Source organism: Acipenser ruthenus, chromosome 16 (assembly GCF_902713425.1).
Source record: "Acipenser ruthenus chromosome 16, fAciRut3.2 maternal haplotype, whole genome shotgun sequence".
Classification (NCBI taxonomy): Eukaryota; Metazoa; Chordata; class Actinopteri; order Acipenseriformes; family Acipenseridae; genus Acipenser; species Acipenser ruthenus.
The window spans coordinates 7,024,985-7,313,342 of NC_081204.1; the positions used below are offsets into that span (position 1 = coordinate 7,024,985).

Consider the following 288,358-nt stretch of genomic DNA (forward strand, 5'->3'; position numbering starts at 1 on the left):
GTTAAATTTCTATTCTACACAGTGCAACATTATCATCCAAAATCTTACAGGAAGGATATAAAGGTACTCCAAGGATGAGCCTACATCTGAAATGCTTTATGAATATACCAGTCGTTGCATTTTGTTCCATACACAATGTAACTGCTTTAGTATTAAAACTGTCATCCAAAAGAACTCATGGATAGAAAAGTTGAACTTGTGGGCTGTTTTGAATCCATTTTCTCAGCCAGCTTCTTTTTCTTCATCTCTCCAATTGTAGTACCAAAGTGTGACTGTTCATTACCATCATTTATAGTAATTCTTCCGTCCCATTTACAAAAGTTGTATCATTATTTTTTTTTTTTGCAGACAAAACAGGCTGGTTCTGTTTATCCCCTAAGGTAACGTGTGCAGGGTTTCACACAAGAATGATCCGTGACTTTTCTTGCTACCGTGTCACCTAAAAAGACCAAATATGAACATTGTTAGATTTTGGGGTAACGACTGTTATGCATTTCTAAACATGAGAACATATTACATAAGAACCTCCAAGAATCAGTATCATATGTCCCAGTTTTCAGGCTAGAGCCTCTTGGAAAAAACTCATGTTGATTGGCTGACAGTTTTAGGGCTGAATTTTGGCCTGCATGCTGATTGGTTGCTTCTTTATATATATATATATATATATAGAGAGAGAGAGAGAGAGAGAGAGAGAGAGAGAGAGAGAGAGAGAGAGAGAGAGAGAGAGAGAGAGAGAGAGAGAGAGAGAGAGAGAGAGAGAGAGAGAGAGAGAGAGAGAGAGAGATGAAAAGCTTCTGTCTACTTATGAAAGCAAATAGCCTGGTGTGTGACTAATCTTGAATTAAACTGTCCCACCTTTTTAATAATTGTTTACTCTGACTTGATCATAAAAGTCAATATTATTGCACCGCTACTAGTACAGACTATAAACAAGGGAAGCATTCTACATCACAAAGAAGCAATGCAAAGCAACCAAGTAGGAGAGATTTTTATAAGATTGTAGCTTGAAAACTGTGAGGTTTGAAACCTGAGAATCCTCATAATCATCATGTTGTCCAACGATGCAACAAACATCTCAAAACGAATCCACTTAAAAGTAAATACGGTAATCCGTCGTGTATCTGCTCATAAATACTCCCAACTATCAGACCTATTAATACTCCTTTTAAGGGGGTGTGAAAACTCCAGAAGACACCTTGAGGAAGCCATTGTCTCTACCAGACCATCTACCCGGAGCCTACTTTTAGTTTCACTGCGGTAAACCTTGTTTGTTTGAAGAATCTATTGTGAGTTCTACTGAGCAAGTCTCAATGTAAAACGCTCTTCTCATTTCAGTTAGCAAATGCAAAAGTACCGCTCATTGATCCATTGTAACATTTGTCATTCTCAGAAACACTGTGCTTATTCACTGGGTTTCTAGGTTCAGTAAACTAACAAGACAAACCTTTTGTAATAAAATAACATCTACACCTACTGCAAAGTTGGCCGCTTGATTAAGCCAGAGCAGATCTTTTCTGTATTTGTAATTTTTGTCTGCAATGTTACCAATTTAAATTACAAACCTTTATTTTTAAAATCTCTATGGGTCTGGCAGCCATAATGCATTTAATTAATGCAAGAGATGTTCAGCTGTTCCTCTACTCTCCTTGCAATTGCTCTCTTAATGTTTTATACTCTTCAGAACTGTTTTTTATATTTCACCTGTGAATAAATGACACCTGATCAACTGAATAATTCACCAATGGGCTGTGTATTAACTTTCATACTTCAAAAGAGAACAAAGGGCATGAAGTGGTGTCATTTAAATCCATGTATCTCTCATGAGTGACTCATTTACACTTTAAAAGTCAAATTATCATAAATAATCGGGTGAGCTGAATATAGTTGATAACATAAAATGTCTCTTCAAAACAACCTTTTTTTCTTTTAAAGGATATGTGATATCATCTACATTTCCATAATAACAGTACAACGTCGCATATCCGACCCCCTGTGGACTGGGGTATAGGCGGATATGTGAAAAAGTCGGATTTGTGAACATCTATAGAAAAAGCATTTACACATCCATAAATAGGTTAGTGAACAAAAACAACATGCAAACTGCTTTAAACATGGTGACATTTTTTGCTTTAAAAGTAAGCAGACGTAAACAAGATTAGTTAGGCTACAAATACAGTGTTGCGATGCGGTTTGCTATAAGCCATCTCCATGCAAAGCTTTTAAAAAAAATAAATAAATACAAAACAAACGGTAAATGTACAGTAACCTACAACTGATGGCTTCTTTCTTTTTTTTTTTTAAATTTAGTCGTCGCCAATTATTTTTACCCCGGTTTTCACCCCAATTTTAGCATGCCCAATTATTATCTGTATCCCCGGCTCACCACTCGCAACCACCCCGCCGACTCAGAAAACGGAGGCTGAAACACGCGTCCTCCGAAACGTGCTCCTTCCAAGCCGTCATTTTTCGCACTGCAGATCCACAGCAATGCTACCAGACCTATAGTGCCGGAGGACAACACAGATCTGGCGGCTCCGCTGCAGAGCCACAGGCACCCTATCAGCCACAGGGGTCGCTGATGCGCGGTGAGCCGTGGATTCCCCTGCCGACCTAAGCCCTCCCTACCCGGGCAGCGCTCAGCCAATTGTGCGCCGCCCCCTAGGAACTCTCGGTCACGGTCAGCTGTGACATAGCCTGGATTCGAACCAGCGATCTCCAGGCTATAGGGCACATCCTGCGAGGAGCGCCTTTACTGGATGCGCCACTCGGGAGCCCCGATGGCTTCTTTCTTAACTCTAGAAGTCCCTGCCTCTCTGGTTCTGCTTTCTTAATATCTCTGTCACGGTACTTTGCGCTCTTTCTTGATATTGCCAACAGCCGATAAGCAGCTCGGTTTGAATATTGCTTCAGCTATTTTAAACAAACATCCGGTAATCATTGCGTTTATGAAGCTTGCTTTGTTTAATTTAAATGCATTTAAAAGCTACGACAACAGGCTGCCAATATCTACAAGCGTGCGGTCCATCACAAACACATTGCACAAAAAAAAAAAAGGCTTTCTCGACTGGTGTATTGAAACGTCAATGTATTCATTTAGCGAGGCGGTTAATTGATCAGGGCGGTTATGTGACAGTCCGATATGCAACGTTCCACTGTATTTAATTTCTTACCTGTTTGGTGAGATACCTGTTCCCTGTCACTTCTTATTGTTGCTTCTGCGTAGATCTTTTTTTACTATGCTAGCAAAAAAGTACCCTTTTACACCACTTCTGTTATAAAATTGTGAGAAAAAAAAGATAGAAGGAATATAATTATGGTGTCACTGATTCCAGTGCTTACGGAATGCGTAACTGTGGTAGCATGTAACTGCCTCCTGTGTAGTGCCATTGAAGATCGTTTTATAAGCGACTCCTCTATTGAACTGATCTAGCTGTGCTTTTCATGTCTTACCTTCGTTGTCTTGACCTTGTTGCCAGTGCTGCAGGACCACCCTGTGAGATCGGGTAGCACTTTACACTCTTCACCGTCTTGACACGGATGCATTTGACACCACCACTTCTGCAGCACTATGGAGGCTAACATATTAAAAAAGCCGGAGTTAGTAAACTTTACAATACTGATAGTAGCAGAGAGAAAGTAATTCAAATTGCCATTTTTGTTATTTTGTTTGTTGTGTCAGGCCCACCAGATGTCAAATAGATGGAGGAATGCAATGGCCCAATGCTTGTTTGAATAGTTACCTGGCTAATCACAGAAAACAGGTTAAAAAGACACACAGTCCCTCTTGGTAATGTGTCTAATTTACATAGTTTTACACTTAAAATTGTACACATAAAACCACGTGCTTGATACGCTTGAGTCCAAAACACTGTCTGTTTTGTTTTGTTGTTTGTATTTATTACAAACATTATCCGATTCATTAAATTGAGACCAGCCAATTATATACAGTATGCTGTTACACAGAGACCAGGCTATGGTTTTATAGTTTGGTTTTTCAAAGATTCACATCAATAAATAGAATTATTAAAACAAAAACTAGACAACTTCTTAGCATGCCCTATAAAGATAAGGTTCAAAGAATTAGTATAATCACAAAAGTGATTTATGACTACAAAGACCTGGCACACGGGATGCCAGCACAGTATTGTATCTGATTTAGTTCAGCATATCCACTGGATGTAGTTTAATGCAATGTGTGCTGTCTACTTCTGGGAATATTCCAGCACAGATAATGAGCTCTTGAGGTGAAATGTGCAAAATGTCAGAACTGTGTTCCATATTTAGTCTGCTGGAATTTACTGGCCTGGTAAAAACACAGAGAAATGTCACTGACTGTGTCAGAATAAAAGATGTTGCTAAGACTGACAGCTTATGCAATTTTTGAACTTTCCGACTGACAAATGTTATCTCACATTTGAAAAAATGAACAATTTATTTATTTTCATGCCGCACACAGAACGCATGCCTTATATCCGTTCTGAACAACAACAAAAAAGGAACGCATTATAATTATATTTGATATTTTATGCAATAAAAACAACCTCTGCCAAATGGGTTTTTAATTACCAGTAAATTGAACACTGGGGTTTATAACAAGGCCACTTTACTGCATTGTGAGTTTTCTACTCCTGTTTTTTTTTTTTTTTTTTTAAAGCTTCAACAGCATTAAATGGTTTTGAAATCAAACCAAAACATTTTTTGTTGAAATATTTGTGACATCAAGTGGACATTCTTATTACTACAATCATTCAACATACTAGCTCTACAGAAAGATATAAAAAATGACAACAGCAGTGAATTGTGTTAGAACTTAATGTACATATTAAATTATGCAGAAATGCAGTAAGAAATGCCATGTATGTTAAAAGCTACTGTATAAATACTGTACATTACCCATATAATATATGCTGGCACCTACAGTCTGTGCTGTATTGTAAAGACCAACCAAGAAATGTGCTTCCTCTGACAGCAACGTGAACATTAACATTTAAAGAGAGTGCAGGTGACACACATTGCTACATATCATGCAATACATGTTATCCGTTGTACATGGAAGGATGAAGCAGCTTATTGCTGATTCTCAAAATAGGATTCTATTGTATGGATCAAGCCGTTCCAGTTGCTCGATCTCATTGTTGAGCACTAAAAAAACGAGAACATGATGGGAGACTACATTTGGAGGCTGATTCGTGAAAGTGATTTACAGTATAATCGTAAATCTCGAAAAACTACTCACTTCTAAATCTTTTGTAGTCATTTTTGTATTACTTTAGTATAAATACATGTTAATTCATATGTTGTTTTTTTTCTGACTTTATGTGAACGAAAAGACACAAACTCGCCCGTTTTCTCATTGGAAATAGGTAAATTTCAAAATATCACTGTCCTGGTCACAAAAGCAAAGTTTGTGGGGAATAATAGCCATTTTCTATACTTTTGAGGCATACACGATTAGGAAATAACACTTACTACCCAGGAACAAAAAAAAAAAAAAATTGTTACATTGTGTAGTCACTCTAGGTTCAAGTAAAGGGTAATAGGTCTGTAAAAAAAATAACTATACTGATATGCAACTTTACTGTTTGATATAATTACAAATGAAGAAAGCCTTAATAAGAGTGGGCAGATTTAAAATATACTACAGTATAATCCTGTGTTGCGTTCAGTCTCTTAGACACCAATCTAAATCCATTGAACATATTGGATTGGATTATGTCTGCAGCCTTAACAAAACGTCAAAAAACCTTGAAATGACCTGCTAAAGATTGGTATTGATCTGTGCCAGTAATACTGAATTTGACACAGGTTAATACAATGTAGATCAGTTGAGCCACAGTATCTTATCTTTGGCTCATATTGAAATGGAATATAGTAATTATGTACTTTTCTTCCTATGTTTTAAATATTTTTTATAATAAATGTTGAGAATTTGAAGGAAAAAAATGTTTCAAAGAAAGGTTTCAGATGATATGGCTCTATGTTTAAGCTCTTATAGAATACTACAGATAGGAATGGTGCAAGCACCCTCCACTGGCCACAGTGTTACAGCACTATAGAAAGTGGTACTGCACAGCCAAAAAAATTCTGTAGGAATGTGCAACATACCAAACTAATAAAAAAAAGTGGTCTTTTGCTCTAATCTTTTAATAATATGCAAAAGCATGGTGTGTTCAAAACTGTTACTACATGTACAGGTTGTGCATTGGATTTCTAGGGTAGGGAGTCTATGCTTTAATGTGCCAATACTTGCTTGAATGCACTATTGTTTTATTTCATGTCTATATATATATACTTTATTGTAAGATAATTTATTGAGCTCAGTTCTACCTTGACAGATCAGGGAGGTCCAAGCATCTGTTCAATAACCCAGGTTCAAACTAAGGATCACTTTAGAATCACTGTAGCCTTTAACTCAAGTATATACTTGTCCTGGCCTAGAGGTGAAATGTGGGTTGCTAAATGATTAGCATTAGCACTGGTCTCGCTTTTCTTTAGTTAAAAGATCACAAGGCCTGGTTGCAGCTAGACCACTGGAATGCATCTGAGCTACAGCACAGACACGTACTGGCACCAGTAAACAACAGCAACTTTTACAGCTAACACTTTTTGAAATATGTGCATTGAAGGTACAATACGAACAAACAGCCCAAGATCTTCAACAGAAGAAAGGGGTTATAAAGGGTAAGAGAATTCACTTTAATACTTTGGTTAGGACTCAAATATTATTCTGAAGCCCTATTGCACCTGTTAAACCCCACTCTCAATTGTCATAGAATCTCCTGGTCTATACAGTACAGAGCAAAAGGAGGCTGTAAAATGATGCAGACGGAAAGACACCTGGAAAATAAAGTGTCTGCATCTCAAATCTGATCATAGAAAAGTTGAAAGAGAAGGTAAAATAAATAATAAAGTTAGTAAGAAAGTATGAAAACAAATTTATGTAGGAATCTATGGTTCTCGTGAAATACACAAAATGAACAAACTATTTTTCTTAAGATGATAACCATGGGATAGAATGTGGATTTTATTTGTATAGGAGCAGTACCTGAATGAATTTCTAAAATAACCCTTAAGCAAAATAACTAGGACAGGCTGTAGAGATGTAATCCACTTTTGCAGTGCTGCTATACTCTCAAAAGAACAGTATCATTTTTCAGTAGTTACTTACCAGTATGTTACTCTTCACTATACATTGGCATTTAAACTGTTCTTGACTGCTGTTACCTTATTTGTCAAAAGGCTGGGGATTTTTAAAAGCCTCGGCTGCTTAAAATGACACTTACAGGAATGCACTTTTGCCAGTCTGTGAACGTTGATGATATTAAATGCAGATGTTTGTTCCCAAGAGAACCATGGCACTTACAAAAGCAAGGCACAATACAACTAAGTATTCTTCAAACTTCCCCATATAGGTCTGCAAGCACACCTCAGAAAAGACCAAAACACCCCCTATCATTGAGTCCTGGGCCTCAATCAAGCAGACCGGTACTGTAATTAGGCTTTGGTTTATCCACATTAGCGTTCACATAATTTAAGAAACACAATGTATTTACGAGATGTGATGAGGATTTGGAATGAAAAACCTGACTTAAACATTTACCTTCTACACATGAAGGCCTTGCTCTCGTTGTACCTGCAACCTGCCCTGGAAAGCAGGAGCACTTGACCGTTTGGGATCGCTCCTCGATCTTGTTTTTATTACAGCACCGGTGTATAGCAACAACTTCACAAGTCCCCTGTTTGACCTGGTGGTAACCTGAGAGAGAAACAACAATTCAAATATGTAGTGAAACAGTGCACGCCACAACAAACCATACACCTACAATCCAAAGAATTATTCTTTTCATGAAGAAATAATTTAAAAATATGTACGTATTTATTTCAGAATCCTTCAACTGGTATGTTGCATTGATTTTTGAATTTTCAAAAGGCTACCTGTATTTCTTCATCAACTAATGGTTCAAATTATTAAATATAAATTATGTTGATTAACATACCAGTATACTGGGAGTGCCACCCACCTATTTGTTATGGTTATACAGAAATTAAAATAAATCCCTGTGCTAATTAACATCATCCATCAGGAGTTATGTGGAAGAGCACGGTTTTAGCTAACAGATAGGTAGCTATATAAATCCCCTACAAAAGAACCACAGAGACCAGTTTGGACCTCACACATGACTACAAAGAAAGGTGGCTCTTTACAGTGGATTAATCTCGAATGTGAAATTATATAAAGTGGTTTATATTTAAAATGAATTCAAATTCCAAGACGAGTGGAACCAGACGAGTGGAATGAGGTGGTGTGGATAACGGCCTACGGTCGAATGGATGGAGGTTTGTACGTGAAGAGCTACTGGAATAAGGGGAGGGAAATGTAACAAACACTCTTAGAATTTGAACATAGTAAAAGCAGTGGTGTGTGAAGAACAATGTGAGCCACACGAGCATGGTGTAAATCCTGCTCACTGCAGGTTGACAGGGGCCCAAAGCACTAAATTGGCCTCTGAGCTCCCACAGGGTTGGAGAGGGATAGTTTGTTTCATCACACTCCAGTGACCACTACCGGTCAGGCCCTCAAGAAATCCTGACCTCCCAGGCCGGGCCCTTGCCTGCAGGGTTCAGCAGCTTGGTAACATTGTCTCTCTTTTTAGAAAAAAAAAAAAAGCTTGCCAGTAATTTGTTACATAGACTTTATCTCCAACAAAGATTTATAATTGTATTTTAAAATAACCCAATTGCAGCTTTTTAATTCTTCCTTTCGAATGCAATACCACTGCTCAAGTCTTCTGCAAACAGTCCTAATCCACTGTCTTTTCATTATACAGCTTTTGTTTTTCAAAATGACCTTTTTCCATCACCGTGGTTTAAAGTGTGTTTGCCTTTTTCTCTCCAAAGCCATTTTGCTGATTCCACGGACTAAAAGTAGCATTTCTTCACTCTGCTCCTGTTTTCTCATCCCAGCAGTTTGCAGTCTTATCTCCTCAGCTATACATAGTGGTCATGGATTACCCTTTATCCTGCCTGTCCCCAGTGAGGTTAAGCATTCTGTTATGTGTATAAACCTACCATAAAATGAAAAAAAACACGTTTTACTAGACAGACGTTACATAAGACTGGATAGAGTGAGCTACACTGCAGAAATGCTGGGCTTTGTTTATCTGTTTAAGTACAAAGAAGCAAGATATGGCTAAAAAACGCAATAAACTTGTTTTTCCTACATTACAACACTTTGCATATCAGATAGACAATATATCCACAGTTTTTCATATTTTACAAAACAGAACTAAACATATTTGACAACTTGTTAAAATGCACTGCGATCATGCATAAAATGCATTGACGACTGTAAATATATATTGTATAAGACTAACCCTAGTTCTAAATTTAACAACATTCATCACAAACGCCAGTAATCTCTTTCAATTTTAAATAAATAAATAATAAAACGTTTTGTTTTTTTTGTACAATTTAATGTTGAACATACTATAAACGTGTCTTTGCCAGCAAGTAAGCACCGGTTGACTGTTCAGCAAGAGTAAGCTTAGAAAAGACTACTCTGCACTGTAATTAAGTTTTGATAGCCTTGAATAAACCATAGAACCATAGAACCACACTTAATTACCAGGCTACGAGCCGGTGGGGGTGTCAGCATAGTCTGAAATGACCGCGAGTTCTGATCCGTTTTACTTTTCTGTTTGATTTGTTTGTTCTTATCACCGCAGCTTTTTCTACTAGACACACTATTTTTGACATCATGGGAAGCAAGTGAAATGTGCATTTAAATGCAATTTTATAAAACAGGGCTGTATTGAGCTCAAACCAGGGCCCGGGAAAAGGACACAGCATTGTTAAAACAAAGGAGGACAGTGAACCTGCTCTGAAGATACATATTGTTGAGTGCTTTCTGATAAGCAAAAGGCTGTTAAAAGTGATTTTCTGCCCCCGTATAATAGATGGGCAGATGGCCTAAGGTTATCATAAAAAAAATTGGGCAGAAACATGGCTTTAAGCTGGAGATAGGCCAATGTATGGATATTTTCTGTTAAAAAAAAATACAAAGGACTTCCACATCTGAGCAATAGAGTCATTCTTTGGGTTTATACATAGAGCTTATTTTTTTCACTATACTAAAAATATATATTTGAATACGTGCTGGTGTAATATGTACTTTGTTTCCAACTTTAAAGAGTTTGGCTAATTAGCTTGCCGTCAACCTGGATGCTCAGGTGCAAAACCACAAAGAAAAGGCCCTATAAATTCTCATTTGTAAACCAGACAGTCCTCTAAAGTTACCTGAGGATTTTTATCCCTGCTGTTGTACCCCCTCAAAAAATAAAATTGCTTCACGAACACAAACTGTATAACCGTGTAGATACATACAGCACACCTACAGTACATCTAAAACTGTAACAACTTGCAGTCAAACACAGGAGACCTTTTCAAATGCATGAGTAAACTAATTACTTAGATGTAATGAGCTTGTATATTTTAGCCTTGACGTCTGAAATGTAGTGCATGAGGTTTGTTGCTAGGCATTAAGTACTGCCTGTACAGCAAGAAATTACAATTTTTTTTTTTTAATATCCTCTATTGACTAGGCCACCCTTTCGTACTACCAATCATTACCGTTATCAGTGTGATAGCACATAATGCAGAGGCGCTTTGAGGCCAGAGGAGTTAAGTGTAACTATTTGCTCATTTTTTATCAGCTGACTACATCTGAACCAAATTACACTTGGTCATGCTAAGCACAGTTGCCTTTGAAAAAGAAAAATGAGAGTCAAATGCTCTTCTGTGGATAACTCAAGAATACCCTGGGGCACACCAGGCTTCAGTTGAGGGACATTTTAAGTAGGCCTACTTAGAAAACAATATATGCCCATAGGGACCGTATTTACCTGCTCTGTATCATGGCTCCTGCTAGAAAGAAGCAAGGTGTCATCATCAGTGGTATAAACATACTGAACAGCAACACAATGCTGCTGATGTCCTGTTACATTAGTGGCACTCGCACACACTCCAATTGTCACTTTCTTACAGAGAAGAAGAATATGAAACAGAGTCATTATTAATGTTATCTCACGGACTGGCATGTACACGTACCCAAAGGCCTAACCGTACCCAGTTTAAGCGTGGTAGTGTTTGAGAGAGCCATAGCCACACTATAAAACGACAGCTCAACCGTGCTGTTCTGTTTTCAAGATTGCTGTGATCCAATTGAAACATGAGAAAGGTGAGACCCTGACCCTCAACCCAGACTGCAGCAGTCCCACAAGATATTTTTTTAAATGTATAATGAGTCTATATCGTCTAGAGTTTTTGTTAGTAACATATTATTTAAAAAAAGCACACAAAAATGAATTTGATTGGATAAGGATATAAATAACGGATACCATAAAACTAAAGAAAACTGTAAGCTAGTACAAACTGTTAAAGGTAGCATCTTGCACAATAGCTACAGAAAAATTCCCATTCTCCAAAACAAAGGCATTCCCATTGTAGGCATGGAATGTCTTGTGGCTGTGATGCCACACTACAAAGTGTTGTAGCCTTCCAGTGACTTAATTAGGTCACTGGGGGCAGGAGTTCTTTAACAGGCAAAGATAAGAAAGGTACAGCCCTACACAATCTGACAGTTCATGATACCAATTTACAATAGATCACTTTTAATAGCGTGTATGCTGACGCTTCAGAATCAGTTTCATTTGACATATTCTGAAATTGACAAGGACAGGTATAAACTATTAGCGATTCAGGTACTGCAGAGACTGTATACTGTAAGTTATGGAAAGAAACTATTAAAAACTAGACTGCTAAACTGGATTAGGAAAAAAATACTAGTTGTGTTAGTTGGGTTAGTTCATCACACATCTAAAATAAATCTCAATAGGCTACTCCTTACTTGATAATACAACAGGTTTTACAGCAGTTATGGTATTGCAAAACTCTAAGACTCTTTGTCATGAGACAGCATCAGTCAGCTCCCATGAAATCAATCTTTTGGTGTAAACTCTGCATATTGAAATTATTTGTACGTTAACATTTTGCATTCCAAGGTTGAATAAATGCTTGAATTTGCAAGTGAGAATTGTTTTAAACCCTAAAAATTGTGACCATAAACCAACGACACATTGATGCAATGGATGAATTATTGTGCGACAGACACCGATGGATGAATTATTGTATAATTTATCATCCAAAACCATATCTTTCTTTTGTCAATAACTGAACTGCCAGTTATGCAAGTCAGACATTTTACATTTGTCAATTTGAGTACATTATCCACTGAAGTGACCCATATTGAGATACGAGGATTGAGATATTACAAAAATAAAATATTGGGCCAGGCTGGATTTGTAAACCAAAATAGTGCTCTACAAAAACTAAATGATTAGACACTAATGATGTACTATTGTTTTCCAATAAGATCATGGGATTCATATTTTTTCAATGCTTTTCAATTAAAAATCAATCACAAACTGAAACTACAGTTTTGAGAGTACGTTCAAAGTGACGGAAAACCAGTAAGCCAACAGAAAAGCAGTTTTTTTGTTACTCTATGGAGTGCAATATTTAATAAGCAACTCGCATTTAAGAAGGGATGTAACCACTAGAGCGAGCCGATTTATCTCCATCCTTTTTCATCTTCTAGTAATTTCAATCTGATTTCTGTTCCTCTGTCTTCTTATCAAGCACTAAACAACATCATGAGATGCTGTCTCTGCTGCAAATTATTTTGCTCGCTTCTTTCCTTGCAAACTGTCGTGTCTCCTGTGCCTCATCAATCACCCTGACATTATCTCAGTTTAACACCCTGAATCGTGGAAATCAGAAAGTTTATGCAAATCTACAGGTTGTTCTCATGGCTGAATGGCTCTGAACCAGAGCTTCATTTATACGTAAATCTCTTCCAAATAAAATGCACCCTCCGTGCCATCTCAGTCTGTCAGGAATAAAGGAGCCTACTGCTGCCTGTTTAGTACTTAATACTATTTTGTTTTGACACATGGCCCAGCGATATCAATACATTTGAATGCACTTCTTCAGAGCATCTTCCTGTACAATGACTTACTGTACATTGCATGTCTGCCTTTAAAAGGGTAGCAAGCTACATTCTAACACCTGTGATACAGCTCCTTTAAACTGGTGTTTAATATGTTCATGTTTATACAGGTACAGGCTGGTCAACGGAAATGAGAAAAAGATTGTCAAGAGTTAAACTGGCTTGCATACATAGGGCGGTATCTATTCCACTTGAACAATAAGATATTTTCATTTTCTTTTGTTTTGCTTCATCACAATACACCCCCCCTTAGCTGCTTGGAAAAGGTCACCTTGCTGATGTGAAACTGTGCAGATTTCAGCCAAGAACCGTCGAGATTGATATGGTGGGTCTAGCCACTTGTTAGCAGAAATATGTCAATTCAGTGGGAATATCCTCATTTATAAAGAGCAATAAACCAAGTGATCATCATAAATGCTTGATGCATGATAGCTACACAGAGACCACTTATGGATTTCAGCTGCTTGGTTTTTTTTTTCCCTCCAAAACCATCCCAGGCTTATTAAAACAGAGGTCCATGAAGGTTGGGCCAGACTGAAATAGCCTTTCCCTTCTGACACCCAGGGACTGAACCCTTGGCAAAAATTGCTATAAGATAAAAAGCAAGCTTTTTTTTTTACAATGCCAACTTATACAGTGTCATTGATCAACTGACTTTTTTAATACAATAGTAAACTCCATCCTGTCTTTATCAGAAGGCAGATTAATTACACAAGGATGCAAGGAACTGTGGTGAGGTGACCAAAACGTTTTATTTTACTCCACCTGTATTGCTTTTCCACTTTGAAAATGGGATACCGTGTACAAAATACTAGCACTCTTCACCAATGATTGCCAGTGTAGCTAAGCTACACTTAATGGGACTGAACCAGAACATTACATATTTTACATTAACTATTATAACATTGAATTCACAGCACAAAAAAACTATTTGCAAAATGTCAGTAACACATGTTCTACTTAGGCTTACACATATTAATTAATTGAACTTGAACTTAAATTAATGAGTATCGGAATTCATACACTAAATACTGCTTCAACTATACAACAGCTGTTTTCTGGTTCTGAAAGGGCCATTTTTTGTCTTTTAGAGCCACCTAGTGGACATATAACATATTGCAAGGGAACAAAGAGAAAATATACAGCACAAAACAATGCAAAACAATTCAGGCTGACTACATTATAGGAGATATAGCAACAGGTTACAGTATTTTAATATGATTATGTTGAAGGAAAAATGCAATTGTTTAACAGTGCTTTATTGTACAAAATACATTCAATCGGTATATCTATGCACATTTGTGTCTGGTTTAAATACATATGTATGATTCATGCACTGTATTTTATAATACAGATAACCCTTAAAGTTCATCAGTAACTATAACACACAATTCTAGAATATGTACGAATGCTATAAGAAAATGTATAATATAGTATTACAACCCTAAATTAAATTTCCAATAAATATATTACTTCGTAATCTTTTTTATTTTTTCGTTTAGTTCAGACTATGTGAAACACAATGGAATCTATTTTTATATATTAAAAAAATGCTTGTCTTTTAAAGTCTACCCCCTACTGGATCTACAGAACAGTAAATGTGACCTTCAAAGTGCGTGCAGACTGAAATATGGTCCAATTAACATTCTGCATTATTCTCTGAAACTTTGGAGCCTGAAAGTTGTTTAATTAAAAAAAAAAAAAAAAAAAGCATCAGTCACTTGTACTGTAATGCTATAGGCGTTTAAATGTTGAATAAGTTCACCTTGTTATAAAGGAAAATATTGACATTAGGGTGAATTTTACATATAGTTAATGATTCAGCTTTTTTTTTTTTTTTTTTAAAGTGACGCTTGAACTCATGGCACACTAAATAATTTACATGACATGGTCATTTCATAGCCACAAGGGAAGAACATAATGAGGAATTATGTAAACCAGAATCAGTTTGCTTGTGGGTGCCAATTAGTTGCTAGCCATGAACTTAATTTTAGCCACGGTGCTCCTTTTTGGGTTGTCTTCCATTGCCTGAAGTCATACATATTAATATGCTTATTACTGAAGTTAGTTCGCAACAGTTTTCTTTTTCAAAGCATTGTACTTGGTACAGTACAAACAGGCTGAATCCCAGAAACACAGACGGATGTCATGTGAACAAAATCACAGATCGGACCACACTTAAAATATTTCAGATGGTTATTTCCCTTTCTTTTAGGGACCAACGTGTTGAGGATTATTGCTGTTATAGGTCTATGAAAATAGATCACCTTATTAAAATTGCCCAACATCCTCTAATCCTTGGTCTAATTAGCTTTTCTTTTGTACTTCGATGTATAAAGAAGATGTGTCTAGCGAGTTGAAGAGAACACAAGTCACAAGCTTTTTCTCTTGTTTTTATTGCGGCCTTATTGTTGTTCAAACCTGTAGTTCAGAAAACAAGTCCTTCGTTAATTGGCCCCTGATGCACTTAATAAGAAGTAAGGACTTTACCTGTCTGTCCTCTGGGAAAGTGGTTTGCAGCGGACATCAGCTTACAGCACAACGCTAACATGTAGATCAGCAAGAGCCAGTAGGACAGCTGTACTGTTCTGGTGTGAAACTTCATCCTGAAGAACAAACCCTGGAAATAGATTTAAAAGAAATATAACTGTCAACATGCTAGCAAATCACAGCACAGCCAAAAAAAATGCTCTATACCAGTTATATTTCAGAACATAACCCACATCCTGTGTATCATGGAAATGAAATTGGTTAAACCCCTCGTAAAACACTTGCCACATATATAATGTGGCATATATTTATTACAATTTTGCAGTATACTCGTGGTCAAGGTAAACTACCTAGCAGAAAGAGTTTGATGCTCAAAGACTATTGTTGCTTTTATAAAATGGACTTGATGCTATATCTGGTGCTTCCTCAAATATTCCCCTGAATATGGTCTTTGAATACGATGAACATTTTTCAAAAATTAATTTATTAATGTTTCTTTTAAGTTTAACTTTAATCTCATCAGTGGTTTCTTGCCCCCCTTTTTTTTTAGCCTTTTTGCATCTATTAGCCCCCGGTAACCTGTTTCTTGAACAAAGCACAGTAGCATAGAAGAAAAGGACAAAAAGTGACTCACTAAAATAAGATGAGGCTGAAGGTACAGATTAAAAACAAACTTACAGGTCCACTTAGTTAGTCTATAGGGAGTGCATAATGAGCAAGCGGGTTGTAAAATACAATCCCCAGTGTGGAATCTGACCTCACAGCTCGGAACAACTACTTATACAAGCCCAGGAGAACACAAACAGTTTTATTAAGAGAAATACCTTGCATCTTTGTATTCTTTACAGGATTATTATAACAAAGCATTAGTACTTTTACCAGTACTAATAATTGAGCATGGCAGCCCTTTAACCCTGTGTAGTAGTACAGCATACTTGGTGTACTTTAATAATTGTTACAAAAGCTTGTGCTTTTTAACAAAACACTTTTTTTTTCTTACAATCAAGGTAAAATATATGGTAGCTTAAGTACGAGTATGTTTTTATGTGTAAGTGATTTAATAATTATTAAAAATTATGGTTTTCCAGTGGAAGTGAGAGTTTTCTGTCACAGTCCTTCTCTATACTGCCCTTTTACATATTTCCAGATTTTTTTATTTTTTATTTAGAGGATTGGTGGACACACAAAAACTGAAGAAAAAAACAAAAACAGAAGTAATAGTTCTTACCTTTCTGTCTGTTTCAGAATAGCATCTAAACTGAACAGGTTTACTTCAGTAAATTCTTCACCATAAGCCAGACATCCCATCTGCTACAAGAAATCACCATGGCTACTTTTCTGTTCAGCCTTGCTATAATGTAACCTACAAGGAACACAATGGCATTGTAAAGAAGCATTTCAAAATGTCGTGTTACATGGTTAATTTGTACTATTGGCTTAAGATCAAAGTTGCCATTAGATTCCTCCAAGGCCAAATATTTTTTCTTCCTTTCCCTCCAGAACATAATTGGTCTTTTCTAACAGAACAACATCTACTGTTAGATTGTTCCACATTCTAAGTGATGGGGGTTCCTTCTCCTTCCAACAAATCCCAACAGCTTTTTGGGCTGAGTTTGGGCTTTGCTAATATTAAGGTCTTCAGTAAGACCTAATAAGGCCAAAGCAAGAGACCTGTTTAAAGGGATGTTTAAGGCCAAATACTGTTAACCTAATAATTAGGACTGACAACGCTAATATATGCTATTTCTTTACTGGGTTAATTGTGACTGATTTTAAATGTGCATTTGATCCTTTTGTAGTTGGTGCCAAAATTATGTGTCTATAAAACACCCATGTACAACGTGCATGTGAAAATAAGTTAGGCATTTGGGGCTATTGATTTGTGGTGCTACTGAACTATTAGACTTATGTTTTATCTACCCCCAAGAACAACCTGACCCCTCCAACCTCAAAACATAAAAAAGACTACCAGCAGATTAGCCCAGCATCTATGTAGGCTGGACTGAGTACAACGCCTGTATTTAAAATATAAAAGTTGATTGTAACATGTCAGTCGTATCTCTTGCAAAGCAATATAAAGAACACTTGATAAAATAAAAATGACATTTTTATAAAACACAGAATTGTTATAAAACACTGAAAGTTGCATGGCTTATACAGTCATTTTAGATCATACGCTTATAGACGATACTGGGTTTCATATTGAACAATCAATAATCTTTTTAATAGGCAAATACAGCAATAATGGCAAATAGTAAAACATACCAACAGCATACACGCTACACATTAAAACAACAACACTGTGAAAAAGGAACGCTACCTGTTTCAATGTATTTAATCCATTTTAAAGTGTTAAACAAAGTGAAAAACAAGACCTAAAATCACAATGTAAACCAAATAAAGCAACACAAATGTACATGAGTACAAAACAAAGCCATGTGTACTTTTATTGAAATGCAATCCTAACAACTTTCTTCAGAAGTGACCAGAACTAGTATAGTAGATTCATTGCTTTCATTATTGCTTACTAATTCCCTAAGTGTCAAATGACTGTATTGCTTAATTAAACCCAGTGTGATATCAAAGGCATATACATTGGAATGCTATATGGCAACTGTTAGCCTAATTAAAATGTATCCAAAATGGTGTAATAAAAAACTGAATAAAACAATGTACTCATTTTAATTGAAATATTTAGTTCATGTTCTTAAATAATACAGTCAGGCAGTCAGGTAATACAGTACTTTAAGAAGGTGAAGTAAAATTCCATTAATCTTAATAATGTTAATGTATGTGCATCCACTGACATGCATGGAAGACAGCAGCCTTACCTGGGATCATTTCAAACTATCAATGTGTCCCCAGAACAGTGTACCCTATCTGTATTCTAGCATTAAAATCTGTATATCACCTATCAGATCTTTTGCTTTCTTAGCTCCTTCATTTGCAGTATAGTGAGGGCGAGCTGAGAATGCAAAGCTACTGCATGAAGGTCATGCACAGGCAGCAGTGGCAGCGACAGTGTGGGAAACCTTTACAATCCTTATTATATTCTGTAACCTCGCCATCTGCATAGAAACGCTCAGCTGCTGCATCAGCTTTGCTCTGGCACCCAGCACATTCTCTGAACTAAAGTCAATGCAAATCCTAGTGGTCGATTTGTGATCAGGACCCCCGTCCACCAGGTCCGCTCTCATTTCCAACAGGTCAGACAGATAATGACTCTGTTATAACCAGAGCAAGTCAGAGACTGAACCCCTAGGTCTCAGCGCCTATGTCTTACTTAGTAAACTTATCAAGACTCAAACACCAGACCACCACCACCCCACCCACCCCTGTGATTTAAAGATTTAAAATGTAATGCACCCTGCATTCCTGACATATAAAATACTGTATTATAAAATCTATCAGAGGCCTTCACTATATCCATTTTTGAAATACTCAAGAATACCAACACTGGCTAATTCTGACACAATAACAACCGATTGTAAGTTGGCCACATTTTGTTAAGGGTTAGATGCAACATATCAATAAACCAATATTAGATTCCTGAAATTGGTTGGAGTGAATAGAACCTCTCGTCTTCATGTCAGGTTAATGATTTTTGCTTCATCTTTCTTTCGTAAAAGTAAAGGCTGTTACAGTTAACATCTCAGCTAAATTCTTTCTTAATTTGGAAATGCTGCATGAATTTATCTGGAAACATACAAATTGATGTTAACTTTAGTGGAGTTCAGGGGGTGTGAATTAGGGCTTCACCCCTTCCTAATTTCACCTGTCTATCATCATTGACCCTATTTAAACCCACTCACAGCTCAGCTCTTTCTCTTGCATTTTGCTTTTTCCCCTCCTCCTCCTCCTCACTTTTTCATATGCCGCGTGCCTCCATGTGGGTCCCCTCTGGGGGGATAGTGAGTCTCATTTCCCTGACCTGGAGTTCCAGTAACTCTGCAGGTTCTTCGTGTGGTCAGAGGGGACCGCCGGCCACACTATTCTTTCACAGCTCATACACTATATCTTGCCTTAAGAAAGAAGTCCTTCCTTCTTTATCCTCCCAGGATGTGGACCTCATACTCTTAGTGCTCGAGTCCTATAAATAACGATTATTTGTGTTCTTTCAGATTCTATTTTCTTCCTTACGTCAAGACTTCGTATGAGCCGTTCCGTCCTCTGATGGTCGAACCCGGTCGGTAACTGGGACCCAGTCGCGAGTCCGAGCCTATAACGACTCTCCGAGAAGTCAAAGGACGCTGTGTTTTCAGGGGCCCGGAGGCCATTAGGGCTAGACTCGACTCCATAGGGGAGGCTCTCTGGGTTGGAGTCCGGCCTGTCCTTTTCTCTCTCCCTTGTCTAGAGGCCCAGCCTCCAATCCTTAGTTGCAAAAAACACTCCCTTCCTCTCGCAGCCCTGGCTACAGCCCCATGAATTCAAAAACATCTTTTATCAAATGTCTCCATATATCCACAAGAATCACACCAATCCAAGCAATACACACTTGAAATCCAGAGCTGAAAAACACAGGCATACTTTATCTGACCGTGGCTTTGCAAAGCAAATCATTCTCTTGGCCTATAGTGCGTGATTTCTACTATTGTATCTCCAGTACTGTAATTATTTTCAATGACTTGCACTTCACAGTCAATTCACAAATCTCTAAAAAGGTAAAAAAAAGTGTGCCCTCTGTGGTAAATGAATCAGTGTCATCAAGTAAGACCATAGCATTTCATTTGACAGAGGTCTTAGAAGTCACAGACTATTCATGTAGTTTGCCTTGTGGGCCCTAAACAAAGCAATTTTGTTAACATAATTTGTCTATAATTGTCAGAAAAGTGACTATAAATTATAACAATAGTTTATATTATTTGTATTATTATTAGCAGTCATATTGCAAAAAGTAGAGACACTTTTTTATTATTTGATCATCTCCCAATGGTTCGGCTTTAATTTTTTTAACATCCATATGGTTTTCTGCTGAAATATATGTATATGTCCATAAGATGTTTGATTTTGCACACTAATAGTTTCAAAAAGCAAATCTGCCATTGATATAAACCAGACCCATTGTTATTCTAATCGCATATTACAATAATTACTGCAGAGCTATGTAATCACATGTGCATTTACAGCTGGAAATCACCTATAAACTAAAAGGTGAACAAGCACTGCTTTATGGAGAAAGGAGGTTAGAGTGAAAATCAAAACATGCAACTGCAAATTATATATTTCATTCAGGTAACCTGCAGTTTAACACAATTTACATTTAAATGTCTTATTATCTGTAGCAAAGTATTTCCAGTGCTTTCCTTTTTAAAGCTGCAATCAAGTGCCATATTTAAGTAACTAATTTACTTTGATCTGTGCAAATCTTGGTATGGAAAGTAGATGCATAAAGCTTTGCAGATTGGTGTCATTCTCGTTATCTAATTGGAGGTTATGGAGTCAATGCATTTAGCTAACTGTAAGATTCCACTTATCCAGTCCTGATATGTTGTAGGTTTTAAACTTTATTGCCCTGTATATGTTTTATTGCATATGGAAAAATGTATCTCATGTTGTCTACAGTTTAATATGATGGGATATGAAAGACCACCAGGTTAGCAATAAAACCGATATGAACATTTGTATAAAGTGACTAAATGAGATTCTATAACTATTACTGTTTTTGATATTATGTTTCCCATCAAATACTGACACATATTAAAAATAATCCACTCTGTTGAATAGTGCAAGGTGAATGTAAGCAACTGTTATGATGGGAGGACAGTGACATGTGTTATCAACCACCATGAGAAGCTAACTCCAGAGTATAGAGGAGCACCACTAATCCTATCAGAAACGTGCTGCAGTAGTGGCACCTATCTAGAACTTGATGCATACTTGTATTACTGCCCAGCCCTGCTAAATATTTAAATCATCCTGTATACATAATATTATTCATTACGAGGTGGTATATCCAAGTGCACAACATTACAAGTAGTGTTTCACATGCAACTGTACAATAGCATCAGAAACTGAGAGGATGAAACTTGCAGAAAAATCAGGAACATATTCTGTGAAACCCTATAATACCTCCGAGGACCCAGCATTATGTTGTGATTTTCTAACAACAGGAGTGCATGTCTTCACCTTAGTCATACCTTACTATCTGCACACAAGACATGTAGCCTCTGCAATTGGTCTGGTACACTTTATACAGCAGCTAATTCCAGACCTTTACCTCCAACATGTATATGACAAAAAAATAAATGAATTGTAGCTGTCAAATGCAATCCACACTGCCCAGTTTAAAATGTTTAATTGTCAGACACTATCTGCTTGTGAACTACTACATATAGCTGAACATGTATTTTGTGGCTAAAATTAAATCCTGGTTGAAGCTTTTTTTTTTTTTTTCACTATGCACCACCTGGTGTTCATATATTGAAACAGCAATAGTGAATTGTTTTTCTAAAGAGTACCAGTATTGCAGTTGATTAATTCCTACATTTGATGCTGTACCCCTATACTAACATGAACATTTTTTTTTTCATTATACATTGTCAATTTTAGGTATTACACTTATTGGAACCATGATATGATTAATGTTTCAGTTTGCAGCAAACACATAAAATATCAATTTAAATGTTGAAGATGACGTAGTAAAATTCTGAACTTTTACTCTAATCATCAGATCTTATCAGCATCACAAAGCTCTGCTGATAAAACAACCACTCCAGTCAATGATATTTCACTTGTACATTAAATACTTAATGAAGGGACAGCGTCTTTCTAGAAATGGGTTCATCTTATGATTCTTTAGACATCTGAAGCTGGCATTACTGATAGTGCACAGACCGAATTGTTGTACTGTTTGTCTGTGGTTTACTGGACAGTCCTTCCATCTGCTCATGCAGCCACTGTCTTAAATTCAGTCTCGTTGCCTTGCGTTCAGTTTCATCTTTGTCACACAGCGGCTTGACATTTATTTCAAATTCTGTTCTAATTGACTTGAAACCATGCCTTTTTCTAAGGTTTTACAAATGACGATTTTAAATCCGACTCCACTTGGATTATCCAGTCACTCATCCCCAACGCTGTTAAATCATGTATATTTATGGATCATGACACTCAATATGACTCACGCTAAAGAAGGTTCCCCAAGTCATCCCAAGAATCTTTAATATCATCAGATACGCTGAATGAATTAACATCTTGATTATGCGAGGCCTTGTGCTGCTAATGATCAGCTTGGAATCGTCTCCTCTGTAATTATATTAATGGCAGCACTTGCAGTGCATATAAAACAGCGAGACCTAAAAAGGTTGGATCAATTGTTAATTGTATAAAGTCAGTGAGACGTGTCAGAGCTATCAATAAGTGCATCAGGTTGTGTCTGTGTTTCCAAGCCCCTTTAATTCCCTTCACAACACTCCCTCAACATGAGGAATAATTTCTTAACCCCCTATTGGTAATTAATGATCAGTTGCATTGAAAGTGCTTAAATCCACCCTAATTGATTGGTTTAAATAAGGAAAACATCTTCCAACCTTTAAAATGGTACAATCTGGTGGACGTTTTGTGTTGTCCATGTTACATTTAACAGGTGAGAATGTCCTTACTGCTATTTAACAATAACACAAGAGGGTCAATATTAAAGTGGTGAAAGTTAATACCTCCACTCTGACTCTGTATTATTCAGCTGCTCTTTCTCCCACAAGGGAGGTTTATTGACCCATTTATTAACACTACTATATATACACACACAAACAATACAAAAGAGCTTTATTCATTTTAGGGGTGGTGGTATTATGATCTGCTACTGTTTGGATAATAAAATAGACTCCACTATCTTGACTTCCAAGCATTGTGCAAAATTCACTCCAGCTGATAAGGGATATTCACAGATGTCAATGGTGGGTATTGCACTTGACATCCGTAAATAGACAGATAGACTTGGGATGATTGCATATTGTGTTACTGCACATCTACTTCCCAACTGAACAGACCAAATGGATTTACAATAGCATGATCCTTCTTACAACACAATCTGGAATAGGGCTTCAACAGTTACACCTGTAAAAGAGCATCCATAAAAATTGGAAATCACTAATTTAAGATGCAGAGAAATTCACATGAAGGACATCATTCAGCTCTGTGAGCATTGCAGTCTGTATATCTGTATATATTTCCAGCGGTTTTTGTATTAGAATTACATCTACAGTATGTATGTGTAGTGTAAGAGGAACAAGATAAAAATATATCTAAAGCCATTCAACATATATGTCTGAAATATTGCAAAACTCCAGATTGTTTTAAATTTTCATAGCATGTTAATAAAAACCAAGTCAGGCAAAAAATGATTATATGTGATACACCATCTGGTCTTAATCAAATACTATATATTGAGAGGTTGTGAAAGAAAATGCTATACAAATGGTATGTTATGTTAAACCTATCTTTCATAAAGTATTCTAGAACATGTGGTGCACTGATGAAAAAAATAAATCTTTCTATGAAATGGCATGTACATTTGAAGCATTTGATAACACCAGCACAAGTAAAAAATAATGTACGCACTTGAATTATGATGTATTTGCTCATTTTGTCAATAATCATTCGGTTGCACACAGACACCATGCTAATAAAATGATAAAACCAATCTAGCTGATTTATTAATCAGACTTCATATACTTTATTACATTACAAACCTTTGGGAAAATTCAGCATTTTCTAGATTATCTGCCATTAAAATGTCATTAATAAGCACAAGGATAAACTTAAACAGAAACAAAAACAAGGCTGTTTGGTTGGGAAAAAAAACCACTACATAGGCATTGCCTTTTAAAACAGAACAGTTCACAATGTATTCTTCAGATAAAAGTACATTCTCTTGCACCTTATAATTGTTAAATATCACATACCTAATGGCTTCTTTCATTTTTTCAGAGGATCTTTGTTTCAAACAGCACAAAAGACTGGATCATCTTCCACAACAAAGTCTTCATACGAATTCAGCAGTCTCTTAAAAAAAAACGTCTTAGGACTCCTGGAAATAATTAACAATTAAGCACATGTGTCATTTCACAAAAAGATAATAATAATAATAATAATAATAATAATAATAATAATAATAATAATAATGATCTTTCATAAAGGGAAGCACTGGAGTCACATTTTGCTTCAGAGTAATGACAATAACCCAGACTTTATAAAACCAGCAGAAGAGAATGTGAAATATATATATATATATATATATATATATATATATATCCACATATATTCCCTGTATGCTGTGCATATTGAACAGCTCTTGCTATATCTTATTTGTGCACCCTCAGAAATGTTGGGTGTTTGAGAAGGTGCAAATTTGCCGTTTCTGACAGGACCCAATATCACGATCTGAAAAGAAGACTCCTTGAGGATTGCATTGTGTCACAGTGAAATTATTCCATATAACAATTCAGTGTAACAATAAAATGACTGTCATGAGCTCCAGGAATATGGCTTGAAATTTCCAATACCGACCAATGACTTTAGCTTTGCAATTCACCAGGGTTTTGTCTTGTAATCTTGATATATCAGTCACAACAGTAGGGAACATAACTATTAATCCCACTGGAAAACAGCATAGGGATTTTCCACTTGTGCTTTATTGAAATGGTATAGCACTGAAGGCAGCTGTTTGTATAGCTGTAAATAAATGTTAAGTATGTTTGGCACAATTTCTCACCATAATAGTAAAAATGTATACCATGCAAGAGATACGGTGAGCAAAATAAGAATCTTAATTTGAAAGAATAGTCCAAATATGCATTGGCATGCGCAGGCTGATTTTATAAGAAGCCTGGTTAATATCTGCATTTAATCTCTGAATGAAAATGGCAGTTGAGTTATTTTACAGACCAAGAGCTGCTGCCTCAGGTATTGGGGGGGGGGGGGGGGGGGGGGGGAGTCTTTTTATTCAAAGCAACCCTCAAAATGAAATACCAGGGGTCAGGCTTCCTGCAAAAGGGCTGAGGGTCCTTCTGGGATATTTCAAAGTGGAAAAGTAATGTCTGTAGGATTAACTGTTCTGTTACAGTGAAATGTGTCTGTCAATGAGAACGCAGTCAAAGATTCCTTTCAAACAGAGGTGTCTGATTTGCTCTTTTTAACTCAAAACCCCATGCCTCTAATTTAGCAGAAATTGAACCAAAGCAGCGTATTTATTTTTTAAATCAAAGTAATTGCTGCCACATGCATTTATATACAGTATCTAAAACATGAATTAATGCTTAACTCATTGCATTGAGAAATAAAGCCACTTAACACATCCCACAGCAAAATATTTTCATCACACCTGGAAAGTGTTCATTCGGGTATGCTTTTATGTATTGGGGACTGAATACACTGCTTATGCATCAGAGTACTCTAATGCTCTTTTCGTATTGTGTATCCTCGGTAAGTGTAGGGTTGACTCTATCACTTGCGCTAGGCTAAACACATTCATACATAATCACATTTCCATAAGCCTCAGCAACAAAAGAAAGCTATTGCACATAAAACAATTTTACTCTCCATTAGGTTGTTTATTCAGTAGGCTGTTTCTCGCCGTCGATGATCCATGCAAAGTGATTAAATCCTTGCCACAGAACATTTTCATCAGCGGACCAAAAGCTGCAGACCATTGAACAGGAGTTCAGACGTACCGAGCCCCAAACCATTGCCTATTTAACCCAATAGAAACCAATGTACCAATGACAACCCCTTGTTTTATCAGATACAGTACTGTTCCTATTAGCTAACTACACAAACCGTGATGCGAGGTCGGTTTCAGTTTATTGCCGTTTTCGTAGCTTACCTGTTCAATTGAATCCTGGGTGGTCACAGCACTTCTGCAAACATCCTAAACCTTGAGATAGGGAACAACTTAACCCAAAAGGAAGACAGCGTTAAGCTTTTGACACGCTTTGTCAAATGTGACCAAACACAACAAACTCAAATTACACAAAGTACGTGAATCAAATTATGACACAGTGCCTTAAAAATGTTATTTACCGCACATACAGATCAGGAATAACAATATTCAGTAGTTTGTATATTTATATTTTAAAAAACAAAACTAGCTCATTTTACAAAGCAGTACCGTGTCACTATTGCACAAGGCTGTGGCATGACCTGATCTTTTCTGCAAAATGGGATCAATCACGACCGATTGACTTGTATGCGCTCTGCAATCTTGTGCCAGATTCGTACAGTTAAATCCCCAAAATGCAGAAGCATGTTAGGAACATAAAAACATGGCTTACCTTACCTGTATTACTCAAACTGTAGCAATCCACATTTGTGCAAAAATAACTTTACTATCCAAAAGTGACACTGTTGTTGTGAATCACTTTTTGTTCACTTCACTGATTTCAATTTCAGCCCTCTGCGATACACCTCCAAAGCCTGCTAGTCCATCAAACAAAACGACCAAGTGCTGCCAGCGTCGTTCACACAGTCTTACTGCTGAACGCTGCTGAAAGAATAGCAGTATTAGCCACAGCACTGGCATCTACGACTTGCGCTTTATTTAGCAGGTTGTAAGTTCTAAGGGTACACCTTTGGACATTAGAGCGTAGCCCCACAAAACAAACACGAAATGCAACCAAAATAAATAGTCAGTTTATCCACCAAGACCGGAACACTTTGCGGAGTGAATATATCCAATACATGTTGAATTCGAATTGCATTATTAACACATAGTTTTATCACGCACACCATTAATGACTGGTATCTTTCTCCATTCTCTTATTTAGAGTTCCCCGAAGTGCCATGATGGAGAGAAACAGACTGGTGGTCATATTTGACACGATAGTTGCACATCCCGAACTCCTTACCAGCTGCGATCGATTTGAAATGATGATAGTGAACCTGCCCTCCCTATTCAGAACACGTGCGCTGGTCCCGCCCAGCTGACATATTTCAAGCTCGCAAGGTGATGTCATAGTTTGTTACTCTCCTTTTGATAAGTCTCACATCATAACGTCATAGCCATTAATAAGAACAAGACTGCGAATGGTCTTATAACTAAAGGGTTATTATATTATAGGTATGCAAAATAGTATATATTTAACTATATTTAAATATGTATTTTATCTTTAATATTCTGTTGAATACTGAATAAGACTCTGAGAGGCTGTGACAAAGTTATCCAGTGTTGCTTGGTGACAATAGAGAAGTATTGAAAATTCAAGAAAGTCGTGAATAACAGAGGGAAATGCACAAATAAGTAATTACAGCATGTAAATAATAAATAAGTGGTACTTTAGAATTAATATTTGATTGTAGCAGGCAGTCGAATTGAGCTCAGTTAACGACACATAATATTGAATGAACGAAAAAAATGCAAACAGTGGACTGTTCTGTTTTATATATGCAACGCCCACCCACAACACTTTAAGATCTGAGGTTGGCAGAACAAGCTTTTCCCGTCATTACAAAATTAATCAAACTCCATCTGTTGTTTCCTCCTTATCCCAGGCCAATGACATTACAGCAAGTAGGGAATTAGAAATCGTCTATATCCAATGCTTTGAAACTGAAGGTCTTTTGGAATTAGTCCCATGTGTTTTCTTCGGTATTAATTTGAGTAAGTATTTACCAGTATGTCTAATTAGCTTTGAGTTAAGTCGTGTCTCTCCCAACTGATTACAATATTTTCAGCCAGTATTCTTAGCCGGTCGTAGTTCTAGAAATCCAATACGTTTGTACAAATCAAATTATAGGACGCTGCTTCAGGAAATGTGGTCTAAACAATTTAAAATGTCCTACTGCAAGTGTGTATTGTATATGGTTGATTACATAGGACAGCATTAATTAACCCTGCTGAAACTTCCAGCAGCGGCTGGTGAAGAGATGGAACCAAACTTACTAGTTTCTTGTACTCATCACATATTTAAATAAAGGGTAACAACAATCCTTTGATTTTAGGGTCTTCTTTAACCAGCATAACCAATCAACACACTCACTGCTTCTTACAGCATATGCATCTAATAAAGTCACTATGAATTTGAAAAAAATTAAAAATAATGGTTCACCTAGTGTTGCTAACAAATGACCTGATAAGACCGTGAAGTATGAAAGTATTTTTGTAAAAAGCTTTAAACTATAAATGCCCCCTTTTTACTGATAAACGCCACTCAGAGTTGAGAACTGTAAAGCAAAAAGAGGCAGAAGGTATAAGGGAGGAAGGGTACAGTTGCTTTGGGATAAGACTTTTGTTATATATGCACATTGACTTACCTACAGTATCAATCATCCATAGGAACCATTGAAAATGACCTACAGCAATGCTGGAACAATAGGTATGTCGGTCCCTGTTGCTGAATGGGATCATACTCCTTGACAATGGGCTGATAATAATTTGATCGACACATTCTTCAGTCAAAATTGTGTGCATTATTTTACATTCTTTGGTATAAAGAACCCTGGATGTAGTTCATGGTTTCTTCAAATACAGGAAATAACCTCTAAAAAGTTCTGTTTGATGAAAAAAAAAAATAACTTGAAGGACACCAAGCTGATTTCTGAATAACTAAACAGGTTATTGTAGTGAAATGATAATAGCACCTCAAAGTACTGCATTTCCCCCCATTTCATACATCCCAGTGACATTAAATGGGCTTTTAATAAACGCAGTGTGACAAATGAACTGTATTAATAGTACAAATAACACGGCAGGAGTTTTGAAGAGAAGGGTTGAAAAGGACAAATCAACTGGGTACCTAAGTGCTTTGTGCTAACATTTAGGGGTGGCCAGTAATTTCGAAAGGCACTTTCAAAAGGGATATTGGCCATGCTCCATTTGATAAGTAGTTAAACGGAAACATCCCTTTCCCCATTAAATATATGCTCACATTAACTAAAACAGATTTATTCACAACATTAAACCACCTTTTGCAGCCCAGATTTTTATCTTATAAAATATGAATCACAAACAACCTAGAGGAGACCAATGCCAGTTTGTTTTATAACTTTTGTTTCATGGGTGCTATCAGCTAGAATAGCTTGTAGATGTACATGTCAAAATTCTGAAAACAATCTTCAGGAGAAATGCTCTCCATTCCTCTGTTTCATAGGGATGCACAGCAGATGCATTAACTGCAGCAATGTGTGGAAATATATTAGTGAACTGTCTGGTTTGATAAGCTTGTTATGGCACAGAAAGTGTACTCATATAGAGGTCACATTTTCTGTCTGGTATCATGTTATTACCGTTCATTGAAGTTTGCAAATCCTTTTTTTTGTTGCCAGGTGTAACAGGTAGTGTCATGATGTGATTAACTGTTACAGAGAATTCAGAGCCTTACATTTCAACTTATCTAAACTGACCTATGCCTTTTGTACAGTAGTTAAGAATGTTCATCTGTTAAATAACCAGAGCGTAACACGATCATGATACTTGTTTTCTTATAAAACTTCAGTGGTAAGTCAAGGTAAAAGCAATGTATAGTAAAAAAAAAACATGAAATGAAATCACAGGTAGGTATGGTAATGCACAATAAATTGATAAAAGACAGAAGTTCATGGGGAAACTAATCATTTGCCAAGTTATGATCTTAACTACCAGAATCTTCACCAGAAGGTCAGTGACAATACTAGCCCGTTTGCAAAAAAAAAAAAAAAAAAAAACTGCTTACAAAATATAAAGTTCTCTTAAAATGGGACATAATTTGAACTCGGATGGCAAAATTAGAAATGTTGAACACCACAGAAAAGCAGCTATTTATAGACATTTTTACTTGCCAAATATCAATACATTTTAGTGCCATTGGATAATTCCAGCCACAAGGCAATCCAATACGAAGACTTCCTCATGGCTAGTGTTGCGATTAAGTACAATTTGAGTAAAGCTCAGAGATCAACATGGGTGTCTTCTCTCAACAACACCAAATAGAAAGAGCCTGCTGGGATTATGGTGATATCTGGTCAAAATGTATACAATACTATTTCACACTTCATCAATAAAACCCTATTTACTTGAACTGACAGAAAGAAAAAAAAAAGTGCTTGCAGAAATATTTGAATGCCGTCCTTTCATAAGAACATAAGAAAAGTTTACAAATGAGAGGAGGCCATTCAGCCCATCTTGCTTGTTTGGTTGTTAGTAGCTTATTGATCCCAGAATCTCATCAAGCAGCTTCTTGAAGGATCCCAGGATGTCATCTTCAACAACATTACTGGGGAGTTGGTTCCAGACAATTCTCTGATAAGGTCTGATTACAAACCATAAGGTAAAATGAGCAAAGATAATTGATTTCTTCTTTTCAACAGTAAGACATATTTTCTTTAAAAGATAAATTGGGTTAGGTCTACCTGAGGAAGAGAGTAATGGATAACGGGGGGATGATGGGGTTGGCAGTGAGCTCAAATCTTTATTCAAGCCACTCAGCAAACAATGTTAACAATAAATATATTTTGTAAGACTGACTCAATACATCAGCAAGGTAATGCATCTCCATGTTAAAAGGGCAGACGATTACTCAAAGAGAAGGGAATGAATGGCAAACATAATGTAGCCTGACTCTACAAATCTCCACTTTGAGGTGTTTGTTTTAAAAAATTAAAACAAATTTGCAAACAATTTGATCAAGAGAGGGGGTTTAAGTATGAAGTCAGGAGTCTTGACACATGCAATAGCCATGTATAATTCAGATATCATTTATGTTATGCATGCATAAAATATTCATTTAAGGTGGTCGCAGAACCCTTCATTAAGGGATATTTTGAATCATATACTTTATTGGGCAAGTTGTTGTCATGACCTGACAAAAATGACAAAGGCTTCACTAAAAGTACTTTGAAGAAGAATGCTTTACATTTCTTTCTCAGCAACGATGACATAAAACAAAATTAAAGTTCCTTGTGAAAAGGCAGTAACAAATGCATAATGCATAGAACACGCAAAACATAATAATGACTCTCAAAGGCCGAACCCAACGCCATTCTTGTGTACTCTGCATTAGCTGACATGCTGTAGCAAAAATAGCACATAATAAATTATTAATTTATTATTATAGTGTGCTACTGTGCTATGCATTAGTCTGCTTTACAGGAAATCACCTCTGAAAAAATGCATAATTAATCACCCCTATCCAGTATTTTGACTAATACTGTGATAGTTAAGTGATACGATATGAAAAATCTAATATGTCCTTAATAATTTTTACATTGAGACCTGCATACATTTCCTTCCAGGGAAGGGCATGAGAGTTGTGGTGTAATGTGATTATCAATCAAGTGGTTTATTGTCTACATTCACTCTCTGTCAGGTTACACTGTAGGTTTATCTAACACTTTAGATGTTTACAGACTTTTAAATTATAAATGGGTTATCTTTTACCAGACATAATGAAGCCTGTCTTCACCACAGCCTTTCATAAACGAGTAAAAGTGTGTGCATTGCGATGTTTTTATCACAGGGTTACATTAGAGAATGCATGCTGTCAGTTCCAAAATACACTACATTAAAAATTGAACAGTACTGTAAAAAAAAAAAAGAAAAAATCAATAACCCACAACAAAAAAAAAAATCTACTAATTTTACTACAGACACAAAATAAAATAATAGTTCACATACACTATGAGGGTCTATTAACATTTTAGTGACCTAATAAATCACAAATCTTCATATACATTTGGATTTGTATAGAAGCAAAATAAATGTTACTATAATTGAAAGATCTGGAACTTGAGTAACAAGTTACCTAAATGAAGACCCACATTTAGATAGAAAATTATATTACAAGTCCATCATGTGCTCTATTGTTTTTAGTTCAACACGAACCAAAAAACTAGCTATCTTTATCCTTCTGTATGAAATATAAAACTCAGGTTAGGGTTCCATTTGTTTCACAAAATCCATATACATTAGTGCATTTTAAAACCTGTTCTTATTCTCTGGTGATAGAATGACAGCACCATCTAGTGGAAAGTCTTTGTTTTAATTACAGGACAACAATTTCCAATAAATAACAATCAAATAATGTTTTACATGGGTTGCAAAGAAAATGATAACTTGTTCAAGTAAGAAACTGCAGCTGATCAGCTGTTTCAGCAGGCTAACGATTTGCAGCCTCAGCATGGTTAACGAGATGAGGGCATTGGGAAAGAAGGCAATATACTTCGTTCAGCAATCAGTGATATAGGCTCCCACCTAATTGTCCATGTAAGAATCCTCATAAATCACCTTAAAATACACGTTATTTCAGAATTGCCAAAAGGCGCTACAAAAGTAACTTTACCAATAATATTTTTTATATATATTTTAAACTTTTAAATATGAACATAAAATACAAATAAATATACCAATACAAATCACACCTTAATATACTGGATAAGATCAAGAGAGAAGTGATAATCACCCAAACAGGACCTCACAAGTCATATATACTAGGCAATCATCTGAAAACATTATTGCTGGTGTAATACCAAACTAGAGTACAGTTCAAGTTTTAGGAATGGTAAAGCAATGTATTTTAAACATTGTGTCTAACATATTAATTTATCTATAAAGAATGCAAGGGTAAATAAAATAGTGTGTGCAAAAAATACAGAGGTGCATACAGTTCTGTTTGTTTCTGTGCAAATAATGCAATGCTGCTTGAAGAAAGGATGGAAAGGGTTTTAAACTTGAATTCTGGTTATTTAGTTTGATCATGCGCTGATCCACTTGTTTCACATAAACGGCTAATCCAGAAAAGTCCATTGCTTTCCCGAAAGTCTTAAAAATGACTACATATGAACTGCTTTTCAGTTAAACTGAAACAGCATCATATTCCTGATTATAAACCTTTCAAATAAAACTTTTTAGACAGAATTTCACTGTATTAAGTAGTCAGAATGAATCACCTGCCTGTTACTATTGTAGAACATTCCATTAAAGAGACAAACATAGCATTATGATGCTTACTGACATCTAATGAGTAAATGTTCAAAAGCTTCATGTTGTGCATAAATCTCATAATGGCTAACATTCTAGAGAGATTGCACAATTCATCCCAATTTTATGATACCTAAAATAATTTGTGATAAATAGTTTTATCCCAATTGTTTGTTACTAGATATGTAAATGTAACATACATATGTACAAGCACCACCCATGTATCCTTATCATAGGGGGATAATAAGGTGTTTTAAAGTATAACTTTTTAATTATTAAACGAAATAAAGAAAAATATTTTTTTTCCAGATAGTGCAATTTTTCTGCTGTAGTCTGCAAAGTGCCAGAAAAATTATAAAACTAATTCTCTGCTGCAATGTACTGACACTACCTTTATTCCATCAAGAAGTGGTTCTGTTTTTGGAGTGGAGAGTAAATCTGGTCATAAATGTTATGAATATTCTTAAACAACTTTGGGTTGATTAAGAAGGGACAGTAAAGTTCATATGTTATGCATTCCTTTTTCAATACATAAATATGTATACATTAAATTCTCTAAATCCATAAAAATTACATTTTCCAAAACATAATACAAATGCAAGTATTTCAGGTCTATTTCTGCAAGATATGTATCAGCTATGTATATTAGAGAGCCACTATGCAAACTTCTGTAAGATACTGCCAAACAATGGGATTGTCTCAATAATAAAGAGACTTTGCCATCATTTTACAGAACTCTTATGGTCCATTAAAAATGAGTCCTCAATAACCATCTGTAAAGCTGTGAAAAATCTGTATCTATGACCATATATAATGTATACTAGTATGTGTGTGTGTGTGTGTGTGTGTGTGTGTGTGTGTGTGTTGTTCCTAATTTCAAAAACACCCACTTATTTTCTTACAACTTGAACATTTCAGGACCTTTCTCCTTCTTGTCTTGCGCACTTTAGAGCTCGTCGTGTTTTTGCCTAAAGAGCCACTTAGGATGCTTCTGAACATGGTCTGCTGCCAAAAGGACGAGACGCATGAACTCTTGCACATCAAAAAAGTAGTTTGTGAATTTAGGATGTTCTCCAAGTGTAGGATGGTGACCCTGAATAAACACAAAAAAGTGTGATTTAAATAATAAAACAGCAAAACTGCGTCAGCTTGTTCAAACCCCCCAAAGTCATATACTACAGGTTTTAGACTGACATCGCATTATAAATGCACGTAATAAATCCTGATGCACACACAGTAACTAGCTCCAGTTTAAAATTGGTAGCATGACACTGACACAGACATGCACAGTCTTCATACAGTACCTTGTCCTGAGGAATAACTTTGTCCTTCTTCTGCCAAGTCACGTAGTGCAGTCCTCGCAGTCTAGCCAAATCCAGATAGCAGAATTCATCCAGACAGTTATATCTGCACAAACAGGTACACTCTGGCATCATTTATTGCATATTAGTGTCACAAAGCATGCTCTGATGTACTATCTAATCATGCAAACCTTTTACATTTCCTTCTAAAGTTTATATCAGTCTACTGGGTGAAGAATATAAAGGATGAATTTCTGTTTTGTTTTATCTGGTGATCATCATACAGGTTTTACAATCTAATGAGACGAGACCCTTCCATAGATGTTGCATTATTTATTTGCATGTAGTAATAGTTTTCTATTCTGATGGATACTGTATTAAAACCACAGAAAAAATGATATTGTGGAGTGAAAAACATACAACATACAGTTCAAAAATGACAGCCCAGTCAGGAAGAAACATCAGATGTGTGAGTCCAGCTCCATGGATGCCAATAAAAATATCAGAGTTGTGTGTTATTTTAAGCTGCTCTAAAAATCCAATGTCCCTATAAATTTGAAAGACAAAAATGTGCCATTAAATTTATTTTCAACAATCATGTATTCTTGTATAATATCGTACATAGCATTGTACAGTAATATTGTATCTAACTTTCTACAGATTTCTTCTTTTAGCTATTAAACTGATGTCTTTTATATACATATTCAGCTGGTATTATTAAACGGTATCATTAAACAAAACAACAAAAAAATGTGTATATGGACCAGCACAGCATTTTCTATTCTACTTTTAAACTACTAAAATCAAGATTTGTTTTTTCAAACTTACAATCAGACACATTTTTAACCTTTAAATTTGCTTGGCTTGCTATCAGCCTTGTACAGTATTTAGCTTGGTAGTATACAGCATGAAATTATGGGATCAGCTTTTGAATTTGTATTTCTTTTACTACAATACAAATCATTCTTGAAAAAAAGCACATTTTTGTGAACTTATTAAACAAAATATGACCAGTACTTACTTGTATTTGTAATCTACTTCTTGTATTTCAAAGAAAGACACTGTTTTCAGTGCATTTAAGAGCTGTAAAACAAACAAAAAAAATGTTTATGTTGGTATTATAAATATAGATATTTCACTCTAAAAAATGCATATATATATATATATATATATATATATATATATATATATATATACATTTCATGGTGTACATTTTAAAACATAAATATTTTTCTTTCTATGAAATAATACATTTATTGATGGCGAGTAAATGTAAAACTAACCTCATTCTGATTTAAAATCCTCCGGTATTCTGTACTACGTGCTAAAAAGGTGACTCGTATTTTCCCTTCCTGAGACCAAAGAAAGCAGATTAATGGAGTAAGCTTCTTCATCAGACAACTCAAACTACCATGCATAATGCTCCCATTTAACACAGCGCTCTCTTTTTTTGTACAACATTGCCATCTAGTGTATTCAAGTATAGCAGTCAAAAACAATAAAAAGGTTAACATTGAGTTTAGCATTACAAAGAGCATATTGGTATGGGCATGAAATATCAAAGATGTCTTAAATAATGTATCATTTAGATTAACTTTGTGTCAGTCATCACATTTAAAAAGCACCATTTGCGACTGAACTGAAACAACAGTTTAAAGCACCTCTGTGGCCTCACTATGGGGCTCAGAATCTGTCTTGTCATTGAAAAATATTAATTTAAACACTTTGTATTTCCAGTAGGCTATACCTAAACATGCAGCCATAATCATATTTCAACAAAGAACTGCTGAAATATTTAAGCACATGGAGTTTAGAACATTATTCATAAAAGTAAAATCAATTACGAATCCAAATTTGAGTGATAAAAAATGGCTGTTATTTCATGGAAAACAAAAGAGAGCTCAGTGGCAGGTTTCTAAAGCAATTTGTAGTAAAGAGCTTTTTAACTGCCGACAATTTCAAGGAAACAGCTGTTGACTGTTTATAGGATTTGTGAATATTCAATGAGGCTCTTATTGCAGGATTTCTCAGTCATAAAGACTGGATCCATTTAAACGTTACTATAAAGGTCAGTGCCTTGTTATCACCTTACCTTAGGCCCTTCCTGCATGATTTGTAATCTTTGTAGGACATGTTGGGAGAATGCTCTGAACATCCCAGCACTGTGACAGTCAGAGATCTGTAATTCAAAACCCATGTGTGAAAAGCTACTACAGACAACCAGAAAACATCCAGACACTTCAATTCTATTCATCCAGATATCCACTTCTCATCGTCACTGGATTTTGGTCCAAATTGTATACTGGGCTTTGACAAAAATGATGTATATTAGTACACTGATCAATACATGTGCCATGACTTTGGGTCACAATTGGTGGGAGAGGCTTCAATACAAGTGCACTATAAAAGTGAATGGAGAAACTAGTTAGAAGCATTCTACTTCAAACACATTTGTGAAAGCAAATTCCGTAATTAAGTTGTAATCAGATAGCCGTTTCAACTATCATTAATCTCTAAACGGGTTCAGTTTGCCAGCAGATGAATTAGACTTCAATGCATTCCCTGGCATACCAATGATTTACAAAGCCAGTTGTTGATTGACTACAGTTCAGTTAAATCTTTTAATCGCAGACCAATCAACACTTTACTGATTCGTGGATCACCTATCATAAGCATATTTCTGTAGCCTTGATACAGATAACCCTTTAATTACTTACTAGTGGTGTGTTGTAAAATAGACCATATCTCATCCGTGGAAGTAACGCAAAAACTGCATCCCTGAAGCACACCTGATGTAAATGTTGCAAAAGAAACCGTAATAAAATAACATGATTGAATACCATAAGGATGTTTTTAAATTGAAAATAAAAACTGTGATTACCCTTTTAGAGTCATAACTTTTGAGATGTCTAATTTCATAATCAGTAAAGGCCTTCCATGTGTCATTAAATAAGTCCCCATATCCATAAGCACTCTGCAGATCAGAAGAACAGCAGATCAGTACACCACCATGCATTCTGCACTTTGTACATTTCAAGTTTCTTATTTTACAAGTATATAACTCATTGACATTACATCTTTTCCAAGACTGACCACGTCTACCCATGCAGTGAGCTGTAAAATACAACAAGATACAACAACATGATACAGAATGGTTTACTTCATGCCAGGTGTTCATCACAAAAGATGTGTCATGAAGTCACGGCTCTCTGGTTTACAAGATGTTTACAAATGCTGTAAAAGTTTTTGTTTAACATTTTGTTTTCGCCCTAAAGCATGTGGAAATACTGATCTATACCAAGAAAATTCATTTATTTAAATAGTCATTGGTATTGTTTACAATTTTTTAAAGGAATTATTTTAAGGACTACTTAAAAGCATTAGCTCAGATTAGAAAATTAGAATCAACCAATAAAAACTGTTGATAAATGCTTCATGAACTGCAAACATCACTTATTTAATCAAAATGTTTGTCTTTTGTTCTAACAGTCCTTAACGTTTTATTAATAAGGCCCACTATATTACTGATTAAGTACACTGTATTATACTTCATGAGCTTCATATGATCACTCAGGCAAGGCAACTAGAAACAGGTGAGCTGCTGTTACTTTAGTTCTGATTGTGTCTGGTTTAACTTGACCATTTGAAAATCCCATATTAAAAAAAAAAAAAACAGTACCATTGTTACCACCCTCATACATTATTTTTGCAGCCCACTAAAAATAAACTGCAGAATCCGGTGGCAAGTGTGATTGTTTTGTTCTTCTGTAAGAATACAACAAGACTAATTTCCGATCCCTCTTATCAGCTTACAGGAACCCCCGGCCATATGGTTGCACTGACAAAGACCTTGATCCTAGCAAAGTTCAAGCCATTTTTCTCAAAATCGGTCCATGTTTCAAGGACTTTATTTTTTGACAGTGAATACTTTTCCATTTACCCCATGCTTCACTGTTACTACAGAGCCATTGTAATCAAATAGGCTTTGACTGTTAGACGCATCGTGTTTTGCTAATGAAAGGAACTCCCATTTCCCTTCTCTGTCGCCTTCCTACACCTTGTAAAACAAAAGAATAAGGGAAACAGTTAACAGCACAGATTTTCTCTTCTGCTGTATCATTTTATTGGTCAATGTATGAAGATATTCGATTCAGCAAGTTTGGGTAATGTTTTAAATAATTCTTTAATAGGGCTGTTAACCCTTGTAGTTTAATATTTATTTGAAAAATAAAGGCAAACAGAACAAAAATATTACAGAGGGTCATGCACAGCAATTATTAATATTATAGTTTTGGAACAATAAACTCTATACTCTAAATGGCTAATGCTATGATTGTGGCAAACCAAACTGAATTGCAACAACAATAACTGTCTGCATAGCCTGCTTTAATTAAAAAAAAAGAGAAGAAAAATAACTTTTATACAATAGCAGTTATTCTTAAGGGGAAAGTGTTGACGCTTCGATCCTGCAATGCACTACAAAAAACGGCCAGACCAGAGTATCGGACACAGCAAACAGCTTAGCCTGCAGCCTCTGTCTTTACATAGCCTGGGGGAGTCTGTTACTGACTCATAAATTCAATTCCCTTAAGCATTATCTCTTACATAGCTAATAAGGTTAAGTGGAGGTACACTTATGTTGCTATAGGTCTTATATATAAAATATATTAAAAAAAAAAAAAAAAAAAAAAACTTTTTGGAAAGTAAGCTAGTTTCAAGAATATTAAGTTGAAAAAGTGAGCCTTGGTTCTTTGAATCAGAATTCAAAAGAGTTTTCAGTGGCTGGATAATATATTATCAACCTACATTTCTGCTGTGTAACCTTTAAAGATTCACATAATGAAAAACCCTATTGGAATACCATTATTTTGTCAGTGTATAACCTGCAAGTAATCTTAGCAAAAACCAGTAGCAGCCCACCACATTACCAGCAATGTTAAGACATTAGATTTGGAACAATGGACATATACATTCACTCTGAGACTGATGTGGTACCATTGGTATTGCAATGTAATTGATGTTACCAATGCACCAACTCCCATGGACCACAGATCACTCCTCTAGTGCTACTATTGTATTGTAATTGAAGATAATTTAAGATCATTTCGTAGGCACTGTTCCCTTTGGAGCTTGAGGGCTGACACAGCACATTTACTTAATTAGAGCATTTCGAGTAAACTGAACACAAAGTAAAAGCAGTGATAAGTCAGCACTTACTGTATCCCACATGACAATGTTCACATCAGTAGAAAAGGAATTGTTGATGTGTTGAGTTATATAAAGGTTGACAAAATCACAGAAATGGTGATACATGTTGACCCCTAAGGAAAGAATATTTACACAATCACATTCCAAAGAGAACATTATTCAGGTAACAGGATTACACACAATACAGAAAGCCTTAGGCTGTCCATAATGTGTAATCTGATAAAAAGAAGAAAAATAAGAAAGCATGTAAAACCTGTGAAAATCTAATGAAAGTATACGTAGTAATGTACTACCACACACAGAACCTTCTAGAAATAGTAAGATAAATTACCCATCGTATATTCAACTGTAAGACCCAGTACTGTGTGTGTGTTTTATTTTTGTACAGAACTTTCAGTCAAGAGAAATGTGAAGAAACATCACCAAGCAAATCATTTGTCTAGCTGAAGTGATTATTCTGGCCATTTTCATCTCTGCCTATCACTCGGGCACCACACTGTTATTAAAACACATTGATTTTTGGTTATTACTTCATTATATGCATTGCTTGCTGTGAATAATAATAGTATGCCATACAAGTTTACATATACAATATAAATTATACAACATCAGCTTTCAAAAAATATAGCCTCATAATGCTTAGGTGGCCTGCATAGGGGATCCAGGAAAATACACTGTAATGGCGTCTTACAGAATCAATATTATTACCACAAACTATGCCTTCTGAAAACAAAATTGCCCTACCTGCATCCAATTTCATGAAAAAGGTTGGCTTTTCAATAATGAGGTCACATTTGCCATCATCCATAGGGTGAAAGTTCAGTTCAGAATATGTTTGCAGTTCTGCAAACCTATAAAAAATGTGATTTTAATAGAAACGCTGTTAAAATATTACACAAGCACACTCTGAAAACATTCAATAATAAATCACTTGCAAAAAGCTTAACATATCATTTGTCAGTGTAAAGTCAGCAATATCTGACAGCAGGCTAATTGTTTGGTCACACTGGTGCCAACATACATCAATAGCAGTCATTAGCTGAGCATCTTATTTATTTATTTTGTCATTTTAGGTTGTGTTCAATAGTGCCGTAAGATTTTGCAAATCAGATTATATCACTAAAAATTACACTGCTATTCAAAACTGCTGAAAATGGATAGTATAATGTTGTGCTGTATAAGATTTATGTGTATCATTTTACCAAGACTGCAGTGGGCTCTTGTGCTCTCCCTCGGACAAGAGGGCCTTCTTGTCAAGTTGACAGTGCCCTCCAATCTCACCGGCTTGGAGAAAATCCTCCTTATATCTGTAAAACAAAACCAATATGTACAAGGAAACATTAACCAAAGGTGATGCCTTACTGTTATCCAGCAGATAAATACAATTATGGAATATTGTGCTTTTCTATTTACTATGTCAGTCAGATACTTGTATAAATAGTATAACTGCCCATCCAGTTCCCTTTCTAAGTTTGCTTTATTCATTTTGAGTTCAGTGACCTGTCATGACTTCTTCTCGGATGTCTGAGGTCGAGATACAGGTTTGTTCCTCTGCAGTATCGGGTGAAGCTGGTACAGGAGAGGGAAGAATCTCCCTGGAAAACAAAGAGGACACAGTCACATGTATAGTTAACATGCAGAATCTCTTCATTAACTATTGAATTCAAGTTGAATCTGAAGCTGCCTGTAGCAGCTAATATGTTTGCCAAAATGTATCCTCAGAATATAATTTATTATACATGGTAGTATATATTACTACCAGTCTAAATTGTACGTTAAGGTACATCAGAAGTGGAAGCCTTCCTAGTTTTAAGAAATTGTACAGTAGATAGGGGATTGTATTGTCAGACTGTACAAGTATTCAATGATTTGTTGCATGTAAACCTTGCTCTCAAATGAGTTGTTTTTGGTTTTGGTGGGCCCAACACCTTCAAACACTCCATTGTTTTATTTGTCTTTTGTAAAGGAATTTGAAGGTGGCCAATCACAATATCATTATGAAACAGACATAACAGGAAACAGTCAACAAATAATCAGACAGAGCTTCCTAAAATGGGTTGCAGCAGGTTTTTGTGAAGATCTGGCGTTAGTCAAGTGAAAAGAGGCCTGGTGATCTTGAAGAATTGAAAAACACCTTACTGGTTTGATCGGTTTACACAAGGTTTTCATTTCATTCAGACGTTCTTGTACATAGCCAAAGTCAGCTTGCTTCCAGAAAATATCCTCTGCTGCTTGAATTGTACTAGCCCTGTTTTAAATGAAAAAAAAAACGTTTGATTGAGATTTTAACATTGCACACAGTGCCTCCAGATGGCCAAATGATGCAATTGTAGGTGTCTCCCTTTTATTTTTAAATAACACACATCACATAATTAAAAAACAGGGCAGCAAGGAACGTGAAGCCTTTATTTTGAGCACAGTACAGGTATAAAAATACACACCATCCTGAATCCAAACTGGAACACACAGGGTTGCTGAATCTGTTTTCTGGCAAACAGTCTTTCTCATAACCCCAGCATGATTTAGATGTCTTTAAATACTCCTGCCAAAAAAAAAGTGCTCTGTTAGAGTAGATTAATGGTTTAGAATGAACAGTTAAAGAATGTATGTGCTGTGAGTCATGCTAATATTTGTTTGGATAAGTCTCAAGTATGACTATTTGAGAGAAGCAGGTTGGAAACTTTTTAAAAGTATGTATTTACTAAGAAAATATTTTTAATTCAGTTACTTTTTTTATTACATATATATATATATATATATATATATATATATATATATATATATATATATATATATATATATATGACACATAGATAGATACCTACTTTAAATGGACAAAGAAGATCGTCTTTACAGACGTTGGCAATGTGCTTGTTATTGTGCAAAAAATAAGGAATGTGTTCTTCTGGTAGGGCAATGCTGCTGTAGTTAAATAACTGTTTATCTGGCGACCCTTCCATGTTACTTTCCTCTTCCATGTCGACCACAATACCACCAAGCAGTAGGCCAAATGCTACCAGCACCAACATGGTAAATGACCAGAACACATCAAACTATTGCACCCGTCCACAATGCCGAAGAGACGTCTGTATTTTCTGTCAAAGTAAAGATACATGTTTCAATACATAGTAATAAATACCAGGCTGTATTACTGAACCACGTGCATTACACAGACTGCAGTGACATGCTGGGAACATGTTCCTAGCAGCTAGCAGCTGTATTACTGTTCTTCACCTTCCCAAACGACGGCTGATCACTAATAAAAGACTAGTTAGCTGTCATCGAGAGCGTGTAATTAAAAAAAACAAAACAAACTAAAAAAAAAAAACCCTGCAGACTCAATTCCAAAATCAGTATTTACTGCAAGAGAAATTAATGTAATTCCTGACAGGCGAGAACATTGCAGTAAGACCCATAGCGTGGGGAAAGTGTACTGTAAATTCCAAATGATCAGGTTTACTGTTGCTACATGAGCAACTTAATAAATCGGGGTTTTTTGTTTGTTTTTAAACAAAATCAACAATATCAAATGAGATATGGATTAAACAAACTAGTAGTACAGCATAAACAAGCCAACGGCTGGTAAATGTCTTTTTTTTCATGCATCAAGTTCAACTTCTTCAACAAGACAATGCACAACTTCTGCTACAAAGAAATGCGTACTGTTACAAGTCATGACTCGGTTTCATCATATTGTCAGTGGTTTATGAAAATCTTAAACGGTCGAGTGACAAAACCCCAAAGAATAACTGTTGAAATTAAACTTTAAAGTATGCAAACAAAAAAAAAGAAAAAAAAGAAAAAGAATAAAAACTCCTGTTGTACATCAGCATCTGCCTTGAGTTTCTCTACACATGATGTAACACATTTTTAAGGTGAAATTCTGTTATCTTTTAAACAATTAAATATTTCCCTGCCGATACATTCTAAAATAAGCATGCACTTTTTACTGTACTGGTAATTCCTTTAGAAATACAGTAACATTGTTTTTTCCGGATCGATAAGCTTTTTATTACAAGAGCCCAAGAAGTGGGAGGATACATTGCGAATTGCATTGTTAAGTCGTTTATATACATGCACTTATTATGCTAAACTGTTTCATTCTTCACTTACCTTGTAGCAATTTGATAGGACTGTAACAGCAAGTCGCCATAACCGGAAACTAGGCGCCGGTAAGCGATATGATTAGTTAACAGATGGCGCTGTAGAGACCGCTAGTCTTCTTAATACCTCTGCACATTGCATTTCAGCCTTGCTCAAAGTACACTGTAATAAAGTACAGTAACAGTTCCATTTCACATATATTAAAAATAGTTGTTTCACTAGTTATTATTAGTATTATTATTATTAATCATTTGTATTCTAGTTTTGTTTACCGTTATTGTTAATAAAAAAAATACACGTATTTATTCAATTTGGAAAACAAATCTACAGAAACAGAAAAAAATCATCTGTATATTGAGCATATATTGCTATACTTTAAAGTAATATACTGTGACTCATCCAATATGACTTCCTATTATTAATGCCGGTATTTTAAATGCAAAGCTGTTAAAAGCATTGGCAAAACAAAGGATAGATCGACCGATATTATACACAAAACGGTAATATATTGCGTGTCAAAAAAACGTTTTTTTTTTCTATTACACAAAACATTGACATTTTTTTCTTGTATAGATAACATGGTATATTTTATATAATGTGTTCACTGTTGTTGTGATATCTATCAAGGGGCAATGAAGTTCATTCGGTATATAGGCTACAGGGATAGGCCAGTCCAAAACTACAGTGGACCAAGCTGTATATTGCAACCTTTCTAAATTTAACGATTCACTACGAGCGGTCTTGGATAATCAAGTCTACTATCTACAGTATATGTTCTACTAGGCTTCTAGACTTTGTTCTCTAGCTAGCATACATGTGCCAAGCTTAGTAGAATACTGAATAGGTGCTGTAATGTAAAACATGTTTAATAAACTAAGGTGACTGTATCACAACAAAAAATGCAGCAAAAAAGTCAAAGATATTTTAATTTCAATATCTTGTAAATATATCTCAAGACCATATTTACATCAATTTACAGCTAGGTATGACATTTAAACAAGCAACCTACATTTGTGGCATACATACCTATAGCACACTTTTTTTAATATGTATTCAGTTATATATTTTCTTGAAGTGTACAACAGCAACATACTATTAAATACAGCAGAAACTCAAGACTATAGATTAAAGTATTTGATCTGTCCTAAATCCGTACTTCAATGTATTAGCATTATAAACAATGACTGGAATGAATTTTATCAGTAAACGAAAACTACATTATTTTTTGTAATTGGCTTACACTATATTTGTTAACCCCAGAAATATGTAGGAAGGGAACAAGTTTAACATGCAATAAAACCCAGCTATTACTTTATCTGTTGATGTACGCTTTATCAAATCTGAAAACCACTATCTATAGATATAGATGTACTTTTTTTACTTTAGTTTTGGTTTCAATTTTACTTAGGAAAATGATGTAAAACGTGAATTACTGCAGTCAAAAACTACAATTGTAATTTAAATGTACAAGGTCACATTCTCAAAAATAAATACATAAATAAATTTGAGCTAATCAAGTTGTGAATGAAACACAGCTTTAGAGTAAAAATTACTAATATTACTAATATTATTTTTTAATTAGAATTGGCAAAAAGTAATACCTTACAGAAGAACTTAAAAAAAAAAAAAAAAACCTTAATAAATTATTAGCCACTACCAGCTTTCTTTGCAAAAGGTGCCTATAGTCAATTACAAACATATTGCCACTTCAATAAAACAATCTTTCATAAATAATCTAATGCACATGAAATTCTTTATGAAAAAAATCATTGGCCCACATTTTCAGTCATTTTAATGTCTAGTTTTACATTCAGGGCAAGACTATTTAGTGTACTGGATGTGTAACTTTTATCAAAATAAACTGTAAAGCAGGGGTCTCCAACCCTGGTCCAGGAGAGCTACTGTGGCTGCTGGTGTTCATTTCAACCAATCTCTCAGTTACTTAATTGAACCAATTATTGGCTTAGTCAAGATGAACAGGTGTTGCAGATCTTTAGCCACTGATGATGTAAAGACACCTATAAAACCTGCTGGATAGGGGCGCTCCAGGACCCTGCTGTAAAGGAATGGATCATGATGATTTGTTTTGTTTCATTTCACATTTTTACAGGGGAACATTTGGGGGTAACAAATACATTATTTGAGAGAATGCAGCTGTTTGCTTAGTTGTGCACCACTATGTTCCAGTCTTCATCAGATCATATTTTTCACTCTTACTGATATAGTTCCGCAGGGAGGTTTCAGTTATTTCTTTGTTTTCATAAGTTCATCTATTTGGATTTTGTACACACTCTTTACATCTTCTAGGTCAAGTCGAAGTTCCTCTGCTTCTTCTGCTTTCTCACCATACATCTGTAAAATGGTGTTGTACCTCTGGTCCAGGTCCTGGAGAAATCAGAACATCAAAAAAGTTGCTTGTTACAGGAATATACAGCAAATTAAAAAAAGAATGAAACACACACATCATACACCTGTTCACATTGTACATATGTAGCCTATTTCTATTTTATACATTTATTTTTTACCAAATTTAGACAGATGTACTAAGCTTTTGCTCCAACTGTCAATGGTTCAAAACTAGAAATAAACTGAAGGTTTTAATAAAAGGGGCTTTTATATGCACTTCAGTTGTATTTTGTTTGTGTTGTGATGGTGTTTCTCTTTAAATGTACTCACCCTTAGCTGGACACGCAGCTTGGGAATTTCCTTCACCTGATCTTCAAGTTCATCATTTTGATTGGTTAATTTCACCAACTCCTCTGCCATTACTGTCCGTGTTTTTTCTAGGTTTGAAATTTCAAACTGAAAAATAAAAAATATATTTTATATATATATATATATATATATATATATATATATATATATATATATATATATATATATAAAGGCACAATAAACAGGGAGCCCAGTTTAGAACTAGGAAGAGATCACTTACTACATAGGCAAATAAAGCACATTTTAGATGATTACAGTACATTTGCCAAACAGAAGAAGGAATATATGGAAATGTCACAGAGTACCTGAAGCTGCATTATCTCCCCTTCCCGTAGCTTCAGCTGAGACTGCAGGTTTTCAATAACGCTGGATCCTGCCCCCATCCGAACAGCATCATAAAGATTACTTCCACTAGCAGATGTGGTCATTGGTCCAAATGAGTGATCAAGGGCATCATCCTGTTTAAAAAAATGGTTTGTAGAATTAACTGCCATTAACATTTAACAAGAATCTGGGTTTACCTGGACTGAAAAGGAAACTTAATTCATGGTCATTTTTAATGCTTAAAGTTGGAATAGTCAGGCTCTAAAATTGGTTTTGGCAGAACAGCAATCGTTTTACTTTACTTTTACTTTGACTCTACAAATATTGTGCAACACAGTCATTTCCATGGAACACCTGAACATTAACATGAGATGAGAGTGCTAAAATAACATCTGCATTGTTCAATATCTCAGGCTCAGACATATCTGCAAGAACAAGGATGTTCATTTAAGAATTTCCTGCAATTAAAGTAGCAATGTCTGTGTGGTGCTACATTTGGTCCAGCCTGTAGTGTTGTGGCAACATTAAAATGAGGAGAATTGAAGTCTGGAAAAGCTGTTATTCCCCATTGAATGGATACATAAACTAAACCTGTGCAAGGAAGGACGATTGTAAGCTTGCCATATCAACCCCACTGATAGAGCTCGACCGGGATAAGGTTGGAGTTGCTGAAGTAGTTGCTTCCAGGGCAGGATGAACAAAGGCTTTTCTTTCCTTTAGAAAATACAATAAAAAAGTAAAGATGAAAAACTTTAAACAACCTCAATGATTCAAATGAATAATGCTTGAAGCAATTCAGTGTGTAAAGTACTTTATGAAGAACAGCTGCCTAACTCATATAACTAATACAGGATAATGTGGTTTCAGGTCTGTGTAAAGAGTTAATGCGAGAACATTAACAAGTATTTACACTTACCTTTTCCTTTAATGCTTCTTGAGCTAGAAAACATTTCTTCTTTTCTTGCTCAACCTTCAGTTTCTCCATTTCTAACTGACTTGTTAGAAGCATCTGCAGTAAGACAAGTAAATACTTGTAATATTGTGCATGTTATTGCATGATTGCCACAGTTAAATGTAGCAGTACAAAACATACCTTTTGTTTTTTAGATTCCTCCAGCACTCTCGTGTAGTCAGCCTTCACATTTTCCAACTCTACCTGCTCCCTGAGGAAAATAAGAGAGACAATGAAAAGGAAACAATTTAAAAAAATCACAAAAGGTATTTGTATAAAATGTACTCTATAAAATGAAATAGATATACTGTGTACATATTGATAAATTCAACTAGAAATAAAAATAAATAAAGGAAAAGGCTACATTTATACCATGAACTATATGATGGTAATTGGTTCTGAGTAGTACAAAGAGACGTACTGATCTAGGTTTTTATACGATATAACCAATTAGTTAGCGTGTGCAGAAAAAAATACAGATGTATTTAAAATCTGTATAACATGATTGGGTCTATTAAAATTAACAAAACATAATCACTGTGAAAACCAACAATCTCCGATTGTAACTTTGAATAGAAGATAAACAATAGTAGGGAGATCTTATCCATGTTTTTTTTTTTTTTTTTGCACATCCCTACATTAACCAGGAGGAGCATATCCAGCAAGCCTACCTGCTGCTTTCATCCTCCAGTCTCTCTCGCTTGGATTTCTCTGACTCCAGCTGAGCCTGCAGGCGGCTCTTCTCTTGGCGCATGAGGCTGTTCTGGGACTCTATAGTTGCCATCTGGGATTTTATTGTAAGAAGCTCTTCTGTAGCGGCACGCTCTTTCTCCACTGCAGCTGCCAGCTGTGCTTGAGCATCAGCTAATCAAAAACAGGAAAACACTAAAAATCAACAAGGCCCACATTTACTTAAAACAGTGATGTGCACCCCAAGGCCCAAACGTCAACCTATGACCCCTACATATAAACCTACTAACTAAGGGGTGATTAATTAGGCAATCCGTGGAAGCAAAACCTTGTATTTATGTTTTGGATAAAAAAGAATTGTGATAATTTTACACAAAACAGGCAATCTTATTATCTAAAATTAAAAGTATTATTAAAATTCAACAATTCCACTTCTAACGGCACCGTGTTATAATGCAGCCCTCAATCCAGGGTGTCGGAGGGCCAGACATGTGACCCTTGAATGTAATCCAATGCTATCTCTTATAAAGCAAGAATAATGTCATAATATGCTTTTCTGGCCTTATCACATTTATAAATGTGCTTGATTTATTAGTAAATTCCACACAGTACTTTTGTATCTTTGCTTACCAAGTCTATCTGAGATGTTCTTCTCCAGTTTCTCCCAGGCGGTGGTTTGTGCCCCCAGCGTTGCCTGTAGGTTTTCAATCTGTCGAAGCAATGGTCTTGTTGCTGATGTAACACTCTGGCTCAGTTCTTGGTTACGAGTTTCTGCTCCTTGAAGTCTCTAGGAAAAAGTATTCTTCTGTTAGAGCACTACATTGAAAATTCAAACCAACGTAAACTGACAAGCAGAATGTCTGACATTTAAAAAATAAAATATTAACTTCTATCATACTGTTGTTCATTAATCAAAACCCCTTCTTTGACCAACACCACCCCACCCAAATAAAGTAAAGTAAAAAAAAAAAATAGAACCTTGTTGTTGCTGTATTACCTGCTGTAATTCACTGATCTCTTCACGGAGATAATCCTCCTTTCTACCTTGCTGCTGCTCTGCTCTCTGCAAAGCCAACCTCAGGTCTCCTACCTGCATTAAAAAGAACAATAAAACACTTGCATGAACCCGTCATTCCTTTTAGAACAACTTTAAAGTACCAGTATGATTCAAAGATGTTAGCTTTACAAAAACATCAACTAATTAAATATGTTCAGGGTTTTTACTGAAAAATAAATAATGGGTATAGATATCCATGTCAGTATGCTCGATTAGTTTATTGGTTGGCCGTTATCTTCACTATACTGGAATCGGCTGCAGTTATCTTTCATAGAGCTTTCTACAGGTTGAATGAGTTCTGACCTGCATTGCTAACGCCTCCTGTTGCATTCTTGATTCTTCCTGGGCCTTCTCCAGTGCCACGCTCAATTGCTCCTTGGCCTGTATCTCCCGGCTAAGTGCAGCCTCCTGAGCTTTACTGTCCTTTGTAGCATTTGCTCTGTGCAACTCTGCAAGCTCCCTAAATGGATGACATTTATTAAAATGACACTGGCTCTACAAACCCAGTGCAAAGAGAAAGCGTGCAGTCTTCTTTATTGTTCTGAAACTGTGCAGGTGTTTGTGCTGTCAATTCACAATCACATGAAGTTACAAAATGAAATATAATTTACTCCTTCGGTGACATAATTGTATATATTGTACATTTATTAAATGTGCCGGTGTGTTTATATATATATATATATATATAGGTTTTCAACTCTTTTCATATTTCAGTTTCAGAGCTTATTCTGCCCCCTGCTGGATGTTTTTCTTGGTCTATATATTCTCACTTGTAGGAATTATCCAGAGCCGCCTGGAGGCTGCGGTTTGTCTCCTGATACTCCTCCAGGTCTGTCAGGTGCCTGCTCAGCTCCTTCTCCTGCCTCTCGACCACACCGTTCAGCTTCTTAATGCTTTCACGGTGCTGCCTTTCCACTTCCTCTTTGCCATCCAACACCTGAAAATAACAGATTCAAGAACCTGTATCACTGCTGCATTAAAACTTCAAAACACTATATAAAAAAAGACAAGGTCAAATTTCCTTTTTTTTTCAAAAACTATACAATGTTTTAGTGACCTGCTGCAAATGCTTCAGCTCCTCTTCTAACTCCTTGATCTTTTTGCTTTGTTTCGAAAGCAGGCCTTCGTTTTCTTTGTCCTTGACTCTCAGCTTCTTTATGCTGTTGGAATTGTGAAGTTGCTGTTTGGAAAGTTTTTCACCTGAAAAAACATTTTATTGCATATAAATATTGATGCAGTACTGCAATATTGTTTTCTGCACATTGCTATATAGTCAGGAAAGACACTGACTACTAGATGTGCTTAGCCAGTTTCAAAACATTATTGTCACAAAACATGGGAAGCAGATACAAGTTCTCACCTTCTTCAAGCAGACCCTTGATTTGCTCATCCTTCTCCTTCATAATTTCAGCGGTCTCATTTGAATTAAGTCTTGTGGACAGTTCCTCTTTAAGTGTTTTCACGTCCTAATAATTACAAACATTCATTAATTCACTAATTTGTTTAATGATAAATTACCAAAACGAAATACTGACTAAGTTATACACATTACATACTGCTTTTCCCAAGTGTTTTGTATATGTTGCTCAGAAGACAAGAAAAAGTAAAACAAATATATATCAGTTACCTTCTTTAAAGCATCCCTCTCTTTGCAGGCTAACTGTGCTTTCTTTTCAGCATCAGCGATTCGCTGGGTAAACTCTTCTTTAAGAGACTGAACACTGCAGCATTCCTCCTTCAGGTTTATCATCTCACTAAATAAACAGAACTGACATTTATCAACCAAATCAAACTGTACATATTTGCTATTTTTCAGTCATCAATACTAGCTTACTCTTTTTACAGGAATTGTTAAAGATATCCCAGTTATGGTACGATCACTGCTCAACCTTTTGGAACTGTATGCTGTGCATACATTTTTTCAAGCTGTAGCATAACAATACCTTTTTATCCAGAATACCAGCAGCACAACAGGAGCAGAACCTTTGAATAAATGGGTCATCAACTTACTCTTTAAGATTGTCATAGTCTTCTTCCAGTCTTGCTTTGTCTTTACTGACAGCTAATATCTGTGTTTCTCTCTTTTCAAGTCTGATCGTCAGCTCATCAATAACCTAAATAGAAAAGTTATACATCAAAATAAGATGTATCATTCATGTTGTATCAATTGGCATTATTCTATACCTATCCACCTGACAATAGAATGTCAAAAAATGTTTCATGTTTCAGAACACAAATGGAATGAATATAGCTAAATTACAGTTAAATTGATTAAGTAAATTGAATAGGTGAATGCATGCTGGCCAGTTTAACTTTAAAAAGACATGATGTTTGCATACATCACAATATATTTAGGGTAATATAGACAAAATATACTATGCAGTGGTTTTCAAATCCTACAATCTACATGAATGCACTGCTTTTTTTATGAAGCATCACCTTTTGCAATTGCAGATTATGATATACTTGGTTTGCCTGGCCTTCCTCACTCGTAGGATGGACTGTTGTCTGTTCGGGCTCATTAGTCACTGTGCAAAACACTGAACTTGCTTGATCAGACTCTACCAATTCTTCAGGTTCTTCGCAATTAACAGGGGTTGCACTGCGGCAACTCTCTTCCATTTCATTCTCTTCCAGTGACCTGTCTTTCACGGTGTCGTTCAGTTCTTCGCTTTTGCTCTCGTCTGGGTCAGCTGCCAGAGGAGTTGAAGCAGGGGGGCTGCTGGTAACTGAAGCCAAGGTGCAAGCTCGACCTGGCAATTCATCATCTGAGTTTACTTCACTAACGCTCCGGCTATCAAGGGATTGCATGCTGAAAGAGTCAATTCTCTCAAAAGCATCCGAGGAACCAGAGCTCTCCGTGAGCTTCTGATAGTCGTCCAGGCGCTGGAAGTCTGAGCAGGCAGAAGTTGACAAAAGCTGAAAAGACGTCTGCATTAAATGCAAGCTAGCTTTGGATTCGGCAGACTCCTGTCTTGAACTGGCCGAGCTCTCGCTTATGACACTGTCGTGGTCAAGCACCTCAATGTCGCTCGTTGTTGACGTTCCTGAAGAGAAAGTGCTGACAGGAGGTGAAGGCGTGTTGCTCTGCCTGTCTTCAGATTTGGTGTCTTTTGACTCCAGTATCAAGTCTTTTGAGGAGGCTGTGTGTGGTTTTGCGGGGCTGTCTGGAGGACTCCCAACAGATTGCCCATTCCCAGCAGTTGCCTTTGTTCTTGTACTGGTGGGCAAAACAGATTGGTTTAGTTTCACTTCAGAAACATCTGTTTTTATTTCTGAGTTATCACTTATTTTTTCTTCATTAACACACTCCTCCTTGCACACTTTTGGCGTTTCATGTATTACGGGATGTTCAAGTTCTGTTTCTGGTCCATCAATAGCCACATCCAAATCAGGCTTTGTTAGTTCAATATTCTCAGGTCTGGGGACAGTTTGGGTTTTTATTTCCAGCTTCCCAGTTGTCTCAACCAAATCTGTCTGCCTAGAATTTGGAGTATCACTTATTTCTTTATTTTCCTCTTTGGGCCTATGCGCTTTTGTAGGAGGTATAGAAACCACTGGAGTATTTTTGACACTTTGTAGGTCTGTTGAAGATAAAAAGGCACTGAAGAAATGTTCAGATTCGTCCACAACGGTCCTTGTGACAGGGGTCGTGATTGCTTCTGTAGATCCAGAATTTGTGGATTCTTCTGGGGGAGATGCCCACTGAGTGGTACCCCATCCACCACTTGCTGAAGAACCTGTTCCAGGTACTAGTGAAAAACATGAACCACTGTTATTAAAATCATGACATTATTTTAACACAAATACTCATTTTAATATCATACACTATTGTAAAGTTTTACTGAAAAATACATCACCTATACTGTGAGGGATTGCTTTCAACATAAATTTTGTAATTTATGGAAACTAATGTATCAAATGTTAATGAATAAAATCATTATGAACAGAACAGCAATCCATGTTTTTGAAGGACAAGTTCACATTTACTACAACTGATTCCACTCTCAAAACATGCATCTGAATTGTCATGCTAGAGTGAATTTTTATTTGTATTTTTTAAAATAATGTGTTTAGGCACCAATCCATGGGTACTCGTCAGCACAACCCATTTGGTTATTTTCCCATATCGTTAAATAGCGCAATAAACATACTATATAAGTAAAAACTGCAGTAGCTAAATTATATTAGTAAAGAACAGAACATGAAGCGTTCTACTACAGTAGCATGGCAGGGCACAAGTACCAATTGGATGTTTATACTAGGCCAAAAAAAGGTATCACTCTTCAAATTGCAAGCATACTATCTGGATACTAAACAGACCACTGTTTTCTGGCCCATCTTAAAGAGCAAATGGACAGAACCTCACTATGAAAAACAAACACAGTAAAACTATGCACCTACCATCATAGGAAGGCATTACAGTGTCACCCCATTGGTCTTCCTCTTTGATGTCCAAAACCCTGTCGATTGATTTCTGAGCTGTCGTAAAAGCCTGTTTGGCAAAACTAGACAAGTGAGTTGCATTAAACCAACTCATCTCTAGGTTTAAAACCCGCTGCGATGTAGTATACGGAGCCACTGATGACTTAACTGGCGACAACTACATAAGCGACTGAAGGTATTCCAGGCCCTGAACTGTCATCGGGCTTAAATATTTAGAACCGTGTAAACAAATAACAAAATCGTCTGTTGTACGATTAACTGCTGTTCTGATGCACAATCAAATTGCTATTTCATGACGGCAAAATCACCAATATGTTGAAGTTATGTTGTACAGACGAGCAGCACCGTCTTGTTTTGATAATTTCAGACACCACTTCCTTTCCACGTAGTCCCAAACAAACCCCATGATGACGACTTCCGGCAAACCTGTCACGTCTGGGAGGAAGTAAAACGATGTATTTACTTAAGATTAAAAAAAAAAAAAAAAAGTCACTCCCTTGCAGTAATGTATTAATGCGGTAAAATACAACTAAGATTTTAAACTTCTCTTTGGCATAGCAAAATTGCTGTAAACCGTGTAGTTTTCCAAACTTGTCCTGAAATGTAGCTAATTTGCTTTACCACCATGGCACAATCTATGACGATCCAGAAAGTAAACAGTGGGGTCCCATTATCTGTAATAGCGGAAGCTAACCTAACAAACTGAAAATAAAGTTTTGAAAAAATATAAATCAGCAAAAAAAAATATATATAGGATACGTTTGGGCATTATGCTAAAAAGAAAACAATAATTAAATAATTACCCTTTCATTGCACTGCTGCATCTCCTAGTACTGCACATTTGTATAACAAAAGCATTCATGTTCTTACATCAAATTTGCTCTTAGACCAATTAAGTATCAAATACCATGCAAACGTGGCCACAACCGTGACATATTCATAATGCAGACCAGCTTCTTGCAAGTTTCAATAAAATTGATTTCTCAGGGTTTCCCAATCCTGGTCCTGTGGAGCGATTGCATCTGCTGGTTTTCACTTTAACCGAGTTCTCAATTCCTTAATTAAACCCTTAATTGAACTGACAGTTTGCTTAAATTAGACCTTTTTACTTGTTTTCATCTCTTAAACAGTTGCACATTTCAAGTTTGCTATAACATTGTATCAGTAACTTGAACTCTGCAACTGTTTAAGAGCGGAAAACAATTAAAAAGGTCTAATTAAGCAAACTATCAGTTCAATTAAGGGTCTAGTTAAGTAATTGAGAGCTCAGATGGAATAAAAACCAGCAGACACAGGGGGTCCACAGGACAGGATTGGGAAACCCTAGCTTAACTTATCAGGGTCAAGTACTGTGAAGCAAGGGAGAAAACATTGGCTATCATATTGGGCCACATATCTAATATAGATAACCAAACATATAGAACAAATTATGTATAAACAAATATAGTTTTCTAATATATATATAAAAAATATATAACCAGTTATGTCAAATGACAATGATCTGTGTATTGTCTCATACACAATACTGCAATAGAAATAAATATACTGGGATACATCTGATATGACACAGTGCTCCCTGGGTATCTCATACACCAAAAATTCAGTTAGGCCTTGTTGACAGTAAATATACATATCATTAAAAGATATATTGTGTGATGACCCTTCAATAGTTCACTATACAGTGTCTCACTTAACACATATGTCAAGGAAGATTCCAGCAAGACTTGAAATTCTACAGATCACCCCTGGATTCTCAAATTCAAATCAAACTATTATTGGGGGAAAAAAATACAGCACTTGCCATTCCTTTATTGAGCCACAAGAGAGCAGCACGCACGCACGTTAAAATGCTAATGGTAAGTTGCCGTCTGTACAGGGTCACACAAATTGTTGCCTTGTTGCCTCACACAGTAATGTTATCTCCAAAAGAACACATAGGGATACAGATATTACTTAAATCTTATTTATCTAATCTGCTAGGGTTAAAAGGAGAGGGATTCCATTTGCATAAAAGAGTACATCAAGTTATTTTGTGTAAGAAACCTTTTTATTTCAGTTCAGACTTCATAAAGAGCTGTGTTCAAAAGAACATCAAATTTACATGTTCTGTTAATTAGTCAATAATATATATCAACAACATTGTGAATGATAAACTCAAATGAGATTCTGAGCAGAAAAATATCAACACGATGACAAATAAATATACAAGATGAACATAATATTGAACATTTATACATAATCAACATAACTTGTGTTGGTTATGTTATCTCTAAACCTACGTTTAAAAAACAGGCTTCTCTTCAAGTTAACATTTCTAGAAAATAAAATGCATGTCCTGCAACTAGGCTCGCTAATTCAAAATGTCAATTTAACATAGGGAAACACTATTGTTTTTAATGTACAATTGAGCAAGAATACACTATAGGTTATTAAGTATCTAACAGTGGGATATTATACAGTCTGCTTAACTTCTAATATATTGAGCCAAATAAAAGTGTTTTCAACAGATTTTTTTTGTTTGTTTGTTTGAAATAGTTTTGCACGGTAGCCTGTATTTTTGGTATTATTATTGGTAAAGGGGATTCCAGTTTACATCAAGTTAATGCTGGGTGATCATTACTTTGTTCCTTTTAGAATAATGCAGCATTTCATGAATGATACATGGATTATGATGTGAAATTGAGTTTAAATAACACTGTCTGGGGTGTGGTGACATCTGCAACTGCTAGCTCCTGACCTTCGGCAAGACCCAATTCTAAAAAGGTAAACACAAAGAAATAAAAGATTATCATAATATAAATGCAGTATCCCACAAAGATTCTCAAAGACAACAGCTGGATTTCAAAATAAGCATCTGATGTATTTAAAGTAAAGACAGCTGGCTTTCAGAAATCAGGCATCCTTATCTTTCTTGAATTTGTACCAAAAATTATTAAATAATGCTCTTAAATATCCCCAAGTTCATAAATCATTCCTTTTAAAATAAGAGACAATTCTATTACAATAATAACCCTTTGCAAGGTCAAAATGTGTCAAACGTATTTGCTACAAGCACATGCTGTTGCTAGGTGTTACTATTTCATGTTACCTTTCAATGTCCTGGAAAGATTTGGCCTTGTTCGCTCTTCAATGGAAGCTACAGTCTACAAATAAGATCATGTATTACATGTTTGATTTGCTAGGAGAATAAAACAATTTATAGTTACAAAGTACTTTCAATTTACAACTATAGTATGGTACTGAAATTACATTGTTACTCCAGTTGGCAACAGCACGCAGCCAATTATAAATCTTACAAGTTACATTCTGCAATTAACTTAATTTATCTGTATCTATTTTTAAGAGCCTGCTACCACCAGTCTCTGTAAAATGCTTACTTGTAAATAAAGAGTTTTGTTTTTTCCATCCACTGTTGCAGTTATTGCTGGAGTTTTCATTTGCCTGAAAAAACAAGCAAAGAATATACAAAGGGTTTATGAAACGTTAGAAAGTTAAAACAATTGGTGGCCAATAGAGAGGTAGCCAAGAGAATGAAAAATGGTTCTATTGACTAGATGATTTCCATAAAAATAAGGCTTCATCATTTTAACTCTCTTTGTGACACCCCTCAACTACACTGAACATCTGAAACAAACCGTTAGCAGCTACATCTATAAGACTTCTGGCAGGTGCTAATACCAGGACTTGGACCACACCATTACTGAAGAATGTGATTCACAGTTAAGAAATGTACACCAGTACATTTATTGTTAAATGGTTTTTTATACTTACAAAGATGCATTTTCTGTCAAGTAATCCAGTACTTCCTGAAGTTTAGCTGATGATGAGAACTGAAGTTTCTGAGGCACCTGGCTGCAGGCTGAACAGTTCTCCTAGGGAAATACAAATAAACAGTTTTTAATATGCCTATGGTCTAAATCACCATAACACATTGCAAAAACCTAACCACCCTATTTCATATCAAGTTAAACTTATTTCTAAGCAAAAATATTAACCTGGACTGTCCCAGAACCACCTAGGCGACAGCTTTGGCTCAGTATGTTCCTAGCCATTGTTCTGTATGAACTCCAAAAAAATTAACTAATCACAAATAACTAAGCAAACTCGTACCTTTCGTTCAGCTTCAAATGTGTACGTGTAGAGCCCATCTACATCATTAAACACCAGATAATTATTTAGAGGAATATATGCACTGTAAAAAAGAAACACAAAATACATTCTGCATGTAGTTTCTCCATTGCTAAGAAACAAGCTCTGAAAACTAAGCAGAAACTTACCTTGAAGCGATTTTAAATACTTCAGTAGCACATGTAGCTGAATGAAAGAAAAGTAGTTATTTTATTCAATTATTGTAGCAAAGCCAAGATTATACATTTTGAGATTATATATATATATATATATATATATATATATATATATATATATATATATATATATATATATCGCTACATTTTACATAAGCTACAAAGCTACAACATTTTACCTAACAATTTGACACTTTTGAATACAATAAACAGCAGTCTGTATTTGTATTTAATACATACCAGCAATGACAGCATTTGTAGAAGCAACAGCTGGGATAATTCTTTTCACAACACCTTTATGATAATTGAATATGCAATAGATTAGCCAGTGGTTTAAAAAAAAAAAAAAAGCATGAGAAAATCTAGGTTACAATACTGCATATTAATTGGATAATTATGTACAACTGACAGCAGTCTTCTATTAGGAACTCAGGTGAAACAAAAGTTATGTTTTAGGCTGAACTCCAGTAATGTAGCGTACAGTAGTTGCTGGAATTATATTAGGCTGTTACAAAGATATGAAGCTCAATTTCCACTGACACCAACTACACCATTAAATATTATCCAAATATAAAACATTAAAAGACATGTAGATAAAGTTACAATATTTTGTACCTTGTGTGAGTCTGTATGTAACCCCAGTAATTTTAAACTCAGCTGCCCTTTCAAGTGACTTCTGAAACACCCACTGAATGTGTTCTGGATCATCTCCATCCAGCACTACTCCCTCTGCTGGACAAAAAGAAACATGAAAAACAGCAACACTGCACCTTTAAATTGACCCGATTTTCAATACTGTTTTAGAAGTAATAATATCTTTGTAGTTCATTTTTTATTTTATTTTTTAAATTTTTTTAAGTCACATACACAGCAACACAAATACTTAATTGTTAAAAGTCACGTTGTTCCAGTTTACCTCCAAATGGATTTTCTTTTGGCCACTGTAGTATCCTGACATATTCAATACAGTGCTCTGGTAGCCTTGGCATAGATGCAATAGTGCACATAGGGAAATTGATCTGAAAAGTAAAACATTTTAGATATATTTGCTTTCCAATCTTGACACCCAAACTATTAAATATTGCCCAAAAAATAATTGCAAAGCAGGGTAAGGATGTAAGTAAGGTTTTAAGCTACTGTTATATGAAATTGTGAAATCTAGTAATCAAAACCTTATTCCTGGATGTCAAAGTGATTTGCAAAAATGTGATTACCTGTGGTGGATAAAGTTCGAGTGTGCAATCAATGCACGCTGTCATCCCAGGTAAAATCACACGTGCATTGCCTTTAAAACCTTCAGTTCCACCATCAAGGAGAGGGATGATTGAACTAGGATCCAAAACACCATCCTCATAACTTAAAAGTGACATCTAAGAAAAAGAAAAAAAGTCCACTTACAACTTACTTGCAACAGCTGACAAGTGTATGTAGAAATGTAAACTTTATATCAAGCACCTAAAAAACTGTAACTTTAAAAACAAATTTATACCAGCATGCCATTGATCCATCTTCTAGCAATTATAGAATCCAGGCCGCATACAATAATATGAAATTCTGGAGAAGAAATTAGCAACACAATATTGTAAGCAAGTTATATTTGTTTTGCATATTATTGTGGATTATACAACTTGTATCATTTACTGGAAATGATGCATACAATATAGAACATCTTTATTACTAAGCTCCTACCTGTATTTTAAACATGTGATCCAGTTTGGGATGATTTAACCTGGATTTAATCTTTTCAAGATCACATTTACTTCACACATGAAGGCTTTTTGTTTTTGTTTTTTTTTAAAGTGTAATCATTTATAAAACATAAAATCAAAACAATTACAAAAAACAAATAACTAAACTGACCATGGTTCAATTAGATTAATCATTGTTTTTTCTTACTTACGTCTGTAAAATGATTCATCAAAATCTTGAATTTTTTTAAAATGTCTTTACATACGGTCAAGGAATAAAATTACAAATGTATACAATATCACGGACACCAATGTTCAGCCAAATATTACACTTTTTTATTATTATTATGGATCTCAACATGACAATAGTTTTAATTCCAACATTAAAATCCTTTTTTTTTTTTTTTTGCTCAATAACACCAGTTTCATATCCCTTATGACTGAAGGTGGATTTGAACTCCAAATTCAATGTATTTGTTTATTTTGAATGAAAAAGGATACGGGACTACATTACAACCAGGGATTCGATTGTTGACAAACTCTGCAGCCACATCTGCTTTTGGCCTTCCCACATCTTTTGGTCTGAAAAATACCCCAGAGAAGAAGTTAAACTGCCCACAATAAAATGCCCAAAAGTATAACACATGTACATTGCGTCAAACTGTGCTGTAGCTGCGACTGCTGTTATGACTGGTGTTTGTATTAAGGTAAAAAAATAAACAAATTTAGACTGTTTTGGAAATATGCACTTATATACAGTAGTGCAAAAAAAGTTTACTGCTGCATTACCTAAAAAGACAACACTAATATTCAATACAACCAAAAGTAAATGTTCAAATGGGGACATTTTCACGCTAAAGCTGTAGTCAGATCAATATTAACTTTCAGTAGTTTACTTCACACAAAGCTTTTTGATCTCAAAATTATTTCTTGATAAAACCTACCTAAATAAAAATTGTCTGTTCAGATTAGACACGTCTATTGTATCCATATCAATAACATGAATCTGCCGAAAGCCAGAAAGAGCCTGTTTTAAAAAAAAAAAATAATAATAATAATACTGATTAGAACTTCAAAGTTTCGGATTACACTGAATTTATTACTAAATATTATTTATTAATTAAATTGGTCTTAATATGTCAGGAATAAAGTATGTTTACCAAGCACGGGCAACAGTATAACAGACAAAATGTATAGTGTTTGAAGAAATATATATATGTACATAAGATATTTACTCATGTTAACAATATCAAATGGAATTTGTCATTTCTCATTATATAGACCTTAACATCCTACTAAAGGCTACCCCAAACACAAATGTGTTTTTATGAAGTACCATGACTTTAAAACATCCATTAGTCTAGTAGTTATCTATTTAAAGAAAAATATTACAGTACCAGATTTTTAAGGAGTTCACACCCTAGTCCCCCTGCTCCAATGACAAGAACCTTGCATGTGTCTAATAAAAACTGTAGTGACTAAAACAACAAGAACAACAAAATCAGGTTAGTAAGGCTTTTTCCTGTTCCTTAATTAAGAAGCACTTAATACAGTTACACTAGATGCAAGTCTTAATTACATTTTAAAAAATCATGTTTAATGCAGCACTTTATGCAGTCACAAAAAAATAGTATTCAAGGTGGAAAACCCATAGACTTGTGGTACAGCAGTGCTGTTTGTACCTACTGCATTGCTCAGCAAACACATCTGCATGGTGGCATTTTAGTTTAACAAACTAAACTGTTATTGAAACTGAAATGTCACCTTGCTGTAGTTCTACATCACAAAGAATGTAGGATAAATCTCATGAGGGGCTATTTTAATAATCCGAACAGTGGTGGATCTTAATACCACTGCCACGCATTTACAATGGACATTATTCCACTGCATTTGTATTGTATTCAGTGATGTTATTAAAAGGGTAATAAATCACACAGGATATGGGAAACAAGAATATGAATATAGTTAAATGGGATATGTAATATGTGAAATATTAAAATTGACCCAATGGAGGTAAAACCCTACAATAAAACACAGTATATAAAACATTACAGGATGTGTATTTCAAGAAACTAATCTTAAAAATCTTCATATGTAAATGATATTAATATAATGTGTACTTCATTCTCGTTTTTGCAGTAGAAAGTGATTTTTTTCTCACTTCAGTGCTGGGTTCAAAGTCAGGGTGTGTGAATGGTCCTGCTCGCTCGAGGAACTTCTTTACATGGTTCCAGCGACCTTCCCAGTCTCCAGTGTCCCTACACCCGCTATCCACAGCCATTCTGCATAGAACACATAGTAAATTCAGCTGTAAACAACACAGTAACTTATCCTGTCACGTGTACTAACCCCATGGACAAAGTTTGCAACCTTGATTCCTAAAAGAAATTTTGCAATGTATTTGAAAAATACCTATTTCACTATAGTGCAGGAGTTCATTTTAATATTTCTGGTATAAAAAAGAAACTTATTACATTTAGACACAAATCGTACAACCTTTATACGGGTACAAAAGCGTGGCTCAAATGTATAATTCAGTGTTCATTCTCGGACCAGTTTAGCTTTGTGATATGGGCCAGTTTACCAGAGACTCTGCACAGGTGAACTAAAATGTTACTGTATAACAAAATCGATATAAATGGAACTGGGTGACAAGCCATCGCATATAGTCAGCTGTTAAACGCTTAAAATAATTGCTGACAACCTGGACACTTACAGGGGTGCAATACCTAATTAAAAAAAAAATAATAATTGTACTTCAATCATTTTAGACCTTCATCTCTGAATATATCCTTTTGTAAATATTGAGTACCGTAGGTAAGCAGAACGATTACTCGCTACCCCACTGTGTACTATACATTATTAACTTGACTTGCAAGGTTCGGGTTTTATTTTTTAATTTAGTAGGCCCTACATTACCATACTGTATTTAAACAGTAAAGTACGTAGAGGTCGTTAGCTAGGAGTACAACATTAAAATGGTAAAATTCATAAACATTACATTCAATACTGTATGAATACACTTGTCTTGTGTTTAATATTTCAAACCAATCAATTACAGTATTACTGCATTCATTTTACAATACAGTAAAGGCCTACTAGCCACCGTCGTAAATAAAGGTATAATTTGGGGACTTTAATAAAGTGTTCAATTTGTTGAATCGTCAATTTTAAGATTTCTTCTAGCATTTGTTTAATTGAATTTTCGCATCAATGCAGCAATACTGTGTGTGTAACCCCAAACCTGCTGCTGCCAATAGCATTTCATCACTAACTTTTCAGGCAGCTCTTCTACTCTCCTTCTTTTCTTCTCCCTAAAAAAGAGAGAATAAAAGAAGGTTCAAACGTGCTCTCCTTTCAGCGGGTAATACATGAGATTATATAAAAAAAACTACAGGTCCAATTCTTTCTACATCTCTTCTTAACACGGATACTTACGGCTCCTCCACATCCGCCATATTTTCCTGCTCCCATCTCCTCCCACAATGCTTCACACCGGTAACGGCCGCCACACTGCCTGCGAGAGGGAGATCAAAGTGCACTGTCAAGTGCTAAATCATTTCCCCTGTTTTCTTTTTACAGTATGTTAATTTTCTGCACGTGTAATATGTGCTAACAAACTACAAAAATGTTGGCTTGTTATGACGGGGGTTGATACTTTATTTTGTATTCAGGCATTGTAAATGTATAGTGCATGCTGTGTCTATATTTGCAAGGGCAATTAACATGTATTTCATTAAAAGTATCATAATAAATTGCCTTCCCATATGAAAATGATCTAGATTCACTTAAGTACTTCCCAGAACCAATGATTGCGGTTTGTTAAGAGATGGAAATAGCCCATAAAAAGTCACCTCATAATTTTTTGTTTTTGTTTTTTTATGCAGTGATGCTGGTTTAGGAGTAAGCCAGGTGACGGATCATTCAACATTGAGAGCTGACACAGTCCAGGTGTTTTCATTGCAAAAGGACTGAACTGTCAACACAGACTGCTGTCCAGTTACATTTTAACATTGTGTTGAACTTGATACGTGTTCCGTGTTCATCCAATGTAGTTTAATATTGAGGCAAAAATGTAATCAACTACTTTTCATAATGCATGAGCCTATTCTTTATTAAACGTGTTTATTATATCCCACTGAATCCTGTAGGACTGCCGTTATCTGCATTTTCAGAAACCCTTTTAATTTCCATTGAATACTCTGAACTTCAGTAAGTGAAGCCTGCGTGACACTGCAAAGCGTTATTTTTAAACGTGGCTGCATTTATTTATAACAGCTATTTGTTGTCCTAGCTTCGAAATGCGCTCATGATATCGCGAGAAACACGAAATCAATCCGGGTGTGTTATGCTTCGCTTCTTAATCTGACGTCGTTTAATCAGCTGATCTTTTCCTGTAGTACCAGTTCCGCAGTCATGGCTGGAATTAAGATTGCACCACTCAGACCCTGGGACGATTTCTACCCAGGGACCGATCGATTTGCAAAACCAGACTTTGGTGATTTAACAAAATGGAACAACAGAGTCGTGAGCAACTTACTTTACTATCAAACCAATTACTTGGCACTGGCTATCGTTGTTTTTGTGATCGTGGGGTAAGTAGCTTCACAGTTTTGACGCTGACAATCTGTTTTGGAAATTTTGAATGTTAGGTCTCTTTGTGTGTTTGCCAGTTTGACAGTATGCACACAAGGATGAGCTAAGGATTTTTATACCGTTACCATGGTCCGTACGACTGTAGACACAATGCAAAACGCGTTCTAAATGCGTGTCTAATTGGTATTATTAATATGGTTGTTTAAAACATTAAAATAAAAAAATACGTTGCATGCCTTACTTATGCATGTCTTTTGTGTATCTTAAACTGTAGCAGTCACTATCAAGTAGACCTGCTTAGTAACAATCACAAACACAGTTGCAGTACGACAAATAAATAAAGTTATATATGTCCTGTGTAGAATTACTAGGCCCACTGGCCTGTATTATAGATTAGCAGTGATGTTAATAACTACAGTTTAGACATAATTCTTGTAAACATTTATTATCGTGTGGTTGACCACCACACAGACCCAAACCCTACAACCAGAACGCACCCATTGAAGTCTTGATTGCTGCGTATTGATTAAAGTTTTGGGGTATTTTCTAGGTCAGGGGTAAGGCACATTTGCTACAGTATACCAGGATGCCTGGTTTCACACCCCATTGTGAGATTATTACAGGATTAAGAGCATCAGTCCAAAATGTTGTAAGTCTCTCTAAATACCTTTTTTAAATATATATTTTTTAAATACAGGATTGTTATCAACTCCATGTATTGCAGAATGTTTATTGGCAAGTGCAACGTGCAATAATTGGTGAGAATATTGTGAAAATAGTATTTTACTATTGTCAATAATTATATCTGTAGAACACGGTATGACATTTCAGATTAGTTATTTTTCAGTTGGCTAGGTGACGAAGGCGGTGGGTCTGTATGTGTACAGGGGAATGTCAATACTTTGCTACATCTTGTTCCACGGTATTTGAATATACAACCCTGTGTGTTTAACAAATGTAATTGTATACAGTAAAGGTTTAGTTTGCCCCTGCTGACTGATGTTCAGAACTACACTGCAGTTGTTAAAAAGGCAGAAAGGATGTGGTAATGTAGATTGCTCAGGGATTGGTCAGCTTTGTCTCCTGTGTGCATATGGGTTGTAAATTAATAGAGTGTAACATGATGTTAAACTATATACTGCAAGACATAGTTTGGTATAACAAAAAAAGACAACAAAATGCAATTATTAAAAAATGCAGCATTCATTTAGTCAAGGAAGTTAAACATTAACTTCCAGATTTGTTTCCAATGAGATGGTAAAGAAGTTGATGATATAGGCTAGTGTCCCTGAAAGTGCCTCAGCTCCAGTGCAGGGTAAGGAGTTTTGTTGCTTCTCGCGACCGTTAGAAATGTAATGCACAGCCATTTTATGAACAAAACAAGGTCCTGTATACTAAAAATGAGAAAGTACAACAAAACAGTTTCCTAATTGTGTGCTTTTGGACGACAATGATTACAAATTAAGGGAGTAAGATCCATATGGAATGTAATTTGTGTCTGTGGTCTTCAGACTGTACGTTTGCCCTGCAGGGCTATTGTTAATTTTTCCAGACTGGAAACTTGGAGTCAGTTGATCTAAATATAATTTTTTGGCTGCTGCAGCCTGGTGACACATGTTGCTTTAACTTGCTACAGAGCCTCTGTTTAGTTTCCAGTTATCTCGGCTGCTAAGGACAGAAATATGAATTTATCCCAGAGCAACAACAGGTGCAGAAGTGGGGAGTTTTTTGTAACTGAACATTAGTTGTATCTTGAAACAAAAAACGGTATTTGTACTGTATAGGCCACTGCAGTGCCAACTGGCGATTACATAGTCACGGATACACAACTGGGTAATGCATTTATGTTTTCAAAATGTGTGTCTCTTGGAATTGATTGGAACTTCAGATAGAATTTCCAAGCACTGCAAATACTGTTTAACTGAGGTATTGAGCAACCATGAAAGTATTGTGTATTTGTACACAGTGTCCTAGTCTTGAATAAACTCATTGCTATAGTAGGGAACCTAATTGTCACACATTGTGCTACAGCAAATTAACTGCATTAAAATGATTCATTTCTCAGTGACATAAGGAATGCAGCTCTAACTTTGAACTGCAGCACACTAACACTGGGCCACTTGCTAGCCACAGTTTTAGATGAATACAAACCGATTTACTTTAAAGAAGTGGTGAAAGGGCTGGGGGCTGGTGGTTTTAAAATATGGTTTTTTTAAATGTTTTACAAATTAATGGACGGGTTGCATGTGCAGTAGCAGTGTACTGGTTGTGTGTCATCATTAAAATGCACAGCTTTGCAATGTGTCTTTTTAAAATGCTTTTTTAAAAAGGGGCTGCAGATATAAAGGGGTTAGAGTACCCTCCTAAGTCATGTTGCTGCCAATGCTGATGCATGTTCCTGTGCTTGTGTTTGCGTTGCAGGATTTTAAACCCCCTGGCAATGATCCTCGGAGGAGTCGTGGTGACCTTGGTGTTTATGGGCGCTGTCTGGGCTGGAGAAAACAAGGCTGTGATCAAGAACTTTAAGAAAAAAAACCCCACCGTGTTTGTGGTTGCTGTTATGGGAGCAAGTTACTTCCTCGTCTCACTTTTCGGGGGGGTGATGGTGTTCATATTTGGTATCACATTTCCAATACTCTGTAAGTTTGTCTTTTTATGTTATTCTCCCTGTTTTGTTTTTAAAGAGTGTGAACTTTTAAAATGTGTTGATTTTATTGTAGTTGCACATGCATTAGTCCAAGAAAATAATAATGATTTCATTGATTAACTTCATTAAGTCATTGTGTTCAACAAAAGTGTGGCAGTTTAAAAGTTTAGCAGCATCCTTTAGTTATCTTTTTTGTAATGAATTTAGTTATAAAATCTTGAATGTGGTTTGTATCGTCACAGCTTTTAACATTGCCTCTGTAATCGTCTTGGCCTGTTCCCTCTTGCAATATAATGTAACCTCATTAAACACCCAGGCTTTTGTAGAATGGTATGTGGGTGTTGGCTCAGTCAAGCAGTGGTATACTGGAACTTCAAGTCCTGTAACCCTAAGGAGTTATCCAGCCTGACTATGTTTACGGGTTGCTATGGAGCCGGACATCACAAATACTCTGAAAATGACAGAGGCATCAGATTGAATCGTTGTATCAGCAGCACAAAAGCACATGTGTTATCCACTGTGTATTTACTAGAAGTGTTCTTAACAGGGTTTCATTTAGTAGATCTGTTGTTACTGTTTAATAACACATGTGTGATTTTTAACTGTAAAGTGTCTGTTCCAAACCCCCTCCCATTATTGTATAAAAATAGATAAATTACCTGTTTTGTTTTTTTTCATCTATGTTTTTAGTGATCTTTATCCATGCCTCGCTGAGACTTCGGAATCTGAAGAATAAAATGGAGAACAATATGGAAGGAGTAGGGCTGAAGAAGTCACCTATGGGGGTCATTCTCGAGGCTCTTGGGCAGCAAGAAGAAAGCATTAACAAAATTGCAGATTTCATTGCTAGCAAAGTCAAAGAGTAATTGAAAACCTGACCTGACCAGTATAAGCATGATTCTAACCCTGTGGTGCCCCAACGATTTCATTTTGTATTACTGGAACACTGTTAAAACAAAATTGCTTTCCAACAAATCTTGAAAAACATTGGTTTTCAAAGCCACATTTGAATCCCATTGCTTTGGTGTCCATTACTCCCTCTTGCATCGTTTGCTATAGTTTACCTTGTCTTTTATCAAATGCTGTACTTCTGTTGGTAATAAGTAATTAAGCTATAAGCAGACTGCCTAGAATATTATAACAATATTTATAACAGTATATTGGAAATAAAAGTTGCATACTCAGAGTGGATGTTGTTTTCTACGTACCGTATGGTTGCATTTATATTGCTGTAAACTATTGCATACCAATAAAGGGACAAAATATGAAGGCAACATAAATGTAAGCTACAGAAACTATACAACTGCATGTCTGGATATTAGAAAAAGGCTTTAGACTCAAAAGTAAAATTAATGTGTCAGGAATTCCAGTATGTATATAATATATTTAGGCATTTTCAGCACATCCATGTTATATTAATTGTAAACGGCATAGGAATGACATGTTTGTGACGACCCTCTATTTATTAAAAATAGTAGAATAGTAAAAGCACATTAGCTCACAGTACTGCCTCATAAGCTTTAACCCTGTCTTTCTTCTAGCAATCTGTTAGGTACATTTACAATTATATATGTGTTAAATACAGACTGTGAGGCATGGATAAAGCCTGAACCATTCTGTTGGCAGCAGTTGTGTAGGGTTCTACTTTTGTAAGATGGTTCCGATTGGCACAGCAATATAATAAACAACATTCCAGATTATTATCAAGATGGCTTTTCTATTCCAAAGTAGATTGCTGTGCAATACAGTATATCATTTTTGCAGTGGATTTTGTTTGTGGAAACAGCTTAATAAAAACCTTAAAATACGTCTGACGTTTTACTTTAAAATTAATTGCAAGCCTTTCACTCCCTATTTTCAGAGTTAAGTAAATTACTGACATTGCACATGGTATACCTTTTTAAATATTTCTGCCATCCAGAATAAAGCAATAAAAGAGAGTAAAAAATTGCAATATAAATATTCTGTATGCATTACAACTATTATCATGAAAATAAATAGCCAATTAAAGCTACCTGTGTAACTTAAATCTATATATTTCTTTTCAAAATTATTGTATACCTTGTATTGTTTTACACTTTTTTTTTTTAATGCATGTATGTGCTGAACTGTTTGTGCAATATTTGCATTGTGACATTTTTTTACTCCATTGAGTTCCAATCAGTAGGTGCCCTTTTTGCAGCAAAGATAGACAACAACAACCCTAATGTGCTGCAAAGGTACATGTGTCCATTTTTTGGAGGCCTGTCTGGTTAAGATCACAAGACAAAAACAACGTTGCTTCCATGACCAGTAACTCACATTACAAAACATCAATGCTAATATAGTAGGCACATGTTTTGGCTATCTGCCTTGTTTGGTCCCATAATTACATGCAGTGTTCTAACCTTACTACAACTGTACTCTTACTGACATGAGCAGCCTCTTGACTGGCGTAGATAAGATTCAGAAATGGTTAACACTGAACCAATGCACCAGCAGTGCTGGTATGGAAACTATTCAGCTGTAATTTGAGCTGCAATCTGCAGTGGGGATGTGGGAGGTTGTTTTTTTAATAAGAGATTCACTAAACTCAGTTCTGGTTGCTAATCCAATTTATTCTAGTACAAAAAAGTATTTTGTTTATATGCAATGTACCTTCCAAAAATGTTTGTCTCTTGCAAGTGCAATGCATTGGAAAAGTTAAATAAAAGAATGAACAATATTGGATTTCTTTGTTTTTTCTTTGTACGAGCCATTGCATGTGGATTATTAACAGTTATTCTAGGTTCTATTTACAGTTAGTAAAAATGTATTTGTTCGGATTGATGGTTTTTCAATGCCACATAATTTTTTAGTTAGTTTGATTAAAGAGCTTTACGATTTTAAAAAATATATACAGCTGCCATATCAAATGTGTTTTAATGAAGGAAATAATTCACACATTGACAACATACCAGCATGCTGCAATGGGGCTGTGCACAAGTTTTTAATACTCAACACAACATAGTTAATTTAGTTCTATTTTATCAATGCAGTACTCTATTAGGTGTGATATATTCACTCTTGGGAACTCATCAAAGATACACACTGAAAAGTTAAATCCCTAATTATATTTTATTTGAAGAAGTACAGTAATAGATCCTAATGCATCAGATAAAACCAGGCATATCCAATTTCCCTCCTCATTAACACCATGCTGGTGCAATAGTTCAGACTGGCCTCTGTGGGTTCACTGTCACCATTTCCAGCAGCACCTATATTTTCTTGGAGGCCACCAAATGCTAACCAGGTCCAGCCTTGAGTAGCTTCTTCAAACACTGCTTGAACTTACACCATTTGCTTTACTTTTTCATATATTTTACTAATATAGTGTGACCTTCCACAGGTAGGTACTGTACAGTTTATAAAGTCTCATTCACCAAAAAATGTCACAACAAAATTGGCACACACATTTTACACTTACAAATACATTTTATATAGATTTGAAACAGCTGGTAGCTTGTCTAAATGTCACATATTTCAGAACTATAGTCATAGCAGGGTACAAAGCCATTAAATCATTTTATATTCTCTACTTTTCATTTACCAGTAGTTTTCACTTATTCATCTGTATTTATTAGGAAAACAGAATAGCGCAATCCTAATGAAAATGCAGATTTTAAACTGAAATGTCATTTGAATGGCATGTATGTTCTAAAGGTGTTTTGTTGTTTCTTCAAAAAAGACTGGTTTCGCTTGACTCCAGGCATTTAGGCAGTGGAACCTGTGGGAGAAATAAATATATGAGGTGACTATTAATGTGTAAATGCAGGAAGCATTTCAGGGTACTCATATATTGTATTAAATAGATATATTTCACAGTTATATGGGCATTTAAAACAGCATACTACATTTGTTTGACCTTAAATCCATAATTGTAAAGTCTTCACCAAACCAACTAAAAATATAATGTCGTCATTTTATGGGTTGTAAATATTGTTAAATGATAAACAGTAACTATTGTACCTTGTACAAATATTTACTGCAGCTAAGTGCATGCACTTACCACAAGGGTTAAAAGCATTACAAGGCCTGAGAATCTCTTTAGTTCTTCACTATCCCAGATGCTTGATAATTGCCTCATACTTAAGACAGGCTTGAGGACATTTTGAGGAGATGTATTTTACAAATGTAGCAGGAACTAAAATAGCAACATCTATGCAAAACATGACAACTACACAATAAACAGATAACATCCTGTAACAAATGTCTATGCACACTTTTGGGTTTCCATGAAAGCGCCTTTAATAGCTCAGCCAATAAATTCAGTTACCATGAGCTATGTTAATGTCTTGAGATAGAAGGTTTCTACAAATGCAGGTAAAGGGTTTTGAATAGCCATATAGAAGATATAGAGAGCAGAATTTTGTTGTGTTGCCTTTCATGCATAGAAACCTTAGTGCTATGTTGTCATTCATAAGTCATTCATTTCTGTGGTAATTTGTACATTGTTGGCAATACTCACTGCTTTGAGATAAGCAACATTGCTTGTGCGAATTTCATTAAGTAGAACATCCCTGGGTGTCATGTCAACCTTGGGTGCCTGCCGTCTTCTGGGAACAGGCTTTAGAGTCTTAATCACATCTTTGAGATTGGCTTTCTCATTTTGTTCTAATGCACTCTTTGCAACCCTGTTCTTTGGTGCCTTCTTGAGTTGAATATCCTTCAGCGGATTTGGCTGATCATGCTTCTGTATCGGAGGGAACTGAACAGGTTGTTTCTTGAGCTGGAACGGAGGACTTGGTGCTTGTGGTGGGTAAGGCTGCATAATCGGCATTGCAGGCAGGTAGTCACCCAACATCTCCCACAGACCTGGAGGAAGATTTAGACTGTTCTTAAACCTAGCCATCATTTGCTCCTGGTCTTTTGCTTGTTGCTGCTTTTGTTCTTCCATTCTTTTTTGTCGCTGTTTGTCAAGGTTCCTGGTCAGTAAGTTAGTGACCACCATCCTTGGACCAGGAAGCTCAAAATGATATCCCATCTTCAACAAAGTGTTGTTTGCCTTTAGGAGCCTGGAGACCTCCATTTCAGCATGGTGACCCAGCATGTGTCTTTGATTGTGGAACCTCAATTCAGTGAGCGTCTCGTTGAACTGCAGACACCTCATGATAGCGATAATTCCCTTACCTGTGATGAAGTTTGACTCGATATTCAGAGTGGTGATGCTCCTATTTTCACGGAGCATGTTGGCCAAGGTGTACGCCACATTTTCATCTGCTCCAGTGTTGGCAATGCTGAATTTTGTCACATGCTTGTTCTTCTTCAAGGCATTCACATAATCTATCAGCATTTCCTTAGGAATGTTTTCAATGTTATTCAAATTAACTTCTTTGATTTCAGGATTGTTCTGCTTGATCTTGTTCAAGGTTGTATCTAAATTGGTTTGGTTTCCCGAAGGCCTTGCTGTTAACTTGATAAAGCTATCACCTAAAGCTAGTTTCTTTGGTATTTGGAGCTTGGATATTTTCTTCTCTTCTTTTTCCTGGTTTTCTATAAGCTCATTTGTTTCTGCAGTATTGGTTTCATGTATTTGTGTGTCTCTGACAAGGGCCACTGTGTTGCAGTTGTCTGCGTCTTGTTCTCTGTAAGGTGTCTCTGCCTGGCTTTTCTCCTCTGCATTTTGCCTTTGCTTTTCATTCTCTGGTTCTGGTTCTTTGGTAGCTTCGTCCTCTCTGTTTGTATCATCCTCTTGGTTTCTATCAGAAATACTGAGAGAAATTTCTCCTGTTTCTTCAGGACATTTTGGCAAGTCTTGAATTTCTCTTTCTTTCTTGTCTTCCTTTTCTTCTACTTCTTTCTCTCCTTCCTCGCCTTCTACTTCTTCGACTTCTTCTATTTCTTTCAGCTCTTCATCTTTGTCAAAGTCTTTTCTTGTATCTCGCTGTCAGGAGCACATAACAATTTTAAAAATGAAATTGCTGGTAGCATTTCAGTGCCCCTTTAATATAAATGTATATGTAGAATAGATGGAACCTTTCTGGACAGTAGAAAGTGGGTCTCCATATTTTTCTAAAATAAATTTAAAACTAGCAGGTCTTCCATAAAGAACCATTACATTTGCCTACCTGTTTTATTGCAAGTTGTTAGATACTTTTTTAAATCTTCCTTTTCCTTAAAAAATAAGGTTAAGGATATTGAGTATACCTGGTTTATTTGTTTATACTTGTCAGGAAAATACTAAGTATTGCCATCGTGTCAGGTATATGTGCATTATACAGGTATGACTGTAGACCTGTTTGCATAACCTCATTCAACATTGTCCAAAGTAATACTGATTGTACTACATTCCTAGTTGGAAAAAACATACTTTGTTTTCAGATGTATATTCCACTTCACTGGCTTTTAAAAAAATAATGCGAGTAATTTAAATGCATATACTTGTTTTGTTTTATTTTTATTCTACAAAACATGGCTTCGCTGGAATCAAGATACTGTGAGTCAATGAGTTTTTTCTTTATAAATCTTTCATATAAAACATTCCAGGTAATAAATCTTCCCTGGCGAGCCGGCTACTTATACTCACCAGCAGGGGGAGAAGTTGCCCCAAGGGAGAGCCTTTGAGCTTGTTGTGCAGGCTGTTGTTGGAAGAAATAACAATATTCTTCCATAAAGATGCTCCATTTTTGGAACATGCTACTGTTTTTGAATGTAAACCAACCTTAATCTAGTTTCTGTGACTAAATGGAGCGAAGTAAAAAATATATATATATATATGCACGTATATAGTAAAATATATGTTACAGTAATATATTATTATTATTATTATTTATTTCTTAGCAGACGCCCTTATCCAGGGCGACTTACAATCGTAAGCAAAAACATTTATATATTCTTTACGGACAACCATACAATACAACATCCATTGAATAGTATATAATGCATCTTTAAATTGTGTTTGTTCAGATTATGAGGCAATGGCTGTAACAGTGGTACTGTAAATATAATTAATAATACGATTATTATTTCAACTGGTAACCTTAGTGTTTAGTGATACCTGCTGAACACCAGCATGAACTGGTCTACCTTTTCCTTCAGGATCTCATGCTCACCTCACTTGGTAAAAGAGCCGTGGGAAGTCTTTCTTCCTCCAGCATTCGCTTGGATTCCTTCTCCCAGTAGATATAATTGACCAGAGACCTGTGATCGAACGACCCTGTTGGAGGCTTCTCTGTCTGGTCTTTCTGTCTCATTCCAACTGGCACCTCCTCATCCGGGGCAAGATCGTCCATTTCACTCTGAAGCTGCTTCAGTTCTTCGGGTGACAGGTTTGCGAGGATCTCATCTTCGTCAATGTCCTCGGTATAGGACTCTTGGTCAGACATTATGCCTTCAGATGCCTTGTTATAAGGTGCCTTTTCAAAGCGAGCAGAGACAGCTCCACTGGATCCTTCAATCGATTTTTTTTGCAATAGGTTTAAGTTGTGGATTTTGTTGTCCCAGAGCTTATAGTTTAGTGGCTTGTGTGTCCATGCCCCACGTCTGTTCTAAATTAAGCCCTGCATGATGATGTGGAAGGTATTTATGTTGCAAAGAGAAGGGATACTGACGTGCTCTTTTTTCAGAAACGTGTGTCAGCTGTGTAGGCCTTCCTGACGTTTCTGTGCAGCTGTGACTGGTTGAGAGGGGTATTATTGACAGCACCAGGTGGGAGCACTAGAACCCAAATCTCACTACAGTGCGTCATGCAGGGTCCTTCCTGGCTCATTTCGTGTTATATATTGAGGTGTAAGGGGGGCCCTGATCATTCTGTTATGGCCTCTCTTAAACCTTTTTACTGAAATTCTAATAGAATGCTATCTCTGCTATGCCACGGTATAAAAATAAACCTCATATCATTCAAATAAAATCTTTGTTTATGAAACCCGTAGCAGCTGGATGCGTGTACTGTATCATCAGCTTCAGAAACAGCGTTGTCAAATCCCAGTCGCTTACAAATATGTATACAAACTATTAAAGTAACAAAGATGATTTCTACTGTGTTTATTAAGGACGTGTCTCTAAAACATTGAAATGCCTTTATTGGAATAATCATATGGTATATTTGCATAAGCTAACCTGTCAGTTGAAACATTCTTATTTTTTATTGAATCCAATGTAAGCCTGCTTATGAAATTGCATTAATTGGAAGGTGAAAGGTTATGAAAGGTGATAATTGCACCATAAGTGGGTCTAAGTGGGATTTGATACACATCTAAAACTGTTTTTATAAAAGGAATAAAACATATCATGCCCTGTTTACATAAACTCACCAGCTAATCTGCAGTGGAAATATTCTTGAATACACTCCTTATTCTGAATGCTTGGCTGGTCACATTTTCTCATGCATATCACTTGTGCATGTATTGTGCCTTCATCTGAATCTTCTTTGGCTGATACCCACACGTCTAGAAGTTCACTATAAATGAATGCTCATTTCTATTCAATACATTTATCAAGCTTTGCCATACCTGTTATTTACCACACTTGCTTTAATACACTTTGGTATCCTTTTGGTTTTTCACCATTCATTGTTTCACAATCTTTCTTATGTAAATTATTTATGTACTTATTAGTGTGCATGTTCAGGGCTTTGTTTTGTTTTTTAAACTATGGCTGGGATCAAATCAAAACTCTGACAACCCGCTAATCGCACTCAACAAAACTGTATTTAATAGCGTTTTCTTTTTATGAGTAGAAGAAATAAGATACTTACAAAAAAAAAACGAAAATGCTATTAAATACAGTTTTGTTAAGCGCGATTAGCAGGTTGTCAAAGTTTTGATTTGGTCCCAACCTAATATTTTTTTTTTTTTTGTTTTCACCATTATTAAAGGAATTAAAGCATTTTAGCTACGTGTCAGATTTTAATTGTCATGTACAATTAACCACAATTGAAACAATAGTTTAATTATTTATTACTGCAATAAATGCGTTATTAAACATTGTGTTTTTTCTGCCCCCATGTGAAACGAATCATGGCTGTGCATATACAATTACCAGAGCAATGGCAATAATGCAAAGAACACATTGAATTGGTATGGTAGGTCAAGATTCATGCTGATCGAAGTCTGTGAAACTGGACGTATACATTTTAAGTGTAATCAGTTTAAGTTACCTATATTAAATGCAGCTGCATTTCAAACAATCTGGGATGTGACTCGTCCTGTAAAGGCATGCTCGGCAAATATTTCATTTTGAGGTTAAGTGTTCTATTTTAAGAGATGTGAGTGATAGGACCTGTTTAGACAAAGGTTGCCGTGGTAAGCAGTGAAGGAAAGAGCATGTATAGACATTGGCTATATCACCCTCTTGTTGTTTAGTACCTCAATCATATGCATATCACTTGAGGACTCTACCAGACTAGTTATTCTGTGGTTAATATTTTTTCCAGTCCAGTCCAGGTTTAACTCTAAGCAGGTTATAAAATAGTTAATCGAACCTGCTAAGAGGCAGTTAACTAATTTAGGACCTGCTTGGAATAAAGACCAGGACTGGAATGAATCTTGAGGGCCAGAATAGTGTATCACTGCTCTTGATAATTGTACAGCTGCCCAGTTTGTTGCAGAGATGAAATGTTTTCGGTCAGATTAGTGCAACCATACAATAACACTAACTTTCTGAACAAGGTTTATAATTCAACAAACAACATGAAGAGCATAAAGAAGAATTGCAATGTTTCAGGCAGGAAATCTATAGTATTGTTAATACATTCCTAGTTCATTTAATTTTTTTATTAGTCAAACTACAAGCCAGTTACCGGCAAGTTCTGATCAACCTATATGGTATATAAACCTACTTAGCAAACTCAGTCCTGCCATGCTTTCAAATTACCACCTCACTCCCAGCCTTGTCCTATGGGGGAGCTGTAGGGGAGCCCGGATGAACGGGTTGCATAGATGTATTATTTCATTGTTTGGGTTAAATATTTTTGGAAATCTGTAATATTTTGTATTATAATAAAGGTGGTTATTTAACATAAGATTGTCCTGACTGAAATAGTAGTTAGGAAAGACCTTTGTACAGCCAGTGTGGTTAGGCACCACCCTTCAAATGACACTGTTATGTACTGTATAAACATAACCTACAGGATCAGCAAGCTCTCTGAGTAAAGAGGTGCTGCCTGGAAGATAATACTGTGCCTTAGTACTTAACAACTATCAAAAATGTACTAATGGCAGCAAAGTATGGATTTGCATTTCATCTTCTCTTAACAATTTCAAAGCCTGACTTTATGTGGGTCTTATTCAGTAGCTACACATATTATCTGGACCATTGTGAATCTCTCTTTTATTCAGAACATAAGCCTCACTGAAATATCCAAATGAAACATTATCATGCTGTAACATGTGTTGTATCCTGAAGCTCTGTAAAGCAAGTAAACAGGAGAAAAATGATCACAATAAAAATGGTTTGTTTCACACATTTTTATTGACTTCCTATTTCAAAACAGGTTGTATAGCCATGACCAGTAAAAGAGTACACAAAGGCTTTTTTTGTTAAAGAAATCGGTACAAATATGCAAAAGAATAAATTAACATATTCTTTTGAAATTCCCCTATATGAATTCAAATGCATTACAATGATACAAATAACTAAGAACCAGCTTACCAAATTTCATTTTGTACTATATATTACATGCTTTTTTGAACACAGATAACAAAAATGTTTAACAAAAAAAAAAATCAAAAACTTTCCTTATTTACATTATTAACAAGTAGTTACATATTCCTTTTCATGTAAGGAAACAGCACCATTCCATGGATTCCAGCATGGGATGCACAAATAGCTGTTTAAGAAACACATGTATGTGTGATGTTGTATTATTAAAAACATCCTTGAAATACACAAGCCACAGTATTACAATGTCAAGCTGAAACTGAGGTGTTACTGGATTGTATGAGGTAGTGTAGCCCTCATGATTCTTCTAGGTTTGAGCAGAATAGGTACTTGATTCGTTATTTAACTGTCTTGTATTAGTCTTTATTGTAGCTATACTGAAAACTAGTCGCTATAGAACATCTCAATCTTGTTTCCAGGCAAGACACACCTCTTGTATAGTTGGATATTAATAAAAAATTAAAAATACTGGCAAGCCAAAAGCTTCAACTCCTTGATTTGTGTGACCATGCATAAACCAACTAAGGATTTAAACCTTTTTATCTAACACTAAGTGGTGCAATACAAAGCATTACATCTAGAAAACAAGGTATGGTAAAATCAGACACTCCACAGACATCCACATTTTTGGATCCTTCTCATTAAAACGGGTATTTTAATTCACTTTCTGTGCAGTTTTCTTGTCATATGATGATGTTAACTACAGGATGTAGTTACAGGTATAGTACCAGGCATTATCAAAACATACTAAAATATACTGATTATAATCAGTAAACTTGAATTGATGCCAGATAATTCTCTGTATCTTCGATTTTGCAACCAGACAACTGTTGCCCATATAAATCATTCTAAAAAAGTACTTTTCCAGTTAAAGTCATCCTTCATATCAACAGCGCCATGAAAATGTGGTGGGGACTCCTTTGTACCAAAACACGCAAAAACCTTCATTGGTACAAAACACGTGCCACTGTGTCTCAATACAATCTTGACTGAAGCACACCTCACACAAGTCCGTTTCTCCAGCCCATTTCTTCTTTTGTTTCCGAGTCTATCCAGACCATGCTCATTTGCATTGAGTCCTTTTTTTTACAGCATAGTTTTTCTTTTTTCAAAACCATCAGAATCTTTCCAAGTGCCATAATATTTTCCAAGTGCCAGCACAACTTACCATACACGTCCAACAAAGTTTTATAATTCTCTTAACCACATGGCTGCCTCTCAGCATTAGTTGTAAAACATTGTTGTTGAGCAGTCTCTTACCAATGCTTGTGAGCAACACCAGTAAGTGGTGGGGGGTAATAGTTGTAGGTAACTGTGGTGCAAGGCACATAATGAAAGCTTTATAAAATGTGGCAGCGTGGTCAGGGAACAGTTGTTGTCTATTGGTAAACTACTGGTTACACTATTGTCCCAGGCTTGGAATCCTCGTGCCAATATAGCAACTGGTCATCTGGGTCTAAGCTGTTTTCCAATGGGTTACTTTCAGGGTTTTCCATTTGATTCACATCAATATATGATCTGAAAAATACAAAAGACTGAAGATCACAAAACGGCATGTGTTTTATTTTTATTTTTTTTGTTAAAGAAAACCACAAGACACAAACCTCTGCACTGTTTTGTCATTCAGAAAAAGAGAAAGCTTGGGAGAAAATATGGTATTATTCAATCATATGTTGCTTGCATGACAGGAGTCCAGAACAAAGCATTTGAAGGTTATTTGAGTTTCCAGTGGAATGGCCAAAAGCATGAATTAATAATGTATTGAAACATACTATATAATGATGAATAATTCAAGCACATCTTATTTTAAATCACATTTACTGATCTTATATGTTATCTGCATCAGTAAATGTTTTATCTGCTGGACACAAAACAACATCGGATTAAATGTTGTACAATGCATAACTTTACACTTACCAGAAAAGAAAATGTACAAAGAAAGTTCTTGACCACAAACAAAAAACAACCAAATATGCAGATGCAGGGGTCACATTTCTCATTTTTATGGGTAAAATACCCACTATTTTAATTACTGGTTAAATAAGAAAAGAGTTAGGCATGTACTCCAATCCCGCCACCTTATATGACTGTAGCTTAGGTTTTAGTAGCAGAATTGTTTTTCCAAGATATAGTAACACCAGTATCAATGTTTCTTTGGCTCACCCTTTTGTTTATTCCTTTGATTATGTCGTCTACGGTTTAGTTGTTAATTCTCCTCAGTTATGCAACTGGCAACAGGACCATACATGTTAACAGATGATTCTGGAGCGCACACCTTCCTCAAATCATTTTTCCTTGACATATTCTCTGTGGAATATCTGTGCGCAAAAAGTTTAAAGATATGGGTGAAACATGTCAAATATCATCAAATGCGTACTTTGTAAAGTACTTATAATAAATGTGACCTCTGAATATGTTTATAAGGAAGGTTCTTATGTAAAAAAAATAATAATAATAATGTTATTCACTGCAAAGAAACAAAAACAAAAAGCATGCAGTTACCAACTGACAAACTTCAGAATAATCCCCAAGTCAAATCAAAACATTTAAATGCACTTCAAATTGAAGCCAGCACGCATCATGTAAGAAATCCTTCAAAGCAATCAACACACAAAATGGTATTACTTACTACAGCTGGCTACATTTAGCATAAGAATATTTAATAGTGATCTCGTTTCTGTAGATATGTTGCAGCTCGTGGACAGAAACCTGGTTTTGTGTCTGATAGAAAGTGGTGCTGGAAGAGCGAGGTGACAGAGTGAGGAAGCTGAAGACACTGAAGAAGCAGAAGATACTGAAGAAGGGCTAGCTGAGTCACAGAGAAAGGCAAGAGTCTGCAAATTACTGTAAGAGTGGTGGCAGGATCTATGTCTACAAGAAAATGTCTATTGAACCCATAAGTAAACCACATTTTCAGAAGAAGGTTTGCTAAACAAATCATGCATGGCGATGGACTGCAATATTTTACAGCTATATTATTACTCTCTTGGAAACAAGATACCTAGTACATCTCAAGAAAACAGAAACATTTCACTATCAATTAATTGAAGAAACTTCTAAATGGGGGATCCGTTTATTTTAATTTGGATATGACCAAGACCATTGTTTCTCAGTGTGCAACATAAAATCTTCAGTCAAAAAAAAAAAAAATCACCCCATATGATTATTAGAATTTAAGAAGACCTATTAGAACTAGTTTCACTGTAAACTTTGTGTTCATTCATTATTCCTTCTTGTTAAATGTTAAATTGAACCCATTGCCATCAGTCTTACTCCTCACCTGCTGTGCGAGGGCATGCTGCTGTAGACTTCGCTGTACGAGTGTACATAAGGCTGTTGAGTGGATAAAGGGACATCATAGTCTGTAAGGCCGACGGTTACCTGGCTCCTCCACGTTCCTGTGCTATTGGCTGAAGAAACTGCAGATTGAAAGAAGAGATTTTCAATGAAGAACTAAAACAAAAAAGAAAGAACAGAAGTGGATCCAGAAAATGAGTAAAGGTTAAAAAATAATTCTTACCTGAAGAGACCGAAGGTGCCCTGCTGGTTTGAGAGAAGGATGCTGGCACAGCAGGATAGCCTAGTCCTTGCTGTGATCCTCTTTCATATTCATAGCCCGCCTGCAGGCTATGACTCTGGTCCTTGTGCCCGGTGTTGCGGTTGTACCAGACACGGAGATGTTCTGCTACTAGTGCCTTCTGGATGTGTTTGGTCATGTGTTCGGTTTTAGCACCTGGTCTACTTCTGGGAGGTCTTATGGTTGCATATGGATTTTGGGTGAGGTGATCCGTCTGCTCATCATAGTAACGACCATATCTTTCATGTCCATAATAGGCTGCTGTGCGGTACGTGGGATTCACATTATAATGGCCCTCTGACCCATTTTCGTAGATGTATCCTCCATTAGAGTAGGGATCACAGTCCGTGTAATGTGGGTATCCTGCAACGCAGTATGCAGGGGAAGGCTGATGTGATGCCGTTTGATAACCACAGTGCCTCGAACCATTCTGTGCTAGATTTGGCATGCTGCCTGCATTTGCATACATGTTCTGTTTCCTGTGCCTCCTCTTGTCCCTTGTGCGAGAATCTAGTGTGCGATAGTGCTGGTCTGATTTACTGGTTGTGCTGTGATATTCTGTGCTGGACTGGCTTGTGTAGGAGGATCCGTCATCCAGGACCTCTGTGCTGTTGCTTCTTCTGGCTGGTGAGAGAGTGAATCTTGGCTTTTCAGGTTCAATTTCAGAAAAGAGCTGGGTTTGGGATTCCAAACTCCCACTGCGTTGCCTAAAGTGCTGAGGGGTTCCATCAGACCTAGAAACAAAAGATAACAATGTAAGCATTGTTATAAATAAATACCTTAACTGTTTGCAATATAAAAAAGTTTATGATGCCATTTTAAAAGCCAACTTTTTTTAAATACTGAGGCTAAACCGGGGTGTTCATTCTAATTGTATCCAGAAGATACTGGAATGATGGTATCCAGATGCAAGTTGACTCCTATCAGTAAAAAACCCAGTCTAATTACAGTGTGGAATTTGTTAACCCAGCATGGCTCCGGTGCTCTCTCCAGACAACTCTCTTGCCCAGAATTGTCAGATGTTCATTTAATCCTATTCACTCTTCAAATTCCGATTTGTTTTTATAATTAAACTGCAATTAAATATATGATATACCTCATACAACCCCCCCCCCTCCCCTTTAACTTTATGAACCTCTACAACATTAAATGAACACTACATTATTTTTTACAAATTGTTGAGTTAAGAAGAAAATAAGAAGGCTGCATTTGTTCCTAAATCAAGCACATCAAGATTTACAGTTTTCCTCAGGACTTTATCATTAAAAAGGAATCGGTTCCATTGGGTGTGGAAGAAGATAGACTGATAACACCACTATGCAAGCACGATGCTGGAGGGCTTTTTGGAATCATCCTCTTTAAGACACATGTTTTTTCAAATTGTGTTTTAATTATCCCCCTACCGTAACTGACTGCTGCTGTAAGCATTGCGAGTCATGACTGGAGTTGGAGGCATGCTTCTCGCATCACGGGGCTGTCTTGCTGGAGTTTTGTAAGGACTGCTGTGTGTTGATAAGGCTTCTCTGTGATTATACTGGAGGGGTCCCTGCACATTGTCACCATCATTGAATCTGGAAGACATTTTACAAATGTAATACATTTTGAGTCTTGTACGTCACAAAGCACTTTACAGTGGTAAATGGTAAAGAACAAAAGTAAAAAGGTAGATCTGCATATAAAACTGGGTCTATTTATTATTTTAAAAAATTCTTATTTATTTTTAACTATGTAAAATCTAAAAATTCTTGTCAGTCCTCTGAAAAAAAGTATGAGTTATTACTGTATGTAAAATCATATTTAAGGCATTTAACTATTAAAAAAAAACACGTTTAAAAAACACAGGTGGTCTCACAGACTGCAGTTCCTGTGAAACACGCCACTCAAATGTTATCAGTTTTACCAGACAGCTGGTAAGGCAGTGTTGTGTGTGTATGTGGTTTATTTGTTGCAGGAACATGCTGACTTCATTGTTTCCAGTTGTGAAACAGATGCTTGTCTAACCAGACATCCTGACTTTTTCAGAGAGAATCAAACGCTTTCAGGTCTTAATGACATGGCAAATGCAAAGCTCAATCTCACCTTTCCCTGCCGTGCTGCTGCTCACAGGCAGAGGCTCTTCTCTGTGTGTTGTATTCCATTCCCAGAGACTGCGCGGCATGGAGCTTTGGAGAAGACTGAACGGATCTGGACCGGGGTCTCTGAGACTCAAGAGAATCATCTGAGGGGAAAAACAACAAACCAATGTTATATTGTTTGTGTAATTTTACTTATTAAAACGTAACAGTGTTAACCACAAGAAAAGTTTGTTAGACAATTTCATGCATTAAAACTAATTAATATTAAATGAAAATGTTTTATTCTAAAATCGGAAAATTTTGCTGCACAATCCACTTTGAGTGGAGCGAGTCCACTATCCAGGATTGAAGGGGTTATTTGTTTATCTAAATCATTAGGTACTGAAATAAAAAGACAAAAAGGCTCATCTCCTCCCCTACATTTTTCTGACAAGAACAAATCCTGAACTGTACACAAAGATTGCAGATAGAGAATCTTGCTGAGAACTGCCGCAGCTGGATTGTTCCCACAACTCCGTTCAACACATTAATGCAAGTGGTGTTTCAAAACATTTGTAATTTGTATTTACCAAACATACCATCATCCAATGTGAGGCTGTCAGACAGGGAGCTGGTCTCTGAAGGAATCACATCATCTGAGGACAAAAAAGAGACAAAGTTACAAACTAGAAGACTTGATCAGCAGGTTTTCTGAATTAGTAGAGCCAGCATAGGTTTAGAGACATGAGGGTGAGTCTAGGTTCTGCAGTTCCACCAAGATAGGCATAATAGAAACCGGATTTGCTACCACAGTATTCAAGAAGTGTTACCTTGTAGTATGAGTGAAGCTCTTTGTGTGGGTTTCTTTCCAGATTTGATTCTGTATTCATTGATTGCATTCTCAATCTCCTGCAGTCTTTTCACTGCATCATAACAGTTCTGTTTTCTTTTTTTCCTCACGGTTTTGTAGAGTTCTGGTTCACTGGCCAGCTTCTTGGCAGCTTCCACAATTTTCTGTTGAAGAGCAAATCTACTCTCCAGGTTTTGCAAATCGGGATCCTGTTGAATAGAGGTGTGTGTGTTAAAGGAGTGCTGACCAAAGGAATCAAATCAACTTTTTTTTTTTTTTTTTATCTCCAATTAGCCTTATTAACATTATTAGTGGTTCCCATTTTCTACTGAGAATCTTTTGGTTGCTCAGTTTTTTGTGTTATTTCTGCATTTGCAATACCTTTTTTTATAGGTCCTACTGTCTGATTAAACCATTCCTAGACCACCAGAGTGAGTTTGAAATGCAACACATTAGAATTAGGGAACAGGAAGCAGCAGAAACATTTTCACCCTATAGTGTCTTATCCATATCCAAAAATAAGAAGCCCCCACTATTTACTATTACCATCTTTGACACACAAGTAAAGGCTGCAACACATAATATTCATTACATTGTAGATCTGGCAGCCACCTAAGTCAGCAATTTAATGGACTTTTTATAAATTAGCTAAAATGAATGGAATACCTCTTCATTTGGTAAAGAATCATCAAGTTTAAAAGCTGTGCCAATTCGACGTCTTACAGTTGGAGTTTTGTCCCCGGTTGACAATGGATACTCCTTTGGCAATTTACCAGTCAATTCCTGAAACAAAACAAACAGTTTCATTTATTTTAAATCTACATGAAATACATGACAAGCTCTAAGCGATAAGTAATAAGGTTTGCTATAAAACGATGGAGTACTTACTGCTTCCCTCATGCAAATTTTCTTGAGTTCTTCTATTTTCTGAGCAAGAATGTCTTGTAGAGCCTTTTCCTTTTTCTTGAGTTCTGATATTTTCTCTTTCTTTTGATCCTCACTGACCTCTGAATCTTGGGAACCTGAAAGGTTAAGTGATACTGTTGCAGCATATTGATCTTTTGAATTTACTAAGAATCAATATTATGGGTATATTTTTTTTCATGTATTTTATTTAAATCCTAACCCCCCCCAAAGACATTCATACTCAAAAACAGCTTAAAAACATTAGAAACCTGAGACAACACTGGTTTTAAAAATGAATTAGGCAGGTACTGGAGTTTCTGTTCCATAATTCATTTGCTACGGTGCTGTTAGATGCTGAGCAAACACATTTTAGGGGACTACGAATGATTTGTGACTTTCAGCAGAGCCCCAATGAGATAAACCAGAAGAAGGTAGCAGCAAAAAGCTAGAACTAAAAATGTAAAACGTTAAAAATGGTAAAGACTTCCAAATCATAGATCACATAAACATGGCAAATATTTAGTTTTAAAAAAAGTTTTGACTGTGAAAAATTATCTTTAGCAGTATGTCTTTATTACGTCAGACATTATAAGCTTTGAGGACAAAATCAAAGTGCATAGGTTGTCCTCCATTTAAACAATGACTTACCTGAGGAGATCAGACTGCCACTGCTTGCCATGATGAGTGGATTCTTCCCCTCCAGGCTAGTCAGTTTTGAAATCTTCGGGGCACCTACGTCTGTCAGGTCCATTGCGATGTCTCCCAAACTCCTTGCTGATGGAATTTTTGCCTACCGAGACAAAAACGATCTTTCTTTATCAAATCACCCCCAACAGGTTACAAGGATAGCAACCACTGATTAATCACACTTGTACTTGATGAGATGAGATGTCTTTCACTGCTTGTTACAGGCAGCTCAATCCTTCCCCTTACTTTTTCCTGTTCATAGTAATTTACACTCTCTCTACCATTTGTGTATTCCAAGCAGAGCTCAGAAAGCTAACATGATGTAATCTCTCAGTATTAACAAGTGTAAAATCTACTGTTTTCTGTCATTTAAAAAAAGAAATGTATTCTAACTGATTTGATTCCAAAACTAAGAACAAAGACTTGAGGTGATAATCAAATGTACTTATATTAAATTACATGAGGACACAAATGGTGTCTGCTTAATAAATGTAGCCCTAAATGTTACAATTGTATCACACAATGCAACAATATGAGAAAACTGTTAGAAAACTAATGCAATTAAAAGTAAACTTATAAAACCACTAATTTTGATAGCACTCCAACCAGAAACAGTGAAAACTAGGAAGCAACAGCTGAGCTAAGACTGGTAACTTACTTTGCTTTGCTTTCTGTCCAAGTAAAACTGATGTTGACTGATTGCCATCACCCAGATGGTCTTAATCAGAGAATGGTTTGCATACCATGTGTGGATCACTAGTCCAGTCTGTCCAAAAGTACGTTTTGAAACGGTTCTTCTACAGAGAAAAAGGGAAAGGTGTATTAAAATGTACAATTCCAAACAGGAAATCACCAGTTAATAAACACACGGTGTGACTTCAATCCCCTCTAAATTCACATTCAACAGATTACTTGTTTAATGACTGAACTATCAATTAGTTAACAATAAATTCCCTATAGGAATATTATTATTATTGTTAGCATGTTCTGTAATATAAATACTTCAGTATAATTTTGTATTTTCCATATTAAAAGAAAATATGTTGACATGAAATGTTCAACTACTGACATCCATATTCCTGATAACAGCAAGTGTGCAAACACAAATATATATCTATGAAGATATCAGATTGACAAACAGGAACAATCAATTGTGATCATGGGTACTTCTCTTTTTTATTCAACAATTCACATCTGATAAATTAGACATTTCTCAAATGCATTAACCAACACTATGCAAAGGTATGCATGGTTCATTTCATAACACTTTCCTTCCAACATACTTTTTATGAGGCATGCATGTTCAGGGTTAAAACTGTCTCCGTAGAGTAAATTAAATCTAAACAACATCAGTAAAGTAGGGAAGCTGAATAATTATAGTCCACAGTCACTAATTGCAATTCCCCTACTGGGTTCACTTTTATTTCCAAAGAGTATAAAAATAGATTTGTAGCGGGGATATTTTTAATAGGCCTTTTAAATCATACTCGTTTGTTCCCCCTGAATGTTATTGTAGCTTTTTTTTTTTCTTTTAAACTTTAAAAATGGTTCACAGATGAAGTTTTAACAAGCCTCTTAGTGGTTGGTTCAGGAATCCCTTTTTTTTTTTTTTTGGATAACCTGGCACCTCTCACCTGTGTGGGTCGTTGACTTCTACAGCAAACTTCTTCTCACGGAAATACAGGTTCTCAAGTTGCTTCCACTGGTACAACTGTGGGAGAAAATACAAAAGGGAATGGACGATTATAGAAAATCGAGCTTCTGGTTTATAGGCAGGGTTTCAGTTTTAATACTTTGTTTTTAATAAAATAAATACTTTCTACTGGAAGAACTATGATAAGTACCTGTTCATATACTATGAACAGCTAAAACCTTCACATATACCCTCTGTGCCTTGCTATGGAAATAAAACATGTACATTTATATTGTACTTATGATCAATACATTATTTATGTTCATAAAGGTGCTGATTAGCTATCAGACAAGATAGTTCATTCAGTATTTAAAAGGACAATGACTCATAATACACATACATAGGACATTCAGTTAAATACACTTTCAGTAACACTACCAGAACAGACATAAAACACATGGCTAGCACTGTCCAGCAAGTGTCTTTCAAATCTAATGAGGTGTGAGGACACACCAATTTCCATGACTGCTACAGTAGTAAAAAAAACCCTCTGATGCTCTGTATTAACGCTGCTGTTCTACTGTTAATGAGATCTGTGTCTGCCTGTCCACCACTTGACACCTTTGCATCCAGCGACTGCACCAAAGTGTGAAGCACACCTGTTGGGAACACCTTATCGAATTTACAAATTCTATCCAATTAACTGCAATATCTAAAGTGGGTGTGTGTTTTACAAAAAAAAAGTGGTTTTGCAAAAACCATCATCAAAATGCAAAATTTAATCAAGATAAAACAATCATGAATGTTTTTTCTTTTAACACTGGGGATCTGGAAAGGATGTTACTTTGAATCAAATCAGCATTTTTTATGTGGTTGTTCACACCAGTTACTTATTAGGAAATTCACATAACTAATAACTAAAAATGCTGTGGACAGACTGTCATAACTAGATGAATTATCTCTTTTACATATTAGGAATCGTGCTTCTACTTAAACTGTTGGTTATATTCTGACTGTTTTCCTTCCCATTTTATGGTTATCTACTACATAATTATTAATGAAAGTTAGCAAAATACAGCACAATTGTAACCTTTCAAAAACTTCTGGTTTTTAAATAAAAATGTACACATGTTTTAACATACAGTAATTACTTTTACCATTACCTAAAAACACAAAAGATTGAGAATCAGTCACAGAGAGTTCAAATAAAACAAAACACACACATATAATTAATATATCATGATCCATATCTGATACTTTGTATAGGTTCTGTAGAGAACAAGGATGGTGTTTCTCACGGCTTAAAGGCAATTCTTTACAACCAACTTTTTAAAACATTCTATACATCCAGTGATATTGACAGACTGCAGCTAGTCTTGTTCATAAATGTATGGCTACTGAAAATAAATAAATAAAAACAATGTGTTGAAAATACAGTGCTTTTTTTTAAGCTTACCCGATTCTTTTCACCCAAGTTCTTAATTCCTTTTCTTTTTATTATAACTCCTTAAGTGTCTCGTCAAGGGAGCACATACGATTGAATTAACACATGAAAATCCACTGGATAGTTTCCCACAGGACTGAAGCTGCCGTGGGCAATACTCTCTGCTGTCTGGTTTCAGAGATTCAGCCTTGAAGGTGTAGCAAGTTTCGCTGAGCTCCACTAGCCCCACCCACCACCTACTCACAGTGACATCACATGTTCAGTCAACACCCTTGCTGGTTCCCACCCCCCTGAACAGATAAGAGAAACTTTCCACCTTTTTATAGTAAGAATGTTAAACTGACCTTAAATGAAAGAACAAGGCATTCTAGCCATGTATAAACATCAAATCAAACTTTAAAACTAAGGACATTCCTTCTTGTGAAAGCTGGTATCTGGTTTGTATGACTTTATTTGAAAAACCAGTTTCACAGGTTATACTGAAAAATGCTTCACTTCCTGGTATCCATTTACTTTTCCCTTAACAGGCAAGTTAAATGCACCTTTTCATATTGTTCATGAAACCTGAACTACTAGTGTTGGATTAGTAAATTATCTTATTGCAGTTTAGAATTTTATTAATACCTCATGGTGTTCTACTTACAATATTTGCCACCCCCCACCCCCCTTCCTCCATTAAATTGGTAAAAAATAAAATAAAAAAAAAAATCACAATTGTTTGTTTAGTGTCTGTCCCACTAAGAAATGTCTGAATGCTTCTAGAAGTCATAAGATGTACTTAACAGGAACTAAGTGTTGTCTTGACAAGAGCAACAAGATGAAACTGAGCACTCCTGCGTCTGGATCTGGGGTCTCAGACGCCCCTGAAATTACAAATCAATTATCTACGGGGCAACACTAACGTTCCTTTCGTATTTTAAAACAAACTGTTCATCGCTTGTCAAAAATGGCAATAGAGAGGCACCCCCCTTTTGTCCAAAGCACAAAACACACTGTTTGTCATTCAAGATTGCTGTTGTTTTATTTGAGATTAGTAGCCATCTCCATGCTTCTGAATAGTCAAAAAGAGAACAACATAAATTAAAGGGTTTGTTACACAAGCAAAACATTTATCCAATTCAATTGATGAGTCAAGTGTGACAAAAAGGTTTCAGTGTTTTTAAAGAATGTAAGGGATGTGTCACAGTTCCCAGGCTAAGAGGACTTTCGTGTGTGTGCAATCGTTAGTGCCGACTGGATGAAATAGCTTCATTGATTTAGCTGAGTAATTAACCATCCCCTCCAGGCTTGCAAACCCTGGCAATGTCACCATGAGGTATTAAGCATTTCTTTTCTATTGTTACTTTGCCAGCTTTTATGGGTGTCCCCTTTTATTCAAACTAAGACAAAAGGACCAGATTTACTAAGCTTTTATTTCAGCAAAGTTTACACCACTGTAAAAACTAGACAAACTACTCTCAACTTTAATTTAAAGAATCAGTTGGGTACAAATTTAGCAAAAGTATACCCAGGCACAAGGCCTCCGTATAAAAAAAAAAAAAAGTGAAAACTCCTAAAAATATTAAGATGATTTTTCACAGTTGTAGTATGTAAAATAAATATTAGTCATCTATAAACAGTGTCTGGACTTCTAAACAAACCAGGGGGCCTGGGCAAAGTGTAACTAAAACACATGATATAGGTAATAAAACAAGGAAAACGCAATATCAGATGACACTCCGACACATACTAGCTAATACTTTCCCTCCAGGGATCCCTCCAATGTACTGGGTTCACTGTCTACATACCATGAAGAATGTTTGTCTAAGGTTCACATGGGCACCAGGCAGCCCACTAATACAATTCCAAATCTGGTACACTTCACAATATTTATTGTGGGTTGAGAAGTGATGCTGATTGGTTAGTTTAAAGTCCTTTTCAATGCTGCATGGAAACTTCAAAAGTGCTATTTGGACATTAACTTGCTAATACCAACTAAACCTAGTTTTACAAACTATTAATTCAAATAACTGTCATGCCAACATTAATAAGAAGATATAATAGGTTGTGGGTTTTTTTGTGCAAATACTAAAAGTCTAAGAAGTTCTAATATAAATTTTAAAGAAAAACAAGGGGGCTGAGAGCTACGCAACAATACATTGTAGAAACACAGAACAAAGCTTTCCCTTCACTAAGGGACTTTTTTTCTGATCATCATTGCTCAAATGAACGCCCGTTTCCCTATAAAATGCATGTGTTTCTGATGCTCACAAAACGAATATTCATCTAAGTCCCCCTTTTTCATCTGAAGAGATAGTTCTTTTCCATGAAAACAAACCCATGATCTAAAAAAGGAACATGCTTATTTGGTGGGAGTTCTTATCTTGACTGATATAATGTGCAGTGGTTTTCTCATGCTTTAAATATCTCCTGGAATACAATGTGCTATGCACACCCCTGTACTGTATGTACAGCAATGTGGTGAACCTTTCAGTATCACAAACTAGTTAGTCACAAAGTTATTGGGGGCCCAAAAAGAACGATCTGCCGATCACTTCAGTCTCCGCTGCTGCCAAACCTGCACTTTTAAAAGACCTACATTCACAATAAACAGAAAAGCTCTCAAATGTCCTTAGGCAGTTTGAAACACATGCAATCCCAGCAATAAGTTTAAATGTTTAACATTTACCCGCATGTTAAAATGAAGGTGATTTAAGGCAGCACTGCTAGATTATGATTGCTTTTTTGTTTTTACTAAACTCAAGGAAGAAATAGTAACCTAAAACATTCACAAGTAATACTTCCTTTAACTGTAATCCAGTAATACTACCTCAAATAACCCAAAGCACTCAGGAATTAATCTCTCGGAGATACATATCACTGTGCATTCTGTAGAAGAAAAAAAACAACCTCTCTATCTATATCTATAGCTATTATATATAGTGGCCACTTTGTCTTTACTTCCATGTTTTGTTCTATAAATGACACTTTGTGTTTCTTGCCCTTATCATGCTTTTCAGCAATTGACCACAGTTCCATTTCAGTGTTAAAAATACACAGATATAAAGTTGACAGGATCGAAAGGGCTTCATTGTATTTTCAAGAACCCCAGGGCCACATTCAAGATGGGCATATATAAAATCTAAAGGTTTAATTAAATATTAGAATTTTAAATTTATTATCGTGATTAGTGTTCTCAAATTATTAATTTTTTTTAAAGAAATGTAGAGTGCCCTATTATTTTACACCTGATTCTCAGCAATTAAGAATGTCCAATTATGTTCCCTCACCACAGCGATTCCTCACACAAAACTAGGAGAACTGAAGGATCAGTGGGCTTCCTCCGATCCCACAACCAAGCCAAATTTCCCCAGTTACACCCAGGAGCTCGAGAGCAGGTGTCACAAGTTACTGACCTCTGGAGGACAAAGGCCAGCCCTGCGTTTGTCTGCCTGAGCTCACCAGAAGCCTGGACAGAAGGGTCCACTGCAGCACGATGAGGAGAAACAATTCCTAACTAACTTGTGGGAGCACCAGAGCCAATGCGACGCTCCCCCCGTGTTCTCTATATTTTAATGAAGAATAAATGAGCTCTCAAGGACACGCATTTGTTTTCTTTTATTGAATTGAGTAAAATGTGTTTTAGATTCACTTTGTGTAGGAGACAATTCTGAGAAATGTGACAGAAAGACACACTCTTATAAACACTAAGTTCCCCACCCAAGCTTTCCACCCCCTACCAGTGTAACTGACTTGTATTACTTGATCAATTGTTTCTTCTCTGTGAGAAAAGTACACAGAATGACATACAGCTTTGCATAATTAGATTACCATGCTGTGAGCAAGGCAGAGGGGTCACTGGTAACAAGGCTACTGAACCAGGTGACAGCTCATTTTATCTTGGTTATTGCTAGGTGGCAATAAATCAAGTTAAGTTATTAGTCAAAATGTCATAACAATAAGGCAAATCAACTGCATCTTAAACAACAACAACATTTCAATCATTGTTTTCACAAGTGTATAAAAGGAAAACAAATCCTTTTTACCCTGTTACTGACACACACACACACACACACACACACACACACAGATTCCTGCTGTGTACACCTTGAAAACCATGGCTTAGAAAAAAGACAGTGCTGTATTCATGCTTTGGTCAGACAGATGGGTTTCTCCTTCAGCTTTTAAACTAGGCATTGCCCATTGACTTTTATTCAGCAATGAGCATGGCTACCAAGACTGCAGTCTGGCAAGTAGCAAAGTTGTAACAGGGTCCATGTGTGGATGTTTAAGATGAGAATTGTACCTAAATCAAAGAGCAACAAAATCATACTGGCTTGTTTTGCGATTAAGACTTCGAAGGACAAGCATTACTTGACTTTAGAACACCTGCAGAATTAACACTATTTTATACAGCAAGTTACTAAGAATATATATATATTTTTTCTTTGTTGATAATTTACCTTTCTCGGTTTGACCTTGTCTTGTAAATCGTACTGTCCAATTCCTTTATAACTAATCCCAAGCCACCAAGGTAGTCCCTGTTTATCCTGCAAAACAGAAATAACAGCTTCAGATGACAGTCATCCAAAGGGTTCAGAAAAGTGGTTTTCTGCAATAATTAAAATATAAGCAGTAAGTAGCTTCTACATTTTTGTTTGTATTTATATCCATGATTATAGATGCACATACAGTAAGCTAAGCAAATCATCCTCAGTTCATTCTAAAAAAGAGAAAGTTGCTAAAACAAATAGCCCTTTATGAATACAGCTAATAAGAATAAGGCGTTCTTACCTTTACTTCATAGTAATGCACACCATAAGTGGGAAGGGACTCCACTAGAGTTAAATACCTTTAAAACAGGAAGAAGAGACTACGGTTACTGTAGAATACTCACTAGCACAGTTACTTCTCCTACTTTTATTAACACTTGCACACTGTGCTTCTATCTGACTTCGCGGTCAAGGCATTCTAGTTTTGAGCTCTGGAATTATTCCATTAAATCCATTTTAACCAATAGCCTGTCACAGTAGCCTGCCTGATGAAGATGCTTAGGTGTAGCTAGCTGGTATTAAAGAGTTGTATCCACGCTCAGTAGACACAGCTCTTGTATCTCAGTTGTGTCGTTATTTTTCCAGGAACAGAGATCAGTAACCTCCTGCTTCCGCTAATTTCCACTGACTAATCATTCCACTGATTCGTTTTCTTTTAATCCCACCTGTACAGTTAAGACATCTCTAAATAATTCTGTGACAACTAAAATGACCATAGCCTGTGAAAGGTTGGGGAGATTGAAAGCTGCAGTAGACTTGACTTACTGTACAATTGCTTGTCCACGGGTTATACCTTTCAGCTTCTTGTAATGCTCAATCACTCTGTCTTCGCTGCAGAAAGAAAAAGAATAGAGTTTGAATCTTGAGTTCACGACAACACCCGTGTCCACAATATCACAAGGATGTTGCCCGAGACTGTGCAAGCAAAGGTGATTTTGTTTAGAAACTCCCTGTTGTTCATCAGCAATTCATCAGCTCTGCACAACAAGCAGGCACTTATAATGCACAGCCATGCAGAAAATACTGTCTGCCTCACTGTCCTAGCAATTTAGATTACATTGTACTTGTCTGCTTTTTATCCTCCCACTGCAGAATGGATCTCCACTGCAGATGTTTATTGAAGCATACACAGTTCTAAACTCCAATCTAGCAATCGATCCAGCACTGATGGTTTATATTCTAGTACATATTAGATGGAGGGACCTTTAAATTATCAGACTATCTCAATTTAGATCCCCAGGCAGACACTCTGCCAAGTGGGGCTTTTTTTTAATTAACACTGAAGGATAGAATTGATGAGGCGAACACCATCTCACCAATTTGGGTTTCTGTGCAACAGGAACAGAAGGAGTATTTAAAGATGTTTTGGTTCTAGTCAACTGAAAAACAACTCTGTTTTATTTTTATTTTTTTATTATTATGAATATAAGGGACTGGCTACTACTACCTTGTCTTGCCAAATGAACACAACTAAACTAACTTCAATTTAGTCACATTGAAAACCAACCTCCACAGATAAAAAGGCACAATCAATTACTGTATGTAGCTTTTGCCGCCATGAGAAAAAAAACATTCTTTCATCATACATTCTTTCAACAAACAATATTTGATTCACAATACTATACAATAAGTATTTGTTTAACAAAGCCATCTCACATGAAAAATAAACAAGTACCGGTGTACAGTGCCTATATTTCTTCACATCCAGCTGTAATATAATATTAAGTATCGTAAAGTTCATGGACACGTCAGAGTGTGCACAACAGAACATTCAAACTGTACAGGTCATAGAGGTGCTGGCTTCATATTGGAGAACCTGACCTAGATGCTTTAAAAAACTGCCAGCGAAACAGCCTGCAAATCACTCATCGTAATGTCATTCACCATGAATTGCTTGCAATTCCTGGATTTGTTACCCTTCTGCAGAAAACAAATATGGACCTATCCCTGGGACTTCTCTGTTTACCTTGGGAATGCTTCTTGCAGGTGGCCCTTTCAGTAATTAATGATCAGTGTAATACGATGTAGGAGTATGCTAGTGTGCAATACAACGATGTTATAAATGTATATTAATAGCCATACACTTGATAGTAATAAATTACCTACCAGTAAGCAAGTGATGGATGTTCCTTCAAAACTTTGGTAGGAAGAGCTGGCAGTTTCTTGAGATCTGCTCTTGCACTTTCATCACTGTAATCAAGCAAATCATTTAGCAATTAACAGGAAAGCAAAACAAGGCACTTTTTGTATTAAATCTAAATGTATTGCAAGTGATTGTATTACTGTACAGTAGTTATTTGAATTAGTATCCACTTGTTGGAAATGGAAACCATAAATAACCATCATTTATTCTATAGAACATTGTGAAATGACAATTCTATACAGTGAGTGCAATAAACTGTAGTTTACTGAAGTTCAGCTGGAAATATAAACCTTCTTCTTGATTATCACAAATAAAAATAAATGAAAAAGAAGGTGCAATTGTGCCTGAAAGACAAAATAGGTATTCTCCTCACCTAAGACATACAAGTCAAATGTTTATTATTTTTTAAAAAAAGCCATGATGACAATACATACTGCATAGCTGGTTACGGTGTAATATTAATTAAATAAACCTTTTGTTACAATAACATACTCTACACAGCTCACCTCTCCAGCCTGCTATTTACTGTAGTGCTATTTTGATATGGAATGAAGGCAGCTCATCTTAAATAAGGTTTGTTGTTTGCACACAGGTTTCTGAAATTTTATTAATTTGCTTCAATGTTTTCTGCAAGTACAGCAGATTAGGCTTTATGCATGTTCAAACCTGACAACGCAAAGCAGACTTTGTTGTGTTATAGAAATGTCTTCAAGCATGCTCATGATAAACAATTCCGTGTTTAAAAACACACACACTCGCTTTTATGTGATTTATTCTTCACATGTGGCTTCTTGATTATTCTTTACTTAACTCAAGTAAAATATCTCCAATATATTGAATCTCTCAAAACGGTCATCTCTTGAGTGAATACTCTACGTGTTCAAACATGTTAGAAATATTTAAAAGGTACTTTCAGTACAGGTACACTCTAGCTAGACACAAGGAGAAGAACCAGGTAACATTGTTACAACCTAAACAAAACTAGTTTTCTTTATTTTACGTATTAAAGTAGTAGTTTAAATATTATAAACAGATGTTCTCCAAATATATCTAGATTTTCTCCATAAATGACCATTCATGGTGTTTTTTTTTGTTTGTTAAGTCAACATTATGTCAATACTGGGATTATTGGGGTATTAATTTATCCACACTGAGTAGATACTGGTGTGCAAATTGATAGGTACTTTAGGCCTGTGTTTGCTTCAGTCAGTATATACAGGGTTAAAAACAGCAAAATAAAACATAAGGCTTATGTCAATGTCAAGTGCTAGACAGAGTACACAGTGACTCACTAATCATACAACATGGGGAAAAGCAATGTGCCACTACAAATTACGATAAGAGTTCATAAGACACAGCTTATATTAGCTCAGCAATTCCATGGGCACAAGTCGGCCAAAGAAGTATTTAGATTCCAATAACCTCAATATCAAAAACTAGAGGTTCTGGTGATGGTTCTGGTGAGTGAGTATCTAACTAAACATGCAGGGGTGGCAAACATACAAACTTATACCTTTGCTGGGTGATAATTTGTAAACACAGTTAAACCAAGTTTACAGCCGCAGAAATGTCCCAGCTCCATTAACATTGGTATACAGTAGTCCGTTGCGTATCCGACTGCAGTGGGACCAGAGTAAGGGCGGATATTTAGAAAGTCGGATAAATGAATCCTGTTTTAAATACGATCATACACAGCTGTAATAATTACTAGTCACACAATTATTGTATTGAGATTTAGCTTTTATTAGGGAGCTCCCCTAAATCCCTTGTTTAGAAAGATACAGGATATTAATGCTTGTGACAGGGTAGCTGTCTGCCGTGTGGGTGCATGCATTCGCTGCTGAGCGACAGGCAGGAGATCGAGACGGAGGTTGAAGTTGATACGCCCCACAGGTGAACAGGATTTATTTACATATCAACACACTGAACAGCTCACGTGACACTGCCAGCAATGGCAGCACACGGAGCACATACAACACAGTGTATGAAAACTTTGGTGGGACCTACAATCTGTGAACTAATCTATTCTGTTCAATAATTAATGAACTCTGGCTACTCGCCTGGCTGTCGGTGGTTTGGACTTGCTTACTCCCTCTTCGGTACCCAACCCTGGTTCTGGTTCTCTCTCACTCACTCACACTCACACACACTGGGCTGAAGAGCTTGATCATGGCAGATAAACAGTTAGGATATGTGATGGGCGGATACACGACGGATTACTGTATAACATTTTGTGTTCATGTCAATAACAAGGCTAGTAAAATGCATCTAAAAAGCACAACCTTAATAAAATGTTCATCATTCTGCACTAAATTCAAAGTTTACAGCCCTGCAGGAAAACATGCAGAACATGAACTATTTAAAATAATCTCCAAAACTATTTCATGGTAATAGAGGACACTGCTTACCATTATTGTGGTTTAAGTACTACTGTATTATTCAGCACAGGGATTATGGATTTGCTGCGATTGCAATCCAGTGAGTACGTTTAAACTAACGGTTTCTTTATTCAGAATGTGTTTATGAGTGTTGTGATGATCGACCTCACTGTAGCACATGCACGTCAGCTATCTGGAATTCATTACAGTGTCTGTGTTATGTTACAGCAGCCCGTGGTTATCTTTTCAACACACTGGCAAGTGTATAAAAGTAATGTGTCAGCTATATCACTAATGAAACGACCGCCTCCAGTAGAACACCACTGGCCTGGGAAAGCTCTGGGTGTGTCAATTCTTGCTTTTGCTTTTTTCATCCCTAATTTTCTGCAGTTTATTTAGTAATGTAAAGGACGGTACATTTCTCACACCGCATTCCCTATCACATGACTTCCAGACTAGCCTGGTGGACCAGGAACCAGGAAGAGGAACAGAGATAAGATCTATGCAGACCTTATCTCACTGCTGCCAAAAAACAGCAAACACAGATAATGAAAAAGAAAAAAAGGAAAAAAAGAAAAAAGGGACATAGGTACCAAAATTATAAATACAGACTTAGTTGTACAGAAGAAAAGGCAAGCCAACCATCATCTTTGGTTTATGATCCAATTTATAGTGAAGGTTTGATTTTGTATAATAAACTTAATTCAATGTTCCCTTTAGGGTTGCTTTAAAAGTCCTGCCGAGTCTAGCATAAAAAAAAAAGTTTGAAAATGCAAGCCAGAATCTAATTCCATGCTTTGAATCCACAATCAACAAAATAGCTCATAGACTAAGCAGTAGCCAGTGGTTATATTGTTCTTGATTAGAAGAAAAAACACATTTTACACCAGAGATAATCAAGTTGAAGCAAAATCAAATCACCATAACCTTTCTTATCAATATATATAATTATATAAATTATGTCTCAATCCTAAAATTCGAGGTGATGCTAATCTTTTGGCCATAGCTGTACAATGACACAATGTTGACCCAGTCATCAATATTAACTGGGGTGGTTTCATTTTCAAGGGAGCAACAATAGCTGTGGCTAGTTCAGCTTTCCATCATTGTTCTCTCTTCTGTGTATTTCATTCAGCTGTTGGAGGTCATAGAAATTGAATGAAACGGCTTTTTAACAAAGCCACACATTGGGGGACCAGCTAGAGGATCAAGTGACAGAAAACATATACCGTTGGTGTACACATTCCAGCAAACCTGCTGTTTACACAGTCCGACACCAAACAGTTGCAGGCAAGTATTTAGTGCTCCACTAACTACAGCATACAAAATTCCATCATACACACTGTGGCCAGAGCTAAAAACCTGGAATGCTTCAAACTGGAACTGCAGTGCTATTTATATTTGGTGTGATGATTCCCCAGAAATGTACAAATCAAATTCTGATTAGGTATTTTAATGAAAATAAATGTAACTTAGAATATCAAGTTGCACACCATATATTTTTTTGCACTAGGATATTTTGCACAGGTATGTTTCTCAAAAAAAAAAAAAAAAATAGCCATTAGTAAAACATTAACAAACAACTTTGACCTTTTCTGCTTGTTTGTTCAATGAGACATTTCTAACTAACTATTTTATACTAGGTTCAGATTTTTCAGAAACACTCAAGCAGGTTACACGGTACAACTCAATAAGAACAATGTAGTAAAGACGGTTGAAAAGAATTCACGGGTAAAGTTACTGCATTGTGAACGTGTGTGTCAGAACAGTTTCGGTGGACTAGCAGCTAGCTTACACACACCAGCTTCAAATGGCAGGTCAAGTGCGTGAGGGTGAGGCCCCAAAAGGGCAGCTGCAGAAAAAAAGCACTGCATTGATCGCCTCAGTAAGGCAGCTGACACACTTTATCTTGCTTTGCATAAATTAACTGTTTTCTCATCCAGTACTGTTGCTGGCTTGACATATTACACACACGTAACGCTTTTATAGAAAGAAAAACAAAAACTATGGTTTTCCTCAATTTAATAATACTGCTAGCTACCACCTACACCATTGTGGATCTGGAATCTGTACTTCAGATCTTCTCATAAATTGAACCACAGGCTTCACAAACACGTTTTGTATCATCATGGAGTTAATCTGCAGATAGAAATGTAAAGGAGACCCTACTTCTTCATAATATCAACACACCGCAATACCTTTGGAATTAAAACATCACCACATCGTTAATTAAACGAACCAGCAGTAATTAATAAAAAGCAAAACAGTGAACTTCAAGTGCAACTTTAATATATATATATATATATATATATATATATATATATATATATATATAAATACATCATAGCTTACCTTACATAGTCTCCTTTTGATTCCTGCACATTAAAAAAAAAGAAAAAAATGCGTTTTATAAATTGTGGTTACTGCTTCAGTACTACAGCATTAACTTTCGTTGAAATAATTCCTGAATATACGGTATAGCGAGTTTCCGATTTTACTTTATAATTGTCAGAACGGTAAACTCGTTAAAAAAAATAAAAAGTAGCTACTGTAATTTAAGGTACAGAAAATCTATCCAAAGGTTAACAGTTGTTGATAAGGTTCAACCAATAAGCACCTTGGATTTTCCTGCACAACTACCAATTAACTCCTCCCCGAGAAGCATAACAAAAAAGAAGTCATGGGATTTATGCAGCGAAGTACAAAGCTTTGAGGTTTTATTTTTTAAATTGTTGAGCATACAACTACAGACGTTTCCATAGGTTCATATTTAAATACCACGCACTAAATAAGCACTCATAAAAGCAGTGCACACATATCGATTTGCTTACAAGAAGGTAAATGTTATATCCAAGATGCATGTATATAAATTTGCATTGAGTGCAAACATATTCTCATCTCGAAGCACAAATGTTACAAGTAGAGTTTCAATTGGCCTCGTCTTTACACTTACAGGTTGCATGATACATTCTTTCTAAAACTATAGGAAAAAAACAACAACCCCTTACCTGCAAGGTGTACGCAGCTAATTTAAAGACCGTTTCACTTTCCACTTCTATGTCCTCCTGTGTACAAAGAAAAGCCGTAAGAAACACAAATCCAAAAATGAAACCAAACAAATAAAAAAAATTAAAAACTCCGGAGACGTTCCCACTCCCGTACCTTCAAGTTCCACTCAATTTCAGACTCGACTAACTCCACACAGAAAAGGGGGAGAGTTGGAATAATGTAAATATTAATATAATGCACGCAGCACGCAACAATCGATTAAAAAAAACAAAAACAGAATACAATTTGCACGAACGTTCATAAGAATAACATAAACTGAAGTGGAAGTTTGAAGATAAGTTATTAATAACTGTGATTAATACTCAGTCGTATACCATAACACCCTCCCTCTCGAATTTGGTATATCTTGACAGAGCAGGTTTGACGATATTCAGTTGGCTAACTCTCTTCCCCCAGAAATACAATTCTTCAATTCAATGTCCTGGAGAACGGGTGCCTGTAGAATATAGATATAATATATTCCACTGGAAGTGTGTTTGGTCTTTCATCAGGTGTGGATAGATAGGATATTAATGGGTTGCTATAAATAGAGTGTACGCTATGCTCTTGAGCACTGTATCAGTTCCAGTGCACATGTAGCCTACATATCTACTTCTGAGGTAACATAGGAAGAAAAAGTTAACATGTTCTAACTATGCATTCTCTTTAAAATGCGTATTTATGCCTAAAGTATACGCTCATAAAATATTATCACGGTTAGCATGATATTTTTGCAGTTTATGGTCATACTATATAGGCATTTTTACCATAGTTTACCATAGTTTGCTATGTAACAAGGTTGCTAGTTAGTTTTCCTTTGTTCATAATCTTCACAGGGAATAAAAAAAAACATTAGCACTGGGAAATGTATAGGGCTTACTGCAGTACTTTAATATGCAATATTCACATCAAGCATATGTACAATTTGTTATTAAAAAAAAAAAAAAAAAACATGCTGTAAAACATTAAGACACCCAAACCAAACCCATCACATTTTTATTTTATGTAGTCATAAAGTACTGTAAATCTTTATCTTCCAGACTGGGTACAACACATTCCGTTTCATTTTTCTTGTCATACCTTTCTGACAGAAAATTGTCACTAATGTGTTTCAGTGTGACTCAAGGCCCTTTTCCATGTCAATGATTTGAAATAAAAGTAGCAAGTAATGCCTCTGCGAGATTATTTGGAAGCCTGAAGGCATTGGGTTTCTGTTTCTTCAGTGGCAGAATATAACAGTTTGCATTCCCATTTTTCAGGAAATAGTGTTAGTAATATTATTGTAAGACTGTGTATCACACTGCTGAATTGGGTCACTAATATTATTTGAATTTAATGGGGTTTGTTTAATAAAAGCACGCCATTTATGCATTCGATTTGTAAATCTAATGTAATGTAAGCTAATGTTGTTCTCGTGTTCATAACGTTGCCTAAAGGGAAGTGAAATGTTTTGGTTTTCTTTGGCCAACCCATATCTTAAATTATCAAGAGTTATTAATAACTGGATATCAAGTTACATGCATTTTAAATAAATCACAGGTGAAACAAATTTACATGGAGGAATGCTTAAATCATTGTGACCATCAGTTTTAGCAAGAACGTTCTATGTAAGCACTTTTTGTTATAGGATCTGAAGGAGAAAAGCAGTGAATTAGCTTGGTGGGAAAGTGCGGACCAAGAAAAATATTTGGTGGCCAAGATTAACATTTTTAAAATAATTTTAGGCAAAACCATGAACTTAATATTACAGGTTGACATGTTCTTCTGTGGACACAGTAGAGTACAAACTACAAACCCACTTGCCAAGTAAAAAGCAACACCTTTGATCATTTCATCAGTTTGTACCCAACTGCACCAAGACGTTTTGAGAAATAGTAGTAGTTTTTATTTGGTTTGTTATTTGTTCCTTTGACTAAACTGGGAAGTATTTTGCATAATCAGAGACCACTCTGCTGTAATAATTCCCCATGGCTGTTGTTCACCCTCTTCCCCGTCTTATCAACGTCTGGCCCAGATGCCCCCCACACTCTTATACTGGAACACTGCCAAGTGTACCAGAGCTGATGGACTCCTGAGAACAGAAGGTTGGTTCCCATTTAAAAAGGAAAGTCGTTTTCAAATAACAAATCTCTGCTTTCACTAGCAATAATGACCTTAACTCGCCTTGACTTGATGTCTGTAATAATAGGCTTTTCACAGTTTAATGAAATTACCAAATAAACTGCTTGTGAGTTTGTAGTCTACAGCTGTATTTAGGCTAGCACTGGTAATACCAGTAAATTGCAGGTTGGCTGAGTTAATACATAGTTCCAGGGGTTGTAGAAAAATGTAAAAACAAAACAAAAAAAGAAGTCCCTACCATGTACTGTATGTGGTATTGTTGAGGATTACAGAAGTATTTAGTGTTTTAAATGGGCAAATTCATTTTAACTGCAGTGAGATTACATGAGCAAAGAAAAACTGTAATAACGGTTTAATCATGTTCAGGACTCTGGACAACTTCAGTGCTTAGCATTTGAATAAAGTCATGAATGAACATAACGGTAAAACTCCTAACGATATTTCAGATCTTAAAGACTGAATTCCCTGAACTTGCTGAGAGCTGGATATCAGCCAGATGCCTAGCTAACAGTTTTTTTTAATGGCTGTCTTCGGTAAGTGCCATGTGTACAAAAGCACATTTGAAAATCCAACCGTTTTCTTGGCATACCATACTGTTTGTGGATATGACCTCTGGAAACCACAGCAGCATAGTTTCCCTCACTCTACTTCTCACAGCTATCCCAGCTCAGTCTATGACCTTGGAACTGCCTTTTCAGTATATTGTTTGCATACAGTATATATTATAAAAGGAAAATCAGTATAACCAGGTGAAGACCAAATATTTCAAACTGGTACAAAATAAAATAAAATAAAAACATGCCAACTAGTATTTGTATGGCACATTTTTCTCTCACAAAAAGGGTCTTGGTTTTAACATCAAACGGTTATCACACTGTAAAACTTTGCAGATGGTAAGTTTTGAATTAGAAACACTTTGATCTAATGCCTCTTTTTCACATTAATCATGTGTATTTTTCCAGGAAACCCACATCCAAGGTACACCGTGGTTTTCAGAAACAAAAGTCTATGCACTGAAAATAGTTTTTATACTGTGTACAGAAATGTATTTCTGCATTTTGCTAAGAAAGTCACATTCAATTGAAATTACCTGGGATAAACAGAAAAGCAGCAAAACAAATTTAATAGTGACACAAGAAAATGCTCAATAGAATGCCGTCTCATATAATATCAAGATTAGATTGATTAAATTAAAGACGTGTGCAACAACAAGATCATTAAATAATCACACTTAATTACATTTTATATAAAAGCATCCCTTACCTTGTAGATGGAGGCTTTTGCATTTAGAAAAAATAATTCCACTGTTGTATTGTCTTTTAAGAATGATATGCTCTCAATGTAAAATCTGTAAAATATCAATTAGAAACATCTCAGTATTATTCAAAGTCCCCTTTTTAGGTTTCTGTGGTTTAAAATCTTAAAGGTAAGATCACATCTGTTACCCCAGCATATTGGACTGTTTTATAATTTATTGAAGGGAGGAAGCTTTTAGCCAACTGGAAACACGCCAAACCATTTTTAGAAAGTTTACGATGAATCTCGATTATTCTCAAACATTGTGATCATATCCAGGTTATGGTGGTATTTTGTTCTAAAGTCAATAATAAAAAAAAAGGATTAACATAATTGATTTTTGTTTTATGCCAAATAATGAACCCCAAGCTGTTTCAAGGTCGTAATAAGCTTTTCAGTCCTGTTTTTTCTGAACATAAGGCTTTAATCTGTCTGCGTTCACAGGTGAAATGGGGTTATCAGCTTTTAAGTGTCCTGGAATGAAAATCTGAAACGCTTCAATTCAATTTAGCACATTTGACTTCTCTTGACTGAATCAGCTGGGGCACTGAACAACTTTCAGCACAGTGATAAAGTGGAACCATCAGGTCAGGATTCAGGTTTGTAAGGCTAATTTGGACAGCGTTTACTATTTAATTTGATTTCTTTTTATAACAAGAGGCACAAATCAATAGGAAAAAATATTCTGGGAAATTAGTGTGTAATTAAAACAAATATTTAAATTATTTTTTTTAAACTTGTTCATGAGGACATACTGTATTCCACCTAATTTACCAAGCAGTGGTATTACTAATATTAGATTTTTTATTTTTTCACAATCAATAATAAATTAAGAACAAGTACATTGTATGGAGTGGGATTGTTAAACTAAACAAAAAGACCCTGACCTATTTGAAAGAGTTTTATCTGAAAGGTTTTATAAAAAGGCATATTTTAAGTAACTATGGGAGACACTGATTTGAATAAGTAAATACACAAAATAATAATAATAAAAAAAAAACAAAAAAAAAAACATTACTTTCATGTAATATGGTTCATAAAGAGGAGTATGGATGGGACTTTAGCACAGCCTACTGGAAAGTTTTAAAATCACATACAATTGTAAAATGTCTGTGGAATGTGGTCGTGAAGTTTAAAAAGTGATATATTTAAATGCTATCATAAATGTTTGTTGGACTGAACTGAAAAGTCAGTTGCTATAGGTTAAAACGTTATTAATGTCATCAATACATGTTTCAACATACAGCATACCAGGACCATATAAGTCTGTCTCTGAGTAAATAAGGCTGTCAACATAGAGGATTAAATGTGTATCCAAGCTCGGCAGCAAAATGACAAATCGCTCACCTGACTAGGAAGTTCAAGACAACGGGTCCAGGTTTCTTAGAGAAATCATGCTCTAGTACTTTGCGATCCAGCTGGAGCCAGCTACATTGGCCACTGAAGGAAAAATGGGAACACATACAATAAAAAGAATGAATATTGCATTTCAATTGTACTTACAGCTATAGCCAAAGGTTTTGCATCATCCTATAGAATGAACACATTTTGCTTCATAAAATCTAATGAAACCTGCTGAATAATGTTATGTTAACATGTTAAGTTACATACCGCTTTGTGGTTTTCCATATACTTAAAACTGACAAAAATTGAAAAATGTAACATTTCAAAATAATAAATCTATTTCCATCTATGAAACATAAGCAGGCTGCTGCAGGCTTCTTAAACAACTTTCTAAAAGACTGCAATGTTGCTACATGTCTGTAAGGTTAGCAGTGTGTTTTTCATCACCCCAAAAAACGTTCTTTTGTATACGAGACTCTGAGTGTTTACACAGTATCATTGTTTTCAACTAACAGGTTTTATAGTGTAAGCAAAGCACACAAGGTAAATAAAAAGGGATTTAAGTCATTAGGTTTTCTATGTCCATAATTGTCAACCTGAAATGACATCTTCATCTGTACCCTGTTGAAGGCTTTAAACCATAGAACCACAAATCTAATAGAAGAATTTTATCATCAATTTCGCAGTCATAACATGGATATTGATCCAGTGACAAAATAGCCAGCCCATTTTATGATCACGTCCGTGCAAACTGCAAAATGTTTTCAGATTCAATATGAGGTCAGACTGACACATACACCAAACTAGGAGCAGCCTGACACGTTTACAAGCATGAAAGCCTTCACACACGATTCCAAACCAAAGTCATTACTACTAAGAAAAGAATGTTCTCAAAACAGGAAAAGGACAAGCCTGTGAAACCAGCTAGATCCAGCTGGTGCTATTGTATACGGCACTTCCCTTTCAATCAATGGACATTACCCACATTTTAAATTCATTTTTAATCAGATATCTACAGGAACAATCCATTAGCATGTCATTGTAACTTTCCTCTGAGAAGCAGTTTCTTAGATTTATGAAATATATACAGATGCAGCTTTTTCTTTAAGGCAGCATTTCATTCCCTTTCATGCTTAATATAATGATATGGCAACATAAGTTTTTTACTTCTTATACAAAAGTTCAATACGGCAATACATTCAACAGAATATATGTCAAGTACAAACTTACCCTACTGAAAAAAGTTACAGTATAGTTATCAGTAAATGCACTATTAACTTTATTTTGTTGTATTTCCATAACAATATTTTGATGGTACTGTACACCCAATAAAACAATACCTGCAGGGTATTGTTTTCATTATTGCAGTGCTAGCACAAGCGTTTTCAGAACACTGGCATTTTCAGATTAAAATGAAATCTATTGCAGAGAAATCATACAGCATACTTAAAAAAAAAAAACAGGATTACAAAGATAATCACCTTGATAGAACTTTGTGGATTAAGAAAAAGATTGCAAATGAAAGGACAGGACATTGTTGTGCTGTTCCACATTAAATGAATGGAAAAGTAAAAGCTGAATACACTATTGACAGTAATAGGGTTTTACTTACGTATCATCAATAAAGTTTATTCCAAAGTATTCTTTTTCTTTGAGGTTAAAATGAGATGCAACCAAGTCCAACAGTTCTCGTGACAAAAGCTTTGGCTGTAAAAACAAAAATGTATTAAAACAAAGATACTGTTGTATTCCTATTTTAATAATGTACAGTATATCGAGATGGAAAAAAAAATCCATTGGAGACATATACAAGAAAGAAGTAATATTCTAAAATATTTGTTTGTTTCATTTGTTTTTTCTTAAATTAAGTTTTAGCAGTAAAGGTGCAAATATAATTAGGTGTAAATAGCCCCCCCACTCCACCCACAAAGCTGTGTGTAACGGTATTGCATTATTTTTAAAACACACCCATTACTTGATTACTTTATTGTCGGTGAGATAATTATAACTGTGGCGAGTCTATCATACCTGAACCAGTAGTTCCAGATTTCTCTCATCTAGGAGATGCACCTGGCAGAGCCTGCCTTCGGACATCTACAAGACAAGAGCATCAAATCAATACGACGTGTGCCTTTCTTGTTTCATGAAAATTCACTATCGTTTTTCATAAGTCTTCAAGAGGTTTCGAAAAAAATACCTGTAAAAGCAGCATTACAGCATTCCGTATTGACTGAAGGCCTACAAAATCGATACAACCATGCATTTAATTTCCCAGAGAAATAATTGTCTTCTGATTTAGCTCGCAGTGTAATACAATTGATTTTTAATCCAGTAGCAATAGCCTGCATTTCTGATAACATCTGGCAGTGTCAGCACCTGTGTGTTTTTTATAACATACATTTAAATCATTTCAGCTATTGTGATGCAAGGATGTTTTTTTACAGAATAGGCGCTGTACACACTGCAATATACTGAGCTCAAAGGGCAACTGGAACATTTGGAAGGAACTACAACCCCACCATTCTGAAGAAATGTGACAATACGCTATGCAGTTTATAATGATAAAGTAACTCTAGTACGATGTTTAAATATTTATTTTGATGTATGAGTCACTGCAAAAGGAATATAAAATCCAAAAGGTGTACTCTGATTCATACATTAATGTGTAAGAACCTCCAACAAATAGGCTCTTGTTTAGCAACACGTGGGTCAGGAATCATTATTGCATTATATTGAAACCCATTTTTTAAAACCGTGGAGCAATCAGATATGGACACAACCAAATGTAGCTCTAGATGACACATCAATAATGTAGTTAGAGAGCTGCTCACCCAATTAGCTAATAAGTATCAAAGAAAGCCTCCTTTTTCAGTCTGCATGAAAGCCAACAAAGAAATAACCACAGGCCCAATTCAATTAAGCCGTAAGTTGGTAAAAAGTGTTTTGGGAAAATATAAATTTAAAGTGCAATACTTCTTAATTCAATCTAAATGAATACTGCACATTTGCTTTAATTATTACGATTTACATGAATTTATATTTTCCCCAAATACCATTTTGCAGCCTCAAGAATAATTAGTTGGCGTTTAAATGAAAGTAAACACAATTTCAAAAAATTGAATCCAGCAAAAAACGAGTTACAACTGAATTCAGACAACATAGTCTTGCAGGTGTCTAAGTGTTATTATATTCCTACTGTCTTTGCATTTATCAGCAACCACCAACAGTAAAAGAAAAAGAAAAAAATACAGATTCCAACAGTTGCCAAGAGATTATCATAGAATATTTTAGATTTTCCCCATAACAAAGAATTCACTAACTTGGTAGCACCTGCACACAAATATTCTGGACTAAATATAATCCTAAATTAATTGAGAGACTTACACTACTCTTGAATTACACAAGCACCCTTGTCTAAAAAGGGATTAGTTACTATAGTAATCCCTAAGGGGGGTTGGGGTTGCTGAATGTGTGGTAAAGTTTACATTCATCAATGCTTTGTTGTTACAAAGGAATTCTGAATTGACATCCTGTTCCAATTCATAAAAGGATTTGGAGACACAGCACAACATGTTTTTTGTGTTTATATATTCTGTTTAACCAGTCATCAGATATTGCTAGTACAGTACTGTGGAATTGTTTACATATTTTAACTCATTTTGCCTGAGCTCAAACTCAGATTAAATACAGTCTGGCATTTAGATCAAGTTTGTTTCATATTCAGTTTGTTGAGATTGCTCCATTGTTACTTGTTATAACTGTCAGCTCATACAGCAAGTGTAATAACAGGTCACCACTGCATTGTTATACAAACCTGCACTCTTTATAAAAATGAATCTGAGGCCAAATGCAGGTAAGAATAAGAACTGTACACTGATAGGTTACAAACAGGCAACAAGAATCGTGGGAATCTGGAACCAACTCCCCAGCAGTGTTGTTGAAGCTGACACCGTGGGATCCTTCAAGAAGCTGCTTGATGAGATTCTGGGATCAATAAGCTACTAACAACCAAACAAGCAAGTTGGGCCAAATGGCCTCCTCTAGTTTGTAAACTTTCTTATGTTCTAATATACATATCTTAAAGCAGTGCCTTACCTTAAATGTCCATTGGAAGCAATGCAAAGAATTGACAGAGAGGGAAATGTTCCCTATCATAAAACAAGACAGAAGCAACTGCCACTTATCACTGCAGTCAGAATCCTTCTTTGAAACTAAACTCACATGAGTTTCTAGGCATCTCCTTTTCCCATTAATTACGATTGGTGGGGAGTAAAGATTATTTAAAGTAAATTAGTCAGTTGAAAGGGTACCCAGGTTGGATTTCATGACCTGCTCTTCTTTGAAACAGTGCCATGTGACACAGACAGGAGAACTATATGTCTTATTTAAAAGACTGAAACTTCAAAAGCCCAGTGCCCTGTAGCACCATGCTGGGGCATTAGTTGAGTTTGTCCAGAGGCGATAGCTCCCTCCTACTGAGTCACCAGCACCTAATTAGTGCCACTGGCAGCAGTTAATCTCAGGTAAGAAAAATGACCATCAATGAACAATTACCTTTGTTGCCCACTTCTCTGATCTTCAATACCAAGGTTTCCCATGATATCTCTTACTAAGGCCCCTATACACTATATAGAGTGAATGCAGATATGTAGAACTTTAAATTGTTACACTTACCCCTGCTTCCATAATTATATTTCAGTAACTGCTGTAAGCATTATATGAAGGCTTGACAAGCCCAGAACTGACTTAGTAGGCAATAACTTTTCAGAATGTTACACAAATTTGAAAAATCCATAGTTTTCAAATATTTCCTCTCACAAACTACCTAGTTGTAGGTTTGCAGTTACACATTTCTCAAGTATTTCGTGGGTTGGGAAGGATCTATTTTCTCATTTGTCTGTCCCCACTGGTGCAGTGGGGACAGACAAATGTGTCTTGTTGGAAATACTTCCTGCAGCTGATGCCAAATGAAGACTTGCTACTGCATATCTGTTACCATGTGTACAAAAACATGACTCTTTGCCATGATATACTGTACAGTAAGCTTTAATTACACTTTTAAATGTCCTGTACCATTAAAACGACAGTGGTGATTGCAAATACTGAACTTAGGCTACGTACACACACACTAAAGTTGGCTCGACAACCGTCTTTACAAACGGCACTCACTGTGGTTGTTTGTTGTACACACACACCTTTCATTACTGAAGTGAGTACACTCCCTGTTTAAACAAACATGCTGATAGTGAGGTTTTGTGTGACAACATGGATGCTGTGTTTTTGTTTTGGCTTTTGTTTTTTGAAGAAAGCACAGTAGACACCGGCAATCGATCGAGAGCTCGTCAAGCTCAGCTATGCTCATTTTGAGATGCCGTTTTGCTTTTTCTGCACTGTACAGTGATTGTTGAACGAAACGTGTGGGCAAATCTTCCGACCAGAAGGCTGGTGGGAACGACTCTAGTGAAGTGGTGTAGTGGGAAATAAAAAAGTGGGTAAACTCACCTGTTTGGTGCTCCAATTAGGTTGACCATTGTTACTGGTTTTTTAATTGGGTTTGGAGGACATCAGGGGTAAAAATGAAAGGCATTAAAATGCATTTCTGGCACTCAGTTCTACAGGGACAATGACAATGACGCAGTAGTCCACTGAGCACCACCTGCGGTTGTGTAAGTGTGGTTGTAATACACACACACAGTTAGTGCACTTTAACTAACTGAACTGAATTAATAACCTCACTCGATACTTGCTCTGAAAAGGATTAACTAGTGCGGTTGTCGCTGCCCTATGCAACCAAACTGTGTGTGTATACAAATTAAGAGCAGAAGGTGAACTCACAACCGCATTTAGCCTGTGTGTGTACGTAGCCTTACAGTCACAAGGGTGTCCTTTTATTCCATCATCTTAAGCAAACACGCCCTTCTAACAGTACAATATGATAGTGCTGGAAAACACTATTATGGTTATTTTGAATCCTTAATAATATGGTTTGATCCTTCTAAAATGCTAGTTTATATGACATGTGGTTACACAAGAAGTAATCATTTCCTCCACCCATCATATAAAGCACTGGTGTACTCTATGGTACTATGAATATATTTGTAATTTGGTTAAGTGTGGTATTATGGGCAGTTCTCTAGAAAACTATAGGAATTTTCATAAGTGATGGCTAAACTTCCAAGAAGTAAGTGAGGTATTTTAGCCCGCTAAAATGTGGACCTTACTACATTAAAGGCAATGCTTACGACCACTGAAAGTTGTACAGTACATCATAATTTCTATGTACACACTCAAGATTTCAGTACAGGTGGAGATGAGAACCAACCACTGCCTGTCATACTTAGTAAGGTACCTTTGACAACTGCTGTTTCACAACTAAGGGATCCCTTTCCTAGTGTACCTTTTGTATACAGTATACCAGGCCAGACTGTCCCTGCATTGAGCACTTGTACCTGTAGGTTGTAACTTGAGAGTTATGTTCAGACCTTGATGCAGTGCTCTAATCCATCCAATCACAATATTAGAAGCTTCCGGTTGAATTGCTTAAGCAGCACTTGTCATGTCCACCCATATACAGCCAGTCATGTCAGTGCTTATGTCATTGTTAACAATAGAAGCAAATGGGATACAAAGATGGCGCGATCGTCTCAACCCCTGCTGGATTCGATAAGCTAAAATGTCAGCAGAGTCTTTGCTTTATAGACCGAGCTATGACAGTCAGGACCTGCAAGTTCCCTTATCTAATCAGTGCAGATGTTGTACATGTCAGACCAATGTGGCTTTTGATCAGAATGAGTCCAGATTTTTCCTGTTAGGTTTAAGTGTGTGTTTCTTCTTTGGCCACCTTAAAAACTGGTATTAATAGATCATTTGTGGTATAGTGATTTTCTTGCATTGATTTGTGACACAAGTTACACATTACGTTTAACTTTTGAATTTTTTTTTATTGTACATGCAGGATTTGTATATGTCCAGTCCCATTTAACACACTGCCATGGATACTAAGAAAGGACTTGCGACATTTGTATCACGCTGCAAATCCAAGAAATCCGAGAAACAGTTTTGGGTCTGTTTGTTTTTAACATACCATCAACTTCCATGCTAGGTTTCAAACCAAACAAAAACTCAGATCAAAATATTTTGCTCCAAAAGCCCACTAATAAGTTCCATGTGTCACAGAGCGCCTTCTGTTCCAAGTTTTGTAAGATTAACGAGGAAGCGCCCAGCCCTTACTGTGAACAGAACCTAGTAAATACAATGCTAAGTCGGAATGGCTACTGTTCTGTTATATTTGACCACAATAACTGAAAGATGTATATCTGCAGAGACAACAGACCTCACTGTTTGGTGGAGAATACATTAGGTTATTTCAAAGAACTTTTTTTTTATGAATCCTACGCCATAACATTCTGACTTTAAAACATACAGGCCTAAAAATGCAAAGCTCTAGGAAATGGTTAAATGTAAATCAAATTTTATGCTGACTTTCAATCTTTAGTTGCTTTGGACACCACATGGATTCTTTCATTTTAGTTTGTACACTGGTTATTTAAATCAACATAGATGGAAGAATATACAAATATTACTTCTAATAACTACCTCGGCTTATTGCTTATTGTAAAGACTCCAAAAACATGCAAGCCTACGTCCAAACAAATAAATATTTATTTTGTGGCCATCTGCTGGAAATTCTTTCAATTGTGTCTCCAGGGTTGTGGAAGGGCATTCCCTTCCCTATTCTAACAGTGAACAAACAGGAAAGCATTTCAATACACATTTTATTTTGTTGTTAATAGACAAGCAAAGTTAAGGTTAAGAAAATAATCAGAATTCACCTTTTTAGAATGCATGTAAAAAGACTAAATGTATCCTTCAAATTGTAGAAGAGCCATTAGGATTCATTGACTACTGTACTAGATAATATGCCATTGTGAGGCGATGTCTCCAGACCAGACATAGATTAAATTAATAAATGATTATACTGTAATTGCTGGGAAAGACATTCAGCTGTATGACGTCAAGGCGTGTAATAAATTGTGGTGCCAAATTGGCTAACAGAGCAGGACCACTAGCAGAGATAGTAGAATGTGCTATTTATTACAACCCCCCCCCCCCCCCCCCCCCCCTCCCCTCTATAGACCACACCAGCCCCTAGGTATATACAACTAGGAGAAGAAACTCATTTTTGTATACTGTTTACATTGTAGGACATAGGCAATTGGTCTGAATGTACAGTTCTTACCTTTAGTCCTACAAATTAATACATTATTATAAACACAGATTCAATGGCAATCACTCTTCTGGCTTGGTGCCTCCAGTCAAAAAAAAGGTAACACACTATGAATGTATTTTTTACCAGTAGAAGAATACTAACGGTAGTCTTGCCTGCTACAGAGGGTGCTGCTCATACTATAATGAACCGAATTGTCTGTTATGTTACATCATGCTGGTAGCAACACATGCGGCGGTATTCTTTGTATTTGAGAGATGTTTGTTGTCAGTGTTCATAGTCAGTGCAATTCTGAAGCTGTGAATTGTGTATGGAAACTCTGTTGTTATCAAAATATCTCAACAAACAACAAACTTGATTTAACCAGGGAAACTTTCAAGTAAATAAGTGAGTGGTTCTAAACAAACTAACCACCAAGAAAGTAAACCAGTGGTTTAGAGCAATGGTAATGGAAATAATGAAATGCACCTCAAATACGCCTATTTCACAAAGAAAGGTTATTAGCACCACATTGAAACATGACAGTGTGAATCTTGTTGCCTCTTGAAAGTCTTGCTTAAAAGTCTAAGATTTCAGTAGGAAATACTAGATAAGTGTAAGACCCTTGATGCAATTACAACATCCAGCCACTGTGTGGCACTGTGTAAAATGGAAACAGCTATTGCAATCTTTAACCAGAGTGGGGCTGTGTAAGTAAAACTCATTAGGTTGAAAGGTTAATAAAAAGAGTGAATTCAATAATTCAGATTTTTCATGGATTCTTAAAATTAAATAATACCAGAATACTACTATTAAATGATGACTAATTTATCCCCAATTTTGTATAGTAAAACACAATATTTACACACATTTAGCTCAGTTTACATAATAAATAATATAAATATGCCAAATAAAAAACAACGACTTCTGTACACTATACCAGTAATTTTCCAACAGCCCTCTCTTCCTGGAAAGATCATTTAATTTCTTTGTACACACTTTGGTGTCATTGAAAAAAAAAAAATCTAAACTCTGGATTTCCAACAGCAATTTTATAAAACCAAAATCCTGATGTACCTGGTACACATCTCCCAGACCACACCACGTCCTCACGACTTGCTGGCAGTGCCTCAGTCTCTCTGTGTACCATTTCCTTAGAGTAGTGATTGTCAAATCCCAAACAAACCGGCTGCCGCTGATCAGAAAGTCTTCAACTCCACACATAAAGGTTGAAGCCATTGCTTTCCCTTTTAAAAAAAAAAAATGCTTTCGCAAGCTGAACTTATTCACCAAAAATGTGTTATTCCTCAGAGAGCTGGCGTTACGTCGGCAGCTGCCTCTCTTTTTCCATGTAAAGGGCAGGGTGGTGGAAGAAGCCAGGGTCAGATTTAAAACAAACTCCTCTTTCAGCGTGCTTCCTGGGCTGACTCCAAAACATACCCCCTTCAAGTGCGCTTGAAGGCTGGCCAAGTGCTGCTGTGGCTCAGCCCTGTCCAAGCTCTCTCATGCAGCAGCCCTGTCCTGCTCTGCGGCTCACACACAAAGCATTACTAGCTGCTGCTGGTGCTGCTGCTGTGCTCCTCAAATTTTATTGTGACCAATTTCCTTGTTTTATGACAACTCCCAGCATATAGGCAGAGGCTGCTCTGACAAAAATATCTGTGCTTTTTTGACAATTAATGCACATAAAATACTGATAATTTCATCTATGTAAAACTATGACTGCGGACTCCTCCGAAAGCACTGCTTGCATCTTAATCGTAGCTCCTCGGCTGCTTTGTAACTCTATGCATACAAAGCACTTTTAAAAAGGTAGTACAGCTTGTAAAAATACATGCTGGTTGAGCTGTACAAATGTGGAAAATATAAACTGTTTGGGCATATTAAAATAAACTTTTGCAAAATGATATGGTTAATTGAGCCCAGGAGTATTTTATAGTTTGTTTTTCCTGAATGAAGTCATGAAATTGTTCTTGACTGTCACTAAGGAGGCCAACAATAGTATACAAATGTTTATTGGATATCAAACTGTATTTTATTCATAAAAACATACTTGAGTAAATCATGAGTTAATGCTTTGCGAATAGGGCCCTTTATCTAATTTTTTGGTACATTGGCACATAGCTCACTAACAAGAAAAAGCCATTCTACAACCCTGTACAGTAAGCTAATTACTGTACCTAAGATATCCATAGACAGTATGTAGACTGACTTCAAGAGACATAATGCCCAAATATAATTTGACATTACATTACATACTTATGCAATATATAAAAAAACAACAGGTACCAGTACTATATCTTCAAAAATATACTTCATATGCAGACAACAGAAATAAAATGGTCACAAGAAATCAAGAATGCTGCCCCAATGCACAGAGTGGCTTTGGAGCAGCAAAAGCATCCCTTGTGTAAAATTCAATGCCAAATACTGTCCCTGGGTGGTCAGGTCAGGCTTTGACCAGGCTGCTCATAGTCACTAGCTTTGAAAGTCCAATTAATCAGGTTCCTGCTCTCATGAGATTCCATTTTTTCTGAGAAGCGGGCCTAATATATTCCACTGTAAAAACTATATAAAGAGCATATTTAATGTAGCAGAAGTCTGTGGTTTTGAGCTAAAACTATATGTCTCGACCCAGGAAAAGATTTTTAACATAATGAGGCCACTTGCTAATTTACTAAAATGGTCTGGTTCCAGCAAACTGAGCAATTGAGACAGTGCTAAGATCGCTCCAAACTGATTGACATGTTTTCCGTCCATGGTTTCCAGCATGCGAGACTCCAGAGATGAGAGGCACAGTACTGCATGGCAGGGGGAGTTATACATGGCAGGATTATTGATGTGTAAAGGCAGTTTTTGGTAAGGACATTCACATACTGTAGTTGCCAACAGTGCCTAATTGGCATGAGCCAATGTCATTTTTACTCCTTTTTCTAGAGAACTAAACCTCTTATGATTAAATAAGAACAACAATCTCATAGTTTCATGGTCAAATGGTCAAAGGTCACAACACAACTGGAGATTTGTTATTATTATTATTATTATTATTATTATTATTATTATTATTATTATTTGAACATACTTCAGCAAGTGGAAAACTGCTAAGAATCTAAACACTTGCAAAATATTACATTTGCATGCTCTTTTCCAAATGGGTTTTAACGTTTTGTGAAATGTTGTGATCTTCCCCCCATTCATTTCAGCTTCCTTAACCAAATATTATGTTAGTAAAACGCCAAACCTGATGATAAGAATTAATCAAATAATAACAATGAAACAGTGCTGGCAACAGCAAACTCTTTTACATTTCAAGTGATCAAAAATGAAGTGAATTTATAAGCAGGGTTTTTATGCAAGAAGGAAGGTGATTGGCTGTTTCCTGCACTTTGGAAGTCTGCACTCTATATAAAAATGTAATTATATTGTAATTTATTGTAACCATGCTTTTATAAAACCAATTCAATGTAATTACTTCTACACTGGATGAAAGTCAGTAGCTTTTCACCTGAAAAAAACAAAACAAAACAAATATTTACAGGTACCTCTACATTACAAAATAGACTTACACATGTCTTCATGGGCGTTCCCAGCAGTTGTAGTGGTTTCCTTTGCCTGGAGACACTGTACTGATACCATCCATTCAGGGACTGGCTTGAACAGCACAATTGAGCTTCACAAATCTCCTAAACCCTGCCCAAATTGATGAACCTCAATCCAACAGAGGACTTCTAGAATGTATCTTTGCTGATGACTGTGACCCAGGTTTAGACTGAAAGGCATTCTATTATAATAACTATCCAAGTGAAAAAACATCTCTACGTGGTTAGCATACTGAAAAACAATTTGGATGGTTGAGACTGTCAAAGTTTTTAAAAGGTCACAGAATACACAGTATAATACAACTGAAAGCGCAGAGAGAGTCAGTGTAAGACTGTATTACTTGTTTGAAGGCTGAAGCCCTGACAGGAATTTGTCAGCGCCAGTGTTCACTCATCTTTACCAACATGGGCAAGATGAAACACATCTTACCGAATGAGAATCAGGACTAATAAACTAAAAAAATGAACAATTAGATTGGGCAAATAAAAAATATTAAACATTTAGCACAAAAGGTACGTTCTCAATCTTAAAAAGGTTTTTTTGTATTTGCCAGACAACCTCAGGACAGAAATCAATATTAATCCAAGCTTTAGCAAAGTAGGTGAATCAATAAATGTAGAAAGCTGCACTGAAAGCGCATTGGCTATGGTGCAAAGTAATGGACTTGCATCTGAAACAATATGTGTCAGCACTATTAGATGAACAAGTAACCGGGATTTATTTAGACCTATTTCAAAATGCCAGTTAACACACTTCATCCAATCCAATTCAATTGTTTGATTCCAAATGTGTGACGGCACCTTAATCTGTTTAGTCATGTAGCTCCTGCTGCAGTGTTACATAGAGAGCACACTACTTATAGTGACCTTTTCTGCACACCCCTGTTATCCACTGTGCAATGCACCACCGGAACAGCAGCTGGAAAGTGTTGCAGTTTAAACTCCTCGCTGGCTATTGGCTCACCACTTGATTGTTCCTCAGATACAGTAACAGGTCATCTTTAACAGAGAAGAGTTAATACACTGCAGCACATGAAAGGCTTTTTCATCTAGTCTTCAATAAGCACCTCATTTGGTACTGAATTAAGGTACACTGGGGGTCTGATTCTTCTTGCAATGCAGGTGGAAATTAGTGAAGTACTGTACGTGGAATGCATTAACAATCTGTTCAGACACGTTGGTCTTTATGCAGAGAGGACACATTCAAACAAAGTTATTTTAAAACTAGGATGGCCCGTGTGGTCCACATGGCTTAATTTGTATGCTTTTCGTACTGATATTTGTACATATGCTGTTAATGTAGGTGTCCTGACAACAATGATGACTATGACTGTGCTACAGACATCTGGATGCCACAGAGACTGCACATCATTAAATGTAAGGCCATTTTTTAAAAAAAACATCAATAGAATGATAATATAGAAATTTAAATAACTTGAAACAATTTTTTTTTATGTCACTATGGAAAAGGCGTGTAAAAGACATGACTTAATCTATTTCTTCATTGCCAAGCATTTTATTCATGCTTACCTTACCGGACTTTCTTTTACAATTGAACCAAGACTTTATTACCAGCATATGTATACAACTGGCACTTACAATTTAGGTCAAATGTTTTCATTCACTCAGGGACTCAAACAAATAACTACATTAGATTTGCTGCAGGCAGTTTTAAGGTCATACACAGGGCTAGTTTTCCATAATAATAATGTTTTTAATGCCAGAAAAAGCTGCTTCTTCAAGAAATTGCCCCAAGTAACAATAATCCTTGGTTTTAAACCACATTTTTGATCAAAACAATGGAATGGAATTTTTTTTGCAAAGAACCTTGACTCAAATGAATAAATGATATAAGGCATACTGAGCTCCTGTCTGGTGAAGGAAGCCTGTGAGAGTCAATTAGTTGCTGATAGCACGATCAGTAACTCACATGTCACGACACAGCTGTATCATTAAGCAGCATCCTCAGTACGTGCTCTGAATCCAAAAACACAGCTTAAAATGCAGAGAATAAAGAGGCTGGACCCAGTTAAACTCAAATAATTGAATACAGCACAATCACACTTTCAATAGAATCAATCCTTATTCTGCAGTCTTGTGATTATAATAAAAATATAAACACAGTGAGTGATAGGCAAGGTGTAATGGGAAGATAAGAGGGGTGCTCATTGTTAAGACACAAAAAGCTGTTTGCTATGAAGAAACTATACTGCCACAAACTCTAGTATTGTTCACCTTTAGTGACAAATGCACACAACTGTGTACATGTTTCGTTGTTATATTTTTTCCTTCAAAAAACCTTTACAATAATACCTGCTGTACACAACAGTGTCTACTGCACTTCCCTCTGCTTCCAGTAGATGGCAGCATAATCAAAGCCCCCTCTAGTGGACTCAGGAGAAAACTCTGCCAGGAAGCCTGTATTTTAAAGTCTAGCTTTCATAATCATGTCGGCGGCGCAGGACCAAAGCATTGAAGACTACTGTTACACTATGCTTTGTCATTTAATTCTGGTGACCTTAAATAAATACATTTAAAAAAATCTAAAACAAAATTTATGCAAGAGGTATTTTGAAATACATATGAACGAATGTGCAGTTTCAATGTTCAGTAGTTTATTAGTTTTTTCAGGGATGTCATTCTGAAGAGCTTGCTCTGAAACACAAATCCTTAAACTGTGTCTAATCACGTTTGTACTGTTGTTGATGAATATTTAAATACATATATTAAACAGCTGCACTATCCCAATATTTATACCAGAACATTTTTTTTAATGAAGACGGCATCTTTCTGTTTTTTTATGTTTGTAATTTGATCCAGAACACAGTTACTTGCTCCAAAGTTGTGGAGCTAAATCCGTTTTTTTTTTTTAAATCCATCTTTAACATTTGCATGATGTGAAATAATACCATACCTTTCTAAAGGTGTGTAGTAGTCAATAAGTCAGCATGCCAGGTGTGCCAATAAAAGCAATTTTATGATACGACCAGGGGGTCTACGTTAGTGAACTAAACTGCAGCAGATCCAAACACTGCTTTCCTTTATATAAATCCTGCTGATGCTTTCCCCAATTTGAACAATTTATGGATATCACTTATTCCAAATAAATACAGCATAAAAGGGGTCCACATTTGCAAGTTTAAGGGTGGCAGTATTTAGAAAAGGGTTGCAGGTTTTCTTAATAATACTTTGAATCACGATTTAGACTTTTATTTCAATGTAATGTACCATTTGCATGTATTTACCCACAGATCAATAATGGTCTTAAATTAACCCTGTTGGGTATTAACTTAACGGGTAAGTGTCATCATCAGTGTCTGACACAAGACACAATACAATCACATGGTCTACTGGACCACAGATCAGAATTAATTAGCACAGGCTCTGCCTTGTATGCTGACAGTGCAGTCCTGCTGTGTCTCAGTAGCAGGTGCCTTACTGATGCAAACATGCCTAGAATGAATAAAATGCCAGCTGTTTCCTTTGGAGCTCTGCTAGTGTCAGTGCATTCATGCATCTATGGCTTTCCTTATTACATTTCCTCTTCCATTCCGCTCAACTAAAACAAAAGGTTTCTACTGTTTTCTATAAGACGTTTTAAGCAATAATTGAAATGTGTTTGTCACCGTAAATAAGACAATCACTTTTCATGGACACACAATTATGAATTAAAGTTGATATTACATTATGAAGTAGGAGCAGCTTCTGATTTCATATAAAAGCTGATTTATAAATATACACGGAAAAGCAAAGGATCTGGGCGGATCACAAACTCCCATTTTCCTAATTCAAATACAAAGGATAGCAGGAAACAACGTAGACAGACACAGGCCCCCTAGCCGTTTGGGAGAGTACTACAGGATACATTTATTGTGTCTATCTTTTCTGTGCTTCATGGCAATAAATAAATAAACAGAATAATAATTTGGGTGCTGAGATATGAGGAACCGGCATACCCACGCACAGCTCAGCATTGTTCTTGTTCTATGGCACAGGGATAGGCAGTGGGCGCCAGATCCTCCCTATACACCCTGGGCTGTCATCTCTTTGTGTCTGACAGGGGAAGAACATCCTGAGAGGAGACACCAATCCACTTAAAGAGCCAGAAGAGCTGGTTTCCATCTTCACTCAATAGGAAAGGAATTTCATTTCCGTCTCCAGGGATCACTGATGCAGCCAGCACCTCTGGTACACATGGGGGTCTTGCTTTTCCTGTTCTCTGACACTGGACAGTATTTGTGGTTGTTGAATAGGCAACCAGTTAATCTTCTTTGCCATCCTGCTTCTGTCAGCTGCTAAAATAAACAGGTTCAACAGCCATAGCATCTTACAGTACATTTAATTATATATAATGGTTCTTTCACTGATTGTCATCGCTCATTTCTTCAGAACCTTCTGGCTATTCCACTACTGAGAACTTTAATCACATTAGACAAATACAAAATAAAAGAAGATCTTCACTCGTGCTATCTTTGATCAACAGGGACACTACTGTTATAGTGCAAAACTATTGTATATTAAATATACAACATATTTCTTGTAAATGGACAATCCATATTTCAATAAACCTTTTAAAATACATTGTAGAAGGCTCATGAAAACAGTGATAAAGCAATCTGCACCAAAATCAACCCCCTTAATGGCATTATCATGCCTGCTACAGGAAATGTGATGTCCTTATTTATTTAGTGCACTGTAACTCGATTCTGTGTACTCCCAGAACAAGGTTTGCTTCTTCAACATTTAAGAGGTACAAACTGGAATTTTAGCTTTAGAATTTTAGATTAGCATTTTATAACAGAGTGTTCTCATCCTTTCCTTATCAATTACATTCTTGGCAAATTGAAAATCATTCCGTAACCCAGATAACCTTTGCGATGAAGCATACTGTATTTCTGTGCTGTCAGCAAGGGGACTCATTGTAACATTGTTCATTGTAACAAGCACACTAGTTTTAGAATACACATCAATTTTAACAGTTTATTCACCAGAAAGAATACCGTTGCTCAATTTATAACACATTCCAAGGTATTTAAATCATTCTGATCGATGTTGTCTGGCCCAATATTTAATCTATAACACAGCAGCATGTACATTTCCTGACATCATCAGACAGTATAAAGTCTGAAAAGCTTTCCACCAATCAATAACATTTTTCACAGAAGAGCAAATTCACATTTCTTAAATGCTGGTTCCACTAGAGGGCAATATTAGCCTCACTACATGACAGCATACAGCTGCACAGGACTAGTTATAGTGGTTTTATGGGCTTAGGAAATAGAAAAAGTACAGACTTAACCAAATAAAGTACCTGAACCTACTGTACACAACCTACAAACTCTATGTTAGACATAAAACAAGTATAGTAACTGAACTACAGTAACTTGTGTACAAGCTTAATTTACTGTGTATGCTGAATTAAACATCTGTTAAATTGGCACATGGTACACATAGCACAGCATTATATATTCTATGGAAACAGCTGTAGTGACATTATCACTGGAGCTGCAAATACTTTCTGTGGTAAATAATTCACAGTTCTTTATTAAATATCTGTCTGGTCTCTGCTGAAACCACTAACCGACAAAATGCTTCAAGACAGGCTTTCTATTAAAAAGAGCAAAAATATGGTGAATTTCAAGGAATTACATTATAACATAACATTGATCGGAACTGTGAAAAAAGTAAAAGCACAAATTGTACACATGATAAGCACAAACAAGGCTTTGCCATAGTTTAGTTGGCTATTATCATTTGCTGCTGAAATTTTATATTGACTGTCAAACTACATAAAAAAAAAACGTCCAAACGTGAAATTGTTTAATCAGATGCTGTGTGAAACACTTAGGTCAAACAGACCTATAACATGTTGCATAACAAGGTAAACCTCTACTTCAGAAGTGAAACAGTCAGTGTCTTTTTCCAGTAAGCTGTCACAATCATCTGTCTGCCCAACAAGTCTGATGCAAGATGACAGTTACATTAACATCATTTTCGTTTACTTCACATAAAGAACTATTAAACTACATCAGGTCCAGACATGCAAGTGAAGCAGCTGCTTATAGAAGCAGGCCTGATTCTGCCTGTTGACAGCTGTGCAATGTAAGTGTGCATTAACGGCAATGTGGGGTTCATGCTGGGGATTTAAATCTATTTCTCTTCAGAGCTGTGACTGCATTAAGAATGCTTTCTAATGTGAGCCTTATTTGCTATTTTAGCATTCATGGGTCATATACAGTTATCTGGACCCTTGTCCCCGTTTATTATTTCCTTCAGCCACTGCATGAATATGTAACAGTCTTTAATATTAAACTAAAGGCAAGATGATAAAACTTAAAAATTAATTATAACTTGAAACTGCAGTGATCCCATTTTCATTCCTCAACCTAGATAAATTAACTTCATAAATACATGCATAGTACATTGAATCTGTGACTTCTCCAAACCTACTTTGTGGTATGCCAGGCACGCTTTTACTTGGGCAGGGTAGAGGAGGGGATTAGTTTTGCAAAACAAAGTGCCACTGCCGACCCTTGGAAATGTCTGTTTTGACTGGCATTAAAAACTCTGGTACATATGGCACCATTCTCTACCCTCTGAACAGCTGTTGGACTGTAACATATTGGGTGTGTGCAACTACCACACACTGTGACTTGAAAACACAATACAAATCATGTCCCATGGACAAAATATTCTCCCATCAATTTAGGCATCCTGGGAATTTGAGGTTTATAAAAGGATTTACATTTGATGTGGTTTGTTTTGTTTTTTTTTCCTTTTTTTCAGCTTTCCTGCAAATTTCAAGCCTATTAATTTAATTTGCCTTCCTGAAAACCATTTGTTGTTCTCCAGAGATGGCCAAGAATATCTTAAATTATCAAATTAAGTTTTCATTATTCTGCTCCACCTGAGGGTCCAGAAATGGAGGTTTCACTCTCTGTGCTGCATGAACAGCCCTATGGTGAAACACGCCATTAGTTTTAAAATGGCTGGCAAAATGTTATGTAATGCACAGTATAATTGTGTACAGATGGAATTATTACATAGCTACTACATGTGTGTTTTTAAAGCATACAGTATATCATTCGCCTAATGTGGATTATAGTGGATTAAGTAATACAGTACCTGCAAGGATTTCTGCAAAGGAATACATATCTGAATTACATTTCAGTTAGAGGAGTGGTTCATACAGGAGATATGGCTGGCGTTCCAATCAAAAAACTCACTTTGATATATTAGTTGATATCACTTTATATCAAATGTTATAATTCAGTTTTAATAATTTGCAACCACATACATACGATTATCAACTGATTATAACAAAATCATACCATGAATTTTTAAGTAACACAATGTGAACACATATAAAAGGTTCAGATGTCGTCCTACATAATAAATGTACTCTCTGGTAGCATCATCAACAACAAAAACACTGAAAACAACAAGGTTAATTTCATGGTAAAGCACAGTAAATGCGTAGTACACTAAAGGAGGCTAAATGGCTGTGAAACATTCCAAATATATGATGATCCTGTCATTCCTCTCAAGTTTTCTCATGGCTCAGTTTCAGGAAGATAATTACTTTCTGACAAAAATAAATGTTTAGTCTCCTGCCAGTCACTTTTGTTGACTTGTGGCTTTACACCCTCATCATTCTAAATGTTTAAAACCTGTTCATCACGTCTTTCACTGGGCTTGATTTTATCCAGAAATGAACCTGGGAAACAATCCAATATCCTGCAGCAAACCATAGCCATCATTAAAAAGGTGTGCTTCACTAGAATTAAAAGTAAGCTTAGTGGAGATCAACATCTATACTGTACAGAGATGCACAGCACACAATTACATGGCCGAGAGCAAATTCATGAGCTGCATACAATGCAGGAACTAATTGTCTAATTTGCAATCACTTTGAATCTTATTTTAACATATGCTCTTAATTTTCTAATTGATAAATCCTTTTGATGAATGTTAGTTTCAGTTTTGATGATGTAAAACATCATGTGCTTTGTAAAATACTAACATGCGTCAGAGAATCATGGGTGCTTCCTTGACTTGACTTGACTGTTGTGTCCCTGCCAGTAAGAAAAACACTTTTCCAGTGACAACAACAAAAACAAGACCTGACTGTTTCAGTCTGTGGAAAGATGTTTCTCTTAATCTATTTACAGAATTAAAACAACAGGAAGAACGATACTTCCTGGGTCAATGGAGCTCCTAGCCAATAGAAGCACCCGAATATCTGGTGGTGGGGGGGAGGCGGTCGTCTTCCTCTTGAAGAAACAATCCAAGTGGAACTTGATTGTACCACAACAATTGTAAAATCATCACTAAAACGTACATACAGTGTGCAAATGTGTACACCCCAGGTGATAAACAAAACAGTGAACACTTCCTGGCAGTCCGTGGTGTAGAATCAATCATTCATTCATTTTAAGAAAATAATTGGTAAATTGCAAGTCCTGCGAAGGGGCTGTGATGGGACATTTTCATCTACCTGTGTCAAGTTTGTTATTGTTTTTCTCCCAAGAAGCCCACGCCTTCACTCTTCCTGCTATTGTAACACCATTGATTCCACTATTCATTACAGGGTAAGGAATATTAGCACTAATGTGCTAAATTAGTGTGCTAAATTCCACAAAGGACACCTGTTCCCAAATCCTTTTCAGAGGGGTTTGATGCAAGATCATCTTCACTATAGCTAATGAGAATGATGGACATAAATATATTTATTTAAAGGCCGAACAGGATCATAAATGCTTGTTTTCATTTTACATGCAGATATGTGATACAGTATTTCAGCAAAACTACATTTGTAGTAAATATTACAAAAACACTGTTGTTATGTGCTTCACTGCACATGCTTGTTTAGTTGCCCGGTATTCAATTTTAATATAAACATTCATTACAAATAAACAGTGTCGTGTGTTAGATTTAGATTTCTTTACCACAGTATAAGAAATGCATTTTCCTCCTTGCAACTAAGCAGCACATTTCCCCCATGTGAGCGCCCCTGGGGCAGGTGATTTTACTCCCCTGAATGACTGTCGTCACTCTGTACTCTATTGTTAATGGTGACTGTAGACTTTGTCTTTGTGAGCTGCCTGCAGTCTAGGGGGGCTCCTGTCAACAAAGGCTGGCATCCAGGCATCAGTCAAAGTGAAGATACAGATCGCCCCTAGCTCTACAGGATGCACTGAAATCTGTCATACAGAATCCTGCTGGAAGAGCCACTGTCCCTCTAACATGAACATGCTGCTACCTGCAGAATTATAGCCAACCAGCAAAATGTCTACAGTGTACCAGCTACCCACAATGTTTGGGCATTGTCTCCAGTCTACTGATCGGATGTCTTGCTCCAGTCTTTGGATGGATTTATAAAATTATGGTATGAAAATATAATTTTCTGATGAATTCAAACTAAATAAAATACTGTCATCAGTTTACAATGAATTTCATACCTCTATTAACAGCTTTAATTACAGGAACTGCCTAGTTTGGTGAAAAGCTCTCACATTTTCTGATTAATTAAACTTTAAGTCACAGGTTTAATAAACATATCAGCTGTGGTCTGTGGCTGATATTTTAACAATTTGTATCCTTTAAAAAATGTAAAGTAGTTGAAGAATTAATTTGCTCGTAATAAATCTTTATATTTTAATTCCACCCTTAATCCGCTAGATTCTTGTTTCAAAAAGCAACTGCCTACATCTTTGACAAGCTGTATGATTATCCATACATTCTGTAAGTTGTTAAATGTATCTTCAGCAATAAACCTTGTGGCTTATACTTAATACTGTCCAGAAACAGGCAGTGTTCCAATAATACAGTATGTTATCATGGGAGGGTTATCATGCAGAATCTAGGGCCATTATGGGCTGCTATAGGTGTTTAAATTGTTCTGGAAGGCCACGTACAGTAAACACTTTTGATAGTGTTCCTTGTGAAACGTCAGTAATTTCTGCAATCTTGGCTGCTATCAGCACTTTGAAATTCTCTTAGATCTCCTGTATTGTCCATTATGAATGGAACTGCCTTGCATTAAAGATAGGAAGCTTTTATATATTACAACATACGTTACACGGACGCCATCTGTTAACAAACCAATCAGTTATGTGACCCCCCTCCACCACCACCAACACCCAGCCTTTGTAGTCTCAAAAAGAAACACTTTTTTATTCCTACAGCTTTAACTGATGAAATTGTATTTTGTACTGATAATACATGTGAATAGGTTGCAATAGGAAAGCACAATTATCTGTAAATATTGCCTTTTGGATTTTGCGTAACCAAATATACTCCTTAAAATGAAACCGATAAAGAAAAAAGGAAAACTGAGTCCATTGTTACGGTAAGAAAAAAACAAATACGGCAGTGATGGAATCCAGTTTCAGATTCAACAAAAGAGGTCAATATGATGTAACAATATCCTGCTGAAGAGAGATTGTACACCTATTGTTGGCAAATGCTACTCCACAGTCTGAACAATCATCTCAGTCTGAGCTAAAAGGAGCCTGGCGGCATTAATATTTCAATAACAAGCATAAAAATAACACTGCTAATCAAATGGGGAGAAAAAACAATCAACTGGAAAACTAATTTTGAAAATACAGTCATTCCAAATCCATTCCGATAGGGTCAATTTCTTTTTTTAAATTAAACAGCCTACTGTGGTTTTGTCCTTATTGAGGGACAGGTCAAAGTAAGGACTAAGAAGGCAATTGTTTGGGTCTTCCCTTATACAAGTTTTCTGTGGTATGAAGTCAAATCTAGTAAAAACATTGTGAAAGCATACAGTAAAACACAGGCAAGTAAGGTAAATGATATATGCTTGGTAAAGCACTGTAAAATATATATAAATAATGTAAGGTATGGTAAATGTTGATATGGTTAAAAATACTGTGCAAATATGTCATGGTTAACTTTGATAAGGGCTCAGTCATTCACTGAGTGGGCATGTATCAAATGCACACTTCACTTAACATCATGTGGTCTGTATTGTGTGTGGGATGTTCCATATTGGTTGCCTATTGCAGTCTGTTCCTTTCTCTTATCACTCATCCTCTGCTTTCAGATACGCGAGTGCCTAAAAAGCACTAGATCTGATCCACAAGCTCTTTACGAGTGCAACCACTAGGGTATGAGCATTACCTCCAACAACCATGTGACACACCTCTTCTTTAGGAGAGTGGATGGAGGCACTGCATATCTGCTATTCCAATGCACACACTGCACTTTCCACACGCTATCGGTTCTGAAGAGAATACTCAAGTATCTTTGTTACAAACAGGAATTGTGACCCACCCCCCACCCCCCACCTTCAACTCATTTCCCTTAAGAATGTACAAAAACAACCCACAAGGGAAGTTAACCATGTTTTCAGACCCTTAGTTTTATCCGGTAGTCTCTTGCTATGCAAGATCATTTTGTAGCAAAAAGGAAATGTAACTTTACCTGGCCATTTTTACTGTTACTTGTACCATAAGAAAGAGATATGGAAAGCAAATGAATATAACTAATCCTTTTCATCTATTTTCTTTAAAGCCACACAGATTTTACTGTGTTCCAGCAGAGATCTTTTCTCGTGGGACTACTGTCGCATATAAAAAAAATACTTTAGTGCTATACAACGAAGTACTAATTTTTCACACAGATTAACCGAAGAAATACACTATATTATGGTAACTTTGGAACACCAAATGTCAGGAAGTAAGTGTCATTGCCGCCTATTATCTTACATTTCTGCTCCTGTAGGATGTTGCAGTCAGTCACCTTCTATAAATAAACACACCAGCTGATACCAAATGCTTAATTATACTGTATTTCAAGTGCTGAAATGAACAAACGTGCTATACTGTAATTCTAATCACTTGCATAAGCAATTGAATTACCTCGAAGACTGACTGAAAAAAATAACCCCACTAAATCTGAATAAAGAGCATTACTGCATCCTGCATCACTAAAGGACTTCTAGGTAAAGTTAAATAAATGTATTGGTTGACGAGTGAATCAATGGTATTTCCCTCACAGCTCTACAATGTCGGAATGAGTTTTAAAATACTGCTTTAACCCTGAAGGTATTTGACCCCAGCTATCTTTGTGACTTGGTGTTAGTATACACCCCAGGCATGCTGCCAGCCCTTGAGATGCTGCTCTACTTGCTGTCCCAAGAGGGTAAATCTTGGGGGTGGGTGGAAGAAGACCTTCCAGTTATTATGCCCTAAATCCTAACAAAACGTACAATACATTTCTTTGGGATGCTCATGCATGGAAGGTATTTTTTACTTTATTTTTTATTCTTATATACACTGTTTACTTTCTTTTGGGAGGTAAATTAAAACTGATCAGGAATAAAGCTTGGTAATGTGTGAACCATTACATGCTTACCGTAAATGGCAGCATTAGACCATTCTACTTGTGAAGGGTCAAAACAGGTCAAAGCCATTACTTTCCTTGAGATAATACTGAAGCAGAAGAGGCCCTATTTATTTTACAGATCTTTCCACTGCATGTGCTGTAGAAATAGAAAATGGTTTCACTTGAATCATTACCTGTAAGTATTAGATTGCCTTAAAAAAGTGGTTGTCTGATAAGCTAAATGAATTACTGGATGTGTTCCTGTCAAAGACTCCTCCCCAATTCTGAACAAAATCCCATTTATGATCGCAGGGGAGTTGAGACAGGATGCGAGTGCTCGTCTTCGTCTCCCCCGAGTTAGTGCGGGGGTTGCAGCGGTGAGCCGGGTTGAATAATTGGGCACTCCAAAACTGGGAGCAAATCAGAAGTAAAATAATTGTGAATTCCAAATTTTAAAATAAATAAATCATGGTCCAGGCAGAGCTTGCTACCTATGATGAAATGTTTCTTTTGTTCATTACACTGTTCCAATGAATGCAGTTGGTATCATCTTTAAAAACTTAAATTATTGATATTCACCACTTGGATAGCTGTCAGACAAAATTGCTAAAAATGATACAACACCTACCTGACTATCCAGGCACTCGGTCACTTTTAATAAATGACATTATATGCTATTATAACAAAGAAACAGTTATGTTTTCTGATCACTTTGATAAACATGCAAGCCAGCAAATGCAAATTCATGATGACCCACATGTTATCTCAGAAAAACAAGAGTACTGTAGTGTGTCTATACTAATATTAACTCAACAGCAGACATTGCCAATTGACGTTACTAAAATGATTAATAATACAATCAAACCCCAGCCATAACCCTAAGCCTAACAAAAAACGCACACTGGGGGTCTCGTCTCAATGGTCTCCAGCAAACAAAAGTGAGTGTTGTGATTGTGTTCAAAATAATCAGTTTCTAGCATTGTTAAAAAAGTGTGTGAAATTGATAATAAACAAAAAAGGTGACTCATTTTGACTGACCTTTTACAAAATGTACTTAGCATTATGAATAAAATACCACATAAACAAGCACCATGAACTGATTTGAAGAAAAGAAAAATATATATTTAACCAGCATTGTTGCTCTTTCTCTTCAACAGGTTACTGTTCGCGATGACTCGGTTTAGAATGGTATATTGCACTGATAAAGCCATAAATGTACCTTGATTGGCAACAGACTTGTATTTACGCTGGCTGCATAACAGCGATGGAATCTTCTGTGACAGTTAAGAGCTTTAATGAACTGGAATAGCTGACCCCATTCAAAAGCAACTGAACATCCGAGACTGAACACAACACAATTCATGGATTTCTGTTGTCCCTTTTGTTCTAGTGTAAGTTGTGTGGCCTCTTTTAGAGCAGTCATTCAGGGCTAGAACTCTCTGTACTATTGCATGTTCCATTTTGAAGTCCTGGGGGGTTGTTGATTATTTATAATACACTTTATTTATAGGTTTGAAAAACAAAAGTGAAGCCACTGGCCGTGTGATTTGAAGCATTTGTCAAGCCCAATAAGGTCTGTCCTAAAAAAAAAAGGTTCTTTCCTGGAAGAATTTGTGGCTCTAGTTGAATATTTAATAGCATGTTAACCATTTGATTTAGATGGATAGTATAATATATACTATTTTCCAGCCTCATCTATAATTTACTATGGATTTACTATGGCCAAATGAACCAAATTCAACAAATGGACATTTATAACTGTGACTCCCAGTATTTTTTTCTTATACAACTAATTTTTGTTATGTATAATTCCAGATCAGTCATTTAGAGTGCAATGCCCGATCGTGTTTCTAAATGGCGGAAATATAAACAACACCAGGCTTATTTTTTTCTCTCTCTGTTTTATCCCAATAGAAGTTTTGCGGTCATTTGGCAGAGACACTTCAGACAGTTGTTTGTTTTTCACAGGAAGCAGGAAGTTAAGTGTTTGACGTAAGATTTAATATCCAGTGCTGATTGTTTGTCGCTGTTTTCTTTCTCTAAACCATTCACAAATGAATATGCCTGCCACCTGCGATTAAAGGGCATTGAACAAGTGTAAACATGCCCTGAGTTTGCAGCAGCACTGGTAAACAAATAGCTGTTCCATTGTTGTCACGTAGCAGCCAACTCAAAGCCATGATCAAAGACAGTGTGACCAGTACTATTATTGTTTTCAAGCACTGTTGCCATTTTATTATAGTGCATTTGCATTGCTTGCATTTTTAAAGAACTCACTAGTTTGTTTAAATTCTCAATTGGTATGCATCTTTTAGGTTGCTTTAATTACATAATAGCTTTTTTTGTTGTTGTTCATATATCTTGCCTTTCTGTGGGTGATTTAGTTCTGCTTTCTGAATACAAATACAGGTTAATATATAACTGTATCCACAGTTGGAAAAGGTTATGGATTCAATACTGTAACTACTGTTAAATACTATAAATATTCATTGGATTCAGGTTTATATTGTAGCTTTTTTGGATGTTATCAACTTCACAACCAAGTTTGTAATATACAATACTACAAAGTACAACAAAGCTTAAATCAATATCTTTGACAAGCGTACAGACGCAAAACAGTAAATATATCCTGAGGCCTTTGGTAGTGAAAGCTCTAATATTATACAGGGCCATACACAGCACACCGTTGAATACAAATGTAACACTTATTACATTGGATAAGTCATCAATATCAAAATACAAGCCCGTGACTTTTTAATGATCAAATGTCTGCGTATTAGGATAGAACCATTACTATAAAAATCATAGGCTTGCCATTAGTCTGATATTGATGACTTATCAGTATGACAAATGCACCAATTTAATGGAATGACCCAGCAGCAAAAACACAATAGGTGTGTCTATGAAAGTACTGAAGTTGAACCTTTCTTTCGCTTAAGATACACTTCTCCTGTTCTTTATTGTCCATAATGTAACTACTTATTTAATGTTGTCTTATTTTTTCCAATATTATTTTCAATACATCCACATTAATTTCACGCTTAAAACCTGCTGAACCAATTAAAAGGACATTTGAAAACATGATCTGATGTATTTTACTTTACCATACCACGCTCAATCTATACCTACAATAATAGGTCAATCAGCTGAAAAGCCTTCATTTATGCACTAGAGCAGTTTTTTTAATAAGTAATGACAGTTCAGTGTCCAGGGGATTCACATCTCTGCCCAAACTGTACAGCAATAGACTATTAATGAGACTTAACTCCCTTGTCTTTTATTAATAAAGACACAGGTGTAGACCTGGAGAGCAATGCAGTTGCCAGGAACTCTTGTTCAAGGTACATGCTAGGAGAAGAAGAAGAAGAAGAAGAAGAAGAAGAAGAAGAAGAAGAAGAAAATGTACTTTATGTTTTACTATATATATATATATATATATATATATATATATATATATATAATGCAAAGTGGGAAGTGTGTGGCAAATCAAAGCCATGACACATGGCACTGCAGTGCATGCGAGGTAACTATGTTACTGTGTCATTCATACTAAGCCTTACTTAACTTGACATCTTTGGCAGAAGGTCTGGCACATTGTAGTGCATGCTGCACAAGCAATGCCTTTTCTTACAGGAATGCTTATACAATGCTCCACCCAGAATACGACACCTTACTTCGATCCAATACATTCATACATACAGTATGTTTTTGCAAAGTCCCGAGATAAATAATAGGTATTATAACTGTTCAGATATTAGCGTGGGTCAGACTTCGCCTCGTTTAATGTCAAATATTTTTCTTTCTGCATGTGCAACACGATAACTGCATGCAATGGATCGACTTAATACTGTATTTCAATATCTAACATTGTGAGTAATGAAATCTAACGATTTCAGGTTACACTATAGCAATAGCAAAATACAAGAATCGGCTCTTAAGTTATCGTTACAGCACATAACAAATTACGAAGCTTCTTTGAACTAAATCCATGAGGACACTAAATGTGTTTGAACATTGTGCATTTTACCACCACCAAGAGCACAATATTATAAAACAGCAGCTCACCTTTGTTTTCTATTGTCTGTTTCTTTCGTTTCAGCTCCCGTCTGCCTTATTGGATCTCCAGCAGGTCTTCCGTAAAGCCTATTAAATCCTTCTCGCCTTCCCCCCCCCAGCCGAGCCTCCACAGAATAGGAGGCTACAACACAGACCAGTATGTTTGTCTGCTATTGTCAGGAAGCTGCCTCCGCATATCCTGGCCGTTCACACTTCCATACATCACACCACGCCTTCGCCTCTGTTCTTCCCTTGCAGCTACTACTAAGCCCTTTAATTTCCCTCTGCAGCTGCCGCTGCCAATGTGACATTACTACTGTACTGCCCCCTTCGCCCGTGCCAAAGCACTGCCTTGCTTGAACAGTGGTAGATGGAACGTAACGACGTGGTGCCTGGCGGTGGTAAACCGCTCCCACTAAACCTTTGAACATTCAGTACATGAGCCTATGTGAAGTATAAAAGGAAAAAGGAAACAGGGAGTCCACTACTGCCTCGTGCTGCACTAATTGGCATAATCTACAACAGAGATGCTAAAGACTTGGTTTAAGAAACACACTGACAGTAATATACTACTCACAATGGCTCCATTAATATGACACTGAAAAGACGTGTATTTCCACACATTAAATTGACAGTTCCAGTAAACGATTATTCGTGTAAATTGATGAATGTTCCATTAACAAATGCTAAATATAGGACTGGCATTTATTATAAGGGTCAGAGGGGAAAATAATTGTATAGGCATAGTTTGCATCTGATTATGGAGACCCAGTATGAGTCTATCAAAGCTAAACCATCTTTCGTATAAAATACGTTTAAAGATTGTTAACAAAATTAATCAAAATGGCAATTACTAACACCTAGTTGCTGAAGATCAATATTACTGAATGAAACTAAACCTGTGGTTATTATGTTATTATGGAAAATTAGAAGCAATATATATATATATATATATATATATATATATATATATATATATATATATATATATATATATATATATATATATATACAGTATATTAAATAGGAAAATTATCTTAATAAGAAGTATGTAGTATCTAGAATGTAATTTCCTCTATACAGTGTTTATCGTTTTACAGTACTAATGAAAAATGAAAAAAATAATGATAAAAAATATATATATATATCCTCTCTCAAACACCACTGATAAAACACTGGTCTACTCCCACCAGTACAACTCCTGAAATAACCTGCACACAGCAGGCAGGGAAATGCTGCAGCTGTGCATGATCTCTATTACACTGCACAGGATACCACATGCTACACTTGACCCAAGAATGAATGTATTAGAAAGTCTTCTGGCATACATTGGTAATGGTAATGGACCACTATTTGTATGTATGATATTTATTCATGAGTTATGTGCTACCATTTGTAAAATATAAATATGGCTGTAATGGAAGTCAGGTTTCCCCTTTCCTTTCAAATAACATCAATAATTAAATACATTTCTACATAAAATAAATAAATACATTTATTGAACGTTTAGATATTGAACCACAAATAGGTCCACATTAAATATTTTGCATTTTTCTGTCTTGAAAATAATAGCTTTTTACAAAAATGATAATACTTTAACATGGCATCATGTTCCTCAGTGTGTATTTGATGTGTACACAAAACACAATGTTTGTTAAACCTCTTTGGGTTTTAATATCCCTGCACCTTTATGTTTAAATTACTGTAAAGCCACAATCTCCCCCAGCATCATGGTCTTAAAGGTATGGTTCACTGTTCCAGTATACATTGCCTCTTCAAACATGGCAGCTCTAATAAATCAATTTCTGGAAACTGTCAGGGGAAAGGAAGGGTGGGTCTCACTGTTGCCGAAGAACTTAACAATGGAATAAGGTTTGTGGCTAAAGCAGTTCAATAGGATACTGCACAGGTTCTAGGATATAAGAATAGAATTTGAAAGAAAAACATGTGTTTAAACCCCTCAAAAGGTCTAAAAGAAACAAGGCCCTTGTTAGAGCTTAACAAGCTGTTAGCGGACCACTGGTGCCAAAGACTACTTCAAAGCCTTAAATATCTTGCCCAAGGGAATCGCTGTTCCCAACAGCAACCCCCCTCAGACCCCCACCCCTGTATTTCTGTCACCGTCTAAGAAAGAATATCTCATTAGGCTATTCCATAGCAGACAGTGTAATCAGGGCCTGTGTACTATTTTGCCTGAGGTTAACGAAAACCCAATATAAAACTATTTTGATCTCACAATTGTCTTCTGTATTTTTAGCCAGTTGTTTGTTTGTGGGGTTTTTTTAATGGTATGTTGTGTTTAAATGGGTTTAAACAGTATAACGTTTTAAAATAAAATATGCTATAGGTGTCGTGTAGGGCTTGCAGGTTGTTTAAGTGCATTCACAAGTTGTCTAGATTTGAAAAAAATATATTCTGATTTAAAGCCTGTGGACTAAAGTTGACATAAATCCAGTCCCAACAGGCTGTGTCACTATGCAGTTCCCAATGGGAAAAACAGACAGTATTTGCCTCTGGTTAGGTCCCTACATCTAAAAGCATACTGAGAGCTTTAACAGATGGGATCCTAGTTATTTGTGACATAGATCCATCCAGAACGTGGGGATCTGCAATATGACTTGCAACCAGAATTATAAGAAATACAAGTTTAGATCAATAACCAAAACCAGTAACATACTGAATGGCTCATTTGAAGGTCACAAAAAAGGCTTATGTATTAAGAGGTTAAGAGATTGAAAATGCATTTAGTAGCTTGTATTTGAGAAAGAGGCGTATGTATCAGCATGGAGTATATTCTGATTCTGAGATTTATTCCTAGACTAAATTAGGTGTTAATTGCAGACAGGCAATATAAACAAAAAAAATATATAATTAAAACAAGGAATCCATTGATGTTATTTTTGGTTATTTGCAATTTGTTATGGGTTTTTCTTAACGACATGAGTACTTGTACTGGGTAATGCCTTTACTGTGTTTGATATATTTCTGTAAACAAAAACAGCACACAATTGCACGGCAACAACAACAAAACAAATACAAAAATAAGAAAGGAGGCGAGGTATCAAGGACACCTTGAGAAGCAAGAGCTGTCCTGATTACAAAAATAAATACATAAATACATAAAAACAGTACTCACTTATTCAGGAAAGGAATACTCCAGAGAACTAATTAATTCTGTTGAGATAATTGTAATAGATACGGTACATCCACACATTTTGAAGTAAGCGTAGATTATTCTGGTAATTTTTGGCAATTTCAAGCACTGATAGTTCAGTGTTAAATTAATTACATAAAATATGATATCTGTGTTATTTATTTTGTAGCCTCTTTCATATTGGCTACTAAAAGAAAATGTGTTTTAAATCAAAGTTGCAGCTGAAATTTTAAACTCAAAAGATGCCAATTCAGACAAAAACGTTCTGTTAAACGGTTAAAAACCGAAACAACGTATAAAAGATATTTTGAAGCAGAATGGCTTTGTATCCTTCTTTCTTTTTTATAATCATTATAGAGTGTATCAATAAATTCACAATCTCCTAAACAAAGTGCTTCGCTGAATTATAAAACATGGTGTATGGACACTGAGGTTAACTGATAAAGATCCGTAGCATGATTTATTACTGCCACTGGCATGCAACCCTTGGGGCAAGAGCTAGCAATATAATAACAAATGTTGCCCCGTGGAATATAGAGAATTGGTTCACTCATAAACTGATCATAAAATACATAAAAGGCATTTATCCTATATTCTTTGGGGGTATGTCTGTACCATGCTATTTTAAATAGACCAGTTGAAAAAATCTATGAACTAAAGAAATAATAATAGTTTGTGACTTGAAAAAAACCAGTAAGAAACTAATATGGCACAGATTTATAGAGCCTATAAAATGTATTACATAGTTAATAATTGAAGTGCATTTAGAGCTCACTAAAACATAATCCTTTTCCATTGCCCATGCTAGTAAAAATGTATCACTCCATAGAAACCCAATATAAATGACGGGTATGCAAATATATTATTTTCTAAGATGATAGAGAAAGTTCTAAACAGTAGTACAGTAACCGCGTTTAAAAAGGTTTTAATAAATTTGGGATTTAAAAACCTACATTGGGGTATTGTGGTCCCGCACTAAAAACACCACTGCTTGCTTCAGTTAAGCCAGGAATGGATAAAAATGGACTTTAAATAATTGCAGACAAGACTTCCATAAAACAATGGTGATTTTATGGGGAATCAATAAATTTGAATAAAGCATTAAGTAACTAAGATGTTTTTTTCCATCCCCTCACAGTAGAAGATATTTTTAATTGCCACAATAAATGGTTTCTTTCAGAGGAATGATTTATGTGGAAGCGCTGGTTATAGTTCTGTATGACAATGTGTTGTCCCTCTGAATGCAGCTGTGTTTCAAGCTATAAACTATAAGATTATTGGCAGCTTTTGCAACATTGAAATGCAATGGAACACAAACAATCTTCCCATAACACTAAGGAGCCCATCGACCCACAGAGCTGTAAAAGCAGTCTCGTTCTTGACAGCTTGAATTATGTTAAAGGTACACTGTAAGTGAACACTGTAATGCTTAAAGTAGTGCTAACCAAGGGCTTAAAATCCATTTTCATCCTATTAGTCCAAGCAATTTAACCTCACCTTTCTTCGTTAAATACCTTTTGTATTTTTTGCTTGTTAGTTTATGCTTTGGGATCTGCAGATTTTTTAAAGACAATGCTATAGATGAAAACAGCTTCCTGGTACCTAATCACATCCTGTGTTGTAGTTCAAATTCATTCTAATGGAGCTGCAATCAGATCATGTGACCTACAGCAAAGGTACCAGGATGCAGCGGTTTATTGTAACCATTGAGTGCTGTTCGGGCAGCATGTGGAGGGGCTCCTCCCTAGTTTATCAAGCTAATCTATTAATTAACCTACCTATCAATGCTTATGAAAACACATAAATGAATGTACATTTATATGCATTAATATTTTCCATAATATTACAAAATACCGCTCAAGATGTACTGATTCCTGTCACTAAATTCATTTCTTAGAATTCCACAATTAGTTACATACAATACTACTGTATTTGTTTTCCTATCACCTACGTTCTATTTGTTTCCAATAAACCCACTTGTTTTTATTCTTAAAAGTTGAATGTTATAAGTGATAGTAGGTGCCTAAAAATACTCAATGCATAATACAGTGTGGTCTTGGCCTGGGTTTAGCTCGGTAGGATTTAAACCAACACAAATTGGATTATGAGCCTTTGTAAATTAATGGGCCTATTTTAAGATTTTCAACCTCTATAGACATGTGAAGGAAAACACCTATACAGTTCAAAATGATTGAGCTTTAAGGGCTGAAACAATTGGTAAAATGTAATTCTTTATAGTTTCTGTACAGACATTGAGCTGTACTTACATAGACTGTTTTTTGAGCAATGTATGTGTAGATTGATCGCTCTTAAGAGCTCAGTGAAATGCTTCCATAAGTACAGCATAGGTAGTAGTATTACCCTAATACTTACACTTGATGAAAGCCAGGAATCAATATGAGAATACCTTGCTTTCATCGGCTTTGAAGAGAACCCCAAATGTACTACCAGTACTTGTACTTGAGCTCAGCAATTGCATTTTAAATCCCATTTAAAATACAATATGATTTTTCTTGCCTTTGATGGACAGCAGTACATTTTGAATGTACGCTTCAATCAAGAAGGTAGATAGAATTTTCTCATAAATCAGCTTTGCATATTAGAAAAGAAATACATTTTTTTTTTATGAATGACCTTCTTAAAAGAGAGGCACGTCATTATTTCCCAAACAACACATTATTATTTCAGATTCATGTAATCTGGCTTCTGAATCACCAAAACACGTATACTGCTATCTTTTCAGGAAACAACAAAGAACATTTTTGCCTTTGATTTACAAAAATACACTTTTCTGACATCAAATAATTATTTCAGGACACCAGTATCGAATATGTATTACAGTAATATCTTTTTCCTTTCTTATAAATCTTAGGCCTGTACCAGTAGCAATCATGCTGATACTGGAAAGTCAAATATGAATGTAGTGGTAGAATGGTTTCTATGGTTTTGGCTTAGATTATTTATATTAAATTACACATTAGCCATGAACATACCTGAGAATTTGCATAGCGTCCATTGTCATTGAATATTTATAGTATTAAAATGTCAGTGAAAAACACCAGAAACTGATTGTGAGATATTAGTTTGTATTTTGTTTGACAGTTACTTTGCGGTGGTAACTGGTACCAACATAGAACGCTGTTTAAAATAAATCACCCAGAAAGACGGAGGTAATATTTTCAATTAAAGTTCAACTGAAAGGTCAATCTGTCCTATAGTCAGTTGTTTAAGAGAGAGGATAGTTGCTATGTTTTGTATACATTATGTGCTTGTAACTTATTTAGTATCTGTATCAAGCATCACTATCCTCTCAATTATTCATTATTCTGGCCCATACCCACACAAAAATACAAACACAGTACATTTTGGGTTTCATTAATCAGGGTTTGAAAATGTAATGCAGTCATTTTGAATACATCATACTGTAATCCAGGATTTCAGGTTTCAAGTGTTGAACTGAGTGGCAGCTGTTTATATGGAAATATATTTTCTTGGTAGATATGCAGAGCACCAAATCCTATCATTCTTCTGCACCTCAGGAGGTTCTAGTGAAATGGTACTGTAATATATCTAGTTGATAAACTGTGCACTCCCCTCCTGTCTTCCCCAGGGGTTCCTGGCTCCTCACTGCAGGGCGCCAGCAATCTCCAATGCTCTAGTTTACAAAAATCAGAGCGTGTCTGTGTTCCACAATTTCATTATGGAGATTTCTGTCACACCTGCAAACATCCAACACCTCTTAATGAACTCGTCTCTATAAAATGGGATTTTGTCACGAAGATCAGTGGCTTCATCTTCTGAGAGCATTCATTTAATTAATATTCCTGGGTGTTAGACAGATAGGGCCATTCTAGCCATTTTGTAATAAATTCCATTGTATTTGATTAATTTAGTATATAACAACGGAATCCTGGTTACAATCAAAATATCTCCGTTTTTATTTCCGCTGAAGTCCTTTGCTTTGGAATATATAATTCTAATTTTGCTAATTTAAATTTTTCACATGCTTGAAAATATGAACATTATAACTTTAGGTAAAATGTTTGTAACCGTAGCTTTAATTACATTATACACAAATGTGCAATGTCCAGTTGCAGACAGGATTGTATACTACAGATGGAAGCAACGGCAGCCCCAGGCTGATACTGGAACAAGATAAGATTGTGTTTTATAGACTAGTTTCATGTTGCAGATGTAAAGATGTGGAGGAGTCAAGGATCATTCTAAAGCCTCCTGGATAAAATTTTTCCATATGAATTAAAGCACCCCCCACCCAACCCTGGGTCATTTCCAAACCCGTCTTCACTAACAAATCTGAAAATGAGATGCTGAACCTCAGTATATCTACTGTTAAATATCCTGTGTAATCTACAGGCAGAACCAGATGTCATATGTTTGGCCTTATCTGCGTCATTTCATTCAGTTGCCACACATCATTTATTAATGTCTTTTGATAAACAATTAAAATGTGACTACAATTGTGTAATGGGTTTTACCATACACAAACAACTATGCTGATCCATCAGTAAATACATTACAAACTGCAACTGAAATTAGGTGTTCATGAATGCAGCTGTTGGTCATATATACATGCCACATAGATCCTTAGCTGTTTGAATGATGTCGCACACAGATTAGAACCAGCAATCAATCAATACATTTCCGGGAGAACACTGTATACTGTGGTAATTAGCTAACACTAGTTATAATAGTTAAATAAAAACAAAATAAATGTGCTTCCTCAATGTATCTTTGTTTCCTCAATGTATCTACTTTGTTTTGAATGATGTCTCTACAATGTGTTTCCATATTGAATGGGGTTGACATAAGTGTTATCCATGGCCTTCAGGCTTTGAGCTGTTGAGGCAGCGACACCGTTATGTAAAACAAGACCAGGTGGCTTTACTTGATTAACAAGCAAATAAACATTATTGCTTACATTTGAACTGATTTGGGTGTAAAACTTGTTGTGACTGGTACTGTTGAAACAACAGCTTGCAAGGGCTAGTCGGTTACTGTTCTGACATCCTCATTCTTGGAATAACTATAGTACTCCATGAACCTCCAGCATTAATCGTACTGTGTTCTAGACACCCATCCCCTGACTTCTAAATGTGTCATCTATTCTTGCTCTCTTTGCTGAGCTTAAAATAGTGACTGGGGATCACATTACTAACACGACTGGAAATATTTAAATCAAATCTCCTAACCAATGTCTTTCAGTATTGGGACATAGTGAGGTTCCAACCTTGATTCAGGTCTCTGTTTTCAATTGCAACCCCTGTTCATTAAAGGCATATCTGAATTGGTTATATCCCTTTTAAGATCATTTATATATATCTCCAGTTTCACAGAGGGGATGTCCCTGCATGACAACACGAATTAGCACTTTGTGCAGTAGTGTTGCAGGTATGGCCTGGTTTGTATGGGTATGTTGGCTGAACTCATGTCGCTCTGCTGAGGCTGGGCATGCCAGAGAAGAGCTGTGCCACATAGATGGGATAGTGTGATGACACTTGCACCACCGCTGCTTCTACACCTGTACATAAACATAGACTCCCGTTTGCATCTAGTTACAGTAACTGGTAAAGTCACACTCTCAGATGCCATTGTAACTATTTTGGTGCAGAGCAACAACTAAGGTTTTTTTTTTTTTTTTTTTTTTTTTTAAATCCAGAGAAATGGATTAAAACATTAGTAAATGGAGAAATATACACTATCTTAGAACACGTAGCTTTTTAAAGTGCACAATTCAATTTGATACCAGTATAAGTGCTTGGGAGAAATAAAACAAACCAACTCAGAGTAAGGAAAACTTTCTTTAACGTCTGTTTTCTGTACTGTATGCAGATTCAATGCAAACTCATGCTGTTCATCACCAACATCTATTTCTGTCCCATCGTATTCTGTATTTTCACCCTTCGTATTGCGGTTCAAGTAATTTGATTAATAGTGATATATTGGATGACAATTTCTTTCTTTTTTTTTGGATTGGTTTCTAATTTATAAAAACAAAAACAATTTGGGTCAATGACATTGCAAATTATTTCAAGGATAACAGAAATGGTTGGGCAGTCCAATTACTATTTTCCTGGACTAGAGTGCCACCTGCTGGGAACAAAAGGGAATGTTACAATCCAAAAGTCAGCTCATTTGACAAGAAAGACCTGTTTTGCAATTTACTAAACATTATATATATTCTGTGAACTGCCTACTTACAGTGAGTACAGTTTATTTAAACTTCTGAGTAAATATTGATTTTACAAGCTTGTAAAAGCGGCAGTGTTCCACGGTTTCTGTTCCAAATCATTGTACCATTTTACAGCTGCCTTTTGTGAGAAACGTAGATATAAAACTTTTCTTTTTAACACTGTATAAGGCACAACACCTTTAGGTTTAGTTTTCAAGTAACTTGTAACTGCTGAAAACTAGTAAACCTGGATCTAGGTGTAAAGAGCTAAGAAAGAAAATGACACATATATTGGCTATCCTATGTATTGTAAAAAGACTCTACATACATGACGTTACTATACACCTGTAGTCTAATATTACCGGTGACATCTGAGTATCTATCATTTTGTGTTTCAGTCATCACTCTGGTGTCTTTTTACAACTCAGACGTTTCAAGCACCTGTGACCTCAATGTAACTAAGAATCATTTTGTTTAACCTCCAAGTACATCTGGTGTATACCAGAGTCTAACAATTAACTTAACTCCTTGCACAATTCTGCCCCTAGTGGATGTAAAAAAAAATACCACAATTGTTCTGAGCAGTGTTTCTATACCCACAAAAGGCAGAATGTTGCACGAGGGAATGGTTATTGGTTACACTTTGGTGTACCAGGTGTACTTAGGGGTTAGACATGATATTGAGAGCTATATTGAGGCACAAGGGTGCTTCAAACTGCTGATGTGATGACTGAAACTTAAAATGATACAACATGAATCACAACAAGAAGATTAATACGCAATATTTTTGCAATATGCCTGCCTTCTCAGGGGCAACCCTGTCAATGGGATGTTGGGTCAGAAGATTTAACATACTGTCAACTGAATGGAGGTTAATGGTTTAATTCAATTTATTTATGTATTTTATTTTTTGGGGGTCTGAACTTTGATCACAACAAAAGCTTTAAGTTTATATTGGAAAAAAAAAAAAATCCAAAAAATAACAAATATGTTCTGCATTCCAACTTTCCCTTCTGACATGAAGCCCCAAGACATGGCATTTCCTGCTTCACATTTCACAGTTCCACACATTGTCCATTGACATGTCTTACTCTGGAAAGTGCTTTGTACATTACACGCTGAATGCCTTTTTCATGTGGGTCGTTACATGTATCTTTACAATTTTTACAACTGACGTAAGTCAGTCTTCTGGGCATCATACTTGCTATGAAATTAGATTCTAGCAGTCTTGATCAACCATGGATTTGTGTTAACAGGCCTTGATCTTTGGTTAGAAAAAAAGTCAGGAACACATCAATGTAGTTCACTATGATGGAAGGTGCTGTAACAAAAATATCCTTAAAGAACTAAGATTTTTACAATCATACAGTTTCCTTCCCAATTCCTGCTGAAAAGTCCAGCAACTTTTGTCAGCTCAGTTGATCAACAAAGTTGGCTAAAAGTTTTGCATCACTTTTAATTTTAAGATTGAGACATTATTATAACTATAAGTATACAGAAACAACACATTGTAATTCAATATTAACGTAACAGTATTCAGCTGGTTTCATTCGACTTTATGAAGCAAAATGTGTTCATTCTATAGGGTGATGCAAAACTTTTGGCAACAGCTGTACACCGTTTTTTTTTTTTTTTTTTTACAGGATACCAAAGTGTAATTTTATAGTGTTGTTTAAGCAATTGGAAACCAGCAATCTTGTCAATCTTAAAACCAGTGATAGTCACTGAATTTCGTAACGATTCCCTCTTCATTGTTTGAGTTGGAGTCTACCGCTCTCTTGATGTGCCACATAATTGAAACCAAAAAAATTATGGAGATGTGGTATTGATACCAGAACTGTACAAACAGCACTATTTTATACAGTGCACATGCTAAATTGTGATTGCCATTTCTAATCTTAGCCCATATCCCACTGGCGTACGTGCATGTACTGTACCAAATTCTGATGTTTAAATTGTAATACAAGATAATGGTGAATAGTCATAACGGCACCACAATGATCATACTGTGGAAGAGATACTGCGCATGGCTAGTGCAGTAATGCACATTGAACAGTTTTTGTAATAATCAGTTTTCTATTCTAGATTGCTTACTATATTACAGTTTATCTTAACAGTTTATACATTTACACGTTTTGTCTTAAAGCATTACTTGCCAATTTACCAGATCTGGAGTGTTTTCTCATTTAATATAAAGTACAATCAGTGTTCTTAGGTTGTGCCCCCTATAAACCTCTTGACTACTATAAACAATTACACAGCAGTTTCCATTTACCGAACACTTCTGCCAAAACTAACCGTGGTGCCAAGGAATGAAAAGGGTGACATTCCATTGGTGACTGCAGCCAATGAAAAGCTGCTAACATTAACATTGTATCAAAACACCAAGCCTGACACACGCTGGCGAATGGCAATGCCCCGGAGCAATCTGGGATTTGTAGTTTTTAAATCCATCTCATTCCCTTTGAAAGCCTTTCTTGAAATGTTTGGGAAAACTACAACTCCTACAAACTCTAGCGCCATCTACGCGTAGATGGGAGGAGGACAGGAGTTTCGGAGCCACTGCGGCTGGTACTGGGTGTTTGACAGTAGGAACGTTGTTACATTTTGTTTTATTGTTTGTATTTGTATAATTTGACACTGACAGCGGAAAGAATGCAATCTGAATCGGGGATAGTACCCGATTTTGAAGTCGGCGAGGAATTCCATGAAGAACCTAAAACGTATTACGAGCTGAAAAGCCAGCCCTTGAAAAACAGGTTAGTGCGTAATGTAATGTAATGACACTGTAAGTTAACTGTAAACTGCTGTTTAGGGAATACTGTCTGGACAGAAAACTTAACATGAAACACAACCGTTAAAAAAATAAAAAATAAATAAATATTACTACAGTTACTTATTTATTAGATATTTTATTTTCCTCCCCAAGGATGATAATATTAAAAAGTACTGTAGCTACGCATGTCATCATATTATCTCTCACTGTGTATTCATTTTATGGGAGGGATTTGTTTGCAGATGGTTGTCTTTTGCACGGATAATACTAGTTTTTCTTTGGGGTGTTGTCATGTCTATGTAAAGCTGTGTGTCAATATTTTTAATGGACAGTGCATTATTTTCAGGACATACACCTGCATAGCCTTCAGTAGTTGAATTAATAATACTGTAAGCCTGTATGTAACTGTAGGAAGACAGGTAAACACCCATGTTCATAGAAACATGTGTGATTACACATTCAATGTGAGGAATCATGTTAACACCTGCAATGTAGATTAATTACCACTGGTTTTGTGATGTCATAACCAACAGTCTGCCTCCTGAGGAAACAGCCCCTATGCCTTTCAGTTTAATCAATATCATCTTGGATTTCTTTGTTTTCACCTGGATTCTAAACATGATCTTTGAAAAATTGAGAATATGTTCTGTATTAATTCATTTTCATTTTTACCATGAAAGGTAGCCAATTATAATTTGGAGAAGGATCCAGAATTTGGATTGTTGTATTTTTGGATGAGACGGAAGCAGCCTTGACCATACAATGCATTTAAAGTACTGAGACATTATAAAGTCGTAGATTATGGCTGTTTCACTTCCATTATTTTATGTGAACAGCAGAGATGGCTGTGAATATTGCATCATCTTGCTTTTCCAGTAATTACTAACATATACTATTTGTGTTAAAAAAAAAAGGTTACATTGTTACAAAGAAATGTCCTTGTTGATTGGGTCTGACATCATACAGCATTTACTAGCAAATGCATTGTACACATTGGCAATTTTTTTATTCAATAGAAAGTAACAACTGGGATACCATATTTTGGATAATCTTTGTTAAGAATGACTTAACGATGTAAAAAGAATGCAACATTTGTTGTCATCACAGTTAATGTACACCCAAAGTTTAGCATCACCTAGAATTAAGCCATAACGGAAGCCGTAATAGTAGTACAGTATTTTATGTTAGATTTCAAAATGTCATATTTTTCATTTTTAGTCTGTTTTTCATTATGTGGAAAACTACAAAGCGGTATGTAATTCAGTATGTTAATGTAACATTATTCAGCAGGTTTCATTCGACTTTATGAAGCAAAATGAGTTAATTGCATAGGGTGATGCCCTTTTGGTCATAGCTGTATTGCTCTGTTATTTGTGCTCTGTTGTGACTGCTGATTTAGCTCAGACTGGGACAGGTGCAGCATTAACCCCTTGTTGCAACTAAAGCATATTCCCATCCTAGCTAAACAATATTAAGCCAGCTGACTCAGGTAACCTTTTAGCCCTTCAGTGAGAAGAATGGCCGCTGACTGTGAGTACCAAGCTTACTTATTGCATTGACTGTGCATAAATGGCAGTGCTGGGATAGTGCCTGTCACAGAGGGCTTACACAGAGCAGCATGCTAATACTGTATCTTGAAACTATATCAATGCATCAGGAGGGTTTACTTTATGTACATGCAGCTGCCTGAAATTCGTTCGACATCCAATACTCATAAATGTATAAATGTGTCATACAGTACCCTTTTGCTGTATTCTCTCTTACCAGCAAATCAGAAGAGCTCTGCAGGATAAAAGGGGAACAGAAAAGAGGTTTGATGTGCTAACTGTACATTTAGAAACAGTTTGAATCTCTAAAAACACAAAGTCTATACAAAATTAAATTATGGTAAAGTGAAACTTTGCATAAAGTGTTTATTTTTTGTCCTTTACATTGATAAAATGGCCTCGGTCTGTCCTGTTAGCTTTATCATAGTATTCCATGGAAGAGGCATGTGACCTAGATAGCAGCTGTACAGACTCCCACTTTTATGAATAGGATATTGTATCTGTCTCCCGACTTTATGGTGCATATACAGCTTGCATGTGCTGCTAGCAGTTTAACAATTTCTTGAACTGTATGGCAACTCCTTCTTATGGTAGACATGAGCGGTTATTTTCTGTTTAATGTGTGTGTTTCATTTCTGTTTGACTTCTTAAAAACAAAAAGAGAAACCAGAAGCACGTATGACCGAAAGCTTGTAACCTAATTCATAATTCTAAATCAATTTCTTCATTAGTAAATTTCATTACTCTGTTACTAAGTTAAAAACTGAATGGTGTTTTTGTGTGAGCATACCTTTTGAACTACGGCCACCAGATTCTTAGGAAACTAAGGGAGATTAATTTACTTTTTTTCTGGTTCCAGTCCAAAACCATCTAAAAGAAGTGTCACTACCAAAATCATAACAGTGTGACAACAGTATAGAGGCCATATTTTGATTTAAATTTTAGACTAGTTTCTATGGTAATGTAAAAACATGCAGCATCTTGAAGGAGTCAAATTAATAAGAGAAGAAATGTCATAGAGATTGATTTCACTAAATTTAGGTTTGATTTCTGTAAACAGGACAATTCTTCAAATACACAGAAAACAGAAACATTGACCTTAGCACAAAAAATTATGTAATTATTTGAAAATAAGATTTAAAAGTGTACTATTATACAGGTTAGAACATAAGAATATAAGAACAAATACGAGCAAGAGGAGGCTTTTCTGGCCTTTCGAGTAGCTGGTTGATCTCAAACCTTTGTCAGGTCGGTTCTTAAAGGATCACAATGATTCAGTATCCATACCCTCAGCACTCTGTGGAAATGTCTGTCCTCAGTCTGTCTCCACTTGATTTCCAACTGCGTCTTCTGGCCCTGGTTTCTGTGCTGCACTTCCAAGTACTGAGTGGTGTTAACTTTGTCAGCTTCTTAAAGACTTCAATCAACATTTTTAGCAGTGCCTAATCCACCTACAGTACACATCTTCATAATCACCTTCCATGTTCTCTGCTGTTTTGCAATGCGGCTGTCAATATCTGCTTACAGTTTTTAATCAAGTTACAAGATGCCTTTAACTGTCAGCAGGCCCTTGTTTTGCACTAATAACACTTAAAACAGCTTTGTTTTGTCCTCATGCCACCCTGCTCCTTATACAGTAGACGCTTTCCTTAGACATCTTCCTTATTCAATGCAGGTTTTTGTACAGGTGCATGGCATGGTTGCTTAGCAACGGACACAGACTTATGGTGACTTGAAAGTACATTGATAGCTGGCTCAGTATTAATTATGAAGGGGACCAAATGTATGCCTCATATTTGGGCAGATATTTAGGTTTGTTCAAATTTGCTAGGACGTTTTTAAGAATAATTTAATTGCAATCTCTCAATCTGCCTTTATTGTATTCCATAGATATTGGCATATTTCCACTTTTTAAATTTATTTTTCAGTAAAGAATACATAGTAAACAATTAACATGTAAAAGTGAATGTGTTATACAGTTGAGTTCACAGCTAATGGTTACAGTGGTAATTTAACTTGTGTGAATACGCTTTGGTGGTAAACTTTTGGCCATTGTAGTTGACGATTGAATTAAATGACAAAAATGCACTTTTCGATGTTTGGTTTCATAAACATGATAAGAAGGCTTTCATTTAGTTCAATTGACTAAAGCTCTTGTGCATCCTGAATTTAAGGTTATGAAAAAATTATATTGTTGTGTTTTTCAACAAAGAGACATTAGACTACCTACCATTTAGCTTATGTGGTTGAAAACACATCATATTCCATATATTAAAATGGTGTATTATGAGGCTGGATTTTAAACACAATATTTTGAGGGTGTTGATTCATTGTGAGACAGCACTAAATGTGTATTACAGGATAGCATATTTCAAACCCATTGATATCGCAATTGCAATTTAAAATGACATTGCAAATCAGACTTACTGTAAAGAAACATAAAAACAAGAACTGGTGGAAGCAATGGGATCTTTTCATGACCCTCCCCTGACCTTTAAATGTTGTTCAAAAGTTAATGTGTGAATTATATTTTAGATAGTCACCATTACACTTTTGGATGTAGAGTACGTACAGAACATAATATCAAACGTTTAGCATAAAAAGGTTCATATTTGTAAGGATCTTGTACATTAATATACATTTCTTTTTCTTTTTCTTTTTTTTATAAATTTAGTCATTGCCAATTAGTTATTATTATTTTCTTCCCAATTTGAAATGCCCAATTATTTTTAGGCTCAGCTCACCGCTACCACCTCTGCGCTGACTCGGGAGGGGCGAAGATGAACACACGCTGTCCTCCGAAGCGTGTGCCGTCAGCCGCCCGCTTCTTTACACTCTGCAGACTCACCGTGCAGCCGCCTCAGAGCTACAGCGTCGGAGGACAACGCAGCTCTGGGCAGCTTACAGGCAAGCCCGCAGGCGCCCAGACAGACTACAGGGGTCGCTGGTGCGCGGTGAGCCGAGGACACCCTGGCTGACCTAACCCTCCCTCCCCCCGGGTGACGCTTGGCCAATTGAGCGCCGCCCCCTGGGAGCTCCTGTCCACGGTCGGCTGTGGAATAGCCTGGACTCGAACCGGCGAGGTCCAGGCTATAGAGTGCATCCTGCACTCTAGTGAGTGCTTTTAATGGATGCGCCACTCGGGAGCCCCAATATACATTTCTTTATTTTACTAGTCAAAGTTGTCTATTGTATAACAGCCACTCAAGACTTAGATTCTGGTATACTAAACAAACTTGTTAAATTTACAGATGAAACAAAAATAGGAGGAGTGGCAAACACTGATACAGCAGCAAAGGTCATACAAAATCTGGACAGCATTCAGAACTGGGCAGACACATGGCAAATGACATTTAATAGAGACAAGTTTAAGGTACTGCATGCAGGCAATAAAAAGTGTTGAATTTAAATCAAGGGAAGTAATGTTAACTTCACAATGTATTAGAAAGACCTCATCTAGAATATTGTGTTCAGTTCTGGTCACCTTACTATAAAAAGAGTATTGCTGCTCTAGAAAGAGTGCAAAGAAGAGCGACCAGAATTATTCATGATCATATTAAATGCTTCCAGAATATTCTGCACATACTTAATAAAAATGTATACAACATGTTTAGAAAATGCACTGAAACTGTTAAATCTCAGTTGACAAAACATAGCTGGGATTACATGCCAAGCCATTTTGAGGTTTTCCACTGGACATGCAGTATGCAGTAATACATGCAACTACTGTATACCTTTTCAATCTGTTGTTAGTGTATTTTGGGCCTGTTCATATTTCGTGTTTTATATAAACACATGTCTAAGTTACACACAACTTCTGGATTTTAGTAAGTTGTTCACAAAGTTACCTTCCAAGAACAAAATTAATTCCAAACAGTGTGTTCTACTGTGGCAGGGCAATGTAGTCCAATCAGCATTTGTGTTCTTCTCTTGCACATTGTTTCCTTTAGTCTGTGCATTTAGAAAATGTGATGGTAGGCAGGCTGCTTACGAAGCATTTTCTGTATTCAAAACTTCTGGAAGAATAACTGAAGTTTCAATAAATATTTGTCAAAAATATATACTTTCTAGACAGTATATCAATCTATTATGGTACAGTACAATACAGTATCTACCAAAGCCATTTATCTTATACTGTATAAATAATGTAAACCAGTTTTCCAGCATTTTACTATGTAAACATATACAAATCCCTAGTGTATTAGTGTCTGTAAAATACCATTTAACATGTTAGCATTAAAGCTCCAAATAAATCTCTATGGGCTTAGGTCCTACCCAGAGGAAAGTCCATTAAAAACCATGCTGCTCTGCTTGTTCCCTGATGACACTTGACACTTGATTGTGTGATAGCAGTATGTTTCCTGCTGTTCATGAATGACACAGAAAAAGGTGGTCTTTATTCTTTATCCTGACCAAGTTAAAGTCAAAAGCAGAGCTGGGAGGGACACCTGAGAGACAGAAGGGATTCATCGTTCAGAAAAAAAGGCAGTCACTTTAAGGTTGGGAATACCAAGTTGGCTATCAAGCCAGCAAGGTATAATTCAGCAATTGGGCAGGTTGAGCGTGTGAGCAAATAACTGACACAAACTTGTTTCTTCTCGAAAAGAAAGCACCGTAAAAGCAAAACTTGCCCAGCCGTATTATTTTCATACCTGAGATCTGATCAAATGTTATTTGTCTTCCCTGTATACCTTTCAACAAAACCATTATATTTAAAATGAGTACAGCGGCATACATGTGTTATATTGTAAGTTTAAATACACTACTGTTTGGTTGCAGATAATACAGACAGTATATATGCATGCAGCAGTAAACAGTATATTTTCAAGGTTAAGGGGGGTAGATACCATACAAAGACCTTTACATTTCAATAGGGTCTTTGTTGAAGTGACCTTAACATTTGAATATTCTACAACTGAAAAATGTTTGTGTAGTTTAAATAATAGTCATGCTTCAAGGCATGGATTCATTTATTAATAACAAGACTCAATCATGGCAGTACAAAGCTCAGTTGAAGTTTGAACTCCAGCAGACACTTCGCTGAAGCCCAAGCCTCGGGAGTAGCCTGACAACATCACTAATCACTATATTGCATCAGTGAGCTGTGTGCCAAGAAGATCACAGAGTTTGTCTTAAGAAATGCCACCCTTGTTCTTTGCTTCCACAGCTGGGAGACAATTCCTTGGGAATAAGGGATGAGCAAGGGAAGCAGTGGATGGGGTTGTAGCATAAGCAGCCTGAAAAAGAGAAACTGTGAAGCTCCTGTGTTTTCAATGTACCATTCCTTAGTGAAATAGTTATCCGATACTATCCGATAACCCCTTTAGAACCATGCAGACAAACGTTAAGTGACAACTACAGTGCACGATTGATTATTATAGAGATTTTATAAAAACTGCTTTGATCTCCGTGGTATCAAATGAGCATGTAGTTTTCAGGTTTGATTTTAGACTCGGGAGTGAAAAATCGAATTTTAATTTATAACACACAAGTTAGTCTTTAACACACTGGTGTTAAATGTGCTGAGGCACTGTGTTCTCAGTTCATTTTTGTATATTCTTACAGTTTTTTTTTTTTAAACAATAGCTAATACTGATGAGTCCAGTAACCAACAGCTCTCCTAAATAATATTTGTCATTCAAGTAAAAGCAGTTGTTTCATAATTTGAAACGATTACACTCTTTGAGCTGTGTTTAGCTTTTATTTGTATTCATTATAATTTTTTAACTCCTATATTTTGTTAAAGTGAACAAATAACAAATGACTAATCAAATGAGTTGGGGATGGAATAATGCTCTTACATTATGTAATGCAAGTAAGTTAAATCTTTCATGTAAATTTAAAATTCAAGGTATAAAACAGAAAGATATTGAAGCTGAGATCCTGGTGTTTCAAATTAAATTAAATATAATAAAGGGCTGTTCTAGAAAAGCAGTTATTGCCAGCAGTGAAGAAGGTCAAATCCTTGTTATTTTGTTTTGTTAAGGCCACCACACACCAGACGCGATGCGATTTTTCATTGGGCGATAAGATACTTTCGCAGCTACGTGACCACACACACCAGAAGCAACACAAAGGCAATGCAACAGATTGGAAACTGCCAAATCAATAAAACTAACAAAAAATTGCAATTGACAAAACTATGCTCAAGACCGTTACATATTCGTCAACATGATGTAGTAATTATGAGTACCTTCTCAGATGGTATTTCAACATATATGGCAATAAATCATACATACCAGCCATATCCAGTTCCTTCGAAATTGGCTGTTTATTACCTTTCAAATCTGTACCATTATAATTGCAGTGATCTTAGTCATGTTTATGGGTATTTTTTCACAGCAAGTATTAGCTTTTCCTCTGTCATTTTGGATTTTGCTTCACACTGCTGGACCATGTGCATTGAAGCTGTTCTCTGATTGGTCAATTCCCTAGTTCGCAAATCGCAAAAAATAGGATTAATTTCTATTTATTTCACATCACCCTGGTATCACAACCCTGTGTCACCTGTCGTGTCTCCTGTGGTTTGAAAGATACTTATCAAAAGTATAGGTTCTATTCATTTTGTCCCATCGCTGCACAGTTTCGCTTGCCGCATCGCGTCTGGTGTGTAGCAGCCTTTACTGTGGTTCAGTTGTAAGTTGGCGATGCCTCTGAAAGCTGTAATGTAGTGTAAGGCATTAAAGGTAACGCTTCCCTAATAGGTAAGATCATTAAAATAGAGGCTAGTGAGTGTTAATGTGAGCTGGCTAAAGGAAAGAAAAAGCTTCATGTCCCTGAATTGATCAGATGCAAACCATCTATAAGAATCTGGAATCAGGAGAAAGAGCGCAAGCTTTAAGAATGAATTACTACAAAAAAATTGTTAAAACACCATTTGGAATGAGAAAGTGAAGCATGTACAGCATTGTCAGTTCTTCTGGAAGTCACTTACCGTTAGCATATGACTTACTGTACTGTAACCTAAAACAGTGGATTTTCCATTCACAAAAGAGCTTGCTAAGACTGGCCCTGGTGTGGGCTTCTTAGACAACAGAACTTCCTTATTTGAGTCGTAGAGGCCCAAAGCAGCAACCACCAAGACATAGTGTGCTTTATTTGAGATAGATAACACACTGCAGCTGTGCTGAGCATGTGGCTTGTTGGATGGTTTTGCAGGAATTTATGGAAAAAGCCAGTAAGTAATGACAAGTTGAACAAGACAGCGACAATATGTGACCTGTTTGTCTTATGTGCCTTGAAATCCCTGCAATGGCTCATTAGAAATACAAAAGGTACTTTATTGTACACGATACAACTGGGCTCCTCTTTTGTATGTATGTGTAACTGTTAATTTGTTGATTTCAGATATTGGTCTGTAAATCATCAACACAGAGCAGTGAAGTGTTTGTACAGAAGGCTTATAGTATTTTTCGGATGTATTTTTTGCGTTGCTCGGAATGTTTGCTCAAAATGTTTTCTCAAACGTGTATTTTTTTATTTATTTATTTCTTAGCAGACGCCCTTATCCAGGGCGACTTACAGTTGTTACAAGATATCACATTATTTTTATATACAATTACCCATTTATACAGTTCGGTTTTTATTAGAGCAATCTAGGTAAAGTACCTTGCTCAAGGGTACAGCAACAGTGTCCCCCACCTGGGATTGAACCCACGACCCTCCGGTCAAGAGCCCAGAGCCCAGAGCCCTAACCACTACTCCACTACTCCACACAATATGAACGCTGCATTTAACAAGTGCAGCTGGAGGGTTTCAAACAACCAATGGTTAATATTTGGGAGAAGTGACTTCTTTTAGCATTTACAGTACTTGTTTTAAATCTTCATTTAAAGCGTACATAATTTTTTCAAGGGCATGAACACTTGGCTATTTTTGGTACGGATGTTTTCTTGCTGTTGAAATGTTACTCACAGTCAAGTTCTGTGTTCACTGAAGTACTGTGAAACTACTATTGAAGATTTGATTTAAATGCACATTAAAACGCTTCAGAAGTAGCGGTAACGTTCAATATCAATTTCATGAACCAGACCGTTCTGTTTTGTGGAGCTAAACTGTATAACTTTTAACTTCAGGGTTCAGGTTAAACTCTCACTTGCTTGTTCTAAAGATTTGTAAAGCACAGCATTTTCATTCCGCTGACACTTACAAGCACAGCTTTGGGTCCTAGTCTAGTGAAATGACAATAGCACATTTTCTGAAAGAAATACAACCATTTGGGTTGTATACATGTAGTAAGAAACAACATCGTTGCAGCTACTGTAGAAGCAGGCACAGCCATTCTTCTGACCCGTTCCTTGCTAGTTTTATTTTGTTAAAATTGATGTGTTCATATTCAATGTGATGCTCAGGACATAGCTAGAACCATGATACTATTTGTAAAAACTTTAAATTTTATTTCTAAAAACTTGCAAACAGTAATTCTAAATATGTACTTTGGTCAGCTGCAGTTCCACTCTGCACACAACAGGTGGCAGTACTTTGTGAACCCATTCAGAACAAAGCAGTCCTGGAATCTGTTGGAACTTGGAAGAATATTAATCCATACAATATTCTTTTTGAGAAAATAAATAAATAACCGCAAACTATTTTCAAAATCTGCTAGTGTTCCCAATCTTGCAACTTGCTGTACTGGTGCTTAAGACCAGCTGTTGAACAATCACTAGAAATCATTGACTTTAAAGAAAAACCTTTCACCCTGTTGCAGAAATCTAGATATTTTTAATGGGAAGTCCAGTCAGAATTTGTCTGTAAAAAGGGTGGAGTAAAAGAAAGAAAGACCCATATTCCCTTTTAGACTAAAGTGACACCTAAGAGATGTGTCATTCATATTAATAGTGTATACTTGTCATTGGTTTTCCCCTGGTGTTGCTAACCCACTCATTAGTGAGTTTGCAGAGTGCGTCAACGTGTTTACTGGTAGTTGGTCACTAACAGAGTATTTGATTAAGAATAGTAACACATCTTTAACAACCTGAACTGTAATTACTGTGTCAAGATTAGGTGATTTTTTTTTTTTTTTTAAATGTGCATAATGAGAAAAAAAATAATATATATATATATATATATAATATATAATCTTGATGAAACAGGCTGACCTGCAGACCTCAATACACTCTCTCTAATATGTGCGTGTGTGTAGTAGACATGTGCAGAACTATACTATATTTAGGGTTTCAAATCATAACCTGAATATTGCAGACTTTTTGGGTGAGAGAGATTTCCATTGCCTCATAGTGTTGTCGGTCACTGGATGTCTTTGTTGATAAAGGTGACTCCATTTTCTTAAATCTTCATTAAAGGGGATGTTTATCTAGGCGAAACCTGCCAGATATAGCTGTCCAAACTGCTGTCCCATCAAACAGCTTCTAAACATACAAGATCATCTCAACACTGACACCACAGGGTTAAGGTTCCTGAAGAAATGCAAACAACTTGCAGGCTGTTATAATTACATGCTTACTGAGTGAACATCCTGTTGAATTACAAGAGTGTTTTTTACAGTATTGGATTTACGGCCGTGGCAGAGTATGTGTAATACATTTACTTGCTTCTGTTCAAACAGTTTCAATTTCAGTGAACTACAAGGGAATCAAGACACTGATTTCTCTGTTATTAGCAATCAGCCTACGGTATTCCAGTTGCTTGTTACATCCTTGTATACCTTGTACAGTAGCAAAAAATGCACCCTGTAGGTTTTATGTAACAGGTCAATTCACAAAATATTTTGTATTTATACATTCATTTGGTAATTCATATTTTACATGTACATAGCCTACTAGTAGCCTTGCAAAAGGCTGTGATCTAGACTGAACAGCAGAGGTTAAGCATTTTGATTGACAAGGGCAGATGTGCGATGGGGTCTTTACTTGTGATTGTGTAAGCACATTACTGTACACTGAGTCACATCTGAGGTTTAAATGAATGTTTTGATCGTCTGCCCCGTGTTCCTCCTGGGTTATTATTCAAGCTACAAAGCAGAATAAAGCATAAAGAAAGTAAACAAATTGAATGGAAATTAGACTTACTTAGCAGATGCATTTGTGCTGAGAGGAATTTGTGTTTAGTATGTTGCTTGTAAACTATTTAGAGAGGTGTGTTAAAATGAGTCCCCGATAGGGTCATGACTTCACTGTTTGTTTGTTAATCCAAATGAAATACTATGAAGGGGTTTCACACTAGCAAGCCTGTCCTGAGGGAGACTGAAGATTAACTAGAGATACAAGAATACTATAAACAATTCAACCTCGGTTATCTCAACTGGTGGATAACTCGACACCTTCGCTTAATTCGACAGTCTTGGTCCCAGATTTTCTCCATATGAAATATATGCATTCTGCCTCTTAATTTTTTTTAATTCGACACCACGCTTTACTCGTAACACTTATTAACGGTGCCGAAAGGATAAAAACTATTAAAGACTAGTTGATAACTCGACACCTGAACTTCCAGAGACTCCTATCAAACCGGATAAAGCCATCACCTCCCTGGACACGGTTCAGATGTTTTTGGCTCAAGAGGGCACAGAAGATACTTGAAACTCCTTGTCAGCAGAACTTTCAAAGCTCGTGTTTCTGCATGTGAAACAATCGACAATGCTTGATTTCTGTGTGAAACTGTAAGTTGTTTATTATCATTTTTGTTCACAGAGTTTATTCTGTGTAAAGTACGTTTGTTAACTTTTGCTATTTAAGCTGTCAAATTAGACAGTATAAGCCCATACCTAAAAATATAGTCAACAGTTTGTGGTTGGATTGTTTTCGTAAAAATAACACTGTAGTTATTTTATTAATTCTTATTTCAATCAAACTATACAAGTTGTACTGAGTTTGTACAGTACTGTGTACTGTAATTGGTTCATTTACTGCAGTTCCTTCAACCGTTTTCATAAGGTCATTTAACTAAAAATAAACTTGTAAATACTGTAGTCCTGTAAACGTGTGAGTTCTGTTACTTATATGCATGTTAATGCCACAGCTCACGTGCACCCCTGGTTAACCCGATACCTCGGATAAGTCAACACTAAATGGCATCCCGGTGGGATGTCGAGTTAACCGAGGTTGACTGTATACACACACGCACACACACACACACACACAGTACGTGTAGTTCTCAGTGTGGCCACTGTCGACTGGCTGTGCTGTTTATGTACATTACTGTGCATTGTTGTATGTTTGGTTAGGGATGCTCGCCTCCTGATATTTCTTTCTTTCTTTCAGAAGTATTTCTAACTCCAGGGTTAGGCTCTTTTGCTGTCATTAATTTGGGCTTTATATGGTTAGATAAAAAAAAAGAAATCAACTAGAACACTTACTGTGGTATTTAAATGTATGATAGTCACTATACTATAGGAACAATCTTTGTATTTTTAGCATATATTGCGCAAGGAAACACTTGAGTCATTGAAATGTTCCTGTTTTTAATGACCACTTAGAATATAAAAAATATCCATTGAACATTTTCCAGTTCCTAACTGATCTTATTGGTAAAATTGGATAAAATTGGTTTACACCCTTAGATGAGTCAGAAGCATAAGGGAATATGACTAAATAAAGTTTTATAAAATTGATGGAAGGCTGCTTTACAGTTACTGAACCTTTTTGTTTTCCACTGGCTGTATAATGTTCACCTTACTTAAAAGTAATACAAATATTAACCTTGAAACCTCATATACTGTAAGATGCAAATGTGGCACGTCCTACTCTAGTGTATGCAACGGTATGCAAAGGAGTAACAGGATTGTTTTTTTTTCTGAATATTTCTATCCCATTTACAGGCTTAATTTTTCTGTCATAATAGCCTATTCAAAGTGTACCTCAAGAGTTTTTAAATCATGTGTAATACATTGAAATTGGCAAAGTCATACTTGGTATACTGGCTATTCTGTTAAGGAGGAAACAAACCTAAATTCTAAGAAGTGAAACTTGTGTCTCTATAACTGTATACATTGCAACACTTATTTTAAAAGGTCAACAAGTCTTGCTTGTAGTCCTTTCCATGCATAGCGCAGCACACATGCTCAAGTATGTGTTTATGTTCATCAGCAGTGTTCTTAGGTAAAGAACTTTTGTTTACTGTACGTATTTGCTGCACCTTTTAAACCATGCATACACATGCAAAAAATATCCCATTTATTCCCTCATTGTGAATTTTAGAATTAGTTGTATTGATGGTATGCTGTGAAAAAAGTGCATTGAAATCACATTAAATTTGAGGTACAGTAGTGGGTGTTTGGTTTCACATTGCCTATATATATATATGTAATTATTTATAGTTACTCAATTTCTTTCATTAATTTCAAATGAATGGTCCTCTGCACCTGTATACTAATCCTCTGAAGGTCCGGGTTATTTTTAAAACATGACACTGGGGGCTAACTCTTAGTAACCCACAGTTTACAGGGTTCAGTTGCACACCTCCTTGAAAACACTTAAAGATTGTGTTATTTCCAATCTTCCTATGTTAAGCAAGGTGCGGGCAAAGCAAAAGGAGATGGAAGTAGATTGTGGGAGTGAGTAATGTCAGTTTCCGGAGGTAATCACTCAGCAAAGGCTTAAAGCACCACTGGTAATAAAGTTCTTTCTTATGATTCAAAGCAACAGTGTAAAGACAAATCCATGAAGATTATAAGGTAGGAGACTAGCTTATGCTGTTTAACATGAACACATTTAATGTTAAAATACATATTTGAGTGGATGTGCTTTAAAATAGTTGTGGTTTTAAATGGCCTAAATGGTTCTCTAATGAAAGTTATTGTTACCTCTTTTTTGGTCTTTGCAATAATGTTGCAATCAGTGAGACAGCTAGCAGAACACGATGTTCAAAGTGTAGTATGAAATATTGTAGGCAGCGTTGATCACATTTCAGTGGAGGCTTGTGCTCATATTTAGTTTATTAACAGACACATTCATTCCAGGACAAACACCTGTCGATCTAAACAGCAGCAGATCATATTTTTATAGACCTCTTACCCTTTGTTAATTATTAAAACAGTAGCAGTATTTAGCCGGTGTTTTGTGACAATACTCTATGCTGCCATTGAAATTCTAACAGATGAAACACTGGAAACAATTAGCCTGTTTGCTTGTACTGTATCTTGTTGTCATGGGAGTAATATTGAACTGATAAGAGATGAGTCTTGATGGACTGAATATCTTCCAGTCTCCAGCGTTTCACATGCTCTGTAGAACGTACAGTATTACCGGTGATGTGTAGATACATCTTTATAGGAATTGGAAGCCAGTTGCCCAAAATGAGATTCATCCAAGAGGAAGACAAAGACGTTTCTGTCTTGATGCATGCTGGTCTTTCACTGTTTTTTTTTTTAGGAACACCAGTCTTTGTATAATCACATCTTTCATAACTAGAGGTCAAGCATGGGTGATGGTTATGTAAGCTTTACTTTGCTACCACTTTCACCTGGACTTTGCAGTAAACAGGATATTGTTTTAGTGTGAAATACTTTGCATTGAATAAACGGTATATGTATTCATTTTTTGGTGTGGATAGTTAGAGCAACAACAGAGATTTTCATGACCTCTAGTTAGCGTTATTTGATGTTTAAACTTTTTCAGTGCTAGTTCACCAAATATTGTATTCAGTATATCTATAATACTTGCTAACTGATACATAAATGCATACAACGCTTTTTTACTCAATACTATTCTCTTTATGAAATACAACAGATATATAGAAACATCTTTTTACAGAACATTTTAAATGCAGCTTTGTTTTAATTATTGTTTTAGAGCTTCTGCTTAAGGGAGATTAGCTTAATTAGTGTAGATCACATGATTTGTGTTGGATGTAATTTGTTTACTTGGTGGAAATGGCCCAACTAGGGGAGAGGTCAAAATTGACCAGCTAACAAAAAACACATAATTGGTCCTATATATGTCTGTCTTTTGTACATTTATAACCTTGTCTCTTACACGTTAACAGATACAAGATGTGTAATTTTTATTAAAACCTAGCTGCTTTCCATTTAGGGTGCACAACTGAAGAAAAAGGTGAACTCATAGAGAGCAAATTTACAAATTAAGTACACTTTATTAGAAAAGTAGGGAAGACAGTGTTGTACAAAACAAAGTTAAGCAGACAAATGTGTACTGGTAGACAAATATTTCAACAAGTGCCTTCTTCTGTGTACACTCATTAAAGAACTAGCCAAAACTAAGTAAGTTCTTTATCTTATAATTCAGAAACATTTTAAGTGGATGACAATTGTAATTGCTTGTAAAATGTACAGCATTTGTAGACATGCAATGCTGCCTTTTTAAATATGTTCAATGCACAAAAAAACATGTGACATCTTAAGTCTGAAACAGATGAGCAAGCAGCATTATTGCATTCTCAAAAATAAGTACCTACAGTGTTCTAGAATCTTGAAGACAGGTGCATAGAAGAATGAGAAATTGAGAAGTGTTCCACTGGATCATTTTGTATGTTTTGAATGCTGTTATGCAAGGACCAGAGGAAAAAAAAGACGCGATTTTAAAGCAATGAAGGGCTGCTTGCACTACTTACTTCCACAGTAAGTAGATATTGTTGGCTGACCTGCCATGTGTTACATATGTGGCTGGTAACTGACATCTTTTAAATGCAGGACAACAAAAAGGGTTTGTCAAAACTAGGGGCCCAATTCAATTTAACTGGGAAAAGTGCTTTAGGAAAATAATCACATTCATGCAATACACAAAAAATGTGGAGTACTATTTATTTTGGTTCATGACATAAAACTAAACATTAATTTATATGTTTATAAAAAGCTGTTCACAGCCAGAATTCAATTCAGTTGGGATACTGTATAGTTAACGAATGCAAAGGATTAATAAAATAGAAGTTTGTTTTAGAGGCTTTGTCAAATTCACACATTTTGCTGTCAGTTTATTTTCACTGCTTATGTTTTTTCTGTAATGGGTTCCAAGATAAAGCCACATAGTTTTTTTGCTGTCAGTTCAAGATTGAGATAAGATTTCTTTGCAAGTGAAGGTGACATTGAAGCAGGGCTCAACGCTAACTTTTTTTTCTTAGGCGCACATGTGAGCCCAAGTAAAAAATAAAAGTAGGAGCACAGTTTAGCAAAATTAAGTGCACTAACTTTAATTTGCTGTTTTTTCCCCTTTTTTACATAGCACTTTAGAGTTTAATAGTTTTTCATTAACAAATATAATAGATAACTTTTTTCCAATTCAAATGTTCTTTCTTTTAAGCGTTTTACAAAAACATAAAGTCTCTTCAATTATCTTTCATTTCCATTAGAGGTTTTTTGTTTTTTAATCATCAACAGAAACAATTTCTTTGGATTTCTGCAGTGAATTAATTACAAGGTTATAATTGTATCAAGAGGTTCTGGTGAATGCATCATAAACCACAAGAGCAAAGTCTGAAATTATAACCTAAAGTAATTCACTGCAGTCCCGTTTGTCATTTTTTATAACATATGGATTCCATGAATTTTGTTAAAATTAATAGGTTTTTAATTCTAAAACACAGTAAAGCATCACATATGAATTGCTGTCAATCAATGTGGAGATTGCTGCTTTTTTAAATAGCGGTCTACATTTCTACATTCTACTTTTCTCGCCTACTTGTTGTAGGTATGTTTCATAAGGTTTATATTGAAGGCCGTTTTCTTTGTTGTGTTTTTGTTTTGTGGTCTCCAATGAATCTCTCTAGCTTATTGTGTAGTGTGGTTTTAAAACGGGACAACATTTTCAAATAAAAGTGACAGTCACCAGTTTAACGGATCTACATAGAATTCTAAGAAAAATAGTCGGGACAGTCTTAAAGAGGCGATGTGTCGTCACATCGCATAATTATGACTTTTACAGAACGCTGATCAAGCACACATCATTACAGGCACTTACCGGTAACAGTAGAGCCTTTCTAGGAATAGAAATAATGAAACCATGGACAACAATCCCAGCTACACACAGTGATAAAAATACCGGTGTGAGATACAACTTATCCGGAAAACAAGTTTTTTGTTTTTCAGATCCATTTGTATTTGTAGCTGACAGAATTTGTATTTCTGATCAGTTTTCGACATTGTGAAAGCAGTTGTTGCACACGTGTTCCTACAACAAAACTGTCGCACCAACTACTTTTTTTTTGTTGTTTCATGTGACCAAATCGGGCGCACCTTAGAGACTTGCATTGAAAGTGAATCAGGAAGAAACATCACTCTCTAGTGTTGCGTGCTAGTATGTATCTGCAGATAATACGAAATACTGTTCTATTCTATTTCCTACCTTTTAGAAAGAAATACACTGGGGACATGTGTTTATGTGTCAAATGTTATAAAGAAAACTTTTTTGGATGTTAGTGTTTTTTTCCAAACTGAATAAATCACCCTGCGGGAGTGTTTATTATACAGTACCACTCATGCATTTGATGTAGAACTAATATACATTATTATTATTTGATGTAGAACTAATATACATTATTATTATTATTATTTATTTCTTAGCAGACACCCTTATCCAGGGTGACTTACAATTGTTACAAGATATCACATTATACATTATTTCACATTATACAGATATCACATTATTTTACATATAATTACCCATTTATACAGTTGGGTTTTTACTGGAGCAATCTAGGTAAAGTACCTTGCTCAAGGGTACAACAGCAGTGTCCCCCACTGGGGATTGAACCCACAACCCTCCGGTCAAGAGTCCAGAGCCCTAACCACTACTCCACATTGCTGCCCATCTCTGGATCCTGGCTGCCACCCAAAAAAACTCAGATTCTAAAAGTGTCGCTTGATGGAAACATGGTCAAATTGAGTGGAGAAACCAGCAAGAAATGACAGCGACAGTATCTCCTGTATATATTGAACGTGAATGTAAGGCCTCAGAGGTCAAAGAGATTCTACCTGGTTGTGCTTACAGTTGTCCCTAGCAGCTGTGAACTCCATGTTCCAGTGAAGTGTTTTATGGCTGCATTGCTTGTTTACACCTTTCAGAAGCTGGCGTCGTTCCCAACAATACACAAATAACTTTCAAAAGAGATACAGCAATATTCCTCTTGAGTGGTTATCAACACAGCCGGGGAAATACAGCATAATGTTTTCATATGTATATTACAGTATAATACATATTGTTTCTCCTGTCTGGAATAAGGTTTGCAGTGACATCTGTTTTTCACTCTTCCAAAAGGTTATTTTTCTATCACCCAGCTTGGGCAGAAGAGTGTTAAAGATAACATAACATTGTTTTATTTATTCTGCTGTACTTGCCTTGCATTTCTGTATGTGCATTTGTATGTATAGCCTTGCCCTGTCTGTAATTGTGCAGTACAGCTTTACCATTCACAGGAAATGTTTGTCCCTTCTTCTTGAGCAATAGGAATCAAAAGCCCCAATTCATTACAGAACATGCATTTAGTCTATAACAGTTGATCAAATTGCTAAGGCTTTTAAAGGATTGGTCCAATAAACAAGACACAGTACATCCAGGTTAATATTAAGTTTACAGTACATACTTGACTGGAGTAATCGGTATTTGCTTTAGGAAGGAAGCAGTAAGAACAGCTTATATTTTATATGTGCTGAAAAAAAGTGGGTCACTATTTAGTTGTCAGAATGTAAAACTGAATGGTTTAATATTATTATTATTCATTTCTTAGCAGACGCCCTTATCCAGGGCGACTTACAATTGTTACAAGATATCACATTATACATTATTTCACATTATACAGTTATCACATTATTTTTACATACAATTGCCCATTTATACAGTTGGGTTTTTACTGGAGCAATCTAGGTAAAGTACCTTGCTCAAGGGTACAACAGCAGTGTCCTCCACTGGGGATTGAACCCACAACCCTCTGGTCAAGAGTCCAGTGCCCTAAACACTACTCCACACTGCTGCCCACTAATAAATGTAGAGGTGTTTCTTTTGGATATAAATACTGCGCTAGAGTACACAAAGCAGTTCTTAATATTATCCAAAGGAAACTATATGATGTAGCTGGCAGGACATCCATTTTCAATTAATACCCAAGAAAGTTCTTTGTTGAAAAAATAGAAAGCAGTGGCAGTTGTTTTTCTAAGAGTACAAATAAAGATACATGTCATAGTTGTAATAGTGATTAAATTAAACATGTGAGTTATTGATAATTGTATTACAAAAGAAGCTTGAATCAGTAAAAGCAACATTGGTTATACCTGTGCAAGCTCATTTTATACATGAAACTGTATGAATAGTTCTGCTGTCTTGTTGTTCAATGTAGAGGTTGTACTGTGCTGTATTGTTTCTCAGGTAGGTGCTGGATTAAACAGGTCTGCTGTTTCAGACATAGGCTAGGGCACCGGCATTCATGACACTAAGCTGTGTGTGGATTGGAGTTGCCAGGCCCTTATCAGGAGCCTCCCCCAGTGACACATGCACAGCTCGAGCTGAGTTTGACTTTCACTCTCCTCCAAGGGCTTGCAGAACACCTTTAAGAAAAAGATGGAGGCTCTTGGAATACAAATGTTCAGACCATGCTCCTTTCGAAGCTACTACCTGTAAGTACCTATTATTGTAGAACAGTTTGTGTAAATACATTATCGACCGGGACTGATTGTGTATCCTCCTAGCCTTGAGAGGTTTCAGTATATTCAGGTTTAAATGTGGGAATCATTTTATTATCTGTTACTAATTTGTAAAAACTATGCTATTGTATAAGCCATTATGAAAGTAAGTGTGGCTTCTTTGCATTCAGTGTGCACCTGCTGATACTAATATACCAGTAATTAATGTCAAAATGCAGCAACATACGTATACAAATATCAGTAATGATGGACATTAAACATATTACAACAAACTAAAACAAATGTATTTGGAGTTTAAATTTTAAATAAAAAGTCTTTACTCACCTAACTTATTATTAATTCTGCATTAAAGGCTGATATACTTTTTATACTTTTCAATTTTACTTGGAGCAACCTACCATTTAGAGATAACATCATACTATTACTATAACAAATGCAAATTATAATATAGAACGTTTGTAATATTTTACTACACTTATGTACTATTTTTTATTTTACGGAACAATTCAGTGACCTTTACAGTTGATAACTACATCCATTCACAACTCCGCTGCTGCTAAGTAAGAACAATGCTAAGGCTTTATGTATTGCTGGTCTGAAGTATGGGCATTGAAGCGAGTCAGCATTATGGGGTCTTATTAAGTCGAGACTCATGCTAGAGCCACCTCCAGAGCTGATTAATTATTTACTGAAGTGTTCTTGGGCCATGAGAGAGGTTTTGGTTGAACTGAAATAGCATTGTGTTTAGTAGCAGTTTCCCAGCTTGTGGAGGTGTACACAGAAAGATCCATACAATACAGCGTTTTCTATTTTTAGATCTTCCATTGTACTGCTGAAGAAAATTGCTTGCTGCAAATGGGAAATGGTCAAATATTTACTGTGCTTATCCTGTTATTGGACATGCATGTAAGAGGCTAATATGTTTATTACTGTACTCTCTGTAAATAAAAAAAAATGTATATATTTTTTAAATTTATTTTGTAATCATTATTTTAATTAACTTTATAATGGACATTTTGGAAATGAAGAAGTGTGATGTCATTGGGAATAGGCAGTAATGTTACAGCATATCTCACTGCTGGTTTACTTTAATGAAATGCAGGTCCAGTTCAATTATAGAATGTCTATCTAAAATGAAAGAAACATTACTAGGTGCATGCTGTTTTGGATAACAGTAATCAGGTGCTGACAGTAAACTCTGTTCTTCATGTGCCTACTGAATCACAGTGGGTTCAGACCTAACATCACCATATCCAACCAACATCCAAAAAGAGCAAATCATTTCTAGAACTTGAGCCTGCCTATATAGGGAGCAGGTTATTATCCTGGCTGGGGTTTGAAAAGTGGAAGCTGCTGTACTTACACTTGTTTTTCTATTTATATGAAAGAAGAAAACAACACTTATCCAATTGTGATGACACTTGGTTTATAAGTTATTTGGTAGTAGCGAATTGTGGGGATACTGTATATGGAGGTGCCTTTTCGTCTGTCCGTATCACGCCTTTTCACTTATGTTGAGAACACAAAATGTTATTCCACATACAGTGCTGTAAATCAACAGTTTTAATGCTACTAACAATGCATTTCCTTACATAATGACACCATTTTTCATGAAACTATGAATTGTCATTTCTTATTCTATACTAATCTATACATGCTGTCGATGCATGTCATAGTCATCAGCTGTTTTGTCATACTGACAGCTTTTGTTTTAATTTACAAGCTTTGGCAGGGCTTGTATGTTACTGACTTACTTGTGTAAACATGACAGTGCAGTGTTCTCTTTGTGCTGTAGTGCATGAGCAGTTGCACTATCACAGTCTATTATCAATACGTGGATGCATTTATACACATTTATACTTTACTAAGTGTACAATAATAATGTCACAGAAGATCAAAAGTGCATTACTAAGTTTAGACTTGGCAGGCAGAGAGACAGACCATGCCAACTTTTTTCCTTGATAATATGTAGTCATCTACTATACATGTGTAAGAATACAGAGTGCTGTTTAATGGACAAATTACTGAAAGAAGAGGTGAAATAAAAAAAGGCAGTAGCAAGCAGGATTTTAAAGAATATAATGAAAAATATATTTATCAATGTCGCTCTGTGTTTATGTTGCTGTCATGGCCACTCAGAATGCACATAGCTAAATTAGTGGGGTTATGGTGGAACAAAAGCTCATTATGTCATACTGAATTCCTTTGATTGATCAAATTAAATACAATAGCAGGATAAGGAACTATCTCATACACGTGTTAAGAAATGTAAAATGGGATTTTTATACAGATAGTCACCTTTTAAATAAAATTTAAAAAACCATCCAAAGAAGGCATTTCATTATATTTTGGAAAGGATTATTATTTTAAAAAGGTACTGTTTGTCTAGCTAAATTACCTTCATGCAACAATCTAACCTAACTGCTTCTTCTTTTCATTTTCATATTGAAGCTGCAATGCCATGTGCAACAGTTAAAACAAATAGCAGTGCAAACTTTAACTAGTGTTCATGTGTATTAATGCAATGATCTAATAGTCTGTCAACACCCTATAATATTAGAAGAGCAGACTGCTACACAATGTGTGACGTATGTCCTCGGTCAGGACATTTGTGCATGCAGAAAATTCATTGTTCTGGTCATCTCGTTACAAAAAGGATATTGCTGCTCTAGAAAGAGTGCAAAGAAGAGCGACCAGAATTATCCTGGGTTTAAAAGGCATGTCGTATGCAGACAGGCTAAAATAATTGAATCTATTCAGTCTTGAACAAAGAAGACTACGCAGTGATCTGATTCAAGCATTCAAAATTCTAAAAGGTATTGACAATGTCGACCCAGGGGACTTTTTCGACTTGAAAAAAGAAACAAGGACCAGGGGTCACAAATGGAGATTAGATAAAGGGGCATTCAGAACAGAAAATAGGAGGCACTTTTTTACACAGAGAATTGTGAGCGTCTGGAACCAACTCCCTAGTAATGTTGTTGAAGCTGACACCCAGGGATCCTTCAAGAAGCTGCATGATGAGATTCTGGGATCAATAAGCTACTAACAACCAAACGAGCAAGATGGGCCGAATGGCCTCCTCTCGTTTGTAAACTTTCTTACGTTCTTATGTTCTTATTGTGGTCAGAAATATGATAAATAAATATATAACAAATAAAATCTAGAAGGGGGGGGTGGGGCAGACAAAACTTTCATACTATTGTGCTTATCGATAATCTCCTACAATACAGGGGTTTTATAGTTCCTCCTTAAAAGGACAGGTGTATATTTTGATTATTTTAGGGATTTGTGTGTGTGTGTGTGTGTATATGTGTGTGTGTATATATATATATATATATATATATATATATATATATATATATATATATATATATATATATATATATATATATGTATGTATACACACACACACACACACACACACACACACACACACACACACTCAGAAATCCCTAAAATAAACCTAGTCATGCATTTAGACAAAGTCTCAATGTTATAATGGGAAAATACACTGAAAAGACTTGGTTTTTGCTATGACTATATATATTATAATTAAGTGTTAAGAAGTGTTGGATATATAATATATTGTTTATAAGTAATGTGAGTTATTCCTGTAAGAAGAACATATGCCAACATACTTTTTGTCAGGCTGAAGCAGTCCCATAATTTTTATTGAAATAATGAATCAACATTTTATTATCTCTCCACTGCAACTTTCAACAAAACTATCAGAACGAAGCGAACTGTATGTTTAAGAGCTGTTGACATTGCTAAATATTCCTTGGCATCCGCTTACTTGAAATAAGGCTTAAATTATTGTATAGAAATCCCAATGCCAAGTGATTGTCTTGGAGTAAGGCTGTATTTGACTTGAGCAGCTAATTAGTACGATTATTCCACAGCTGCGCTGGCTCAAAGGTTTTCTCTTGTTTTATCAAAAGGATCACTCACTCTGGGAATGCGCTGAATAGACAGGTCCTGCAGAGCAAGACAGTCTCGATCTTGGGAAAAGAAGATTTTCCTGGCAAATAATAAGCTTTATATAATACAGTACAAAAATGTATGTAAGAACATATAGAAATACACTTTCATTATGCAAAGTAATTATTTTATTTATAAGTGGAACACTAATGGATACAAATTAGGAACATTTTACTTTAGTACCAAAATATCCTGTACTGAAAAAAAAAGTAGGGTTAGCATCAGTATCTCTAATGTTGTTTACAATCAAAAATGTATTTTGATTGAGGTGTTGAAGTCTACTGAAAAAAGTAATGTTTATTGTGTAACAGATGTCAATCAGTGTACCTCGGTGTAATTGCTGAGTTTTCAGAACTGAAGGAACAGGAACATGCAACAAAAGTTCACCAAATAGTCTCTACATCAGGTTACTCAAGCGGCAACAGTGAATGGCCATCATCAAAATCATACAAAAGACTGGTTCATGACATTTCCTCACCTTTCTCAAATTAGGGACAACTGGTCAGATGGGAATGCTAAATAAAATACTGTTAATGCGCTCCTTTCCCTTCTTGGTTTGCCTGCAGTAATTCGTCAGAGCAGCCGGGATCCTCCAAGCCCCCGTTAAGCTCCTCCACTATGACGTCACGGATCCTGCTACGGCAGCAGCTCATGCGTGAGCAAATGCAAGAGCAGGAGCGTCGAGAACAGAGGCAGAAGCAGCAAACGGCACAGTACATGCAGCAGAGAACCCCAAGCAGTCAGACAGCAGCCATCAACGTCAGTGTCCCCACCAGCCTGCCCACAGCAACACCGGTACCCATGGAGGTCCTCAAGGTAAACTGCCTTATCTTCTCATGCTTTCACGTTTACCTTTTCACAGCATCACTGCTCTGATTGGAGGCATGCTGAACACCTGGAGCAATTATTATTATTATTATTATTTATTTCTTAGCAGACACCCTTATTCGTAAACAAAAATACATTTCAAGAATCACAGTATTACTTATAATTATAATTAATAATTATTATAGTTCTTTTTTATTGCCAAATTGTTTTTCAAGACTTTAAAAGAAAGTTAGTTTACAAAAGGCAAGCTTTATCAAACATAACACAAAATACTGTTACGAGAAAATGAACTGTGTTAAAATCCTCTAGGGATTATCTTTTGAAAGAGAATTCCTGTTTTATGCATGCTGTGTTTCCAGCCTTTTGCCATTAGCCATGTTTAATCCTATTTGCTCAACTACATTGACCTCTTTTAGAAGCTTTGATTCCTTGTTCGTCTGGAGACTAGAAACTCTTGGAAATATTTATGTGCCATAGGAGATAGTGTGATAATTACTCCGAAAAAGAATATGCTTCTAAGAATAGACATGGCTCACACAATTTGGTAAGGATTACTTTATAAAAATGGAAAGTCTTTCATTTTTGCATTGTTTGATCAAATAACATTTAGTGCAGTATAGTTCTTTGTTTGGTGATTTAGACTGCTGGTATTTTGAAGATGTGTCTAACACCACTTGAATGTATATTGGATTTTTATATGCATTGCATTTCAAATTGAATATATTTCAATGAATATAGAATCTATAAGATTTTAAACAAAGTTATGAATGTTTTGTTTGCATGAAATGTATTGGACTTGTAAAAGTGCATGGACCAGGACAGTAAACGTTTTAAAGGTTGCATACATTACTGTTTTATGGAAAAGGTAGATACTGCAGTTGTAAATGGTAAAGGACCTTTAACAGAAAGGGAATAGATGGGTTATATAATAAACTTAAACCCCTTTCACACTGGCACACCTACCCGGGTCCCGACTCAGGTCACAATACCATGTAGTGTGAAACCACGTACCTGGGTCACACCCGGGTTGACCCGGGTCCCAGCGACCCACCTCCAGGATGTGGGTCAACACGCTTTGACCCGGGTTGAACGAGACAAAATACATGAAGGACATTCGTAAGCCGACAAAATAACAAACAGCCACGCCTGCGTGAAGGTTTCACTTCCACAAGGAACGTTTCTGTTTAGCCATATTTTTGTTTCTTGAGACACAGCATGAGCCAGATTGCAGCAGGGATGAAGAAACATTTGCTCTAATCAACATTTGGGCCGACGGTTCAGTCCAGAGAAACTTGGATGGAAGCGTCTGTAACAAGCTGCTTCCGGGGTATTGATACACGCATCTATCACCCGGTCAACCCTGCGTTATCAAAAGCAGTCTGAAATCGCGTAGCCAACCCGCATGACACCGGGTCCTGCCCGGGTAGGTTCCGACCCAGGTAGATCATGCCAGTGTGAAAGGGGCTTTAGATTTACAACCCTTACTTTTGTCCTTTTATCAAAGGTGTTTTTGGAGTGTTAGTTAGTACCTTGTTCAATTTGTCAGTTTATTAATTCTGAAGAACTTTTTCTGAAATGTATGTGTTTTTTTTTTCTTTCTACTGTAAGTTCTTCCCAGTTTCCAGTTGTGTTGCTTTAATATTAAAGTGGATGTTATTTTGTTCTATTACTCAGGGTAATTGAGTGCCATATTGCTTGCAGGATTGTTATTTTTGCCATTCAACCGTTCAACTCTGTTAACTCCACCTGCCTCTGTACTATACTATGAAGCTGGTAGGAGGTGGGGGTTCTGTTAGCTGAAATTATTCTAGCTTTTATATGTGGCTACTGTATAAGAATAAAAGAAAAAAAAAAGACTTTCTGCAATACTGTCGTAGTAACTTTAGTACATTTTCACAAGACAACCTGAGACCCTATTGAAAAGCATTTGGATCGCAATTTTCTTAGTGGGCCAACTTTACTGTAAAAACAAACAAACAAAAAAAAAACAACACCAGGGTGACCACCTGTTAACACCAGCGAACTCTAGTTTGCAATGGACATGCTCTGTGTGATTTGGTGATGACAAGCCATGTTCTATGGCTTACTCTGGGCAATTTGCCTGAGGTATTGGAGGCTATATTGTTGAAACCACTTGTCGGATCTGGATGAATCTGTGCATAGGTATTTGTTATAAGATTCTATTCCACGTGTTATGTAGGGTCACAGTGATCTAAAAAAAAAAGCATTACAATGGCAGGGGAAGTTTATGTTACGAAGTTGTTTAATTTGCACATTATTTGATTTTTAGGGACTTGTTTGGTGAGTTGTTAATGAATAAAGAGTCTGTTCTTAACATCTTTAGATCTTGTTCCTTTCTTTCATACATTGTTTGGCCATCATGCTGACTGAATAGAAGGTGACACACAAGATAAATTATTGTCATTAAGGAAAAGCTTAAATGCATTTTTTTTGGCTAAATTACAAAAAATGTAGAAAATCTGCCCAGCACAGTGTAGTAGTTTCAACCTGTTGATCTGTGACACAATTAGTAATGTGCTAGTACAGCTGTAACATCAGGAGAAATTAGATTAGAGGTACCAGGCTGAGCTGCTAGACGTTAAAAGTGAAAACATTAAGCTTAGATGAGTTTGTCTAAAGACTGATTGGTGCCTTAATTAGTTAAATGACCTCTAACCCTGTAGAAATAAATAAGGGGTAACTTTAGGGATCAAGACAAAAGCACTTTAAGAATTACCACACACACAACACTAATTCATCTAAGAATGCTAAGAATTAGCCTTACTTTCATTCTTTGGAATATTTAAGAAAACAAAATACTGCTAATGGATAGCATTAGCTGGACAACAACACATATTGTTCTGCTAGAAAATCAGTGAGTTGTGTTTAATGGTTAATTTCACGTCTTTAAGTTATTTTAAAATAGGATGAAATCGTTTATATCAGAAAGGCAATGCTAATGAAAGAGCACTAAATCACATAAAAGTGAGATACAGCTGATTTGTATGTTTTATGTAGTCACTTCAGCTAAACAGGCATCCCTTCCGTCTGTGTTCCTTTGTATGTATTGGGTAGAAAAACAAACCTTAACATCAATGGGCAAAAGCACACTCTAAATTGTATCTTTAACTGCAAGATAGACCAATAAGGGCCTAACACCATTAATTATTAATTAAACATGTGCATGTTCATAATGCAAAATAACATGATGCCTAAAGGTTTACAAATTGAGGACATTGTATTTATTGAAAAGGCAAATTTATAAAAGACAAATTCAACATACACCAGAAATGTTTTTCTACTTGACTTTGTTTCTTATATTTCCAAAGAAGTTATTGGATGACACAGTGAACTCGTAACAGCAAAGCTGCTAGACACAGTGTTCAACAAGGTCAACAGTTCAGTAAGAATTGACTTCAGTTCAAAGTTTGCATCATGTTAATATTACACTGTAATAAACTTTATTTATGTAACACCAGTGCAGAAACTAGGACATCTTTGTTGTTAACTTCAGCCTATTCACCTGGGTGTAGATAATTAAAACAAAAAATGTATTGGGGATTGTTACTAAGTAAATGTCCAGAAGAATATTTTTTATAAATCCTCTACAATGGAGAAAATCAATGTCACAGATCCTGTTCATTTATCTCAGTAGGATTGGAACAATGACATTTTAATGCAATTTCTTTTACCAGTCAATGGGCTGTTTTTTCAATGTCTGTTTTGGAATAAAAATAGATTCAGCATTCATGAAACGGGTTGATACTGAACTCTGAAGCAGGTGTTTATGCCCTGGGTTGCATAATCAATTGCATTTAGCATCAATGTATCACTAAATCAATTATTTAACTTGTATTAAATAATATCCATTGATATGGAAAACTACAAAGCGTTATGTAATTCAATATGTTAACATAACATTATTCAGCAGGTTTCATTTGACTTTATGAAGCAAAAATCGGTTAATTCTATAGGGTGTTGCAAAACTTTTGTCCATAGCTGTACGTTGTTACTTACATCTTGATAACTGCGCATCCATTTTTATGTGTACATTTTTTAACTAAAGTTTTATAAACTTGACAGTGACTTGTTATAGTAGTAACAGCGGGCAAACGATGAAAGCAGGAAATCCATTATTTTTATAATTTACGTTCAGACGTCTGGTTGCAAACTCACATCGTTGAGCATGTTGATTTCAAGGCCTACCCCAGCCTCTGCTGATACCAATGCAGTATAATGTGTGTTTCTGGTTGTCGCCTATATTATCCTGAAGCTTCTTGTGTACAAAAGACTGCTTCTTCAGTAATCCTAGGCTTCCCAGCATAGGAGAACCAGTTTATCGACCCCCTACATTAACATGATTGTTTTCATTCTGAAAGTACAGGATAACGTTTTGGTAATAGCTTGAGCACCAACTCAATGTGACTCTTTGTGCTCACACTGTAGATTGTAGATAGAGCATTCTTGTGAATACGTCTGGCTTCTGGCACAGTTTTTATGTTTGAAGCACAGCACCTTATAAAATTGGTGTCTGCTGTTGGGCTCTTCCTTTGCAGTATACAGCCTCTGTGATGCTTACATCTAGCCCAGGGCAAGAAGTCAGCCTATATTCAGTATATTGGAAAATCAACTGTATATGAAACGATTTATTGTATATTTCATATAATTTAACATATTTTTTAAAGCTGTTTTTTTTTTTTTTTTTTGCAATGGTAAAACATTAGTGAATGCTACAGGTCTTTGTGTTGCTCTTCATGTGCAATATTTAGCCGTTTCTTGTTAAGAGTACTTTAACTGTGTTTCTCTTCTTGTTTTGTGATGTACTCTCTGATTAACCGTTTTAAGTACCAGGCTTTTTGGTCTATAGAAAAATATTTCAGTAATGCTGACCTTGTTGGGAATTTATAATCCTATGAAATGTCAAAGGAAAATTGAGATAAAAATAAATAATAATCTGGTTTAAAATACAGCAAAAAGGAACTGCAATCCACGATTCCAGGATTTAAATTGTCGGTTTCAGAAAACATTGATGGGCCCTATTTGAGTATGTGACTAAGGGATTCATGTACAGTAATAGTTACCTGGTCTTTTTCTTCATTATTCAATTTAAGACTCTGGCAAGACACATTACTGAGCAGCATGAGATTTCTTAGATTGCTGCCATGTATTCATTTTGTAAACAATTCTCAACAATTTCTTTCTGATAACCAAGACAAGGGGAATCCTGTCACCCTACTATGGCTGGATCTTCCCAGAACAGGCCACATTGGGACTTTGATTTCCAGGTTTCATTCCAGATCAACACTGCTTTATTAAAACCGGTGTGAAATCGTGTAGCCAACCCGCATGACACCGCATGACCCCGGGTCCTGCCCGGGTAGGTTCCAACCTGATGCTAGTGTGAAAGGGGCTTTAGAAACTCATTTGAAAACTTCAAAAACACCAATTTGCAACAACCGAGAAGTACAGTATTCATTGCATCTTTGAACACACTATGATTTGGTTTTTAAATTAGCTGGAAGCAACACATTGTAAGTTGTATTTATTACATTTCTCCTTCAGCTTGTCTAAAACAATTAGATACTTCAATATAACCAGTTCCAATATAGCAGATACAAAAAAGATGTCAGTTTCTTATTTTCTAAGGATATTACAGTATCAGCTGTGGGGTTAACAGTTTTTCTTAGCTCACAACTGATTTTCTTTACAAAAGTATTGGTATACAAATCTTTATAACATGAGGCTTCACCCATTAACACCTGAGTTGTTTTATAAACAACCTTTCTTTTACTTGTAACAGGCTCGTGACCTGGTCTCCACTGTGCCAGCCTGTATGGGTCCTCACAGAGCTGGGATGAATGAACACCTTTTAAAAAGAAACAGTAAGGTGAGGACAAGACAATAGAAAAATAACAACACATTTCCAAGAAACAATTGGACAGACAATTAGGGTCGTGACCCACTATTCTGTCACAGTCAAATTTTAGGTGTGTTTTTTATTGAAAAGTTACAAAATCCTAATGCATAGTGTACAAATGAGAATCTATATTTCAAATTCCAATAAATGACAAAAGTTTGCCAAATTAAGAAAAAATACATATCTATATTAGTCTTAAAAAGCCATCTGTAAATATTATCCAGATGTATACTACTTATTGAGGTATCTACAGCAAATAATAATAATAATAATAATAATAATAATAATAATAATAATAATAAACGTTGCTGTTTGTTCAACACGGGTGAATATTGCAGCAAGTTCTCTTTCCAAAGTCCATTAAACAGTTTGATTCCCAGTTTTCAGCCTTATGAGATCTCTGTCTGGCTGTTATGAGATCTAGTGATACTTGTAAACCCTATAAATTCCACAATTACTAAATACATCGTTTTTTAAATGTACGCTCATTCTTGACTGAGAATACAGTGGTACATGAGTTGTTAATGCTTATCTTTGACTGGCGATCTTGATTATGCCACTACATATTCTGTCTTGATGTTCTTAAGAATCCGTTTTGTTTAGATTGTGACCACTTTACTCGTCACTCTTACATGGTGTCTTCAAACTGAATAATGATACACGGGTTAATCCTTTCATGATTGTGTATCAAGACCACACCCTTGACCATGAATAGCTTTGTTTGTTAAAAAAATAAAATAAACAATACATTTATTATGATAAATACATTGAAAGGGTACTCTATTTGTTTCTCCAGTTAATTAATACTAAACATATGCATATTCTAGAGAGGGTTATTAGCATAAAACATTTAAATGACTGTAGTGGTGTCTTTAAGTTATTTTTACATTCTATTTTGTTTTGAATGTTGCATACTGGCTAGAGGATGCTTCATGCTTAATTGGCAAAAGATGATCTAACTTTCAGATTATCAGACTGAGAAGTTTAATGAAAAGTACATATCTGTATCGCAGGCAGACAGATTGGATGTTCCACCACAAAAAGTAACTGCAAGAAACAAATGCTGAAGGGACTCTAGTTGGGTCAGTTGGGACGTTAAGTTTTAATGTCTCTACAGACAGGGAGCGGCTGATCAAGTTTTCATTTTAGTTGGCTGATTTTGAACCTTATTGCAATTGGGCATTTCAAATTAGTAAAATTAAATTAAAAATGTATTAAGAAAAAGTAAACACAAATGCAAATGTTTTTATTCATTGTTTTATTTATAACATTATGTGTTCCCTTTTGAATTTACTTTCATGAAGAATTGCTGCACTGCCAAGCTTGTAAGTACATTGGCTCATGTGTTGAGAGTTGAATGTTCTTATCCAGCATGGTGGTAGCTGGGAAAATGTGTAGCAAAAAACTCAATACAATATCGATCTTTGTAAAATTGGCTCTATTTTTTTGTCAAATGTATTTTTTTTTTTTTAAGTTGTCTTGTGTGTTTGTGATCACAGTACCGTACCGTACCTTATAGTATTACATGTTACACACAAATACAGAGACTTTCTTTATTCTGCTTGTGAACTGAAGTTTTTGACAGTAGTCTTTTTAAAGTGATTTTATTTCACCTCTGTGTTGATATCATTCAGTCTATTTCTTGCATTGCTTTCATATGCCTTTACCTGTGGTCGTTTAGAAACCTAGAACGTGCAAATTATTTCCGTACTGCATACACACACATGAAAAAAAAAGGTTTTTATTTATTGATAATAGCATGATTCTTTGTCTACAAGCCCTACCAGAAAAAAAAGGATTCATTCAGGCATTTTACAATTGGCTCAGGGGTATTTCCTGATCATGCTGTCTTTATCATGTCGGTAATGACGTCATTACCAATACATTTTCCTTCTTGTCTCTGACAAATCTGTGTTCTGAATGTAATTCTTTTTTTAGACCAGTTTTTGAATCCATCAGTTGAATACAAATTGTTTTAGGCAATGCAGCCCTTTATATTGCATTTCAGAAATTCTACTTTAAATAATATATATATTTATATGGTCATCATATGGTTTCATTCATACAGGGGTGTGTAATTCGTAACGGCCGATGCCCGGGACAACAAGATTTTTTAATTTTTTTTTTTTTTTTTAAATAAAATAGACTGTAAATCTCATGGCAATGTGTTTATTTGTTAATTCATTGATGTATTTATTTTTCAGTGAGAGTAGTGCAGGGAAAGAATGTTACCTCCCCCCCCCCCCCCCCCCCCCAAAAAAAGCCATCAGGGTATGAAACCAGGATCACCCTGCTGCAGCAGTGTTCCAGTTAGCCATCATGGGACAAGATGTTAGATGAGGAAAAATAGGTGTAATAGGTTGTACACTGTTTAAAAAAATTAGTATATCATAGAAATAAACAAAAGAAAAAAACATATTTTGTCTTTGCAGAATTTGTTGCAGCCTACTGTAAATATTGTGTGCATTTTAGTAGAAAAACAGTAAAAAAAAAAAAAAATGCAGAGAGACTTGACAGGTTATACACAAGTCCTTCAAAAATCTGGGGTTCCGCAGTTACAAAACTGAAAGAACAGCAAGAAAAATCAGAATTCCACAAAGCAGCAATAATAGATGGCAATGATTTTGTATCTGTGATTCAACAAACTAAAACACTTGTACATCAGGAGCTGGATTCAGCTTATAGAGAAAGAGTGGGGAAAAAAACAGGCAGAAGCTATTTTTATATTTGAATAACTCCCAGTATTGCTTATTATAGTTATACTCTTAGTATGTTACTTAAATTTACTAGCAAATGTGTTCCAAACTGCACTGAAAGGAACATTTCCTTAAAGTATGTTATAAATTTGTTGAGGTGAGGTGAGGTCACAGGGAACCTTTTGTGTATCTTGAAGAATTTAGTGAACCCGTCAAGCTACAAGGTAGATCCTCCCCTGTTAGTCACTAATTGATTGCTTGTGTTCACTGTTAAATAAAACCCAAATCCTAATTCTACTTTTTTTGTGTGTGTTTTGTGCGACAGGGACGGGGGAAGTAGTTTGTTAAGAAGGACAAGTAGATTTTTCTATCATTTTGTCCCTTGGACAACTTTTTTTCAAAAATGGTACACCCCTGTTCATGTGATGCATAATTTGAACCTGCTTCGCAATGTCATTTCTATAGTGCCAATAATGTTTGTTGGTGGGATCAGAAGTGCAGTGCATTGCCCAGGAGTAGTGGAACGGGCAGTGGAAGATCTTTGAGAATCGAGCCTCAAATCATTAAAATCCGTTTTCTTCCTCTTATTAACACAAGCACCGTTGTCATAGATCTTAGTTCTTTCCTTGTCGGGTCGACCCCACCAAAAATGGTAGCTTCACCTCCACCATTGCCAAAATCAGAGCCTTTCTTCCAACTAAGTCACATGATCTTATTTTAAAGGGCCGTTGTTGTTACAAAACAAGAGTCAACCCTTGTTAATATGAATAGTAACAGAGTGTGCCTGAGTCTCAGTAAGCCATATCAATTACAATCGTGGCATCTAAACATCATTTGACAACCGTGCTATGCCTCCAGCTACAACTCATTTGGCTTCATTGCAAATTTTTACACGTGTTTAACCTGCACATGCCCCATTTTATTGGCAGTCATTTAACATTTTTAATTTAAAATTTGGTTTGTTCAAGCGGCTAGCCTTGTCTTGACAGAGTTGTATAGTCTAATTATATAACTTAGCAAGTTAATGTGTGGCTTTTATATCGCTTTCCCTTAAAAAATAATACTAGTGTAAAATATTTGTATTGAGAACATTTTCGTATCACATGCTTGAACTAAATGTCGCAGGTAGCCTGAGGGGCCTGACTCAGCTGGAGACAGCTTTGCTTTGTTAGTATGTTAGTAAGAAACATGTCAAAACCAAACAACAAACTTTTTTTTTTATCTATTCATATTCCAGCACAATTAATAACAATACAGTAACTTACAAAACATGTGTTAACCCATGCTTCTAGCATTTAAAACTCTTTTGAATATTACAGGGAATATGTATGAAGGAGAAAACTTGTTTTTAGTGTTAATGCTACTCAGTGTTTAACAACATATCCAATGCTTCAGTTCATTTATCTGTTAAAGCGCAGCCTCTCTAACTGATTTCCAGGATAAAGGGTTCCACTCAACACTCCTACTTCAGAATTTCTTATGCTATTTAGTAACAGATTCATCAAAAGATGCAGAATAGCAAGTATGTCAGAACACGCATTGTCTGCCACAGCTGTACATTCAATATTAGAGTAAGACGAAACATTGATGACCACAACATATAACAGTGTGTATAGAATAATGACAATGAATAGTTGTAATGAAAAGTTTGTTTTAAGACCTTGATTTCATTAGATTAACCCAATGCTCCAAAAAGCAATAAAATCGTTTTTTTAAACATGTGAGTTAAATAAGCTGTATAATTGTTGAGGCCTGTATCAGCTACATTTTAATGTGTCATAAAATGAAAACCTCATTCTCAAAAGGTAGGGAAATATTTCGTTTACTTTAAAACAAAAACGTGTTGTTTAAAAAATATGGACTTGCTTGTACGTCCCGATGTCTTCAACGATTAGCCTGGTATTTAGATTTTTTTTTTTTTTGCTGTACACGTATTCAAGATCCATGTGTTTACATTTGTAAGCAATGTCTTGTTTTAAGACAACAGTGCAATGATTGTAAATCCAGTACTTAGAACAAACAGCTTTTTATAACGGAAGAGTGGAACGAAAGCTAAAAAGTGAATTAGCCTTAAGCTAGTGTCAGTTTGGAAAATGGTAACCCACCACTTAAAATAGTCCTTTTGTGCATTACAGATAGTGACGTCAAAGCAGTTGTATAAAGGCGTAAATTCACATTTCAGATAAAACATCAGAACTTCAAAAAGTATCCTTGTATGCACTGTTTAGTTCTTTACATGCATAACTAATTGGGTTTGCGTTTAATAAGTAGAACTCTGGAGAGTCGTCTTGATTGCAATGTAAACTTGGTCGACACGCTCTCTATTTGAAAGCTTGATAAAGGGAATCTTTTGGTTATCGGTTCTTTTTTTTTAACTTCTGGAATATAAATATCTCAAAATGCTGGAGATGCTTGAATATAACCATTACCAGGTGAGGTGCTTTGCTTTAATGTGGAATGCCCTTGTTTTTTGGTTTTGTTTTTTAACTATATACATAGCGTTTTGTTTTTTTTCTGTATGGTGTCTTGAAATTGAAATGCATGCTTACTGCAGAATATTAATGAATAAAATAATGAGTGGTGGATTGTGTATGTTGGATTTGGTCTACTTCCCATTCATTTTTTCTATTTTTGTATTTTTTTCCAGTTTTGTAATTTAACCATTAATTTGTTTTAATCTCCATCGGGTAAAATATGAAAGCTAATTTTCAGGAATGACTTACTGATGTGAAGGAAGGTGTGTGCTGTATTATATATTAAGCTGCATATTGTTTTTATGTTTCATGTACAGGTGCAAACACACCTTGAAAACCCAACCAAGTACCACATTCAGCAGGCCCAGCGGCAGCAGGTTAAGCAGTACCTCTCCACCACTCTCGTAAACAAGCCTTCCAACCATCCCCTCAGCCTACCCTGTACCAATCAACCCAGTGAGCATGTAATGCATCCTGGACCTGGCAACAGTGCACCCAACAGCCCCATGGCCATGCTTAACCTGAACAACTGTGAAAAAGAGGTCAGTATCTGCAGAGCCCTATGTGAGAACAATGAATTAGCAAAATTCTGAAATGTGTCTACTTAATTTACGTTATAAATAGAATCCATACTTTAAAATGAACCAAAACTGTCACTCTACTGTGTTTTTAATATAGATGTTTAAAGTGTCTAATTAAATAAATAGTGGTACTGGATGGCAAAATGCAAAAAGTTAACCTTATAGAACAGAAATAAGATTTTGTTGTCATAATGACAACTTATTTTACAGCAACATTCTTTAATTTGGCTAAAGGTTAAGTAGAAGAAGAAAACGTTCAGCTAATGGTGTTTTTTAATGTGCGTGTCACTGCTCAGCTCATAAAATCAAATGCTCTTTGTTCAGATGCATCGCTAATGAGTGTGTTCGCTTTGCATGGTTTTCTCAACTTGCTCCCCTCACAGAATGTTGGGCTGTTTCTATTTGTAAGAGAAAAGGGTTGAATTTACTCATTTCAGGGGTAGTTGTAAATATATATATATATATATATATATATATATATATATATATATATATATATATATATATAACAAAACACTAATGAAGTTATTGAGAGTATCAGAATTATGGTGAAATATGGTGGTGCCTGTATGTATGCAGGCACACAAGCATGTATCACTTATATTTGAAAAATCAATTGAACTTCTAATTTAGTTGTGATTAAGGCAAGGACAATGTTTTTAAAAAGTTACTGAGAGTAACTGAATCTGGGGATATGCAATATAGAAGCGCCTGCCCACCCATCTGCGTGTACTTAAATGTGTTCACTCTTAAAGGTTAGACTTAAAGGTCACTCTTTGAGAAAGCACTAATGTTGTATGTATAGCTGTGGCTGGGATATGTATGTTAATGGAAAACTTTGTTATTTATTTATTTTGTAAATATTTCTGTTTTTACATAAAAATATACAGATTTTGTATTTACAGATGGATGATGTCATTGATGACATAATCGGTTTGGAGTCAAGTTACAATGATGACATCCTTGGACTTATGGACCCAGGACTACAAATGGCCAACACGGTATATCAATTAACATGCTTAATACATTTTCTATTACACATTATTATTTCTAATAATAATACACATGATGATAAAAAAAGAATGAGGAATGCCTTTTCAGTTAATGATATTCTTTTCTATTGCTTTGGTTTCTTAGCTCCCTGTTTCTGCTAATCTTCTTGATATGTACAGTAATCAAGTGATGCCACCACCTGGCCTTAATATCAGCAACTCCTGTCCAGCTAATCTACCCAACATTAAAAGGGAATTCACAGGTATTGTCAAAATCTTTCTCTCTCTATCTACTATATATATATATATATATATATATATATATATATATATATGTATATATATATATATATGTGTGTGTGTGTGTGTGTGTGTGTGTGTCTGTGTGTTTGTGTGTGTTTAGTGTTTAAAGGTTGCTTTACTGAGTTCTTAAAGCAACCTTTACACACTAAACTACATACGTTATGTGTGGCCCTGTGAATTAAACAATATTAGGAATGTTTCTGTTGCACTGATGAGCTTATATTCAGCACTATACCTTAGCAATAGTTAACTCATACCACAGATTCTGTGTAAATAAACGTGCTCAGTGTGTTTCTGTTATCCACCTTTAACCTGATTACAGATCTGAAAACCTTTTGTTTATAAACGTTGCTATATAGGTCATTTAAAGGGTACATAAGGACCTTTTTATTTTATTGTGTTGCATGTTCCCGTGTGTTGCTACAACTGTTTACTTTTTTTTTTTTTACATTTTGACCACTTTTTTAAACTTTGCAATTTAGTTAAAAAAGTGGTAAAAATGTGAAAAAAAAGTAACACAATAAAATAAAAAAGGTCCTTATGTGTCCTTTAAGTACTTTCATCTGCCAAAATGTAATGGGTGCCAGCAGCAACTAGTGGAACTCACCATTCAAACACGGCCCCCATGCATGCCCTATGACCCTTAGAGTTTTAGTGGAGCATTTCACATTGTGCTGCTGGCACCACATTGTCTTTTATAAATGCAGTACTGTAGAAATATCCATATTGTGTGCAATGCAAAACGCACAACAAAAACATGTATATGCCAATTAGTTACCCCAGCTCCTGCCATGATGCACATTCTGGAGAATTCTGGATCGTGTGGCAATTTTGAAAGCTATCAAAGGCCAGAAGGTTTTCCAGTAGGTATGTTATACCATTTATGTTTCAAATGTTTTGAACAGTTATTAGGTTTTAGAAATATTATGTGACTGAGATTCCAGCATAATAACTGGATATCATTCGTACTGAATTCATGTGAAAATACACATATTTAATGCTGCATTCCACACTTAATCTAAAATCGCATTTGAATTCAAATTAGGTGTAAAATGCTTTGAGAATGAATGATTCAAAAGAATATTATTAAGTATTATTAATACTTCCTGCTGTTGTAAAATATATTATTACTGTACAAATACCTTTTTTAGAAGTGTAATATTAGGAAATATCCAAGTAGAACAAATCAATTTGAAGGATATATTAATTGCACACAATATGGAACATAATGCACACTTTAACCAAGAAGTGACCAACACATTGCAACCCCATGTTCCCAAGCTTGCCTACAATGTAAAAGCCAAAATCTGTGAAATATCACATTTAAAGAAAGAAAAAATACAGTTTTCTACAAAGAGAACTTTACCTTTGTTTCTTATTTCAGAGGCTGAAGCTAGAGCCTTGGCAAAGGAAAGACAGAAAAAGGACAATCATAACTTAAGTGAGTTTCTAATTGAATTATAATCGTTCATGCTGTATTGTTAGACTTTAGACATTTTAGGAACCTACTGACATAGACACTGATAGCTTTTCTCTTTCCTATTCCTAGTGATTAGCATGTTGATTGCTGGTGTTGATACAGTGCTTAGCTGACACAGCCCTGCTTTTCCTCATGTAGCATGTCAGTACTGTGAATTTGTTTTTACAGTGTATCGTTTGTATTGTAAATCTAGTACATTGTGTTTAATCTTGGTTGCCTCGAAACACCCCTTAAAATGAACATCACAAATCTGAAATTATTTCTGAGAGTGAAATTGTGACTCCCTAAAACATTCCTGGGTCACCAGCTATGAAAGACTTTTGAATGAATTGTTTAAATAAAAGATGGCTTTATTGGAGCAATATTTTTGTCATGTGTGGTTGTTTTGTAGTTGAACGAAGAAGGAGGTTTAACATTAATGATCGTATTAAAGAGCTGGGAACTTTGATTCCAAAGTCAAATGATCCGTAAGTTCAATGTTTTCATTTATTTTTAGCAATACGATTCCAAAGTCAAATGATCCGTAAGTTGAATGTTTTCATTTTTTTTTAGCAATATGATTCCAAAGTCAAATGATCCGTAAGTTGAATGTTTTAATTTATTTTTGTTTGTTTGTTTTTAGCAATACAGTTGACATCCTTCTCTTTAAAAGGTTTGCTGAACAGGAGCGAAGTTACCAAAATCAAAATTTATAAGCTAAAATATGTAAAATACTATGCCTGCCTTCTGTGTTTAAAAATGTGTTTTATTTTCAGATCCTTTTGTAAATAGATAAGAATACTCTTAAACGTATAGTATGTTTTTTAAATGACATTTATATTGTGTTTTCATTGAGAACTCCTGCAGTTTTCATTGAGATGGAGATGGTTCTTTATTGTTTATTTTACAGGGACATGCGTTGGAACAAAGGCACCATTTTGAAAGCGTCTGTTGACTATATCCGTAAACTCCAGAGAGAGCAGCAGCGATCCAAGGAACTTGAGAACAGACAGAAGAAGCTGGAACACGCCAACAGGCATCTGATGCTAAGAATTCAGGTGACTTCCTCTTCTGGAAATGTCAGTTATGCAGTGTGTTAAAGTAATGACTTCTAAATGGCAGACGCAGCTGTTCTGATTTATATTGTCAACACAGATTTGTTATCACATGTAAAACAGCTTGCACTTCACCATGCAGTTCTGTTTGACCACATTATTCACGTACTCCAAATTACACAGATGTATGTGCTGCTTTATCAGTTTGATAGCATTTGGTCTGTGCGCTGAGTCAAACCATGGCTTTTGAAATACCAGGGCAGAGTTATAGAAAAATGGAAAGGGGTTTACAAGGGTTTATTGTTTTTTAGACGTATGGATAAAAACACTGATACAGCTTGTGATTTCTAAATTCTCAGGAGCTTGAGATGCAAGCCCGGGCTCATGGACTCTCTGTTGTGGCCTCATCAAGTCTCTGCTCCTCCGAACTTTCACCAAGGATCATTAAACAAGAGTCAGTGCAAGGAGACTGCAATCAGGAGGTTTATCATCAGCAGCATCCAGACCTGTCCCGCACCACAACCCTCGATCTCACTGATGGGACTATCACCTTTAGTGACAGCCTTGGACACGTAAATGAGTCTGGTGCCTACACTGTAGCCACGAAAGTGGGCTCCAAACTAGAAGACATGTTGATGGACGATAATCTTTCCCCTGTGGGAGCGGCTGACCCCTTACTCTCGTCAGTGTCGCCCGGAGCGTCTAACAACAGCAGCCGGAGAAGCAGCATCAGCATGGAAGACAATGACCGTGGGTGTTAGCAGCGGCTATCCAAAATTCACTACACACTGCATAACTTCTATTAAAACTGTACTAACTTCATACTCATTATTTCTCCTCTGAGCATCTTTAACTTCGTTTGTGAGGTAAAGCCCATCATTTGAAAAAGAAGACTGGGTTGGAGGAGTGTGACTGCTTGAAGATACAGTGGTAACGAAAAAACAAATGTCTGCTACTTGGAGTGTGTGTGTGTGTGAGTGTGTGTGTGTGTGTGTGTGTGTGCGTATTTAAAAAACAACAACAAAAAAACACTTTATGTGTAGAATTGTCTTGTCAAATAATATATCCAGTGCTAGTTTCAGAATTGTAATTTAACTGTATAAAATGAACCCTTTGAAGTGAATGATAATTACGGTTAGTGTTGGAAGAGAAACTATTGAAAATCAAATTGGTAGTGACTCCAAAGTTTTAATTAATAAGAATATGAATATCAGTTATTCATGCTGAACTACAATATAGTTCTACGTGCAGACATTTTTTAGTTGCCCTGTATTCTCCACTGAAACAGGCTTATGTGTTTGTTTTTTTTAATGTCAGTTTCTTAATATTAAAATTCTTTATGTTCAGTTGCACAATCGTTTGATTCGCATGCTCTTTTTATTTTATTTGATCTTTAACAGTTACATTCAGGATATTTTTGAAATGTGAGAATGTCCATATTGAAAATACTGGTACGGAACATAGTGACACTAGTGCTTTTAGTGCTTTCTCCATTGTATGGCATTTGCATTGTGAATAAACACTTGAAGGAGGTTGAAATGCAAGGTTGGATATTTTGGTTGTAACAAACTTGTATTGAAGTTGTTATAAAGAAACATGGTATTGTATGACTGATTGTAGGTAAACATAACTAAATATAAATGCTTTCATATTCTATGTATACTGTTAAACATAGATGTGCAACTGTAGCAAGCATACAGTACTATTGTTTAGGTGGTAGAGTTATTGTTTAGTTTTACACTGCAGCTTGTGAAAAAGATTTATTCAAATAACTGTTACTTAATATTAGTGTTGGTTTTATCACTCAACATTGTTGTAAGACTAGTTTAAATGCATTATCTACTTAAATGTGGAGCTATGCAATTCTAATAGTTGTATTTAAATATATTGTGCCTAGGTGTTACACAAAAGAAAACATTATGGTGTTATGAGCCAGTGAATGGTGAATTGATTTATTAATAATGGCAGAAGAATGTGTTCTCAGAATGAAGTGCCTTAAATTTCAAAAGTACTGACTGAAGAGTGAAGTTTGGTTTGTGTATTTAAAAGTGTTTGATGCAGGATGTTACCTTGGCACGTTAAGGAGTGTGACAGCGGGGATGAAGACCACATTTTATGACTGCATTCTCCTTATGCAAGACTGCTTGTCAACAGAATGCTGAGACAAACTCAGCATATTTCTGACATAAAGAGGGATTCAGGTGGTGTGTATGGATAAAGGGACAGCACCAATCAGTGACCTTGATGAAGGGCTTTCTTTCTTTATATTATTTTATTTGGTTTGTTTAAAGGTTAAAATGTTATATGCAAAAAAATAAAAATAAAAAAAAATCTGTTGGCATTACATGATGCCTGTTTGCCATATATTTTCAGCACTAGCCTTGCTGAAATAACCCATTGTACAGTACACTCCAAATGTGCCCGCAGTGCAATAAGCAGTAACCCTGAAACGCTCCCTTGAACCCTGTGCCATTGACACAGTGGAGGATAGTTTTAAACAGAGCCTTAAAAGAGTTAATCCAATTCTATCCCACATCAAGACTGTTCTTGTTTTATTCAATGTGAACCAGAATGGACTGCCAAATGTTTTAATGTTGCCAAAAGTGACGTAAGTCAAAGTATGCAATGCAATAGACTTTCTGTTTTAAATGTTTTATTTTTTTCAAAATGCGAAGCAATATTTTTTAATACTTAAAGCAATCAGAATATGCAGGTAAAGCACAACAGACATGCACTTACAGGGATGTTCTTGAAACAAATGATGCACTGGGGAGATGCCTATATTGTTAGACATAGCACCTGTTATTTCTTGACCAAGTGATATTAAAATACTGCCTCTTGCTGAGATGCTTGGTACTGTAATGTAATTAAAACTCTGTCACTGCTGACTGCATCACATTGACTTGCATACTATCCATACAATTGTCAGATATGGATCAGTGATAACATGTATTCAGTGGAATTGAATGTTTAAACAATTTCTTGGTAGACCGATTAAAGTACATGGTTTTTCACATTTTCTTGTCATTTAATGGATGCGTGGCTATTTATTTGGTAATGAAAAGTGAGCAGGCTGTCCGTTTCAGAAGACTACATGGGTAATCAATACTAGTTTAAATAGAAGAGCTGTGTTGTTTGCAGATGGTGGTGAAATGATTGCAGTATATATGTACTGGAAGTGTAAAATAATCTTCACAGATTAACATTCAATGTTTTTTTGGTTGTATATACTGCTGTGCGGTGCAGTGTTGCACTAATCTTTGCTTATTAGCACAACATTTCATACCTTTTTATAAATATAAAAAACGGAATATTACAATTATTAGTGTTTCTTGGCAAACAGATGATTGGAGTTGTCATGGTACAATGCAGAAAAAGAGAATATATATATTTCAAAAATATATAAATAAATATTTTCATTTTTAAAGGCTGCAGCAATAAAGTCTGCAGCAATAAAGTCTGCCATCTTGTGGTGAGTTTTTAAGAATGGACTGGGAAATTTCCCTTGAGAATGCATAATATGATTTGCATAATGCAGGCTATTCTAGTTAATTGAACCCTGAGAAGTATTTAATACAGCATGACTTGCACGTTGCTACGCTCTAGGTGAGCAGATTTCAAGTCCTTTTCTTTTTAAATTAATATAAAAGATTCCCAAGGTAGCATACTATATAAATATCCTTCCTGTGAGAATAAATGAATGAATCCCTGCTTGCACTATTAAATTCATTCTGGGCATATTGCTACAGGGTTATGCATGTGGTGCATGTAAAAAACATCAGAGATAAAAACACAGCGGGACTCCTGTTTCAGGAGCTAGCTTAAAACCTAGATTAATAAAAGGGCATTCTAGTTACTAGTAGACTTTACTGCATTGTGATCAATGGATGCATTCAAAACCATCACAGTATCGCATATGGATATCACTCTAGTGCTGTTTTGGATTGTGAGTGTTTGGGCTTTTTTTTAATAAATGTAGCATAAGTCTAGGATAACAGCAGGTCTAGGATTGCAGAAATTCTGTATTTTACTTTCCCTTTAAAATAACCCCAAACTATATGGCCACCAGGTGGTGCTATTTGCAAGTTAAATACCTGGAAACAGAAATTCAAGACTCTAAAATTGGAACAGACCTAGGAAACCTGCAAACTTATTTAGTAGGAAATGATATATTAATTTAGAAAGAAAAGTGTGCAGTTGTCAAATTCCAGAAACACTGAACCTAAGAATAATATATTTAAGTTTGCTGTTTAAAACCCAATTTACGTTAAATTACACTTATTGCAAACGGAAGCCTAATACTAATATTGCATGATTTGGTGACATTAGGATTGATTTAATAAATTAATTAAAGTACAAAGGGGATTATTTTAATGATATAAAGTAAACAGTGGTGGATCTCAATAATGCTGCCCTAAAATTCATAAATCAGATTTTCTACAGTCTTTTATTCAATGTAATGAGATTAAAAATCATTTGTGGAAAACCATCACAAGATTCTATAGAAAATGAAACCAGGATTATTGTAGAATGGTATTTAGGAAGGTGGTATTTAGATCAAAAACATTTTGTGACACATACATCTTTTTATTCTTCAGTGCTCAGGTCCTCGCACCATTTCTTAAAAGATCTTTCTAAGACTTCATCATCTATGTCATTAAAAATTTCTGGAAAACAATAAAAATAAATGTATATATTTTTTGTCAGTCATCTGCATTTGCAAAAAAATACGAAACATTAAAAACACGTTATCATATCGGTAAAAGACACACTAACATGGAATAGTGCTTTATGTATTACAGTTGTATTGTAGGTAATACCACTTGAAATACAAAATTGCCTGTTTATATGAATGTGTACCTGTGGTTCCCACACCAGTCGGTAAGGGCATTCTCTGGAGTCCTTCAGAATGCTTCAGGCGTTCATTGAGGGATTTCTTCACCAGGTTTAGACTGAAATCATGGTGCCAGACTGGAAGCTCCAAGTTCTTCATGCACTGAATAATGCGATTTCTCTCTGCAGTGGTCAAGAAGCCTCTGTCATTGGACACGTACGTCATGTATGCCATGTCAATATTGACCGCTTCTCCGTGCATTAATGTTGGCAGTACTTTCTGAAAGGAAATAGAACGAATGTATGTGATACTCAAGAAAAATGTCAGTTATTAAGCTAAAGGTTTTATAATTACAAATGAAAATATACAAGACACTACATATACATGTATATGTTAGAGGGACAGTCATAAATGAAAGCATTTTTTTAAAATAATGTATGAAAGATTCAATCTAAACCTTCTGGAACCTACCATCTCTAATTCTGAGCTTATCAAATGGCCAAAATCAACCAATCTGTCCAGGTCATCTTCCCAGAGATTTGGGGCTAGCTCTTCCAGCATGGTTTCTATTGCAATCCTTGAAGTCATTAAAGCAACACACCCGTGGTCTAACAAACCATTGCAGGACTGGAAATTGGTATCCAACAGGAATTTTCCATGGCTCTCTAACAACTCAAACAAACCTTTGTGTTTCATGAGTGCCATCTGAAAGAGAAACAGTGGATCAATCCCAAACATCAGTACTTTAAAAAGGTTTTAAGACTATCGAATTTGTCATTGTCTGTTTATTTCAAAGTTGTAAATGTAAAATGTATATCCATATAGACAAGGGTATGTGTTTGAGATAACCCCTCTTATTTCCAGTAAAACATTGACAGGACCACTACAGATCAGCCATGTTTATACGTTTTCCTTGATACTGACTATGACCTAATGTAAAATAACACATCTCTTACAACTTAACTCCTAACAGTCTATACCTTTAACATCTCTGCCAGACCATTGGAGATTTGACGACGTGGCACTGTTTGGATAAACGACCTGTCTAGGAAAGTGGCTACAGGAGGGATGTAGCTTCCCAGCTTGTTTTTGCACTGAGAAAAGTTCACTCCAGTTTTGGCCCCCACGCTGGCATCAACGTAAGACAGCAGTGTTGTCGGCACCCGAATGTAGGGAGTGTGCCTCCTATACAGAGAGGCTGCAAATCCCACAATGTCCAAGCACACCCTTCCGCCGATTGCAATGATGGGCTCTGTGTGTCTGCTGATGAGAAAGCTGTGGAGCTCTTTCAGGATTTTCATCACCAGCTCCATGGATTTGTTCTCTTCTGTGGTAGGGAGAGGAAGGATTTTATAATTAACGTTTCTGGCCTCAAAGTAACTGTTTACTTGAGGACCATAGAGTTGGTTAACAGTCTCGTCAATGACAACAAAGCGTTTGATGGGCTTTGTGCTGCTGCGGAAGGCATCCAGTTGCCCAGGATCTCTTAAGTGACCAGTAAGTAACGTGTCATTGCCAGGTTCCAGAAGGTTTTGGGACTCTACTACTTTATACCTGAAGTAGATGGGGCTCACAATTGTCCAGGACTTCCCTTGCTCCGAAGTAGATTCATAGCTAATAAAAGACAAAAATCCACAAGCCTTGTTGTTACAGTCAAATCTGTAGTAATTATTTCAACTGTGAATGATAACTCCACAAAAAAGGCCTAACTACAAATAGGCATAAAGTATTTTTGGTTAGTTTACTGGCCTGTTGTTATGAGTGGATGTATAATTGATATTCTACTGTAGGTGCTTCAGTAAAGCAGCTATCTCGGTTAACACAGGCAGGCGCATCACACAGAGCGAGGCAATCCACACAAGTGGAGGGCAGGCGCAAACCCGAGGCCTCTCGCACTAAAGCATAGCGCCGATACCGCTGTTCAAAAGAGCCGTCTCCTTTGCAAGGAGCGTATGTCGGGTTTATGTCTTTATGTGTGATTACGTCACCTACCAGCCCTACTGCTGCCTTCCCCCGTGCACGCTACAATATGTACTGAATACCTAGTGTACAAAACCGTGTAAGAGAAGTGCTATGGTAGAATATGTTCGAAACATACAAAATGTACGATAACACTAATAATTTTAGTTTTGAAAAAACTGAGCACCGTCTGTCCGTCCCTCCAGCTCGTGTTAACCAGAGGCAAATTTCTTCATTCGCCATCTCTGTGAAAGAAATGTCTCGAAACCCCTCTGCTGTTTTGGATTTTTTTTGTTAAATACCAAGACTACCAAAAACAAGTTGAATGCAAACTGTGCAAGCGACTGTTGATGTATCATAGAGGCACAACCAATCTCTGAGGTCAGTTTACAATCGTAAATTCATATTATTATTATTATTATTTGTTTTTAGTAGTTGTAAAATGTGACTGTGACTGGTAATCTGCTTGGAGCGGTGGCTGTTAAATTTGTTTTGCCTAAATCCGCTGCAGTTAGTGCTGCCGCAATGCAAGTTTACGCGTAAGCAGCATCAATTACGTGTAAATAAACAATGTGTATTTTATTTTATTTTATTTATTATTTAAATTATAAAAACGTGATTACTGTTCTACATAATGTATTTTTAAACTACATATGAATGTTTTGTTCCATTTATATGGCTTACAGGTAACAGGATTTTCAATCAAGTACAAACAAGTAGCTATGGTGACGTCACCAGTAAATTATTCAAATTAGTAAAATCGAAGGTTCGAGCCTTGCTTTTGATACAAATGCTCTCAGTCTAGCAGAGATTTGCGTGTATATAATGTTTATCCAATTCTGATGAAACTTGCTAGGGACGTTGTTTAACACTACTTATTTAGAGTACCAGAATCTGGGGCTGTAGTGAGGATCCGTGTCTGTCCATATGGCACACTTACATTTTTAAATATCTAAACAACTGCTACTAAACAATATCTACCCAAAGTTTTTCAAACTGAAGAAAAAATACATGAGATAATTATTATATTTTGTTTATTTAAATACAAAAGTTTAGTTAACAGGTTTTTTTTTTCTGAAAAAGATACTATTCTAGAACCTTGAGTACCTGAAGTTCTACACTTGCAGGACCTGTGTGATTTTGTACAGTGCAGATAAGCAGCTTTTTCTTTGTAACATTCAAACAAATGTTACAATGCCAGAATATTTGTTGTAGACACTATACTTAGTTTTAAATCCTAATATATCAAACAAATCATTTTAAAAATGATGTCATTATCCAAATACCGAAAAGACAAGAGTGCCTGCGTACAGTTTTGTGTGATATTAATTATAAAATCACATTTAGCAATAAAATTAGCCTAAGCAGGTTGACAAGACGGAGAGAGTTAAGTTGCATAAGCACATCATAACCAATGAGATTTGCAGCTCAAGATTTTCAGCTGACCAGTCGATTTGACAGGCTGTTTGCCTGTATTCTGATTTATACTCATGAATATGCACTTCTTTTAACCAGGGGTGTGCAATTTTTGAAAAAAAAAAAACTTGTCCAAGACAAAATGCTAGAAAAATCTAACTGTCCTTCTCAAAAATCTACTTGCCCCCTACACTTCGCACAAAACACACACAAAAAAGAAGAATATAACTTGTAGGATTCTGACATATTTCATGAATGAAAGAATTAAAACAAATATCTTTTGTATAAGGAGTGCTTAGTAGATCTGCAACACTACCCCCACCTCATATCTCAGATTTTGACATACTGTACTGACTTCATAGTTTTCAGTGACTTGTCACAGACATCCATTTGCTATGTAGATCGCATATGCACAGCTGTTGCAAACAAATGCAAGGGTTTGCATACAGTACCTTACTTTCAGGTAGTTATGGTTTTAACTCCTCGGTCACCTCTGTAGTGTTTTGGGGATCACAGCATGTCACTGGCTGCAAAGCATGTTAGTCACTAAAGGAAGCAGCGGGTTGGTAATGTCAAGAAAGAAGACACTGAAGTGGTGGGGACAATTTTATCTATAGGTACTGTAAAAAGACATTGACAAGTATCTGATCGCCATGGATTATGTTTTGCTTGTGCTTTTCCTTCTGCAGTATACAAGATACTGTAAACTGCAAGTGATCTAAGAAGGCTGAATGGATTTTCTTTACATTTTAGCAAATAATTATGTATTTATGTTTGCGTGTCAGACTTATAATATTAGCTTTATCTTGAGAACCACTCATCCAGATATGATAAAAAGTTAGTACTGTATTTTCCTTTGCACACAGGTTGGGCTGATGAAGTCACTATATCTAAATAACTTTCACAAATCGAATACAACTTGGCCTAGAAAATGAAATTTGTTTGAAACTGTGGCATTCTTCCACTTCCAATTTGTTTGCTTGTGGCAGACCACAATCAAATCAATGTATATTTTGACCATTGATTGCAGAATACACATGGAAATAAAATGTAATTCAATCCTCTTGTGTTGTAACTTAGTGGGGAATGACAGGGACAGCCATGAAAAGTGGGCAATAAATCGGTTGTGTAAATATAAAGCTAAAGAACAATATGTATGTCCAATATCTCTCCTGTGTCTAATAAGGGGCTAGGGCATTGTTTACAAGCATTATAAAAGCAGAGGAGCTATACAAGGAGGCTGCTGCCGTGTATAATTATTTTCCAGAACAAATAATTGATTACAGTGTAGAAAAAGCTTTTGTATAAGACACTGTCAAACACATGATAAATCTCAGTATTTACCCTGCAATCACAGCAGTAATTAATCATCTGCGTTGGGATGTGTAAATTGAAGTCACAAAAAAAAGAAAGGTTTTGTGGAAGATAATATTGTGTTTGAATATGGCATTGGCAAAGGTAGTCCGTGAAGATGCCAATACGCATCGCAAGAAAACCAAAAAAACAATACATTCTGAAAAGGAGAGACTTTTGTGCAAACCATTTATTTTTAGAATGCTTACGAATCTCTGATTCTCATTACAAACTGCTTGGAAGAATGCCAAATGACAACTTATCTAGCTGCCAGTTTACACAGGGGGAAACGATTTCCAGTACACCCAATGCTGCAAATGCTTTTTGCCTTGCATTACTGATACTCGCTGTGCTTCATGTTTACTGTTGCAAGCCACAATCAAAATGTATGTCTCTCTTTTGATCATTGATTGCAGAATAAAAATGGAAATACATGTTCACCATTTCACTTGCCATTTTATTCTGCTCTGTTTCACTAGTTTCAGATACTCCTCTGGAGTTTGTGGCAGAATACTTAACAAAAGCCAAAGAGATAGCAGAGGCGGACCCCAATGTCCCTGAAGAACTGACGAATTACTTGCAGAAGGCTTTGAGTATTGCGTCCGGATTAGACTCGTATCTAGAAGATGTGACTGATCAGGAGAGTGAACATCTGTCAGCTCTTTACAGGTAACTCATTTCTTCCTGAATCATTCATTCAAGTGCTTTCCATTTTCTTGAGAATTACTAAAATGTATCCTATAAAAATGTACTGGTTGACCTTTTAAGGAAAACAATGGATCATGACTGGAACAAAATATACAAAGATGGCAAAACAAGGTTTAAGCTTCCCAAACAATGCATTACTGGCCATGTTGAAGGTAAGATGTTATTTCCATTTTAAGGATATATTTAGCCAATGCCCATGATTACTTAAACCTATAGCCTACTGTTTTAAAAGACGCACATGTGAAAGCAAAGACTTATTTTCATTTTGAAAAATGATCTCTGTTACCATACTGGCTTAAAGAAAGCACTCACAGTTTTCATGTCTTTACTTTCAGGTAGTACGTTAAACTTTGACTTCCTAGGTCATTTCACTTCAGAAGTGTCTTTGGGGCCAACATATGTCACTCATACAGTAGCAAAGTGTGTCGGCCATTACAGGTGTGGCAGCTGGCTAGTTAATGAGAGAAAATGAGCTGTTGAAGGTGGGGAGAGAATTTCAAGCTCTGGGTGAAATGCTCTAAGAAGGTCAGCTTACCTGAATTAATGCAAGTCGCAACTGCAAACCATGAACTTTCTTCATCTTAGCACAATATGATACCTGGGAAAGCATTTTGCAACTGAAAATCTAATTGGATATACTAGTTTTATGTATATTACAAAACTTCATATACTCTAGCTAATGGAAGCATGACAAGCAAAATGTATGGAAATGTCAAACATCTTTTACAAGATTTCAGTTCTCTGCACATTTTCTAAATACTGCAAATACAATACATTTTCTTCATACATATTTCCTACGTCCCAACGGAGAGCAATGTTCCTGTATTAAGGTAATGTGATTACGGTTTCATAGCTGAATCAACACAGCATGAGGGTGATAACATATTGTACACTCCATTTATTGTTGTATTACACAATGTTTTGAAATATGTGATTTGTTTTTATGAAACGTTTTATTCTTACTGACAGGTCAGGTCTTGAAGACATTTGTCCGCATGGTTAAGGCCATACATTAACCCTTTCCTGGTTGATCTTTTGGTCTTAAAACAAAATAGCATGTCTAGATGCTGTATATATTTGAATGATTTAAACGTCTATTATATGCGAGTCACTACAGTATACAGCCTTTATACATTATATAAGGTCATGTTTGACAAGCAAAAAGGAGGACTGTAATGTGTCAGAATGTAGGAGCCAGAATATAATCTTGTTCTTTTGTATTGTATCTCCATTATCTTTGCTTTATGTTCTGAAAAGCCAGTGCAGATTCTTGAAAACAATGATGAGAGATTCTTACTGTACGTTTCCTGTTGTGAGATTTGAACCGGTGCGGTTTTCAGATTTACACATACATATTGTTTCAGGTCCATGCTGGTGAGGGCCAGGAGGCTAGGCCACAATTCGAATTTATGCTTGCCTTGTCTGAACGCTGACTGGGAGCTCAGCCAACAAAACCCACCTTGACAAAGTCAAGGACTTTATGTTTAGTACTGAACTGAGTGAATAAATTATGCATGAAATTGTGTCGGCGCCTCTGGTGTGCAGAATTGCTCCATTGATATGAAAGGTTAATTCAGAAAGCAGTCCAGAATAGCTGGAAATAGCTGGGATAAGTAGGAAGTATTTGCTGCTATGAGCCAGTATTATCAGAAATTGCATTTTCTTTCCAGTATCCCCTGAGAGGAAGCTTCACTAGTTATAAAGTGTGCTCAGTCATGTATCATTTATGAATATATAGAGCAGTATGAACACACTCCTGCCTGTATTGATAGTAGTACTGAAGTATAAATAATGAAACTAAAAACTTTTCTATATTATGGTCAAAATGTACATCGCAGTTCTTACCACTGTGGGGAATAGGCTTGGTTTAATTATTAATACAGCCCAATAGTACTGATATTTTCTCTTAAATATTTAGATCCTAGTGTACTTTCAACTGTATTCAAATTGCTCCACTTTATTGCAATCATTTTTAATTGTTCAATAAAAGTTCAAGTTTACTTCCCACCCCACCCTCGTAATTCACACCCAATCTTTATTAACTGTACACACATTTTACAATACTGTAGCGCTTTTCTTTACATAAACCCCCAGAAAGACATCCTCACTGCCAGCATCATTGCTAAGAGGTTAATAGTGTTCAGTGGGATGGATATCAAGCCTCCATCTGTTACTGCTTGGTAGAATATGCTACTAGACACTTAACCTTGAACAATTACACTGTAGCCATTCCAGTAAAATTGATAACTCTAAAGAAAACACACAGGACTAGCAATTAAATATTGAACTGATCTCATGACCAGGGCTGGGATTGAGAGGAATCAGTTTCCCTGTTTAAGAAGAGTTTTTTCATATCTTGAGAACTGGTGATTCAACTTGTTATTAGAGTAGGTCTTGATCACCTGTTCTGGCTTGTTGGGCAAACTAAATCATTAGAAACAGTTGCCTACATTTCATGGAACCTGCATCTGTTGGTGACCTACCGGTTTCCTAAGTTAAAAGAGACTATATGTATTTAATATACGCTTATTACATATTTAATTTCTACAGCTGGTTATTCTGTAGGTTCAGGTACAGCTAATAATGGCTTTTTTTTCTTTTTTAGGAGTTGGTTGCTACTGGAGAACAGTTTGACTTTGTGTTCATTGATGCTGATAAAGTCAACTACATCAACTACTACAATTGTATCTTGGACAACAATTTACTCCGAGCAGATGGTGTGATCTGCGTGGATAATTCTTTATTCAAAGGGCAGGTTTTTCTGGAGAATGTCACTCATGAGAACAGCCTGGCCCTCAGAAAATTTAATTTAGCTGTTCAAAATGATCCTCGGGTAGAACAGGTCAGTAACACTGTTTCATGGTGGCAGTGCACTACACAGTTCCCCTTACTGAAGTGTAAGATATTCAACACAGAACACTTCACAAATCCCAGCAGTGTTTAACCACACCCACATGTACCTGTGATGCAGTTGAATGACAGTTACAGCCTGCCTTGACGTACAGCATGGAAAATTCCATGCAAGACTGCTGAACTTAGTGTAACAAACAATTAATACAATACATGTTTTACTCATATTCCCTTACTAATATACCCTACGTTGAAGTAGATATTGCTAGTTCTAATACTGATTTAAGGACTGCATTACTTAAAAAGGTACCAGAAAATGCATATTGAATATTAAAGTTATCCAGATTTTTTTTTCCTATGATATTCCATTTAAAGTAATATTAATTTTCACTTTACTTGAATAACTAAGCTGAAGTTAACAATATAGTTTAACATAGCTGCTCTGGACATCTGTATAAATGGCTAATAAGGCTATTCAGTTTATATATGGACAGAATATTCTTGCTGATTCATTAGGTCAGCAGTATAGTCGTGCTTCTTGTGAGACACCAATACTATCTTCTTGGTTGAGCTATATATATATATAGGCATACTTAGATATGTTATTTAACGTTATGTAATCAAAGAAATTTCAACATGATTTTGGGAAACTACAAAACAGTGTGTAATTCAATATGTTAACGTAACATTATTCAGCAGGTTTTATTCAACCTTATGAAGCAAAATGAGTTCATTCTATAGGCCATAGCTGTTCTTACATGTCCTTGTATCATCTTCTGTCATTATTCTTACTGGTTCAGAATACTTATTAGTATTTTATGTATTTAATATAGCATAGTAGTATTAGTATAGTGTTGAAACAAGGTCCACTTAATCTGTGTTAACAGTACATGTATTTTTCATAAACAGCACTATCACATGCTGATCACTTATAAAAGTGTAACCAATTACACTGTAAGAGAGAGGATTTCTAAAATGTGTTTTCTACATTATACTTATTGTCGTAAATGTTTTCTGAAGCCAACTGCTGACAAAACATCCACAGATCAGTACGGAACCGCATTTGTAAATTCTTATATCAATATCCTTATTTTGTGACCTCTCTTCACACTTTGGGAGACCCTATCAATGTTAATGTAAAACAGGAGGACCTCAGCTCCTCAAGGCTGAGACTCCTATTGTAGGGTGAGATACCAGTGATGACTTTGTCTAATCATGCTTTTTAAAGGTGATCCTACCTGTGCGAGATGGGATAAGCATAATTAGAAGAGTCTCAAATGCAACAGCAGAAAAAGAACAGAAGGTAGGAGATGTCTACACACCAAACATTGTTTTAAATATTTTAGAAAGCTGCCACCTTTATAACCCATTAGTTTAGCTCTGCACAGCTACCAAAGGTTTTGTATTTCCTAGAATTTTAGGATTGCGACATCATTTAAAACAAACAAAAAATGTAATTCAACATGTTAACGTAACAGGCTTAGCAGGCTTCATTCGGCTTTATGAAGCAAAATGTGTTAATTATTATAGGGTAATGCAAAACTTTTACCCATAGTTGTATGTGTTTACTGCAGTATGTTATTGGCATAACACACCATTTAAAAAAAAAATGCTTTTATAATTCTTGCCTGAGGTGTAACACAGAGCTAGTTCCAACATCCAAGTGTTTCAGGCTGTAAGAAGAGTATGCTTGTTTGGGAGGAGGCTTGTATCCCTTCAAGTAAAAATCTCTAAGGAATGTCTCATTAAGTGCACAGGTGAATGTTGTAAGAATAGTCTGTCAAATTTGCAATTGCTAGTATTTTGTATTTTGTTGTAAATTATCTTTTGTACTCTGTTTGACATTTCTCTTTTACACTTTAAGGTGATTGACAGCAGTGTTGTATTGAAGTGATGTTGAGCACTGAGTAATTAAAATGTGCTGCAGAGCACAAAGACCACTATTTTATATACAAATATGGTAATGGTATACTTTAATGGCTACCTGAATTGGCACAAGGGGTCCTTGTTCCATTAAGATTGGAATTGTTAATGTAGTTAAAAGGTTTGGATTATAATGGACATTGACACAATAGTAAGATAATAACACTTATGTCTGAAGACTAATGTTACTGGTAAATCCAATTCACTGTATTATATGAATCTACAATTCTCTGGATAATGTAATAATCAAGGTTTACTAAAACACCCCTAGAGATCACATAAACATATTTTTACACACTTATGTATTACTTTATTTTTTAAAAGGCAGGTAGGGTTCCGAACAGAAGAACTGATAGCTATCAAAGCTATTTTCTAACTTCCAAACAGGAACATTCAGTGCAATTTTTTCAGTGTACCTAAATTCTTTGATAGAATAGCAGCAGTGTGGAGTAGTGGTTAGGGCTCTGGACTCTTGACCAGAGGGTTGTGGGTTCAATCCCCAGTGGGGGACACTGCTGTTGTACCCTTGAGCAAGGTACTTTACCTAGATTGCTCCAGTAAAAACCCAACTGTATAAATGGGTAATTGTATGTAAAAATAATGTGATATCTGTATAATGTGAAATAATGTATAATGTGATATCTTGTAACAATTGTAAGTCGCCCTGGATAAGGGCGTCTGCTAAGAAATAAATAATAATAATAATAATAATAATAATAATAATAATAATAATAATAATAATAATAATAATAATAGTCTTGAGAAAAAAGAAAAATAATAAAAAAAATCCTGTTTGATGAATATTACTAATACAAAATAGTAGATTGCTATTTCTGGAAGGGAACTAAAGGGAAACATGTTGCCTCATTTTGTTTCACTCACCACCTCCCTTTTCTCCACATTGCTGCAGGTTTTTCTTCATGGGGGAGGGAGGGGGGAGGGGGGGAAGCTCATTGGGAGTGCCCTGGCTGTCTCCCTTTAGACTATAGCTGGCTGCCCTGAAGGCACCAGTGGGTGATACCCATGAGCCATCTTATTGTGGCAATAGCATCATTTTATTGTAACAGAAAATCAATACAATATTGTTAGCCCTAATTTTGTTTCCTTAAAATATGTGAAAAAAAATCTAAGAAATACGACGTACTGTATTTCAACCAAGTCAACCAAATTGTCCTTCATAGAATGGGGTGGTTAGAGATGAGGTGTTTTCTGGTCTGCATGGAAAAAGCATTCTGGATCGTCTGAGACTGGATGGAAAAGCTGCCTATGTCACCGGTGGAGGTCAGGGGATTGGCAGAGCCCTTGCACACGCCTTGGGAGAAGCAGGGGCAAAGGTTGCCATTGTAGATGCTGTGCTCGAGAAGGCAGAATCTGTAGCATATGAGCTTAAACTAAAAGGTAAGACCACATGTGTGTTAGAAGGTAATTACTGTATCAATACCTTCAATTAAGTATTCCATATTCTAAGAAATGAATGTCTGTTCATAGTTATTGAGGAACTTCGTGGATTAATTGTACAAGTGTAAAATCAGAGTATTTACAAAGATACTGTTATTGAGTCAAGTAGATTGCATTTAAAATGTTTCTATAAAATGTTCTCAATAAACATGTAATAGTGTATTGGAGAAATGTATCTGATAAAAAAATAACTTCAAACCTTCATGTACAGTGCTAGAGTTTTACCAGAAGATGGTGCTGTGTGTTACATTTTAACAGCAGGGCACATTAAAACAACATAGTTACAAAGCGCTTGGAAACTGGCTACCTTACATGCTTTTTAAAGTAAGACTTTGGCATCGCTTAAGATTCTAATTCATTTCAAATTATTGATTTTTGTGAAAGTTTTGTCTCTTGTCATTCCAGGTATACAGTCCATTTCCATTGCTGCAGATATTAGCAAGTCTGAGGATGTGCAAAGGATGATTGATATGATTGTATCCAAATGGAGTACAATTCACATAGCATGCAATAATGCTGGAATCAATTCCGCCAGTGAAGACACAACATTGAAAGAGTGGGATCAGACTTTTAACATCAACTTGCGGGGAACCTTCATGTGCTGTCAAGTATGTATAGTAATGTTGTTCGCTCAGTTCTGAAGTAAATCAGTACATTTTCCTTGTCTCCTTTCATCCAAACCTGAATTACACACTTTTGCCAATGACGTGAATAAACAAAGAAATCATGTTATGTCTGTTAATGTTTTAATTGTATAAGGAGAAATAAAGGCTAAAAATAGAAGTTCTGAAAGATGCTGTTTTTTTCCACTATATCTCTGTGTAATTTGTTATCATGTCAATATTAGCATGTTCATAAAAGACTCATTTGTCTTTCCCTAATTCCTGTCACAGGCTGCAGGTCGCATTATGCTGAAGCAAGGATATGGGAAGATAATTAACACAGCATCCATGGCAAGCTTAATAGGTGAGTGATGAGCCTTGTGCCTTATTATCTTAAATTTATATTCAAATATCCATTACGTTAATGAACTCCTATTCCTGCAATTATACATATTTACAGTAAGAACTTGATTTTGGTGGTGAAGGTAAACCTTTGAAATGAATCGGTGAGTGTTTTGAACACAATACACCCATTTTAATAGTCCTCTAGTAGTAATAGGCCAAATGATAAAGTCAGAACTATAATTTCCAATACAGGCTAAATGTCCTTATCCTTTTTTTTTTACAATATCACCCATATATTTCCAGTTCTCACTGGAATAAAATGATGTTAAACACAACATTTCTTGTGTTGTATTGACATTAATAAAACAATTTTAGGTCCAACCCAGGTCAATATAGGTTAGTTCAATACCAGTAGTGAGCCCTTATATAGCCAGGAACAATTCCTCAATAATAGAAATGATATCTGACAGTAATACACAGTTTTAATTCTGCAAGCTGTAAAACGGGAATTCTTTATTGTACTTTGAAATTTTTCCAACAGGTGCCTATGCAAGAGCAGCACCACTTTATCAGCAATATAGTCAGATAGCCAGTACACTTTTCTACCATATGGGCAGGAGTGCCAACTGCTGAGCTAATCTGTAAAGCAGTAACACGCTGGTAAATAGAGGCCAATGCAAAAAAAGTGATCAATTACACACATTAAGCATAGTCCTTTAGGAATTTACTTTATTGGGCTGGACATCTGTTATAATATTGTCATAATGTAGAATCAGATGGTGCTGGGTTTTGCCAAGTTAGGTAAGAAAATGTAGCTATGAAAGTCTAATTAAAATCCACAATGACAGTGTTATATCCATCTGTCTGCTAAAATAAAGTGTATGTACTTTTCTTTCACAAGAATATACGTATGTTGTGGTCAACTTTACCTTAAGGAAGGATATAATATTTTAATAGCAAAATTCAAAAGAAACTAATCAAATTCTTAGGGAAACCTTTCAACTAGACATTTGTTGTCAGTTAATATACTGAAAAAGACTTCTAGTTGGTCTATGAATTTTGATATTTTCTTTTATTATTGCTACATATATGTATAAAAAAGGCCTTCTCAGTTTGATGCCATATCCTACTCAAATGTTTGAAATGTTGTAATACACTAGCAGGCATTCCATGAAATGATATTTATTCCATATTTCAGACACTAGGGTGTGTTACCCAATATACACTGAACAAAGCTGGAAATACAGTATTATGAAGGAATGCTGCATACAATACAATAACACCTACAGTAACCTAAAGACCATATCAGGACGTAAATTCTACTTGAAACCTGGAAGCCCAGCGCTGTACCTTATATTGTGTTTGATTACTTCATATTTACGATCGTATTCCGTGCACCCTATTACAAAGTTTAGAAGCACTGCAGCACATTATACTGAAGTCCAGTCTGTCGGCCTTTATTTTCAGTTTTTCTTTTGTTATAGTCTAGCATTTCTTTACTTAAAAAAAAATATATAACCAAAATCAAAGATTTTATATTGGCATTGTCTGACGTTATAACAAGTGTACAGATTGTGTGGAATTGATGCGTTTATTACGGGGGGCGCATATTTTACAAAGGGCGTGAGCTTCACAAAGGGGAGTGCGATACACAAGGGGCGTGCGATACACAAGGGGTGTGCGATACACAAGGGACGTGCGATACACAAGGGGCGTGCGATACACAAGGGGCATGCGATACACAAGGGGCGTGCGATACACAAGGGGCGTGCGATACACAAGGGGCATGCGATACACAAGGGGCGTGCGATACACAAGGGGCGCACGATACACAAGGGTGCACATTACACAAGGGGCGTGCGATACACAAGGGGCATGCGATACACAAGGGGCGTGCGATACACAAGGGGCGCACGATACACAAGAGATGCACATTGTGCGCAAGTAATGCACAGGCTGTAAAATATATACCTACAGTACCACAATCCTGTGACATCAACCCCATTGGAGTCAGTCAAAACAGCTAACAAACAATGTGCAGTTGGTACAAGAATAAGTAATATAAAATAAAAACACGTTTGAATGTGGCACCTTTCACATCAGTAGTACTGAAGATTTGACATCTGCACCGAAGCATAATCTAATAAAAGCTTTATAGATTTCTTACATTTTGTGAACACTTTACTGCTGTGAATTCAGAATTATATTAATGGGGTTGTCTTACTAAGTATTTTAAAGACATGAATAAGGGTAATGTTAGCAATCCGGTTCATACAACCTCTTCTGAGTGCAGTTTTTCTTCTTGGGGTTTTATGAGTGGATCTTAAAATTATGCGAGGCAACCTGCAGTGCAGTAATTGGCAATGAAGTGCTGTGTAAAGCGTCTTGCTACACAGGTGTGAAGTCTCCAATAAGAATTAATTAATCTAAAATCTGATTTAATGAAAAGTTTAGCCTTTGTGAAATAAGCATCCGTTCTGTCAACAGTTACCCAGGGATAAGAAGCATGCATTCAAAGCACCCTACTGCAATTTAGCTGACTGATCTAAAACCCATGGATAGTTATTTTTGTTTTTTGTAACAAAGCTGGATTTTCATTTCTCTCTCTCTCTCTCTCTGCATTTATGCATATTACAATACATATCAAAGTATTATTTTATAATTAAATAAACATCTCATTAATAATGAACGTTTTCCCCAACATGTTTGGCTGTATATACTATGTACTTTTTTTCGACCTGGCTTTTGGAATGCAGTTTTGAAAATTCACCGCTTCCATCTCCCCAATATTAAATATTGCACAGGATCTTACTGTACGGTGTTTCAATTACTGTAGAGCTCATGTGAGCTCCTTGCCATTTGTGTTAATTTAATCATATTGTGCGCATTTCCAAGTACAGTGTTTGTTAAGAAGGATAGTGTAAAAAAAACATGAATTTGATGTCAATATTTTCAGGTTTTATTTCTGCTTTGATATCACTAGTCCAGTTTTTGTTAGCTCTAATAGTTATACAACAGTGTTGCTCTTGAAATCTTTTAATTTTGCTTCTTAAATCAGGAAAACACAAGAAAAAATGTACAAAGAAATGTAAACACATTATTGATAAGTTATAACCTTGGATCCAGTTGACAGGTCTTTGTAAGCATAATTATGGTTGCTACATTAGTTAACCTTTAAAACAAATACACAGTGTTCAAACATGAAACAAAAATCCTTACCAAGAGCAGTCATTAACAAGTGTCTGTTTTGCAACGCTGTAATATTTATCATCGGTTTACAGGTTTAGGAGGCTTGGCAGTTAGTGGTAGCACAGGGTGAGAAGGTTAACTACAAAAGTTGTATATAACTTGGAGTCTATGTATGATAATTAATCAACTGATTGAAAGTGGGTGCATACTAGCCTCCCATGCTGGGTAAAACATCTGTGATGGTCAAGGCAACAAATGGTCTGCTTGCTTTGTTCCCAAGACGTAATGCATAACCAAACAACTAATGCATTATATTTGCTGTTTTATCTTATGGTGTCTAAATACAATATCAGGTATACCACAGCAAGTAACAAAATAAGTCTAAAGATGTTAAAACTATACATGAATACATTGCAATGAAAAGGCCTATTTTATACAGTGAATTATAGCATCACTAATGTATTTAAATGCCCACATCTTTAATGTTATGTATGCATTTTTATGAATATACTGTGCAAAATATGCATTCTTTTGATCACAAGAGACGTGATCAGCTTTTTTAACTCATTAATATGCTGTGCATTAGCAAAGAAAAACTAGCAGAAATGCATCTTCAATGCACAGAAAAGGTGCTTCATTATATTTGGTCACCAGTTTGTCACTAGAAAGAGACAATAATTGACTTTAATAATGGGCTTCAGGAATATTACAGGCTTATTTATGAAGAAACAGAAGACCAAACACATTTCTACTTCACAAAATTGCACTCCAGTTCCATTCCTGTTTCAACATGTTGTGAATAATCACTCCTCTTCATGCAGTCCCTCATCCTCTGAAACAGTTGGCATATAACACATCAAAAGCTGGGGTAGTGAAGCTGACTCAGACACTCGGCTCTGAGTGGATTGACAGAGGAGTCCGAGTCAACTGCCTTTCACCGTAAGTAATCCTCGGGCCTGCTTCAGTGTCTTTGATTACCTCACATGACCTAGTGGATGTGTTTTAGTTGTATTGTGGTTGTACTATTCTAATCTATCCTTCGCTCCTGTTTCATCCCCTTGTTTCCTGATACAGGTATTAGCTATTACATTTGAATATGGGCTTCCTGAAGAGTGCCTGCTGTGGTGATAACTTACTGGAAGTTACAAAGCAGCAGTTTAAAACAGATTTATTTTGCATACTAGGTATTTCTTTTTTTACAAAAGCATCCAGCTTGACAATTAAGAGGATTCAGAGCTTGACAAACACACTTTATTAATACAGTCGGCGCGGCTTTATCGGGACGCCTTGGGTGAAGTAAAAATATCCTGAATAAGCGGCTGTCCCAGTTAAACGAGAGGCATTTGAGACGACCTTAGTCACATTTTTTTGTTTCTAAATGAAAAAAAAAGAATGAAAACATCACATTATGATTAAATGTTAGATGCGTAATTTAATTTGTCTTTTTTAATTCCTAAACATGAAATGAAAAAGAATGAAATCACATCTTATCGCAAGGCGAGGCACCTGCAATGTTGATACGCCAACATTCTTTGCCACAGCAGCCTGAGAAACCGCAGGAGCTCCTTCAAGAGTTCAACGTGGTTTATGCAAGTCACAGCGTAATCACGTACTCACTGCACTGTTCCCGTGCGTACCTGTCTTGGTCTGAAAAGCGATCTCTGTTCATTATTTAAAAATACTGTATCCCAATTAAACGAAGTGACGCCCCAATTAAGCGACATAAATAGCATTGGGAAGAACCGTTGTATCCCATTTAAGCAGACATCCCGATTATCAGCATTCCGATTAGGTGGTGCCGACTATATACCAAAAGAAAATAAAAAAATGTGTTGCTTGTGCATAAATGTGAAACAAATTAGCTGAAAGTGCAGTACAATATTAATTTATCTTAGTCCTTGCAGTGGCTTAATTAAATTTTTCATCTTCAGGGATGCATTAACAGTTTACTCGTAATTGTTTTATTCAATTAGAGAATCACATTAGCATCTTCACTGCAAGTGTCACATCAACAATGGGGTGTTGTTGGCATCTGCTTGTCTATTAAGCATTTGTCTGTGGGGGGGGGGGGGGGGGGAATAAATAAATAAAAAAACAGGCAATCTTTTCCTCAGCGGTGGCTTGCTGATCCCTTCAGATGCTGCAGCAGATCTTTACAATTTAAAATAAAAAATAAATTAGGGACAAACTGGAGTGATGAAACAAAGCACCATTCAGAGACTTTGTTCATTTTTTTTTTATTTATCACTAGCTTGTTTGCTAATTTTAATTTTCAAGAAGCAATTCTTTCTGCTAACTGGGTGTCTCAATGGACTGCTGACTTCTTTGAAGTGACAGTCAGTAAATATGCATAAAAAAGGGATGCAATTAGGCTGTGTGGTTCACTGCAGACTGATTTCATTGGCAAGTTTACCCGCAGTGTTGATAAGCTACATTATCTAGAAAATTGGCTGCTGAAAAACAGCACCTCTGATTGCCAGGAAAGGTTCCAGATAACAGGGTGCTGAACAGAAATATAATTGAGGTTGAATATGTTAACCAAGGTGTCACATGTTCCATGCAAGCATTAATTTATCAGAATGTTAGAATTTTTATTAATGCGAGGAATGCATTTATGTCACCCTAATGAAGAGGAGTTGGAGGGTTAGGTTTTACTCACTGTCGTGTCTGTGAAGTTGAAAGTAATTTCTCATTAGACACAGTTGTGTAAATATGTTTGTTCAGAGGTTGAACAAATTATACATTTCATTAAGCGGAGAAACATTGCTGTTGTCCTCGGAAACTGTGACTAATCAAGAAAACAGTTCAAGAAAGCTTGCAAATAGGAAGGCAGCCAGTCTGTTTTACAACCAGTGCCTAATTTATGCATTGCGGAGAAGTGAGCATTGCTGTAAAAAATTCATTGTGATGCCAAATAATGACAAATTCAACAGGCATTCTTATTAGAAGTTTGGCGATTGCTAATGCCATTTGAATTATTAATCGTATTTATAAAGCAGCTTCTAAATATCTATAGGTGTATGCCCCTGCAATGAGGCGTAAATTAGTTTAATTAAAACCAGCAATCATAGCAGTAGAAAATCTTGGGTGTCTACATTTGTTTTTCTGTAATGCCAACACAAAGCCAAAGTACAATGTTACATCACGTTACATCTTTCCAGTCATTTCTAATGTGTTTGTCTTTTATTTATAAATCTAAGCAGTGATTGAGGCTTAGGAAGGGCCTGCCAAGACTCACTGAAGCAATCTATGGCATATTTCAAATAATAGGAAAAGTATTCTGCTTAAAAATGTGTTAACAATGTTATCCTTAGAGTATAGATCATTTATCCATTACATCTTTCTAGGTAAAAAAATAAAAATGGCTGAAAAGGCAAAGCTTTATCTACCGCTATAAAAAAAGCCTGTTGCTTTTTACATTTTAGTTATGTTGTTTTAAGCAAACTTAAAAATGAAATTAATGAACTTCAGGCTTGATCATTTTTGTATTTATAAAAAAATAAGTAAAAACCAAAAAAAAAAAAACTGAAATAATGTAAATTTAAAGGCCAGATCAGTAAAACAATTCCAGTACAAGGTATCATTTTGGTTAAAGCATAATAATCTCCAAAAATGACAGTGTACATTCACTGTGATTTTGTAATGGTTTATAAAAAACTGGCACTGTAACTTAGTGTTTGATTTATATATATATATTTTTTATTATTCAAAGGAATTGTTGACACCCCTCTCATCCATTCTGAAGCTCTGAAGCCACTGGTACAACGCTGGCTGACAGATATCCCTGCTGGACGACTGGCTCAAGTGACAGACCTGCAAGCTGCAGTGGTTTACTTGGCATCTGAAGCCTCCGATTACATGACAGGGCATAACTTGGTCATAGAAGGTGGTCAAAGTCTATGGTAGAAAAATGGATTTATGAATGCTTTACCAGTAAGTTTTCAGAATGGGATCAACAACATGTACATGTAATCAATCAACTTTGGATTAATGTGATATTAACCATTAGTGAGCTCAAAATTAGGAGGGCTGTATTTAAACACAGTGGAATAGTAGCGTTGTATTAGAGTAGTCTTTATTAGATTCATGTTATTGATGACAAAACTCTACAAAAAGTGGACCATGCTTTATTCATTTACAGCAAAGGTCTTTTCTAGTGAAACAGCAATTCCAGCACAGCATAAAACAAACCATTACACATACGCATCATCACAGACTGAATGACAGCCAGGCCTGCTCTTGACACTATTTTTGTTTTTTTAAATGGAACTTCAATTTACAGTTGGGGTGACTTAAAATCCGGGGCTTGACTGGAAAATAACAGCTTATACAATTATACTGACCTTCATTGTGTGGTATATAAAACGTAAAGACACACTTCCAAATTAGTATTAAGAAAACTACCAGGAAAGTAGACATACACAGAAATATAGAATACATTTGTTCATGAAATCTTAATTTTCTCTTTGAATGTTTTCCTGCACGGTTATAATAACTAATTACACAGTACTGGATGGTTTATTTATTACTTTTTTTAGATGGATAAGAACACAAAACTGTCTTGCAGTCAATACATTTTAACATTGCACTAAAGGACTTCCATTTACGTCCTGATAAACTAGCAATCATACATGCAGTAGTATAGCAGTTGACGAATCATGATGGTGGAAAGGATGATCTTTGTAATAAAATACAGGTCAATGTCTGTTCTGGAAGCGAGGATTTAATAACCCATTACTACAAAGAGCATGAAGAGGTTTCTGAATTAATTCATGCTTGCTGAGGTTCCTGCCTGGGGAGAGGAATTTAGATCAGACTTAGGCCTAAATTAAATAAAAAAATTGTGTCATGATCATGTTTACCCTTTTATTTTTGGACAAGGAAATGCAACTAGCTACATTCTAGCCCCTTTTTCTACAGTCACTGATTCACACAATGGTCTTTTAAAGTGTGCAGATATGAGTGGTGCTTACATTTTTATAATTGCAATCTATTCTATTTAGATAGTTTTACTTGTAGAAAAGGTTAACTTAAAGCCCCATATAAATGACTGCAATTATTTCAAAGAAAAAGCAAACGAGTAGAGAATTCTCGTTATTATGTACACAATACCCATCGTGATTCCAGTTGTCTAATTCATTTGGCATAGATGTTTCCAAGTGCACTAATTAACAACACGACATACACTGGAAGTGTGCAGCGTTTGATGTCATAGGTATGCCAACACAATGGTGTCATTGCATCATCAAGTATTTGTATTTACCTGTGGTTAGTAAGATAATAAAACAACTCATCTCAAATAACATAAACAATATGAATTTAACTACAGACAAGGAAAAGAAAAATAATCGGCAAGCCATAATATAATTAGGAATACATTACAGTGTGGCCCAAAGATTTGGGTTATATTTTTTGTACAGTAAAGTATTGTAAATGCTGGTATTGTTTTTTCCTTTGTATAACTAATTTGTCCCGAAACAGCATCCAGATGAAATGATCTACAATACAGACTCTTCTATAGCTAGTGAAATCTGTAATATTTCAGTTTTTGTAATTTATGAGCTTTCACGGATATAAATAGTGTTGCTGAAAGTCAATAATACATAGTTATTTGTTTTTTTTTGGTTGCATTTGTGGGATTTTTGATTTTCAAGTTACATATACCTGTATATGTGTAACATTATTAATTATAATGGTGCTAAATACTCCTCGAGTTAGTATTGGTAGGGGCTGCCTTGATGAAAACATCTAGCAGTAATGTAATGTAGGACAACTAGTTGGCTTGTTAATATACTAATAAAGATAGATTAGGCTGGACATAATATATTTGTTTGGAATTTAAGTGTTGACTCTTGCTTCCTTGCTACTGTGCATTAATAAATCTACATCTTAAGGAAAGCATTTTAATGATCTCTCACAGTAATTAAGAAATGCAGCACCACTGGAAGGCAGTCAATACACAATATATGCATGTACAGTTTATAGGGGTAGTACTGTACCTTTTATTGAAACCGCTTTTTGTACCACGTTAGGTTCATCCTCATTTATCTAAGTCATGCATATGTTAAGCTTTAGCATTAAGGATGTTCATGTCTTTTTTGGTAATTTCCGTGTACTAAAATGTCATTATCTGTAAGTAATCAAGACAGGTAGGGAATAATTTCAGCACACCATCGTTTTGTCTTCCAGTTCTGGTATAGCCAGAGGGTTTTTTAGAGGGAGAAAACATTTGAAATGATTCTATGAAAAATAATACATGTTCATGTTCAATTGATTTTTAGGATACTGGTAGAATAAAGAAAGAAAGAAAGAAAGAAAGAAAGAAAGAAAGAAAGAAGGAAAGACTATTGGAATTTGAAGGCTAAGCTTCTCAAATAAATAATTGAAGGTGGCTTTCCAACAATGTATTATTATATATATTTTTATGGTAAAGCTGATAAACCATACACATTAGTTCAAGTAAATGAGAAATTATGTTGTGTATGGTTTATTAAATGTATACCCCTAGTGCAAATTCCTGATTTTCATCAAATTTCAAATCACAAAACACCGCTGTCAGACCCTATTAGACTTCAGTGTACTTGTTTGCAAGCTCATGACTTATTTATTGTTGTGTGATTGTTATGTTTACTTGTATTAATGAAAGCTCACTGATTTGAGATATTGGAGCACAGAGGGGTATCCTGTAGTTCAAACAGGAAGCTGCTTTTGTGATTCGCCCATTTTAACAATTTCACAGCAGATTTTTTTGTAATACAAATGGAGCATCAGTGGCCTATAATGGAATGCAAATCAAGTCTATATAATGTTGTTTCGCTGAAACAGCAACTTCACGGCAGCACCAGTGGAAATCCAGACATACCACAGAACTTGCTAATGTAACAGGCATTTGAAAAGGATTTACGGAATGCTGCATAAAAGGTATACAGACAGTAACAAGGGTAGAGATTAGATGGGTCTAAAAGCTTGTTTTTATAAGGCCTTACAACATGCTATTCCCTATAGCCAGTTAAGTCTGTTTTTATCAGTATTTGGAATTACTCTGATTATCATAAGTGAAGTTGAGCTGAAACATTCCTTGTAAAGTGATTATTTTTTTTTTTTTAACTTTTCTTTAAAAATCTAATTTGCACCTGCAAATAACGTCTAGTTAACCTCACTGAAGTCCGCATTACTGCTCAGTTTTCCTTCAGTTTTAGGTAGTGTTTTGGTTTTCATATAATGATAAATTATTGAGCAATAAGCTGAATCATTTAACTGTGCACTAATTACCTAATGGGATTTCATTTTTTTTAAATGTAAATTGAAGCCCTTTATTCTCATTAACTAACACATTGCTTTTTGTTGAGCATTCTGCAGGTCTGATCAAATTTGGATAGCTCTCATTAAAAATCTGTTATCTGAGTCGTGACAGTTATATATGCAATGCTTTGTAAAGAATGAGTTTGGTAAGGAAAGCTTGGTTCGCCATTAATTAATCCTAACATTTAAGAATCCAACTATCGCTTTAATTACTGAATTATGCTTAGGGTATTGTGTTTTGAATAGCAGCAATATGCAATAGTATCTTCTGTGAACAAAAAAATGGAAACACCAATGTAAAGTCACTTAATAGGACGTTGGGCCACTATTGTATCCCGCTCTGTGGAGTTCTCGGCGGACCGTTTTTGATGAAACTGTCGCCCTAGGTTGAAATTTGCAGTCAATTGATCTGCAGTTGCTCGCCTGTTTTGTGTTGCACTTCGAATTAATGCACGGATATCACGATCCTGGAGTATTTGCTTCCGCCCACTGTTGCCCTTTGCTGATGATGTGTTTCCCTTGGAGTTCCATGCCGACATCACCTTAGACACCGTTGCTCGTGAAACATCAGCAAGTTGAGCTGTCTTGGTCACTGAAGCTCCTGCCAAACACGCCCCAACAATCACCCCTCTTTCAAAGTCACTGAAGTCTCCGCTTGCAGCCATGTTAGCCATAATTATAGGCAACCAGGCCTGTCCAGCATTTTTATACATGACCCTATGCATGCTGGGATGTTATTTGCTTAATTAACGCATGAGCCACACCTGTGTGGAAGCCCTTGCTTTCAATATACTTAGTGTCCCTCATTTACCCAGGTGTTTCCATTTTTTTGTTCACTACCTGTAGATTAATGGTCTGTTTTTAATGCCCTAAATTTACCATCAGTTCACTTAACCTCCTTGTCCGTCTTTTGGGTGAGACGTTATTGTAAGTGACTCTGCAGCTGATGCATAGTTCACACACCCTAGTCTCTAAGTTGCCTTGGATAAAGGTGTCTGCTTAATAATAATAATCATCAGCCTTGCAGTTTGAGACTTAGAGACGACTTAAGCAGTTTACCATGTGATTAGATGAGGTTCATTATAAAGGAAGTCTAAACATTCTTATTAACAATCTCAGAAGATGCAGCTTGTTTTTTCTCAGGTGGCAAAGTCACTTGACATCACGATGTGTCGGTCTTGATAGCACTGTTTGCAGTGTCATTATCTATCATTCATCTAAATGTCATCTTCAGCTTATTGATGGTATTATACACTGTCTTGATATAATATAATGTTCCCCAGAGGCAATATGTGAAAGCTAAAGAGAATCAGGCCAAGACGCCAACCCTGGGGAACACCACAGCTAACAGGCACAGTGGTTGAAAATGAATTATTGTATCAAATAGAATTGAATATAATCTATCTGAAATCTGACAAATGATAAAAAGTTTCATTCAGATCACCAATGTGTGATTGTAAAAGGCAAACCAAATAACCTTTACCCACCATCTGAATACTGGATTTCAATAGTCCATCAGAATACAGAATACACCGCATCATAGCGTCGAACAATCGGAATAAGAAATATTAACAACAGAGACGGTGGCAGTCAAGGGCCATTTTTTTAAAATAACATCAAAGTGAAGCATTGAAAAGTTTAACGAGGGACATTTGATACACATTTTGAGACCAAATTGCACAACCACCACTCACTCGCTGGAGATATGATAAAATAACATAGCTGATGTGGTATATGTCAGAAACATGACGTTTGGTGAGTAAAGGTCCTATACAAGACAATTGGTGCAATTACCCACATGGAGGTGAAAATACAGTTTCAAAATGATTTCATACAGTAACTTATTTTAGGGAAAAGATCAATTCCCACTTTTCAGTTTTTTTCACGAATATTTTTGGGCCTGTGCAGAGGATATTGAAACCAATGACACCTTGAAAGAGGCAGTGGAGGAGTGCTGTGGGGTTCAACCCAAATGTATGGCTGATTGATATATCTGTATCTATATGCTTATAGTATATGATTGTAGGGAAGCTTGTTTTAACCAGTCTTAGGAAATGCAAATGTTCCTTTGTATCTCTATAAACAATGGAAGGAAAGCATGACATTTCCTTTTTAATGCATTTTAACAAAGGCAATCATTTTCTTGGCATTCTTGTTTTCGTGTAATATAATGCATGATATTGCAAAGCACTTTGGTGTAATGTTTCATTTTCTTAATCTTTTTCGACATGCAGTATTACAGACAGACACAAACCCTTTGAATGGTACATGACAGTTGTTCAGTAATAATTGGTATGGTTTCTCTTTGACATCTGCCTCAGTGACAGCTGCTTTGTTCTGTGGTCAGATTTTCTTCTTGCCACATCAAAGAACCTCTGTATACAGTAACAGTGAAACAGTTCAAAGGCGTAGTTGACATGATAGGTTGTGGCATTGCAACAGGGACATTTTATTTAGGTTGTTTTTAAATTAATTAATTTATTTTCCAGTTATTAACTTACAGTGTACAAGTTAAAAACTAGCATTAAGTGTTACCAGAAATACTACTTAAACATCATTGAAGAAACCTGAGACATGAGTGCACATGAAGTAAAGGAACAAGCTAAGGTCTCAGCATGCATTAGGTAGGAACTGTCCTGACTGTAGAGATAAGCTTAACTGTTGTTGGGGCCAAACGATCGGAACTCATAGAAACTATAGCTGAGTTACAGCTCCTGTGTCTTTTCAGAAGCTAAAAGCGTCAGTGGAATTCGTATCGGGAACTTAAAAATGAAAGATGAAAGATGGGATGGAAAATAGTCAAATCAAAAAAACCTTCCACCCTCTTGTCAATCATTGGTACATGTCAGGTTGCGCACAGTTTCTAATATTTTAAAGAAGAAACACAGCTCTTTCTTTGCTGTTGGTGCTAGCACAGAGGTGATGTAACTCTGAAACAGCCTATATTGCTGACTTTCTTCACCAGACCAGCTATTCAACAGAGAGTGTTTTCTTACAGCTAATGTAACAATGGGCTTAAATATATGTTTCGCATTACTAAAATGCACATTAAAAGCACGGCTGTCATTTTAGCATCTTAGATCCATTAATAATGTATCAAAAACTCCTTAGGTGTGTTGTTTTAGACGGCTTTGAGAAATATCCTTTAACAACTAAACTTTGCTAAGACGTTAATAGGGCCAAAAAAAAAAGAAAAGTGAATATACCAGGAAGTGTTGTGTAGTTATATAATGCTGTTACATATAATGCTGACCCCTGTGGGTGAGCCTTGACAATGCAATATGAATTGGAAAACCCCTCCCTCAGATTTGAGACTTTTTTAAAAATGTTATTTATATTGTAATTGTGCTGTTATTTTCTTCAGTAGTTTCTTAAAGGGGTAGGTATTTTTTTAAAAAAACATCCCCATGTATTTGGTAATGGCTTTGCTGTCTTAAAACAAGAGCCCAATAAATTGGTGCTAATTATTCAGTAATTAACTCAAACTGAATGTATTCCACTGTGTGTTGCCTTAAATCATGTCTCTCAGCTCCTACGGAGTAGCTCTTTAATTTCCTGTGAGCACCAGGGAGTGTTTGCTCCCTCAGCTCTCAATCAAATTTTGCCAGTTGTGCCTTTATAGGTTGATAATTTACCTTCCTTGGAAAGATGCCCACACCTGGTAGAATGACAAGGAAGGCAATGAAAAACTGGGGAAAACAAGGAAGCAGGAAAGACTACTGCTCAAGAGTTGAAGTCCAGAATATATACTGTAATTAACATTATATATAATGTTATGGACCATTGCCGAAATCGGTCAGTTGCTGTAATGCCCAGACAGTTGGCGAAGTGTCCAGCTGCAGCGGGTGATGCTGAATTAGCTTCGAATTTTATGTAATTTCGTCAACTGCACTCAACCACCGGGGCTGATGGCGAAGAAAGACTTGAGTGCGCCCTGTTGTAACAAATGAAAGGCTAATGGAAAGTAACACAGCAGTGTTCATCCTCTGGGTATCTACTGCAGTTCTCAATAATAGTTTGTCAGTCGAATACCTTTATTTAATCATTAGACCGACTGAATCATTTATATTTATTTTTATTTATTCATTTTAATGAAATGCTGAGGCAAATGTCGAATTGTCTGAGATATGATGTCAACTAATGTTAGACATGAAATAATATTGTTTGAATGTGTAAAAAATATTTTCTTCAGAACAAAAACTAAACTTTTTTATAAGAAAATGTTTTCTTCCGAGTCAAATTGTTGTTCATATTTCTAAATAAGAAAAATACAAACTTTATGCTGTTGACTAACGATTAATTAATATTGCTGTGATAAATTAGTTTAGTCCCTGCGTTCTTCCTGAGTTTCAGGTAACTATATTTAACTGGGTGGCTTTTACACTTTTAAACTTAACTGTGATTATTAGTCTGTTGCTGATATTGAATGATCTCTCATTCAAACAACGCAACTCTGCTCAGAAATTTGTATTGTTTTACTGCAGTAAGAATAAAATAAAACATGAGAACCCATGATGAAAATAAACTGTGCATTGATATTTTGTTTAGTTTTGTTGCTATAGCATTGTCAGAAAGTATTGAAGTTATTTAAATACACATTGCAATGGGTGGCTTGGTGGCGGTGCACTTTTGCACTTAAAGGCAACAAAGGTAATTCACTCTCTAGTTGTATTATCTGTTAAAAATCTTTCTTTGCCCGGGTGGCAGTGGGCAGTTGACCAGCCAGGGCAGATGCCGAAATGACATAAAATTCAAAGCTAATTCGGCATCTGCCTGCCGCAGTTGGGCACTTCGCCAACTGCCCGGGAATTACGGACCATATCTTTCATAGTAGACTAGAAGTTTGAATAACAAGTTTCCTTATTTAGATCTGCAGCCAGACAACTAGTTCTGACACTGCACACTGGTCTTAACCCACTATAACAAATGAATGTCATCCTTAATCTGTACACATTTTATGTCAAATGCAGGAGACTTTAGATTGATGCCATTTAATTTGTTTTAGCTTGATTCTGAACCGTCAGTGTTTGGAGGTTAAAGAAGCAGAAAGAAGCATACAGTAACAGATGCACACCTCAGGGTTGGGTTGACTAGGGATCCCCTTTTATCTGCATAACAATTCTTGCTCTTTAAAATTGGCATAGTCCAGTATAATACAATTAACCCAAGTAGAGATGAAGGGGGCTGTCAGGAATTAACAAAACAAGGAACTAAAATGGGGATCACATGTAGCAGCGGGCTATCCCAGATTATACAAGCCGGACTGCGCCTCCGCTCACCGCTAAACAGGTATTTGTTGCTACCTTAGATAAATCAGGAAAAATATATTTTCAAAGCATAATTCAATCTGGAACAGTTAGGAATATAGAATATGATGCAGAAAAAAAGAACATACAAATCATGTTAATATTTCATAGCATAAATGTATCCCTTAGGACTATTATCTAATTTTGCTCGAGAGCTTACTGATGGAAATGGCTATTAGTACTTCTACTGTGGTTTGGAAGAGAGCAAACTTTCCTGATGTTTATTAAGCAACTGGGGACTGAAAAAATGCTGAAATTAAAGGAAAATACAGTGCAGTGTTCTAAAGCTGGTATGGAAAATACTGAACCTTTTCACCCTTCCATTACAAATTCATATTTCAATTACTGTTTGTTGCACGGTTAAATAAATAAATAAATACACTCACTTTTTAACAAAACTGGTAAAATGTTTTACGTTACATTTTGTGATTGGCTCTAAATTTACAGGTTTCTGAACTCAAGTTGTTTTATGTATTTTTATTTATGTGGGCATGGAGGTTTACTGAATTTAAAATTCAAATGTGGAAACATGTCATGTTGAGGATATAAAACTTATAACTGGAAAGTTTAGGTGACTTTTTGGAACAAGTTTCACTCTGTAATGGTAAACAAACTCTGTTTGAGGCTCTTAAGATGTGCAGTCAAACAGAAAACTGCAATTTTAATTAATGCAAGAACAGCATAAGATACGACCATGCCCAGTTTGAGTAATGAAGATCGCTTGGTTGCTGTCAACATTGTTGAAGGCGATCTGTCTGTGAGAGAACAGACTAGTCCAGAGAAACTAGGAAACCTGCTCTGTGAGGGACAGGCCATGTCCTGGAAGGCAGAGGGTCACTACACCGGCCCAGGACCATTATGGTGACTGTTGCATTGTTCAAACCAACCAGTGGAGTGGTGGAAATGTGATGATGTGGGGAGGAATCTCCTTTAACACAAGAACGCCTTTGGTGCAGAGTGAGGGAAACCTTACTGCTCAGTGATACATTGACAAATTCCTTGAGGCAACAGTTTTTCCGTTCCTGCAAGCCAATCCGGAAGTGTCGATTTTCTAGCAGGACAATGCAAGACCACACAGTGCTAGGATTACAATTGCACGACTTCAAGAAAACAATGTCGAGGTCTTGCCATGGCCAGCTTTTTCTCCTGACCTGAGTCCAATAGAACATCTGTGGGACCAAATCGCCAGTCCTATCCACAGGAGACAACCACGACCAGCCAACCTTCACCAACTCGCTGCAGCTGCACAGGAAGAGTGGCGGAACATCCCACAGCAGTCTATCCAGAGGCTGATCAGGTCTATGCATCAACGCTGCCAGGATTGTGTAAATACTCAGGGAGGTCATACCCGATACTAACTTTGTAATGTTTTCATTTTGACAGCGTGTCACGTTTCATACTGAAAACTTATGATTCTTTGATCTGTATTTTTGTTCACATTTTCTGTGATTTTGTTTGATATGTATGTTTCACTGGGCGTGAGCTGGGGGGGGGGAAAGGGTAAGGCAGAAGAAGTAGCAAGGAGCAGTTAGTAGGACAGAATGTGGTCACCGACTGGGGCTGACGCTGCCGACATCCCAGGGGCGGAGGACCCGGCAACCGGAAACAGGATAGAAAAGAGGTCACCGACTGGGGCCGACGCTGCCGACATCCCAGGGGCGGAGGACCCGGCAACCGGAAACAGGATAGAAAAGAGGTCACCGACTGGGGCCGACGCTGCCGACATCCCAGGGGCGGAGGACCCGGCAACCTGAAAACACATATGAGGGTTATGACTTGAAAAGCCGCCCCTCGGGAGGAAATGAGAGAGGTACCCAGCATCTGAGGCTTCTGTAAGGGGCGCTCGTAAAACCCCTGCTTGGCCGAGACATCACGGTGCCTGGGACCTGAAAATAAGGACAAAGCATTGAGGTTAGTATAGGACTCGGCACGAGTGACCATGTCCTGAAGAGAGGCAGAATAGAAGAGAGCCTCGAGTGAGATGAGCGCAGGAGCTGCGACAGAACAGAGTTTGGCCGGGGGTCCGCTCTGACTCACGCGGTGAGAACCCCTGAAGGTAAGGGAGGCGGCTGCCTAGCCCTGAGGTCGGGGAAGTGAGCCTCACTTGCCCCCCAAAGGATGGACCCCCGGCACCTCACGAAAACTCCCACACCGTGAGACAAACAAGACAGCACATGCCAACGCATAAAACATACACAAAAGACCAGAATGACGAACAGGATAAACAGAGGGAGATTAGTAAATTTGTTAGTAGGATGCGACTATGTGTATACCTGCCGCTCAGTGGAGAGGAAAAAACCCCTTGAGGCAGATTAGGGGAAAACCTCTGGTGGCCCCGGCGAACAGGTAGCCCCCACTCCGGGCATGCTAGCGATTTTAAAATGGGCTGCAACTATATCGGAGGAGATGAATGAACGTAATAAATCTACTGCAGAAGAGGACCAGCGGCCCATGGTCTTGATCAGACTGTGGTTGATGCTGGCTCTTGCAGCAGAGGTAGCTGCACCTATACGAAAGGAATGGGGAGAATACAGCTGAGGAAGGAGGCCTGCTCTAGAAAGGAGGGTGGAGAGGTTGGCTGATTAGGAGATCTTCGTTGCTGCAGGGAAGCTTGAAGCCGAAGGAACTGTGAAGTCTGAGCTTCTGAGGAAGCCGAAGAAGGCCGAGAAGCAGATGATTCAGTCAAATGACAGCTGGTGAATCGGGGGGGGGGGGGGGCACGCAGCAGACGGGACCAGTCGACGGAACTTGAATACTAAAAGTGAAGGCCGAAGGGGAGCTGGAACTGACAGTTGAGGTAGCAGCTGGAACTGAACGAACGTGTGTAAATCGACTGCTGGGGAAGCTTAGCACGCTTTGTGCTCCATTTACTGGAATGGAGGGCAGAGATGAGATGTTGACTATCCTATGTGTCAGTTAATACGGGATCGATCTGCGGTCTGCTACTATCATGTCTGCTTGAAATGGAAAAGGTGAACTCTCATTGAGAGACTGGGTTTCACAACTCCAGTTATTCTCCTAGAGTGGAACTCCTTAACTCATAAACAAGACAGATTTCCAGTCTCACCACGTCTCTCACCATGTATTAATGCTGTAATATTTGAGAGGATGTGTGGACATATGAATAGATTTCTGAGAAAGACAAGCACCTCGTATTTTTGATTAGATGGGGATGAGCATTAGCCTTGACTGCGGAATGCTTCCACGATCTCCGTATTGGAGGAAAGCGGAAGCGTTGGAAGATCTGGAGTAGTGCAGGTACAGATTTAGACTGAACTAAAGCAACTTGCATGCTATAATAGTGAGTAGATCTGAAGAGGGAGCAGAGATCTGCTGCAGTGAGGAGCAATTAACAGTAGAGGACGGGATCTGCTGAACGGTGCAGAGATCTGAGGAAGTAAACAAAGAAGTGCTGTCAATAATGAGCGGTGGTCTGCTGTAGAGAGAGAGAGAGAGATCTGCTGAAGCAGTGATCTGTTATTGTGAATGGTGGACTGCCATTGGTAGAGCGAGGTGGTCTGCTGCAGAACGCAGATATCTGCTGAAGCAGGGATCTGTAATAGTGAATGGTGGATTGCCATCGGTAGTGTGAATCTGCTGTAGAGCACAGACATCTGCTGAATGCGGTGGATATTGGACTGTGAGTTAAAGTGATTTAGATGAAGCCAGAGATGGAGAATACATAGAGCTGAGGCCGCTGTAGAACCTAAGAGGAGGAAGAATCCGCTGCTCTGAGGCTGTTGAAAAAACTATTGATTTGGTCGGGAGCAGTCCGCCTCAAAGGGGCGGGGGTAAGAGTTGAAATTGAAGAATGTCATTTGATATAGATAGACAGGGGATGAGGCAGGAGGGGGAACTCCCGAGAATCCATCCGAGTGAGAACTGCGGGAATAGATAGAAAAGCTGTAGTGTCCGAGCTTTGCAGCGAAACCAAAATGGTTTAATGTATAGAGAGAGAGCTTGTGGTATTATACTGCCATCCAGAGGTTATGATTGGAATTACATCATTGACTTGAGTGAATCAGGGTAGAATCTATGAAGTTATTACGATTAAAATCCTTGTCTATGAAGAACAACATTTGCTTATTCCTTTAGATTTGAATAATAAATATTCTAGACATGTTTAGGACAGATAGTCATGAATATAAATAAGTTAACACAGTATTTAGATGTCATGGTTCGGCGTGTTGAATTCGTCTCCGCCAGTTGTAAAAGCGCAGCAACAGGAAGCCGGAAGAATGCAGTGCTGAGGCGCAGAGCACGCAGAGCCTGCTGAAGCTGCCTGATCACCATGACGACTTACCACTCCCCGCAGTCACTCAATAAGGGCGTTGTCGTGGTAACCATAGTCTGTGAGGCGCCGGTGGAAAAGTTACAGTACAATAGTGTCGTTGGAGAATGTTGTGACTAGTCAAGTCACGAGCCGCCATTGGTTAAAAATGGAGTTTAGAATGGGCTGGATACGTCTTTAAAAGGTTGAACGTAGCTGATGGAGGTCCAGGGCAGGATCTTCTGATGAAACGGTAATTGTGCTGGCTCTGTGGGAGCGGGGGAGGGGCGTCTGATTGCAGGCGAGGAGTAAAGAAAGATTCCGCCGACAAAACTTCGTAGTAGAATTAAATAGATCTAAGGTAAGGCAATCGCAGACAACGGGAATGTCGATGTCATGTCGAAGGAGCTTGAAAGTTTAACGGAGGACCAGACTTTCTGATAAGGTTGCAAACAAGTTGAGTAATGAAGCTGCGCTTCGGACGGCTATGATGCCGAGGTGGAGACTGGATGGAACAGGAAAGAGTAACGTTGGAGCTCTTGGAGCCGAAAAGAGAAGCTAAATGAAAAGAAAGATCACCTGAGCAGGTAAGAAAATGATTGATAATATCTTGGCAGCGATGTGCAGAGAAACAACCTGCGTGAGCGAGGCAACGAAGTTTAGATATTAGCGATGAAGCACGAAACGACGGCGTCTAAGCGTTTGCTACAAAAACGAAACACTAGCCACAAAAGGTGCAGGTGATCAGATTTTAAATAGTAAATAGAAACTAATTAACTGGAGATTAGAAAATTGAAAGATTAGAGATTAGCCGCCCCCCCAGCTCCACGCCCCCCGAACCTCGCAAGCTAACATTTAAAATATTTAATTAAATCCAGTAGACCTGAGTGTTGCGTTTCTTTTGTGCATCAGTATATTTAGACAACAATTTGTATTTATTTTAAATTTTCAATGACCAATCTGTTACAAGTAGACAAAAATATTACTTTGGTGAATTGAAGTGTTAAAAAAATCAAAACTTCCTGAAGTACTGTATGCAAATGTGTTAAAATAAACCCAGTAATGTCATGCATTGTGTGTTAGAAGAGAAGAGAGTCTGTGTTACAATCTGTTGTTCTTAATCAGACAGTTGACTGTATGTTTTTGCTTAAAAGTAACATTCTTTAAAAATAAAGAGACATACAAGTAATACACATGTGACATTTGTTCAGACTATCACCAATCCTGGACTACAGTGAATAATGTTACATAAATTAAAGTAGTCCAAAAAAGTTAATTAACATCTCAAAAGTGTACATAATTTTTGTTTTAAAACGGGCATCTGTTTATACAGGCAGGCTTTATGTTAAAAACCACAAGGGTTGCCAGTGTGTTTTATGGCAAGGCATTAACTAGAAACATTCTGTCTTTCCATTTTACTTCTCAGGATTTAATGAGCAAATTAAAAACAAGCAGAGGTTCCTATGCAAATATTACCAAAAACAAAAAGTGTGAGCATTGTGTTAATCCTGCACATTTCCTCTGGGGGAAAAAAAAACAAAACACAATAACTTTAGAACACTAACAAAATATTATTTGTTGTGAACGTGTTTTTATTGAATACGAGGCAGGCTATTCTACAGTATAAATGCAGATAGTTTGGCTTGACAGTATTTTTAACATTAATATATGTTTTGACACAAATACTTTAATGATGCAATACATATATATACACATTCATCATTTCCACTATATATATATATATATATATATATATATATATATATATATATATATATATATATATATATATATATACAGTACTGTGCAAAAGTTTTAGGCAGGTGTGAAAAAATGCTATAAAGTAAGAATGCTTTCAAAAATAGACATGTTAATAGTTTATATTTATCAATTAACAAAATGCAAAGTGAGTGAACAGAAGAAAAATCTACATCAAATCAATATTTGGTGTGACCACCCTTTGCCTTCAAAACAGCATCAATTCTTCTAGGGACACTTGCACACAGTTTTTGAAGGAACTCGGCAGGTAGGTTGGCCCAAACATCTTGGAGAACTAACCTCAGTTCTTCTGTGGATTTAGGCAGCCTCAGTTGCTTCTCTCTCTTCATGTAATCCCAGACAGACTCGATGATGTTGAGATCAGGGCTCTGTGGGGGCCATACCATCACTTCCAGGACTCCTTGTTCTTCTTTACGCTGAAGATAGTTCTTAATGACTTTCGCTGTATGTTTGGGGTCGTTGTCATGCTGCAGAATAAATTTGGGGCCAATCAGATGCCTCCCTGATGGTATTGCATGATGGATAAGTATCTGCCTGTACTTCTTAGCATTGAGGAGACCATTAATTCTGACCAAATCCCCAACTCCACTTGCAGAAATGCAGCCCCAAACTTGCAAGGAACCTCCACCATGCTTCACTGTTGCCTGCAGACACTCATTCGTGTACCGCTCTCCAGCCCTTCGGCGAACAAACTGCCTTCTGCTACAGCCAAATATTTCAAATTTTGACTCATCAGTCCAGAGCACCTGCTGCCATTTTTCTGCACCCCAGTTCCTGTGTTTTCGTGCATAGTTGAGTCGCTTGGCCTTGTTTCCACGTCGGAGGTATGGCTTTTTGGCCGCGAGTTTTCCATGAAGGCCACTTCTGACCAGACTTCTCCGGACAGTAGATGGGTGTACCAGGGTCCCACTGTTTTCTGCCAATTCTGAGCTGATGGCACTGCTGGACATCTTCTGATTGCGAAGGGAAGTAAGCATGATGTGTCTTTCATCTGCTACAGTAAGTTTCCTTGGCCGACCACTGCGTCTACGGTCCTCAACGTTGCCCGTTTCTTTGTGCTTCTTCAAAAGAGCTTGGACAGCACATCTGGAAACCCCTGTCTGCCTTGAAATTTCTGCCTGGGAGAGACCTTGCTGATGCAGTATAACTACCTTGTGTCTTGTTGCTGTGCTCAGTCTTGCCATGGTGTATGACTTTTGACAGTAAACTGTCTTCAGCAACCTCACCTTGTTAGCTGAGTTTGGCTGTTCCTCACCCAGTTTTATTCCTCCTACACAGCTGTTTCTGTTTCAGTTAATGATTGTGTTTCAACCTACATATTGAATTGATGATCATTAGCACCTGTTTGGTATAATTGTTTAATCATACACCTGACTATATGCCTACAAAATCCCTGACTTTGTGCAAGTGTACCTAGAAGAATTGATGCTGTTTTGAAGGCAAAGGGTGGTCACACCAAATATGGATTTGATTTAGATTTTTCTTCTGTTCACTCACTTTGCATTTAGTTAATTGATAAATATAATCTGTTAACATGTCTATTTTTGAAAGCATTCTTACTTTACAGCATTTTTTCACACCTGCCTAAAACTTTTGCACAGTACTATATATATATATATATATATATATATATATATATATATATATATATATATATATATATATATATATATATATATTGCATCATTAAAGTAATCTGTTGCATATCCATATCACGTTTAGAAAGATACAGGGTATTAATGCTTGTGACAGGGTAGCTGTCTGCCGTGTGGGTGCGTGCATTCGCTGCTGAGTGACAGGCAGGAGATCGAGACAGAGGTTGAAGTTGATACGCCCCGCAGGTGAACAGGATTTATTTACATATCAACACACTACCAGCACAATCTCTGAACTAATGTTCTCTGTTCAATAATAAACTAATGTTGCTGAAGAGGTTGATCATGGCGGATAAATGATTAGGGCGAATATGTGATGGGTGGATACGCAACGGATTACTGTATTAAAAAAAACAAAAAAACAATGTTATTACAAAGTCTGTTCGTTCTTTATTAAATATCAATTATTTCTATTAAAAAAAAAAAAAACATTGATCCATTACCCACTGATTGCTGCTGAACATATTTTACTAGTCATACCACCAAATATTCATTGAAATATTTTCTTAAGAAAAATATATCAGAGAAAAAAAACTACCAGCATAAGGTACAGTATTTGGTCAATTTTAGACCAATATCTTCGAATATCTTTCCAATATTAAAAGAGGAGAACAAACTATTTGTGGCATTACATTTTATTTTAAAATAAAAGGCTACAGCCTATACCTTTTTTTTCATAAAACCCGATTTATACACAATATACATAGCCATGATTCATATAAACAATTTGCAAGTGTCCATTTTATCTATCCAGGAATGAAATCTCTACACATAAATGTCATCGGGTATTTTATTCACGATGATACCTATTCATTTGTTTAAATGCATTGTAAATAAACCACTGTTCAACATACAATCCCGTATCACTTCACATTACACATTTGCTTTTCCAAACATCAGTTTTTCATCACCAAGCCTAATTCTTGTAAAACCACGAAAGCATTCTGGTTCATGTCCATCTCGTTCATTCCAGGAAGTTAAAACAAAGGCCACAGCACTCTGAGCATATATCCAGACAACAGCAGTCCTCCATTCCTTCACAGGTCATACAGCACTGATCCAGGCAGCTCTCCTCGCAGCAGGTGCAATAGTCTTGTGTGGTTAAACAAACAGACCAAAAAAAAAAAAAAAAAAAGGACAAACATGAACAGCAATTTTTGCAAATAATCATACTATAAAACAAACATTAAATACCCCTATATGTTTCAATAAAACATGTCAAATAATGTAGATTATATTGACAACTTAGACAATGCTGAAGATACACATGGCCTAAGATGTGCTTTCAGGAATATGTAGTACTTTTGAATTTGTTTCTTTTAGACATAATTAATTTTGCCAGTGAATTTGTTTATTTAATATCCACATTTATCCAAATTCTGTATGTTTCATGCACACCTTTATGTACTGCTCCTATTGGCTAGCACAGTTATATTGTAGTTTCATTTTTTGCTCACTTGCATTCTTTTCATTTGCCAGTGCATGCCAAGCTTTTGGGCAACATCCCTCTCTGTTACAATATCAGATCATTGTCCACTGCGGGTTGCACCACAGCATTTGTCTGAATCTTCTTGTCTGAATTACTGTATGGATGTGGTCAGTCAGCGATAACACACTTCTGAGATTTCCATGGCCAGTTCCAGACACTCACTGGCATCGTGACAGACATCAAAACAACCGCCATCAAAATCACAATTGCAGAGACGGTCATTATTGGCTTCATGCTCGTTTGAGTTAATTTGATATCTACGAGATGGGCAACAGCACACGTATCTCGCTAGGGATTCGCACGTCGGGTAACATGAGGAAAAAGTCGTAAAAGTGGCAGAAGAGGCAGTTCAGAGTAAGGGTGGCACACTCATCTAACAAGACAGAAACAAAGACAAACAGACATGTGAAACACAAGAAGCATCAAGACAGAAAAAGACAGGAGAAAACAAACAGAAAAATCGGACCCAGCGATAGAATCTCGTCTTCCGTTTACTTAATTCGATATCAAGACTGACTTATTGTTTACCCAGGATTGTACCTGCCGATTCAGGTCATCAAATATTGCTATAGAAGGTTGGCAGCAAGAAACACAGACACAATGCAAATGCTCTGACTAAAAAGGGCTCCAATTATTTTATTCTCCACCTGCAGAACCACATCAAGGTTAAAAAAAAAAAATACTATTTTTTAAATAAACTGTATGATCCATATTTGTGTCATAGTTGTTATGAGCAAGAGTGCAAAAGGTGTTGAATATGTTTCACTTTCCATGAGAAAATGTAAATGTAATAGATATTCTGACCTTTAGTAATTCTGTCATTGATAGAACAGATTTTTTGGTGTCGACAAAGGGCACATAAGACACAACAGACTGTTTCATTCCCAGAGATCATTAAATACTCTGTTTATATTGACCATTTAAAATTCCTGTTAATTAACCTTCTAGCAAAAATGATAAAGGTTAAACACAAGTAGGAGACTTGAATAACAAAAACAATGGGTTTAATATTTCCTCCTAGGCAACTTTTCTCAAGAATTCCACACAATGCAGCAGTAACGTCACAGATGTCCACACGTGAGGCTACTTTAAAAGGTTAGCTAGACATTTATTATTATTATTATTATTATTATTATTATTATTATTATTATTATTATTATTTATTTCTTAGCAGATGCCCTTATCCAGGGCGACTTACAATTGTTACAAGATATCACATTATTTTTACATTATTGTTTAATATCAGGTGTTACAATCTCAAACTTTACTGCAGCACACAAGCTTTAAAACTGCAGTGATAATAAAAAGAAAGTGCTGGCTTTTTGCCACTCTTCAGTTGATTAGACAGATCAGATTGGTTGGGCAGATCAGGATACATTTGGTGTGATATTTGGTGTGTGGCAGCAGAAAACCACAGGAAGCAATACCAGCCCGTACAGCAAGAAACAGAATAGATTGGTGATGCACCCTATACCCAACTGCTATCAACATGAATAGGCTGTGTGCATATCTGACATGATTATTGTGTATTTTGAGAAGCAGTACCGGTAAACTGTTAAGCATATTGTTCAGTACATTTTAAAAGCTTCTACCACTCCCTAGATATCTCTATCTATCTAATTATTTTAAAAAATGCATAATTTAAGAAATCACCTTTCACTTCCTAACAGAAAGATAGCCAAGGAGTTTGCTCATAGACATAATCAATTAACATGATCCTATAAAGTCTGATATGGAGTGTAATACTGCGAGAGTGTTTCATTGCACTTGCCAAATCACTGCTGATGAACATAAAATGAGAACATCCTATTAGTTGCTTCATATGGCCAAGTGTACCTACGTATGTATTAAAAACCCTCAAAAAATAACAGCAAAGCAGGTTTATGAATGTATTCTCGCTCTGGGAGGATCTCAGATGCACTATGAAATTCTTATTTAATATTTCATACGTCTTCAACTTGTCTTGTTTGACACAGACATAAAATATGGCCCTATTGTCTGTCTATTCTCAGATGACGTGTCTAAGTACAGTATGATATGAATTATGCAGTGATGTCTTAGAATCATTATTATTGTGTTTGAAACATTAAATAGCCAATGTGTCACTTGTAAACAGACAATGAAAAAGTAATTTGGCAAATCGCAAGCAACCTTGACATGCATGTTCGAATTCTCCTGTCATGTGCCACAAGCATGTACTTACATATACCCGACTGTGAATAGAATAATGCAGAACATGTAGAGAAAAGCAAGGGGAGATTATACAAAACCAATTGAAATTATATATTTTTCCACCAGTCAAAAGACTTATGGGAATTTGTGTGGTTAATGAAATAAATGCAGAAAATGTAGAGCAATATATTTTTGGATTAAAGTAGCACACTAGTGACAGTAAAGGAATAGCACACATCTATCTGTATATAATGGGAAAAAAGTTAATTGGGTAACACCGACATCTGAGTTTTGTGTCTTATGTATATTGTTAGATCATCAAAGGGGATTTTAATTGACACTCCAATTAACAGTGCAACCTTCCTTTTATGGTGTTTTAAATAGCCTGCGAAGTTTGCCAGATGTCTTGAATAATGACAGCGCTTCAGGACAGAACACAACAGAATCAATGTGGGTCATGGTAAGTGAAAATGTGAAAAACATAAAACATCTACAAAAGGAGAACTTAATTCATGTGTTTCAGTATTCTATATCTAACAGGTTACTTTTCCATACTTGCTTTATACAGAGATTAACGCTTCCAGGCGAACAAAGCTAATAATGAATACAAATCAGTGTTGGATTGTTACCAGTTTTGGGAGATTACACTGCTGTATTTGCAATTTGATTTAAGTCAAATCAATATTACATGGATTTCAACAAACCAAAATTTGTACTATAGCACAATAAAATAATTCATATTCTAGACTGAATTCATAACTAATTATTCTGTCCTGTTGTTGGGCCTGAAGAAATACATACGCTTAACGATTTCCAAAGTCTTGATTAAATGATAAATTACAGAGGCAAGCCTGTTTCTACTGCAGTAAGTACCTCTAGATTTTGGAAAAATAGTTATGAAAACAGACCTAATATGACCGTGTAATTTACATAATAAAAAAAATGCTAATTGGTTTGCGTTGCAGACATCCAATAAACGGATCAAAAAAGGTGTTTTTGAACATAATGTACATGTTTAAACTTGTCAGCAAATTCCCTTGAGTCAGTGTTGTGTTTGACAATGGAATGCAGATTCCATTTCTCTGGGCTCTCTATGGTGTTCACGTTGTATACTGCTTAGGATAAAGGTTTGACCAAAGTGGCACAATAAACATAGATGCATATTATATTCTAAAAATGATGGTAGCTGAGTAATAACTTTAACCACATTTTTCAATGGCGTTTATTGACGTAGATTAGTGTGGTTTTAAAGATAATCTGTTTTCACAAATGTTTTATTACTGCATCTGAAATTCAGTATCTCAAGTGAGTTTTTAACCACATCTTTGAATGTCAAAACATACCTCCATTGTCTGGCTGAAACTGTGAATTTCCATTACCAGCATAGCTAACGACAGATAGATTTTCCATCAAACACAATGAGAGACTCGGTCCTCCCCGATTGCTTTCCTCCGAAGATTTTTTTTTTTTGTCGTTATCTCTTAATTCATTAACAGGTTCCCCATTTAATGGCACTTCATTAAGAGACTGATGCACATTTCCTGGATGGCAATAAAAAATGAGAAAGGACTATTACTTAAGTTACTTTGAACATACATTCAGAATATAACTTGCTATGCACATGCTGCATAATAAACTGTACTGCACATAATTTACCCAAAGTTGCACACATTTATTAGTTACATTTGTCTTCAAACCTAGATGTGTTGTAATTGTATTGTTAGGCTGATTTCATTGAAAATCTATGGAATCCTAAAGAGTAAATCTCAAGCATTGTATGCCTAATGTAAAATATCTTAAATACGTCATTATACCTGTAATCTGCCCTAATTCAGTTAGCATAAAAGCTTCATATAGAAATGACAACTCTTCTTCTGCACAACAGAATCATAATTCAATATTATTATTTCCTTTTGTTGTTTTTACATATCTCTAGGTAAAACCATGTCGTTAACAGTATGGCGCACATACTGTATATATATATATATATATATATATATATATATATATATATATATATATATATATAGGTACTTCGTTTTCAAACTAATTTACTTTAGAGAATACAGAGATCTCATTTAATAAATACATAAATAAAATAAAAGCAGCAATGTGATTTATGAAAATCTGTACTTTGCAAGTAGGGATGTCCATTCCAATATAAAGTGAATTCCTTCCCACGAAACAGACAGTGAAATTGGGCATCCTTTTGGAAAAGCAACTGAGGAGTCTACTCCAATGGGGAAAGCTATGGATTGGATTCAGTTACCTCTCCTCAACCCTCCTACACAGGGCAAGGGCCGATGATATTTTGTTGTTGTTGTTTTAGTTGTATTTATTTGAAAGTCCTGTGTATTGTATTCACTTGGACTTTCCACAGCAATCAGGTTAAAGAAAACCATTTTAAATTGAAACTACACAGATGGAGTTTAGTCCAGCTGCTCTTAAAAGCTGACAAATGTAAAGACAACAAATGGTATGATTGATATATGAGCCAATGGATGCTGACAAAAAAACACAATCTCGTACTGTAGGTTGGGGCTAATAAAATGGCCGACTCATAACAGAGCAAGCCTGACTGCAGGGAAGGAAATACTCTTGACACTTCAAAACATTTTTCAATGTAGGCTGTGAAGTGTCAATAACAAGAACAGTGGCATATTTTCCTGCAGTACAGATTTGGATAATGATGACATTGTTAAGAAAGGGTTAAAAATCTGTAAAAATTAAATTGTTAATAAATTAAATTAAGAAAATTAAGAACTACATGTAAATGTTACTTTTTTAAATCTTTAAAATCTATTTTCCCCCCTACAGTAACATTTGTAATAAACAGAAGTTTACTGAATGTCTGTCAGTAAAAACTATTGTTATGGTTTGTGTACACACAGAGAATAGGAGAGACTGTCTCTATACAGCAGAAACTTAGTCACACAACTCCAATATGACAGCCACATCTAAAGCCATGACCATAAAATGACTCCCATGCCCTAAAAACATACATAAAAAACAGATCTGTTTGTTATTTATTTTATTTTTTATTTTATTTTTTAAACATTTTATTGTGTGTTTAATTGGCATTTAACTGCAAGCTGACTTTCCTATTTTGCACTAATGCACTGCAAAGGCATTGTTGAAGATTTAGTTAGCTAGCAAAATGTGAGCAGTGTGGAGTAGTGGTTAGGGCTCTGGACTCTTGACCAGAGGGTTGTGGGTTCAATCCCCAGTGGGGGACACTGCTGTTGTACCCTTGAGCAAGGTACTTTACCTAGATTGCTCCAGTAAAAACCCAACTGTATAAATGGGTAATTGTATGTAAAAATAATGTGATATCTGTATAATGTGAAATCTTGCAACAATTTTAAGTCGCCCTGGATAAGGGCGTCTGCTAAGAAATAAATAATAATAATAATAACACAAAGGCACAACACTGGGCAAAAACAATGTGCATTCTGGTCAACTGTCACACAACTGTCATACAGTACATAAAGTAAACATACACTTAGTTTCACCTAACTACTCAGTGGAGGTACAGCACACGACAGGGCTGTTGTGGTTAAAAGGAAAATGACTCTAAAAGGTGTGATTTTAGAGCCCATCATTTTGATTATAAATTCATCACTACAGCAAACAGTTTAGCCACCCTTTGAAATACAAATTGTTAAATTATATATTCAATAATTAAGCTTCTTTTTACAGATTATTGAAAAACCAAAATGAAGATTTGGATGGTTTATTTTTCTACCACCTTTGCAAAATGAATTATTTACAAGTATACTTTTCATTATTATCTAACATTTAATGACTTATGTATTATTAACGTTGACAACATCACAGTATTTTCCACCCAGCTTTTTTTTTTTTTTTTTTTAAACCTAGACCAAGGGTTGTAAGCACAGAATAAGGAAAATTGCTTTTAGCTGTGTAGACTGATAAGCAAATTTGATCTTGAACCATGGAGATGGAAATTAAATAATATAATGCAAAAAATATTTGCAGTATGCGTATCTTCTATGGAGGCATATATATTTTGTGAAATGAAAGCCTTTAACATTATGTACACAGGGTTTCTTACATTTTGTTTTAGAAGCATATTAGTTGTCATTCTTACTAGACTTATCAGCTTTGTCTGGTAAGACGGATACACACAGAGCAGCTCATTCAACTCTTTATCTGAGCAGCCTGAGAAAGCAAAGCTATCCTTATTTACTGAAAAAGGTTGTATTGGGCAAATTACATGTAATAGCTTTACTTGTGGAATCTTTTGATCAACAATGTACTACACCAAAAGCAAGCCATTTACTGCTGTAATGAATCATCGGGGGATTGCGACACACTTGGGAAACATCTGCATTCGTCTAAAAAATCCAACCGATATTTATATTCCACATTGCGACACACTTGGGAAACATCTGCATTCGTCTAAAAAATCCAAACGATATTTATATTCCACAATGAGACAGACAAAAAAAAAACTAACTAAAATAAGTTGCCATGAAATAAGCCATGACAAATCACGAGGCTCTCCCCCACCCCCTCCCACCAGTAAAGTTTTTATAACGGAAGAAAAAAAAGATACAAGGGCATTATTATACAGTATGTTGTTTATTTAAATACAAAAGTTTAGTTAAAAGTTTTTTTCTGGATAAGAATGGTTATAAGATAGTGTTAAAACTTTCTTTGCGACATTCAAATTCAATATAAAAGATTACAAGAAAATAAAAGTGTAGCAATGGCAATATTTGTTGTAGACACTGTACTTTGTTTTGGATCTAAACAGGATGAACACAACAGTCCTGATAACGCTGACATGTCATGCTCATACAAAGTTGATCTTTAAAGTACCAAAAAAGCGTTCAGCTTAAAAGAAAGTTTGGAACAACCTGTGTCCTCCTAAACCATAGCCTATCAACAACACTATGCACTATACTTGGAACAATACAGGAATAATGGTGTCACCTATGCATCTTGTACATTAAGAAATAACGACTGACTGTCAAATACACACACTTTTATGTAGAAACAATAAAAGCATTTGAAGCTGAACACGGACAGCCTTGATTCACTTAAGTATTTTGTATCACAATCCATAAAGGATGTTCGAGTATAGAAGATTGCCTCCATTGGCTTTTAGCACAAATGTACATTAGCTATCATAAATGGTAAATTGGCTTAATGCAATAGAAAGAGAGACATGATGTTCTGAAATTGAAAACCCCTGCAAAAAACTTAAATATAAGCATCAGTTAGTTCATTCAGAAAAGGCGTATACTGGCAACAGACAACGTTTTTTGAAAAAAAAGCTAGAAAAATATGTTTATTAGACTGCTTGTTATTGCAGTAAACTAGCATATTTACAGTACAACTAAAACAGCCAACCAATGTGACTCCAGAAGTAAGATACTGATAGTTATTACATTTTTAAATCTTATTATTGCGAGGTGTTCAATCAATAGTCAATCACCCTATTTTTGACTTTCCTGATTTTAAAGCTTGTCTGAAGTTTTGCAACACACACCCATCAGTTGAAAGTTTCTGTATACAATTCTACCTACCTTCAAACCTGTATGTTCCTATTTTGAAGTAACTGCCATGGCAAATATTCAGGAAAAAAAAATCATTATACAATCTTTTATACTGATCAAGAATAATAGAACGATTGAGAGAACTGGATCTATTTAGTCTAGAACAAAGGGTTGGGAGATTTGAATGAAGTTCTTCAAGATGTCATTGATAGTTGCCAAGAAGTAGAGGGAGCATGCATGTTTGGTTCACAGAGTGAGATTGTCAAGAATGCTTCAAGTAGGGAGGAGGTCTGTGTGCTAACAGCATCTTTAGGGAAGGTTAACCTTGAAATCCAACATGATTGGGCAAACTATGGAAGAACGTTACAGTGCTAAACTGAATAAAGTGGATCATTGCAGCTTTAAGTACACATTGTTTAAAAAACAGTAAAATTAGGGCCAGGAACCTTAAAGAGTACAACAGAGCCAGTTTGAAGATCCATTTGAGTATGTGGGCATGACCCAGGACTGTGGACACCTTTAGTATCGATATGCCGGTTTTGTGTTCTTCATACCTGCTCCACAGGTGCCCTGGGCCAGGATCATTTCTAAAGTGTGGCTCCACAGACTTTACAAAGAATGCTCTTGGGCTGACATTTTTTACACTTACTTATAAGCATGTAACTTACACTGGTAACTGAAAATCCCATAGCTTAGTATTAGTATTATTTTAGTAATTGTGTCAAGTGTAGAATGTTCTTCATATATTGCACACAATGGCACGGACAAAAGTGTGCAATATCACTTCAATAAACAAATAAAATACATAAATAATAGTATCATACTGTGCTGACAAATATTATGTGATAGTAACAGTATACTAGTGGTGGTTACGTTGCTGTATTGTTATATTGGCTAGCATATTTTGTAACATTTTGCCACCAGGTTCACATTAATGATGCTTTTGTTTTATTTTTGAATTATTTATTACTGCAGTTTATGCCCATAATATAGCTGCAACCAGTTGCAAAAACAGCTACTTCACAAAATCCAAACAACCACCCTCTGTCATGCTCTTGGCCCATTGCACATTTTACACTCCCAATAGTCAGTATATTTGTCCAGAGATTAAAGTACTGGCCCACTGCCAACAGGATTACTTTTTTGATATGGATTTCTGTACAGTGTAGAATCGAAATAAACCTGACTGGTCATTTTTGGATAACAACTAAAATGGGCTAATTAACACATTCAGATACACTACACATTTTCCAGTGTACAAGTAATTAAACACTACCATTCCAAATACAGTACAGCACTAAAGGCAGTTTACAGTTAAACTACAGAGATGTAGTTTGAAGAAATGCAACATATCCAAAGTAATTAAGGTTCTGGCTGGGTGATTAGGAGTAATTAGTATTATTTAAAAGCACTCTAATTAATCACAATAAATAAATAAATACACAAATACTTAAATAAATAAAGTGCAACGTACCATTACTTAATAAGGAGCTTTCTTCAATATTGCCAATGGTTTCTTTGCTATCATCTTTATCTGGATTTTGGGAAGCCATCTAGATAAATAATAAAAAACTAACAAAAAAAACTTAGTAAGATAAATGCAGTAAATACCATAGTGACACATAAAGTTTCAAATAACACACACATGGTTACTAAAAATGATTGTAGAAGTCACATTAGCAAATCAAAGTAAGACGTCATCTACAGCGGACATGCCAACAACCAAACATTACAAATGTATTAATAATAAACATTGTCAGTTTGCAAATGGTTACATCCTCCCTTCCCTTCACCAGTTCCCTTACAGACAGAATGCACTGAACTGTTTGTCCCTGACAGCGCATACTCAGTGGAGTAACCACTTTGTTCTTGACTCATTAAACTAAAGGTACTGTACCTGAAGTTCCCTAAAGGATTTTGCAGCATATCAACGCAGAGTAGCTGTGCACCTGTTTTCCATTAGCGCGTGTTCTGCTCATTCAATCAGCACTGATCTGCTAGTCATCCCAGTCCCTCCCAAAGCTCCATCGTGGCTGACTTCATCCACAGCCACAACAGCTGACTGAGCCAAGGCTTGGATTGTATCTAACTCATAAACTAAAGCAGAACTAGCCGAAAAGTAAGTTTATTTTTAAATTGGCTTCCTACTTATTGTTCACAGTTGTGTATACATATTGAGAACAAATAGTGGTTAATTGGGTTGCTCGAGCGAATTCGACTGTTCACCTGTGAACGACCTGGATTCTTAAATGAATTTGCATTAGTTGGAGAAAGAGAAAAATGAATTGCGTTGCTTTTGTTTTTATAGTACACGTATATTATATATATATATATATATATATATATATATATATATATATATATATATATATATATATATATATATAAAATGTTTCTGTTCTTTAATGAAGGTGTACACAATTACATTTTTGTTTCTTGTGTAATACATGTTCTTTCTTAAGTTAAATTTCAAGTAACAACAGTTAAAAACAGTAAAATTGTTTATTATTTATTATTATTATTGTCGTCATATTTAATTTTATATGCATGTTGATATCTAGTTGATTAAAAAATAATGTGTTTGTTTGTATTGTTTTAAAAACAAAATTACAAGTAAACCGAATAATCACCTAGATAAAAAGTACACTGACGCTTTGAAGAGTTAAATACTAATTTTGCTACGTGTCTCTTGCAATTCCAAGTGTTGAGAATATTATTTTAATTATGTACTATAATACATTTTATATCTATCTATTATATATATATATATATATATATATATACATATATATATATATATATAATACTGATGCACAAAAGAAACGCAACACTCAGGTCTAATGGATTTAATCAAACATTTTAAACATAGATATCAAACAAAATCACAGAAAATGTGAACAAAAATACAGATCAAAGAATCATGATAAGTTTTCAGTATAAAACGTGACACACTGTCAAAATGAAAACATTACAAAGTTAGTAGCGGGTATGACCTCCCTGAGCATTAACACAATCCTGGCAGCGTTGATGCAGAGACCTGGTCAGCCTCTGGATAGACTGCTGTGGGATGTTTCGCCATTCTTCCTGTGCAGCTGCAGCCAGCTGGCGAAGGTTGGCTGGTTGCGGTTGTCTTCACGCGATTACATAGATGGATCAGTCGGATGTGGTGGTCCTGGGCCGGTGTGGTGACCCTCTGCCTTCCAGGACGTGGCCTGTCTCTCACAGAGCCGGCTTCCTGGTTTCCCTGGACTAGTCTGCTGATTGTTGAAGCAGAACATCTCATTCTCCGGGCAACTTCTCTCATACAGGCCACCTTCAAACATGCCGATAGGAACCAGGCAATCTTTATTACTCAAGCTGGGCATGGTTGTGTCTTTCGCTGTTCTTGTGTTAATTAAAGTCACATCTTTTCAAATGGCTATTTATACAGATTCTTATTCAGCTCATTTTGGCAATTTTAACTCAACTCAAATACCAAACACTGAGCACCTGGCGTTTTTATGAAATCACATGACTTGAGCTCAGTATTTTGTTTTCCAAAGGAACAATACTACTCAAACAATCAACAAACCTATCTGCTCACAAAATGTAAATACAATTATGTATGTGCCCAATGAGCTATTGATGTAAAACTTAGACTGCTGCATTTTCATTGTGCATCAGTGTGTGTGTATATATATATATATATATATATATATATACATACAGTGCTCCCTCGCTATAGGCTTTTGGTTATAACGCGCCTCGGATATAACGCTCCTACAGCATGTCCCCCAATTCCTGTACTAGTGATTCGTGCAATACATTATTTCTTAAGTAAATACAGTACCAGTGGTTATCTTTCCTAATGTATTTACTTTTTTGCTGTGAGAGGAGCTGCGGCTTTCTTCGGTAGACGAGACGCTTCAGCCCCGCTCCAGCAGCCGAACCTGGAGTGAGCCCTCTCCCGACCCGCTCTCCTTCTCGCACTTGGATGGCAGGTGTTCTTGGGAAATATTTAAATGACAGTTGCAAACATTTAAAAAATAAGTGCAGTTTCATGACACAGCAGTTTTGTTAACTTTTATTGAACAGAACTTAAATGTGATATTTTATTTTGCTACAGAGTTAGTTTTGTCTTGTACAATATTTGTTGCAAGCTGCAGCAGAACTCGGTGGCAGTGCTTGAGAACACAGCCGGGCTCGGGCGCGGGAATATCTCGCATGCACGTCCAACGATCTTTACACTACAGTGTGTATAGTAATGGTTTTTGGAACGGTATTAGATTTACATTTTACTTTTTCTTTATAAAGCAGATGGCACACTCTTCTACACTATACGTTCTGGAAAAAGTCCTATCTAATACTTGAGATCATCTCCATTTAGTACATATCCCAAGTAGAAATATATGGCAGTATTATTTTGTAGAATGAGGAAATCAAACCAAATGGTCATGTATTTTGCTCACTAGACAATTTTGTATCCGAATACATTAAAAAAAAATATTAGTTTGAATATTCGGATATTTGTCCCAGCACTAATTAAAACTAAATACAGTAATCCTTTGCATATCTGACTGCGGTGGGACCAGAGTAAGGGCGGATATGTAAAAAGTCAGATGAATGAATCCTGTTTTAAATACCATTATACAGAGCTGTAACAATTACTATATTCATACAATTATTGTTTTGAGATTCAGCTTTTATTAGGGAGCTCCCCTAAATCCCTTGTTTAGAAAGATGCAGGGTATTAATGCTTGTGACAGAGTAGCCATCTGCTGTGTGGGTGTGTGCATTCGCTGCTGAGTGACAGGCAGGACATCGAGACAGAGGTTGAAGTTGATACGCCACACAGGTGAACAGGATTTATTATATATCAACACACTGAACAGCTCACGTGACACTACCAGCAATGGCAGCACACAGAGCACATGCAACACGGTGTACAGAAACTTTGGTAGGATCTACAATCTCTGAATTAATCTTCTCTGTTCAATAATAAACCAACGTTGCTGATGAGGTTGATCATGGCGGATAAATGGCTAGGGCGGACATGTGACGGGCGGGATACGAGACGGATTACTGTACAAGCAACGGAGCCACGGCTAAACTAATCTCAAACTGTATCATTTTAAAAATGTCTTGTGATGATTCATCAAATATCACAAAAAAATGTTTCACACTCTTATCCTAGAAGTACAATGAAGAAGGCACTAGCTGAGATGTTTGTCTACTTGATTTCGTTTCATATAGTTTTACCATAGAATTATCATATTCCGCATTCATTTCATTATGTTAGCATGAGTCAGATTATAGGTCAATTTTAACAACTAGAAATTGAAAAGCAGCTATATTGAATTATTAGAAATGTAGACTCCTAAACTAATTAACCTGTTTTTAATAAACTCTAAACTAATATATATATATATATATATATATATATATATATATATATATATATATATATATATATATATTCATGGCTAGGAAGCTATCTTTGTAAACATCTCGGTGCTGATGCATGGTATTTAATGCAGTATGCTGAGAGAGCTGGTCTTTATAACTTCAGTAAATACCTAACTAAAGCAAAATTAATATCTTTGATAAGGCAATATAAAATGTTGATCTTATAATGAGCTTATACAGATAATTTATGCAACACTATTACTTCACTAGTCACCTGATGGGAAAAAAACGGTGAATATTCATTCTAGCAGACAAGCAGTTGAATCTAATGTCACACCCAGCTCAGTGCAGCGATCATGTATCTAAGCCATTCATGTTTAAGATTTGCAAAAAAAAAAAAAAAAACAGTTAAATTTGGTTTTCATGAGCCAGAATCATCTTTTAAAAGTTAAACTACAAATATGAGAAAACAGTTTTGGTTTGTTTTTCAATTTACCAGTCTGCCCGCTTGCACTCGTTAGATTGCACAATATGGGCTGCATTGCTGCAATGCCTGCTGTGTTTGCATCTGTTGAGGATATAGAACGCATCCAGATAGAAGAGTTGTCTGTCAGTCCTTAGATCACAGCTTTCTTTTAATGAACGGAATCTGGACTGGCCTTGAAACATTTCTTTTAGGGATCTATATGGAAAAAAAAGTTGTCCAACTATTCATTGACCCAACGCTTTGAGATTTTTGATTTTGAATATTGTACAATAGGCTAACCCTTTCATGTCAGTAATTTTACAAAGCTGCTTCTGGCACAGTGTCAAGTGAACTGTTTCACTACCACGTTATTTTAACCTCTGGTCACACTGCATCACTTTTTCACAAATCTGGTTTAATTTCATGTTTAGCAAACCATTTGATCAGATAAACAGAGATCTATAAAAATGCAGGATTTAGAAGTAGATAAGCAGCATGCAATGTCGGTGGGGGTATGGAAAGAGTCATTTGTGGTTTTAACATCTTTCTTTAAATGGATGTCACAAATATACTGTATAGCCGCGCTTTAAATGATCTTGCTAAAACCATGCAGTTTGTAGGGGTGATTGAGAGATCACAAGTGTGTTTAATGTGGGATGAGAGCCACTGTCAATATCCATGGTGGGCTACAGTGTGGCTTGTCAGAGCTGTGCTTGTGATAGCAGGTTGACTGAGTTATCACTAAAGTTAATTATATGCTAGGTGCTCTGTATACAGAAGGAGTAAATATTGCCTGAGCAAAAATGATTGACTGGATAGTTATTCTCCCCTACTTTGGGATTGTATCTGTATTGTTTAAAAAACAGGGTTTTATCCAAATATATGTCTGTGCTGGTGCAACACAAATCAGATTTGCATTAAAAAAGGATTATTGCTAAGTCAGTAGACATTAAAAAGAAAAAAGAAACTCCAATATTTTCCAAAAAAAAGTTTTAACCACCATTAACACATCACAGATTACACTGTGTAACAATTTTTTTTTTTTTTTTTTGGTTCCTGGGTAGTAAGTGTTATTTCCTAATTGCTTATGCCTCAAAAGTATAGAAAATGGCTATTATTCCCCACAAACTTTGCTTTTGTGACCAGGACAGTGATATTTTTAAATTTACCTATTTCCAATGAGAAAACGGGCGAATTTGTGTCTTTTCGTTCACATAAAGTCAGAAAAAAACAACATATGAATCCAAATTAACATGTATTTATACTAAAGTAATACAAAAATGACTACAAAAGATTTAGAAGTGAGTAGTTTTTCGAGATTTACGATTATACTGTAAATCACTTTCACGAATCAGCCCCCAAATGTAGTCTCCCATCATGTTCTCGTTATACTGTCCTTCATTGACAGCTCATCCAGGAGCCTCAAAGCCGTGATGCTCCATAATGGTAACAAGTACCCGTCTCTTCCCCTGGCTCACTCGGTGCACCTCAAAGAGGATTACAACAGCATCAAGACCTTGCTGGACGCCTTGAAGTATGATGAGTACGGCTGGGACCCCCGGAAGGTGCTGACGCCACCACTGCACATCAAAGTGGGCCTTATGAAACAATTTGTCAGAGCTCTAGATAAGGAGTCGGCAGCCTTCAAGTACCTTCAAGACTTCTTCCCTAAGCTGTCTGAGGCAAAGGTCAAAGCCGGTGTCTTCGTCGGACCACAGATAAAGAAGATCCTGGAGTGCAATGAATTCCCCAAGAAGCTCACCAGTAAGGAGAAATCGGCTTGGAACAGCTTTGTCGCAGTGGTTCGGGGCTTCCTGGGCAATCACAAGGCCGAAAACTATGTGGAGCTGGTTGAGACTCTGGTGAAGAACTACGGCACAATGAGCTGTAGGATGTCCCTCAAAGTCCATATCCTTGATGCTCATCTTGATAAATTCAAGAACATGGGAGCGTACTCGGAGGAGCAAGGCGAGCGCTTGGACTTTGAACGCCGCTACCAAGGACAGTATAACGAGAACATGATGGGAGACTACATTTGGGGGCTGATTCGTGAAAGTGATTTACAGTATAATCGTAAATCTCAAAAAACTACTCGCTTCTAAATCTTTTGTAGTCATTTTTGTATTACTTTAGTATAAATACATGTTAATTTGGATTCATATGTTGTTTTTTTCTGACTTTATGTGAACGAAAAGACACACATTCGCCTGTTTTCTCATTGGAAATAGGTAAATTTCAAAATATCACTGTCCTGGTCACAAAAGCAAAGTTTGTGGGGAATAATAGCCATTTTCTATACTTTTGAGGCATAAGCAATTAGGAAATAACACTTACTACCCAGGAACAAAAATTGTGTTACATAGTGTTATTTGTGTACTTGTATAAACAACCCCCCCCCCAAAAAAACAAATTACTTTTTCAATTACAAAACTGAAAAATGTATTTTTTTTAAACCGCTACACTGTACATTTGCATTACATTAAAATGCATGCATTTCTAGAAGTGTATATATTGCAGTTTGTTGTTGGTGATTCTCACATATATTATGTAGCTATATTTAAAGCACTCACTGATAGGGACCTTTTGACAGTGTTAAATATATACTTCTCATTAGTGCCAGTAATGGGATAGAATAGCCTCACTCTGTACTAGTAAGTGTTAAAGTCTATCGAACATGTGATACTTTAGCCCAAAAGCTGTTTAAAATGACTAATTGAATTGGGAGCTTCAAAAGGCTTGGGATTTGCTATTAGTGTAACGATATTATGACATCAGGCATATTTTCAGTAAAGTATTGTCTTGTTGTTATTGTACAAGACTGATTATGATTACACTTGAGGTAATATACATTATGAAACACACTGTAAGTAGCCCTACACAGTTATATACATTAGGAAACCTCACCACAAAGTGGTCATAAGTGGGTTTGTTGATTGATACTTTTAAAGTGAGGGGCATAAAAAGAAAAAAAGTACACAAACAGTTTTGCTCTCTTATTTGTCCTTGTTATTAAGGTTCTTGGAACGCTTTCTCAGTCAGCCTCCTCTTTTAAAGGATGTTTTTTTTTTTACACAGAGCACATAAATGTAATTTATATACCTATGATGTTTTTATACATTGTCAATCCATCTACCTCATTACTGTCATTAATAAGTGCTCCAATACATCTCGTTACAAGGTTAATTGGGACAAATCTAAAATCCATCCCCTCTATAAATATGATATCTCTCAAAAGCACAGCCCTCAAGGTTGGTTGCAAAATAAATGATGGTATTTTATGAAAGACTCCTACACACTATTCAGTTCAATAGCATTTGTTATTATGTTACAAAAATGCTATTATATTCAAAGTCTATTTCTTTGATCTTGTCCTACATTTTCCTGTAAAGACTGAATATAATCTGAATGCTGAATGCTAATGATTACATTTCACAATGCACATTTTAATCACATCTAGTCTTTCAAGCAGGGGTATCACAAGATGAATTGTTAATCATCCATTTTCTTACCTTTAGATTTAATTACAGAAGAGTGATGGAAATTACAATTATTTTATCTGAAAAACTACATCTCTATTGTACAAAGGATATGTTTAGTTTTGAAAGCTGTTTTATCTTTTACTCTCTTACATGGATTCATTTTAAAACCATTTTTGTACTTGTATTATAACATATAAATAAATATTCTTATAACCTTTTCTTAAAACTCATTATGCTTCTGAAACATTTGCCAACCTGACTTGGCTTTTACCGTACACTGTCGGTACAGAAGTTGTATAGTTTTCTCTCAGTATTTGTATTGCACTTCCTATGTTCCTCAAGAGTTAAAGATGAAATAGTTGCTAAGTGGATTTATATTGCACTAAATACAGTTGTTAAAAAAAACAAGGCAAAGCATATTGTAATTTTATTTGAAAATCTTCAGCTAATGGAGATAATTACCAAAGTGCTTTGCAATAAGTTTTGTCAGATGGCTGGCACACAAATTGCTGTAATGCAAAAGGGTGCGTTATTGAGTTATGTAACAGAAAAAAAAAATTACACAGCCTTAAAACAAACTTGTAAAGCAGAAAATAAATTAATTATAAGCAATTAATTTGTGCTAGGATTTTGTTTCTGACATTTGTCTTTCCTATGGAGTACCCCAACTGTAATAAATAAAAAGGGGGACTATGGGGTAGATGTACTAAGATGAGCCAGTCGCAGCGCAAACATACCACCTGCATTTCGTTGCGACAATGAAGAGCCGCAATATACTAATTTAAATATTTGCTGTTTTCTTAGTGAGAGCTCTAGCATTATACACTGTGAGAGTCCTGCAACATTGTTCAAATAAACAGCAGGAAGTGAGTTGTGGTTTGCTGCAGCAGAGGGTGCCCAAAGGATAACATCTATACATGCAAGTGTGCATGAATCAAAATAACAGTTTTTGTTAAATATAAACGTCATTTATACAATGCATTCTTTTCCATATAATTTTTTAATACTGTATATAATATATATATATATATATATATATATATATATATATAATGAAAGGCAATTTAATCCCAATAGATTTTATAGTGGGGCCCCAACCTTCACCCCCAAAAAACTTTTCATAACACCGTGTAACATTTTTTTTTTTTTTTTGTTCCTGGGTAGTAAGTGTTATTTCCTAATTGCTTATGCCTCAAAAGTATAGAAAATGGCTATTATTCCCCACAAACTTTGCTTTTGTGACCAGGACAGTGATATTTTGAAATGTACCTATTTTCCAGAACATTCCAGATAGATTCAGTGCTGAGTAAACTTGGAGTAACTTCTAGAACTTTCCAGTAATATAAATAGTAGTATAAATACAGGGGCCTTAAGCCCACCAGTTCAGTTTAGTTCCAGCTGCCTAAGTGGATACATATCTGCATTTTTCTGAGATGGCATCAAGGTCATAGGAGACTTCAAAATGGTGGCATTCCTGATGGGTCTCCAAGGCGGTTTTACCAAGTTTCCCTGCTATCTTTGCCTTTGGGACAGCAGGGACACCAAGGCGCACTACCACAGACGGGACTGGCCACAGCGGACCGAGTTCTCTGTGGGGAGGAACAACGTCAAGTGGGAGCCACTGGTGGACCCCCGGAAGGTGCTGATGCCACCACTGCACATCAAATTGGGCCTTATGAAACAATTTGTCAGAGCTCTAGATAAGGAGTCGGCAGCCTTCAAGTACCTTCAAGACTTCTTCCCTAAGCTGTCTGAGGCAAAGGTCAAAGCCTTTGTCTTCGTCGGACCACAGATAAAGAAGATCCTGGAGTACAATGAATTCCCTAAGAAGCTCACTAGTAAGGAGAAAGCGGCTTGGAACAGCTTTGTCGCAGTGGTTCGGGGCTTCCTGGGCAATCACAAGGCCGAAAACTATGTGGAGCTGGTTGAGACTCTGGTGAAGAACTACGGCACAATGGGCTGTAGGATGTCCCTCAAAGTCTGTATCCTTGAGGAGCAAGGCGAGCGCTTCCACCAGGATATACTGGACTTTGAACGCCGCTACCAAGGACAGTATAACAAGAACATGATGGGAGACTACATTTGGGGGCTGATTCGTGAAAGGGATTTACAGTATAATCATAAATCTCGAAAAACTACTCACTTCTAAATCTTTTGTAGTCATTTTTGTATTACTTTAGTATAAATACATGTTAATTTGGATTCATATGTTGTTTTTTCTGACTTTATGTGAACAAAAAGACACAAATTCGCCCGTTTTCTCATTGGAAATAGGTAAATTTCAAAATATCACTGTCCTGGTCACAAAAGCAAAGTTTGTGGGGAATAATAGCCATTTTCTATACTTTTGAGGCATAAGCAATTAGGAAATAACACTTACTACCCAGGAACAAAAATTGTGTAACATAGTGTAATCATACAGTAGCCCCTCGCTAAACCAGACATGTTTGTCCGACATAAGCAGGTGTTGGGTTTAAAAACAATACAATAAAATCACACACACACATACATTTATAGTACTAGAAAGATCATTGAGGAGGAATGTATTGTACAGGCATGTTATAATTTCACAGTAATTCGAACATGCAAAAAAAAAAAAACCCTAGCAATACTAAATAGGATGCAGAATTACCAGTCAGTAACTCGCTGATAAAGACTGATACTGTTATATTTGAAAGTATCAGGAAATTACAAAGTGTGGATCAGCTTTTTAAAAAAACAAACAAAAAAGAAAAAAAATAGCCATTTGTTTTTACAAAATATCAAACGAGACAGCTTATAAGAGCACTAATGACCTCCTGTCTGTCCTCCACTGGCAGTCAATGACATTAACACTACATCACTGGCTGATTTAGGAAGTGATTTAAGCATAGCGACAGAGTTGAAACATCTTCTAGGATTCCTTTAAGTTCTAATAGCAAATTTTTAAAACGGGGAGAGTTACAAATCATGGCTTGTTTTTTTTTTTTTTAACTGATGTTGAAACAATTTGTTGAATGTAACGAGTTATTATTAGAACTGACTGGTCAGATAGGCTGACATTTTATTTTGCTGGCAATTTTCTAAGTAAGCGTTAAGCCACAGAAAAACTATTTCAGTTTGTGTGGACCAGTTGCGTTAGTGTACTGATAAACAACATCACCATGATTATGCAGTGTATTTACTAAAATAAAACACCTATCTAACAACACTTTTCATGCACATTTCATTATAAACAACGCTTTTTATATACATGCATTGTACTAACTCATCATATCAATCCAGTCAATAGATATAATGTGATATCTTGATACAACTGTAAGTCACCCTGGATAAGGGCGTCTGCTAAGAAATAATAATAATAATAATAATAATAATAATAATAATAATAATAATAATATGATAGCACGTTAGCCCTGGAATTAAATTGACTTTGTGTGTCTGAAAGCTGGAAAAAAAAAACGGTTTGCCAAGAATGGGATCTATGAATATCTCTTACGAGTCCGTTCTCATCCTCCTCAATCGGGTCATGCACTGTGTTAGAACTGAGGTGTACACAGGACTGACAATAATTGCAAGATAAATTGAGCACTCTTCTACAAACCTCGTCAAAGCTGAAATCATTGAAAAAATAATAGTTATTAAATTAATTGCCGTCATATTCTTGTAAAATATGTGTAGACAAATTACACTTGGTTCGATTAACACGTAACATGAGTGTCAAATCTGTAATAAAACCCTGATCGATAAAACAATAACCATGTTGTTAAAAGCAGTCCTGGAAAGGTGTTGATGGCAATGTATTTTAGAGGTGAGCAACCCTTTTAATACAAACAGGTTTCATCTTTACACTATGTCACCTAAATCATTCCAATGTTTGTATGTACAATTATAATCAGACGATAAATTGCAGCAATGGATGGATTAAGAAAGCGCTCTTTGACCCCATATATTAGTTTGTCATAGACCGAGAAAATGCTTGTCTAATAATCTGTTGATTGCCCGACAAGAGCAAATTGCATAGACATAACGAAAAACGCAGAATATTTTGTGTATATATATATATATATATATATATATATATATATATATATAAATTGAACAGAAGTATACCTGTGGGGGCTTTCTATATGATACCTGTTTTTTGTGGGGGTTTTTTGCATCATAGTTTCTTCAAAATGACAGTCAAACCCAGTTTTCTGTTAAAATGTGTCTTGATTTACCGGATTTTTGATTATTTAATTTGGTATGGAGAGCAGCATTTACAATATTAAATACACTGCTGATGTTTACATAAAGGGTTAGACATGCTGATGCTAGTGTCATGCAATGTTGTAGCTTTACATTTTTGTTAACCCACCCTTCCTCCTAAAAAAAACCAAAACCTTTAGTATGTTGTTTCTCATGCAGCTGAATCAGTGTCATGAAGAGGTATTATTAAAATCTTTTCAAACTCAAAGGAGTTGACATGTGAGTATTTGAGATGAGACCGTGGAATAAAGCAAGGATACTTCTGTGAAATGACGATGTCAGCGTCACCTTATTGTGATTTTTATTAAACTCCAAAAAATATTTATTTTAGTTTTATATACATTCAAGTTTCTGCACATACCAAACCTGGTTTTAAGTTTTGTTATTAAAGAACAATAAATATCCATAAGATTATGCAATGTAAAAAACCTTCTCTGTGTATCCCATTCCTGGCCTTTAGGGATCCTTATAGTCCTATTTTTTGTTTTTATTTATTTATTTATTTATTTCTTAGCAGACGCCTTTATCCAGGACGACTTACAAGATATCACATTATTTTTACATACAATTACTCATTTATACAGTTGGGTTTTTATTGGAGCAATCTAGGTAAAGTACCTTGCTCAAGGGTACAACAGCAGTGTCCCCACCGGGGATTGAACCCATGACCCTCCAGTCAAGAGTCCAGAGCCCTAACCATTACTCCACACTGCTGCCCTACTTCATCAGGCTTAAGTAAAACAGTGAGACATGTTTGAATATTGTTTCACAAAACAGAATTGGAGCTCCTGAGATTGCTATGCGAGTGTGGTGCAATACAAACAGTAACTACTTGGTACGAAGCCAATGTAGCAGACACGATCCTGCTGCTACGATATCTTTCTCTGCGCTGCTTCATAAACCACACGAGTGCTAACGAGTTTTGATTCAGTTTCTGTTTATTGTGCCTGTTTAACAGTAAATAAAAAGAATACCAGCACATGCAGATCACTCCAGACGTTCTTTCCCCAAAAACAAAAAAACAATAAACAATGTATTCTTTTTTTTAGATCGTATAGTGGTATTAAAGGTTTCTTTTGTCTCTTGTTCCTACAAATTAAAAAATTACAATGTTCATCCTTATTACTCGGATTCTAATTGTTTTTTTTCTATCTTTCCTCTACACGCACACACACAGGCAAAGACTTATCAGTTTAACATTTTTATTAGACCACAAAATAACTAGTCGGAAACATACCTGTTTAACAGAAAATAAAAAGAATACCAGCACATGCAGATCACTCCAGACGTTCTCTCCCCTCAGCATTAACAACAGGGCGATTGAGGGATTACTGGGTAATTCTTACATGTGATTGGTCTTAAAGTCGTATTCCCTATTAATGACCTCCGACTACAATTAAAGGAAACGAACATTTTCCTTTGAAACAAAACAGCAAATTAACTTGAAACTTTGGTGAAATTCAAAAAATAAAATAACAAATTACACTTGCTACACCAGTTTATGGGAGAATCTGGTTACGAGTATATTAATAAGTGTGGCTGGATTTTGTAGGTTGAGCTATTCAAAAGTTTGTAATATTTCCCATAAAGGATACAATACGCCATTGGTATGCTGTTATCATTTATGGGATTATTTACTCTTAACATATTTTCTAATGAATCTGTCTCTGTAATTAGACATGGGCTAAAAGCCTGGCACTGTACCCATTTTGCTTTGTGGTTTGTTGTATCTGTTGAATAGTACGCTGTAGCAGATTTGAAAGTATTGCCTGTATTTGGGTGTTCTTGATTCTACTCAGATGGTGTCTAAAGTCAGCATTTTCTGTGAGTAAGAGGCTTTCATTTTACATTAATTAGGCCCTGTTGTGTGTTGCAGTGTCTAACCAACACAAATTACTCTCTTTTTCTCCATAGACCTAGACATTGGTGTCCATAAGTTTTAACACCTTCCATACACATTTAAATGTATACATTTGAGCAGCACACAAGATTTTGATTCGGTGTTTTAACACAGTATGCGTAGTAGCTCAAACTCCCAATTTTTAATCCAACCGAGTGTTACTGGATTGTGCTGAACAGGGTGGTTAAAAGAAGACATTTTTAAAGTATTGAGAAGTTCAAAGAAAGTTTACTCATGTTTTAGTAGCTGCTACACTCCTCTAAAACCACATTGTACTGCATTTTCACAGTTGTGATGCAATTGGAAATATGGCCTTGAATAATAATTGCCATTGCCACACCTGATCTTAAGATCTTTTAGGGTTTCATTTCTGTTACTTTATTATGAAGCTAAAGAGAATCAATAATGCATGTTAACAAAAGATGGTAGTCTTCTGTGCACACACACACGCACACACACACACACACACACACACACACACACACACACACACACACACACACACATATATATATATATATATATATATATTCTTGGCTTGCATGGCATTTAAATTAGCCATGTGTTTATACAGGCTGCTGTAGATGTGCACAGTGACATGTATTATGAATCATTATTTCAAATGGAAAATGTGAACGTTTGCGATCCCTGTCAGGGTTGTCTGTCTGGTATATGAAGTATACAGTAACTTTCACTTTCAAACAACTAAATTGTTGACTGTGCCAGAGGGTAATCACTGGGTGTCAGTCCTTATTCACATCAATGTATAAAACTAAAATATAACACAGGTTTACAAGACAAAAAAACTGCTTTGTCTTGCAGAGAATAACTGAAAGCTCTTGGATTTAACAATGCTTAATAATGCATTTTGCATTGTGCTAAATACTGTGCATAATTATTCCTTTTTCTACTTTAAATGTGACGAGAATCCTAAAAAAAACCTGGAGATTGTAAGATAAACCTGAGTAAGCTGAGATAATACAAGGGTAGTAGCTTGGACAATCGGCAATTAACCCCTAATTGATTTGTGATATTGCAAACAATCCAAGGGATGGGATTTAATATAAATTGGCTAATTAGCACACATTGGACAAAGCTGTAGGCAGTAGTGTTAAAGGTCATTTGAACTGAGATTGCTCAGAGGTTTTTGTCTGCAGGATGACGCATAGAAAGTGAAATGGGTGGAAGAAGCCATTTATGTTTCAATTGCTCTGTTTAAAGAAATAGAAACAAAGAATGATTAGGCAGTGTGCCTGAGAATGTTGGTGTAGTGTTAGTGATGTTGAAATGCTATGGTATAGAATGCCATGTGAACAGGAGGTCAACTCTTTTTACGAGTGCGTTCTACAATAACGGTAACACACATTTCGTGCATATTTAATATGTAGACTAAAGGACTAGTCACATTTAAACTTCCAGCCTTTTTTACCATGTTTTTTAAGCCTAAATATGTAAATATCTAGCAGATATTTTATGTCAGAGCTTAAGTTAAGATTGAAAATAAAGCTGTAAACATTGAAGTGCACTGTGTTGTCAAAACATTTTTCGTTTCAAGTAAACCTTTTCATAGACACAAAAATGTTTTTTGTTTTTTTGTTTTTTTTTACAGATTGTCTTCATGTTTCAAACTGGCATGCAGTAGTAACATGTTGGAAATCATGCTTGAGGCATCATGTAGAGATAGGCAGGTGTGTATTTCTTTCATTATTATACATTATCAAAAATTGATTTTCCTTTCCTAAAAGGGTGGGTTAATATCAGTTACACTGGAATTATGCCTGGCCATTGCTGTGGTGTAAAGCGTGTTTGCTTGCGTGTGAGCTGTTGAAAATTAAATCTGCGTATTTCTGTTAAATGTCCACTTTTTAATTTACCAATCCAATGACACTTACTTGTGGCTCTTCCAGGCCTTTTCAGCTTCTTGCTTTGTTCCAACAACTTTAATGGTTTAATTTAACCTATTAAATATTTAAGGACCTGGGTTCACTAGGAGGTCAATGATGGGATGGCAACATGGTACGGTGTGGTTTAGCTGAGGTGCCCCCTCGTCCTCACAAAGGAGTTGAAAATGGGAGACACATTAGCGATAAATGGGTAGCCATTGCTCTGTCTCCTGAACCTTACTTACACAAAGGAAACAATTGGAAACAAGGGCCCGGATTAAAATATGAGTTACAGGGTATATTGTTAAGTCAAAATTTGCATATTGCACATTTATTATAAATTAGTGACAATTACAGTCTCAGCTCAGCACTGGAAAGAGGGAAGGAATCTTGTTCAAAGCTGACAGTGACTCAATAGTCACCTTTGAGATTCTTCATAGTGTTGCAAGTTTCCAGCCATTATTGGATAGAAGAAGCTCTGAGGGTTAATGACAGTGAAGAACTAAGCAGGAACTGATTAGTAATCAGAGCTCTGATGAAGCAATACCTTAAACAGTAAACAGAGGGGCACAGGTTTCCAATGCTTTATATGAAAATCATGGGCTGCAACAGAATGAAAACAAAAAGGTGTCATTTTAGAGTTAAATTATAGTGACCAAGGCTGGGGTGAAAATGGAATAAAGTGGAATCATGTCATGGAAGATGGAGTTGCTAAGAGTATAATTTGCTCGGCACTCTGTGCGTGATCTCTTGCCCGCCTTGGCCAATTTACTGCATTGGGGAGTTTAAAGAGGATAAGAATTTGATCTTGTGTAGGAGGAGAGCCTCCTTGTATGAAATCATCTTGGGCTGCAGCGTGGCTTCAGGGCAGTGACATAGAGTCACTCAAGTTAATAGCACAAATCTTACAAAGCTTTTACTGTAGAGCCCTTCTATCTTGTGCAAGAGGGACTGGGCCTCAAGTGTGTGGAGGGAAATCTCTCAATCTTTTTCTTTTTACCACATGAAATGAGAGAAATAAAAGATAATCGTCTCTCCTCAATGAAATACTCACAGAAACAAGAAATGGACTGATTTGTCATGCAAAGCAGGACAGTTTATTTTTTATCATTGAAATGTTAGTACCTTGAGATGACAACAAAGAATCAGACCATAGGTCGAAAGAGGTGGTTGTGGTGTATTCAGCTCAAAGGAGGGTAGCAAGAGGGGATGTAGATGACTTTGTAGTTTTTGACCTGCAAATGCAGACTGAAGAGTACCGCACTATTCAGCAATAGGCCAAAGGCAAAGACCAAAGCAATCTGTAATTTTGGTATTTCCAAATGCAGAGTGTTTTACTGCTATATGTCAAGAGGATGTGCAATTCATTACTTTATCTTTAGCTCTCTTTTTTATGTTTTATATTCTTCTGATGGCAAAAAAGGGGGTTTATTCCACTTTTTGTTTCTCTCCATGCAGTGTGTAGGGAATCCATGGTATTACTTCCTATTTCTGGTTATGGGGTGACATGCCGGTTACCAGGGATTAAGGACTGTTGTCAGATAATCAGATGACAAGTTTTAAGGCCATGGACGTATTATGAGATATTTGGCCTTGCTAGCACAAATGTGTCAAAAATCAGCAAGGAAAGAACTGAGTTTGCATAGAATACACAAATAGATAGGCTGTTTGTCTACAGTGAAATGAATACTTGAGTCCGTAAGGATTAGGAGGTGTGAAGAATTTCAGAGGTAGTTGCCTTTATCTGTTGTCTGTCGTTTATCACCAGCAACCGGAGTGTGGGAGGTCTTCTGTCAACTTCCAGTTACTATACAACACTTTGTAGACCCAGCTGTATTTTGAGAGGTTAAAGTTGATTTGAACTTTGTTTTCAGAGAATTGTCAAGTATCAAGATAAGTAGTTTGAGAACAAACAAACCTGGCTGTGTTTTAATTCTTTATTCATGTCGGTTTGAAATGTGTTATGCAAACTGGGTGAAAGAAATACTGGTAATTTGACTGTCTCGCATTTATTAATGGTTTGATAACTTAATTTAGTGAACATATATTTCCAATTCTCACAGCGCCTGACAGAAAAATGACTTTGGAAAGTACAAACATTAGCAATTTGAAAATCACATGTTACTTAAACATTCAGGCATGACATTTTGCATTGGAATGCTTCATTAGGGCACTTTTGTCTTTGTTGGTCATTGTTGTTGAAGTATGCCTCAAATAGGACTGTAGCATAGTTAATCAACAACTTTAAACACTCAGTCGTAAATGTCTTATAGAGAAGTCTTTGTACTTGGGTAGACTTTTATTTCAACAATGAACATTTAACAACTTCCTGAAAGTACAACTAGCTGATTGTGGTGGAATTTTCTGCACGCAAGCTGCAGGCACCGATCCCGTGCTGAGGTTCCGAATGAGACAGAGACAAATTGGAGCGAATTTACATTTTATTAGTTTGCAAACTGGAGCGTTCAACAGAGTAACACAGACTCTGCAAGCAATCGCTAAGAAGCTCAAAATACACTAAGTCAAACAGTTCCTTATATAATCAGTTTTTGCACAGAGTTCATGACTTGTGGTAATTCTGATCTTCCTTAGTCAGCTCGAACCAACCTTGTGGTATCCTTGATACTGTTGTCTACCGACTTTTCTGATTGGTTGATTTTTTTAGTTGCTAGGGAGAGTGTCTATCAGGTCCCACAAAGTTGATTCCCCTAATACAAGAATAACAATCCATATTTGGTAATATTAGCTAAGTGACTGGGGAGAAAAGAGGAATTGTGGCTGTCTCAAAATATTCTTTATATCTTTATGATTTGAGACAGTGCCCTATCCTCATGTCGCTGACTCATGCACTTCTCTAAAAACAGGACTACTGACCCTTGGCCACATTCCAGTGTGTTAGTTCAACATTGTAAATGTAATACTATGTTAACATCAAACTTCATATACTATCTTTATTCAGGTTATACAAATCACAGAAATCATCAAAACACATTAAATTGAAACTCTTCGTACGATTAGTCTAAATTACTACGATTAGTCCGAGTTATTCTAACACATGATGTAGGCAGAATATGGTATTCATTTCTGATTTACAGAGCTTTGTTTTTGTTTTGGTTGTGTAAGTCTTTAAGAAGTTTGATCTAACACACTGTTATATCTTGAGTAGATGACAATTAGTAAACTTACTAAACACGACTGCACTAAATTACAACAGATTTAGCAGGTTAAACCGAATTAAGCTCTTAGACTGGTTTATTAATATTTAATAAATACGTAACAGAGATCCAGTCCAATTGTCATACTGAAACAGTAGAGCCTCAATGAAGTGAAACCACTTACCTTTTAAGGAAGTAGTTTACACTGATTTTAATATTTATAACACTTCTAAATTTGGCATAAATATTAGTGCTAATGATTACAGCAATCTGGCACCATTCCACAAGTAGTTCTGGGAACAATGTTTGATCCTTCGCTGTGCAAACTGGTACTTTGCCAGGAATGTTTTGAGGACTAAGAGGGGCGACTGAAGAATAAACAGTGCTGAAGCTGAGGGTACAGTCCTCCTCTGGAGCTTGTCTAAGCAGTAAGCACTGGAGCTATTTTAGGAGCTCAGTTTTTGTTTTCTTTCTTTGTAGTGAATTTGCTTTATTTGAAACCAAAATTTAATTAAACATCATCAGTCAAATTCTCACTGATCTTAAGGTTCGTAATTCAAGTGAAACATACGCTGCTGTTGTCTCAAGAATAAATGTTTACTGCCATGTAATATTTTTCCATATCACAAAAGCTGTTCCATTACAGATTTATGTTCATACGGGGTTTACATCTGCTAGACTGTATAAATAACGTACTTGAAACAACCGTCAGTTTTATTTTTAACTGGTGTATCCAACTGCATGGGGAAATTACCACTGTGCAGTAGTCCTACTCACACATGCTGTAACTTAAGGGGCCTTTGGTGGTGTTTTTATTTTCAAGCTTCCACTTTTATGAGATGTCATGGAAAGTTAAGCAGCTGAGGCCAAGGATTTTCCTTAACCTCCTACAAGGTATGTACGGGATGTGAATTAATAAAGATTGGGGGCACTGTACAATTTGTCTCTGACAGAAGGGAGCATTTTAAGTCACAAGAGGGTGGTCAGTAGTGAGTGGCACATATAGCCTGAAGCCTGCAGGCTACATTCGGTCTTAATTTGCACAGAATGTATAGGTAAGTGCATGTTGTGCCATCTGGACATGACAAGGGAATTGGGCAGCTCAGGCTGAAGACCCGTGTCGATGTTTCTCAATAAGGGCTGTTTATGAACAGATGTTATGTGGTGTGTTTTCAGTGAATGGGCTCTTGAGAGAGGGACATGTCTATCAATGACTGAAGCCTTTCTGTATAACTCCAGGTTTTAACCTTGAGGATGGTGCACATAAAATTTAGTTTTATAAGCAAAATTAGACAGTAAAAAAAATAGAAATTTAGAAATTAGATGTATTTTGATACAGGCTGTATTTAATTATATTTACATACTCTATAATTCATTGTTAGGTCGTAAGTAAATTGAATATGTACTGTACTTTATTGTGTAAGGACCATTCACAAAATATTTTCCAGATAGTGAAATAGGCTGGTGGCACTGTATACATATTTTCCTTTACACTGTTTGTTCTTATTTATTCCTAACAGTGATAACCCCAGTGCATGTTAGACAATATACTATCTACTAGAGAGTGATTTTATCTCAAACTACTGTTGAAATAGGTTGTGTCCTGGGGTCAGTTGAAAATGTGGAAACAGGTAGAAAATTGTAGGTATTATTCAGAACTCGCTTGCACTGCCACTAGGTCACTTTTCAAGATAATGTTTTTTATACCCAGGTACATTCTACCCAAACCCTCTAGGATCCCTGTTTTCCAAGTTATCAATTATGACCTCTTTAGCAGCCTGGTATTTTCATCTCCTGCATTTTATTTATTTTCTGCTGTTGAAAGACATCCTTTCGCACTGTGAGTGATAACACTAAAGACGGGAAGGGTTCTGTCTCAAAGTAACAACCGGTTTTATTGTGTGAGGAAGCGAGTAAACTGAGCAGCATTCAGTATCCCTCAAGTCTAGGTAAAGGTCAGTTGAAGAGTTGCCATAGGAGAACAGGTGCAGAGCTGAAAAGGTTACAAATACTGGAATTGGTCAGTATCAGACTTGTAGCAGGATTTCTTTGATTGAGCAATAGGTTCTTCTAACACAGGTTTTCCCTTTTTCATCAGTTGTATTTGGCTTGTTGGGGTACATTGTGTTATGCTATTAAAAGTGTTAATGGGGGATAGACATTATTCACAGAATGGACTAAATTCAAATAGTGGTTAGGTAGTACTGCAAATTCCAAACATGACTAGCGTACAGTAGTAAAGGATTACATACATGTTACCAATTTAGAAAAATAAAAAATAAATCCTAAAGGGGCTCAGTTACTTTTTTAGTTCCCAATTTTTGAGGAAACGCAATAAAATGCAAATGTAAAGGTGCAACATGCTTTACACTTGTGCCGGATTGGTCCATGCCCTTCATGTTGAAATTCTGAAGGGCGTTTGAGCTGGGTGCTGGTGCAATTCTATTAACACTGAACAGTGAAGAAAGAGTAGTTCCCCATCCTTAAAATCTTGTTGTATTGTTGTTTTTATAACCTATGTCAGTGCAAATGTCATACATCTGGTGTTCTGTCCCTCATAAGCAAAACAGGGGTTCAGTTTTTCCATGACTTCATTAAAGACGACTTGAAGTGACCAACGAGTAATGGAAACAGTATCTGTCAATAAAGCACAGTGTAAAGAAATAACGCTTATGAAATGAATAAATTATTTTATTTATTGATTTCTTATTCTACATAAAAGTATGTACTGTATTTTCTAAGTTCAGCCAATTCTTTTGTCAACAGAATAGTTGTATCATGTGTAAATTAAGAATATTAAATGCATAACAGATTCTCAGAGCTGTTAGTACAGCATGTATGTATGTCTCATCATGACCTGTTGACTGACACCACAATTTGCTTCGTACATATTTCCCGTAGCTTGCTTATTATTTATTCAATACATTTTCCTTTTTTCTCGCTGACAACAGTTGTATTTATAAAACTAAACCCTGCAATGCAAAATGTTTATCACTTTATAAACTAAAAGCTAATGTTTTATGTATGTGCAATGGTGAGAGAAAACCAAGCTGAATTGATGTTTACCTAATAAGCTGCAGAATAAGAACCCTAACATAATCGTCGAGTTTATAAGCAGCCTGGCTTGTAATTTCTGGTCTCAATATTTGAATTGCAGAGGGAACTTTTGCAGACATAGCATGTATAAAATTGCAGTTTAGTTCTACATCTATAAAACTAACATCTGTTTAAGCATACATTGTTTAAAAATAACTGTACAGAGATCACCCGGTGTCGTACAGTTAACCAGATGTCGTTTTAAAGTGCCAGATGGAACAATGAAACCAGGATTGGAAATTAAAAACACTGTGAAAGGTCAGATCAATTAAGCCACCTGTGTTGGCGGCCATATGACAATTAAAACAAGTTTAAACTTGAGCTGTGCGCTTTTCAGTGGCTCTGAGAGAACTTCTTGACACATTTCAAGCAAGTGCCTCTGGACTTGAGTATATTTACATCAGGTCAAGGTTAATGACCTGTATGAATAAACCTGATATAATGTATTTCAACAAACACATAAGTAAGTCTTTGTCCAACAGCTTTAATATGATAATAAATAACGTCGTCTGTGTCACAGATAAACTATTTTTATTGAAAAGTGTACAGTACCACTTTTTCGAAGTTGTGCTTTTAGTAGCAGCCATGGAGTTTACATTTCTCAGGCTTTACTGTCAATAAAAAATGCTGGTATAATAAATGTTTGAACAGACAATTTGTGCATGTTTACATGTAATTGATTTTATTTGTGATTTATACTGTTGTTTAATATATCCAAATATATGCACACATCTGAAAAACAGTCAGTTAATTAAAAAAAAGGACATTGATATAATCCGTTTTTGAAAAAGTGGTCAGAAATGGCCTCATGGACTATACATCCCAGATACAAATACATTGTAATAGTCAAAAGATAATTGTTTTGGAATTTAAGTCACATGTTTCAATGTGCAAGGGGTGCCTTTAACTGTGTTTATAGATACATTTTTTATATTGTGACCTTTTGGTAAGAGCTAAATTGTCATTCAATAAGCTTAGCCAATTCTCGGTATGTTTAAAAAATAGTAATGATACTTTTTAGTCAATTTTCCAACGTTTTTATTTTTACAAATCGCATGCACACGAGCGTCACCCTGATCTTTGCAAGTGTCTTTGCATGAAGAAGCGCCCACAAGAGGGCAGTATTTGCATTGTTGTTGCCCTTATCCCAATGCACAGCAATGTAAATTGGTGTTTGGTATTTGCATGCATTGATCAAAAACAGTTTAGTTTGTACATTTACATGTACCATGCAAAAAACCAGGTTAACAGAAACGAGTGATAAGACATTTCCTGTACAAATTCCACACACTTAAGCCTTGTTCTTGCAATGGCTGATGTCTAAATACAGTTTATGAGCAATTATCTTAAATTGGCAATCTATATGGACAAACAATAACGTCTTTCTTTTTTTTTTTTAGAAATGTTTTTAATGTGTATCCTGTATATTTGCTAACTTGCAAATATGTCACTTGTATGTTAACTGCAAGATAACCCAGCTATTGTTCATATTTCAATTTCCATAATTACATTTTGTCACTTCCCAGAACCTCATACAATATTCCGGATTTTTTTTTTCTTGTAAATTTGATTATATCATAAGCATAATATTCTGATGCCCTTTTCTTATATATGCATTATATATATATATATATATATATATATATATATATATATATATATATATATATATATATATATATATATATATATATAATGGATGTTTCGGACATAAGATGGATTGCACAAACAACAATAGTGTTTGAAGTACAATGTTACTATAAATGTAGTGGTCCAAAACTGTGTACACAAATGCAGTCAAGCCTTGTTTATAATGCATTAAACATTGATCTATCTATGTTTGCCTATAAATGTCAAGCTTCTACAGTAGATTTTGACAGCATATTCAAAAGGATATATGTTGGTGCAAGCACACGGATGCATTGTACCTAAAATACAGTTTTAATTATAGATAAGGATAACCCATGATAGCGCCAGAGCTTATGAAAGCTATTACAGAATTATATGTAGTGCTTATGTTATATTGTAATTTTTTTTAGATGATTTTCCATTTCTAATGTTAGAGGTTTTCTTATTAAGATAGCACAAGAAAATAAGTCACACCAACCGTGGTGCTGCACTGTACATGTCAGCTCAGTGTTGCAGAATAAATGGCTTTAAAAAAACATAAAGGGCTCCTGGTTAGTAGGTAAGGTAACCCATAGAAATATAGATCCCGATATAGTGTGCAGTAAAACATAATTATCAGTTTGAATATTATACATATTAGGCAATATATTTGTTTCTGACTACAGTATACACACAGAACCTGTTTCAGATGTTTTCTTCAGCAAATAAAAAGCGAGTAATCAACCAAGCGGCATTTTGGACAGGAAACACACAGTATAGGGATGAAAAACGTTTTTTTTTCCTTTTTAATACAGAAAGGCTTTGTGTACTGCTATACGGCAGGCCATTGCAGACTTTTGTCCTTGAAGACTTTTTATCCAGGTGTTGAAACATATTGGAGGGTAACCTTTCACCCATTACTAATTATAATTTGAATAACAACATGTTCCTGATCAATAGTTCCCAGTCACAGTTTGAAGATCGTGGATAAGATTTCACCCTGTTGTCGAAAAGAAAATGCAAATTGGCTCGATTGTACGACAAAACATGATATTGTGTGCTCTGAAAAGCTCATTTGCAGATTAAATTGAATTTATATATTTAAAGCCATCGTGTGGTAGATGGGGAAGGTTTATTCTAGACATTACTTTTTTTTTTTTCTCCTAAACAAAGCTAGGCCATGACATTTTTGGTCTGCTTGCATAAACAAAAGACAGCAAATCCCTTGAACGAACTTTTGGTGGAATAAAGTGTCTTTATTTACTCAAAACATTTCTCAAGGAAAATGTACCAGGGACTTAATAGTATGCAACATCAGCACATATTGAGTTACAACGTAAATAAATACATAGCAATTCATGTAATTGCAGTAGATTTCATGTAATTACCTCTAGTATGATTTGCAATCTGCAATGTATTGAACTCATTTATACATTTTTGAGACTAACAGTGGGTAATTTTAAGAACACATGGAAGGTTATTCCAGATGGAGCAAGCTAAAATCAAACTGGCTTGAATTCACATACAAGGGTTATACATAGATATTCACCCATTACTCCATATATGCTGAAGAGTACTTTGTTGGCTAATTCAGACAGTAGGGCACTGCACGGTTAAGCTAATTATGAATCCTACAGAATTCAGCTTCCTATTGAATAAGGATGGTTTAAACAGTAGTGAATCAAAAAAGGCCACCACAGAACATTTGGACAAAGAAATGTCAATAACCTGTAAGCTTTGACACCATAGGTAATAACTGGCAATCGTGATTGAAACAACCTGGACCCTTATGGATAATTAAAAACTCAAATCTAGTAACCCAGCAATTAAGCACATGAAAACACATATACGTTTCCCTCAAGATTTAGAAATGTAGGCATATTAGGCATTGTAGGGTAGATTTATTGAACAATTAACTTGATCATTAATTCTATTGATATTTAGTACTACAGGATGTTGACCTTCTTTAATATAAAAGCTCATGTAAAACCTAAACCTGACTTTAGGAGTCCACACCCTAGTGCACTTGTGCCATCATCTATTAGTACGGTACACATTTTAACATGTGAAACCACTGAGCTAATGGCTAGAACCTTTATTAATAATACAAGATTACGTTGTCCATAGGGGAGTTTAGTATGTGGGTTTTGTGTTACCAGTTTTCTCAATTCTTTAAGCAGTTTACCCCAACATGGCTAACACTATTCTTGTTTGGTTCATTGGATATTAAATATACTGTATAAAAAGCAAATAGTGGAAAACAAAGAAAACTGAACCATTTAATACCTTCAGCTAACAAAAAAATGACTGCATCTTGTTGGATCTAGCGCTATATAATCTCATAAAGTTAAACTGACTATACCTTGAAAGTGCTGATATGTAACCTTAAATGCTACGACTTTTTTAATCAAAGGAAAAAAAAAAGTGCAAAGAAATAAAAAGCTGGACAACATTCTTATTGAGCGTGCTCCGCAAAAATAGTAAACCTCCTAAAAGCTGCACCTCTGTTTGCTCTGCTTGGGTTGTCTCCATTGCTTTAGTAACTGCACTGTTTTTTATTCTCTCTGGATATTACAGCATTCCTTCCCTTAAGCTTTACAACTTTTATATCATTAGCTGCTCACTTTGGCTTACACTGCAGAATTAACTACACACTGAATTTATTTGTGTGACAGCCTATATACTTTGGAGAGTTAATCTTCCCAGTTGGCCTCTGATGGAGTCTCATGATGCAGCTGTGACACAACTTAAAGGCTCTGTATTCATTTTTGTTCCTTCTGTGCTTCATAGTATCATTTTTGTATACTGGACAAGCTTCATGTCATGTGCTGAGTCCTCTTTTGGGCTGCTTTTTGACTATGTCATCAAATCGTTTGGTACTCTGACAGGTAAACTGTTAGTTTGGGGTCCGTAGCAGTTAGTGAATGTTTTTTTTTTTTTCTTCCAAAAAATGTTAAATTAGGTAAAAGTTGGCCAATAAAAAATAGGGCTTCTCAAAGCTCTTTAATCCAAATTGACATTTGAAAAGGACAAAAAAAACACCCAATAAAGTTAGCAAACTTTATAAATAAATAAAGAGATAAATAAAGTTTTAAAGTGAGAGATAATAAAATCTCTCCTAACTGAGGCAACAATTACTGATGGACCACAGAATTGCTTTGCCTTGATGAACTGTAAACAGTTTATAAATGCAGTTGCTTGTGATGGCTTCCTATGCTGAGCCCCTGGTTCTTGTAGTAGGACAGTGGACAGTAACAGACTGGTATTACAAGTTATTACATGGGTAAAAGCCTACATTTCTTTCTCTTTCCTGGTATTCTGTGTAATCAGATCTTAGCAAACCACATTTTTGACTTACTTGGCAGTACTTGTTAATGCTCAGTAATGCTTTGTAATACTCGTAATTCCTGTTTTGCACTGCCTAAAGTCATACTTGCATTTCAAGAAAACATAAAAACCCTAAAACATAATTGAATGTAAAATAAAACCTAAAAAAAAACACTGGCTAAAGATTAAACTAAAGCCATGCCTATTGTATTTACATATAAATAGGGGATTGCAATTATTTTGGCCTCCTTACTTTTTTAGCTTGCATTTGTGAAATACATTATTGTTATCTGGGATTGACCATAAACATCAATTCTTACAGATGCAATTCTAGAGCATATGCTTTTTGTTATCCCTTTCTTTTTACATGCTAGTATTAATCAAAATTCAATTATTTTGATCTACTACCATTTCTTTCTAGACTCCTGAACGCTTATGGTGGTGTATACAGTATGTTGATGCCAAAAAAAAACCAACTATACTTTGTGGCTTATTTTTTTTATTTTAACAATAAAAAGCATCTAAATAAGAAACTCTAAACACTGTAAAAGAACAACAAAAACAACAGCAAAAAACCGCGATCCTAATGTAGTTTTTCACTTTGATGAAAAGATCTGTGTACAGAATAATCTTCTGTGATATAAGAAGAGCACTATTTTACAAAACAGATTTAGCTATCAAAGGACTTTGCATAATGTTTTTCTACAATACGTTTTTGGGATTTGCATTTAAAAGTGGAAGGAGACTGGAATATAGATGGACAAGCATCCAGTTTAGGTAGTGCACCATCTTTCTCTCTCAGTACCATTAGTGCTTTGGATATATGGTTAGTCGGACCTTGTTGAGTGTTCTGTATAGAAAAGCATTGTTTGCTAGCTTGTTCTTCCCGGCTTGTCTGTCCTAGGTTTGTCTGGAAAAGTCAATGCATACAACAGGCCTAAAAAACAGTATGCATGAGTACATGTTCCAGTATTTTCTTGGTTGACAAACTTCTTTTAAAATAATTTTACAACATATTTTATTTTATTGCTGTATACAGTGCTTTACATGTATAACATAGCGACCTTAAAGCAGCAGATTGCAAATAAACAATGATTTTTCTCTTTTTTTAAAATAATAAATTTGCTTCTGATTCATGATGTGAACAGCATGACCTGTTTTACTGGCTGCTGCTAAACACAGGATCTTTATTTTCAAAGTAACACATCCCACTCTCAATCCCCATATATATAATCTATTTATATTTTATAAGAACACATTTTTCTGACATCTCACTTGATAGACTTGTACAAGCATAGGATGTTCTTTAGGTAGCCTGTTTGAGTGACATAAATTGCACTTAATAAAAATTTTAACAATACATGCCAAATGAATTTTTGCTGTTAACATGAGCAGAACCGTAACTTGAAAGAGTAGAGGTAGCAAATTGGGTCTTTCTGGGAATAGGTTCAAAGTAAATACTTGTTTTAGTCTTTAAAAGCCTGCATTTTGTTGAGCAAGTTATAATTCTGTGAGGAATTAGAAGTATTGGTTATTGCAATTGCCTAATAAAAAAATATTGGCAAAACCTGTTAGCAAATAATATGCAGGAAACATTTATTGTAACTGTCTGACCTACTTTTTAGTTAGTCAACCAAAAACTGATATTAAACCTACTGGAATTAAAATGCTCTAACATTTTGGGATACTTCAGACCTGTGCATCATTTATTAATTCCAGAGCAACAGTGGGCTTTGAAAATGTAGGATGACATAGCTTGTTAGTCTTTACATGTACATTGCACTTTTAAGTTTACTTAGGAACACCAGCAGCATTTTGTATTTCGTTAATGGGAAGTTCAAACATGTTTTTTTTTTTTTTTGTATAAATTTAGTCGTTGCCAATGTTTTTTATCCCAGTTTTCTCCCCAATTTAGAATGCCCAGTTATTATAATTTTCTATCCCGGTTCACCGCTGCAACCCCCTGGTGACTTGGGGAAACGGAGGCTGAAACACGTGTCCTCCGAAACGTGTTCCTACCAATCCGACATTTTTCACACTGTGGATCCACCGCGAAGCCACCAGTGCCAGAGGACAACACAGATCTGAATGGCTCCACTGCAGGCGTCCTATCAGTCACAGGGGTCGCTGGTGCACGGTGAACCGTGGATTGCCCTGCCGACCTAAGCCCTCCCTACATGGGCGGCGCTCTGCCAATTTTGCGCTGCCCCCTAGGAACCCCTGGTCACGGTCGGCAATGACATAGCCTGGATTCGAACCTGCGATCTCCGGGCTACGGGGCGCATCCTGCACTCCACGCGGAGCGCCTTTACTGGATGCACCACTCGGGAGCCCCAAACATGTTGTTTTAATAAAGTGTTGAGAGATGACCAGAAATAAACCCACCACCAATATTTTTTTTTTCAAATTTACAATCTGAAAATTCGTATCTTGCTATAATTCACTTTTTTTTTTCACCTTTTAGTTTATCCCACCTGTTTGTGGTCCTTTTTAAAAAAGTGACACAACACTGTAATAACATGCATGTATAGCAGTCAAATACTTAAATATAGATTTACTAAAAATAAACTGTACCCTCTGGCTGTCGGCTATAAGGTGCACCTGCAGTTTATTGCGTAATGCTTAGGAGTTAATTACTGTGGCAAAGCGTCCCGCCCCTGTGTGCATTCGTGTTCTGTGTTGTATGTTGCGTGTGTAAATGTTGGTGTATAGTCATTGGTACACGGGATATAAACGGGTCTGTGTTTCACGTGTATTTAAAAAGTGTATATTTGTATTTAGGCACGGGATTGCACATCACGCACGTGCATTTAAAATATAATATGTGAACACGGGGTTTCACGTAATTAATTCACGTGCTGGGATTCAAGTGAATAATTAATTAGTAATTGAATCCCAGCACAACAGTATATATAGATGCACATTTTCACTCAGTGGTTGTTAGGTGTTCGGAAGAGGAGAACGGGTGAGAGAGAGAGGATAGTTAAAATCATTAAAAGTAAACGTAAAGTGTTTGTTCTCACCGTGTTTGTTTGTCTCTCCGTGCACCGTTTGTTTAGTGTTAGTCCGTTTTGTCTGTCTTTTTATTTTGGCTACAAGTGCCGTGTCCTGTGTTTTTGTGCTGTTTTCAACCCTTTTATTTGTTAATAAACGCTGAGTGCAGCCATTGCACTCAGCTCATCATCAACCACTGTCTGTGTGTATTCCTCTCTGGTCTGACGCCACCCACTCTGGCTGTCTTTGTGACACGTGGTGTCATCGTGGGATAGCCGCGCCTCCAAGCGTCAGACCAGGAGGGGTCTGGAAAAAAAAAAAAAAAAAAAAAAAAGTCAATGGCAGAAGACGCCATCAAACTGCGGGGCTGGTTCCTAGAGAATGCTGGGCTGGAGGCCCAGTCTCTGCCCATAATCGTCCGGGCCCTGTGGATGATGGACAGTGAGAGATGGGAGGCCTATCAGCAGGAACACACCCCAAACACCTTGGAGGAAGGTGTGGAGTTTGTCCTCAGCTACCTGGAGGCAACGATAAAAGGAACAGCAGCCCAGGTAGCAGGCCCACCAGCAGAGGGTGAATGCCTGCTGTCCCCATCTCCACCAGCAGAGGGTGAGTACCTGCTGTCCCCATCTCCACCAGCAGAGGGTGAATGCCTGCTGGTTTTGCCTCCACAGCCCAAATGGGAGGAGCCTGAGCATCCACAGCCCAAATGGGAGGAGCCCAAGCGGAAGGAGCCCGAATGTCCTACGCCTGAGTGGGAGGAGCCCGAATGTCCTACGCCTGAGTGGGAGGAGCCTGAACGTCCTACGCCTAAGTGGGAGGAGCCCGAACGTCCTACGCCTGAGTGGGAGGAGCCCGAACGTCCTACGCCTGAGTGGGAGGAGCCCGAACGTCCTACGCCTGAGTGGGAGGAGCCCGAACGTCCTACGCCTGAGTGGGGGGAGCCCGAACGTCCACAGCCCAACAGGGAGGAGTCGGGGCGTCCACAGCCCAACAGGGAGGAGTCGGGGCGTCCACAGCCCAACAGGGAGGAGTCGGGGCGTCCACAGCCCAACAGGGAGGAGTCGGGGCGTCCACAGCCCAAAAGGGAGGAGTCGGTGCGTCCACAGCCCAAAGGGAGGCAAGTCGGGGCTTCCACAGCCCTGGGACCCAAGCCACCAGCAGAGGGAAAATGCCTGCTGGTTCAGCCCCAAGAGCCAGAAGGGGAGGAGTTACAGGCTCAACCCCCTGAAAATTTTTTGGGGGGAGAAGGGCAGGATGCTGGTGTCCCCCAGCAGCCTCTCGCTATGCTGCTGAAGGCAGCACGGCGTGCACATGCCCAGCCGCCACAGCAGAGGGAGCCAGCACCGCCAGGAGCAGAGGAGCTGGAGCTGCCTCTACCTCCACCACCTCCAGGAGCAGAGGAGCAGGAGCTGCCTCTGCCTCCACCACCTCCAGGAGCAGAGGAGCAGGAGCTGCCTCTGCCTCCGCCACCACCACCGCAAGGAGCAGAGGAGCTGGAGCTGCCTCTGCCTCCACCACCGCCAGGAGCAGAGGAGCTGGAGCTGCCTCTGCCTCCACCACCGCCAGGAGCAGAGGAGCTGGAGCTGCCTCTGCCTCCACCACCGCCCGGAGCAGAGGAGCAGGAGCTGCCTCTGCTGCCCGTACCTCCGCAGGGAGTACGGTGGCCGGAGCCCCAGAAAGGGGAGCTGCCGGCCACGAAGAAGGGGGAGGAGGTCTGGAGACCACTTTCCCCAGCAGCAGTTTCGCTGCAGGAGTTCTTGTGGCCGGAGCCCCACAGGAGGGAGCTGCCGGCTACGAAGAAGGGGGAGGTCGGGGGACCACCTGCCCCCGCAGCTTTTTCGCTGCAGGACGGGACCAACAGGCTGTCAGCCGTGCCACTACCGGCAGGGGTGCTGACAGCATTGCCAGCCAAGGGCCCACTGAAGCCTCCCTTCCCAGCCCGAGACTTTGTTCTGGACTGCTGGGTTTTTAAGGGGGGAGGTGGCCGTTGAGGCCATGTGTGCTGCGCACAAGGGGGGGTATATGTGGCAAAGCGCCCCGCCCCTGTGTGCATTCGTGTTCTGTGTTGTATGTTGCGTGTGTAAATGTTGGTGTATAGTCATTGGTACACGGGATATAAACGGGTCTGTGTTTCACGTGTATTTAAAAAGTGTATATTTGTATTTAGGCACGGGATTGCACATCACGCACGTGCATTTAAAATATAATATGTGAACACGGGGTTTCACGTAATTAATTCACGTGCTGGGATTCAAGTGAATAATTAATTGGTAATTGAATCCCAGCACAACAGTATATATAGATGCACATTTTCACTCAGTGGTTGTTAGGTGTTCGGAAGAGGAGAACGGGTGAGAGAGAGAGGATAGTTAAAATCATTAAAAGTAAACGTAAAGTGTTTGTTCTCACCGTGTTTGTTTGTCTCTCCGTGCACCGTTTGTTTAGTGTTAGTCCGTTTTGTCTGTCTTTTTATTTTGGCTACAAGTGCCGTGTCCTGTGTTTTTGTGCTGTTTTCAACCCTTTTATTTGTTAATAAACGCTGAGTGCAGCCATTGCACTCAGCTCATCATCAACCACTGTCTGTGTGTATTCCTCTCTGGTCTGACGCCACCCACTCTGGCCGTCTTTGTGACATTACCCAGATGTTTTCATGTGTTCCTTTAATTTGCAAAAGATGACTGAGAAGGATTTCAACCCTGGTATTGAAATTTTCCCTCACTGCATTTAGTCAACTGGCTCTTACTGAATTAATGAATGTGCATGTTTGAAGGCGGGATTATACTTGTCTAATTGTGATATCAGTTGTCATGGTGACTGTCAGCCAATCAGTGATGAAACACCCTTACTTGGCACTGTTTAGGTAAGACAGGCTTTGTGCAGATGTCAGCTTCAGATGTACTGTATGATGGTAAAACTATATCTGGTATAAAAACCCCATACTTTGATCATACATTTTATAAGTAGCTCTGTTGATGTTATACAGTGTATATAAAGAAAGAATGTCTCTTGTTCCGTTTGTTACGAATAAATTGCCTTTTATATCAAGTTTGTCAGGTGGCCAGCTATTGTATTCATACCCTTATGATACAATCACTGCCATTTTGTGACTGTATAGCTGCAAATGTCATATCTTGTCAAAGAGTGTGGATTAAAGGATGTCTTTTGATGCCTGCTATTAAAACATGCCGAGTGATCCACAAATTACCCTGCTAAGATAAACAGTGGATTAGAAATGGGGACTCTGTCTGTCATCATGTTAATATTGGAGCATTACGTTTCTGTTTTTTAATGTTAATATGTACTTTTTAACATTTTTGCCATTTCACAATGAGTGATACAGTGATTGGCAGATATACAAATACAGTTCATCTGAGTTTCTTTCCTCATTTATATGGCATGAATAATATTTGGTAGTCTTCAATTGTCTAATCTTTTCCATCCTTTTCTCTACAAGGAATGCAATTGTTTGTTTTCATTTATCACTTTATTTTTTATAGTCTTTATAATTAGCCCCACCCCCTACTTTTTTTTTTTTAGTAGTAGTAGTAGATAGATTTGAAATTGGGTTGCAATAAGTAACCTACCCTAATGTACAGTAACCTGTATACTGACGAGAATGGAGAGACAAGGGTTTTGTGCACAATCACAAATGAGACCATGTTTCTTTGAGTGAAAAATACAAAACATTTTTAACAGCAGTGTGGAGTAATGGTTAGGGCTCTGGACTCTTGACCGGAGGGTTGTGGGTTCAATCCCCAGTGGGGAACACTGCTGTTGTACCCTTGAGCAAGGTACTTTACCTAGATTGCTCTAGTAAAAACCCAACTGTGTAAATGGGTAATTGTATGTAAAATAATGTGATATCTGTATAATGTGAAATAATGTATAATGTGATATCTTGTAACAATTGTAAGTCGCCCTGGATAAGGGTGTCTGCTAAGAAATAAATAATAATAATAATAATAATAATAAAAGGGGATTTACAATGGATGCTTCTTTCTAAAACCATGCTGTCCATTCAACCATGGTGTCCCTTCATTATCATTATGATGAACTAACCTCATTGACACGTTTCAGGTCAATTTTATAGGGTAGCATATAATGGACACCAATCTTTCAGCTCCGGCAATATTCTTACTGCTCACAAGTGACAGAATTGGTGTATGGGATGCTGTAGAGTAATTTCGTAGGGCTTATAAAGCATATCACACTAGGCACAAGGGTATACTCTTGTGTTTTAGCTAATGTTTCATAAATTCAAATATGTATGCCTAAATTAGAACCTTTTGATTTTGGCATTGCTTTGAGATTAAAAACAGTTTTAAGTACAAGAAAGAAAAAAGACATTCTTAAATATTCCTGGTACCTGTAATTATATGCATACGTTACACATTGGTTACCACAGAGTTTGTAATTAAATCACAGCTCAAACATTTTCACCTCTCTTTCCGAAACCCATATACTCTGTAACTGAAATACTGTAAGTTATTTGTTTATTTAGCAGACGCCTTTATCCAAGGCGACTTACAGAGACTAGGGTGTGTGAACTATGCATCAGCTGCAGAATCACTTACAATTACGTCTCACCCGAAAAGACGGAGCACAAGGAGGTTAAGTGATTTGCTCAGGGTCACACAATGAGTCAGTGGCTGAGGTGGGATTTGAACCGGGGACCTCCTGGTTACAAGCCCTTTTCTTTAACCACTGGACCACACAGCCTCCTAATACCAACTAGTTCTGTGTTACTCCACAGATTTACCTGCTTTACTGTATACCTAGCAGTTCTAGGTCTTGCTGGTGTCAATAAAATAGCTGTGTACCCAGATAGTGTAAACTATTTTATAACCACGTGCTGCATTCTGCAGAAAAGACCGTAAGAAATGCATGCTACAGTGATGAAATTGGAAAGATATGAAAAGTGCCTTTTACTGACAGTGAGAGCAAAATCCACCTTGAGAGGAACAAATGGAAGCTTTTTAGGGATCTCACCAGACACAATCCACCGGATCTACTGGGGAACTGCAACCGCTGTGCGCTAATTGCAAAACACAATTATTGTCATGCCCAGGGTCCTTCCAAATGCTGAAAGCTGAAGTTTAATAGCACCAGGAAAGAAGATATGCCACACTGGTTGAGCCAGGAGTAGGAATTAAAGGCAAATGCTGCTAAATATTGCATTTAAAATCTATTAATCAAAGAAAAAGGTATGAGTAAAGGGAAAGAAGAAACACAAAACTACATAAATCTGTACAGGAAGGAAGCAAAAAAAGTGTAATACGTTTAATAGTTAGATAGACTTGCCTCCTTTTTCTCAAACATACTGTGTTAGGATGTGTTAGGAAAAAAAAAAAAAACATTTAGGGCCCGATATTCGTGACTGGGCAAAGTGGTGGCACTGGTGCTGTTAAAATCTTTAGGACCATGCAAAGATGTTGGTTGTCAGTGGAGCCCATGTCCATTACAACATTTAAAGGGCAATTGATTACAGGAACAGGTTACAAAATAAACAAAAATATTATGCAGCCCCACATTTGTATTTAACAGTTGGAATAGTACACATTGATATAATCGTTTATCTTTTAATTAATAAATTAATTTTGCAATTACAATGTTTGCTAAACATTATGGTATTATTACATTAGGAAAACAAACAATTTAAAGCTTTACGGAAAAATAATCATATTAAATCTTCCAGCCATTTAAATAAGATTTTAATAAGATTATCACCATATCGATAACCTCCATTGTTGTGATGCAAGATGATCAAACATCTATTTATTATGAGGCTTATGACAGCTGAGACTTTAGGAGTAACTTCTTGGTTTGGGGAGCTGGTGATCAGGGTTCAAGGCCCTGTCCACACTATGCCTTTAAACCGTATTAGTTGCCTTTAAACTGGCTTAAAAGTGCGAAGTATGGTTAGCGTGTGCTTTACGCAGCATTTATTACCGTACTCGAGACCACCTCGGGGGTAGTCTTGAGTCTGGTTCTAAATTAGATCGCATCAGGTGGTGCGGTTTGTCAGAAGTGTGGACACTGTAATACCCAACTACATTTTTTGTGTGTCTAAGAACCAAGGAGTTGAGAACGTCTATCAATACTGCTGTATCGTATACAATTTCTGATGCATGTTGTAAAATGGTGGCTCATGGAGCGATGTGATCAGATGCACTCATTATGATAAAATGCACCTTGTGTTTTTGACAGTGCAAAGGGTTACGTAATCGGCTGCGCTTATAATAAGATATCTATACAAAGTGAATGTCAATCATAGGGAGACATCCCCTTCACTTTTTGAACGGCAGGGAAATGCCCCCTTCACATTGCAGCAGTACTAAAACTTTTATTTGTCAGTAATTGATTTGTATTACAACTAAGCAGTACATCAGTCTCCACTGGCACCCATTGTAGTGCTCCGGAGTCCAGCTCCACATGCTGAATATAGCTGTACAGAAGTATAGCACTCCTTCTCCACCCCTCAGGGGTCATTCATTCTACATACTGATACCGAACCAGCAACATGTCTGCATTTGTACTTGTACCATACTCCCAGTAAACTTGTATACAGTTCAACCTAGCATGGTGACCGTCTGATTCTCTGCAAGTACACAGCAAGACACCACACCCATCTAAATTAAATTCCTGTTTATTTTTAATTGTACCCCAGCTACAGAAACTGCCACCCCGCCCCCACCACCACACACACACACACACACACAAACAAACACACACACACACACTTTTGTAACCAAAAAGTTACCACTGATGTAAACTGCAATTGCTCAGGTACACACAAGCAAAAGCACAATTTAATAATAAGGTTGTGTTCACACTGGGTTTGTTCCTTTTGGTTTAAAACAATGAATCAGTTTGCTTACTGCTCACACTTACCTTTAGCATATATGTACTGTGTTTGTTTGGTTCATTTTGCAAGTGAGCTCTGTTCATTTTTCTTATGATTAGTGGATTGGAATGCATCTTGGTATATTTTTAAAATGGCAGTGATTTAAAGGATTGTTCTGTTTTTTGCCAGCATGTATTAACATTTTTTTTCTTCACTTTTGATCACTATTAAAGCGAACACTGGAGGAAACTACAGAATTTGGAGGTAGATCATTCTTTGTCACATGCTTCTTGGGTTTTGGTCTGCGACCACATTTCTAAAATTGTCTTTCAGTATCGATATTGCTCACCTTTAAATTACTTTATACTTTTAATTTTTGCAGAATACCAATAAACTGGCAACTGGCATATCCAGGAGAGTCTTGGCTCAACGCCACTGACCAGTGCATGTATCTGAATATAAAAGCCCCCCCTTACAACCATGAAAAAACAGAAAGGTTGTAAGGTGACATTTTGTATGGATACACGCACTTGGAATACATTTATGTGAAAGACTCTCCTGGTTATTTTGATCTCGTTATGGAGTGCTCCAGTTGATTTAATGACCTAGAATGTGTAACAAAAAAAGAAAAAATGTAATAAAACAATCACGTTTATATTAAGCAAATAATATTCCAGGGATGCAAACAGCATCGGTGACAGCACCAGTGGGTGACGTATGTGTTGAGAACCCTCCGTGGTGTTTAGTAATGCTTTAATAAAGGTTTTACCAAAGCTAGTTCCTCCTGCCCACTAAACCATTATATTGTTAACATTATTAACGTCAATATAAACACATTGAAAAGCCTCCGTCAGTCAGTTCTGGTTGTATGGAGATTTTGCCATACCACCCTGAAATCCATTTTTAAATACAGTCCTGCTTCGTTGCTCGGCACCTTCATTTCAAATCCAGCCACCAAGAGGAGAGTGCTACATTCTACCTCAAAGCAATATAAAGATGACCTTTATTTCCATTATAAAGTACTTCAGATATGACTGACAGCTTTGAACACAGCAGGGTTGCAAAACCTTCCACAGAATTCCTTCATTATTTCAAAAACCTGGAGCATAAAGGGTTACACACCCTGCAAATGTATGGTTGTGGGTATCCCGTATTGACTTGTTTACATACAGTAGGGTTCATGGTTCGGCACTATTTTATTAAAATAACCTTGGATTTTGAAGAAGGACAAAATCTGAGAAGATGAAAGTCAATGATTAGTTCCTTCCCTAGTTTGTGCATAGGGTGTTTAACTTTTTTTTTTTTTTTTAAAAGAAATTTGCTTCGAATATAGTAATTTATGAAATATTCTATTTGATTTACAACATTTCTAAGTAATTTAGTATCTTGGTTTTGACTGAGTACTATAGTAGCATTGATAGCTGGTGGTGACGCAGACTGGGGTATGAAAAGCGCTGCGGTGCGTTTTAATTAAATAAACAAAATAAAAGGTTTACACAAAACAAAAGACCTTCACGAAACAAAAAGCACAAGGGCCAAAACAAACAAACAGAACACGGAACAAACAAGTATCGTACTAGTTTAAACTAGCACGGGTAGCAATTGTTTACTTTTCTGTTTCAGTATCTGTTTCTTACTTGTCTCTTTTCTCCTCTGGACAACCCACCCTGTGCAGCCAAAGATGCGGGTCTTTTATATTATGACCGAGGGATTAACTGGCTATTAATTGTCTAGTTAACCCCTCGGCCATAGTCTGCACGAGTTTACTAAATATGTGTGACTGTCAGCTAATTCAGTAATTACTAGCTGACAGTCACGCATTCTCACAAGGTATTAAAAGACAAAACAATAACAAACAATGTCAGACAGCACCTCGATCGTCCTGCCAATCATAATACATAATAAAATACAAACCATAATATGCACAGGGGACCAGAATTCGGCTCAAGCAAGATAGGACAAAGATTGTTATTATTATTTATTATTATTATTATTTATTTCTTAGCAGACGCCCTTATCCAGGGCGACTTACAATTGTTACAAGATATCACATTATTTTTTACATACAATTACCCATTTATACAGTTGGGTTTTTACTGGAGCAATCTAGGTAAAGTACCTTGCTCAAGGGTACAGTAGCAGTGTCCCCTACCAGGGATTGAACCCACTGGTCAAGAGTCCAGAGCCCTAACCACTACTCCACATTGCTGCCCAACTAATTAACAGTTTTTTTTTTTTTTCTGAGTTTAATTGGTCACCTGATTCAATACAAAACCCGAAATTATCAAGCCCGGCTTGTGTATGTGTGTTCGCATTTACTTTTTCCAAAATTGTATTTCATTTTAGCAATATGGATCTCTAATAATATGGAGCATAACACATTTTATTTTTTAAATACAGTGCATGGTGGGATACTATCGTATTAATTTCCATTGTTATGTTGTGTAGTGTGGACAGGGCCTTATACCATCTACAAGCAGAATTAGATCTATATAGAGATGTAGTATAGTGTACAATTTGATGAGTACACCATCCTCCTAATAAATACACTATTATCACACCAGCATTGGACAAACTGGTTATATTATGATGTTGTGGCTTTCTTGGACTGTACATAAACCGTATAAGCACTATTCAGGTTATGAAACGTTTTACTTTACATGGACCATCAACTACCATACCAACTACCACTCAGATATAACCTGAGCGTATTATAATACTAAGTAGCTCCAATTAAAATCCCTTTGAAACTGCAAAGTAAGAATGACAGATGCTTTGAAAATACATAGGCATGATTCAAATTGGAACGTTTCCTACAACAGCAGTGATATAACTGATATAAACTGTAGAACTGAAACTGAAAACTTTTATGACACGTTTATGATGTTTACACAGGGCTCTTACAAATTATAACCATAAAAGCAGCATTTCATTTTCATGGTTTTAGTGGTTAAAGGGAAGGGCAGTAATAGAGTGCATGTAGTGATGTTGCTTTGCTGCTAAGCCTCCTAGGTAGTTTGGAAGCTAACGCTCAAGCCCTGATACTGGGATTATGATTTAGAAACATGAAAACAAGCAGTTTTAAAATGGCGTTTTTACCTTTTAAACAAGCATCTCGGCGGCATTCAGTCCACATGTGAAAATGTAACCTTGACATATCCAGATAGATGTCTTCATATACCCCCACGTCTGATATGCTCAATAGCTTGTGCCTCATATGGTTTATCAATTTCTTGCCTCCTATGAGCAACATTTTATCTTGGTTATTTGCTTGTTTGTTTTACTTATTGCTATCACTTAAAAATACACAACAGATGTATTTTATTCCCTTGGTCATCAGCACCAGTTACTTGTATCATGTCTTTATTAATGAGACTAAGGGGTAACTAATAGTATTTTCTCAGCTGATCCTGGGCTGAGGAAGTCCCATGCTGCTTTGAACACGCTGATCCTGCACGTGTTGCTGTTCTTCACAGCAGCATCCAGTCTGCGCTGGAGGCAGAACTCGTTCCACTATGACAAAATGTAGGACTAAACCTAGACGATGGAATTTAAGCAATTGAAACTGCCATGGCAATCCACAAGTTATTTTTCTTTTTTTTTGTTTGGTAAGTTTGTACAGTAACTATCAGTAACGATCTAAATATTGTTCCTTTTATTGACTTCGACACGTTGCATAGTATGTTATGGCATTTGATCGGCTAGTGTACAAGAGTTGCATGTTACAAGAAGTGTGTGTTATACAAAATATGTGCAGAAAGACATGGCAGCTCAAACAGTGTGTGTGTGTGTGTGTGTGTGTGTGTGTGTGTGTGTGTGTGTGCGCGCGCAGTACAGTACTATTTATTCATTGTGTTCTGAAAGTCTCAGAAGAATTATTGTGTTTTGACTTGCTGGTATAAATATTGAGTACAAATTGTAGAACAACAATGATGCAAAAAAGGCTTCTTTATTTCCAAACAAGTTTGTGCTGATATTTCTATTAAAAGTATTTTCACAACGATTTTGTAATTGAAACAGATCCTGCTCATTTTCTTGTGTAAGGAAATTTTAATACGGTCAGTAATTATTTAAACTGTTTTGCTTCCAGCTTCACTGCACTCTGACACAAGTTTCTGTACCGATAATGAAACAAAAATAATCTATATTCCTTTCTGTATATTTCTATGACTGCTGTCAAAAGAGCTTGCTAATATTGCCTGCAGATTTTTTTATAATGAGTATTGGGGAGCAGTCTAACAAGGTTGACATTGTTTTTTGTTGCAGATATGGACTTGCATAGTTTTAATGAAGTAAAGATCATGCAAGACTTGATAAACAAATGACAGTGTTTGGAGAAGAGTGAGAGGTCATTTCCCTTGAACGAGTGCAGCAAATTCTAGCAGCGTGTGTTGTTGTTGTTGTTTTTTTTTTATTTTATTTTTTTTGCAATTGCACATTAAAATACAGAACTAGAACTACTTTTAAAATCGACTTTTATATAATACTAGGCCCAAAATGCTTCTAATACTGTACATTTAAATCATTTGCAAAACCTTTCCTTTCACATATTAAGGCCATCACCTGAGAAAAAAAAAAACACATACATACCTTTCGCCATGGATTGTATGTATATACACAAAGAAAGTTCATTAACATACATCAACAGAAACGTTGGGCAAGTAAATATAGTTTAATATATGACTTTAATAAGTAATTTTTAATATGGCTAGTGTAACGCGGGTCACCCTAGGGCACGTGACAGCGAAACAACACAAGGCACTTGGTCTGTAGGCTTTACTACAGCAGAATAGCTAAACATACTCTAAGTAACACAAAGATGGGTACATTCACATTGTTAATAAAATAAGGAAAATGACTTAACAATAGCAAGGTGAAGCCTGTGGAGTCTATACGTCGGGTACATCGAACATAATTTAAATTAACCTTTTTAAAAGGTTGACTTGACATTCAATAAAATATGAGTTCTGTAATAGAAAATTGAAATAATATACTGTAATACAAATATTAATCTGTACTACCTATTGACCTCTGGGTGAAGTTCAAATGGATCAGTCCAAAGCCTAATGCTTTCAGTTCGCGTTGTGCACAAGATAAGGGTTGACTACATTTTTTTAAATGGAATGATATAATTTATTTGCAACGTCAGAAAAAAAATGCCAGTAAACAACAATAATACCGGTATATCGCCCAACCCATCCAACTTAAACATACTGAAATTGTAGTGTTTCTTTAAGGATATATGTTTGGATATAACATTTTTACATCTAGTCAACAATATTTTACTTAATACGTTTCTTCTGTGTCACTATTACAAAGTGTGAAAGTAATGTTTTTAACAACAATAATCTGTTGTCCATATTCAAGGGAAACGTGGTCAATTCCCCAGAAATCTCATTTTGCTTGGCAGCTCTTTTTATGGTACCAGTTGCTACTGCCTTTGTAGTTACAAACCAGAAACAAATGGACAGTTCTTCTGGACCCAGTCACAAAGAATTTCTGTACTAGACAATGCATTAACATTTCTTAAAATGAAGCTCATATACTTTACCTGTTTCAAATTAGTCTAAAGCTATGGATTTGATCAAAGCAGTGTACTGTTTGAATGTTTGTTCTGAGTTCATATACAGTACAAACGTACATGCAATTCATTAGTGTTTCCACAACTTTAAACATTACATTTAGAAATGTGTTGCTTCTGTTTCCTTTTTGATTTAGCCAACTGATGAGTTTTGAATATTTTAATCAATAGAATATATATTGCTCACTTTAAATCAACTGTTGTTCGCTTTAAATCAACTCTCAAGAACCACTTGTTCTCTCAAATTATGCATTTTTTTTACTGTATCATGTATTATGCATTTCCCTGTATTTAAAGTATTATGGATTTTCTTGTTGTTACTGCATCAGCGCTTTGTGATGGTGGTCCACTATGAAAGGCGCTATATACTATATATATATATATATATATATATATATATATATATATATATATATATATATATATATATATATATATATATATGGTTATGAAATGCAGTCTGTTTTTTGTTTGGTGCTCACTATCAAAATATTTACCAATAACATTTACCAATACCAAGTGGAGCTTAACATAAAGTGATATAGTATCTGTTTGTTGGCAAGTAGATCCTAGTGTTGTTTTGTGTGCTGCATCCCAGACACAGAATCTGCCACCATCATGGTACCATCAGTCAATCCCTTTATGTTTTTTTATGGGTTCCTAGGCTATTTTACAAGCAGAAGGTTTTTACTGGGCCGTGAATATGCCTTCTATTCTGAATCCATTCAAAGTGCATAAAACTATGAGGACATATTAAATGTCAATAAATCACTTTACGGTTGAAGATTTGTAAAGCAGTAAGCGCTTTCCAGATGTGCTTGTGGCGGGGCATACAGAAAACTGATGTATCCCAAGGAAGGAAAAAAAAACAAACAATGGACAGTTCTTTTGAAGTATAATCTAGTTTGTTTGCTTAGTTGAGAGTAACAACCAGTTGTTATATTTATTTCATTGTGATAATTGATGCCACCTGCATAGCTGCTGCTGCTGTTGTTGTTGTTGTTATTTTATTCCCCCGTTTGCATCACAGTGTCTATTTTTAGGACTGTAAAACCTTAAGCACCACAATATGCACATTGCCTCTTGCAATTGTTATGGTTCTCCCATTGTGAGTGTTTATTGTGAATGATAATCATTGGGAATCTAGAATAATGCCACATGGTTACAGTAGGTACATTCAGACCCCAGCCTGACTGTAAGTGGGAGGCTCTGGGCTCTCATGTACTGATGCTACTGTGCTCATAATATATTCAGTACTGGTTGTTCAATACACCCCAACTGTAGTCTTATAATGTATCCAGTATTCCAACGTCCATGTAACTACATCAAGCCAGGTGAATTTGACATTTCCTTAAAAGCTGTGAAACTTCTACCTCAGGCTTTACCATTAATGTTGGGCACTCTTCCCACATTTAGAGCCTTGAGATCACTTTCCAAAAAGTTTACCAAAAAGTTGTCGTTTACTGTAGTTACAGTAAGAAAAAGCAAACACAGCTTTGAACTAGCTTTTTAACTTGATGGTTTACCTACTTTGTTTGGTTGCCAAATAACCTTTCAACGTTTGTTATACTTGTTTTAACTGATGCTACTTATACAGTTGCTTCATCCACATATTACACTCTCTGTCTAAAGTATGTGTTCATGTGTTTTCAATCAAGGAAGTCTGTGGTTACCTTCCTGATTTTGCTAGACTGGAAAAACATAGCTAATATGGTGTGATCTGGAAAAAGCTTTGATGCAGGGGCTTTACAAATAAACCTACAAACGCCATATGGTTTACATTCATCTCTTAATTTATTTCTTATAAATGTCTATTGAGTATTCTATTGAGCCAACACATGTGTAACTAGAGTTGGAAAATGGATAAAGAATAGTTTGTGGTAAAGTGAGATTATTATATTTATTTTACTTTCTCCTCTCTCTCTCTCTCTCTCTCTCTCTCTCTCTCTCTCTCTCTCTCTCTCTCTCTCGGCCTCAGATACATGGTATATTAGTGTATCAGCAGAAAACACATGACATCTTCTCTGGCATTCACAATAGATAAAACCATCCAGAAATGTACATTTATCTTATTTTATTGATTTTAGCACATAAACATACATTTATCATAATTGTGTGTTAGCTTGAGCGATGTGCTTGTCATCATGTGGCGTGAAGAATTCATGAGATTAAATCTTCACTGTTTGAGTTAAATGGATATTTTTAAACCACACAGTTTGAACGTGTAAACATTTGATTTTAGAAACTCACAATAAAGTTACATAAATCTTCACAGAAAAATAGAGATACAGTAAAAAAATACTTAACAGAATGAGAAGTGATCACTGCCTATGCCTTCTAACCTATGCCTCTCCCTCTCTCTCTCTCTCTCTCTCTCTCTCTCTCTCTCTCTCTCTCTCTCTCTCCCTCTCTCTCTCTCTCTCTCTCTCTCTCTCTCTCCCTCTCTCTCTCTCTCTCTCTCTCTCTCTCTCTCTCTCTCTCTCTCTCTCTCTCTCTCTCTCTCTTGGCCTCAGATACATGGTATATTAGTGTAGTGCCAAAACTATCAGCAGAAAACACATGACATCTTCTCTGGCACTCACAAAAGATCACAAACAAAAAACATTTACTTAACTTAGTCTTTTGAAAACATATCCATAATGACAACATCTAGATTGTTTGTCTAGCATGCCAATTGCAGTTGCTCAACAAAAACACACAAAACACTGTACTGTAACAATACTAATAATACTAATAAAAGTCTGCAGCTACATCGTAGCATCCCATGGTCAACATGCCCAGATTATGGTCAGAATGTAGTCTATTGTTTTCTAAGGCTTCCCTTTCATTGGTTTGCTTTGTTTTTAAATGTTTGTAACACTTTAGATTTATTGCTTCTTGCCCTTTCAGGTTAATAAAAGGTTGTTTTTATTAACTATTTTAAAGAAGCATGTTCTCATTTGAGTATGGTCTCGACAACAAAAACATAAGATTAATTGCTGCAAAGTTGACAGTCTGACACTGAAACAAACACACCCTACTGAGTTTTTCCATACTGTAAACAATAGGGGTGTGTATTAGTATCGAAACAATGTGTTTATTTAAATAGCTCACTTCCTGTATGTACTTAACAACTCTCCCATTAATTTTTTTGGCGACAGTACTAACCTTTAAAAAATGTTCTCGTTGTTGAGGGAAAAAATAGGCTCACAAAAAAAAAACCCTTGACTTTAAAATGAGTAGATTCCTGTTAGATATACTTTAGTAAGGAAACTGTTTTTAACACATTGAGGAAAATGACTTTAAACCATACTTTTGTTCTCCCTCATCTTTATGTTAAAATGGATAACTTACATAGTGTGTACAGGGAGATAACCTCGGAGTGGTTGAACAATGAGACCAGAGAGTTTTCAAACTGTATTGACAGAGGTATAATAATGCCTTTTATGAAAAATAGTGTACAAGGTCTGCATTCATGTGTGTAGGGGTTACTAAAAACCTTATTGACAAAGTGAGTTGAGCTTTGAAGTGAATCGCTGAAATCAAAATCATTTTATAAAGGCAATTACAAAGGAAATAAAAATAATATTTAAAAAAAATGAGATCAAACGATTCTTCAAGACAAACATGACTACCGAGTGTTATATTTGCTCAATGTACACTCAAGTACAGTGACAACTGTTTCAATTAACCAATCAGAAATAGACCCTACACATTCTCTTAGAAATACACAGTGGGCCTGATTCTTTTAAGAAAGGTTAAAAACAGCCTGTGGGGAAGACGTTTCCCTGCGTCATAGCTTCACAGCATTCTATTTGCAGTTTGTGATGAGAGAACTCTTGGGTCATAGCGTTTATCACCAAGGAGAATGTCTTGCCAGTAGCTGATCAGAAAATAAGGGTTTGGAGAATAAACTTGTCAGTCACATGAACCCAGCATGGGCTTCTGCTACAGTAAACAAAAAATGAAAGGGGCTACAGAGAACTTGCAGATGTCATCGACCCGGCATTACCAGGATTTAAACCAGTAAGCTCCTGATTGTAAGACTCGCCCTGCACTTCTGTGTGGGAGGACCTTTTATTGGATGAGCCACAGGGGTCCAGCTGGGTGTGTTTTAAAACACATACATATATGCAAGTTAAAGCCCCACATAACTTCCTTCAACCACATTTTGTAACAGATTAATTCTGAATGGTTGGTTTTTCCTGCTAATGTAGGCACAGCTTAGCTTAGCTCAGCTCAGCTCAGCTCAGCTCAGACACCCAAATAATGAAACAGCCCTGTAATTTCAAAAGGCCTGCCTTTATCATTTCTAGTATCTAGATACTGTACTTTGATCTGATATTCAGCTTGTTTAAACAAAAAGATCTTGGGCATTTATCAACTCAATTTATTTCCTTATACACAACCAATCCTAAAGTTAAGTAAAATAAAATTGATCTATATATTGGCTGTACAAAACAATAAACATTTTTTTAATGAGATCACTATTCCTAATTGAACAGTTTTGTTCTAAGAAGTCAACCATGTTACAATGCCAATAGACATGTTGTAGGTTGTCCATAAACTCACATACTGTGAAACTTTTGCATGTTCTTCTCACAATACTGCTCTTTGTTTAGTAAATACTACTAGGTGTGGCATGTTTGCTGTTTTAATGCAAGGTAAGTGTCTCTTAGTTTAATTTTACCAGTAAAGCAACTATTTTATTTATCCTTTTATTTGAACAAGTGTATTATGTATTCATAAAACTTCCACTATATATATATATAGTGAAGATGGAAATGCTAAATAAAAAATGCAGTCCTATGGACACCATAACATCATCCATTGAAATATGAACCTTCAGTCAGTTCAAAGAAATACTAGGGCTTTTAATTGTTTCATCATTAATGTCCTGATGTGAAATTGAATCATGGCCGGTATGTAAAACACTGCTTCACTTAATGTATGGTAACAGAAATAAGGGCTGTGTATTTGCATTTATAACTGCCAGATAATAGTTCTTGTAAGACCATTTACCAATTCAAAGTACCAAATGATGATTCAGATGAGGGACTACTGCTTTATTTTTTATAAATACAGTGGTGTATGGCAAACCAAATTATCATTTAGAGATACCTCGAAATGCATTTCAAGATATCTTAAATTGAATTGCAGATATCTCAAACTAATTCGATTTCACGATATCACAAACTTATTTCTATATATCTCAAATTCAATTCGAGATATCTCAAATTGACTTCCTGTCCTGTTTGAGATATCTCAAAATGACTTCCTGTGAAAATGCTGTATGTTTTGCATGGACTTCCGGCCCATTTCAAGATATCTCAAACTGGACAGGAAGTCATTTTGAGATATCTCAAACTGGACAGGAAGTCAATTCGAGATATCTCAAATTGAATTTGAGATATCTCATTTAAAGCTCCAATTACAGACATCTCGAAATGGGGCTTTAAATGAGATATCTCAAATTCAGTTTGAGATACCTCAAATTCAGTTTGAGATATCTCAAATTGAATGTGAGATATCTCAAATTGAATTTGAGATATCTCGAATTGACTATCTGTCCAGTTTGAGATATCTTGAAATGGGCCGGAAGTCCATTCAAAACATAGAGTGTTTTCACAGGAAGTCATTTTGAGATAGCTCAAACAGGACAGGAAGTCAATTTGACATATCTCAAATTCAATTCGAGATTTCTCAAAATGAGTTTGAAATATCTTGAAATTTAGTTAGTTTGAGATATCTGCAATTCATTTTAAGATATATTGAAATGATACTGTATCCTGTGCAGGACACATGACAATACACACAAACCAACTGAGAATAGATACTGCTGTTGAAGTGTATAATGATAGTTCGGGAACGGTATGATACTGTACAGCAATGGCCAAAAGGTTTTTCTCACCTAAAGTTTTAGGATTGAATCATTTCAAAGAAATAATATACAAACATAATTTAGATATTTTATTTAACATCATGTAATCAAAGAAACTACAAAATGATATTACAAGTGTCTACAGGAAGCCATAATAGTAGTACAGTATTTCATGTTAGATTTTGAAATGTCAAATTTTTCCATTAAGTATATGGAAAACTACAATGCGTTATGTAATGCAGTATGTTAACGTAACGTTATTCAGCTTATTTTATTGAACTTTATGAAGCAAAATAAGTTAATTCAATAGGGTGATGCATAACTTTTGGCCATAGCTGTAGGTTTTGCAATATGTTGGTCAAGAGCTAATATGTATCCAGATGTTACACAGGTTGAAGCGTAAACACCCTAGTCCAGCTACAAATCCAACTGGAACCATCATCGGAGGCAACCGCTAAAGAAAGGTGCCTATAATATTAAACAAACTGTTTTATAACTTATTAATGCATGTTCTTATTGTATTTATCTGTATGGCTTAATATTGAAATTTTAACATGTTCACTGAGTTTAAGAATTGAATGTTAGAATGTTATAAAAGTAATGAAAAAAATGTGCTGAGCCGATAAAGAACCTTGCAGAACACACGCGATATTGTACAGTGGTTCAAAGTAACATTGCAGTTAAAATGGAAGGCCCTTTTTTAATGTCAACCCCATTACTACTAAATATTTTACAGTATTTTTTGATATTACTCGTGACTTCAAGGTAATGTTGCATTTTACGCCCTGAAAATACATTTTACTCTCTGTGTTAAAATTAGAGGGTAAGGTACCCCCAGTCCCAAAACCTTATCCGGGGCGCTGCACCCAACTCTTTAGTGTATTTAACAAAGTTTTAGTTATTTTGTTGGTCCTTCCTCTTGTTTTTCTTAAGAACATTTCACCGTCTTTTAGAACCACCAGCATCAACCTTACAGAACCAAGGCAAAGTTCAAGGCTGGAGTAATACCTGTTTTACACTCAATATCCTTTTACTCCAGGTGCTGTCATTCGGTATTAGCTTGTCAACTAGCAAACAATTGCTTCTTATTGCCTTCACTATAGGGAACTTGCAGTGCAGTAAAGCATGATTGCTCTCTCGCTACTTCATTAATGTCCACTGTGAAAATGGGTTAAGCATGCCTTCCTGAGCTGGCTTTAGCTTCTACTTTCCTACCCTTTATTTGTACCCAGCTTGAGAGTTGGCTTCAAAAGATCTATGTACATTTCATGGATTTCTCTATTGAATTGAAAAGCTACCATGAAACTTATACCTGAGGTTTTCCGCTTTATGCACAATGATATTTCCATACAGTGATCTTTGTGAAAAAAAGCTTTGCCAAAACCTGCTTAATAATAAAAAAAAAAATCTCAATTTTATTTGCACCAAACCAGGCTTTTTTGTGAATTGACTCCTCGGTTCTGTCGTTGAGTACTGCAGAAGGAGGTTTGTCTGTTTCTGATAAGCTGGCAGGACCTATCGGCTTTGCACTCGGATATCATTCTGTATTTCCTTCGTGCTTTATCATCAGTTGAGCTGAAACTAAGTTGTTG

The 288,358-nt window shown here is 36.2% G+C and overlaps 11 protein-coding genes across 42 annotated transcripts; 3 read left to right on the plus strand and 8 right to left on the minus strand.

Moving 5' to 3' along the window:
- Positions 1-279: 279 nt before the first annotated feature.
- On the minus strand, positions 280-27,449 carry LOC117412592 (chemokine-like protein TAFA-4). Of its 3 annotated transcripts, none has more exons than XM_058988623.1 (8): positions 26,829-27,449; positions 26,376-26,443; positions 24,457-24,554; positions 16,785-16,919; positions 15,557-15,686; positions 7,601-7,756; positions 3,451-3,575; positions 280-439 (listed from the first exon to the last, which is right to left on the minus strand). In XM_058988623.1, exons 5-8 carry the CDS (start codon positions 15,669-15,671, stop codon positions 428-430), a joined length of 408 nt encoding a protein of 135 aa, XP_058844606.1. In that variant the 5' UTR covers positions 15,672-15,686; positions 16,785-16,919; positions 24,457-24,554; positions 26,376-26,443; positions 26,829-27,449; the 3' UTR covers positions 280-427. The 3 variants fall into 3 exon arrangements, with proteins under 3 accessions (XP_058844606.1, XP_033876975.2, XP_058844605.1); XM_034021084.3 differs by having other exon boundaries at positions 24,457-24,581; XM_058988622.1 differs by having other exon boundaries at positions 24,457-24,581; positions 26,824-27,449.
- Positions 27,450-31,272: 3,823 nt separating this feature from the next.
- LOC117411963 (EGF domain-specific O-linked N-acetylglucosamine transferase-like) lies at positions 31,273-44,121 on the minus strand. Of its 2 annotated transcripts, XM_034903610.2 has the most exons (16): positions 44,063-44,121; positions 42,775-43,044; positions 42,391-42,491; positions 42,089-42,197; positions 41,450-41,544; positions 41,152-41,256; positions 40,694-40,800; positions 39,959-40,062; positions 37,623-37,715; positions 37,459-37,530; positions 36,834-36,920; positions 36,025-36,093; positions 35,763-35,824; positions 35,169-35,288; positions 34,745-34,847; positions 31,273-34,533 (listed from the first exon to the last, which is right to left on the minus strand). In XM_034903610.2, exons 2-16 carry the CDS (start codon positions 42,976-42,978, stop codon positions 34,387-34,389), a joined length of 1,578 nt encoding a protein of 525 aa, XP_034759501.1. In that variant the 5' UTR covers positions 42,979-43,044; positions 44,063-44,121; the 3' UTR covers positions 31,273-34,386. The 2 variants fall into 2 exon arrangements, with proteins under 2 accessions (XP_034759501.1, XP_033875746.2); XM_034019855.3 differs by lacking the exon at positions 37,459-37,530.
- Positions 44,122-44,953: 832 nt separating this feature from the next.
- LOC131697712 (TATA element modulatory factor-like) lies at positions 44,954-55,208 on the minus strand. Of its 3 annotated transcripts, none has more exons than XM_058988626.1 (18): positions 55,041-55,208; positions 54,196-54,672; positions 52,231-53,543; positions 51,802-51,905; positions 51,419-51,545; positions 51,152-51,257; positions 50,849-50,991; positions 50,562-50,728; positions 50,095-50,251; positions 49,732-49,824; positions 49,365-49,521; positions 48,716-48,908; positions 48,186-48,255; positions 48,009-48,101; positions 47,714-47,806; positions 47,074-47,226; positions 46,730-46,855; positions 44,954-46,438 (listed from the first exon to the last, which is right to left on the minus strand). In XM_058988626.1, exons 2-18 carry the CDS (start codon positions 54,329-54,331, stop codon positions 46,298-46,300), a joined length of 3,372 nt encoding a protein of 1,123 aa, XP_058844609.1. In that variant the 5' UTR covers positions 54,332-54,672; positions 55,041-55,208; the 3' UTR covers positions 44,954-46,297. The 3 variants fall into 3 exon arrangements, with proteins under 3 accessions (XP_058844609.1, XP_058844607.1, XP_058844608.1); XM_058988624.1 differs by having other exon boundaries at positions 47,684-47,806; XM_058988625.1 differs by lacking the exon at positions 55,041-55,208 and having other exon boundaries at positions 47,684-47,806; positions 54,196-54,971.
- A 1,060-nt stretch (positions 55,209-56,268) lies between these two features.
- On the minus strand, positions 56,269-63,781 carry LOC131697713 (NEDD8-activating enzyme E1 catalytic subunit-like). 4 transcript variants are annotated; one of them, XM_058988628.1, is made up of 18 exons: positions 63,668-63,781; positions 63,505-63,543; positions 62,391-62,511; positions 61,627-61,707; positions 61,174-61,256; positions 60,731-60,811; positions 60,442-60,485; positions 60,031-60,095; positions 59,756-59,911; positions 59,458-59,560; positions 59,157-59,270; positions 58,782-58,835; positions 58,515-58,551; positions 58,348-58,429; positions 58,009-58,109; positions 57,615-57,678; positions 57,326-57,380; positions 56,269-56,992 (listed from the first exon to the last, which is right to left on the minus strand). In XM_058988628.1, the coding sequence occupies exons 1-18, from the start codon at positions 63,685-63,687 to the stop codon at positions 56,904-56,906; spliced, it is 1,389 nt and encodes a 462-aa protein (XP_058844611.1). In that variant the 5' UTR covers positions 63,688-63,781; the 3' UTR covers positions 56,269-56,903. The 4 variants fall into 4 exon arrangements, with proteins under 4 accessions (XP_058844611.1, XP_058844610.1, XP_058844613.1 ...); XM_058988627.1 differs by having other exon boundaries at positions 59,157-59,273; XM_058988630.1 differs by lacking the exon at positions 63,505-63,543 and having other exon boundaries at positions 63,668-63,780.
- Positions 63,782-64,604: 823 nt separating this feature from the next.
- LOC131697714 (PRA1 family protein 3-like) lies at positions 64,605-70,176 on the plus strand. The gene is made up of 3 exons (XM_058988633.1): positions 64,605-64,824; positions 67,247-67,464; positions 68,163-70,176. The coding sequence occupies exons 1-3, from the start codon at positions 64,646-64,648 to the stop codon at positions 68,336-68,338; spliced, it is 573 nt and encodes a 190-aa protein (XP_058844616.1). The 5' UTR covers positions 64,605-64,645; the 3' UTR covers positions 68,339-70,176.
- A 219-nt stretch (positions 70,177-70,395) lies between these two features.
- Positions 70,396-75,055, minus strand: LOC117412094 (leiomodin-3-like). Its single transcript, XM_058988634.1, has 3 exons — positions 74,543-75,055; positions 71,959-73,374; positions 70,396-71,217 (listed from the first exon to the last, which is right to left on the minus strand). The coding sequence occupies exons 1-3, from the start codon at positions 74,813-74,815 to the stop codon at positions 71,170-71,172; spliced, it is 1,737 nt and encodes a 578-aa protein (XP_058844617.1). The 5' UTR covers positions 74,816-75,055; the 3' UTR covers positions 70,396-71,169.
- Positions 75,056-77,881: 2,826 nt separating this feature from the next.
- Positions 77,882-134,677, minus strand: LOC117412532 (FERM domain-containing protein 4B-like). Of its 4 annotated transcripts, none has more exons than XM_034020986.3 (24): positions 115,386-115,639; positions 108,131-108,196; positions 107,715-107,809; positions 106,106-106,198; positions 104,726-104,810; positions 101,302-101,358; positions 100,646-100,668; positions 95,879-95,962; positions 94,538-94,603; positions 94,014-94,071; positions 93,683-93,769; positions 87,798-87,874; positions 86,822-86,960; positions 86,125-86,266; positions 85,459-85,592; positions 85,237-85,353; positions 84,551-84,779; positions 84,320-84,376; positions 83,746-83,884; positions 83,070-83,237; positions 81,610-82,400; positions 81,370-81,508; positions 80,253-80,407; positions 79,473-79,607 (listed from the first exon to the last, which is right to left on the minus strand). In XM_034020986.3, the coding sequence occupies exons 1-23, from the start codon at positions 115,545-115,547 to the stop codon at positions 80,296-80,298; spliced, it is 3,120 nt and encodes a 1,039-aa protein (XP_033876877.3). In that variant the 5' UTR covers positions 115,548-115,639; the 3' UTR covers positions 79,473-79,607; positions 80,253-80,295. The 4 variants fall into 4 exon arrangements, with proteins under 4 accessions (XP_033876879.3, XP_033876876.3, XP_033876877.3 ...); XM_034904027.2 differs by lacking the exon at positions 80,253-80,407 and adding an exon at positions 80,719-80,826 and having other exon boundaries at positions 79,496-79,607; positions 115,386-115,641; XM_034020988.3 differs by lacking the exons at positions 80,253-80,407; positions 115,386-115,639 and adding an exon at positions 134,330-134,677 and having other exon boundaries at positions 77,882-79,607.
- Positions 134,678-146,215: 11,538 nt separating this feature from the next.
- On the plus strand, positions 146,216-189,836 carry LOC117412385 (microphthalmia-associated transcription factor). Of its 18 annotated transcripts, none has more exons than XM_034020742.3 (13): positions 146,292-146,423; positions 166,422-166,504; positions 171,082-171,331; positions 177,144-177,230; positions 182,748-182,972; positions 183,902-184,012; positions 184,149-184,266; positions 185,081-185,173; positions 185,691-185,747; positions 186,178-186,253; positions 186,339-186,365; positions 186,676-186,823; positions 187,180-189,836. In XM_034020742.3, the coding sequence occupies exons 2-13, from the start codon at positions 166,449-166,451 to the stop codon at positions 187,579-187,581; spliced, it is 1,650 nt and encodes a 549-aa protein (XP_033876633.2). In that variant the 5' UTR covers positions 146,292-146,423; positions 166,422-166,448; the 3' UTR covers positions 187,582-189,836. The 18 variants fall into 18 exon arrangements, with proteins under 18 accessions (XP_033876628.2, XP_033876629.2, XP_033876630.2 ...); XM_034020743.3 differs by lacking the exon at positions 146,292-146,423 and adding an exon at positions 160,517-160,618; XM_034020737.3 differs by lacking the exon at positions 166,422-166,504 and having other exon boundaries at positions 146,216-146,423.
- A 56-nt stretch (positions 189,837-189,892) lies between these two features.
- LOC117964007 (2-epi-5-epi-valiolone synthase-like) lies at positions 189,893-193,892 on the minus strand. Its single transcript, XM_058988640.1, has 5 exons — positions 193,801-193,892; positions 192,635-193,268; positions 192,126-192,359; positions 191,681-191,933; positions 189,893-191,487 (listed from the first exon to the last, which is right to left on the minus strand). Exons 1-5 carry the CDS (start codon positions 193,854-193,856, stop codon positions 191,408-191,410), a joined length of 1,257 nt encoding a protein of 418 aa, XP_058844623.1. The 5' UTR covers positions 193,857-193,892; the 3' UTR covers positions 189,893-191,407.
- Positions 193,668-219,128, plus strand: LOC117963408 (D-threitol dehydrogenase-like). Its single transcript, XM_058988641.1, has 10 exons — positions 193,668-193,994; positions 196,862-197,051; positions 197,151-197,242; positions 199,696-199,932; positions 201,169-201,243; positions 203,045-203,261; positions 203,727-203,929; positions 204,215-204,287; positions 208,279-208,396; positions 211,170-219,128. The coding sequence occupies exons 3-10, from the start codon at positions 197,165-197,167 to the stop codon at positions 211,177-211,179; spliced, it is 1,011 nt and encodes a 336-aa protein (XP_058844624.1). The 5' UTR covers positions 193,668-193,994; positions 196,862-197,051; positions 197,151-197,164; the 3' UTR covers positions 211,180-219,128.
- Positions 219,129-228,388: 9,260 nt separating this feature from the next.
- Positions 228,389-251,841, minus strand: LOC131697716 (myoD family inhibitor domain-containing protein 2-like). 4 transcript variants are annotated; one of them, XM_058988644.1, is made up of 5 exons: positions 251,753-251,841; positions 240,813-240,940; positions 238,430-238,527; positions 232,774-232,971; positions 228,881-229,631 (listed from the first exon to the last, which is right to left on the minus strand). In XM_058988644.1, exons 3-5 carry the CDS (start codon positions 238,506-238,508, stop codon positions 229,516-229,518), a joined length of 393 nt encoding a protein of 130 aa, XP_058844627.1. In that variant the 5' UTR covers positions 238,509-238,527; positions 240,813-240,940; positions 251,753-251,841; the 3' UTR covers positions 228,881-229,515. The 4 variants fall into 4 exon arrangements, with proteins under 4 accessions (XP_058844626.1, XP_058844627.1, XP_058844628.1 ...); XM_058988643.1 differs by lacking the exons at positions 228,881-229,631; positions 240,813-240,940; positions 251,753-251,841 and adding exons at positions 228,389-228,861; positions 238,853-239,247; XM_058988645.1 differs by lacking the exons at positions 228,881-229,631; positions 232,774-232,971; positions 238,430-238,527 and adding an exon at positions 239,776-240,268.
- Positions 251,842-288,358: the final 36,517 nt, after the last annotated feature.

What these genes read in the sequence shown, in the direction of transcription:
- LOC117411963 (XM_034903610.2), bottom strand. Translation starts at nt 42,978, where the DNA reads ATGTTGGTGCTGGTAGCATTTGGCCTACTGCTTGGTGGTATTGTGGTC. An exon ending in AAAGTTATGACTCTAAAAGG is followed by an intron (nt 37,531 to 37,622) that starts GTAATCACAGTT and finishes CATTTACATCAG; the next exon opens with GTGTGCTTCAGGGATGCAGT. An exon ending in TCATGCAGGAAGGGCCTAAG is followed by an intron (nt 36,094 to 36,833) that starts GTAAGGTGATAA and finishes CTTTGGTCTCAG; the next exon opens with GAAGGGAAAATACGAGTCAC.
- LOC117412385 (XM_034020737.3), top strand. Translation starts at nt 146,320, where the DNA reads ATGCAATCTGAATCGGGGATAGTACCCGATTTTGAAGTCGGCGAGGAA. An exon ending in AGCCAGCCCTTGAAAAACAG is followed by an intron (nt 146,424 to 171,081) that starts GTTAGTGCGTAA and finishes GTTTGCCTGCAG; the next exon opens with TAATTCGTCAGAGCAGCCGG. An exon ending in GCCAGAAGGTTTTCCAGTAG is followed by an intron (nt 185,174 to 185,690) that starts GTATGTTATACC and finishes TTCTTATTTCAG; the next exon opens with AGGCTGAAGCTAGAGCCTTG.
- LOC117412592 (XM_058988623.1), bottom strand. Translation starts at nt 15,671, where the DNA reads ATGAAGTTTCACACCAGAACAGTACAGCTGTCCTACTGGCTCTTGCTG. An exon ending in CTTTCCCAGAGGACAGACAG is followed by an intron (nt 7,757 to 15,556) that starts GTAAAGTCCTTA and finishes TTTCTCTCTCAG; the next exon opens with GTTACCACCAGGTCAAACAG. An exon ending in AAGGCCTTCATGTGTAGAAG is followed by an intron (nt 3,576 to 7,600) that starts GTAAATGTTTAA and finishes TTAATATGTTAG; the next exon opens with CCTCCATAGTGCTGCAGAAG.
- LOC131697713 (XM_058988627.1), bottom strand. Translation starts at nt 63,687, where the DNA reads ATGGCGGATGTGGAGGAGCC. An exon ending in GTAGAAGAGCTGCCTGAAAA is followed by an intron (nt 62,512 to 63,504) that starts GTTAGTGATGAA and finishes TGTTCTATGCAG; the next exon opens with AATGGCTGTGGATAGCGGGT. An exon ending in CATTTGAAGCTGAACGAAAG is followed by an intron (nt 58,110 to 58,347) that starts GTACGAGTTTGC and finishes GTATTTCCCTAG; the next exon opens with GAGAACTGTTCAGCCTGCAG.
- LOC117412532 (XM_034020985.3), bottom strand. Translation starts at nt 115,547, where the DNA reads ATGGCTTCAACCTTTATGTGTGGAGTTGAAGACTTTCTGATCAGCGGC. An exon ending in ACAAGGTCAAACCGAGAAAG is followed by an intron (nt 87,875 to 93,682) that starts GTAAATTATCAA and finishes TTTCTCCCACAG; the next exon opens with TTGTACCAGTGGAAGCAACT. An exon ending in AAATTTGCATGAGGGAAGCA is followed by an intron (nt 85,354 to 85,458) that starts GTAAGTACTCCA and finishes GTTTTGTTTCAG; the next exon opens with GAATTGACTGGTAAATTGCC.
- LOC131697716 (XM_058988642.1), bottom strand. Translation starts at nt 251,821, where the DNA reads ATGCTGAGGGGAGAGAACGTCTGGAGTGATCTGCATGTGCTGGTATTC. An exon ending in TTTTATTTTCTGTTAAACAG is followed by an intron (nt 240,941 to 251,752) that starts GTATGTTTCCGA and finishes ATATTTCCCAAG; the next exon opens with AACACCTGCCATCCAAGTGC. An exon ending in GCTCCTCTCACAGCAAAAAA is followed by an intron (nt 240,213 to 240,812) that starts GTAAATACATTA and finishes TTCAACAATCAG; the next exon opens with CAGACTAGTCCAGGGAAACC.
- LOC117412094 (XM_058988634.1), bottom strand. Translation starts at nt 74,815, where the DNA reads ATGTCTGACCAAGAGTCCTATACCGAGGACATTGACGAAGATGAGATC. An exon ending in CGGCTCTTTTACCAAGTGAG is followed by an intron (nt 73,375 to 74,542) that starts GTGAGCATGAGA and finishes TGCTCCTGACAG; the next exon opens with CGAGATACAAGAAAAGACTT. An exon ending in ATGTTGCTTATCTCAAAGCA is followed by an intron (nt 71,218 to 71,958) that starts GTGAGTATTGCC and finishes TTTCTCCCACAG; the next exon opens with GTTCCACTGCCTAAATGCCT.
- LOC117964007 (XM_058988640.1), bottom strand. Translation starts at nt 193,856, where the DNA reads ATGGCGAATGAAGAAATTTGCCTCTGGTTAACACGAGCTGGAGGGACG. An exon ending in GCTGGAGGGACGGACAGACG is followed by an intron (nt 193,269 to 193,800) that starts GTGCTCAGTTTT and finishes GTCTTTTATTAG; the next exon opens with CTATGAATCTACTTCGGAGC. An exon ending in TAAGCTCAGAATTAGAGATG is followed by an intron (nt 191,934 to 192,125) that starts GTAGGTTCCAGA and finishes ATTTCCTTTCAG; the next exon opens with AAAGTACTGCCAACATTAAT.
- LOC117963408 (XM_058988641.1), top strand. Translation starts at nt 197,165, where the DNA reads ATGACTGGAACAAAATATACAAAGATGGCAAAACAAGGTTTAAGCTTC. An exon ending in ATGATCCTCGGGTAGAACAG is followed by an intron (nt 199,933 to 201,168) that starts GTCAGTAACACT and finishes TGCTTTTTAAAG; the next exon opens with GTGATCCTACCTGTGCGAGA. An exon ending in GAACCTTCATGTGCTGTCAA is followed by an intron (nt 203,930 to 204,214) that starts GTATGTATAGTA and finishes TTCCTGTCACAG; the next exon opens with GCTGCAGGTCGCATTATGCT.
- LOC131697712 (XM_058988624.1), bottom strand. Translation starts at nt 54,331, where the DNA reads ATGAGTTGGTTTAATGCAACTCACTTGTCTAGTTTTGCCAAACAGGCT. An exon ending in ATAATCTGCAATTGCAAAAG is followed by an intron (nt 51,906 to 52,230) that starts GTGATGCTTCAT and finishes TTTTCTATTTAG; the next exon opens with GTTATTGATGAGCTGACGAT. An exon ending in GAACATCTCAGATAGACTTG is followed by an intron (nt 48,909 to 49,364) that starts GTAAGCAAAGAT and finishes GTTTTTGATTAG; the next exon opens with CTGATGCTCAAGCACAGCTG.
- LOC131697714 (XM_058988633.1), top strand. Translation starts at nt 64,646, where the DNA reads ATGGCTGGAATTAAGATTGCACCACTCAGACCCTGGGACGATTTCTAC. An exon ending in GTTGTTTTTGTGATCGTGGG is followed by an intron (nt 64,825 to 67,246) that starts GTAAGTAGCTTC and finishes TTTGCGTTGCAG; the next exon opens with GATTTTAAACCCCCTGGCAA. An exon ending in TATCACATTTCCAATACTCT is followed by an intron (nt 67,465 to 68,162) that starts GTAAGTTTGTCT and finishes CTATGTTTTTAG; the next exon opens with TGATCTTTATCCATGCCTCG.